Below are 257,598 nucleotides of genomic sequence, written 5' to 3' on the forward strand. Positions count from 1 at the left end.
AGCGCCCTTCCCCTTAACTCCAGAATGATAGAATTACAACTTTCATTTCCCTTAAGAATGACTCATTCCAGTTTAGGAGAGCAAGGACCACCACTGTTGCCCAGGATAAGACAGCTGTTCAGAGGTGGCAACGGAAACTCTGCGCTGTGTGATCAGATAGACATACACAGTGTCTCTCTCATCTTCCCCGTACCCCCAGGTTTAAGCACTATTGAGATGCCTAGAGGGACCCAAAGAGTGTTTGGTTTGTTGGGGTGTATGGGGATGAGGGTAGAGGATAGTTTCTAGTTTTTGCCTCTTAAGAAAAGTTGTTGACTGTGTCCCTAACTAGCTGTGTTGCTTTGGGTGTTTCATTTCCTTTCTCTCAGTCAATTGAATGCCTCAATTTCTTGTACTATAAAAGGAGTTGGCCCCTGCAAGGGGACTTTGAGAAGCCATTCCAGTTCTGACACCCCGTGATGCTGGACAAGGCACTGAGATCGTACCAGAGTCCTGGGAGTGGGGTACAAGAGATGAGAGAATTTGCCTCTCAAATACTCAGGGGACAATTCCACCAGGTGTGAACAGAGGGACTGTCACTCTCAACTGAGGGGCTTTCCCTGAATGCAAAGCTCGGATAATATCACCTCCCTCCATCCCAAAGGCAAGAGAGAAGGCTGGTGTAGCATTGGGAGTGCTAATGAGCTAATGTGGGTAAATTACTTGGAAATGCACAGAGGCAAGGTAAAAGATAAGCACCTCTATTACTGTTATTGCCGGTGGGACTCTCCAAGGCTTTTTCGTTCTTTGAGCAAAGCCCCATTTTAAAACACAAGTTTCTTACTAAGCACTGTTTATGTCCTTGAATGAGATCAAGAAAAGGCCATCTCTCTCTGGGGACTAAGGCAGGTTTTAGCCCACTTCCTTCAGAAGAACTTTCAGATGCTACTGTCATTTGCAACAACTTCATCTACCTGAACTGACACCTTGCCTCCTATTTCTTCAAACCAAGGACTGAATTTTAGGAATTCCTGTAAGGCACGGAATTGCTCTTTAGCACAAATGGTAAAAGACATGAAACATGCTCTGAAGAAAGAGAGAGCTGCATCAAGAATTCTACTAATGATCATGGCAGCTGACATTTGCGTTGTGTGTTAAGGCTTTCTGAGCACTTTCACCTACACTTTCACCCCCTCTTTATGAAGTGGACAAGCAGACATCACTCTCCCTGCTTTAAAGATGAGGAAAATGAGGCTTAAGCAGGTCACTGGAAATTGTGGGACTTTTATGCTAAAAGGACATTTGGGCATCCCTAATCCAACCCCTTCATTTTACAAATGGAGGGACAGAGACCCAGAGAAGTTAAGCAAATTGCCCAAAACCACACAGCTTGTTAGTAGCAGAGCCAGAGTGCAAATGAGGTCTCAGTGTACCAGCCTTGCACAGGGTGGGGAACATGTTGACGGGGTATCCAGACCTTCCGGCACGCAGGCCTGGACTGGATTCTCTCTGCCACTCAACTTTGAGTATCTTGAATAAAAGTTAAATATCTGAGCCCATTTCTGGCCCCCAGAGCCTCCTGCTATCAAATGAGTCCATCTTAAGGTCCTGGAAGTGAAAAGGAAGGGGAGTCAGAGGTGGGAAGGTTTTGTATGATGTTCAGAAGCTGTTGGTGGGGGCCTTTGCAGGAACCTCTTTCCTAGAGTAAAGAGCATAGAGTAAGGTGAAGCACAGTACGAAGCAATAGGTACAATATTTTAAAATAGTATATACCAAAAAATGCTAATAAGGTTTTACTTCCCCAATTTCAGTTTTGAGGGGTTTTCTTGATGCATTTGTCTTTGTGAGTTTTTCTCCTCCTACCAAATCACTCCTGCTACCTTAGGATTTAAAAACAAGTTCAATTAGGGTTTATAAACTCCAGCAGATCATCTTTTCCCCAAATGCCCATGAATTTTAACACATTTCCTACACCTGGCCTGAGTTCTAAGCCTGTGAAAACTCCAGCTCTTCAGAATTTTGCAATCACGGGACCATTCAGCACGATGCTTTCCAGTGCTTACCACACTGTCACATCCTGCATCTGATTAATTGTGTTGAGTCAGGATAGAAAAGAACTCTAATTGTATCTCTGGGGGCTTTATTTGCATTCTTCTGGAACACTAGGTCCTCAGGTAGCCTTCACATCTCACAAAATTCATCCTCTTTTATCCAGTGAGCCCCCGCTGCACTTAAGCTGCCATTATGCTTTCCTCTCCTGTATGACCACAGAGTTTCTGCTTGCCTCCCAAATGAGGCAATAGAGCCCAAAGAGCCTTGTATGGAAATGAGGGATTCTTCATGCTGGAAAATAAGAGGAATGAGTGGTCGTGGGTTGTGATTAAGAGAGCCTGATCTTCAAGGAGACGCAACCAGGGAGGGCTGGAGAGGGGTGGGCTCAAGAGGTTGGTGCTGGGTAGAGGGAGACACACAAAGAAAAGGAAGTTAATGAAGGGAACTAATCAAACCTCTATTTGTACAAAAAGAAATAAAAGTAGTGGAAAATAAGAACAGGGGCAAGCCCAGAGAGATACTGCTTTTTATTATTAAATGTTTATAATAAAAATGAAGTTAGCCCTATGGCAAGTCAGAGACAGAGGAAGGTCCTGGGAGATGGCCTAGTGAGGCCAACTTGCTCTGAATACAGATGAAAAAACTGAGGTCCAGAGTGGGGCAGAGGTCTGGCTCCAGGCAAGTTACTGACAGCCTAGTACCTCTTCCCACTCCATGCAACTGCCTTCCTTTATCCATATGTTTCTCTGCATGTGTCTTGCCCTTCAGCACTCCCTTCCGTCCTTCTTTCCTTCCTCCCTTTCTTTCTTTCTTTCCAAAAAGGGTAGCTTCCGGAAAGAAAAACAAGGACTGACATTTTTAAGCAGCTCCAGGAAATCCCCAAACTCTGCGCTTAAAGCAACATGATTGGCAGCGCTGCAGCACAATTGGCAAAGCCAGCATCGAAACAGGAACTAGCAGGCAGCCAGGCGCCCTCCAAGAACCAAGTTTTCTAAAGAAAGAAAAAATAACTCCTGAGGGGGCAGCTTAAAGTCTTACCACCTTTTCTTGTGTTGTGTATGTGTGTGTGCGTTTGGTTTTTAGAAAGTTCTCTCTGAGGGCAATGAATCTAGGTCAGTGATTTATTAGTGAGCTTCAAAGGGTGTGAGAACATCTGCAAATTTTATTATGAATATGCATTTTCCAGCACAAGGAGTCTATAGCCTTTTTGAGTGAGATTACAAAAGGGGTCATGTCCCAGAAAAGATGAAGAACTTCTGGAATACAGCATGTTATTAGGTGTGGGCCCATTGTCAGAGTGGGTGTTCCACCAAGAAATGCCACCGAACTTTCTTCTGTATGTCAAACCAGGTACAGAATCACAGTGCCTTCAAACTAACCACAACCAGGAGACAAAACAAAACAAAAGTGGTTTTTAAGACAGCAGTGGTCCTGAAAAGAGATGGGATGCCATCTTGGCATCCAGTCAGGTATGGCAGCTACCTTCCATTATGTTGACCTCAGTGGGCCAGAAATATAAGCTGAACCTCCCAACATTTCCTAAACAAAGGTCAACGCTCCATCACCCGTGAATTTATCTTTAGAAAACTCTTGAATTTATTTGAGAGGAAGCAGTATATGGTGTTTCTCAGAATATGCTCTGCAGATGTCCCACCACAGAAGGGTTCCAGGATGAAGTAAATTGGGGGAAACTCCTTATCATCTCCCCTCTTGTAAAACCACAATAAACGATGGTGTTTTAAAGGCTCTGAGAAATCCTACCATGAATAAACCCATTTAATTTTCTTTAACCCAATGTTTGCTGAACTCCCTTGACCATAACACTCTTTTTTACATGCTTCTATTCACATCTTACAGAATACACACTGGAAAGCAGTGCTGTAGTAGAATGGGAGCCGGGCTAGAAGGCGAGAGGCCTGGATTCCAATCCTAGTTCTGCCGCTAATCAGATGTGTGAGCTTAAACCATTCGACTGCTCTGAAGGTGTAGACCTTAGAAGATTTCCCAGATTCTTTCTGGGGCTGTGATCTATCCAGTTTGATTTCTGGGTTGGCTGATGGCCTAAGATTCCACTTACAGCCCTGTTCTGTGATTATGCATATTTCCATCCAGGAGACCGTACAGTACCTGCTACCCTTACAAGCCACAGTCTCTTAAGAATACTTGGGAGAGATAAAGTAAATGTCTAGGCACTAGAAGAGAATGGAACCAAAACTGCAAAGCTGGGGGGCTTTATTCACTGTGATGAGTGCATGTGGTGGGCCTGAAGCTGGAGACCTTAGTCAACACAAATGCAGCTGACTGGTAGCCATATGCGTTTGATGGGGCTGGTCTTTTGAAAATTACACAACCTCTTTGAAGCCAGCAAGGTTTTTTTACCAAGCATGATCACATGACCTTAAGAGCAAATACCTCTTTTCAAAGGACCAAAGTTGTTCCCACAGGCATTATCATCCTCTGGGAGAATCCCCTATCTCAGAGAAGAGGAGTAGTGACTTTAGCTCACTTTCAAAGGTGTTTGAGTCAGTAACAGCCTTGACAGCAAACTTTCCCAGGGAATACTAGAAGCCTCAGAACACTTTAAGCACCGCCTGTGAAGGTCTTGAGTGCTTGCACAATCCGTGGGGAAGTAGCCCAGGGTGACGCATTAAGACTACATGTGCTTTCTGCAGCCTAGGCACAGGAAGCTCTATAAAAATTTTGCAGGCGTGACATAGGGGAGATGTCATAAAAAGCAGGGGCCCAGGGCTGCAGGCAACAGGGCCAGAGATAAGTTGGAACTTGTTCCACAGAAGGGCTTTCCCCAGCCACCACTGTGGCAGTGTATATTTCCTTGAATCCAGGTGGGGCCACATGTCCAGGCAGGCTGTGCTGTGTGTAGCATCTTACCTTATATAAGGAATCTTTCAAAAATAAATCTATCTCATCACCTCTTTTGTTCCTTGGTGCCCCATGAAATTTAAACAGTTTAGCAAAGCATACCCACATCTTCCCTGCTGGGAACACACTGCCTTGTTTGAAAGGCTGGGATCAACAAATGAAGAACTATGCAGCTGTATAAAAGAACAAGGGAGATGTCTATATACTCCAATGGAAAATTCTCCAAGACTGCAAAGTACAAATCAGTGTTAATGTATACCATCTTGTGTGGTATCCAAGAAAGAGGGAGAAATAAGAATATTTATTCAGACTTGTTTATATTTGCATAAACAAATACTGAAAGGGTATATAAGAAACTAATATAACTGTTCACATCTATAAGGGCAGTGGGGAGATGGAGTATGCAGGGACCAGGAAGGGAGCAAGACATCTTAGCATATACCTGTTTATATTACTGTAATTTTTGAACTTATAAAACGTATAACAGCCTGCGCTCTGGAATCAGCAGCACTGGGTTCAAATACTGGCTCTTTGGTTTCCTAGTTTTGAGCAAGTGACTTCCTCTTCTCTGACCCTCTGTTCCCTCACTGAACAACCACCTGGATCATTACAGTACCTGTTGCATTAGGGCTGTTGTTCAGATAATGTCTGTAAAGTACTCTGCAGGATGCCTGACATGTTATAAGTACCTAATTAATAATAATACTTTAGTTGTCATTGATATTATTTTTACTTATTGAATTTTGGCTGATCCTTCAGACTGGGATAAAATAGTACCTCCTGTGAGAAGTTTTCCCCCGGGCCAGGGCAGAGTGCAACATTTCTTTCTCCATCACTCCCAGGACATGCCTGTTTGGCCTCAGGCCAGTCTTCCAGGCTCAGCTCTTTGTTTTCCCGTTGGCTCCCCATGGGGCTGTGGGCTCCTGAAGGGCAAAAACCCTGCCCCTGCATCACGCGCATAGTAGGTGTTTGTCAATAAATGTTTAGTGAAAGGAAAAAGGAGCTTATACAATTTTGATTTTTCTGTACAAGAGCCCATTTGAGGCTGTCAGTGGGAGTTTCACTTCCTGGTTTAGCCCAGCAGATGCCTGCCTGTCATTCACTGGGTCTGCAGGGAGTTGCTCAGGAGAATAAACTGCAACAAGGGCCTTTAGTGCTTGCAGCTGAAGCCTGACTTGCGAACGTGCCAAAGAGAGGAACTGTGGCAATTTGTAGGGGCCTCCAGGAATGGCAGGAAGCTGGAGCTCTCCAGGGCCCCCAGCCATGCCAGATCCTAGGCAGAATGTGCAGGATACACTCCAGCTATCTTGGGAACACTCTGGTCCAACGGGCTGAGGCAAGATTGATGTTTCTGCATCAGCCCAGGGGCCAGGCCCAACAGTCCCTAAACTATTTCTGCTCTCACTGAGCCTGCTTCACTGGGTTGAGGACTGGTTCAGAGGAAGAGCTGATAAAAATAAAACCAGAGTGGTAAAGTACGGTGCAGGAAGTTGCAGGTCTGGGACCCAGAGCAGAGCACAGGTATTTGGGTGACACACCACAAGAAAAGCTACCTGAAGATCAAACCATAGAACAAAAGCCTGACTCTATTTGCATTTGGGGGTTTCTTCTTTCAGGAGTCAAGTTGACAATACCCACTGTTATCAGGCAGATCTGGGTCTAGGGCTGGCCTCTGCCACTAACCAGATGGTTGAGCTTAGACAAATGGCATCTCTGAGCCTCATTTCCCTTGTCTAGGAGCCTTTAGGAGACAAGCAAAAAAGTATAGTAAAGGATTAAGCATTTACATCATAAACATTTTTTCCCTTCCTTCACTATTGAGAACTATTGAAAGATAAGCCCTCCAGTAAGCAGGTGAAATCTTACTGTAGAGATAACACATACACCACACACAATACACACATACTACACATATACCACACACTTACACACCACACAACACATGCACACACCACACAACACTTACACCACACGTGCATATACACCACACACATACACACTACACACATATACAAACCACACAACACATACATCACACGATACATATACACACCACACACATGCATATGCTAAGTTTAAAACATTTTTGGATCAACAACTCTAAAGTTCACAGTTCTATCGGCTGCTGCCTAATTAGAAACAGACTGTCTTCCCCCCCAACTGTTTCTGGGGCAGAGTTCCTCTAAATGTGGGTCTACTTGTGGTGATTTCGTTTCCTTTTCTCAGTCAACAGTCATTTGACACCATTGCCTGGGTGTTCTCTGCAGCCCTGTCCTTTTATTAGTTCATAAATCTGGGAACTGAGGGAATGCTTACAAAAATTCATAGAGACTCCACCATTTACTGAGTGACCACTCTGTGCCCAGCACACTCCATGGTGTCTGATCCTCACCACCCCCAGCAAGACACTCCTGTTATCCCTTCACACAACAGGTGAGGAAATTGAGGCTCAGAAGGGTCAACAAATTGCCCAAGCCCTCACAAGCAGGAAGGGGCAGGAATTGAACCCAAGTGACCTGTTAGCCTGAGCTGTTTCCACTGCCCACTGCAGCCTGGCAACACAAAACCTGATTTGAGCTCTTGCGGAGTTTCTAATCCACTGTCCTAATTACCACGCAGGCCATTTCTCTCCCAAGTTTCTACTAGGGTTCCTCTTGGCCCAAGCTCCCTCTCCCCACCTCTGCCCTCTTCTCTCTTGGGAGCCAAAGGCTTTGTCCTCTTGGAGCAGTGCCCTGAGAGCAGAAGGCTGGCAGCCTCTACTTCCCTTGCCCCTACCAGCATGGCCAACGTAAACTTTTCACTGCAAAACACCGCACCCTCTGGACAAAGGCTCTGTGTGATGTTCTAGTACCTGCCTGACGCGTCTTCTGTGAAAAGACCCAGCTAGGGTAGCTGGGCTGCCAGGCCTGGGACAGGCAGAGTTCATAAACAGCTTCTCCAGCCACAGAGCTCAGAATGGACTGGAGCCAGGTGCTGCCTGCCTCTGCCTAAGCCCTCCCTGGCCTTGGTCACAGCTAAAGCCCTTTTCTGGGAAACCAGCAGGACAGTTGGATTTTTGGGGGCTGAAGCTGGGGAACCCTTCACAACAGAAAGTGGGTTTTGGAGTCAGGCAAACCCAGGCTTAAACTCCAGCTCTACCACTTTCTGCCTGTCGGACTTTAGGAAAGGGGCTTCTGCTGGCCGAAACTCAGCTCTCTCAGCTGTAAATGAAATAAATAACATCCATGGTCCTTAACCCAGTCCTTGGGTCTCAGTCTCCCTATCTCTGAAATACGAGGGTTGGGCCACATGACCTTAAGTTTTCTATCTGACATGTTCTCTATGCAGGCTGGGGTGAAGGTGTCCTTCCTGCTCTTGGACTGTGGGCAATTGGATGTCTTGTTGTCTCTCTCAAGGTGAACTCAGCCCTGTGAGAGAGTTCTTGGTTTAATTCAACAAATTGTTTTTGAGCACTCCACAACATCCTGCACCATTGTAAGGACTCAGGGAACAAAGATAAGAATAGGTCCTGCCCTTAAGGAGCTCATAGACTAGACCAGTGGGAATGATAAGACCCATAAAAATAAGTATACTATTCAGTGGAGAGTGATAAGTGTACCATGAGGGCTATAGATAAAAGACTATGAAGGTTGAAAACAGAAAGAGGGTTATTCCGGGCTGGGAGAGAGGTAGAGCTGTGGCCAGTCCATGAAGGGTCTTGAATGATAGTCTGGACTTTTTTGGGTCCAGACTGTTGGAAGCCATTAAAGGCTTCTGACCAAGGCAGTGGGGCAGATCAGAGCCATGGGGGCTGCGGCCTTTTGTTAGTCCTCTACCGCTGGAGCCACCAGACTATGGAATTTCTAAAAGGGAAAGACAGGTTCCACCATTTTACAAGGTCTTTGTTCCCTGAATGAAACAGTTCAAAATGTGCAGTGGTCAAAAGCTGCCCTTTGTTCCTGGACTTGAGTATTCTGCAGCCCAGTGCCCACTCTCTCTCTCTCCCTCCTGTGTGCCCTCTCACTCAGCCATCTCCCTGCATGAAAGATGTGAGAATGAGGCACATGGGGCAGGAGGCAGGCACCCAGCTCAGGGAAACAGTCCCAGCTCAGCAGGCAGAGTGCCCTCGGACTTTTGCTCCCCTGCCAGCTTGCCTTGGCTCAGCTCACAGCCTTCTGGGAAGGAGTCAGCCTGTTGAGGAAAGGATGTGTCAGTGAGTTGTAGTTGGCTTAAGTTGCCTGAAAAGTGTGTGTGTGTGTGTGTGTGTGTGTGTGTGTGTGTGTGTGTGTGTGTTCAGGACTAGGTGTTTTGCAGCTGATTTCAATCTGGGTCAGAACTGTGCAGCTCTCAGCACATCACTATCTAGAGAAGATAAGCTTGAACAATCCCCTCCGGGACCACAGCAACAAACTAGCCCTGTGAATGTAAACACGGCTGTTTGCCAAGCTCTAATTTCCGACAATGAAGCGGCCTGTGTTAGTCGAAGGAATCCAGACAGATTTGGTTAAACCTCTCAGAGAGGCAAGGGTCTGCAGCTGGCCCACTCTTCTGGCAAGAAACACAAAAGAGGCCCCAGCCAAGCTCCTGCCACTTGGCTCATCTAAAAAAGCAGGTACAAGGCCAAACCTAACAGGGCCATGGAGTGGAGGAAGATACCCAGATTTTAGTGTTTGCTTTGCCACTCAGTTACCATGTGACTTTGACCAAGTCACCTTGCTTCTCTCATTGGCATCATTTCCTCATCTCTAAAATGGGACCAACACTTTCATCAGTATGAAAACCAGGAAGAAAATCTCAAAAGACCTCTAAGTAATCAAAAGAAATTAATCTACCTCTCAGTCTCATATTCTTTACTCAGAGAAAAGCCCCTTAGATCTTCGCTTGGAGCCTGCATTTTCTTAGTTTACGTATAATGAGAATATGCTTGGTTTTCTGGCTTCCTGCCCTATCACAGATGACAAACAATTGATAGCAGGGAGTCGGTCTGCTAGAGATAGACATGCTGATGACTGACAGAAACATAAAAGGCAAACAAGAGAGCAAGGAGGGAGAAAGAAAAACATTAGGGCACAAACAAGATCTTTAAAAGCAACATGAGCCATTTAGTACGAGGGCAAACACGTTTCCACATGTCAATAGCTCCAAAGGCCCTCATGCTAGGAGCCTAGTGTGCTAACTGATACTAACAAGGACCTTCCACAGAAATTTCAAATGCCTGCGCTCTATGTCTACAGTTTAGCAAGGCAGGATTTTACAGAATATTGTTTTAGAAAAATCTCCCTCCAAATGTTTCAAATAAATAAAGTTTTGGTGCTTAAAGAGGAAACTCTCCAATATCCTGAACATTCAAACATCAGAAAAAAGATGAATATACTCCACCAGTGCGCTGGAGAACACAGTCATACCTGTTCTCTGCATATCAGTGTTTGGCCCAAGGATCAAAGCAAATAGGAATGGAGCAGCTCCTGAAAAGGTGTAAAGCAGTATCCGAATTAACCATTGCGATAGTGAGGGGAAATCCCTTGGTCGTAAACTGTTCTTGAAGACTAACTGTTTAGAAATGATTCTAATATTCTTGCTGATGAGCTGGCCTGGCACATAAATTTGTCTTGCTTTTACTCATGTTTAGAGTGTGAACTTTTCCCAAGACAAGTGGTATACCCACTGTGTGAGGAGGGAGGAGGGAACCAGGAAATAAAATTTCTGACTAGGAGAAATGTCCTTTTCAACAAGCTGAGCTGTTATCTTTAAGCCTATGGGAACACCGAGGGCTTGCAGAGAAATGTAGCCAATTGAGCCACACACTCCTGCTGGTGAGGCCCCGGTGTTAGGTGTGTGGGAGGGAGGAGCTGCCCTCAAGAAGCTCACAGTGTAGTTGCTTTTCAAGGATATGGCCTAGGTCAATATGAGGTATTGGGTAAACAGCTCTCTTCCTAATAATTTTTTCTTTAAATACATTTCAGTACACAGATAATAGTCATTTATGTAGAAAAACAAGAAAATACAGATGAGAAGAGAGAAAAATCAAAAGCATCAATAATCCCATCACATAGAAATAACCAATATTAAATTTGTATTAACAACCAGTATTAACATGCTGTAGAATTGTTCTTATAAACAAATACATTAATAGGATCACACTGCACCCTGGACTTTTTTACTCAAGACATTGTGAGTCCCTTAATGCATTCAGAGTGATGAGAGAAGAAAACCTCAGAAGCATATCATCTATGCTGAGAACATAAATTCCTCATCTACTCCAAGTAGAAATTCCTGAAATATTAAAGATATGAATGTAAGTAAATGAAGGCATAGAAGTATAAGAAAACAGAATAATTACATAACATAAGGATGAGGAAGACTTCTTAAGCAAGACAGGAAACCCAGAAGCCAGAAAGAAAAAATAGATTTGAATACTGAAACATTTGCAACTCCCACATGATGAAAGATAGGATAAAGTTTAAGAGCAAATTGAGTAAAATATTTGCAGCATTTAACAGAGGACTAATAGCCCTAATGTCAAACACAGACCCCTGGCCCCCAATACCTGCTCCAGTTACCCTACCCCTTCCCCTAGGTGCTTCAAAACACGGTGTCCTTTCTTTCTGCCAACAGAGGTCCATGCTTAATGTACAAACAGTGCCTACAAGTAAGAACAACTCAAACATCCAAACAGAAAAATAGGCAAGGATTATAGACAAAGAATTCACAGAAGAAAGGCAGATGGCTAATAAACATAAAAAGATGTTCAACTTCACTACTGTCAGGGAAATGCAAAAATTAAAAAAGTAATAGAACCCAGTGCTTGCAAGGATATGTAGAAATGAGCACTCTCACACACTGTGAGTGCAAGTGTTATTTGGCACAAATCTGGGAGGAAGGTGATTTGGTAGAATCTAACGTGTGTAATTTAGATGTGTGTACTTTTTATCCGTCAATTCTACTTTCAGGTCTCCCTCCTAGGAAATAATAACATAGATTCATAAACATGCATGTCCTTTGCAGCAAGGTTTATAATCAAAAAACATTTGAACCAAGCTAAATATCCATTAGTAGGTTACATTAATTACCACATATCCATATTAAGGAATACTATGCAATTGGTAAAAAGAGTAATACGTGGACTTGGTGTATATGATAGATTGTTGAATAGAAGTAAATCAAATTGTAGACCGATATGTACAGTAATATTTGGTTTGTAAAAATATGCATGTGTTTACATACATATATGTATCAGTATAAAGCTAGGGAAAAATCTGGAAGTATTTGAGCCAAAGTATTAATAACATATGTCTAGAGAGGGGATTTGATTGGTCAAGAAGAAGACTTTTACTTTTCTTTTTACATATCTTTTAAACAGATGCAATTATTATCTTCTCTGCACCTGTAAGTTTACTGGGACTTATAGAAATTGTCACTTGCCCAGGTCAAATGACAGAGCTGCTACTGAGTGGCAGAACTAAGACTTCAGATGAGGTTCACACGGCCCAAAAGACGATGTTCTTTCAATGTTGCCAGGCTGTTCCCAGAGTATAGAGGTTCACAAGAATAGCTTACAGAATTCTACCTGCTCTTATCAGGCAGATAGGATTAAGTCTATGGCTAGTGTTGGAGTTATTTCTTGGTGGTTTTAGGTAGCAGAGGGGCAAGGGGTAACCTTTGGGGATGTCATGGGGAGGCACTCTGTTTCCTACCTTTGCCCCTGTTCCTGGAACCTCAGAATTGCATTGGAGGTTCTGGAGGATGGTCACTGAGGCACCCAGATGGTCTCTCCAGGATGCTTTTCTCTTAGATAAAAGGTTACACAGTCTAGACTAGGTTTTACAAGTGCCAACCTGGACACAGAGGGTGGACCAGACCATCAACTGATGCTGCCTCAGACCAAAGATGTCATGGCTTCAGCAGCCTGGAACACTTCACTTGTGCCTGTGAATCCCCTAAAGGCCGCAGCCATAAGAAAAGAGAAAATCCGAATGTAAAGGAAAGAACAAGTGTGTGAATTGCTCACCCTCTCGAGGGACCAATCCCTGTGCCCTCGCTGTTCTCAGGAGCCCTGAGCCCATAGAAGCTAAGGCAACTCCTTAGCCATCCTCTGTGGAGAATGTAAAAGAGCCTTCAGCACATGCAGCTTTGCTCTAACACTGTTCACCTCCTGTTTTTCATCTGCTGGTGCTGGTTTTGGCTGACTCTCTGGCCTCTCGCCTAAAACAATATGACAGAGCAAGCCTATCCTGGTTCATTTTCCTGGGCTTGGCTTCTCCGCTGCTGGTCTCGTGGTGCTCACCTGATCCTGCCTTTTTTTCATATTCCCTTCTGGAACTTCTCAGAGCGTTTCTGGGTCCTGGCCATGGTGACCCACTGACAAGGTGACACATTTCAAACTCTGAAGTTGTCAGGTGTCACTTTGACTCATCATCCTACAGATATGCACACACAGGCTGGTGAATGTACAACGACCTGACTTCAGATTGTAAGCTCCCTGAGGGCAGGACCACGGCAGCTTTGTCCACCAGTTGTACACTCAGGGCCTGGTACATAGGAGGCTCCCATAACATCTTGTTGACTGAATGAATACCGGACAAATTTACTTAAACTCTCTTCTCTCCTGCCACATACGACAGCTTACGTCATTCCAACACAGCAGATAATCCATTTGAGCAGGGGTTGGCAAACTTTTTCCATAAAGGGTCCAAGTTTTAGGCTTTGCAGGCAAGAGGCAAAATCGAGGCTATTATATAGGCACTTAAAAAGCAAAAAAGAAAACAAATTTTTATGAGGTTTTTCCTGATGAAATTCAAAATATAGTAATAATAATAGAGTACAGTTTTTTTTTTATAAGACAGGTCTCCTAATGAGAAGAATTCTTTTCTGAGGGGTAATATTTGCCTAATTGGGGTTCAAAGTCAATGTCTTCTATCATCAAAATCATTGCAAATATTCGTCTGTTAATGCTGATGTGTAATGAGATGTAATGTATTTCATCCTTGAAAATGAAAGTTGAATTTCGTATAATTTTCATGTGTCATAAAATATTGTTCTTTTAATTTTTTTTTCAGTGAAGCTTAGCTCACGGGCAGTACAAAAACAGACAGTGGGCTGGATTTGGCTTCAGGATGTAGTTTATTAACTCCTGCACTCAAGAATAAGACATGGGAGGATATTCTCGTTCTCTCTGTTACCTCAGCCTCCCAAATCCTACACTTTCTAAACCTTGGGGTTTCCCTTCCTGGGTGCCCTTTCCTTCTCAAAGGACACATAGGCTGAGCCTGGCTCCTCCTGAGAAGGGGGTCCTGCAGCTTCGTTATTGCCCAACTGCCCCAGAGTGGAGTCAGAGCGGCTGTAGGCCCTTCCTTTTCCAAGGCTGATGTTAGCCCTTTGCCAACCACACGAAAACAGCTGGGAAGGGCTTGCTTGTGCTTCTTCTCCAGCCCAAACCACAGAGAGAAGGGAGGCCTCAGAGTGGCTGGGTTAATGGGAAACACTTGTGTTTGCCCAGCCCTACGCACAGAGGGAACAAATTTAAATGCCTAAAATCTTGTTGCGTCCTGAAAAACATACCATTTGGAAAAGATGACTGACCACAGCACAGAATTCAATTCTGGCAAAATGACATAAATAATTCATTAAAAGGGAGCCGGCCCCGCGGCCAAGTGGTTCAGTTCACGCACTCCACTTCGGCGGCCCGGAATTTCGCCAATTGAGATCCTGGGCGGGGACATGGCACCGTTCATCAGGCCATGCTGAGGCAGCGTCCTGCATAGCACAACCAGAGGGGACCTGCAACTAGAATACACAACTATGTACTGGGGGGCTTTGGGGAGGAGAAGAAGAAGAAGAAGAAAAGATTGGCAACAGTTGTTAGCTCAGGTGCCAATCTTTAAAAAAATAATAATAATACACTAAAAGGACCTCACTTTTTTTGTAAATATAAAGAGTACTAAGGAGATGAGGGACTCGTGAAAGCATCAATCATTCGTTGACTCATTAATCTATTCAACAAATATTTTTCAAGGGTCTATTATGTGCCGGACACTGTATTAGGCCCTGGTCATACGGCAAAAAATAGACTGACAGTTTCTGCTCTCATGGAGTTCACAGTACTGTTCAATGGCATTTGCTAAAGCATAGTAATTCATGGCATATTACTAAGTATTCCTTGAATTAAAATGATTGCATGGCAAAATAGTTGGAGAAAGAAGAGATTAAGTCAACCGGGTTACTTTATTGTAAGACCTCAGAACCTTTAGTATACGGATTTCCATTGAGAATCTCCAAGAAAGGGATATATAGAATGCAGCCTTCCCAAGTTTTTTTAACTATGGCATCCTTTTTGTGAGTTGTGTCTTGTGGCAGCAGAGTCACATGGAATATTGGGGAGCTCAGCTCGCAGTACAACGGGGTATGGCCATATGGTTGTACACTGGACAGCTTTAGTCGGACCCCTCAAATAGACTATCATATCCATGGTGCCCTGGAGTTTTATGACTGGTGGACCTGATCTCTGTAACTAGAAGGCAAAGCATGGGCAGAACAGACTTCATATGGCTGTCACTCAGCTATGTGCTGCTCAGCTCCTTCCCACAGAATAGGCCAGAGAAACTGACCGAGCTGCAGGTGTAGCCTTAGGGAAGGTAGCCAGGAGGTCAAAGCACAACATTTATGTAAGTCTCCAGGCAGAAAGAAACCAGGAGAATGGCTTCCTTCACATAATGATAAAAACACATAATGATTAAAAAAAACGACCTCACCAAGGTACAATACAACAACATTCGAAACTCTGAGGATATAAAGAAGACCCTAGGCTTTTAAGCTTCTGGAGGGAAAAACCAGGTCACAAAGGAGCAGTTATAAGAATGGCAAGGGAGTTCTCAAAAGCAACATTGGGAACTAGAAGACAATGCAGCAATGCTTTCAATATTCCAAATGAAAATGATTTTCAACCCAAAAATCTCTACCTGGGGAGACACCCAATCAATTTTGAGAGTAGAATAAACACATTTCAAAGTCTTAAGAATATTACCTCCCATGCTTTTCAGGAGTTATTTGAATACATGCTCTACTGAAAACAGAAGTAAATAAAGAAAGAGAAAGGTATGGGCTCCTGGAAACAGGAGATGCAACACAAGAGAAGTCAAGGGAATTGGGGATTATGGTGGCGACACTCTAAGGACAACAGCTGTGTGGGAAGTTCAGACAGCAACTGGTTCCAGCTGGAAGTGGATGAAGGGGCAGAAGTGGGGAGAGCAGCCTAGAGGGAAGCTCCAGGCAAAAAAACCAAAAAGGAACCAAGAGATTATCTGACCCTGTGGAAAATTCTATTTACAGAACTGGAAAGATCTATCCATGAGTTCAAAGGAAACTAACAACAACAAAAAGAGGTTTATAAATTTTTAAAAAGTATAAGAAAGACAATGCGATCACAGTGTGATACTTGGCTCAGGAGTGATTCCTATCTATTTAGCTATAATAACAAAAACACAAATATCCATTTAGAATGGTAGGAAGGGAGGTTGGGAGGGGGGGTGTAAGCAAGCTAAAATTCTCATCTACCATACCAGGAAGTGAATTGATAGCATCTAAAACTCATTCATCAAGAATGAATGCGCAGTACACATATTGTTTAGAAACGTGGAGGTAAATATCAGAAGCAGTAGCTGAGACAGTGGGGAGTGGTTAGGAGCTAGTGGGAGGGTGTGAGGAGTAAGCAGGGGAGCATAGGGAACTGCCATTTTTGTTATGACCCTTTTAGCACTATTTGACTTTTTAGGTTAGGTACATGCACTACTTTGATTTTTAAAATGGGGATGGTGGGCTGTTAACCAGGTCGTCTCAGGCTAAGTGGTTTATACCATTCGTCAGTTTCAAAGCTTGCCCAATTAAAGTTCATGGAATAATAAAATGACAAATCACTGCATGTTTTGGAACTTTGGGACTCCAAGGGAAGAGTACAGACTGTGAATATCAAACCTGAGAATGACGAGGGTTTACTGTGTCTCTACTCCAGGTCCTATCCATGAACCACAAGTACGGGCATCACCAGGGAACTTGTTCAAAATGAACAATTGCAGGTGCCACCCAGACTTATTGCATTTTCACAGACCCCTAGGTGATTCATATGCACATTAAAGTTCATACTGGGATGACAGGAAGATCCTGTTACAGATGACATCATATACGGGCGCATGATGAACTCAATGGTGATAGAGCAAGAGGATAATTTGAGGGACATCTTAAGGGTCCCCAGGCTTTAGAGTTTTTAATCCACATTATAATAATCCTACATTGAAATAAAAGGTATATATCTATATATGTGATGAGCTGAATTATAGGAGACAAGTTGACATATGTCACATTTTGTAGGCATTCAAAATTGAACATTTATCAATTAAAATCAACAGCCTGGGTCAGCCATCAGGCAGATGAGGCTATTGGTCAGTACTCTTGGTTGCAAGTGACATAACCCCAACTCAATCCGGCTAAAGCAAAGAAAATAACTTCTTACTTTTTATAACTAGAAATTTTTCTTCAGGGGTGCAGACATGCTGCATCTAGGAATTTTGTCCATATATTTGTATATATCTGGACTCTAACTCTCTCTGTTTCTCAGTTCTGTTTGGCTTCCTCTTCAGACAGTTCCTTGGCTTCCTTCACATAATGATAAAAGGACAGCTGGCCGCCTAAGCTTATGAGCAGTAGTTCTCTAATAGCTCTTAAAATAAATGAGGACTCCAAAGAACTTTTGTTTGTGTGCCCTATAGTTAGCAATATTTAGCTATGATAGAAAATAAAACTGAGAAATTTTTTAAAACATATATAATTAATTCATTTAAAATAATAATAAACCTATTACATGTTAACATAAATATTTCTATAAGCAAGTTATATTTTCCAGAACAAAGAATATTTACTAAGAAGAGTGCCATTTGTTTGACATTTTTGCAAATCTCTTTAATCTTAGGCTTAATAGAAGATAACTGGATTTGCATATCTATTCCTGAGTTCAATTTGTTGCAATCTGTTGTTTTGGTTGAAGTATAAGAAGAAAATCTGGCCTCACAAAGATATGTAGGTAGAAAATGGAGGAATATTTTAATAAGTTTTTCAGGTAATTGTGGTTATGTTTCTTTGATACTGCACCAAAATTCAAAAATGGTAGTTTCTTAAAGGGTTGTTGCAGTGTGGAATCTGAAACCATATCAATGAACTTTTCATACTCTGTTACATTAAAATCCATTGATCTGTGCTGCACTTTGAGTGGATCTTTTACCCCTCCATAATTTTAAAGCATCATGGATTGGTCATTTGAAAAGTCTTGGTTCACTGAGCTTTGCAGATCTTCCAATGTTGACCCATTTCATTATACAACATGCCAAAATCACATTTTTTAATGGCACCACCCATCTCATCAAAAAAAGCCTCTAAGCATTGGGAAACTGTTAAGCTCATGGTAGAGAATACAAGACTTTTCAAAATTCCATTTTTTGCTTCAAAGCACAAATTTTATCATTGACAACAGAACCGTCATTTGTTTTCCTTGAAATGGCAAGCTCACTTCATTAATTTTTGAGGAAATGTCTGCCAAATACCAAGTCTGAATCACCACAGTTTGCCAGTCAGTCATTCTCTTCAGTCAAAATGATATTGCATGAAAAAAGTAGCTAGCTCAGCTCGTGGCTCAAACAATCACATGAGTGTTTTTCTCGAGACAATCGTGGTATTTTGTTATGCAGTAAAAGTGCTTTATGTGCATATAGGACCTCCCAGAAACAGATATCAAGAGGAGATTAGAAGTGCATGATGGGGGAAACACCTGTGAAGGAAAAAGGGGAGGGAGCTAGAGAAGAAAGGAGATCTTTTAGAGCACTCTATTGGTCTAACCCAGGGGAAAGGAGAGAGGAGAGGAAAGAGAATCAGGTAGGAAAAGTCTCAGACTGCAGCATAGTTCAATAAAGTTTCAGCCAGGCCAATGAGGGTTCCTCAAGCCAGTCACCCAGTGTTAAGAGTCCCACATTTCCCAAGAATGAAGCTGCATTAGGACTCCCACTGTGCTCAATGATTGGCTGGGAGCAGACAGAGAGAAGCATGGCCTTGGCACAAATGTGGTGGTGGATCCAGAGGACAGTAAATGCTACCTCAGCAGGACATCTGAGTGGCACATTTTCATGGCGACCTCATGCTTTATGGGTGCTGTACATTTCATTGCATCACAATCTTACAAAGATGTGAAGGCAAGGGTCAAGGTGTAATATAGTTAATAATTTTTACTGCTTCATCAAGAGATTTCTTAAGTGAAACTGACTTTAAGTGTATGGCAATGAAGAATATAATGACTACAAGCTCACTTTGGTACCACTGTCTTGATTCATGCCAAGGTGCTGGTAATTTTACCCACCATTGCTTTTGCACCATCATTTGGCAAATGTCAACGCAGTAAATAAGGGACTTAAAAATCTCAATATTATTATAAAGATAGTTTTGACCTTATGGATCCCCTGAAAGCATCTCAGGGACCCCCAGAGATCTGCAGATGGAACTTGGAAAACCAGTGACGTAAAGCTAGCAAGCCCAGAATTAGATTATTTTTGTGTGTGTAATAGTTCTGGCAAAAGTCATGGGGAAGATTTTGATGGGCCCACTTGGGTCATATTCCTTTCCCTGAATCAATTATTGTGAAGAGGGGGATGAGGCACTCTGATTGGTCAGGCCTGGATCATGTGAACACCTTTCTGAGAAGGGTGGGACAGACTAGCCAGTCCAAATCACGGAGAATGGGATCCCATAAGAAGGAGTGGTTCTCTCACAGGAAAAAGAGAGAAGGGATACTGCACAGGTAAAAACAACCTATTGCCAGTTCAGTAGGGTGACAGAAATTGGCAATAAGTGTCCAGGATATGGGACCAGGCCTGTTCCTGAGGGAGCCAGAGGGCAGCATCAGGGAGAATGGATCAAAGCCAAGAAGTTCCCCAGGCAGGAGCCCAGCCCTTGAGGGCACCATATCCTGCTGCCAGTTTGGCAGCACATTAATTCAGCCCAGCAGGCAGGCAACCAGATCCCAGGTTTAGTCAAACTGTATGTATTTGCAGGGGCAGGATCTCCATTCTGTGGCTCCCATCAACAAGGGTGGGGCTGTGACTATTTATGCTTCCTGTCTTCCTATCTTGACTCAGGAATTGTGGAACCTAATGGGTCCTCGGGGCGCGGGATGAGTCAAAGCAGAGGGTTAAAGTATTCAGATAAAGAATGACTGTCTACACCATCCATAAGAAATTATGAAAATCCATCCAATGGAAATTAACTATGTCACGCAAGGCATCACATTTTAAAATGGCATTCCCTCACATGCAATTCTACCTGTCTAGGCTTTTCCACATTTACCGTTTAACACGCTGCGTCTTATACTTGTTTACCCTCAGAATCACTGAAGCACTCAATTAATATAACCTATGGGGACCATTCAACTCTGGTGACCAACTCTTCCCTCTTGAAATACTCTCTTCTTGGGTCTCCTCAATGTCATACTCTCCCAGGTTTCCTCCTAATTCTCTGGCTGCTTTTTCTCAGACTCCTTTGCACATCCCTTAAATGATGGTAGTCTTTGGGGGCCCTACCATAAAACCTCCCTTCTTCTCTGTAGGCGATCTGATCTGTCCCTGTGCTCTTACTGCCCTGTGCAATTACTATCACATTTCTTTCTTAAAACCTCTGCAAAACCTGCCCCTCCTCTCTTCGACATGCACAAACACATTCTTTGTGTGCCAAGCTCCCATCTATACTTCCCTCAAGAGCCTGGGATAATCAGAGCAATTGGTACGCTAACCACACCGAGTCCATCACAAACCCACACATATCAGGTCTGAAATCAGGTCATCTGGTCATCCAGATGTCCAGACTGTGTGCGTGTGTGTGTGTGTGTGTGTGTGTGTGTGTTTCTGTCTATCCATCTTTCAGATTGTCTTGTAAGTGAAACAATTTAGAAGGACATTTGGAGAGGAGCTGACTGCAGCCCCTTGAGAGTATGTGATTGTTCCATAAATTTAATTGAGTCAATGAGTTCCTATGATGTGCCAGGCACATGTAATAGACCTTGCAAAGGGTACAAGGGTGAAAAAGGCAATGTCTCTCCCTGGTTGGGGAGTGGGAGGACCGAAACATACACAACTATAGTCAGAATAAATTTAAGAACCTCACACTATCCAGTCCTAGCATGTTGTTGCATTTTAAAGAATCTAAAGTAAAAGTACTGCATTCATACATTTTAATACATGCAATTTTTCACATTTTAACATTCCTGAAGTCGGGCTGCATCTAACAAATGATTTGATAAGAAAGTATTTTGTTAGGATTTAGTTGGCGGTGTTTTTTCTTTCCTAGTTGTACAAAAAATAAAGATGAAATTTACAATCGCTGTTGTCTTTGATTAGATGAAAAATATTATTTGGGTCTCTCAAAGAACATTGAGATTATATTTGTAATCCACCGCAACCTGTCCTTAGATCCCTGTTTCCATTTCTTTTGGTTTCCAAATCTCTAACATCCTATAGCTGCCCAGAAGCCTCTCTAACTCTCTACTCTCCACCAAAACACGACAAAACCTCCCTGACACCTACCCCAGAGAGACTGCATTCTCTTTCTTCCTCTCCCTCCTTCTCTCTCTCCCTCCCTTCCCTCTTCTCTCCGGAGTCAGTCTTCAAAGGACATCTCCCCAGCCGGCACTGTTCTGGTTCTTCCCCAACCCTGTGGATTGAACTGCTCTACCTAATAAGAAAGAGAAAGAGGGGGAAATGCTTGGCATTTCTTTAGCAAGGAAGAGGGAAGAGAAAGAGGCTTTGAATAATTTCTCAGGAATAATTCCTGGGCTGGGAGCGAGAGAACAGGCAGATCGCAGTGTGGGTTAAAACAGGTGGGTGCACCATGCTGCACCAAGGGGTAAGACTGGAGTGTTACCTATGATGGCGCATCCTGGGAAGGCTCAGATTCTAAACCTTCCAAGTATGACGGCTGCTCTTCAGAAGCTTCACATGCACATACACATGCACACACAGACACAAACACATGCGCACACAAGCATGCATGCCCAAATAAAAGCCAAGGCCTTTCTGTCCTACCTCACATAGCACCAGGAGGGAGGAAGGTGGGACCAGGATGATGGCCTGTTTTCCTGGGATGAAGTGACCCACGGAGGGAGGTTAGGCTGGCAGCCTTGAGGCCATGGCACCACAGGGGCTGGAGGTCCCACTTCTCCCCATCCTGTGAAAATAAAATTAACCAAAAAAGGCTGGACAACATGCTAACAGAGTGGCCTCCACTTGGTGGGAAAGATCTCAGGTCTGGGGAGACGTGGAGCTGGAAGGAGGAAGGGTGGGCAGTAAGGTGGCCTCTCGGGAGGTCATGCTTCTCTAGGACCTTAGAAAAAGTAAGGGAAAGGCTGGAGGAGTCTGCAGAGGGTGGGAGGGAATGAGAGAGTACCACTTTGGCCCCCTAGCTGAGCCCTGCTGTTTGGGTCCTCAGCATCCAAGCTGTCCAGCAGAATCTCAAGATTCTTATGGCTGGAGAAGGACCCACAGGAGAACTTAGGAGGCCCTAATGATGGAGGAGGAATGCAACCTGGCTGACTAGCTCCCACCTCTTTGAGCTGAATACTGCTCCTGTGCCAGGATCAGACAAGAAGCCGGTACTGGGCCTGCTGAGAATGCCCTGCCCTTTGCAGAGCCCAGGGAGGCGGAAGTATAAATAAGAAAGGGGAGAGGGCACACTCAGGAGGAACTCATGATGGAGTTGAGGAAATTGAGTGTCAACACAGGTGGAGCGAAGTCCAATCTGATCTGCAAATCCCAGCCCAGGGCAGAGCCACCAAGGCTGGCTGCACCCTAGGAATTGCCCAAGGCCTGCTCAGAGCCTGTGGGAAAATTCTGGAAAGTCTTTATTTAGGAGATGGACTTGTAGGACCTTGGTTAGGTGGGAAGGAGGAGCCCTGAGATTCTGAAGAGGCCTATTTCCACAGGGGCTTTGGGAGCTGGCCCCATGCTGAGCTTCCAGGCCCCCTCTTCAGGCCCTGCTCTCTCGTGATTCCTGGGTATGTGTCTGACTGGGAACAGGTCAGGTTTAATTATTAATCATCTGGCCAGCCCAATCAATCTAGACAGGGTCTCTCTTCCAGGGCTGTGAAATCCCCACTCACTGGTCCAAGCCCCCAGCACTTTCTAGATGCTCAGAGAGAAGGGTGTCAGGAGGCTCCACGAAGCTCTGGATCTTCAGGAGGCATTGATTCTGAGTGGGCACCTTTAGGCAGGCGTGGTTTCCAAGATGCACGGTGAACTGAGGCCATCCACCCAGTGTTGACACAACTGTCATAAACCGTGCTTTGTTCCCCGCTCCACCTGGGAATATCCCTGAGAACTGAGTGGGCCTGGCTAGATGGGGATGCAGAGTGAGGGCAGATGGGTTTGGAGAGGGGATGCCCCTGGGGACACAGAGAGATGAGGCTGGCAGAGGAAGCCCAGCTCTGTGGCTGTAGATGAATCTGACTATTTAAAGGCCAAGTTGTGGGCAACACAAGCAGGGCTTGTGTCACTGTCAGAGCCACCTCCCAGTCCTGCGTAGGTGGGAGCCAAGGAGGGAAGGATGGACAGGGTCAAAATGGAGGATGGGGGGTGCTCCCTGGCACAGCTCCAACAACACACCCTTCTACAGCCAGCAGATGGCTGGGCAGAGACCTGGGGCTCAGGCCTCTGTTGCTCCAGCCAGTTCTAGGGATGGGCAATGGGGCTGCTTAGTCCTTGAACCAATAGTCCCGAATACCTGTTATGTAGCGGGCACAGGGGCAGCAGAGCACACTACCTGTCCTTGTAGACTCAGTGGCTAATACAGAGACAAACCTGTAAACAGATCACAAGACAGCCTGATAACGGCTATAAAAGAGAGGTTTCTGTGTGTGTAAGGGGTGGGGGACTGTGTCACATCTAGGGAACATTAACACCTGCAGGGAGGTCACGGAGGGTCAAGGAAGACTTCACAAAGAAGGTGACACTACCTAGAATGAATGTTAAAGAAAGTCATGGTTTTCCAAGTAGGGAGAAGCGGAAGGGCATTCCAGGCAGTGAGAAGACCATGTACAAAACCAGGGAGCTGGGAAGGGGCCTGTTTGGGGGCCGATGAGGCAGTGAGGATGGGCGAGACACAAATGGAGGCTGTGGGGGTGAGAAGATGGGTGGACATGAGGCAGCGTTAAGTAGGCTCAGCTAATGCCAACCTCAAGCATTCGAGGAGCCAGACCACAGAGACCAAGATGGGACCTGAGCAAGCCTGCCCCACAGATGCACCTCTGTCTGCTCCTGAGAGGGACTTGTCCTCCACAGATGGTGGACTGCCCCGGCTGGGGGTGGAAGGATGGTAACAGGACCATGTCTCCTGGCAGGCCTGTAACATGTAGCACTGGGGCCATGGGAAGTTCAGGGACGGAAGCGACCACCACCCCCTTGTGACTGACAGTGAGTCCCCACTCTTGTCTCACTTTTGTTCAAACAACCTCAGGCAAGCACAAGACATACATCAAAAGTGCAGATGGGAAGACTGAGGTGGCGGGAGGTGGCATTCACTCAAGCCTGAGTGAGTTCATTGTGGATTTGACACATGGACTCAAGGGTCCTGATTCCCAGCACAGGGACCTGCCCCCAAACCAGAAAGTTCTCTACCTCCTGTCCTTGCAGTCAGGCACACACTCTGAGCCCCTTCTCCCCAGGGCGAGTCCTTATCAGACAAGTTTGAGGTGGTTCCCGGGCTCAACCTGAGGGAGTCAGTGCTTCCCAGTCACGCTGGGTTCCCTCCTGGCTGCATCTGGCCTGTGGGGGAACCCCAAACAGTAAATGCCTGCGAGGTTTTCTCCAGAACCCAGATCAGCAGGGTCCCTACTCAGAGTACTCTGTTGTCAAATGGGTGTGCTGGGCAGTCAGATGGCAGCGATGACAGCAGCCTCCTCCTTGTTTTATGGACATAGTTCCCAGAAGCTCAGTCAAGTAATAGGAAAAATTTGAAAAACAGTTTAAAAAAATAACCCCAAACTCCACTAACTCAAGCCAGCATACTGGCTCAGCAGAGCTAAGCAAGTATGAGCAAAGGGCAGGCCTTTGGACAATGGGAGGTGTCACCCCAACATCAGGAACCACTTCATACAGACAAGGAACCATCCTAATGTCCTCTCCAGCGGGGCCTCTACTGTGCTCTTCTCCAACATGGGGCTGCCAGCTACCTAAGGATTTTCTCCAAGCCTCCTAGTCCTCTGCCCACACCATGTACAGTCCCACAGGAGAATTCTTCTACTATAAGAAGATATATATTGAGGAGAACATATATATATAAATATATATATATATTTTGAATATATATATATTCAAACAATTTTGAATTTAGGAGAACAATTTCCCCAGATAAACTAGAATGATCTCTCTTTTCGAACAAGGAGAGCCAAGTAATGGGGCATGCTTCCTCTTTTTGCCTTGGCTCCTAGTCACATCTTAGGCTTATTCACCACCATTCCATCAGCCTTTACCGGTCGCAGACTTGCCACCATCAACTTTCTTCAATCCTTGCTTGTAAGTGTTCTGTTGGGTTAATCTGTTCACTCATAGCCTGGGTTATGTGTCATCTCAGCTCCTCGTTGGAAAGATGTGGCAGGTAAACATAATGAAGTTTCACTCCGGAAGGAGGGGTTGAAAGTGCAAAATCTGGCCACCATTCTGGGGCCATGGGAAATCCCCTTTGATTACACTGTTATACTCCAAATTCCCCGAAAACAGAACGCTTTCCTCCCCTCCTCAAAGCAGGAGGAACTGGAGCAGCTCCCCACCCCTCAGGCCCTCTTCCCTCTCTCCCCATCTAGATCCAGCTCCCCTGGCAAACTCTCCTGAATCAGGAGGAGGAAGAAACACTGTATCCTCAGCACCTTTGCCTTCTTGCCTGTTTCCTGAGGTGTGGTGGGCAGGTCCCTTCAGCTACTTTCTAGGGAGGGGAGGTGTCTAGAAGATCGCTTTCAGGGATTTAACAATCTGGGCATCAGTCATAAGCACCAGAGTTTAGCTAAATTAGGCTCTCCCACCCTCCCGAGGCCACTGTTCCTGGTGGACCCAGGGTCTAGCGGCTTTAGGGAACTGCAAGAACCGGAGAGGCCCCCAGCCCTGACACAGGCATGGAGAATACTGGTGACAAGCATGGTTTAAGAGCCACATGGACCTGGGTTTGAATCCCAACTCCGCCACTTACTGGCTGTCAGACCCTGGACAATCCACTTTGAGTCTCTGAGACTCATTTCCCCACCTATGAAATGGGAGAATAACAGAACCTATCTCTCAGTGTTGTGACGAGGTCAAGAGCAAGTCCCTACAGAGCACACACTGAGTGTGGCATGTTGACAGGCTCAATAATCCGCAGGGCTAATATTGGGATCAGTGATGGCTCATGGAGGGCGGGAGAGAAAGTGTGAGAACTCCAGGATTCCTTGCTAGCAGTGACATGGCCCTGGGGGATGCCCCTGTTCCCTGTGACTCCAGTCTCCCCAGAAGGCCTGCTGACTGTGCACAGCTCTCTGCCCTGGGGGACGGGGCTATCACCAGATCCTCTTAATAACCACAATGCTTTCTGTTATTAAGGAGGATAAAGAGACCATTGGAAAACTGACTTTTGCCTCAGCATAGTAAGTATGAATCCAACTAAAAAAACCCCTGACACGTGCCCCAAACCCAGTCTGATGACCGCCCCCTACCACTACTAGCTCCCACTATGTTCCACCATCTCTGCCTGCCATCAGCCAGACTAGTCTCCTCCAATCTTCAAGGCTTTTTCATTCTGGAATCTCTCCTACCTTGAATGGTCTCCATTCACAGCCATCCTGCCCTTCCCCCCGGTAAAATAAATGCCCCTTCTCTTCCAGGAGATGCTGGGGAAGTCCCTGGTTGACTTCTAGGGCAGTGTTTTTCCAAAGACTCCACCTGCATTGAATCACATGAGGTTTGCTAAAATGTAAATGCCTGGGCCCTCCCCAAGAGCTAGTGAGACAGAATCTCTGTGGAGGGGGCTGGGAGTCTGTATCTCTATGAAGTTCCCCAGGTGATTCTGATACACACAAAGCACAAAAATCAATGATTTGTCTTGAGTCCTTGCTGAGTGCCAAAATCCTGCTAGGGCTAGACCTGGAAAATTCATGAAATAATCTAACTGAAAGGATCTAAACTCCCTGTGTGTTCCCGGCAGGACTACCCAGGAGAGCTGGATTCTAGTCTTGACCTTATACTAATAAGCTGTGTTGCCTTAGACAAGTCATTTCCCCTCTCTGGGCCTCCGTTTTCTTAGTTGCAAAAGGAAGGACCAGGACTTGGGGAGGGGCTTGTCTCTGGGGCCATCCTGCTCTAATATGCTTGGAAACCTACTTGGGACAGGCTCCTTTGTAGGGCTGGCATGGTGGGAAAGGAGAATGGGGAGTTTTTGGGGGTGAGCCCAGATGTCCCATCACTGCCTAGGTGGACAGCACAGTTGCTACTGATGTTCAGAGGGACTCAGAGGTCTTGGGCCAGATGGGGGCCAAGGTCAGTATCCAAGTGGCCTGGCCGAGGAGGCACCGTAAGGAGCAACACCAGCATCTAGGCCACGGCAGAGTCAGGCCAAGGGCGGTTTGGCACTGACCCCTGGAGAGAGGAGACAGCACAGAGAGTGGGTCTGAATGTCAGAGCTCTAGCCCAGTAGACTGGCTCTGAACCACATTCTAGGGCCCTTAGGAACATCAGAGAGCAAATGGCAACACCCAGGGATGGGGGGAACTGCAACTCAGGGGGCTCCCAGGCGGGATATCTCCATCGCACAGCTCCAGAGGTGCCAACTTACAGAATACAATATGCATGGCGCCTCCTAGAGTTGTGCCACGTAGAGCAACACGCTGGGACTCGGCACCAAGGGCACCCCTAGGCATCCTGGATCTTGAGCTTAGGACAGCAGGATGAACTCTGGCCCATTCACGACTTCGGCCAGCCAGGGCACAGCCAGCAGCTGCAGGGAAGGATGTTTCTCCCCCGCTCCTGGTGGGGAAGCACCGGCAGATGGCCACAATAGGCTGAGGGGGGCGGGGGAGCAGTAACAGGCTCAACAGGAACTTTCCTCAGATCTATAATCTGTTCCCACTAATTATAGGCAGCCCCACTCACTTTGCCCTCTGGGGCCAGACTGCCCAGCCCCTCCCCGTTGACTCAGAAGCACTGCCAACAGGAGGGAAGGGCCTAGAGAAAGTTCCAGGCATTCAAAGGACTGGCCAACTGGGCCCAGGAGACTGGCATTGTTTTGCTAGAAGAAATGGTTAAGAAAGAACTTACGAACCACTGAAATCTGGAGAGTTGTTGTCCAAAACAAGATTCAGCGTCGTGTGGCACAGCAAGTGCTTTCACCGGCAATTAGCTTCAGCCTCAAACAACCTGGGAGGTGATTAACACCATTATCCCCCTTGACGCCCAAGGAAGCAGGACTCAGCAAGTCATAGTGCCAGGTTAGGCACCGACTGCCTCACAGGGGGTGGTAACCGCTGGAAATGGCCTGACCCTGGTGCAGGACAATGGGGTTCAGCCACTAGTAGACCGGGGAGCACTGGGTAGCAGGGCTCGGGGTTTATAAGAGGCCAAGAGATTTTTCTATCTGATCCTCCAAAAGTGACAGCAGCTCCCCACTTTCCCGGATTCTGTCCATCCAGAGGTTCACCCCTAAGAATCTCGGATTCCCCTAGAGCCCTAAGCGGAAGCTGTCGTTTCCTCTCCTTTCAACCCTTCAGAAACATTCTTGATTCAGAGAGGGACCAAATGCCCCAACCTGGGTGCTTGGTGAGCTTCCGGCCACCAAATGTTGAGGGATTCCTGCATGACAGACAGCTACTCACTCACAAGCTTTCAAATTCTCTTTATTAAAAATCTTTTTCTTTTTCCTTTTGTAAAAACAAACACTTGTGGTCAGTTATACATATCAAGAAAAGTGGTGACGATTTATAGGACACTCAACAAAATCCAATACTTTACAAGTTCAAACTTAAATTAACTAGTTTTTTTTTTTTTTTCTCTCTTATAAGCTCAAGAAGCAAACTCTGGTCCAGTTCAAGTATCATCTAACAGATCACAGCCTTGGAGTGTCCAAGAAAGGGAAACCCTGATACTAGTGACTGCTGCTCACACCGACATCAAATTTATCAAATTCTTTGGGAATACAGTCTGGATTTACTTTATTTCAGGTGTTTACAATGAAAAGAAAATTACGTAGGCCTTTGGTTACATTAACCCAGGGCACAAACAGATCTGTTGCTCAAGGCGACACCTGCTGTTGAACAACCTTCTCAACCTTTTCCGGGAGACACTTTGAAATGGTGGACAGACACTGAGGAAAAGCTTTAAAAAATAAATCAATATTTTCCTGGTTGCCTTTCATACTGCATTGTGTATGACACATAGGAATAAAAAACGCAAATTAGAGTGGGTGAAGGACCATGCCGATGGAATTGTATAAAAATAAATAAAAATAAATATATATACACACAATTATGGAATCTTAGATGATTTTTAAACTGAAGGTTCTGATTGAACGCTGAGCGAGCCTCTCCTCTCTTCTTCCCTGAGGCTCTCTCCAGCTTTCCAAGATGGAGAAGGTCAATCTGTCAGCAAGGGAGCCATTACACTACTCGGGACTGCGGCTGTTTGAACAGCCATTGGGATTTCCATGGAAACGCTGCTGGGGGGTGAGCTAGCGCGTCGGCTTCCACTTTGCTGGAGAAAAGACTGCCAGCATCTCTGACAAGGCACAGTTCCAGCATCTGATGGAGGCAGCAGGCTTTTCCCATCAAGCTTTGGCTGGGAAGCTGGCCCTAGTCTTCCCTCCGGTGGGAAGAAAGACACAGGGTCAAAGGTTTTCTGAGAAATGGAGGTGGCTGGTTTCCAGAATGCCAGGTAACAACCTGGGTAGGCAGCCAGTGGAGCAGGTCTGGGCTGAGCCACCATCTTCAAACCCTGCTGTGTTTGAGACACCAACCTTTCTGAGGCCCCCAGGTGGCCTGATGCCGAGTCCGGCTTTCCTGCTTCCTCCAGCCTCAACTCGATACAGCTGTCCAAGCCGGTCTGCTTGTCCCTGGTGCTGCCTTAACCCTTCTCCCTCACAGCTGCCCAACAGCGCTCTCCTTGCAGGGGACCACTCGCCTCAAGGTTTACACATGATCATTTTGCGTTCTACATCTTTCCTTTTTGTGCCTTGTTTCCTCACTGATAAAATGTCAGTGTGGAACTCAGATAATCTCTGTACCCTTCTGCCATTAGAGCAGAGGACAGAATGTGCAGTCTACTCTTTTCTACCATTAAACAAATGCAAAAGTAAATAAATAAAACCATCCCTTCCTCGTCCACCTGCCTGCAGTCGGGAATGGAAACCACAGGAGCTGTCTTCCAGGGGCTAAGTCAGGGAGGCTGCCTCCAGGCACGGGGCTCAGCTTGTGGAAACAGCACCGGGCTCCCCTCTGACCTTCTTGAGGGCTTCTCTAGGGCTGCAGCTGAGCCTCATTCCCCCGGTACCCTGTCCCACACGCTTCCAATGGCACATCAGATGAGAGGCCCTGCAGCCCGACTGGGGCCTGAAGGTACTAACCTCCAGTAACAGACAGCCGGATGGGAATAAGGGTTCTGTTCTTCATAACATTTAGCTGCCAGGTCTGCACATGGAGTCAACTCTGAGACGCTCTTGACCCTCTGCCAAATTGGAAAGGGCCCACCTGCCAACACCCAGCCACCCTCCAACGCCACCCTTCAGTCCTACAGCCTTCTCTTTCCTTAGCTTCTCCCCTCACTGAGAGACCACTTAAAAACCATCCCACTGGGAGGCTGCTGGAGCCCAGAGTACAGGCAGCAAGGGTGAGTCAAGGACAGATGCCATTTCCTTGTTTTGGTTCTCTCAGGCCAGTGCCATGCAACCCGGAGGCCAACACTCGACCCAAGCCCTCAGCAAGGGCTGTTTCAACTGGAAGGGGAAGGCGCTTCTGTTTTCATTTTTATTTAAAGTGACTCTACACCTAATTCACTGTCCAGAATAGAACAAACTCTGGCATCTCCTGAAATCAAGAGGAGGAAAATAAGTTTAGGGGGAACTTATCAGAGCTTCCAAAATGAAGGGTTCTTTTCCTCCTCTGTAAAATTGAATTTTAAGGCATGAATCTGGTGAACTTCTAGAATAACTGAGAGGGTGAAAGAGTTATTAAAAACAGGGCTTTTCAAAAAGGTAGTCCAGCTGGAGGAACTCCCAGCTTCTGCCAAGTGACTGTCTAGGGTGCCCCCTCTCCAGGACTGCAGGACCCGGCACAGCGACCCCACCCCCGCGCAGGAGGCCAGGCAGAGAAACCATGCCAGGGTCACTGAAGTGGTTCTTGACCCAGGAGTTTCCATGAAACCTTTCCCTTGGATGACTCAGCCTGGCCTGACCTGTCCTATCCCGTCAAGAATTTGAACACTGTGAAAATCCCTGAGAAGTTGGACTTTATGAAATGGAAATGACCCTTGGCACAGAAAGAGGAGAGAGGGAGGGAGGGGGAGCAAGAGAGAGAAGCAAATTGAAAGCTTGTTTGAAGGAAACAAAAGAGCCAACAGGGAGAAAGTGGGCAACCCTCAGGGGGCTGGACACAGCGGGGTGACAGCTCTGGGAGACACTTCAGGGCGTTTTCATGAGTCTCTGAGAACAAACCAGGCAATGTGGCCTGCCTGGTTTTCCTTCCTCTCCAGCTTTAGATCCTGCACCGAGGTCAGGAAGGCCCCACCTCGGCAGGCCCTCCTCTCCCCGCTTCCAGCAGTGGCAGGGTGTCAGGGCTTTTTCTTTTCAAAGTTTGGCACGATTCCGCTGTCCTCAGGCCTCGGACTGCCTGCCCCCTCGGTCTCCTTCAGGCCCTCCTCGGCCAGCTGGGACAAGTACTTCTGTGGTGGGAAAAGAGGGACAAAAGAGGCAGAGAGAGGGTCAGTGGTGACCTGGAGGGAGAGGAAGGAGGTGTGTGCCTTGTACCCCTCTCCTATCATCTTGCCCAGTGAGTGGGGACCCCGCCTCCCTCCCCAGATCCTTCTGGGGCTACAGGACCCATGCTAAGTAATGCACTTCCTTCCCGCTTTATGCTAGTTTACAAGTAGTGCATGTCTCTTAGAAAACATAGAAAGTACAGATCCTAACAACAGCAAACACTTCCACAGCCCGCATCCTGTGCAAATGCTGCTCTGCTTTTCTTATATAAACTCAGTTAATCCTCACAGCCACTCTACTTGTTTCCCAGAAAGAGCTCCGTATCCAGGCAGCACATCCACGTGTAAAAGGCTGAGGGAAAAGAGGGAAGCTGGAATGCCAGAGAGAGAGAAGCACTGTCCTATAGCAATTATGAAAGACAAAACCACAGCCTGACATTTGAGCCTCGTAACAACCTGTCTCCCGTCAGGCAGGCTGGCAGCTTGAGTGTCTTGGAGGTCCTTCTGTGGAATTTCTGTTCCATAGTTGGAGGCTGCCTTGCCCACCCTGGAACACTCATTGATCTGGCTGGCCCCCAGCCCGACTTGGCAAGCCTGTCAGGCCGTTCCTGGGATTCTGGATTCAATGCAATGAGACAGACTAGAAAATGCCTGGGGCCCCAGCTGCAGGCCCTCTGACTGCTGGGGCAGCAAGGGACAGTGCAAAGAGCACTGGATTCGGAGTCAGCAGGTTAGGTCCAGCACAGTGGTCAAGTGTGTGGGCTCTGTCATCAGATGACCTGGGTTCAAATAGTAGCTCTCAGCAGACAAGTTACCCAACATCTCTGACGTCTGTAAAGTGTGGGTCATAATGGTAACTACCGTGTAAGGTTGCTGTGAAGTCCAAGAGGGACCATAAAGCACCTGGCTCAGCGCCCAGCATGAATAAACACTCGCCAATATTGCCCATTATCATTAGGGGCACCAGCCAACTGATTTTGGGAAAGTCATTCAGCATCTCCCAGCCGCAGACCCTAATCTCTTAAATGGGAGAAATGGTGTCCTCCTCCCCTGACCCCAGGTGATTCTGAGGGTCAGACGAGATGATGTGAATGAGACGACTGCATCTACCCGCTCTTTCTAGAAGAGACTGAGGTTGGCTTTGAGAGGTGGGTGAGCCTGACCGGGAGAGGGGCAGACTGGATCCCTGCAGCCCAGGCTGCTGATGGAGGGCCAGGTTTCTCCTCTGCCTCAGCTCAGAGAAGAGAAATGTGTGCTGAGGGAGGCAGGCAGGTGAGTGTGCTGTTTGGGCACATTCCTCCCCAGACCCGGAGCCAAGCAGGCATCTAGTTTTCCTATCTAGCACTGACTCCACCTGTTGTTCCAGATTACTCTGGGTGGGTTCTCTCAGGGCCATGACCAGCAGTGGGGAACAGCAGGGTTGTGCACAGGGTTGCACAGAGAGAATAGAGGCTGCTTCCGCCTGTTCCCTGCCTCCAAGAGCAATCCCCAACCCCCACCTCAAGGCCTCCTGGTGGTGCTAAGTTTACAAGTTGCCTAACTTAGGTGTTAGCCAGCACCTGCTGCTCGGGACTGAATTCTGCACTTTCCACACATGTAACTTGGGGTGTGGTGGGGTGGGGTGGGCGAGGCTGTGTGGACAGAGATATTTTGTCAAGGCCGCTGCAGAAACTCTATCTGGGAAGCCTGTGGTGGCAGCTCCCAGCTCCCTGGCAGGTGTGTCAGGGAAACCTGAACTGCGGTTGGCGGGTGTAAGGGGCTTAGCCAATGTTTAGACCTGACATGCCTGGGAACCACAGGAATGGCTCTGGCCTGCTATGGGGAGGTGAGCCTGTCCCAGGGGCCCAGAACACAGTCCACTGCCCTGGAAAAAAAAACACAGGATTTAGAATTAGAGGCCCTGAGAAGTCTGCACTCTTCCTAACTTCCTGGGTGACCTTGAGCTGTGTGGTTTCCTTGGGGGCTTCACAATCCAGCTGAGAATGCCAGATGAGATCAAACGTTCTCAGACTGAGATATCAGAATCTGCTGGAAATATTTTTCTTAATGCAGATTCTCAGGCCCAGCCCTAGAGAAAATGAATAAGCAGGTATAGGGTAGGTCCAGGAAGCTGCATTTTTTAAAGATGCCAGATGATATGAAAACCAAGGTCTGGGAAAATCAGGACCAGATGATCTCCAAGGCCCCTGCCTTCCATAGGTTTCATCTTGTTGAGGTGGAGGAGGATGTTGTCTTCAGGCCAGATGGCTGCCCTCAGCTGGCTCTCTGGAGCTCAGTCTGAACCCTTGGTCTGGCCAAATCAGGCCTTCACTACACTCCCCCAGGAGATGCTGGGACCCGGGCCCGGGGCCCCATGGCTTCTTTGGTCACAGAGCAGCTGCTCTCTGGAGGGAAATCAAAAAGCTTAAGTGACCTGAGTTTGGGCATAGCCAATGACAGTCCCTTGCATATGGTGACCCAGGCCGAGACATTATGGGTCTCTGTTTGCAAGACCAGCTTAGTACAGCAAAAAGAGGAAAATGTTTAAGACTCAGGCAATCTGGTCTCAGGCCTGGTAACTCACCAACAGCATGGCCTTGGACAAATCATGTTGCTTCTCTGGGCCTTTGTTTCCTCAATTATAAAACAAGAGAGTTAGCCTACATCTGAGTTTTCTTAACACATTCAAGTCATTTGGAGAACTTTCTCAAATTATGTATTCCCAGGCTCCACCAAATTCTACTGACTATCTGACCTAGTATATATACTGAAACATTGTCCAGGTGATTCTGGTTCACATCCTAGGTTAAGAACCATGAGATTAGCCACTTTTTAACAATTCAGCTGACAGTAATGCCTGCTCTGGAATTAGGGCACGATGCCACCATGAGGGTCTTCCAGATTGAGGCCTTGTCCGTCAAAAAACTAGTCTGATTCCTTGTAATAAAAACAGGAAGTGCCTCGAAATACTTACCCCCTGTTGTCTGATATTTCATGCTTTCTATTAAGTTACTAATTCCTAGCCTATACCAGAAGTTAATTACGAAAACCACATTCTAATATGCTATATGTATATTAGGTGTATATTATAGAAATATTACTATATTTCATTGATTTTAAGATGTATTTTTTACACATTAACATCTCTGAAATTGAGATGCATTTGACAGTTGATGGAGTCTCATCATTTAACTTTTGCAGCTTTATTTTCTTATTAGTATCAAAAAATAGTGGTTTGTCTTACAATTGATGGCTCCTTAGAGTGGACAAAATAAGGTATTTACAGTATCTTTTATGTCACTTTTTAATATACTAAAAACGCATTTTAATTATTGCTTCTCTCCTACATTAGAATGGAAGCTCCACGAGGGCAGCAATCTTTGTCTGCTTTTTTGTTTTTTTGTTGTTGCATGCCCAGTGTCTAGAACAGTGCCTGGTACATATATGCCTATGTTGTGGTAGGGATGAACATTTAAATAGAACGTAGTAGTGGTTTTTATTCTAGCAAACAGGGGAACAGATACAGAGAAGTATCTGGATCTGGAACATCCAGGTCTTGTAGGAAGGGGTCAGCCCCAACCACTGGCCAGGTGAACACTAACCCGAGTTACTCAGTCTAGAGAGAGAGGAAGATACAATAAAACCAACCCAAATAGAATGTTCTAAGTACTAAAGCGGAGACGTGCTCTGAGAGCACACGGGAGGCAGCCACCATGTGGAGCAGCCCGGTGGAGTCAGGTCTGAGGGGAGAGTAGGAGTTCTCCATGTGGTGGAAAGAGACAGAAACTCACAGAGACTGGGGAGCCCCCAGGTGCTGGGCAAGGAAGGCTGATGGTTACCTGTAAGTTCCTGTAGTGGACAGCACTGCGACAGTGGCTAATTTTTGCCATCTCCTCGCTCGTGTAGAACAGCCCACACAGCTTGCAGTAAAACCCAGTCCTGGGCACCACGAACTCCACCCCTGCAGAAGGATGGGGGTGGACAGGCAGGCAATTAGGAAGGTGGAGGGAGGCCCCTGTGGTCCTGCCAGCCATCAAGTAGAAGGAGGAGCAATGAGCTCCATCCCTCACTTGCTGTTGACTTTGGCTGGTGACCTAGCTTCTCCAAGCCTGTTTCCTTATTTGCAAAACAGGCTAGAAGAAAACAGCACCTACCTCTTTCACAGGTGGTTGTGAATGTCAGGGGTGTGCTCCCTGAAGTGTGATGGAGTGCTTAGCAGTTCTATGCTCTGCTACTGCCTTTGGGAACTAGGTCCAGGCTCTCCTAGTATCAGCCTGCTCCCAGCCTTTCCAGGGAAAAGAGGAGGAACGAGGTCTCTTACATTTCACTTATTGGATTTCATTTCTCCACACTGTACTTCTCTCTGCAGCTGTTGTGGCCAGGATTCTAGAGAATGCTCTCATTTTTTTGTTGTTTATTTTAGAATTATGTTCATTAAAGAAAAATTTAAAAATAAAGTGAGAAAAAAATCACCCAGAGTCATTCCAATCAAAATATTCTCTTCCACACTATCTATATGTAGAGGCTGGGGGTGGGGGCAGTTTTAACCATATGCTAAGCACAATTCTGTCTCCTCCCTTTTTTCATGTAATAGTATATCATAAACATTCTCCATCTTTCTCCAGTCTGTACATCTTAACCATCAATTAACAGCATTTTATTTATGATTTGTTAAATATAAATCCCAGGATTCTGGGAAGATTTTTGATGCTGAGGAAAGGAAAGAGTGGCCCGACAGCCAGAGAAGTGACAGTGTCACAGCCCAGAGGATTCATCTTTGGAGGGACGGTGGCTGCTCCAGCCTCCACCAAGGTGTTTTGGGGATCACGGTTCTCCTTTTAAAGACACAGTCAACAGAGTGGAAAGAGCCCAGGTCTGAGCGGGCACAGACCAGACACTAAGAACCCACGTAACCTGAGGAGAAACAGCTGAACCCTTCCGGGGCCTCAGTTTCCTCAGGCACCCGATTGCGAAGGGCCAGCGAAAGAGCAGGGTGTGGGGCTGTGCAAAGCAGGACCCATTGTGGAAGGACCGAAGAGGGGCTGAGTGCTCAGGCCGCTTCCTGCCTGTGCACTGACACTTCAGCTGGGCTTTGCTGCTGCCCATCTGGCTAGCTTCCACTGCTCTTCTCGGGGTGGGGCTGGTGGCAGCGCTGGCCACACTGGGTGGAAGGGAGAGGGAGGCTGGGAGCGACACACCAGGGCAACAGCAGCTTCTTGCAGAGAGGGAGACAGGCCCAATCTCCACAAAGGACAGGCCTGAGCTGGCCTCCAAAGCTGTGTGTGACCACAAGTCCCGGGCTTCTTTCTCTTTCCTCCTGCCATCTCTCATGAGACAGAGATAAGTGCACAGGAGACCAAGTCATAGAGAAGAAGCCTAGACTTGTAATTACAACTTTTTTTTTTCATTTCAAATAAGCCACTCATCAGTGTAGAGGGGCAGGCCTGAGGGAGGAGGGCGCCTGGAGGCCTGCCCACCGCCTGCCTTGACTGATTGCTTGGCTGTGGTTTGGGGCCTGGGAGGCCTCCTCGGCTGGTTTTCTCAAACTGCCACGTAGCACACTGCTGTGCCCTCAGCAATCCACAGAAGCTCCCAGAAGTGAGGGGGCCACATTCAGGCCCAGCTGCCCAGAGAGAAGCTGAGTGTGCTTCCCCTCCTCTCTCTCCTTCTACCCTCACCCCAAAGGATGGAAAAGGATGGCCCTGGCTTTGCCTGTGGGTGGCCAATTCACCCCTCCACTTCACAAACAGGCTGTGGCCGGCAAAGGAGTTTTAAGCAAGGCCCGCCTACATCCTCTGTTCCTACAAAATAGTTCTCCCCCTTGCTGCTGCTCTGTGGGGAGCAGAGGCCCACACAAGACAGGAACAGCCACTAGAAAAAGAGAAGCACCACCCGGAGGCCACACGGAGCAGACGCAGGCCTGTGATCAGAGCCACTCCCTCTCTCTTGCCCCAGACCCTGCAGGATCGGCCACTTGGGTGGTACCAGGAAAGAAGCCTGGGCTTGTCGCTGCAGACCCCAGCTGAGGTCTCCAGGATCCTCCAGGTTCCCCAAGAGCCTTCCAGCCCCTGTCCTAGGACCCCCAGAAGGGATGCAGCTGCCTCAGAAGCCACCACAGAGCATGAAGCAGGGCCTGAGCTGGCAGCAGTGGCCGCTTTCAACCCAAGGAGCATGGCTACCATCCTTGGGGTTCTGGGTGAGATTTCACTTTGAACAAAGGCTTGCACTGCGCTCCCCCCCCCCACCCCCCCACCAAAAGCTTAGAAGCCCATGGTCTAGTGGAGAGAAAATGGAATTGAGAATCAGTCCTAGCTCTTTTACTTAGGTTGTATGACCTCAAGTACAGTTTATTTAACCTCTCTGAGTTTCTTCATCTGTAAAATAGGAATAAAAATACCACAAATGATGTTAAGGGGAAGTACCTATCATTTTGCCTGGTGCTCAAAAAATCTTCGTTTCCAGACACGTGTTAAACATTTCTTCACAGAGGCCACCTACCTGTGGGTTGGCTTTCTCGCCCTCCAGCCTTTCACCAAGGCCGCCTGGAGAACCCAGACCCCACAATGTGGCCATAACACTCTTCCCGGCACCCACCCGACACGGGTGGCTGGTCGGGCAGTACCAGGTGGTCAAAAGACAGTGCTGGGCAAGGAGAAGCCGGGCAGGGAGGATCCCCAAACACCAGGTAACTCTGCCCTGCGTAACTGGGAGTAAATGCCAACACTACCCCAGGACGCTTCTGGAATGTGAGGACCCAGCGAAGCGACAGCAGCAAGAAAAACGGCCACAGCCCAGTTGAGTTCTGGAGCCACTTGGTCCTCCCATTTTTCAGCCTCTATTAAGTATGATAATTAAAGCTGAATTTGCCTTCTAATAATAGCTCCTGGCTCGGGTAATTATAACTCCATCATCCCAGCAAAGCTTGGGATGGGTGGAGGGGGAGCTTGTGTTTTGCAGGCAAGGCCCTTTTGTTCTGGTAAGAACAGGCCTTGGCAGGCTCACGCTGGCTGGGGTCACCCAAAGGTGGCCTGAAACACATGGGCAGTGCCCTCCCCACTGTGCCCACCCCGGTCCCTGAGCAATCGGTCTTCCCCTCTCTTTCCTCCGGATGGCATGCCCGGTCCCTGGCACTCCTCATTCCGCCTCCCTGCTCTCCACAGGGACAAAGCCTGAAAGCTGCTCCCCACCTGCCTAGAGGTCTCTCTGCGGTAGTGGCTGACCCGGGAGGGTGAAGGGTTACGCAGCCCCAGTGAGAGGAAACCTAGTAGGTCTCAGTAACTATTTCACAAATGAATAATAACAATAACCAACCCTTATTAAATATCTCCTGCTGTATTACAAGTCTTCATTCATTTAATCCTCAAAATAACCCTACCTGGTAGGCTTCTATTACTCTCGCCGATTTACAAGTGAAGAAAGCCAAGCGGAGAGGTTAAATAAGCTGCTCTGTCCCCCAGCCAGCTGGGACTTGAACCCCGGGAGTCAGATTCCACAGTCTGTGCTCTTAACCACTGCACAAAAATCGCTTTTCCTACACTGTGCTGCCTGAGCAGAGCAGTCTCAGATTTGAAATCCCGAGTTCTGAGCTGAACTTGCTGTGTGATCTCTGGTAAGTCTCTGGGCTGCAGTTTCCTCACCTGTCAAATTCGGGAAATAGTTCCACACACCCCTACCCTGAGATCCATGAGATAATGGATCTCAGAGCTAATCGAAGACTATAATCAAGCACAAAAGTACAATCTAGAATAGCCCCAAACTGGAAACAACCCAAATGCCCATCAACAGACGAATGAATAAACAAAAGGTGGTCCATATATATCCACAATGCAATACTCCTCAACACTAAAAAGAAACCAACTATCAATGTACCCAACAATTTGGATGAATCTCAAAATAACTATGCTGAATGAAAGAAGCCAGGCAGAAACAGTGCATACTGTATGATTCCCTTTATACAAAATTCTAGAATGCAAACCACTATTTAGTGACAGAAGAGAAAGCCGTGGTTACCTGGGGATTGAGGTGTGGGGAGGGAAGGATTACAAAGGAGTATCAGGAAATTTGGGGGGTGATGAATATGTTCACTATCTTGATCGTGGTGGTGGTCCCACAGGTCATATGTCAAACTGATCAAATTGTACATTTTAAATATGTGCACTTCATTAACATTAGTTTTACCTCAATAGAGCTATTTTTTTTAAAAAACCAGAATGAGATATCATTTTCCTCCTAACAGATTGGTAAAGATTAAAAACTGATAATATCCAAGGCTGGTCCCGTGGGCAAGTGGTTAAGTTTGCACACTCCACTTCAGCTGCCCAGGGTTTTGCGGGTTCCGATCCTGGGCACGGACATGGCAACACTCATCAGGCCATGCTGAGGCAGCATCCCACATAGCACAACCAGAAGGACCAACAACTAGAATATACAATTATGTACTGGGGAGCTTTTGGGAGAAGAATAAGAAAAAAAGAAGATTGGCAACAGATGTTAGCTCAGGTGCCAATATTTGAAAAATAAGTTATCTAAAAAACTGATAACATCCAATGACATGGAGAATGAGAACTCTCCCTCAAGGGAGCAGTGAAAACTGGTATAATCTTTCTGGAGTGCAATTTAGTCACAATTATGAAAATGTGCAATGCAAATATCTATGACTCCCCCTCACCCCAACAGCCCCCCCGCTAGGACACTGTCCTACAGAAATGCTGGCATGCACACAAAGGTGACAGCATGTTTGGAAGGGAACAGAGCATAGAGCCAGCATGGCTCCATGAATCACACTCCTGGGGTTGGAATCCTGACTCCAGTCTTTGCTGATCACTAGCTTTGTAACCCTGCATCTCAGATTTCTTATCTGTAAAATAGGGATAAAATTATTACCTAGCTCATTGGTGTTTTGAGAGAGTTAAAAGAGATAAGCACTAGGAATGGTGCCTGCATGGTAAATAATAAAAATAAAAGCTTAACTATTAGAGCATTTTCATAATGCAAAAAAAATTGAAAATATCCTAAAAGCTCACCACTAGAGGAATGATCAGTAATTTATGGTACATCTTTTAAGATAGAATATTTGCAGTGGTTAAGAATACATTCTCTTTGAACTGACTTGAAGAGATCTCTAGGACCCACTATTAAGTTAAAAGAGCAAATTACAGAACATTATGTGTATAGTGATCCCGTTTTTGAGGGAGAAAAATTATCTGTGGGTATGAAAGTGGCTACTGCTAGAGTCGGGGAGAGACTGGAGGGCAGCGATACATATAACATTTACTTTATATGGTTCTTATTTTTTAAATGTGTTATAATAACCTTTCACATTTTTTGCAATAAAAAACAATAATAAAAAGACGTGAATTATAAGGTAGCATAATTTATTCTTAATTAGTGCTGTGTATATCATACAGATTCTAAGTTCTTGGATGACGAGAGACTTGTGCTACATTTCTTGATTCCCCCAGAGCGCCTTGCACAGTGCCATACTATCCAGTAAGTATTGCTGACTGAATGAATGCATAAAGAATGCATGAAGGAACTGTCTGGCACCTTTTTCCTGAAAGACAACCTTTGCAACTGTTTCCCAGGGTTAAAACACCCGGGGCCTTCACGCAGTCTTCTTAGTTCATTCTAAGGTCAGTAGTTCCTTTTTTTAGTTGTTGTCCTGTGGCATGTTGGACGCTATGCAGCAAATTTAGCCCTTAAAAAAAAAAGGCGTTTGCTCTTCAAATCTGACTCTATGAAAATGGTACACTTGGAGGACACAAACAGTAAGAAATTTTTTAAAGGAGATGAAAAAGAGAAACTTGATGGAAAGGATGAGCCTCCATAATGACTGAGCAGACACGCGGTCACTAGTCATTACATAACGCACGCTTATCTTGCTTCCTTGTGACATCTTCCCAAGAGACACCATCCAAGCTCTCTCTCTGAGCAGCTGCTACTACTCCTTTGTCTTATTGCTTTCCAACCTTTCGGAGTCAATGTAAAGACTCAGAGATGACATGGGCTGGAGTGGGAGTCACTGGGGTAGCAATGGTGTCAGAAGCTCCCAGGGAACTTTCTTTTTTCTTTCTTTTTTTTTTTTTAAAGATTTTATTATTTCCTTTTTCTTCCCAAAGCCCCCCGGTACATAGTTGTGTATTCTTCGTTGTGGGTTCTTCTAGTTGTGGCATGTGGGACGCTGCCCCAGCGTGGTCCGATGAGCAGTGCCATGTCCGTGCCCAGGATTCGAACCAACGAAACACTGGGCTGCCTGCAGCGGAGTGCGAACTTAACCACTCAGCCACGGGGCCAGCCCCCCAGGGAACTTTCTTAAACTATCTTCACTCCCTTCCCTGAGACTGTAGTTACCACTCCTCTTTGAAAACATGTCCTGGGTGATTCCACTTTTAACCCTCCTCCTCGCTATCCCCCCCACCCCCAACACTTCCACCACTGAAAAGCCACTGATTTGGAACAATTCCGTATTACAGGTGAAGAAACTCAGCCTCAGGAAACCCCAACCCATCATCCCCTATGAGGACTCTGCGTTTGCACATTGCCTGCCAGAGGCCCGAGCCATCCCCCTCTCAGTGTCCCCAGCCGGCTGGCCCCCTCAGCAGTGCCCTGATCTCCATTCTGCCTGTGGCTGGGTTGCCTTCCCCGGCCAGGTGAGTTCTGACAGTACCGCTCACTCCCAAGGCCTCCAGGAAAAATATTTTTACATCTTTCTCTCTCTCTTTTTACTCCTTGTCTTACTAATAACGGACTTGAGGGGCCAGAAAAAGCAAAAAACATTCTGAGTATGACTTGTCTGAGGACACGCAGTCACCCAGTAAGTGGAATAGGAAGGACAGGGGCCTGGGTCTCTCTCTGTTCAGTGCTCCCTCTATCAGCTGTGTAGGGTCTGCCCCAGATGCAGCCTATTCAGCATCATTGCCTCAGAGTCTGGTCCTTCAAAGAGAAAAAAATGTAGCGTTGTTTTAGGAAGAACTGGGGCAAGGAGGGCAGGGAAGAGAGTAGAAGAAGGGAGTCAATTCTGTTGATTTTGTGGTGGCCACTGGGCCTCTGCTTCTTCCCTGCCTGAATAAGGGCTGCATGGTCCGGAATAACGCATTCCCTGATGCAAAAACAAGTCTCTCAGCTCTGGCTCCCGTGGCAGTGCCCTGAGAGGCCTGGCCCCATGAGGTCTCTGGTCTACTACGGGAGACTGAAACTGCAAGAGACTGTAAAACAGCAGCTCGCAAAACCTAGGTTACCGCCTCAGACATTAGAAACAACAACAAAATGACAAAAAGCTCTCTCAAGCTCTTAGATGTTACTACAGAACTGTCATTTCCTAGAGCTGCATGCTCAGTAAGGACCGTGTATTTCACCTACCTAGAGGAATGCTAAGTTCACTGAACACATCCTCTGGTTCCCAAGATGGCAAAGAAAGGGGCTGTTTCAGCTCCACTTCGGTGTATTCTGGTGACCTCACGTCCAGAGTTTTCATTTCCATATACCTGGAGCTTTCTGCAGAACAGGAGCCAAGGCAAAGACCAATGAACCACAACACGCCTCCAAGAACCCCTGCAATTCTGTTCCTTGTGCTGCGTGATGGGGATCGCTCCCTTGGACTGCTTAATAATATGAGAGTAGGGCGAGGACTTCTAATTAGAACCAAAGTGCTATAGTTAAGAGCTTTTTCCACTGCCAAAGAATGTGACACACAAGAAAACTTGGCAGATCTTTGCAATGGTCCCGGGTGGGGGTGCTGGCTGCTGAGGCCTTCGCTTGGGATGATCCACCCGCATGCTCCCCAACTCAGTATCACTCCATCTCTGCAGGCAGAGGAATTACGGAAGGGCAAAAATTGTGGTGACGTTCACAGGAGCACTGAGGCTGGCAGGAACGGCAATGCCATTCTCACCCCAAGCTTGTCGAGCAGTGTTATTAAATAGGAACTCCAAACACTGGGTAAGCAAATAAGCCACTGACACCAGTGCATGTTGGGACCTATCCCACAAAATAAAAGGGGTTCAACCAGAGCAAGGTGAACATCTTGCTCCTCCTTTATTCTTGCCTTCTTTAGACACAACCCAGGCCTCAGTGTTACTCTAGCAACAAAGGCAGCTCATGGCAGTTTCCGTGGAGACGTAGATCCACACAGGTGAAAAACAGCTCAGGTCAGCTTGACATGGAAGCCAGGCCAAGCCTCCAGCTCACCTGCCAGCTTGTGCCAGCCACAGAGCACTGGACTGAAATGTTTATTTTTAAGTCTTTCCTCTATAGTTTCTGTCCCCGACTCTTGTACCCCTTACTTCAACCTCTGGAATGCTCCAAGGTCTGTGTGAAATGAATCTCTCTAGTTATTTTCACTGGGAGAACAGTGACGGCTACTCACGCTCCCTGCCCCCAAAGCCCTTGATGGATCTTAGTTTCCACTTGGCAGAGAAGCTAGGGCTTAGCCTATTTTAAACTCTGTCTTTCATGATGTCATAGTGCTAGGCACAGCACTACATCACCTCCCATGGAGGCGGAGGCGAGCCCACCTCCAAGTCTTGTTTCACCGTCAAACCCTGGAGAAAAGTGCGTCTGAGGGAGTAAGGGGAAGCCCTTTAGTGAGTCCCTCATTCTTCCCTCTGCCCGCTCCTTTCTCTGCCTCCCACACTCCTGCCCCCCTGGCTAAGGCCTCACAGAATAACGACCTGGGTGGTCCCCTGTTATGCAGGCACAAGGGGCTGCTTGCTGATCCCGAGGAACCGAAGCTCCTTCAGCTGATAACTGAAAACTTTTGCTAATTTTAGTTGTCAGAGTCCACTGGGTTCCCGCAAATTCAGAGAAGACCATCTTATCTGAGTTTAAAATGTGTGGTCTCCTATCTGATTTTCTTTAGGCCATTTGCCTAAAAGCCCTAACAGTATAGCTAGGCTTTTAGCAGCTTGCTTTCTGCACCAGTTTTAACTCTGGTTGAAACCTTACTTATGCTCCTTCCAGCCTAAACATGCCCACACACTTCTCTAGGGTAGCAGTGGGCCCATCAACCTGACCGCACAGGGAGAAGAGGGAGGTAGTTACCCGGGGTCGACACTCCTCGGCAAGCCTGGCTTTGGAGGTCGGTGTCGGTGGGGGGGCTGGCTTTCTCCTCCAAGGGGCTGCCTTCACAAGCCCCATCTTCAGGGGTCCCCCTGGCCTTGCAGTCATCGAGAAATGGGCTAGGCTGCCGGGCCCTCTCCTCTGCTGGCTTGGGGGAAGACATTTGCTGGAGCGTAGGGGCCAGATGAGCATCTGAGCCCTCTGCTCCCTTTGCCTGCTCCTCGTAGCAACCTGAACCCTCCAGTGAGAGGCCTGTCTCGCATTCAGCTGGCTTCCGCTCAGCATCCAGATTTAGGCCAGGCGTTTCCACGTCCATGTCACTGGGACCGCTCGTGGAAGCAGAAGGCAGTTCTTTGGGCGACTTGAGGCTGATTTCTGCAGCCCCATTACCTATGGTCTTGCCTCCCTCCTTGGTGAAATCTTTGGGTAAGTCCAGGTGTAAGGCGGTCGTCACACAGGGACACATTTCGGGGCAGATTTTGTCCTTCTGGTCAATGGGTTCGATTTCTTCCAGCTCTGGGATGTCCGGTTCCATGATAAAATCTTCTTCCTCCCCCACCTCGTCCACTGTAACCAGCTCCTCCATGTTCGTGGGGTACCAGCTCTCCACCTCGGCCTCACTTCCACTCTCCCAATCTTGCTCCTGAACAAAAATGCAGAATGGAGGTCAGAGGGTGGCTGAGGAGTGGGTCTTTGTATTAAACCAGAGGGCATAAACCTTGACCACGGGACCCCTCAAACCAGAAAGATCCTGAGCATTCTTACTTCTACCTGGGAACATTTACTGGGTAATTAGAGGCTGTAAACCACTCAAGTCCCACATCACTGATTCATCCCTAGGATGAGGCTCAAAACAGCCCAGGATTTGGAATAAACCCTTAATGCTTAATCCACCATGTTTAAAGTGGCAGAAAGAATTTCAACACCTGGTACATTAGAGGTGCTTAATACATAGTTTTTGAATGAATGAATGATTAAGTTAGAAACTCTAAATAAATCAACTTGCTGGAGCTATTTCTTTGCACGTGGGGCATCGCTAAACGTAACTGTGGCCAAGCCCCTACAAAATTTCCCCAAGCACCCTCTCCCAGCAAGGGGGCAACTTCCCTAGCCAAGGCTCATACTTGGGCCCTGCTGAAACTTTCCCCTGGTGCCCCCAGCAGCCCACGGACCCAGCAGCCAGATTTAGGAGAGCGGCTTCCCTGCCAACGATACTCATTTCTCCACCTCCCCTGACCAGAAAGGCACAAAGCTGGCTGCGTTCCAAGGACCTTTCTTTTTGCTGTGGAAGCCCCAGCACTGTAACTGGGTTTTTCATTTTAATTAAGTAAAATAATCTTTACAAGCATAATAGATGTCTTGTTAATCCCAGAGTCTGGGCCTGCTGAGGTCAGGGCCCTGGTTTGAGTACCCAAAACCCCCCCTCATGGGAGCCCCTCCCAGGGGACCTGCCTATTTTGGGAGTCTGGCTCTGGAGCCCGAGTCTTTTTCGGGCACATGTTTTCTCTTATGAGCACAGCCAAGTTGCTGGAGAGTGCAGCAGAGCTCAGGCACGTAGTAAAGAGCTCCTCAATCAAGACTATGCAACAACCCCAGGCAAAGCCATTCCTCCAAGAAGCGCTGGGAGGACGGCTTCATTCACTGAACCGCTGGTGGGGTCTCTGGCACATCCCACACAGCAGGGCTTCACTGGGCAGGACGGGGACTCTGTAACTCAGTCCCCGATGCCTGTCGTGCAGATGTGGCTATACTGCCGGCATTTAGGACAAACTTTACCTTCTTTGTCCTTGTGTTTTCAGGATCAAAGGACTCTGCTTCTTTCTCCTGCCTGCCCACTGATGGGGGCCTTTCTTCCATGCCCTCCTGTTCCTCTTTTCCAGTCTTGCAATTGCAAAAGGAAGAACAGAACAAACCAAATCAACCGTGAGCGGGCAGCAGAGAAATGAGGGAGTGCTATGAGAAAAAGAATGGCAATGGGCACAGCTAACAGTTGTCAGTTGTGCTGCACACACAACATTTCCTTTATCCTCACAAAACCCCTCAGAAGCAGGTGCTATTATCACTTTCATTATACAGATGAGGAAACTAAGGCTCAGAGAGGTTAAGTAACTTTGCTCAAGGTCACACAGACAAATGGAGGCATAGAAATGTCTTAATGACTGGCCTGATATCTTTAGGGGGGCTGAAATCCCTAGCAAACTGGGGAGTTTTTGCATCTGTGAAACCCGCAGACAGTGAAGGTAAGTGAAAATCCCAAGAGTGAACTCACATTGGGATTAACAACCATCATGGTGACATGTCCCCAACAGATCCGTCACAGCCATAAAAAATCACATCCAGGTCCCTTATGGGTAGGAAGAGAGTTGTCACCCAACAGGGGCCTCTCTCACCTCCCTTTTGCCCTATCTCTGCCCTGGAGCTATGGCCCAAACTAGCAATCCCTTCCCTTCTTCCTGCTCCTACTCCCTCCCTCCGATCAAGTCCCTTAACATACTGCACATGTCTGGGAAATCGAACGGAAAGCAGGTGTTTGGTTTGAGAATTCGGGCCACTGAACAGCCTTAAAACAGGGGTCAGCAAACTTTACTCTTCCAGCCAAAGCGGACCCAGGGCCTCTCTATGTATCGTCTGTGAACTAACAATGCTTTCCCCATTTGTAAATAGTTGCCATTTAAATGATTACATAAGTACCTTCATAATATCCTCAATTTTGCCTCTTGGCCCACGTAGCCTAAAATATTTACTTTCTGGCGTTTTGTAGAAACAGTTTGCCAACCCCCTATTTTAGAAGTTTTTGGAGGATATTCTCCCATGACTTAAACTTTGGCCCCCAAACCAATGACTATTCCTGGGCTTCCTCAGGGGCAAGTGGCATTTTTCTCAACATTTTTGGCTGAGGTTGGTGCAACATAAGCAACTCTAGTTCTGATTTCTTACAACCAGACACACCCCTCTGGAGCTGACAAAGAGCCAGCTGGGGCAGGAGCGCAGGGCTGACTGGTCGAGCCAGTTATTACCGGACAGGGAAAGACAGTTCCAGTCCTCAAGTCCTTGCTCTCTCCAGGGTTTGGAGCGGAAGATTCCACGGAAAGGGGTGCGCTAGTCTTCTGAGCTAACCTAAGAACAAAGCAGCTCTCAATGCTTTTTCAGCCATCAGAACCCATAGCTTCTACTAACAGGGGACCGCTTTTCTTTATTTTTATCTCCCTGAATAAATTATACATGGCCCTCCCTTCCCAAAATAAATCATCTTTCCCCTTCTCAGGCAGTTCCTCCAGCCACACTCCTAGGTCAACACAGTAAAAGGACCCCATCCAGTTCAAGCTGGGAGAGGCAGGGACAGCGTGGCCTGGCTGGAGCCCCCGCCAGACAGACCCCGGCCCTTCCTCCCTGCAGGCACAGGAACCAGAGCAGCACCTGGCCATGCATCCCTTGCCCTGGGAACACTTCCAGGTCAGAGTGGCAGCTTAAGGGGAACAGACAATGCAACCAACGCACCTGGCTGCCCACACCAGCTCACGGACCAAGATATTAGAGGTCCCAACTGTTGCAAGCAGAGCTCTACTACCACAGGGCCAGGGCTACTGCTAAGCCACACCCCAGTTGGTCTCCCACTTCCACCCTGTCGCCTCATCCCAAGTCTATTCTCCCCAAGGCAATCAAGAATGATCACTCCAAAATGCAAAACTATGATGGCCTCATTGCACCTTCCTGCTTAAACGTTCTCTTCCCGTTGCACTTAGGATAAAGATAAAACTCCTTAATCTGCTTACAAGGCCCTGCGTGATGTGGCCCCTGTTGAAAAATCAGCCTCACCTCCCACCATTCTAACCCTGGCCTTCTCTGCTCCAGCAACACTGGCCTCTAGCCACAGGGCCCTTGCACATGCTGGTCCCTCTGTCTGCTCTCCTTCCTTTTCATTCAGTAAATACCCACCATTCCTTTAAATCTCAACAGTCACATCCTAACCCAGGGAAGTCTCTGATTTGTTACAGGCACTAACAGCAGTGTATACCTCCATCTCCTTCTTAGCACCTTAACACTCACACTTTTCTACTCATTTGAGGAATTATTTGATTAGTGTATCTTCCCACTAGACCATGAGCTCCATGAGATCGGAAGTCATTTCAGCTTTCACTCACAACTGCAGCCCCAGTGCTAGGTGCTCCATGGACGCTGGGCAATAAAAGAATGGAGACCGGTAGGAGGGGGTGGAGGGAAGAACAAGTTCGCACCTGCCTCCCGGCATGCTCGAGTCTGTCTCTGGGCTCTGAATCTAGCACAAGTGTTTTTGTCATTTCTCCCTCCTATGGATTGTTTATACTGGGGGCTGCATTCTGGGGACCCCTGGGCTGCATCTGGCCCACAGACATGTTTTAGTCTATACAGCTTCTAAAACATGGGAAATTTCACACAGATATCCAGACTTTGGTCTTGCTCTTAGAAATGGGAGCTCTATCGGCACAGGGCACACATGTGGCATGGCAGCCATAGAATGGAGCTGAGCAGTGGCTGGCTGCCCCCCACGTATAGGCACCTGCTCCTTGGTCTGCCATGGTCCCATCTCTCCACCTTGGCGTCACTCATGCTCTCTGGTCTGTGTCACCTGCCTGGCTTCCCTCCTCTAGGCATTGATCCCCCTTCCAGTTAGGCGAAGGAGTGCTGCTTCCCGTGTCCTCCCTATTCGATGACGATTTCTTGCCTTCTTCCTATGGCCTTGTGATCAGGGATGGGTCTCCTGTATGGACCTGGCTGCCCACAGCACTCAGCAGCATGCATGCTGGCTTCTCCTGCACGGCACTTTCTCCAGAGATCCACAGGGTTTCTAACCAGCACAAGCTCATTTAATTCCTACAATGGCCTGTGACCACACCCATTTTACAAACAAGAACATTGAGGCAGAGAAGAACACAGTGTGACCTCGTTCTCAGAAGCCAGACCTTTGCCTCCAGAGTCTGGGTTCAGTCATTCATTCCTTCAGCAGATACTCACTGAACGCCCTCTGTGCCAAGCCCTAACGTAGGGACTGGGGACACAGCAGTGGGCACCGCTGACAAAAATTCCTGCCTTTGGAGAGGTTACATTTGGGGGGTGAGGGGAGGGGAATAGACACTAAATAAAATAAATAAAGATGTCAGGGGAGAGGCTAGAAGGAGATGGGTGTGACAGAGAAAAGGAAGCAGGAAGCAAGAGAAGCAGGTCCAGATGTTGTGACTTTATGTAGTGACCAGAAATAAACTTGTAGAGAATGTGACAAGTTAAGACAAAGGAGGTGAGGAGGGAGCCATGTGGACTTCTGGGGTCGGGTGGGGGGTCCTAGGCAGGAGAGCACATGTAAAGGCCCTGTGGTGGGAGGGGCCTGGTATATTAGAAGAAAGCCTACTGCCTGCATCCCTGAGTTCAGTCACTGCCTGTTATCTGACTCTTAGGGCAGCCATGTGTGGACCTGTGTTGTTCTCAAGATTGTGACACAGAATTTGCGATCAATGAGGAAAACTTTTTTTTCTGCTGATATTCCACCAAATGTGGGCTGCCTGCCTCCAAACCCACAGATACAATCTGTTGGGGCCTCTAGCAAGTCCCTTCTGACCCCACTCTAGAGCTATTAGAGGAAGAACCAACTAGAGGGACAGAATTGTGGGAAACCATGGGGCTTTCTGGAAATCCTTTTTGCATCGCAGCTCTTGGGATGGTCCATCATGTACATGATCTTAAATGAGTGATGTTGTGCGAACCAATGAAGGCAGGGTGCATGAAACAGTGGGAGAAGTGAGGTTACCAGAGAAGAGTCTCAGAGCGTGGGTTGGAGGGCAAAGGGGCAGCTCCACCCCTTTGCCAAGGAGACAAAGGGTCCTAGACCGGCAGTAAGTGTGTGAGGTCCAGGCCTGAGCCCCTGCCAACTCTTGTTCTTGGCCCCTCTGAGCCACTGGCCCATCACCAGCCCCTAGGACACCTCCAAGCATATACTTCTCCTTAAAAACATCCACTGGTTCACAGGTCCTCGGGATCCAGTTCAAATCCTAAGCAAGGCACACCAGGTCCTTCATGAGCCCACCCCACCCTCTTCCTTAATCTCTTCTCCCAAGCTTGCCCATTCTATGCCAGTCAGGAAAAACCGTCCCAGACTTTGAGATGGGTAAAAAAGATTACTGGGTGTCCTTTCGATGGAATGTTGGACAGTTGCCCAGCACCCTCCCAGGCTATCTGATTCTGTAGGAGTCTGCACTTTATCTTGAATTGAGCTATTTTGCAACTCTGTAAATTGCAGAAAACTAATAGTAGTGCAAACAATTCTTGTACACAGAGATGCAAAGGAACTTTATCTGGTGGAGATGCAACTGATTCCCAGTTCCCTGTGGAACAGGCCAGTTTCACATCTATTAGTAAATTCATTTCAGCATTCCTGATTGCCTCTCTATGTTACCCACTCTTTAGAGTCCCCTTTGAACTGTCTTTTACATCTTACTGGTTATCTCATTAATTAATGAGTTAAATAACATCTTTGACATGTGTGCATTTTATGTTTGCACAAGAGCATAATTTTACTTTTCAAAAACATCATCCTTTAATATGCCCTAAAGATGTGGCCACATGGAGACTCCCCAAGGTTCTTCAAAACAGTCTGTCTTTCTCACTTTTGCCCTCGCCGCTTCCCAAACTGCCTTCTTCCCCGCTCTCAATGCCCAGATCAAATGTCACCTCCTTGAGGAAGCTTTCCTCCTCTCCCAGGGCAGAGTTCACTCCCTCCAGAGCAGCTCATCCACTGCTTGACTCCAGCACGGTCCCCACTGTGTGTGAATCGTGTTTGTAGGTCTGCTTCCACCATTAGACCTTGGTCTCGGCCATCACATGGACTAGGTCCTATGCCTTGGGACCCCCTGTGCCCCTGAGCTTCGGCCCTCCACCAATGCAAGTAGGAGTGAATGCAGAAATACTGCCCAAAAGTGTGACATGTCAGTCTTCATGGAGTTGAGAAGTGAGCTCCTCATTTGCACTTAGCCATTGTCACCAACTTCTGGGTTCAGACTAGAAGATATGCATGTAGGATTTTTAAAATTGGGTTCTTTATGCAGACCCTCCTCCCCCCGCCACCTCCACTATCTCACTCCTACTTAAATGTAGGCGGTTCTGGCAACAAGGAAGTGTAAGCCAAGATAGAATATAGACCTGGTGCCCAGAGTCCTCCTGGTGACCCACTGTGTGAACTGAAGTCATGCAGCAGGTTATAGGCCCTTTCAGATGCTTGGATGAAAGGTACTAGCCAGTTGCCGAGCATTTTTATTACAGTGGAAGTGAAACACTATGGACAGTGTCTAGAGAAACACACCAAGCCCTGGGTACCCAGTATAGTCTAGTGGGTGTTGGCTGCTTCTCCTTTACCACCTCTCATGGAAGCCCCAGGATTGGTAGATGCTTTTGGCAGGAGAGAGGATAGAGTGGACCAAAGATCTAATCTCCGTTGGTAGAGGGTGTGGGTGAAACACCTCAGGGCCACTCCACCCTGGACAAACAGGACCACAGAGGGCTTTGCATCACACCCCTCCCTAACTGCTAGTAAAAGCAGCAGGGTGCTGTAGGATTTGGAGCCAGATGACCAGGTATAATTCCGGGTCTGCTATTTCCTGACTGTGTGTCCTGGGGCAACTAACTTAGGTTCTCTGTGCCTCAGTTTCCTCCTCTACAGTAATAATGCTATTATTACTATGATTACCTCTTAGGGTTGCTGTGAGGATTAAATGATTAGATGACTTGATTGAGATAAAGTGTTTAGCACAGGGCCTGGCACAGAGTACACATTCAGTAAGTGTTTCACTCATTCAATAAATGTTCATCAGCATTATATTAGCATTATTCTCCCTTGAGACCTGCCTCGCCTCACGTGGGGAACAAATGGCATCATTACCTCATTCTCTGCCATTCGGCTTTCTTTCCTATCACCGGCTCCTTCTTGGTCTCTATCAGGTCTCCTGGTTCTGTTTTTCTCACTCTGCTTAGACTTGGTGCTGTCAGGGGCCCGAATCTTTGGCTCCAGCGCGTCCTCCTTGCCAGGGTCGTCTGGGTGGGGATGTCTGCTCTCCCGCAGCCTGGCCTCGTCTTTCCTCCTGGACCTCGCGGAGGCGTCCTGCTGCTGCTTTAGATACTTGTCCGATTTGCCTTTGGGCTCTTTCCGGTAGTAGCCGTCTTCTCGGCTTTTGTACCCGGATGCCGAGTGGAGCGGGTTGGGGGACCCAGTCCTCGGGTGCTTTTCTCGGTGGCCCCTCCCTCCTTCGAGTCGCTCGTCTAACTCGGCTTTGTCTAGTGGCCGGGGGTAGTGTTTGCGGTCAGGTGCCCACGTGTCCGTCCTGTCCCTCTTGTCCTCCCCGTTCTCCCTCCAGGGGGCCGGGTCTCGCTCTTCCTCCCTCCTGGCGTAGGGAGAGTGCTCCCACGAGTCCCGGCCGCTGCCCCAGTCGGCCCGGGAGGGGCCGGGAGGGCTGTGGGAAGAGCTGCAGGAGGTGAAGCTGGGAGTATGGGACCTCGGCGACAGTGACCTGCTCACGGGACTGCGAGACCGTGGCCTTTCTGGGCCATATCTGTGAGGAAGCAAAGAAGCAGTTTTTAGAATCTGCCCGCCCCACCCCTGCCCCCCACTCCCCGACCCTGGCCCAATACCCAGCTATACCCAGTCTCTCGCACAGACCTACTGTGCACATAACCCCATCCAGCCCTATACTCTTCACCACAACTGTACGGATGGCACAGAGCGCTGTAGAGAAAGATTTTCCTCCCTCCCGGCTTGCAGGAGGAGGGATCTTCCCTAAGCACAGTCCTGGCTGCTCTCTGCCTCTTTACTCATTCTGCTCCTGGGAATTGGGATGAATAATTGGACTGGTTTGGCTCAGCCCCATCTTTCTTCCTCTTGGAAGTCAGCTAGGCTCAGGGAACAGGCAGCTTGCCTTTTGGGGGCATACTGGGTGTGGGGTGTGAAAGAGGTTGCCCTGCCCTGGCAAGGCTGCCTAACCCTAGGGTTCAATTAGCCCGCCTCTTGGCCACAAGACTGAAGCCGCTTCTCCACTTGGCCTCCATGGAATAAAGGTGACCTCTTGGCCTCCATTTTTCTTGTTTATTTCTCATCTCAATTTGTTGGAATCCTGGGCATGGTAGAGGGGTGCTAATTACTGGGGGATGGCCAGGGGCAGGCTCAGAGATTCCAAAAACAAAGAACTAGGAAAGCATTTTAGAGCTGGAGGGATCTTAGAGCTCTGACCTGCCCATGTTTCAGATGAAGAAACTGAAAACAGAAAAGGACCCTGATTTGTCCAAGGTTCAGAGCAAGACCTCCTAGTGCCCCCAACCCCACACCCCCTCATGTACACGCTCTGCCACTGAACTGCGGCCGCCACGGTGTGGCTTTATACGTGTCTTTAAAAAAATGCTAATAACCACATTTCTTAAAAAACAAACAAACACAAAAATCCCAAACCTGAGCAGCTACATACAAAGATACACACACACACTCACACACACACACACACACACACACACACATACATATACACCTACACTCTGAAGGCTATTTGGTTATTAAGCAGATCAACTGAATCATACTCAATATTCTAAAAAGATGGGCAATTTTCATTTGCTTCCCAAATACAGGAAAACCATACAGCCCTCACCGACGAGGGGACACCCAGATATGGCTCCCTAAGACCAGGCTGCCTTGACCATTGCTGGGCAAACAGCTTGGGCTCAGCCGTGGACAGTGAGGTTAGAGCACCAACTGTGGCAGCTCTGGGTAAGAACCACAGAATGTGCTGGCCAAGTGCCCACTCCTGCTCTTTTCTACCTTGGCTTTCTCCACAGGGACTGTCTTTGAAGGGTAGTGACAGTGGTAAACTTGAAGTCCCAGCTTGGCATGGTCACAATTTCAGTTGGAAGTAATGAGTTGGAAAACAATGCATTCAATGTTCAGAGTAAGTGGTCAAGTGATCAGGGTACTAGCCAAGTGACTGCTTTTTGGGGGGCCATCTACATTCCTGTTCCTACAACTACATTCAGCTCATGAAAAATCAAGAGCTGGCTCTAAACAGAACACACACACACACACACACACACACACACACACTTTCAGGCTGTTTCAGCAGAGTGTAGACTTGCCTTAAAGGGCCACATATCAACAGACCCCCACCTATTCCCCCTTCCAACAAAGGAGGAACAGCTGAGAGGTAGCCTAGCATCTTGCACTTTCCTGAGGTTTCACCTGAGCAGCACTTCTGGACTGGACTGATGTGTTCTGTTGGGCACATGGCAAGGTAGAGCCCAGAAAGGCTGAAGGACACGGCAGGGGCAAGGGCAGGGCACGGTGTGACTCAAATACCGCTAAGAATGAAGAAAAGGAGAGAGTTCCAACTGCTCAGAATCTGTCCTGAGACCTAAGGCCAAGGCCTCACCTGTCTGCTTCCCGGAACATGTCCCTCTCCCTCTGGGAATGGATGTCCTGGATGATGGCAGCCACGGTTTTCCCAGGTTTCTAGGCAAAGTCAGAGAGGTCACCATCAGACCAAAGAGAGCCTTGCAAACACCAAAGGAAAGCAGCTAAGCTAGGACTTGAGTTCATTGCCCAGTCCACCAAAGGGGGAAGAGTGCCTTTTTAGGGGAAGAAAAAGTTTGACCGAGGGGGTGAGGAGTGTGTGCATAATGCTGAATGGTGGTGGGCTGAGTGGTCCAGGGGACATGGTGTCCATTGAGCTGGGGAAGGAAGGAGCCTGGTGCTCACCATCCACATGTGGGGAAAAAGCAGCCTTTGTTAATACCTGCCTCCCACCCCCTCTTGAATAAGGGAAAATATCTGAAATGTGAACAGAAGGAAGGGAAAGAGGGAGGGAGGAAGGAAGGCATTATAACTTGGAAAGAGAGTTGAAGATCACTGAATGCAGCCTCCACATTTTACACATGTAGAAACTGAGACCCAGAGAGGTCGAGGCACAGTTCTGCCCTGCACAACTCCCATCACCAGCCACACTGTATTCTGTGTAGATGGTGACTCCTGGAGTTGTGCTGAGGTAAGGAACACATTCTAGGTCATAGAGACCACTAGAGAATCAGGACTTGACAACAGGCATTTTAACTCCAGGATCCTTTCCATGCCCCATGCTCCCTTCAACACCTTAACTCCAGCATGTTCCTCCTCAGGAATCATTTGTGCTCAGTGTAAATCTATGAGGTGGGTGGCATAGACTGTGAGCCACATTTCACAGCTGAGAATGCCAGGGACCCTTTCCAGAAGTCACTATATAGTGGCTGTACCAGGACAAGACCATCTCCAGCCCCAAAATCCCAACCAAAGCCCTTTCCTAAACCCAGAATGGACAAACAATAATGAAACAATATATAATCAATGATTAAAAAAAGAAATTCATGAGCACAAAAGAAATAGGGGAAGCATCTTCAAAAAGACTACACAGAATTCATCCATGCAGTTAAAATGTATGGAACAGTGTGGATTTTATGGTATGTGAATTAAATTTCAATAAAGCCAACATTAAAAAAAAATAAAAATAAAAGGGGGAGCCACTTCAGCAGCCTGGGTTCAGTTCCCAGGCACGGACCTACACCACTCATCAGTAGCCATGCTGTGGCAGTGACTCATATACAAAGCAGAGGAAGAGTGGCACAGATGTTAGCTCAGGGTGAATCTTCCTCAGCAAAAAGAAAAAAGAACTCGAAATCCTCAGTCTGTAATGTCAGATTTGGACAAAGAATTTTATTAAGAAATCTAATCAACTGCTCGTTTTATCCTCAATTTTTTTCTGTGTAGTTTACAAAGAATAAGGAAATCTTAGAGCTATAGGAATGTTAGGTGTCAACACATATCTCATTTTACAGATGGGAAAACCAGGGCCAGAACTAGGAAGTGAGCCACGTGATCTGCTGGGCCTAGAATTCTATGGTTCCTCTCAGTACATGGCTGCTTATCAGTGTTACGGTTGAGATTGAGAGTTGGGCTGGGAGAGAATGAAGGAGGAGCTGCCTGTGGTTTCAGGGCAAGAAATCAGGGCTAGGATTTAGGAAAGGGACATAAAATGTTCACACCAGGGTGGGGTCCCTTGTCAGCTCTAAATGCAAAAGGAAAGAACATCAACAAGAAGGCAGTGATCCCTTCCCCTGTGTTGATGAAGTAGGAGGTTAACAAGTCAGTTGTTCAAATTGAACAACTGTTCAATTTGTTCAACACGTCAGTTGAACAAATCCCTGTTCAAGAAAAGGCCCAACCTTAGCACTGGTCAGGATATCCACCCAAAAAGGGCCCCGCAGTTCTTCTGATCATAGCTGTGAAGGTTGACCTTCTATAGGAGTATGAAAGCGCCGCCTACAAGTACCCACATCACCCAGGCCCTTCACTGTCACCTAGCACCTCAACTGCTTAAACTGGACCATAAGCAGAGACCCAACGCCAAGCCAGGAAAGAAGCTGGGGCTGCCCAGGACGCCTCCTTCCACCCCACCCGAGGCCGCCTGTCCTTCTGCCAGGGTTATTTGTCACTACCTGGGGGTAGAATGAGAAGGTTCATCTGAAGGTGACCCCACTGAGTGGGTCTTCGTCCTGCCTGCCCACGTTGGGCCACAAAGAGGAAGTTGCCTACTGTACCATCATGGGAAAGGCCAGGCTGGGACAGCTGCTCCCAGAAGACCTGCTGTGGGACTGCCTCCACCCAGGCCAACACAGGGGCAAACCAAGCCCTGGAGAGCTGGCGGAGCCCTCAGGACCACGTGCAGGGACATGTGACAAGATCTGCCGTCACCGGGGAGGCCACATCCTGGTCCCAAATCCATGGCTCACACTGCCAAGCTGGAATAGGCAAAAGTTAAAGAATATGCCCCAAACTGGGTTAAATGTACCCCACGGCAACTTTTCAGAGCATACAAATTCCCTGAGGGGGTTGGATGGGGATTTTCTGTAGCAAAAAGAGTCCCCATGGTCCCAAATACTTTTCTTCCGCTCTTCTGGAACCTCAGATCCTCTTGATTGTTCTTTCCAGCCCAGACCCAGAAAAGCCTGGGGTGGGGAGAGGAGGATGGCCAGGTCAGGGGCAGCTGAGGTTTTGCAGATTTCCCGGAGGCAGCACGAGGCATGGGGGGTGGGAGGATGGTAAGACCTGCGGGGAGGGGCTGGTCAGGCCGATGTCAGAGGCAGAAGCATTCCAGCAGCTCATGGCCCCCTCCACACCTCCCTCATCACAGACAGCACCCCTTTATGCCCTTCCCCTCTGGGGTGCCCCCTGATGAGTAGAGCCAGACAATCAGGACCACAGGTGAAAACATCTCCTTGTGGCCCCTGAAATGCCCCAGGGGTCAAAGAGATGCGCCTAGAGTTCTCTGGGGGCTGGAAGAGCCTCTTCTTGACTTAAACATTTCCCTGCCCTTTATTTTCCCAACCACAGAATATCCTCCTGGGGCCACCTGCAGCCCAGTTGATGAGGATTTTAGGCTGGTTACTTTTAAAACTGCAGGTGAGAAGCAGGCTCAGAGGACTGGAATTTGCTTGCTCTTTGAGAAATATTTGCATTTGTGAAGGAAGGGGGACTGACCTTGTAGGGACCTGAAATTGGCCACCCCAGGATATGTCTCTTTGGCATCGGGATTGCTTGGGGCTGATTGCTTTTGATAAACTGGGACAGGGAGGGAGGCTCTGGGGAATGGAACTTGCCCTTGTTGGGACACATTTACATTTGTAAGGTAAATCTCTATCTGTAAAAGGTGCCTCCCTCTCTGTACCAGGAAGAAGAGAGATGACCTTGTCCCTAGAAACTCTTAATGGGGAAGGCAAGAATTTAAGTTGGCTGCTGTCTGGCAATCTCATGTAACTGATTTAGGGTGGTGGCTTCTGACCTTTACTTAATCCGATTTGATTCTTGTCTAAAAGGCATGGGATCACCCAATGACCAGACCCCACCTGCACTGATACCATTTTAACTCTTTTTCATGTTCTTTCCTTTGTCTTGTAAAGAGATGACTCACATACCTATGCCTTATAAAAGTAGCCCTAACCCTCAACTCGGGGCAGCAGCAGCTCCTCCTGCCCGTGGGCCCTGTCCCCACGCAGCAGCTCTGACTGCCCATGGGTCCTGTCCCCATGCTATTCCACACTATTCTCTAAATAAAAGAGCACTACAGCCAGACCTTGAGAGTCCAAGAAATCTTTCTTTCGACTCCTCGGCTCACTGACCCCGCACCACAGTGTCCTCTGAAGTTACTTCTATTCAGGTGCCACATCCCCAGGAAGGCAGGGCATTAGGTTGTTAATCTTCACATAGGCAGCACCAGCACAGAGTCCCTCACAGAACAGGTGCTCCATAATACCTATTCCAAGATGAATGGCTGTGGCTGCAGAGAAGGATGACAATCTGCAAATACTACATGCTGGGGCCAGCGGTCACGGGCATTGTGATCCTCCTCTGAGGACCAGAGATCAGTTCCTCTATTTTAAGTGATAATTCCAAATTGTTGGCACTCTCTGGCCCAAACACCCTGCCAGCTGCCATCTGAGAAGGGGACAGAAGTGGCAAAGACTTTAAAATAACAGAATCAACTTCTCACAGCACTAAGAAAATCCTCTCAACCTTCCTCTTTGGGCCTGGCCTCAGCATCTCGTGGTTACAGGTGTACAGGAGGCAGGTGACATAAAGCTGTGATCACTGCAGAAAAGTGAGACAGCGGAGAACAAAGTAGGCCTAGCATGACACTGGGACACCTTTTCATTGTAGAACACTTCAAACATACCCAAGAGGAGAGAGAAGGGTAAAATGAAGCCCCATGAATCCACTCCCATTGTCAACAATTCTGACCAAACTTGTTTCATCTATACCCCCATCTCTTTCCCCACCCCACAGAATATTTTGAAGCAAATCCCAGACATAGTATCTTTTCAACCATTCTGTGATGACACCCATGCGGCTCAACAACTCCACAGGGGACAATCCACAGTGCTCATGGCTAACACATCTCCAATATAGCTCGCTGCTTCTGAGACAAGGGTGTGATTCCTAGCCCCATGCAGTCCTAGGGAAGTGCGGGCATACTCAGAGGGAGGCGAGAATGTCAACCAGGAAGAGCAGCCCCACCTCAGCCTCCAGCTGGTTGGGTTGCCTGGAGTCAAGGCTTCCTGTCTGTGGGAGTCTGCTGTCTCCACTTATAAAAGTGAGATAATGAGGCCCATCTAGCAACAGCCTCGGGGCATGGCTGGCTACACTGATAAAAGCCATGGACTGCTGGGCCAACATAAAGGGAGCCACTAGAGGGTATCATGCCCTCTGACCTTTCCACACTTGTTCTGCATGCCTCGAGGGTCCTGGGAAGATGCTGAAACCTTCCATGTGAGCCCTGAACTCCTCAGAGCCAGATCCTGTCACAGCAGCCCCAATGGTTTTTGACTTCACTGTGCTTTTCAGACTCCACATCTCTTCTCATCCAACTCCTTCCACTGGGAAGCCCCCTCTCTATTTAGCTAATTCGCCTCATCCTTCAAAGCACTGTGCCATAATCTCTCCCTTCTTTACACAACCAAGTCACACTGCCTTTTGCCACTGAACTTCTAGAAGCTCCCATTTAGATCTTGTATAATTTTTAAATGTTGTATAAATCTTGTATAATTTAAATCTTATTCAATTTAAATCTTGCATAATAAGAAGAGCTTGTCTCCCCAGTTAGATAGCAAACTCTCCCCAAGTGAGGACCATGTCTCATATTCATTGTAGCTCTCAGTACCTACATGGAGAAGACCCTTAATCATCATTTGCTGATTTAATCTTCCTGAGAGCATTGTGGACCACTCACAAGACTGCTTCTCAGGGCCAGGGAATATCTCTTGGCCAGGAGGCTGGCAAGACCAGTGGCTCTGAAACCAGGCCCTCTGCCCCATGTAGGGAGGAAGACTTTTCCTCTACTGAAATGGGGGTTCGTCTGGCTGGAGAACGAATTAAATTCACATGAGACAGAATAGCAAGAGAAAATTAAACAAAGCTTTATGAGGAACCATGGCCCGGGGCCTTTCTTCCCGAAGGAAGAAAGGGCACCGAAGAAGTGGGGTGCACAGAGTGGTTATATACCCCCAAACAGGATGTTTCACATATGATTGAAATGTCCCTCCCACAATAGTCACAAGATTGCCCTGTTGGCATAGCGCTTGATGGCCACAGCAGGTAGTGGTCTGCTATCTCAGTGGGCGTAGCAGGAAGCAAGTCTATTGTCTCGAGCTGGGTGGTCACAGGTGAGCACAGCAATCAGTTCCTAGCCCAAGGAAAGATGCTTAATCCTTAAAGAAATGCCAATGTTGGGAGGGGGAGGGGAGTCAGTTACAGGAGGTTACCAGAGAAGCACAATAAACAAATGCAGATTTAAGTCCTTGCCTTTGGCATTGATTAGGAGTTTCTAGAGAGAAGGTCATGTTCTTTCTTCTGATACAGAGAGGGAGATATCTTTACAGATGGAGAGTTCCTTTACAATGTAAATGTCTCTTACCATGGGTAAGCAAGTTCTACTTTTCAGTTGCTTTCCTGTCTGCAAAGTAATGAGCCACAAATAATCATGCCAAAGAGACATATGTTGGGGTGGCCAGTTCCAGACCCCTGCACCCCAAATCACCTGGGAGCCTCAGTCCTGCCCCAAATCTACTGAACGAGAATCCATGGGCAAGAGCACCTGAAACTCCCCTGACAATTCTCTGATGCAGTGACTGGGAGACAGTGGTTTAAATTTTCCAAGTTCCCTTCTGCATATAAGATGCTATGATTCTGAAGAAGTCTCTGTTGAACAACTGAGAAAGTAATTCAATCTTCTCATCCAGGTCTGCAGGAGGAAAACACTCACTTTTTATCGTTCCTTCAGATTTTCTCTTTTCATTCATTCCATGCATTTATTGGATACCTATTATGTGAAAGGTTCTGCCTCAAATGCTCTGAGGAATAGAATGCCTTGCCACAGAAAGTGTATGGGGAGACCAGATTACGGGCATGAGGAAATACTCAAGAGAGGAGATGAGAAATGCCTTAAAATCCCTCCTTTCTCTCCCTCCACTTTGCCTCGTGGGCAAAAGGTAAAGTTAGAGAAAGACCAAACAAAATTCCCCCCACCTCTACAAGCCCTGGTGGGACCCCGAGTGGTGGCCTCGTGGGCCCAGAGACACAAATGGCTACAGTGGTTTGCTGTCTACCTCTCCAGTAGCCATTCCCCCTTCTCCACCCCTGCTCCAAGGATGTGACACAGGCCTGGCCAATCACAGCACGGCTTCCCCCTCGCTGCAGAGACTGGTTCAGGAAAGGGCATGTGTCCTAAGCTAGCCCAATCAGACTAAGTGACTCTCAGGACTTTTGTGGGAGCTACTGGGAGAAATTCTGGCTCTCTCTTGTTGGAGGAAATGGGAGGATGAGAAGCTGGAGCTGCTGAAGCCACTGAAGTCATTGCGCCACCTAGAGGAGAGGGCCTGGGGCTGCCAGGGACCATCCCAGGGAGACCCCTAAAACAAAGCCAACGGGGCAGAGTGGAGAGAAACCATGTTCTAATATATCATCACTTGGGCCCTCAATCCAGCCATGCCTGCAGCCAGAACCATTCCTGTACTTTTCGGTTACATGAGCCAATAAATTCCTTTTTTCACTTTAGCCAATATGCTTAATTGAGACAGATTTCTGTTACTTGCAGAGAAAGTCATAGCTGATTCATGTCAACACCAGGACCATAATGCATTACTATGTAGTTGAAACACGCTTTGAGAGGCTTTCACATGTTATCCCATGTGACCCTCACAATGACCCTAAGAGGCAATGTGACAGCATGGGAAGCAGAAAATCCTTACTAAAGGTCAGGAAACAATATGTTCTAGGCTCTTGCTACTCAAAGTATGCTCCGAGGACCAGAAGCATCAGCATCTCCTGGGAGCTTGTTAGAAATGCAGAATCACAGCCCTGCCCCAGGCGTACTGAAGCAGAAAGTTTCACGAGATCCACAGGTGACTTGTATGCACGTTAAAGTCTGAGAAGCTCTGTTAGAATACTATCTCTGTTGCTTACTGATTGGGTGACCATAAGCTAATTACCTGATTTCTCTCTGCTTTTTCATGTGGACAATAGAGATCATAATAAAACAATATACAGATGCAGATATAGTGCAAAACCAAAACAGTCCTAAGTTTTAATCACAGCTCTTCCAGTAACTACGATCTTGGGCAAGTTACTAAACTTCTATTAGCCTCAGTTTCCTCATCTGTAAAACTGAGATAATAGTATCTGTCTGATAGAACTGATCTGAGGATTACCGTAGACAGTGTATGTCAAGTGCTTGGCACATTACTTGACCCAGAGTATCAGGATTCAATTAAAGGTACACATTCCTGTTATTATTGTCATACTGTTATAATTACTGTTACTAACCATGATAAAAAATGCTTAAATTAAAACTAAACATCTTCAGGTATAGTCCTTTACCCATCTGGAAACTGAGGGTCACAGAGATTAAGCAACTTGTACAAGCTCATCAAAGCAGGAAGGAGTAGAGTCTAGCTTGGCACCATCACCTTCCAATCTGGTATAGGTCACATGGTCGTTGATGGTTCTATGTTGACCTGTTCTTCCTCCCACCAGACTGTGGGCTCCTCCACAAGTTTGCTACCTCCATATCCGTGGGGCCTGGCCCAGTTCCTGCCCACAGTGGGCACTCCATGAGCATTTGCTGAATGTAAACCTTGACCACCTGACCTCTTTAACCTGTAGTTTTCGCACCACTCCAGACTATCTCCCTTGGTAAGGTACTACAGCGCCTTGGTACTTTAATTGAAGAAGCTAAGTACTGCTGCTAATCCTAATTAGAAACTTATGACAACATCTCATTTGGAGACCAAAGCTCCACTGGGAATCAAGTGCAGCAATTCGATTCTAGCCCCCAGGGGAGAATCTAAGAGAACAAGAACTTGGGCTGGGTACAGGATGGGGTGGGATCTTTTACTTGTCGGAGAAAAGCAACATGCTGTCATTAGTCAGAAAAAAGTGCCAGGTTCTGCCTGAAGCAGAACTGTTGGCGCAGGAACTTTGGAAGCAACAATGCGAGCAAAGCAGAATCAGGACTTTGGCAACCGGTTGACATGTGCCGATCTACATATGGAGACTTGTCAGAAGGCTAGTCCTAGCTAGAAACAACCTCTGAGCCTTTGTCTTCTGACTTCAACCTTGAAGGCAGATCAAGGGCTGTGGATCTCGAACAAAACGGACCCTAAGTAAATGTGGAATGAGCTGAAGTGAACTGGAAAATCTCTACTAAATAGGATAGTAGAAAGCACAAAAGAAGCTAGATTTAAACACAAATATAGCATTAATTACAATAAATCCAAATGGACTAAGTGCTCCAGTTAAGAGAACACGTGCAAATCAGTAGGAAGACACAATCCAAAAGAGCAGCATGGGCAAACCGCTTGAAAGGAAATTTCCCGCCAGAGAAGATCTAGACGGAAGAACCAATAAACAATCCAAAAAGTGCTCAACCTCAGTTAGTAATTAGCACAATAAAAAATAAAACCAGGATAAACTATTATACTCTCCCCAGACAGGCAAAAATTAAAAAGTTGGACAAGACAAAGTGTGAGCGAGAAGGTGGACCATTGAAAACTCTCAAACACTACTAGTAGGAGTGTAAATGTGGGACAACTAATTCTGAAAAGAGCTTGCCAGTATGTAATAAAGTTGAGGATAAGCATGCATTCTGGTCCAGCAATTGCCCCCCTAGTTATGTACGTACTCCCACCTATATGCTGATGTACGTGTGTAGCAAGATAACGTTTGAGAATATTCATAGTAGCATTGTCCCTAATACCTTAAAACCGGAAACAACCCCAATGTCCATTAACAGTGGAATGGACAAATAAATTTATAGTCATACAATGGAAATTTATATAACAATTAAAAAAATAGACACACCCAACAACATGGATGGCACAATGTTGCATGAAAGAAGCAAGACATGAAAGAACACAGACAGTATGATTCCATTCATGTGAAGTTCACAAATGGGCAAAGCTAAAGTGTGACGTTAAGGGAGGCATCGAGGGGCGGTAGAACTGTAAGGGAATGACCGTCCTCAAAGTCAAGAGAGTGGAGAGGGAGGGGTTAAGCACGACGAGGGCCTCTCAGGCGCTGCTGGGTGCTGTCTGTGTCCTATTCCTTGACTTTGGTAGTGGTTTTATGAGATTTATGGGATTTCACCATTATTACTTTTTAAACTGTACGGTACATAATTAGCCACTTTTCTGTCTATATGTTATACTTCACAATAAAACAAAAAAGAGAAAAAGAAAAGAGAAATGTAGAACAAGCTAAAACAAAAACAAAAGCCCCGTTTGGAATTATCTGAATTCTGCCAGTGGCCAATTCAGTCAGGTGAAACTTAGAAGGACTTCTACGGGGCTGAAGACAGAAATACAGAGGCTGGAGGAGGGCGCGTGACAGACAAAGAAAAGATTACTGAAGACCTGTATGAGTAGAGAAGGAGGTTATATTCAGGGGTTTCTGCCTGGAACTCCCACCTCTGAAATGCAGCCACCTTTTCCTTCTTACTTCATCCTTCAAGACTTCCCCTGTATCCAGTCATCCTGTCTCTAGCACCCCTTTGGATTTTGTCCTTACCTCAATGAGCACTTTTCTTCCCATGTGATAATGGTTTGCCTTCCCATGTGATATCCTCAAAGCGAATCAGCAATTTTTTTATCTTTTCCTATCTGCTCCTTCCCACCAGCACTTAGGCCAATGCCTGACAAGCTGGTGCTTGTTGAATGACTGAATGAACGAGAGAATACTTTACCTTCAGCTGCAATTCCTTGTATCTCTTGGACATCCGAATGAGCAACTTCTCACCATTGATCATAGCAGATTTTTCCTGATAATACTGGACCATGGCCTGGGCAGCTTCTGTGTAAGCCATCTCTAAAAAGGCCTAGGAAAGAAAGGAAGGACGTACATTGGGCTTGACTCCATGCGCTTGACTTCAATAGTCTTTAACAAAATTCAGTACAAGGTATGACTCCATGTATATAAAGTTCAAGAAAAGGCAAAAGGAATCAACGGTGATAAAGTTAGAGGTGAACTGCTCCCTGGGGAGGGGGTGGGATATTGACTGACAAGGGCATGAAGAAACCTTCCGAGGTTCTGGAAATGTTCTATATCTTGACCTGCATCGTAATTACATAGGTGTACACATGTAGAAAATTAATGGAGTTGTACATTTAAGACTAGTGCACTTTAGACTGTATTTTATACCTCAATAAAAAGAAAAAATAATCAGTATAAGAAAGAGCTTTCTTTGATCCCATCCATTCAAAGAGGCCTATTTATTAACTTTACCAAAAGACCAAAAGAGCTCGTTATAAGATGGCCCCTCTCCTGATCCCCATGGTTACCAAGTATTCTTCTTAGTTATGTCTGTCCATCCTGGGCTACCTCATGCCATAGGAGTCCCTCTGGGATGGGAGGATCCACTAACCCACAGTTCCCCGAGAGGAAGAGGTTGGTAGGGGGGTGGAGAGTGAGTCTGCTGCATGAGTGAACTTGCTATTTGGTGGTGGCAATGGCAGGAGATAGAGACACAAGCCCTGGATATTTGAGCTCTCACTTTCTTTGCAAAGAAAGAAATACATTAAAAAACTCAGGGCTCCCTAGGCTTGAAGGAAGGCCATGTCTTTCTGAGTTAAAGAGAGAAGAAAACCCTCGGTTACATTTCCACAGCATTTTCCCTCTTTATTTAATGCTGTCATAAAACACTTACAAAGGAATCGGCTCTTCCATTCAACCGGTATCTGTAGACAGCTTCTAAGTAGACTGTTTTGACTGACCTGTCAGTTTACCCCAGTAGCTGCTGTGGCGGATTTATCGCTGTTGTTGTTTCTTAGATTTGTGTGGTTTGTACAATACTGAGGATGTACTCATCTGGTCCATCGATGTTGAAAAGGAAAAGTGGTCTGAGACAAGTGAGCCCTCCTTGTGAGCCCCTGTTCCCCCATTTCCTTGAACCAAATGGGCTAAACAATCTCCTTCTGCCTCCTTCCCTGACCTTTCTTTTTGAATTTCAGCTATGCTTTTCTCCATGCTGTCGCACTCTATTGGCAGAAGTGTGGGAGACTAAGAAGTCAAGATTCTTTAGAGTTTCATTTCAAATTCTGCCACTCAGCTATCTAAGTGCCTCTGTCTTGATGCAAACATTTTAGCACCTCTAGCTCTCACCAGTCAAACGGGAATAATATTAGTTCAGTTAATCTTACTGCATTAATGTTGCAAGCTGAATTTTGGACATTTACCCGAAACAGAATTCTGGGAAGTAGGAACAAAGAGCCTAAGTGAGTAGTGCAAGCCCAGGTTGATGGAGGAAGACCACTGAGGATCTGATGTGACTTTGAGTCTCCAAAGTTCATGCAGTAATTAAGAAAAGAATTTCTCCTATCCCTGTTCCTCTGATTCAGAAAGTAAAAATATTTGTTAAAAATAAAAGATAAAATTTGCTGATTTCTGACCACTCTCTGTATAAACTCCCACTTTGACTTTAGAAATGAAGGCAGACATATTAACCCCCAAGGACTCGGTCAATCCCCACGAGCTGAGGGTCTTAGTTCCTTAGACTAACCAGGCATCCATCCATTCCCACCTACTCTCCTGTTATGAGACCCGAGGGCCTCAGATGCTAACACCAAGGATCAGTGAAAATGGCTGTCCCCAGTCAGTACTTAGCTGGCTCCAAATCCACTCCCTCAGGTAGGAGAAGCTTAGAGGGTGAGATGGCAGCATTAGCTCAAGAGGTTAGCAACACAATGAAAAGACTCAAGTTCATAGATTTCTATTTGGGGGCCAGTTGGCTTTTCTATGTTAATGAGTTCCTTCATTCCATAGCACCTCCTAACCTCTAGGCAACCCGCAAAGACCTGTACCCATCACAAGAAGGGTAAGATGAAACAAGGGGAAACAACACCACCAACAACAAAAACCTCTGTGCAGTACCAACAAGAGGCCAACTCTCTATCACCTCTCCATGTTAAGAATAGCTTCTTTAAAAAAAAAAAAAATTATGTAGTTCCCCTCCACCAATGTGTGGTCTATCTGGTACATAAGACTGTGAAAGGGCCCAGACCTACCTGATTAGTAGACTTCATGAGGATGTAATTAGTGACCTTTCCAAAGGGCAGCCCCAGGTTAATGACGTCATTCTCAGTGCAGCTTCCTTCAGGGAGATTACAGATGTGTACCACGCGGCCAGCACCCATTTTCCGCTGTGCAAACTAATGGGAACAAAGAGCAGTGGCTGGTCTTCAAAAGACATTTCCGTCTTGCCCTCTATTTCAGATGTTCCTAATGGCTATTTTCCCCTAAACAATGGTTGCAAAACTGTAATTTACAAAATTAATGCAGAAAAAGAATCCATTCACAGACACATAAAAAATAGCAATTTTATGCCATTTCTTCACAAAAAAGATTCGCAACACTTTTAATGAGCAATCACATCCCCAGGGTACCAGTTGCTGGTGGGAGGTTGTGTATCTATAATGTTTTTAGAATATTCTTTAGTAATATTTCACAAAACTTAAGATATATATAGCCCATGATCCTGCAATCCTACTTTTGGAAATCTATCCTACAGAAATAAATGCACCAATATGTAAAGACATATGTACAAGGACATTTATTGCAGTAATTTGTGAGGTGGCAAAAAACTTTGGGAACAGCCTGTGTCCAAGAGTAGGAGAATGTTTGAGTAACTGATGGTTCAAACACACAATGGAAAACTACAAAGCCATTAAAAGGAGGAGGTAAATGAGCTGATAGAGACTAATTTTTAAGATAGATTAAGTAAAAAACAGGTTGTCAAGTAGCAAACACCATTTTTATAAAACGAAACAAAAACCAAAAACATACGAGAAAGAGGTAGATGAAACAAGTGTTGTAAAATTTTGATAATTTTTGGAAATGGGAGATGGGTATACAGGGATTAATTACACTAGTCTCTACTGTTCTGTATGTTCAAAATGTTCACAATGAAAATATTTTAAAGGATGTTAGCATAGAGAAAGGTGTGGGAGGATATATATGACCCCGTCAACACTGGTAATCTTCAAAGAGCAGAACTAGAAGGGAGCAAGGGGAGAGATGTTTAGCCTTTTCCTTATATATCATATTGTTTGACTTACAATGTTTAAAATCCCAATAAAGCAAAAAGAGCATGGAAAGAATCTGTGGGAACTTAATATATACTATACATAGATATTCAAGCAACAGTGTGTGGTTTAGCGCAGTGGCCTTCAGCACTTTGTTCGCCTTGGAATCCTTTCTTTCAAGCAAAACCTTCCTTACCAGCCCAAATAGGCGACAGATAAGAGGAGCTGCTCTGGACAAACCTCGGGTCCAGCACCCTGCCGCCACACGCCGCCCTGCAGTCCCAAAGGCACATCTAAGGATCACAGTTTGGAAGGCAAGACCCAGGCCTAATCAAAGCTCCTGGAGGGAGGAAGTGTGTCTGTTTGGTCTGTGCAAACCTTAATTAGCCTGGAGTCTCTAGGAGGCTCAAGAATTAGTAACCATAAGCGAACCCCATGTGGAAAAGAAGGATGCAATTTTCCAAACCCAAAACACGTTCTAATAGCATAGTCTACATTTGCATAATCATCATTTTCTAGGATAATATGAATGTCAACATCTAATTACATTTGATGCGGGTCCGACTCTGCTAAGGTAATACAGTGCGAAAGTCTGAGGTCTCATCCCTAACAAGGGCTAATACTTGGGTAATTTTACCATGAAAAGCCCTCATTTGTTGCATCTGGGCTGAGGACAATTAGAGTCTATTGGAATTTCTTTTTATGGTTCAGCTCTGAGCTGGAGAAAGCCAAGCGCCCCTTTTAGACCTCCCTGTCTGCAATGTCCAGAGGTCGAGCACTATCCTAAAGGGGAACAGGATTCCGTGTGTGGCCCAGCAGCTCCCAGAGCATCCCCATGCCTCCCTGGACTGCAAATGGATATCCCCGTAAGCTGGGAGACTTTGAGTCCAAGCCTGGCTAAAAAGGACTGAGCCCTTCCCCAGGACGGCAGAAGGAGGGCTGTTAGGACGCAGGATCTTTGCCTCTCACTGGGGTGAGCGGTCCATATAAAGATGCAGACCTGGCTGAGTTCTCAAGCAGGGCTAAGTGGCTGGTCCTCTGAGTTTATCGACAGGAGTCCTGAGGCTGGGCCTCCTCTAAGTGGGGCATGTTTCTGCCCCATGTGACTTTGCTGGGGTTGGCCTGGGCTGATGTGAGCTTGGACCACACAGCACACGCGCAAGGCAGTTCTGGGCCGCTCCTGCTCCTTGACTGTCCAGTTGCCTAGTGACCAGGCATGAGGGCCGGCGCCTCTCTCCTTGTCTCCTCCAGCCTGAAAGAACAACTCAAGGGGCTTTTATCTGAGTATGAGCACACCAGCTGCTGCTGGGCAGTGGAACAAGCCTGCCGAAGAATGAACACCCACCCTCACGGCGGCCCATCACCAAGGAACAGGACGAACTCATACTTCAGACGTCGTCAGCAAGGCACCAGAATGAACTGGTCTCAACTAAGGTTTTCACTCAAATTTAAAAAATACATCCCATGAGGGCTTTTTTCTCCCAAGATTTTAAATCAGAAATAGAAGTTGAATTTTACTGATTGAGTCCCTTGTTGTCACTTAATATCATATAATCACATAATCATGAGATTTTAAGATTGGCACCTGAGCTAACGTCTGTTGCCAAGATTTTCTTCTTCTTCTCCTCCTCCTCCTCCCCGTCCCCTCTCCCTTCCTCTCCCCCTCCCCCTCCTTCCTCTTCTTCCTCTTCTTCCTCTTCTTCTTCTTCTTCTCCCCAAAGCTCCCCAGTACATAGTTGTATACTCTAGTTGCAGGTCCTTCTAGTTGTGCTATATGGGATGCCGCCTCAGCGTGGCTTGATGAGCAATGTCAGGTCTGTACCCAGGATCCAAACCCTGGGCCAGCGAAGTGGAGCGTGCAAACTTAACCACTCAGCCTCAGGGCCGGCCCCCAGCGTGTCATTTTCTAAGTGAGCTATGAAATGAAAATCTTGCAAATCTAAAATCTTGAGAATCGCCGTGTTAATGCTTTGCTCTGTGTTGTGTCTGGCTTCAAACATTTTTATGTGTTATATTCTCTTGCAAATATTTGATTTAGGATGGTTCCATCTATGTTCTTTTCGGTCATTGATCTAAAATCTCTTTTTGTTAAACTCAGGTTCAAAATCATATTTGAGTCATAGAAGGTGTAGAGTTATATGTATGATCACTCTATTCTATCTATTCTTGAAACAGTTATACAAACATGGCTGTTATTTGCCTTAATGCTCTATGGGAGATCTGAATGACGGGGGAGAAAGGGAAGTAGGGAGGAAAGTGGGAACGTGAGAGGAAGGGAGGATGCGGTCTTTTGATGGCACCTCTAGAGTAATGTTTGTTTGCTGGGGCAGGGACAACCCTGCGTGCCTTTGAGCAGGCAGCATGATACTCTATGCTAATTCCCAACGGGGCTCTCTAAGTCCTTAATAGTCTTTGAAAGTGATAATATCTCAAGAGACACTATTATTATTATTATCATTATTATTATTATTATCGACACGTAAAATACCTGAGTTGAGATCATACTTTGAGTTTCTTTACTCTATCAATATAGTAACCCTGGTTGGATCTTAGGCTGATGAGAAAGTCTGGTTGGTGTGTGTCTGTGTTCTTGATTAATAACAATGGGTAACTAGTTAATTACTCACTAATGTAAGTACTTTGGCAGATACAGTACTTTTTCAAACATGGAATGCAGGACAGTGGCTGGTAGGAGTAAATAATTAAAAAGAGTTTTGGCTGTAAAAAGCTTGGGACTTCCTGATGTAATGGGAAGAAGGTAAGCCTGGAAGACAGAGGACCTGGATTCAGGTCCCAGCTCAGTCACTGATTAGGTGCATGACAGGGACAGACTAGTTTTCCTTTCTGGCCCTTAGTTTCCCCGTGTCTGGAATGAGGAGGGTAGACTATGCATCTACAGTCCTTTCTGGATGTGAAATATCCATGCATATGTGGCTCTAAGCTCTAAAATTCCACTCCTCACTCCCCCAGAAACCTTGCCAAGCTAAACCCTAAGTTCCAGGATAATGATAACTTTGCCCAACTGCGTTTGGCATAAACAGGAAACCCGTCTTTCCCACTCCCCGTCGCAGTGACTGTATTTGTCTCCCTCTCTCTGTGATCAGCTACCTCAGCGTGCACACGGTCACAGGCGTGTTCATCTTTCAGACATGCCTGTCTGTGTTGGTGGTGGTCTCATCTTTACAGGGCTGAAGATAAGCTCTAAGCAGTGAGCACGTTGTGACGAGCTCTGCAGCTCCCTGAATGGACTCTGCGTCCACAGTGCCTGGAAGAGCTGAGATGATGTAGTGAGATGAACTAAAGACACGGGGGCCTACTGCCTCTCTGAGGACAGACCCACATCAAGTGTGTGCCTTATAATCTCCAGGCGCCAGGGCCCCGGCAGTGTCAGCGTCAGACGCACCTGGATTTGTCTCTGCTCCCCAGAGACTAACAGTGGGCAAGTTAGTGAATTTCTCCAAGCCTGAGTTTGCTTGTCTATAAAACGGGGAAAATAAAAATTGATTCCACAGGACGGTTTAGGAGACAAAAATGTCACAAGGTATGTAAAGTGCCTTGGCACCACATGTGGCATCCAGCAGCCTCCTATAAATAAATATTTGTTTCTTCTTTCCTCCAACAGTTAAAGGATGTGCTATGATAATCCTAGACTGGTAAAAATAGGGGACTGCACTGCGAATATGTAAGAGAAAGTCTGCATTCTTAGGAAATTCATACTGATGTAGTTAGGGGTGAAGAGGTACGATGTCTCCAACAGTGTGGGAAAAAACATACATAGATGATTAGAAGACGGATGATATGATAGACGGAGATGGGTGGATAGAAGAGCAAAAAAGAGAGAGACAGAAACAGAGAGACACAGAGAGAGAATGATAAAGTAAATGGGCCCAAATAGAAAAAAGTAGTGAATCTGAACAAAAGGTCTACAGGAGTTCCTTATGCCTTTTTTGCAACTTTTCCATAAGTCTGAATTACATTAAAACTAAAAATTACCAAAACTAAATTTTTCTGATGTGCTCTGGGACAGAAGAGCAGATGGGTTTAGAGAGAACCGTAAGACCTTGGCAGCTCAGACTTGTGGTGTGAGGCGTTGATGGGCTTGGTTAACACCCCACCCTGCTCTGCCTGCTGAGCCCCTGGGAGGCCCACATGTGACAGGTACTTTTGAGACTTTCCAGCCCAGGGTTAAACCCCTAAGAGAGCTAAGGTGTCGGGGGTGTAACTGAAGTCCTAATTGCAGTCATGTGTCACTTACAAGGGGGACACGCTCTGAGAAACGCGTCATTAGGCAATTTTGTTGTTGTGCGAACATCACAGAGTGTACTTACATAAACCCAGATGGTGCAGCCTATACACACCTGGGCCATGTGGTACTAATCTCAAGGGACCACCATCATATATTCAGTCCATTTTTGACTGAAACATTGCTATGCAGTGCACGACTGTACTAACCTAAAGGGGCAGTCATCCTTTCCCAGCCTGGGGGACGCTTCAGTCCATCTGCAGGCCAGCACTGACCTAGAATGCCCCCACATGCCATCAGGGGCTTGGGCTGTACGTTTTCACACGTTGGCATCACTCATTTACAACCAGAGGCTGCTTCTAATGGTTCATGTGGCTGGGTCCCAGACCTCTCAGCTCACCCACAAATCTTTTATAGATGGGTAGAAATGTGAAAGGAGCAAATAGACTCGTGTAGGAAGAGTCTGATGCAGGTGGGAACAGTGTTCACAGGTGAGTTCAAAGAACAAGCCCATTTCAAATAACTCACAAGGTTGCAATAAAAATGTGGCTTAGGGCAACAGGCCTATGAGGTGAGAGTAGTCTCTCAAAGTGCTTTCTAGAGCTACAAGATAGAGACTCCATCTTCAATAAGACATTTCCGTGCTCCAGCCTGACCTCCTTTAGGTGTGACCCAATTTCATCTAGCACACAGTCTGCGGGCCTCTGCTGGGTTTGCACAGGGCAAATATTTATTCCTCACAGTGTTGATTTTGAACATATTAAGCAGATCGCAAATGGGTGTGGGTTCCATAGCTATGGATCTTGGCTTAACTTGGAGGATAGACACAGATGTCTTTATTGACACTTTCAAACATTTTATAAAGCATATTAGCTTTGACTTAGAGTAAATCTACTTTTATTGGTGCCCGACTTGCCTACGGGTCTGGGGTGGTTCACTTGCCGAGTAACTTCACTATCCCTGTAGACTTTAGAGTCAGGGAATCTTAAAACAGGGAGGTCATCTGGTTCATACCCATCACTGTGCATGCGGACGCTGACGCATGGGAGAAGGTAAGGAACTTAGTCTGTGGGCAATGAAGTAGTGGTAGATTTGTGATGACAACTCAGGCCTCACTGAAAAGTCCATCAATCTCAGACTTGATAAACTATGGTGGATGCAAACAATAGAGGGTGTTACAACATAAGACAGGGTTTTATGCCTGGATGGGGAAGATATCTAGAAACCAATTTTATCTTAAGTGAAAAGAACCAAGCTGCATAACAGATTATATGGCATTATCTCATTTTTGCAAAAAAACCCATAGTTTTTCTAATTAAATGTGCACACGTGCACTAGCTAGAGACAAATAGTTACAGCAAAAGACATTTACCTTCGGTTTCCTCTGCAGCGTTGGATTTTCTATTTTTTATATTTCTGTTACTGTTTGAATTTTTTACACCATGCTTGTACTACTTTTGCATGGAGAAAAAATACTTCAGATTCATAAAAAGAAAAGAAAAAAAACAGAAAACAAAACCCACCTAGATCTCCTGCTGCCCTGCTCTTTGCTCTTTGAAAATGCACAAGGTGGGCCCTGCAGCGGGGACAAGAGCAGGGCCAGAGCTGGAATGGTGGGGGAGGGGGTTTGCCACATCAGTTGCTACTCTTCAAGCTCTCTGGAAATCAGGAGACCAGAGTGCTCTGAGCAGGACTGAGGCCAGGGAGGACAGTTGCTCTAGAAACAGCCCACAATCTGAGGGGTGACGTATGACTTGACTTTAGGGACAACCTAAACCTCTGGCCTTCCACAACCATATACGTTTCCCTGTGCCTCCGTTTTCTTATTTATGCAAGTTTTCTGGTGTGCAGGGTCCTGGTGAAACAGAAACCATAGAAACGACATGCATCACCCCAGGCCAGGGAGGGCGGCACCAGCACTAAACAAACTCCAAGGTGGCTGTGAAAACTGCAAGGCTGTTTTACGGGGCCAGTCAGCAGGCAGGGTGCATCCTGGGCAGGCACAAGAAAACTATTTACAGCCTGAGAAGCCCCGATGGCCCCTTCCAGAAACTTGATTACTCTGTTTATGACGACTCAGGCAGCCAAGGACCAAGTGCCTCTGTTCTGTCAGATGGCAGAAGCTTCAATGAAAGTGAACACCTCTCTCCTGGGACCCTGTGGTGGGAGGAGAGGGGCTGGGGACAGACACAAATTACTCACCCACCAGCAAACACAGCATGCAACTGTCAGTTCAGTGTCCCATATCTGTCAACAATAACCATGGAAACGAAAGGCTCGCACTCCCACGGAATTGAGACAAGTGTAAGTTCAGCTAAGCCTGGGGCTGGTGGAGGTGGTAGATGGTTTCGCGGTGGTTTTAGGTTTTGTAGCAGTTCAGAGACCTTCTGAAGGCTCATTCCTGGAGCCAAGTGTCACTTTGTTCTCCGGCTTAAAAACAGAGCTTTAGAAGCAGCAAGTGCTCTCTGCTCCACAAACAATGGTGTTATTATAATGGTGGAGTTCTGGCTGGTTCTGGCTTTACTCAACAAGATGTGTTTCTGAAAAGATGGATGTAAGTGGAATCAGACAGAAAAAGCCCTGGCACAGGACCAGAAAACACTTCTGGAGGATGCATCAAAGCCTTCATGGGTTCTCTGGGGAGACTGGGAGGGGGTTAATGGAGAATTTTACCATCCTTATTAAAGATTTCTTTTCCATTTGAATTTTTGCAAAAAGCATAAATTATGCATGAAAAAACAATAAAAATGTGTATGTAAAAGTTGCTCACTTGGCCCTCATCTGAGCCTCGCAAAGTATCTTTTGATAACAGAGTAATCACTCCTTGATTTATTGGTTTATTTTTGAAGGTCATTATTTGTAGGCAGAAAAAAAATCAATAATTTCTCTGAGGGACTCCCCTGCTACTTAAAGGAGACTTGCAAAGTATCTTTCAGTCGCAGATTAATCAGCTCTTCAATTCTCAGCTTGTCTTCAAATGTCAATATTTTTGTATTTCAGGTTTTCCTAAAGAGAGACACACCTGCATTCAGGCAGCTGTGACTACAGGGTTTACTAGACAGATTCGTGGGTGAGGAACACTGATACTGAGACTTGCCCACAGTCACATGGCCAGCAGACAGAGCCAGCCTTGACAGGATAGGTTACCCCAAAACAGGGCTTAAAAGGTCTTCTTACACAGGGCTGGCCCTGTGGCATAGTGGTTGAGTCCTGCGCACTCCTCTTCGGCAGGGCGGGTTCACAGGTTCCGATCTTGGGCAGAGACCTACACCACTCATCAGCAGCCATGCTGTGGCAGTGACCCACATACAAAAAATAGAGGAAGGAGACCAGCCCCATGGCTGAGTGGTTAAGTTTGCGTGCTCCGCTGCAGGCGGCCCAGTGTTTCGTCGGTTCGAATCCTGGGCGTGGACATGGCATTGCTCATCGAACCATGCTGAGGTGGCATCCCACATGCCACAACTAGAAGGACCCACAACTAAGAATATACAACTATGTACCGGGGGACTTTGGGGAGAAAAAAGGAAAAAAATAAAATCTTTAAAAAAAAAAAATAGAGGAAGACTAGCGCAGATGTTAGCTCAGGGCTAATCTTCCTCACCAAAAAAAAAGAAAAAAGGGGGGGGGGGGTCTCGTTACTCAATAATAGCCATTGTTACTTCCTATGCACTGCACAGTTCACAAATCATGGTCACATATGTAGTCTTATTTGATCCTCGCAAGTACAGGACAACTCTGGTCCACACTGAGCCTTGCTCCCACCTTCTGGCTTTGATCATACATGGTCAACATATGATGTTCCAAGATCTGAGGCATAATCAAAACTACCAATTACACAAGCCAGGTGAAAACCTATCATTTATTTTACCCTCAAAAGTCATTACTAGGGGTGTTATGGACCCCATTTAAGAAAACAGAGCCTCAGAGAAGTAAGGTGACTTGCCTGAGACCACACAGCTGGTGGGTTCCAGAACTAAGACCTGAAATTAGGTCTCTTGACTCCGCATGCACAGGAAAGGGCCTCTGGTTCACTGGTCATTGGCCAAGGGTGGGGTTGAGCATGAGAGCTGTCTTGCCCTGGCCTCTCCTCACCCCACTCAGCGCCCTCCCCTTTATATAGGGGCTCAGTTGACATCAGCTCTCTTTACTATGCCCAGACCCCTGGCCCACCTGCCACCCAATCCAGCCTCCTGCATCTCAGTCACAGTCTGCTTCCCCGCAGTGCTGGGGTCTCAGAGCAGGGTTGTGGGCACAGAGATGCCTCCATGGTCCACAGTGGGGGCAAACAGGCCCCAGAGCTGCCAGCACCCACATTGAGACATAAGGCCATGTAATTAGGAGTCTGACCTCAAAGACAAACAACAGGCTTCACTGAACCCAGCCATTCTGCTCTCCTGGGACTGACCCCAAGTGGCCACTGAGCAGACGTGGTCCTGAACATGGAGAGTACAAAGTGGGAAATGACAAAATTCTCTTTCACCAAAACATGGGTTTGCAGACGGGGGCTCTCTCTGGAAGCACTTCTCCCATTAAACATCACAAACAAACAGACACAAACGAGTAGAGATCTTGGCCCAGGCAGGCCTCAACTTCTGTCATGAACCTCCTCACCTCTCCACTCACTCACCCCCAGGGCCTGACACCTACTCTTCTCGGCTTACCCTTTCCGAGTTTTGCGCAAAGGCCCAGACACATGGAGGGCATGGCACGGGGACATGTGGAGGGGACAGCACATGGCGGCCTGCTCTCGTGAGCGTGTGCTCTCTCATTGCATGAGGAGAGAGAAAGAGGCTGCAGCTGCTCACATCAGGAACGGAAAAAAACACAGGCACAGGCAAAAACACGCAGATGCGCCCTTTAGCAGGGTTCAGCCACATGCATTTTGTTTTACAGTTGGTTCCACATCTCCCATCTCCTTCCTTGTGTTCCCAGGGGAGGAGCAGAGAAGCCAACAGCTCCTGGGGGAAGGGGCTACACTCAGTAGGAAAACAGGAAACCGAAGAGAGAAAGGGAGTTGTCACAACCGGTGGAAAAAGGAGGGATGGAAGCCTTAGAGCTTTGGGGGCCTAAAGTGCATGTTGTAGAGAGAGAGGAGCGCAAACACAACTGAAAGCGAAGTGTTACACAGGTGCAGCCATTTCCCCAAGGGGCCAGATAGACCATTAGGGCCTGGTCCCTACTTTCAAAAACATTTTCTCTTTCAGGTTCAAGTTTCAGAACTACCTTCTCATAGGAAACAGTCCACTTCAATAAAACATCAAGAAGTCTTTAAAAACACACACACAGAAAAGCTCAAACTTCTTTTTCTAAACCAGTGCCCAATGCCAGAGAGCCTCTGAGTGCTTTTGACTTAAAGAATTTATGTCAGCTTTTTTATCTGCGTGTTTCAGCACTGGCTGGACTGAATGGAACAGCTCTCGACCTCTGTCTGGGGACATGTTCTCCTGCACAGCACAAAGCCACGTCTGTACCTGCTTCATCCCGGCCTCCTCTGTACCACTACACCAGGCATAGCAGGCAATGCAAATGCTCTGATGGTGACAAGGACAATAGAGAAAATGCTTCTGTACTCACATTTGTCCCCGGGGAAGCTGAAGGAAATGCAGGATTTGACTGAGCAAATGGCCTTGCTGGAACGGCCGCATAGGATGTTGCAAGATTTGAGGCATAATCTAAATGATAAATTACACAAAGCCAGGTGAAAACCTAGGCATTTTCTGTACCTTCAAAAGTCATTATTAGGACATAAGTGGGAAGAGAACAATGAAAATGTCCTTTAACATATTAATTAGTGATCAATGTGAATATATCTCTGGGCATGTTGATAACCAGCCAAGCTTTACAACTAAAGCGTGTCAGAAAATGTTGAAGAACCCAGCCAGCAGGCCCGTGCATTTTAGTGTCTTGGGATCTGTTTGCTGTGTAGATATATATCAGGCGGGAACATCAGGGCAGTTTGGTTATTCAAGACACGACATAATGAGCCTTCGGGAGCTGGTTCCTGCTTCAAGTGGCTGACCTGGAGCGTCTTACTCACCTTCATTCCCAACAGGGTTATAAACGGCTGTGCTGTTGGGAGAAGGACACAGGGTTCCCTCTGCTGAACCGAGTACACAACGGACACCGGCGCTGGAGAAGGGGGAAAAGGGGGAACCAGGGCCTCAATAAGTTAAAGAACAACACGTGAGCCAGACAGCCCGCTCCCCTAGGCGAGGACTCGAAATAGTTGAAAATAGACGTTCAAACAAAACCTCATATGTGAATGTTCATAGCAGCATTATTCACCACAGCCAAAAGGTAGAAACAACCCAGACATACATCCAAAGATGAGTGGATAAACAAAATGTGGTATATACATACAACAGAATATTATTCAGCCATAAAAAGGTTGTACCTGCTACAACATGGATGAACCCTGAAAATATTTTGCTAAGTGAAAAAATCCAGTCACAAAAGGCCAAGTATTAAATGATTCCATTTATATGAAATGTCCAGAAGGGGCAAATCCATGGAGATAGAAAGCAGATGAGGGAGAGGAGGGAGGAATGGGGGGTGACTACTTAATGGGGATGGGGTTTCCCTTGCTGGTGATGAAAATGTGTGGGAACTAGATTGTGGTAACATTTGCACAACCCTGTGAATGTGCAAAATACCACTGAATCGTTCACTTTAAAATGGTCAAAATGGTGAGTCTTATGTGAATTTTACCACAATATAAAACAAGGGAGCCATAAATAGGAGACCTTTTTCAAATTATTTTTTAAATCATGGCAAAATACACATAACATAAAATTCACCATCTTAGCTATTTTTAAGTGTCCAGTTCAGTGGCATTAAGCATATTCACATTGTTTTGCAACCATCACCACCACCCATTTCCAGAACTCTTTTCGTCTTGCTGAAACTCTGTACCTATTAAACACTAGCTCCCCGTTTCCCCCTCCCCACAGCCCCTAGCAACCACCATCCTACTTTCTTTCTATGAACCTGACTACTCTTGGTACCTCCTATAAGTGGAATCATACGATATTTGTCTTTTTGTGACTGGCTTATTTCACTTAGCATAATGTCCTCAAGGTTCATCCATGTTGTTGCGTGTGTCAGGATTCCCTTCCTTTTTAAAGCCATTCCCCTGTATGGATATACCACATTTTGTTTACTTATTCATCTGTCGGTGGACATTTGGCTTGCTTCCACCACTTGGCTATTGTGAATGCTAAGAAAGAGAGGCCTTTTGAACGCGCTCATCTTGAAACACTTAACCCCAGTCCTGTGTTCTCCATCCTGGGCCATGTGCCCTCTTTCTCGCCTGGATTACCGCAGCCCCCTCCTTTCTGGTTTCTGGGGGTCTGCCCTTGACCCGCCGCTTTTGTTCTCGGCACAGCAGCTAGGGTCCCGTTCAGTGGAGCCAGAGCACATCACTCCTTTGCTCGGCCCTCCAATGCTCCAGTCACACTCACAGCAAAACGAAAGTCCTCACAACCAGCCCCAACACTCAGGATCTGTGCCCTTGCACCTCCCCGGCTCCTCACCCTGGAACCCTGCTCTGGTCACACTGATGTTGCCTGAGCATCCCAGGGCCTTCAAACTTGCTATTCCCTCTGCCAGGAGTGCATGTCCCCAAGACAGCCACAGGTGCATTCCATCCCCTCCTGAGTGTCCTCAGTGAGGCCCTTCCCTGACCACCCTATTTAAAGTGCACACACACACACACACGCATGCACACACACACATGCATGCACGCACGCACGCACATGCACACACACGCACATGCATGCATGCACACACACACACACACACACATACTTCCTGCCCTGCCCTGCTGTTGTCTGCTTAGCATTTACCACCAGGGATGCTATATAATGCACTTGTTTATTTTCTTTATCACCTGTTCCCCCCACCCCCCGCCCACCCCCACTAAGTGTAAGCTCCTTGAGGACAGGGATTTGGCCTGTTTTGTCCTCTACTGTTTCCCCAGCACCTAGAACAGAACATGACACACAGTAGATGCGCAGTGAACACTTGCTGAGTGCATGCATGGACCTGTTCTCACGGACAGCACTCACTTTTCAGAGAAGACCAGGCATTTCTGAGTGTGCAGTTTCCCTTTCACGTGCAGCTCCCAGTCCTAGGCCAGAAGGAAAGAAAAATGACCCAAGGAGAACTGAGTCCATGAGAAGGCAGGGGATAAGAGCCGGCTTCCGCAGCCAGGCAGGAGCTCAGAGGGCCGAGAGGCTGGACCAACCTTGCAAATACATCTCCCTGTCCTCCTCCTCTCCCTCCCAGGTTCCTCCCGGACTCCTGCTTCCCCATTCAGCCCTGACTCCATAGGCCAGACCTGCACATCCACTGCCATCTTGGACAGGGGCTCAGATGCACAAATCCCATCCTCTTCCTCTCTCAGTGCACCCTTGGTTCCACCACACGTCCCACTTTCCTCCCCGAGAGAGACCCCACTCATTTCTATAACCAGTTGGGATAATCTGGCAGATGGATTCATAGTGAGTTGAAACCTTAGAAAAGGCTTATGATAGACAAAATCCCGCATTACCTCCCAATGTTGGTCAGGCCCCTCCCGAGACTGGAGGTGAGAGGGTGTGTCCCACCTGAGTGACAGGGATGCACTTGCACCACATGACCCAAGAAGAGGTGAATGACACCCTGTGGTGTGACTCCCACTAAGCAGAGATTCTTATGCTCTGCGGATGGGGTGAGAGAAGGGAGGCAGTGCAGCCCCGTGCTTGACAGGCCCAGGCTCTGGGAGGGTCAGACCACGCTGGGATCTCCACTCTGCCACTTTCTAGCTAAAGGGCCCTGGGTAAGTCATTTCATGTCTCTGGTCCTCAGTTTTCTCATCTGCAAAATGAGAATAATAATAGTATCCGCCTCTTAGAGTTAGTGATGACACACAGAAAGGGTGTAATATATGTGAACTATTAGAATTATTATTGCTTTGCAATATTTCACTGCATCATCAATACATTTGAGGGGGCAATTTACACTATAATGGACCTTTGTTTGCAGGGACCCAAAGCATTTTACAACCACTGGGAAGGTGTCATGAGGCTCTATCTCCATTTTGCAGATGGGGAGGCTGAGGCCCTCTATTGTAATGTGTCTAGGTCTCACCTAGAATTACTCTCTTGCCCCTGATCAAAATTCTGCTAACTTTTTTCTCCCCTTTCATACTCAGAACAATGTATGTACTCCAGGAAGAGTAGCTTCTAGGCATAGCACAGAGGGAAAGTCCTCTTCAAGGAGGCAGGAGACCCCAGTTCCTGAGTCCCTTCTCTGTACCCAGGTAGGATCACTTGATCCCCAACTCAGCTCTAGCCTTCTCACCTATAAACATGGCTAAGAATCTATTACTGGCTTTAAAGCAAGGGACTGGCCCTGAAACATTTCTGAAATGAATTTTGGTTCTAATACCTGTGATTTTAATCAAGGGTACTGATGGCAAAATTCTGTTATCCATCCCCCAGATGTAACAGTGCCTTGCTCATGAGTAGTGAGAAGTGGGCTGTGGTGGAAAGCCCACCCAGGCTTCAGCTGTGGCTCCCAGACTGCCTTAGGACGACTCACCTTCAAATCAAACACCTTCTTGTCGCAGATGCTACAGATGTGTGGCAGGTGGAGGGGGGCCACACCGTGAAAGTCATTCAGCTCCTGAGCCTGCAGGGGCCGCACGGACAGCATCGCCTGCTCCTCCTTGGCCCGCCGCCGCCGGGCACCGCTGAAACCCTGTTTGCTGTTGTTTAGCCGACCCCCGAAGGAAGGAGGGGTCCTGTCTGGGGTGGGCTCCTCGGGGTCATACAGCTCATAGGGCTGGCTGGGGGGTGGAGGCCACAGGGTGGGGCCTGCTGTAAGAGCAGGCTTGCTTTGGCCAGAGAAGCCGTGGGGGCTCTCCCACTGGCTGCTTGGACCCTGCAGCAGAGGACCTACCTCGCCTTTCACGCCCCCGGCCTGCTCAGCTGTAAATCCGCCTGCCACATGCGACCCTTGGGAGTTGGGTCCGTAGAAGTCCTTGGGAAAGGCAGCTTGGCCATCTTGCCCTGAGTGGCTGTAGTGCCCTTCATAGGTCACGCTGCCCGAGGTGGAGGCCGAGGCTGGCAGGAAGCTGGGCTGACCGTCCGTTTCAGAGCCATAGGCCTGGCCGGAGCTGGCTTTGCCATACTCGTAGAATCCCGCTGCAGCAGGAGTGGGCCCAGGCTTGCCAAGGCCCAAGAGGACCGCTGGCTGGGTGGGGGTCTGAGGCATGACCCCGCTGAAAGGATGCATCACCATGGCATTAGGGGGCTGGCTGGGAAGGCTCACAGAGGGTCCTGGGCCTCGTGTCTGGCCGGGGGGAGAGAAGGCAAGTGCATTCGAGGGGAACCGGGCACTGGGCATGGCTGCAGCGTGTTGGGGCACCCCGGCGTGGCTTGGGGGGGCACTGATCACAGACGGATGCCTCAGCTGATTGAAGAGAGGCTGAGACATGGCCACTTTGGAGAGGACCTGGTTTAGGACCGTGGCGGCCGCAGTGTTGTTGGTGACGGCTGTCTGTGCCAGCTTCAGCCGGTGGAGGGTGAGCTGGGCTTGCAGTTGAGCCAGTTGGAGATTGGCAGGTGAAGGCAGCAGAGGATTCGCGTTACTGACCGAGAAGGGGTTCTTGTCCAGGAGCTTGGCGGCACTGCAGGAAGACAAAGGGCTAGATGCACACTTGGTTTTCACCAAGGGGGTTAAGGGGCCCTTTCTTCGCTTATCTGTGGTCCCCCTATATAAACAACAGCTGCCCACACTGGCCCTACGTGTGAGTCTGCAAAAATCTGCACTCACACACACACATCAATTTTAAAAAACTCCAATAGAAAAATTATTTGATGACAGAATTTTCAATCTCACTAGTTATCAAAGAGATACAAGCTAAAACCATTAGAAACAAATATTTGCCTAGCAGAATAGCAAATATTTTCTTTTTAGTAACAGCACTCAGTCCTGGTGAGAGAAAGTGGAATGGGCACAATGTCAATGATAATCTAAACTCATGCAACTTTGTTAAAAAGTAGTCTGGCAATATGCACTCACAGCCACATTCTTTGACCCAGTAATTTAATTCTGTAAACCTATCCTAAGAAAATAAGCTAAAACGCAGACAAAAGTTGATGCCCAAAGACGTTTAATAATACTATGTTATTTAAGAGTCCAAAGTTGAAAATTACAAATATATGATGGGGGGAGAGCAGGCTTTAAACTGAGTAAATTATGAGATATATCTACTAAATGAAATGCTAAGTAACCATTACTATTGGTGTAAATTTCTATTTTATTATGTAATATTTAAGACATTCAAAAAACTGTACCCAGCACCAAGCTTAAGATAGAAAACATTCCAACCCACTAAATCCCCCTTGGGTGTCTGCTCTTCCTACCCAAGCCCACCGCCATCATTGCCAATGGTAGACACTATCTTGGATTTGGTAAAGTCAAAAAACATTTAGGCACATGAGGAAATCCATATACTCTAATGTTAAGTGTAAAAAGCAGCCTTTGAAATTGCATACATAGTGAATTGTGTATACGTTTGTGCCAAACACATTTTCACCCTTATCCTCATTTCACGTCCAAAAGCAGCAAGAATCAGGCTTCCTTCAAGGCACTCTCAAACCCAACTAGCAAAAGGAATAACCAAAAAAACTGCAAGTGAGGAGTCTGAACTTGAGTCGTAAGCAGTAGTGGGCTCTCACAGAACCTTATTGTGGGGGTGTTCTGTCTGACATGTGCCTTTCATGTGACCTCTGTTGGTTGGTTATGGTGTTTTCTGGACCAAAACCCAGGATGCATGGTCTGGAAAGGGGACAGTTTCCCAGAAAGTCTGGGATATGTGGTTACTATGGTCTGGGCTCTTCTGTAAGACCACTTTTCCCGGGCTTTAAACTCCCCTTCCGGGGGGCAGGGGTGGATGTAATCAGGAAATGTGTTTGGGATGTTGATGAACTGGAATTCCCACGACATGTTAATGGGTAGAACGGGACTGTGCATTTGATGTTGGGATTACCGTGGGCAGCCCAGGCTGTACATTCAGCATGCCTATGGAAGTGTGGGGCAGAAATTGCAAAGCGGGGACACTTTAGACAAGGTCTCCACTGTCACAGGCTCTGTACAGTAAAAGTCTGATGATGAGGAAACAAAGGAGAGAGGCTGGGGGCTAGGCACGGGTGAGGAAAAAAAGGGAGGCGTGGAAATCATTGGACAAGTCACACCTTTCCCATTTTAGAGACACTTTGAGGAAAGAGAGCTTCTGGTTAGGCTGACACTTTTCATGGGCCTGAGAGAATGGTGGGAGGCAGGTGGCGAGGAAGGCAAGTGGGAGAGATTCTCGCACTTACTGCAACACTACTGTGTGACCAGTGCTCAGTCTACGTTATCTCATAGTCCTCTCGATGAGTCCTATGGGGTAGGTAATTTTCACCCCAACTTTGCAGGGCAAGAACCTAAAGCCCAGAGGGATTAGGTGACCCACTTAATGACCACTCACTGTTGGTGAGCACAGACTCACCAGACAGAGTAGGATTCAAACCCCAGCCAGGCTTTGAAAGACGAAGGGGCACAGCTGGTTAAGTGTGCAGCTTCTCAGCCCAACCTGGGTACATCTTCTTGGGCTGCTTCACTGTTTTGATTGAAGTTAGTTCTCAGAACATCAGGCACATCCACATTCAAGTACAAGTACAAAACACATTTCAGAGCCAGATTAAAATGACTTTGGGTTACTCTCTCCCATTCTGTGAGAAATCAAGAATTTTCTATAAGTCATTAAAGAGACACTACCTTCACCCAGACAGCAGCTGAGCTGTGCTCCAAGGGCAGAACAAGCTGGCTGCATTTTAAGATATTGGAGCGTTGCGGGGATCAAGGTTAAATGTGGTTACAGACTTTTCTCCTCTGGGTGGTTGTGCTGGTTGCAGCCAAGCCTTGGTGTGGCTCAGACACAAATCATGGCAGCAGCAGAGTTGGGGAAGCGCTAATAGTCTACGTAGGCGAGAATATGAAAGGAAGAGGAGGATGGTCAAGAGTCTGATGATAGATTTCTACTTGTGTAGCATTAAGTAGCTGAGCTTTAGAAGAGCAATTAAGCTTAACTCAAAACCCTGCTCACACAGGGCCAACCCTTCCCAGGTTTGTCCACAACGTAGCCTGTCCTTGCTAACAAGGCGATAATGAGGTGCCAACTTGGTTTCCATGGCCAGAATAAGACAAGGTTGCTTTTGTTTTTCCCAGAGAAGTCAGCTGTATTTTCTAAAACTGTGTTCTAGGCTGGAGGGAGCTCTTGCTAGAGATTTCCCTTCACCTCTGAAAGCACACTGGAGGAAGAGCTGTCTTTCCAACTAGGAAAGCCAACCACGCTGGGTATTTGTGGGTCAGCTATGGAAACCAGTGCTTTTCTGGGTACGGCTGAGGTTATAGAAGTGTACCCATTCAGATCCAGCATGAAATAAGAAGACTAGCCAGATTTTCTTCCCAACTTCCACTTTGCCTAGCAAATTCTTATTGTCCCCAACCTTAATCAACCTTGAGTAGAAGTGATTTCACATGAATCATCAGAGAACTAGATACCTCTTTTGAACCAAACACCCTTAGATAAACAAAAAAAGACACATCATCCTATTTTTTTTAAGAGCCTTAAAAGCTTTCAAATTCTTAGCCTACAAGAGTTAATAACCTAAAATTCAGGTCCGTATAGCCACCATATTTCTGAGCCAAAAATTGGGGCATATGATCTGACACCCCTAGGGTCTAGGACTATGTCACCCTCCTGTCTTCCCACTACCTTGACTTGTCACTGTTACATCACTTAGCACACTCTGCCTTGTTTTAAAACTAATTGCTTATGAGTCTTTCTCCTCCATTAGACTTAAGTTCCACAAGGGAAGGGAGCATGTCTTTAAGATTCTCGTGTTTCCCTGACACACTGCCTCACACTTGGAGGGTGAACAGAACAAAGAAGGAAGATGATAAGCATGGCTCATGGTGGCTTAAGGAGATATGGACACCTCTTTTGAGAGGATTTCTGTGGATAAAGGCCCTCAAATAATTCAAAGAGAAGAACCTAAATACACCCAGAAAGCAAATGGATTTTGCTGTTGTTTACAGCTAAAACTGCAAGCAGGTACAGAGTCACCCACGTAGGGGACTGTCTTCAATTCCCCACTTCAAAGCAGGAGTTCAAAGATACTCTTCTCCCTGTCTGAATCTAGGTTTTGAATTTGAATGGATAATCCCTGTGGTAGGCTGAATAATGGCTCCCCCCAAAGATATCCACGTTCTAATTCTCAGAACCCGTGAATTACACGGTAAAGGGAACTCTGCAGGTGTGATTAAATTAAGGATCTTGAGACAGTGAAATTATCCTGGATTGTCTGGGTAGGCCCAATGTAATAACAAGCATCATAAAATGGAGGCAGGAGGATCAGAGTCAGAGAGAGAAGATGTAAGGATGGAAGCAGAGGTTAGAGAGGAGAGAGGATGCTGTGTTGCTGGCTTTGAAGATGGAAGAAGGGGCCATGAGCCAAGGAAATGCAGGCACTCTCTAGATACTGAAAAAGGCAAGGGAATAAATGTTCCCCTAGAGCCTCCAGAAGGAACCAGCCCTGCTGACACCTTTACTTTCGTCCGGTGAGACTGATTTTGGACTTTCGACCTCTAGAACCATTAGATAAGAAATTTATGTTGATGTAAGCCACTAAATTTATAGTAATTTGTTACAGCAGCAATAGGAGGCTAATACAATCCACCAAGACAATTAGATGCAAAGAGGCTTCCACTCAGAGAGGCAGTGGTGGGTGTGGGGACATTGGCTGGATCTTGTCGGTGTGAATTCATGCCCCCTGAGGTCCTGGGGAGCTCAGACCAACTGACTGGGCATCCGAAGACCCTCTGAGAACTTAGCCAGGAGCCAATTCTGTACAAGCCAGAAAAACCCAGAGGTCTCTTCCTTTTCAAAGTCAGCTTTCTTTATCCAGCTGGAGCAATGGCAACCTGGGAAAGCTTAGAATTGCAGATCTTTAGAGATCAATTCATCCACTCCCTTTATTAACAAAGAGAGAAAGTGACTTGCCCTAGCCATATAACTGGGTAGCAGTAAAACCTTAATGAGAACCCAAATCATTCAAACCAGCTTCTAGTGCCCCACAAAACAGCCTTGTCCCAAAAACCCTAACTAAGCCCCAGGACCATCTATTTCATCACCACATTATCACCTCTACCCGTATTTATCTGTGGTCCGTCCTTCTGTTCAGAGAGATATTGGGCACTGGAGAAATGCAAAGATACAGACCACTTCTGTGACCGCCATAAGCGCCAGAGGCGATAGCAGGCATGCCCCCTTGTCTGGGGAGTGGGTAGGGGGCTAGGTTCTATGCACCTGCCTCATCCTCTCTGCTAAACTGTGTGCAGCAGCCCTGTTTGCAGTAACACGGTTAAGCATCAGATCTGAGGATGCGGAAGAGCAGCACAGTGAGTTACATTACCCGAGCATCCGGCACAGACCTAGACTATCTATCACACAGCCACAGAGAAGGCTGGTCCACACCCACAGAAGAAACCTCAGCCAGCCACTCTGATTCATCCAGGCCTCTACAAGGCTCACTGCCCCCAGGGCTGAGGTCCCCTTTCTGAGCCATTAATTGTTACAAAGAATTCACAGTGCATAAGAACATTAAAAGCTTTGGTTCCTGCTTGCTTAGAAAGTTGTTGTTGTTGTTGTTGTTTTAAATTAAAGCAGCATTTCTCTCAAGAGTTTTAAAAACAAAATATAATATGAAGGAGAACTAGTTACCCTTTAATGCCAAGAGATTTAGGAGATCCAGATGAAAACTGTTTCTAATGGTTTAATTCCATAGTGTCAAAAGGATGTGCAAAATATTGTATCCACCGGGAGAGTGCAACAGCTGTCCCAGCTTGACAATGCTCATTATTTGTCCCAAAGCTCTTTCACATTTTATTGTGAGTCCCAAGCAGGATGAAATGATGGATTAGTATTTGGGTACAAGGAGTGAGGCAAAGTGTCCTTCCTCCATTTGAGCCAGGGTGCTGGAAATTCAGCGAGACTTTTGTGATATAATCTATCCTGTTCTGAAAGGAAAGGAGAGCGTCCAAGACACAGGCAGTGGCCGTGGGGCCTCTGCTCTGACTCCATCAAAGGGCCAACAAGGCATTCATGAGTCTGTCCACTCAGCCCACATGGATTATGCATCTATTACGAGCCAGGGAAAGCTGCTAGGTGGTGGGAATACAGAGATTGGAAAAGAGAAATCTTCCTGAGGTCTCAGGGGAGACAGACCAACGCAGAGAGTGATGAATATTCCGACAGAGGTAAGCACAAGGCAGCAAAGCACAGGAGGAAGTGGTTCAAGCCTCAGCCGTTTTAGAGAAGTGTAACAAACGAAAGAAAAGGCCAACTCAAGGGCTGTCCCTGAACTCTGAACAAAAACTTACAAACATCCTGGGCTTATTAATCCATCTACAGATGCAAAGATGCATCAGCTGTCGGCGACAGGCAGCTGTAGGGTGAACTGTGGTCAGAGACACAGGCTTCCATCTGCGGCTTACTGGTTGTGTGATTGGGGGAAAATCACTTAATGTTTTTGACTCTCAGCACTTCCTCATCTGTAAAATGGGAATAGTAATCTCCCTCGAATATGACACAGAACTGGCCAATCAGAGCCCCTAGCCACAGTGACTGGCCCAGGGATGGACACTCCCTGACATTTCGTTAGAACTATCTGGAGAGACATTCCTTTGTCACGCCATGCCTGGGTTGCTAAATTGGTTGCATTTAAGCCACTATTTAAGGAGAGGTTCAGAGAGGCAGCTCTGGCACACAAGGGACAGAATGCCTCAGCCCTCATCAAGGGGCAGTTTCTAATCGACTGAGACCCTTCCATTTCTCAGCCCCTAACAGGCCATTTTGTAGTCCTAAGAAATGGCTTTATTCAAGGCGTTAGTTATCCCTTTAGGAGAAAAGGATCATTGTTAAAGATACAATGGTTCTTTAGTCTTCTTTCCCTTGGAGGAGAAGGGAGGATACAGTGAGTACCCACTGGGCTGTGGGCTGCCCTGGATGAGCTAGGGGTAGGAGTCAGGCATCCTGGGCCCTAGTCCTAACCCATGACATGCTTCTCAGCTGTGTCGCAGTGGGAAACAGACTTTACCTCTCTGAGCATCAGTGTCCTCATTTATAAAAAGAGAAGTCACAAGCTTTTCTCATTTACATTACGAGGGTTATGCGGGGTTAAGAGTTGTCAGAATGCTCTGCAAACTGTTAGGTGCTGCACAGATGTAAGCGTGTGGCATTGTCCGGAAGATGATTGGAAAGAGGACGTTTGCTGTGTGATCACAACATACCCTTCCTTTCAGAAAACATTCCCCCACAGAGGAAGCCGTGTTTGTCACTCGCATCCTTGGAGATAATCTTATTGCCTCTAGGATTCAGGGTAGAATGGGGGGGTGGGGGGGAGCGGAGCATTGCCCAGAGGCTAAGAGCTCAGGTTTCAGAGTTAGGATCAACCTGGGTAGGAATTCCAGTTTGCCACTTAGAAGCTGGGGACTCTGGGCAAATACTTATCCTCTCTAAGCCTCAGGGTCCTCATCAGTGAAACAAGGACGGCTCTATCTAAGCCATAGGCTTGTTCTAGAGTTAAATGTACATAAACTGTTAGGCACAGTTCCTAGCACGAAGTAAGCACTCACTAAACAAATGCAGCGGTGACCATTACTACTAGTCTCTTCACCATTACCATTAGCATTACTATTACTCTCACTATCATCTTCATCTTCCCCATCAATGCAGACAGCAGGTGAGCTCTGCCGAGGCAGAGAGACAAATGTTCCTTAGAGACACAGAGATGGATGACAGAAAACACAAAGAGACGCAAAGATGGAGAGAAGGGAAGTAAAGAATAAGGGTGGACATCTGCTGAGAGGGGAGTGAGCAGGAGTGGGGACTGGGATTGAGGGGAAGAGAAAGTTCTAACAGCTGCTGGGTGAACCGGATAAGCAGCCCACAATAGACCGAAAGAGCTAGGGAATAACAACAAGGGCGCAGCTGAAGCTCCGTGGGGTGAAGGCATGCGGATTCACAACGAGCTCTGCCCTGGTAACATGCAGCCATCCAGGAGCAAAAGCCAAGAACCTCAGCCCAGAGTGCAGCAGAGTCTACACCAACCCGACTGGTCACATTTTCAGTAAGCACAATATCTTCCAAGAGAACCAATCAGGAATTTAAGTTCACTTCCAGTTCAACTCGGTTCCCTTTGCAGGCCAAGTAGTGAATATGCCATTTCTTCTTATGTGCTAAGACATAAAAGATAATCCAGGCGAGAGAGTTCCTGACCAGGCAAGAGAAGGATTTCCAGAGCTGGTCACACCTTTACAGCTTGGCAAAATCAACTAACGTGCAATGCTCAGGGCCAGGTCTGTGCTGGGCCCTGCCCTTCCGCTGCCTCCTGGGTGCTGAACTTCAGATCGTAAATTCTCAATTCTATTGTGAGGCTCTTAGAAGCTGGGTCAGGATGTGAACCAGAGGGAACAGTGACCCTAATACCAGGTTACAAAGATGACAAGGAAGGTACTACAGTAACATTGGGGCTGAAGTTCAAACTCTAGCTAAGCCCAGTGAAGTTGGCATAATATGTGAATCAGCCCAAGTCACACGGCTAGGCAGTGGAGAGCTGGGACTGGAACCCAGGTCCCCTCGTTCCTTAGGGCTAATGCAGCCAATACCGTGGGACCCATTCCATCAACGTTCACCAGATGAGTCTTCTTTTCAGGGAGAAGAGTGAGATGACACACTTCTTTGACAGTGCTGTCTTCTTGGTAACAATAGGGCCACTGGATTATCACTAGCCAGGCCTCCGTGACTAATTCTGAGATTACTGGTCAATGCCGGCCTTATCCCACGTTTGGGCTTTCGCCACGGCATTACCATGTGGTGACTCACATCACCATGACACCTCCTGGAGTGATTCATAACAGCAATGATAATCCTCTCATCTCTGCGTTGTTTTTCAGTTGGAGTGATAATAAGTGTTTCATCTCATTAGCTGTCTGATCTCCAGGACAACCATATGCGTAGGTAAGTCTAATAGGACCATTTCCAGTTTCTACTAAGAAGACTGAGACCAAGAAAGGTCGGATGGCCCACCCAAGGGCATCCAGTGGATAACGGACTTGGCTGGGACTTGAACCAGAGTCTTTTTAGTGTAAGGCCAGTATTCTATCCTCTGTTTGGATGTCCATAAAGGGGGGACTTCTAAAGCCACATTCCTGGCCCTACTTCCTCAGATGTGATTTTTTTGGTTTGTTTAAAAGTACTAAATACAAATCTTTTTCCTTTATTCTGTGTTTTTTCTCCCAACTCGTCATAGCGGTTTTTAATTTTTTTCCAGCTTTATTGAGATATAATTGACACATAGCACTGTATAAGTTTAAGGTGTACAAAATAATGATTCGATATATGTATATATTGTGAAATGATTACCACAAGAAGTTTAGTTAACACATCCAGGAGGTGGTTTTAAATAATACATCTGGTATCAAATCACCAGGCTTTTGGTCCATTAAACTCTGTACCACTGTTATCAGGCAGAACAAGATTCTCGGAACCAGGGGAACATCAGGTCACGAAGGGGCAGCTGGTGGTTTTATAACTGACAAGAGAGGGCCTGCCTTTCCTGCTGGAGTTATTAGAAAGGCTCAAAATGTGCAAAAGAGAACTGATAATGCAGCAAATGCAGACAAAATAATACACATTCTGCTGGTGTCATAACAGGAAAGACTCGAAGCAAAGAGAGAAGTAATGTCAACTTCACCACCAAGAACCGTATATTAGTTTTTTTTCTTTTCTTTCCTTTTGTACCATTTTACTCCTTTAAAATATCCTTTATTTTATAAAATGATGATATTGTAGGTGGGAATTATTTTTAATATTCATATATTTGTTTTGTTTTGAATTTTAAAACTACAAAAATAAGAACATGACAAATACTTATGAATTCATTGCCCATCTCCCCAAATTAACAAATGCTACTGTTACGGCCATTTTTGCCTTAGATATTTTTGATCAAAAAAATAAAATTATACATATGAAATTGAAATCCCCTTTGAGTCTCTGCCCCGTCTAATTCTACCACTGCCTCCCTGGTGATGTCACATGTGATGTGTGTGTCTATTTATCATCTATCTGCCTGTTTATCTATCTGTGTCAATCTACATATAGAAAAAGTATAAAAATAAGAGACTTTTTCCATACATGTGTGTATTCATAAAGCAGCATGTAGGACTGGTTTCAACAATATTTCTCCTAAAGAAACAAATGCATATTCTCCCAAGCTTCTTTGCACGCACTGCAGACTGAAGGCAGCATGGTGGAGTGAAAAACTTGGTAAGCTAGAAATCAGAAGACCCAGCCCTGGTCCCACAGCCACTGTTTTACTCCCTATGGGATTGTAGGTCAGTCAACTTCCCTTTTTTTTTTGTAAGATGAGAAAGCTGGATGAAAGGATCTCCAAGGTCTCTCCCACCTTTGAAATCTGATGACTCTGAGGTTTAATTTCCTCACCTGTCAAAAGGAGATAATAATGTCTGCTATGCTAGCTGTTGCAAAGATCAGACATGATGTGCGGTTGCTTTGCAAAGCATGATGATGATGATAATATTATTATTATTACTGAATAATATTTAATAATAACAATTATTATTATTACTGCTCACAGATTAAGCTATTTTTAAGCTCCTGGGAAGGATTTTAAAGAAACCATTGTTACATATACGGCTTGGTTCAGAGGTATGTGTTGCAGGCCAGCCAGCAGGAACTAATTTAATTTCTTCCATCCTTGTTCTCTTGGGCAGGCAGTTCTGCACAAACAGAGGCTCTCTTTACTCTAACCATGAAGATCTGATGCATGAAATACCAAAAGTCCCTCATTATAAGATGCTCTCCTTGGAGAGCAGTCCACAGACAGAACCGGGCTTTGACAGCAAAATACAGTTTGAATCCATTCGGGGCTGAAGTTGTTCTGTCTGCCACACAATTCTTCAGGAAATCCATGTTGGGCAGAATTTCATCGGTTTTGTGCAGGCTAAAATCGATGGAGTTGGTTTGATTTCAGGGGTTAGGAGAGATCTTTCTGTTTTCTCACTAACATAAGATATGGTGACCTCTCAACAGACAAACTTTTGCGGGGAGCATCAGAGTCTTTTGAGATGGAAAAACAAGCTGTTTGAAATGTATATTTAAAATCTGCTGCACAACGTTCCTTAAGAAGCCAAATGTTAGTGTTTATACATGGAAATGAAACATTTAGGGGTTTATAGGCCAATTCTGCCCCTGTGAAGGACACTGTGCATAAAAATATGATGCCTTTGCATGTACTTTTCCCTCTCCCGGACAACCTCCTTACTCCCCCTCACCTAGGTAACTACCATCCTTCAACATGCAGTTCAGATGTCACCTCCTCCAGGAAGCCTGCTGTGACTCCTGCCCCCATCCAGTGCATGCTGATGCTCCTTCTACGATCCCCAAAAATGCCCTGCTGCTCTGTTAGCCTCAATTACATTCTCTTCTAACTCTTAGCACCCTCTCTCATAATTGTCTGCTCAATCATTCGCCTGACTTCCTCACTGCCCCACGACAATTTTGAAGGCAGGAATTCTATGTCCTGTTTCACGTCACAGAGCCTGGCACATGGTAGGTTGTGGAACCAATAAACATTTCTATACAGGTGGGCACCTGCTCCAAATGTCTATGTGTCAAGATAATAGTAGTGTATCACACTCTCAATTTGTTGTCCTCGCTAAATGTTCCATGTGTGCATTGCTACAAGGCTTTGAAGATGAAGCTCTGTAAAGAATGTAGATTAGATTCAGTCTTTGAACACTGTCAAAATTATGTAAATACCACGAACCACGTCAAGTAGACAATTCTAAAATATTCAGCAAACAGACTTGTTGCCACATTTTTCCTTTCAACTAAATCTGAAGAAAACGTGGTTTCAGTGTGTGATCTGAAGCGATGTAAGTGTCTAATCTACACGATTCCGAAATGAAACACATGCTCCAGGAATGTCCCTATGTTCTCTGAACTTTATTTTCAGTAGTTTATGTCACTGAGATTTTCTGGTAAATGTACAAGGATGGTTATAAAATTCAAGCCAATTTTAAACCAAAATAAAATTTTAGATTAATTTTAAAGAATTAAAATTCTCAATCAAAATAGCTGGTCTTTTCCTAGAGTTGCCTGTCTGTTAACCTGGACATTTTAACCAATATGATTTAAGCAAAATACCAGGATTCCAGATGAAACTGAATAAGCCGTGTGGGGTAGTGGGGGGGCGCTGTTTTGTTGGAAGTAGACCCACTTCTTACACAGGCTCTGCCACCAGTAACCGTACCTCTTATTGTAGTCATTTCACCCTGTGGACCTTAGCTTCCTCATCTGTAAAGTGGGAGGGTCAGATGAGACAACATTTAAGGGTCCTTTATGCCTTGTGATTTTAGGATGGTGGGTGTTTTCTTAAAGCTGTTATTGATGACACATGGACAAGTTAGGATGATCTGGCCGTGGTGTAGAGAGAGCTTGCAGCGCGGAGAGATCTGAGTTTCTAGCAGCCTCTACCACTCCTCTGCTCCTGGGTGACTTCAGAGAGAGCCACTTAATCTCTGCTTAACAGACTAACTGTAAAATGACAAGATGAAACCGCAGCCGTGATTTCCAAACTCTGGTGGGCATCAGGAGAGCTTCTTAAAACACAGATGCTGGGCTCATCCCCAGGTTCTGTCTCAGAAGGGCTGGGTTGGGGCCTGAGAATGTGTACTTCTAACAAACCCAGGTGATACTGATGCTGCACTTTGAGAACCACTGGACTAGGATATCTTGACCCTACCTTCCAACTCTAAGAATCTATGGCGAGCTATAAGAAATTTAGTAACTACTGTATTTCCAACGAGCCATCTTTACCTACTAGTCACCAAGTACACCAAAAAGGGGCTTCCTTTTCCATGGGGGCTTCAGATACTGCAAAAATAGCTTCAGGGGGCACATACAATTACCCTTATATCTACCTTTCTTTAAAAGCCTCAATCGACATGTTCAACAACATTTGGCCTCCTGGAATCAAAGCACTCAAGGTTCATAAAACCTCAGATAATTTAGTTAGGTGAGTGATTGGCTCCGCGTCATGTTATCAGGTTTGTTGAATAGGAAGAAAGCATAGCTCCATGCACACTGAGTTCACTAACGCAGAGAACAGAAGGGTCAGACTCCAAAATGCCAAAAATTCTTTAGTCAAGCAACGTTATCATTATGAGAAAGTCCACCTTCCTAAGTCACCCTAGACTAAAAAATTTTTTTTAATAAAATCATCTATATCACTAGATTTCGAACTTGCTGACACTGCAATTACTTGGGGTGATTTAAAAAATACTCATGCTTGGGTCACATCCCCAGAGATTCTGAGTCACCCTAGTCATTGGGATTTTTAATAGCTCCCCAGGAGAACTATTGTGAAGCAAAGTCTGAGACTCATCAATCTATAAAGGAATAGAATCAATCTGTTCTTCATTACTTTAAGCCCTATAAGCCATTTTGTCACTACAAACAGCATGACTACTTGTCTTAAATTATACTTAAGAATAAATTCTGAAATTTCTATAAGCCTGCAAAAGGTCACACACACAGTGGGCAATCAATCAATATTTCTTAGCTATATTGAAGCATCTTTCACACAGTTCAATAAGTGTTTTTTTGTGGCGAGGCTTCCCCCAGAGTATGCATAGGGTTTCTGCTGCAGAGAGCCAGGTGAGGTTTGCTGGGGGAGTGACTCTTTTACCTTCTAAGTTATAAGCACCTTGAAGACATCATCCATGTCCTAAAGTCTTTCAAATTCCTGAGTGTCTGGCTCAGTGCCTGGCAAATTAGAGGTACCGAACAAATACGTATTCAACTCACTTGGATTTACGACTGTCTCTGAGCCTATGGGAACATAGATCTTAGCAAATTATGCTGTGTTTCACTGTGAAGTATGAGGTATATGTTTCTGTGTGTGTATTGAGAAAGTGCACTGTTTAATTCTTTTAAATTCCTCAGAGTAAATGAGAATATTAAGGTTGAAACTTTATAAATATACCATATAACTATTTACTTGAGAAAGCATCCATTTCCCAAAGCGGATGGGAGTTTCTAGAAGAAAGAAACATAACTTTCTGACTATAGCCAACAAAACACAGGTGCCTGTGAGTAAGGCAGAGAATATGAGATGTAGGTTGCTTCTGGCTTCTGCCTCTATTTTACAAGGCTGTGGCTGCATGAAAGTTACTGCAGAGAGGAGATAAAAAGCAACAACAGTAGAGGGACACGCCCGTCTCGGTTACATTTGCATGTGCCATTCTGGATATTTTCTCAGATCACCACAAACGACACCTGTGGCTAAGATCCAAGCAGATTGAGAACTGCCTTGGCTGAGGCAGGAAAGAATGGGTAAACTCAAAGTCTGACTTTACACTCAGAACTGCTCTCCAGCGCTTTCCCCTGCTACCCCATCCATTGCTAATTAGGAGCAGCCAAGGCTTGACATGTACACAGTTCTCTATGGTAAAATTGATTATTATATTACTATGGAAAATAAGGAAGTCATTTCATTTGAAATATCAAATTCCACAAAATCATACGTGGCAGCTGTTAGTGCATGCACATGGGGGAGGGGGCAAATGCGTGAAAATATTAACCCTCTCCCCCTCAGTTTTCTGACATCTTAGCAAAGATGTGCAAAAAATAAAAAAAGATTCCAACACATATAAGGCATAAACCAAGGGCAAAGCTACATAATAGATGTTTTTAAGGTTAAAAAATTCCCATGATGTAAGATACATCATACACGCCATTTTACCAGTGTGGATTTGCTTTACACACTTGCAAGTAGAAAACCAGTCTTCCTCTCTGGAACGTGTTGAAGCTACATTTAATTGCCTCTGATAAAGAAATGAGGTGAGTCATGTTTGGTTGTGCTGGAGCCTGCTAACAGATCATCACACCCATGTCCAAATATGTCCCCTGAACCTCACGACAAAAGTTTATACACTTCCTTGCTTGGAGACTATTAAAATAGTTTTGTTTTGAAATTTAACTTTACTTAAGGATACCTAACAGTTGCTGAAAGGCATATCACGGCTCCTTCAGAGGTGCTTAGAAGCAACTTTCAAGCGTTCTTTCTTGGCAAAACATCCCCTGTTCATGAATCGTAACTTGGCACTCCCCTCCCGGTTCATGAGGGACTCCGCACTCAACAGATACGAGACATTTCAAACGCCTTTACGTTCATTTTCCATCATTGACAAATTCCAGCAATTAACATAAAACACCTCAACCTTAAAAGACCCCCATCATTCATAAGGTTTCAGGATTCCAAAAATGTCCCCTTCCCTTCTGTCAGATCTGGCGATAACACAATCTGTTTTCCCTGGCTGCGCGACTTTTCTTTTTTAGTTTAGTAACCAGCGTAAAAAGAGCATCTAGACTTCCTGACACTGGGATCGCTGATTTCACCGGGGTCATGGGGGGCTGTGTTTAGGTCACATGTTACCCTGCCCTTGTGAATCATTTATTACAATTTTTTTAAACAGGAGGGGGTGGGGATACAGACAAATCGCATACTCATGCACAAATGCTTAGCGCCAAGAACATGGTCAGAAGTGCCGCTTGGACTAGAGAATAAAAAGAAAACCCTTGATGTCCCCCTTGTGCTGGGGAAAGGTAGAATGACGTCATGCAAGCTTACCTTTCTGAAAAAGACCAGGACGCCTGGCATTGAGGGCTCACCTGAGGCCACCGAAGCCGGGAGTCATTTTGGGTGTCGCGTATGTGCCTCCCTAGAAAATTCCAACGACATTCTACCAGCTTTCCGTGTGCCAATCATGACAAGCATCCACTTAAACTCTCCCGAGTCTGGGAAGGGGCAGACGAGGGGGAAAGCAAGCGAGGAGCGAGCAAAAGAGAAAGAGAGGTCCCAGCGCACCGCATACCCATCTGGAAGGGGGAGTCACATGCCACAGGAGCCATTCCTGCTGCATTACACATGCTGAGTGTAAATGGCAAACAATATCAGTCAATGTTTATGCCACATGTTCTCAGCCTCTTCACATATCAACACCCAGGCCAGCTCTACCCCGACAGGCCGCCTGAAAGCGCTTCTGAGGGAGGAGGTTTTGGGCTAATCATGGGGTCATTTTAATGAAATTCCACAGCCTCCTGTCCTGGTTTACTTTCTTAACTGTTGCTGTTGGTAGTGGTAGTGATGGTAGTTTGTTTTTTGTTTACCTGCTTGTTTTTTAGTCTGGGTTTTCACAGGCGACAATTTGGTCCTGGAGGTCCCTAAAGGACCTTTAGTGATGTGGCCATATCAGACAGCACAGACAAACTGACTCTCACCCTGCAAACCTCCTGAACAGCTGGCCCCTTCGTTTTTGTTCTATTGTGCAGCAGGAGATGGAGTGAGGCTACTCTTCATTTCACCTGCCCCATGGTAACTGCTCAATACTTTCAGCAGGAGAAATGGATTGTTTTCTGCTCTAAGCAGTGGCTCTTAACTGGGGGCGATCCCCACCCCACCCCAGGGAAAGTTGGAGACATTCTGTTTGTCAGAGCTGGGGGGTCCTACTGGCATCTACTGGGCAGAGGCCAGGGATGCTGCTAAAATCCTACAATGCTCAGGACAGACTCCACAAACAAGGACTGCCCAGCCCGAGATATCGATAGTGCCGCTGTTGAGAAACTGCTCTCCCACAACTCTTACAGAAAATATGATACCAAAAAAAAAAAAAAAGAAAGGAAGAAAAGAAAACAGTTAAGAAGCCTCTGTCTGTGAAGAATTGACTGAAAGCCCTGGGGTCTAGGGATGAGCTTGGCCTGATTTATGGTTTAATTACTTAGAAACTTGCTCACTTTTCTCCCCAGGAGCCACCACTCCTCCTGTGACTGTCTTCCCTCTTCTCTTTCCGAATCTCAGCCTGTAATACTTAAACAATCAAACCAAAGGAAACCTTCACACAACTTTCTAATTCAAAATCTGCTGTCCGCAGGTACCTCATTGCTGGGTTATATAAAGCAGCCGTCATCTCAGTTTGTCCTGTCTGGATAGTCTGATCTCCAATTGTGATGCCCAGTATTCAGCATAATCCTCTCCCAAAATTATTCAGGAGGGTAGGGTTTTTACAAGGTGAAATATCCCTGAAGGATCTTATAAAGGACTGGGGATGAAGGCTCTCTGGGTTCTCCCATGGAACTTACACCCTTGGAGGTGGGGAGGTGGGTGTATGGGTCACTGGCATCAGGGAAGCTTCTCTCCAGCTGGAACTCAGTGTGTGATGTCCTGACAGCCCTCGGAAAAGTCAAAGTGAAAGCCAGTCATGTCTGTCTGAACTGCCCATTTCCATCTGCCCACCAGAGGCCCATCCACCGCCCACCTGCCCAGTGAGCTCCCGGGAGAGCCCAAGGCCTCTTTCTTCCTAATTTAGTCACAGTCCACAGGCTGCCCCAGGCTGGGTTGGCTCTCAGCCGCTGACTCAGTCACAGACATCTAGAGGCGCCAGTCCCAGATCCTGACCTACGGGAACCAGCCAACCTGGCCAAAGCTGCGTTTCTGCTCAGGCCTTGGGTCCCTCCTGTGATCCACTAGGATTCCCCGAGGCGCAAGGCTCGGCTCCAATCAGCGATGGCACATTTTGTGCTTCCTCCATCTCGGTCTTCCTTCATTATGCTGGAGACTTTCTTAGGATAAGAGTTTACTGAAAAGCGCTCCACCACACACATCTCCCCAGACCCATACCTAAGGCTCTGCTCTCACTTGCCCCCTCCTGAAAGGAGCAGCAGGGGTGTGCAGTGGTTGAGACCATGGGCCCCGGAGCAGGCCAGCTGCAGGCAGCCACGGGAAACGGAGTAAGGACCATGCCTACCTCCTGGATTACTGTAGGAGGTGTGTGTCCAGCAGCTCAGTGCCTGTGGTGAACTTGATTATTAACCTAAAAGGAATTCTGATAAATGGCCTGGAATGCGATTCCCAGGAGAAGAAAAGTCAGTCCTTAGAATGAACCCTTCTCATTGTGCGATCCTAGCTCCTGCCCAGAGATTGGGACACAATCCCTGGGTGCATGTGGAAATGAAGAGGTACACACTGACCATCACAAACTGAAATTCAGTTCAACGTAGTTCAATTCCGTTCAAGGTGCATGTTGAGCACCTACCATATGCCAGCACTGCGGCAGGCAAGGAAGGAGGGAGGAACATCGGGTAATATGGAGTGCACATGCGCAAGGTATTAAGCTGTGCACTTCACACATTCTCTTGGTCTTCACAAGTCTTAAAAAGTTAAGATCACTATCCCCACTTCACTGAGGAGAACACTGAGATTCCAAATGACTGGGTAACTTTCCCAAAGTCCTTAAGTCAATACGTGGTCATTTGAAACAAGGTCTGTTTGATTCCAAAGACTTGTCTTTCCACTAAAACACTTCCCAGTGTTCAAGGTAAGTCATAAGTGTAAATAATAGAGTAAAATAAGATGAAAGCTGCAGGTAAGGTGTGTTCCAAGTGTAATGAGAACAGGACTGTCTACATAATTTGTGGGGCCCAGTGCAAAATGGAAATGCAGGGTCACTATTCAAATTTTATTAAGAATTTCAAGATGGCAACTGCAGAGCATGACACCAGGCACAAGGACCTTCTGAGCTTGGGGCCCTAAGTGAACACATGCTCATGAAGCAGTCCTGAACGGAAGGGAAGAACTCCGAGGGGGAGGGGACATGATGGAAGAAGATACCTTGGCCTCCATCCCTGGGGAGATGTCCCACAGCGGGAGGTGTAGTGATCCTCATAAAAGGTGGGGGAGGAGGTTAAACACAGTAACATAATAAGAGATGCAACTGGCAGAAGTCTACAGCCCATGTGTGAGGGATGAAGGCAGTGGAAGCTTGAGAACCAGCGAGGACAAGGAACGCTCAGCTGCGCCTGGCTTCATCACTAACTCACTGTGTGACCTCCAGCCAGTTACTGAGTCCTCATGGATCAAAATACCCAATGCCAAGTACACAGGAACTCAAGGGCATACCACGAGGCCATCAAAAGTGATGCTAACTATCCTCTTACTATTTAAAGTTAAATTAAAAACCAGTGCACAAAACGTACATTTAGTATGGCTATAGCCATGTTAAAGAAAAAATAACACTTAGGTAGAAAAAAAATATATACTATTAGAGAATACACCAAAATGTTCTTGGGGGCGGCTATGTTTAGATGGTGGGGATCTTAGGTAATTTTTTTCTCCTTTTGTAAATGGTCCAACTTTTCTTTAACAAACGTGTTTATTTTTCAGTGAAAAAAGTAATTTCTTAGGCACAAATGAATTCAGTTAGGCTAATACTGCCCCATCTAGCTTATAAGGACCTTCAAGTGAACACCGCCGGATTAAGCCGTCTAACACTGGCGCTTTCCCATAGCAGGCACTGCTTTCCTGGAGAGCCATATGCCAAAAAGGAAGGCAAGGCACACGGAGAAGTGAGGCATCTATGCAAACCATGGCCACGTGCATCTTCTTGTGAAGCCAAAGCACGTGGTTCAGATGGGTTCTCACACTTGTATTCCAGGAAGGCGCCTCACACAAAGCAGGTGGAATGTGCCAGCACGTTGTTTGGGGGTAAACAAAGGCTCATTTTATGACCTCAGACTTCTCACCAGAGAGATCAAAGTCATCAACAGCAAGTCAGCTTCCTGTACATGCCACAGTTCAAAGTCCACGGCCTCTACCCTTTCCCTTTGCCCACCCCCCAACCAACCACTGCTGGGGAGGAGGAGCTCTGAGTTAACTGCAGACAGTCAGGCAGCACCAAGAGGAAAATGTGGGGTCACTGCTCAGTCCCCAGAAGTAGGCTTGCACCCGTGGTCTCCAGTTTAACATTTTGATCCCCTTGGCTCAGTTTTATGTTCCTTTCAGGGTGGTGCTAGGTAACTGTGTTCTCTTTTGGTATGCAAGTGCAAGGAGAGTGGTAACCAATGACTAATCCAGGCTAGCCCAGGATTAGAGACTGCGTAGCTGGGCCTCCTCTAATCTTCAGCACTCTGAGCCAGGAGTGGCTACCTCGGCTCTGTTTTCAGCTTGGAATCTTGATGGAGCCGAGTCTCCACCCACACTGGATAGGCAGAGCTGGTCCCCGCCATGGCTACTCCCTCCCCTGTTCTGCTGGGATAAACCGGTGGCTGCTCGGAATAGCCCAATTCTTGGCCAAGAGGTACAGAGGTCTCCTAAGAGATCCCAATGCCTGTGTGGCATGTGAAAAAAAAAAAAATCACTGGAAACATTCCTGGAAACTTTCTTTTTCTCTCCTTTTCTCTTTTCTCTCTTAACTCTTTCAACATAAGTGGCAACTCATGGTACACTACCTATAAACACCAGTTTCTCTTTATAACCAGAGCTGACTGTGCCATCTTTAGCAGTGGGGGGAAAAAGAAAAGTTAGTCCAGAAAAAATGCGGTCTCATGCCCCTGGGATGGAGAGCAGCAGTAAGAAGAATGCAAAGCGACCACCTGAAAGAGCAATGGTAGAGGTTCCAGCCTCTCGTTACAGAAAGGTGCAAAGAAAGAACACAGCCAGGATTCGTTCCCAGAATGAAGAAGCTCAGCCTGTGTAATGGTGACATCCTGCACAGAGGCCACTACGGCCCGTCAGCCAAGGAAACCAGTCAAGAGTTGTGAGTCAGACAATGTGGGAGTGAGCCCTTCCTAGGGAAGCCAGTTCTTTGTGAGCAAGGGTTTTTAATTCCCATCTGGTTAACTGTTATTCCTCTGTAGGTCCCTAAGGGGCACACAAAACAGAGGCAGGAAGCATTTTTAAGTGTTCCAGATTTGCTCTTTAAAGACCGAACACGGCTTCCAGACACAGATCCCATGCTGGGCTCTCAGCATGGCTTTATCCTCATGACCTTTCCACAATCTGTTCCTTCTGCCTGAAAGTCCTTCTTCTATATCCACACTGTCCAGTAGGGTAGCTATTAACTACATGGAGCTATTTAAATTTAAGTTATTAATATTAAATGCAATTTAAAACTCAGTCTTCCTCAGTTGTACTAGCCACATTTCAAGTGTTCAATAACCACATGGGTCTAGAGGCTACCATACTAGGTGGCAGAGTATGTAACATCTCGAGCATTCAGAAAGTTCTACTGGACAGCACTCCTTTGGATCTTCATGTGACTGGCTCCTTCTCAACCTCAGGTCCCTATGCTACTATCATCTTCCCAAAGAGGCCACCTCAGACTCAAGAACCTAAGGCAGGGCGCGTGGTCACTCTCTATCCTCTTATCCTACCTTTATTGCTATCTGAAATTACCTTGTTTATTTCGTGCTTTTTTGCCTGTCCCTCACCTGGAATATGAGCTTTGTGAGAACAAAGAGCTTGTCTGCCTCTTCCATTGCTGCACACCCAATGCCTAGAGAAGGACCTGGCAGAGGCAGAGGCTGAGTAAATATTGCTGAATAAATTAAGTAGGGTCTACCCTATCACTGTGAGATCAGATGACACCAGTCGCCCAAGACAGCTGCAGCCTATCTTCACATGGACCAAGATAACATGCCAGCATGGGCCCCGTCAAGAGCATCTGGGAAGACTGAGCATTGTGGGAGTGCCCAGGTGCTAGCAGAGTAGCTGACCCAATTTTGTCCTGATTCTCCTCCAAGAACACCAGTTGCCTTTTATCACCTCCGTCAGTCAGCCAACAGTGCTGTGTCCAGCTCTTACATTGTCTTCCTTCTCTGCTTTTGCAAAAGATCAAAGTACCCTCTAACATAGTGTTAGACACCCTCCACAGTATCACTTTTTCTCCACATGCATATACAAAAGCAAGCAATAGGATGGGGTCTATCCTAAGTTTAAGGAGTTGGTATTTAATACTCTGAGTGCTTCCTGATGCTCCCTCTGGAACAGGAAGAGGAGGAGGAGGAAGAACTACTCTACCACAACTTTGTTTTACTATTTCCTTTAAAATTGGAACGGCAAGAGTAGTACACTCAGCAAAACGTGATCCCATGGCCAAACAGCAGATGAACATAAAGATATAAAAGTTGGAAAACATACCATGTGTCATGCGTTACTGCACTTTCATAACAAGCCGAGTACTACAGTCGCCCTTGTTTGGATGAAAAAAACTCGGGAATACAATCAGAGGAGCAAGCGTGGAAGAAGAGCATGTGCAATGGAAGGAGAATAATAAACAAACAGAAAGCAAAAATAAACACAGGCAGAGTCTCTGGTGAGAATCAAACCAGGAAGGAATCCCCACAGTCAAGGAAGTTGGGGGGCTGGAAGCTCACAGCCTGATAGCTTGCCAAGAAAGAGAGGGGCAGCTTGAAGCAGAGTACCCTCTAACTCTTGCTGAGGAAACAAATCTGATTTTAAGCTGGGTCCTCCTTAAAGGCGCACTTAGCAATTGTTAGCAGAAGCTCTAACTGCTCTCTGAGTGGCGTCAATCAATATATGCACCAACCTCACTTGTGTAGGAGCATTGCAGAACAGTGAGTTTTGAAAGGATTGGCACGGAAAACACATCTTTCACTCTAGCCATGTTTTATTAATCAAATTCAAATATCCATTCTGAAATGATTTCCAGGAAACTGAGTTTATTCTGATGCATAAATCATGAGTTAACTTTTGTTTCTTTGGCCAAGATTGCATGAAGCCTGGTGACAGGCAATAAGATTAGTTGCCATCTTCAGGTTTTTTCCACTTTGTCTTTTGCCGAATCTTAAACAGAGAGGCACAGGCATCTCCATACCTTGACTAAAGAATGGTCCTCCTCCAGGTGGGGAGGCCACACTCACTGACGTGAGCCCAGATTTGGGAGGGATGCTCACTGAGGTGTGGGGAAGGAAGAGAACACCAGCCAAATCACACCTCAGGATTAATGGGATGGCAGCCAGGTCACTCTCACAACCACTTCAGGGGTCCCTCTAAATCTGTTTCTCTCTTGAGTGACCTTGCTTGAGTTCTCTGTACAGGACAAGATTACAACCCTTCTGAGGGCAAGGACTCCACAATACCCGGCATGATGCTTTCCACACGATAGAAGTTCATTCAATGTTTTCTGAATCAACAAATGACTTACTGGCTTTTCCTCACATCGATTATAATTTCAGAGGTTTCTGTCCAAATTTGGGATAAGAGGAACAAGGGGCCAAAAATTCATTCTTGACATTTGGGATTTAAAGTTTTAATAGCATGATCTGAGACCAACCGGGCACAATGTAATGTTGAGGGTAAGCCAAAGACAGGACTCACAAACCTGACCTGAGTGTATCCACTTATCCACGGCCAGAGTCAGGAATCCGCCTTCATTGTCACAGACACACGTCGGAGTGCTAAGGCACCAGGGCTTGAGAGAAGAGGCTGCTGACTAACGCTGTCTCCACAGCAGGAGCCAAAGCCAGCTGCCCTCCCAGCTGCCTTAACTTGAGGAGGCTGGAGCCTGGCCACTCCAGGGCAGCTCAGGACCAGGCCAAGGTGGCTGAGGAAACACTTGGGGGTTATTTTCTCAAGGCAAGGATGCAGCTTATTTGCCAACCAATTGAAGTTGCCCCTTGAGGGAAGAACAAGTGGTGTCCAGCAAGATGGGCTCTCTCATTCCATAATGTTAATAAGACAATCCATCAAAAGTCTTACACCTTTGTTCCCCAAAAGTCTACACCAGATCAGTCTTCCATATGGTTATTACTAATTTCTGAAAACACATAAAATTTGGGGACCTACACTCTCTTGATCTTTTTTGTACTGTAAAGCTCCAAAGGCAAATATCATAGTTGTTAAACACAAATGCATAATTTTGTACAATAAAAACGTAATGTTTTTTTCCCATAAGGGTAGATTAGGTAGTGGGTTATTTAGATCAAACCCTTTGGATGAAAACAACTTTGGATAAATTTTCTTAAAAGCACTGAGAAGCTGAAAAGATGTACATCCCTTCCAGAACAATTGTGGGAATTAGCTTGCACCCAAAGAGACTGGAGGGTTATCTGACGGCCACAGTTGCTGTTGCCTTAAAGACACTGGAGGGTGAGGGTGACAGAAGTCAAGGCGCAGAGGACATTCAATGTAAAGACTCTTACAGGGCACCTTCTCCCACATTAATCTGGGTCCCAAAGGGCTACACTCTCATGATTAGGATGAAGCAGAGCTAATCTGTCACCTCCTGGTCCCCCCCAACCCCACAGGCCCACAGGGAAGGCTCTCTAGATGTAAGCAGAGGATGAGAAGGAAAACAAAGGGGATAAAATACTCCTGAGAAGATGTGGCCACAGACCTGCCCTCATACAGATGTGCACCCCAAGAACACATAGTATAGGCAGGCAATGAACAGTGGTTTGAAGTGGTCCCCAGCTTGTAGTGTCCCTAAAAGGTAGCCAGAAGGAGAAAAGGACACTTATTACAAGCTTCAGGGGATCTCCACAAATAATCTTAAGGATAATAACCAATAAAATAGTTGAAAATAATCAGATACATAGGGAATAAGGCAATGTGAGTGAGAAGCAGTATAAACAACTGAGAACAGAAACAGACCTAGACAGGCGTCAGGTACAGACTTAAGTTTATATCCGCTTACCACATGACAAAAGTAAACCACATGTTTGCGAATATCTGCAGGGAAGAAAAAAACTGTAAAAAGTGGCCTAGCAGATCTGGAAGAGAATCAAACAGAACTTCTAAAAAAGAAAAAATCAGTAACAAATTAAAATTTCAATAGAAGTATTTGGCAGCAGATTAAAAACAACAGAAGAGAAAATTAGGAACCAGAGGTTAGATCAGAGGAAACTGTCCTGAATATAGCATAGGAAAGCAAAGAAGGAAGGAAAAGAAAAATTCAGAGCAGTGGATTTATGACAGAGAGGATACAGTAAAAAGGTCCAACATACATTTGAGTGGAGTCCCAGAAGAGGAGGAGAATGAGGACAGGGCTGAGATAATATTGAGGAAATAATAGCTAAGGATTTTCCAGAACTATTGAAAGACACCACGGATTCAAAAGACCCAGAGAATCCCAAGCAGAAAAAATATAAAGGAATGCACACTAGACAATCATAGCGATCAGAACCAAGAGTAAAATCTTAAAGAAAAAATACAGATGACCTCAAAACAACTGACGGTTAGGCTGAGAGATGATGTCTCAACATCACAATGGAAGCAGAAGACAGTTGAATAATATCTTTAATATGCTGGAAGAAAATAATGACCAACCTATAATTCTATATGCTCCTACGCAAAGATGAATAATGGCCCCCAAAGGTCATAGTCCCCAGTCTTGTAAGTTTTACCTTATATGGCAAAAAAGACTTTGCAGATGTGATTAAGTTAAGAATCTCCAGATGGGTATATTATCTTGGATTATCTGGGTGGGCCTTAAATGTAATCATCAGTGTTATTATAAGAGCGAGGCAGAGGGAGGTTTGACACAGAGGAGAAGGTGATGTGAGAGAAGGATACAGATTTGGAGATGCTGTGATGCTGGCTTTGAGATGGAGGAAGGAGCCAGGACCCAAGGTACGCAAAGAACGCAGCTGTAGAAGCTGGAAAAGAAAAGGCAAGGAAACGGATTCTCCCCAGGGCCTCTGGAGGGTGCCAGCAACACTGACACCTGGACTTCAGCCCCGTGAAACGGATTTGGGGCTTCTGGCTTCCAGAACTGGACAAGAATAAATTTGTGTTGTTTTAAATCACCAAGTTTGTTACAACAACCAGAGGAAACTAATACAACTACCCAAACTCTCCTTCCACAATGAAGGTGACATTCAGGAGTTTTAAGGCATCCAGAACCTGAGAGAGTTCATTACCAGCAAAGGAAATTCTAAAGGTTGGATGGAAAGTGATCCCAGATGGAAGACTGGAAACACAAAAGGAATGAAGAGCAAAGACAGTGACAAATGCATGAATAAATCTAAATGAATGCTGACTGTGTAGAGCAATGCCTTTTGTCATGTTCTTAAAGATATATAGAATTAAAACACAGCAATGAGGGAAGATAAGCTAGGAGGGGGGAAATGTTTTCAGAGGGTTCCCAGGACCTGGAATTACCAAACAGGAAATGAAAGTTTTGATAAACTTCAAACTTTAAGTACATTTTAATTTTTAGAATAGAAAGTGTATAACTTTCAAACTAGTAGAGGGAAACACAGGTGGTAGATTTATAGAGAAGAGCAAGGAAGTCACCACAAAAGTGTAAGTGAGGAAGGAGGCTGCGTCGGATGAGGGACTCTGAGAGCTTCCGGGAGCCAGCAGCACCCATTTATTGACCTGGGGATAGTTACACAGGTGTTCACCTTATTTGTTAAGCTCTGCATATATGCTTTAAGCATTTTTTGGTGTATATGCACTATTTTATGATAGGAAATGATTGAAAACAACAAAAAAATCACATACTTATCCCTTTCAAGTACACTCTACGTCTAGACTCTTCTATCTCAGCTCACTGTTTAGCAAATCAAAATTCTATAGATGAGTTCTCCAGAGACCATCTCACCCAGCCTTCTGTCTAACAGACAAGTAAATCTTACTACGCCCAGTTTACAGATGATGCAACTGAAGTCTAGTGAAGTTGAATGATTTATCCAAGGCCATTACGATTTCATCCAGACAGTTAATTGAGAGTAACTTTTACTTCTGCTTTTCCAAAAAAGTAAATTCTATGTTTTACTTGCCTCCCCCCATGCAAACACTCCACGTGTCACAAACACATCTGAAAGATTTCCCAGTGTTGTACCTGTTGCACAGAGATAGCCCCAGAACTGAGTCTGTATCCACTTGCCTCCAACTATTCTGCATATTTAAGAAAAACATGCTAGTGGCCAGAAATGTGTGAGTGCCTATAAGGAACAGTGCTTTTGCAAGACTCTCCCTTAATATTGACGCAAGTACGCAATCCAAATGGTGAAAGAGCAGAGATTAAAAAAACAGGACACATAATCAAGCCTGGACTTGAGGGTGGCTTCCTAACGAGATGCTCGCCAAAACAATGCTGCTAAAACCACAAAGAGTCATGAATCATACCAAAGGGAAACAACCCATACTAGGGGGGAGCAGCCACTGTGCCAGACTAAGGACGTCACACAGCCTTGGGGTGAGGTGGGGGTGCAGGCATGGACCATGGAGAAGGAGAAGCGCAAATAGCAACAATGGCTTAAGAAATAAATCTGCACAGAGCTTTTAAGAAACCAATTTCATCTTAATACAAATAAATATTTAAAGAGCAACTTTATTACTAATTTTCTATATAATCTCCTAACAGATTAAAACAACTGCCATAAACTTCAAGATTTTCAGCGCTGGTCACTGAAAGCACAGGACGTCACGTTTGCCTCTGGGCAATGCCCACTTCTTCCAGGTCCCTCTCACTCCCAACTTTTCCATGCAAATGCTGTCACTTCAATAAACTCTCTTAAATCAGAACACTCTCTTCATGGATGTCAACAAGCTAGGGGATACGGTTTGAAAGTTGCAAAGTCAAATCATAGCCAGCACTTTGGGAACCATGGGTTTCAAAAAGCATAGCCATTTTCACTCAAATTGTTCTGGTCACAGATAGCCATAGTGGGTTCGTTTTAGGGCATCTTTAGAGCATATCCTACAAAATACTGTTGTGACAACAGAAAGAAGCCTCTGAAGGCCCCTCATTTCCCGAACCACCTTACAGGCAAAAACCCAGAAGATGCGAAGAGGAGATGGCTAAATGAAGAGTGGGAAAAACAGAGGAGAGAAAAAGATAACAGGCTGTGATAGAAAGAAAATTCATTTCTTCAGTATGTGCAGTGGAAAGATCAAGACGAATGGAGGGAGTGGGTGTGTCTACATCCCCAATCTGTTCCTGCTACAACTACCTCTCAGTTTAGATTCTCAGTTGAGTCTCTCAAAATTCATTCCCGAGGCGAAGAGGGGTATTAGAGGCTGCCCTGCCTTTCAACTCTGACTTTCTTGTCACCCAGCGCCCAGACCGGTTCTTTAGGGACATCATGTAAAGCTAGAAGAATCTGTCCACACACACAAATTATTTGAGTTGCCGAGATCTTAATTACACTCCCTGCTTGGACTGAGAGCAGGAGTAATTATAATTACAAACACCCAACCCCACTGGAAAACTGCACTAATTCTCCACTTTTCCTTTCAAAGCCCTCTCTCTGCAGGCGAAAAGGAAATGATCCCCTGTGTCGCTCTGGTCTCATCCTCAGCCCTATCGCACAGATGAGAAAACTCAGGTCAGACAAGTCAGCAGGTCCATGGGTGAGGCCGGATCCCGACTCCTGCTTCTAAATCACCAGGCCACAGACAACCACCTTGATCAAAACATGGTACCTCTCTAGAGACTCCTCACATCCTTCCTGCCCTAGCCCCCCATACCCAGGTGTATTTCTTGGCTCTTTTTCAGGCTATGACCGCAGCGCAATAGAGGAGACTAATTAAGCTGGTACATCAATGTCAGCAACACGCTGCTCCTACTCAGTCCTAGCTAATTAAGAATCTCTGCCACTTGGTAAGGAGCACACTTAATCACTACAGGGCGCCCAGATCCACCCTGTCAAGGAAAACAGCAAGGTCTAGGGCTTAAAAGAAATCAGGCGGGACCTCTGAATCCAGAGGTCAGGAAGCAAGAATTGATCACAATGATAATCACTTCCATGCACTCGTGTAGAGCTTCTGCTTACGAGAATGCTCTTCTCCATCCATTCTTCCTTCTCTGCCCCTGTAGTTGTTGTAACCTCTCCTATGGAGAGAAGAGAAAATGTGAGCTGGCAAAGGAGCAGTCTTCAGCAGGGAGTCAGTCCCATCCTCTTGTTTTCCAGAGTGGAAAGGCTCCGAGAGGGAAGGTCCTGACCCATGGACACAGCTCGTTGACGGCAGTGCCAGCGCCAGAATCAGTCTTTTGGGGCCAGGCATTTCCCCTGACACAAATGTAGCTTCCACATTGCATGCTGATCTGGGTTGGTAGATGCTCTCAGTTTCCTTTTTCAGTCAATATGCTGCCACAGCAGGCACTCTTTGTCTTTTCTTGAAAATAAATTTAAATCCAAAAATATTTATAAATATAACAAGCTCTCATGTTCCCACCATCCAGAATTAACCAATGTCAACATTTCGTTGCTTTTAACATTATGGATAAAATAATGTCTCATCCTCCCCGCTCCCTCTGTCCAGAGGCAACATCTCTGTGTATAGCGCTAGGCCATATTCTTATACATTACATCCGTAAATCGTAATATGTAAACTTAGTCAAATTTATCAATCTTTTCACTCCTGAGTTGTGTTTTTTGCATCTTTTCTAAGAAATTCTTTTTAACCCCTTAGGTCATAAAGATACTCTCCTGGAGGTATCTTTGAACAGCATTAAAATTTTGATTTTCACATTTAGGGTTGGTTAAAATGTACCGCTGTATGTGCTTCGAGATAAGGATCTCATCTTTTCTGTAGAAAGCCAGTTGCCTCAGCATGAGTCACTGAAGAGCCCAGCCCTTCCCACTGGATTGTAATGCACTGCTGCCCGATGCCAAGTTCACAGGGAGCTTAGGTCTGCTGCCCTACTCTCTAGTCTGTTTTACAGATCTCCTTGTTCTTTTTTTTTTCAGAAGGAGCAGACCCATTTATGCACCTTACTCTTCCAAATGAATTTTAGATTTGCTTTGTGTAGTTCTAAGGGAATTCTTGTTGGGATTTTGATTAGAATTGTCTTAAATGAGATGCTCTTATGCTAATAACTTATCCCATCTACAAACGCATCACTGTCCACTTATTATACACTCTGATAACATTTTATGATTTTAGCCATTAAATTCTTATACATGTTTAATTTATTCCTAGGTACCCTACAGTTTAGTCACTATTACAAACAATATCTTTTTTCCTATAGCATTTCCTATAGGTTATTATTCTTATATAGAAATGTTATTGCTTCTTGTATGTTGATACTATAATCTGCAATTCTGCCTACCTCTGTTATTTTATATAATACTTTCAAAAATTCTTGAATTTTGAAAGTATATAATCATATAATCTTCACATAACAAGAACTTTGTCTCTTGTTTTCCATCCTTATGCTTCATTTATTTTTCTTGTCTTGTTGCATTGGCTAGGTCCTCCAGCACCATGTTGGACAGCAGTGGTGATGTCTAGTATCCTTACCTCGTTTCTGACTCTAATTGGGAATGCTACTAAGATTTCCCCAGGATGCATGATGTTACTATGGACTAGTAGTTGCCTTTTTCATGTTCTCAGATGACATCTTCCCAACTAGTAAGCTGCTTTGAAGCAAGGAGTAAATCACATACATTTTCCCATCTACCATAGCACAGTGCTTGTCACACAGTAGATGCACAAGAAGTGTCTGCTGATGGCTTATATGCTTCTAAACTCTACCCTATGGTGTTTATGTTGACACTTCCTGCTTCTTCGACCCTAGCAAATGTAGTAGATGCTGGAGCAACATTTGGCCAGAAGGTTTTAAGACGAGTGTTCTTAAAGAGTGTGCGTGTGTGTGTGTGTGTGTGTACATACAACTTTATGGCAGCTCGTGTAGCGAGGTTGTGGGGGTTCGTGAAGAAAGCACAAGAATTCTGGTTTTTTAAAAGTGAATTCTTTCAGGGATTTGGGATTTGATTACCTTCTGGAGACTGCATATCCTCTCCCTCTTTTTTCATCCCATATGAACAAGGATTAATTGGAGAGATTAACAGGGCCCTAACTGACTTTTTTGGGTACACAAGGACCTATTCCTTTGTGCAGAGCAGAAACTCCAGAGGCAGGAGAGGGCTGCTCACACAGTTGAGCTGGAGTGATGCCACACACCTCCTGGCTTCTCAGCAAGAATGCAGTTCCTGGGAATGCAGCCAGCATAGTCCCCCTGAGGCTGTACACACAAAACCACCAGGAACTCCATTCAGTCCTGATGAGAAAATGCCTGTGGTGAGGGAGAGAGAAACAGAACCGCAGCCCATGCTCCCTTCTTATGCTCAAGCTTCTCCCCAGCTCTTAGCTCATTTGTCTGAGGTACGTGGAAGAAAATCAACGTCAAGAAATGAGATGACTGTTGCCCCCGCCCCAAACTCTCCTCAGCCTTGTCCAAGGAAACGGCTGGAAAGAGGGAAAACTGGAGTAATGCTGCACATCCAGGGTAAAATCAGAACGACGGAACACAGTGACCCACTCTTCAGCAGCAATGAGTGCAAAGGCCAAGTGGCAGGTGGTGGAGAGAAGACCATGCTCTTGAATTAGGGGGCCTGGGTTCAAGTCTCAGCCCCACCCCTTACTTGTCATATCATCATAGGCAACCTTGCAATCTCTAAGTACCTCATCTGTAAAATGGGGACAGACACTATGGTCCCAACACTACTGTAGCATGGGTCAGCGATAAGGGACCATCTGCTTAGTCCCTAAAAAATCCAAAGCCCCTGAAGGAAGTTTGCACTAAGGCTAGAGACTGAAAATCCCTGAATGGTTGGCTTGAGGGACCTAGGGCAAGCTAAGAAGACAGGAGAGGAGCCATTAGCTTCCTGGGTTCTGCCAGGAGGACCCATAAACCCTCCCCTTATGGTGTCATTTAAACTCCTTTATTACTTAGCAACCTGTCCAACACACAGCCAGCCCGACGCAGGACAGAGCAGAAAGGAGAAAGGCTGAACGGGACGGCTGGGCTGGCCTCCCATCTTCACCTTCTTGTCTCCCTCAGTGCCCTAGCCACCCACAGGCCGAATCCTTTTGAGTCAGACTCCACGAGGAACAGCAAGTCCCTCTACTCCTCGCTATTCCCGCTGCCGGGGCCCCGGGTAGCATTCTTGCCTGGTTATTCTAACGCCCACCCCCACCACTCCCAGCCCTGGATGAGGCTCCATATTCCCACCAAGCCGGCTTCCTAAAAAGCAGCATGGAGCACTTCACTCCTCTGCTCAAAACCTTCAATGGCTCCTACTGGTCACTGAGAGAGTCCAGACTTCTCAGAAAGACATTCAGCACTGAGCTGGGTTCTTCACATGCCTCGTCTCCCAATAGGCCTTAGTGTTAGCCAACCCCGATGACTCACATTTACCAAAACACAGCACACACCTTGTCGCCCCTGAACTTGAGGTCATGCTGGTGCTCTTTCCTGTATCACTAAGGTTACCACCTTGTATCAGAATGAACCAGATCCGCGCCTCTCTTCTCCAGCAGACAAGCACCCTTAAGAGCATGGACTATGTTTTAGTAATTTTTCAGAAAGTAAAACTGAGGCTAAACAACAGGGATGACCCTTGAAAACACTGTGCAGAGTGAAAGAAGCCAGACACAAAAGGCCACATATTGTATGATTCCATTTATAGGGAATATCTACAACAGGCAAATCCAGAGGGACAGAAACAGATCAGTGGTTACCAGGGGCTGGGGGAGGAGGGAGCGACTGTTAATGGGTGCAAAGACTCCTTTGTGGGCAGTGAAAAAGTTCTGGTACTGGACAGTGGTGATGGTTGCACGCCATTATGAACATACTTAATGACAATGAATTGTATACCTTAAAATGGTATAAGTTATGTTATCGGTATTTTACTGCAAGAAGAGGAAAAAAAACCGAGGCTGAGAAGATATAAGTAATTATTCTAGGGGCACACAGCTGTCTTATGTGACTATAACAGTTGATTACAGTCATGTGTCGCTTAACAATGGGGAGACACTCTGAGAAATGTGTTGTTCAGTGATTTCATCATTGTGTGAACATCACAGAGTGGGCTTACACAAACTTACTACACGCCTAAGCTACATGGGACCACCATCCTATATGCAGTCTGTTATTGACTGAAACATCCTTATATGGTACATAACTGTATAAGAGTTTTTCACTGCAATTTTGAGTCAACAGAGCGCTATCCCCCTACATCTCGACATACAGCCCAAGTCCAGTTCATTGTCCCTTCACCTCCTCTGAGTGGTCCAGGCCTCAGTAGCCCTCATTTCCAGGAACGCCCATGGTACACGGCCTGGCACAAAAGCATCAGTGCCCTGCGTTATTCTCTGGCGGCTTCACGCATGCTGCATGCTGGGCCTGGTCTCCACAGCTGGACTGTGTGCTCTTTGAGGGCAGTTCCTGTGTCCAAGTCTTCCCACGGGCTTAGCAACTTCACTGGTGTGCTGGAAACTGAAAAGCAGGCTGGATGCCATTTCTATTTTTCACAGTTTTAACCTGCAGTTTAGCTGAAAAGTTCCCACGTTCTTTTGGTCAGCAAAACATAACAGAGTCTCCTTTTGCCCTTGATTCAATCTCAGGAAATGCCTGTTGACCACAGAACTACTAAACTGATTGCTACCTATTGTTTTCTCATTGATGGGAAAAAAGTGAACACCACTTTCTCCACTTATTCACAAGAAACTTTCATTTCTCTACTTCAAACACTGTGTGAATATTACAGGGTGCATCTTAATAGAGCAAGCCAATAAATCAAAACATGTGAAATAATGGCTTAGAGTTTAAACATGTAAACTTGAAAACAAGTTTTATTACTTATTACTTAGGAATTAGCAAGGGAAACCTAGTTTTAAAGTCCTGGCCTGCATGCTAGCCTTGGGTCCATCACTTATTTACGGCCTCCAGCGAGTCCCTCAACCCATCAGGGTTAGCTTTGCTATCCACAAAATGGGAATAAAAGTGCTTTCCCATGAGCCTGGGAGGAGGGATGGAAGACACCAAACAGCAAAGCACTTAGCAAAGGGCAGCACCCTCGATGGAGGAGGCGCCTGGAATAGAGCACCTCTGAGTCCAGAGAGGAAGGAGGGAGGTGAAGGCACCTCCAGGTCCTCTGCTCCGGTTCCTCTGCACAGCTGATCAGCTGCTCTCGCAGATGCTCTGAGTCTGCGTGGGCTTTCAGAAGTGGTCAGTGGATCTAAACAGGGAGGAGAGGATGCTATTCTGGTAGAACAACCCAAAACACTTTTTTTCAACCCTCCTCTCAAACAATAATGCACATACCAATAATACACAGCCAGGTGGGAGTTATTTATAGAGAGGAAGGTTTTTTTTTAACTTTCTATTCTGAAATAATTATAGACTCACAAGAAGTTGCAAAAATAGTACAGAGAAGTCTATGTTCCTATTACTCAGCTTCCCCCAATGGTAACATCTTATATAACTATGTTATGTTCTCAAAACCAGGACCTGACACTGGACAATACAATAAACTAGACTACAGATCTTAATCAGATGTCATCAGTTTTTGCACACGCTGTCATTTTCACGTTTACAGACAACTATAATGGTGCAGGGGTAGAGAAAGCACTGGTAGAGAATTATTTACAGCACTGTAGTGAAGTCAATACAATGTAATTTTGATAGGCAGTTCAGGAGTTTGCAAACATTACTTTACTACAAACAGTATTTCTTTGTGATTGTGTCCATGGTGGTGGGATGATGTTTGCAGCATCTTACTGCAGTCTCCCACTCCAGGAGGTGAAGAGACTTCATTGATCCTTGTTCCCACAACAGTTCTCCAAGAATAAGGAGGAAAGTGTTGTTTCCTTTTCCAGAGGAGCAGCCTATGCCCATTACAGTCTTCATCCCAGACCCCCTCTGTAGTCAGCACTGCCCAGCGCTGATCCACCAAAGCAAAATCGCAGGATTCCCTCAGCTCTAAGAGCAGCTCCAGGTGGAACTTGGCGCTGGCCTCGACATGCTCCAGGTCCATTGAGCAATGCCGCCATCTGGTGGTCAGACAAAGAACTAAGAAAATCAGTGATAAGTAGCTCTACAAGGACCTTGAGTTACCTCTCAAGCCTACCCCAGGAGGCTCTACTTAAGGTACACCTGTACTGAATATTCTAACAAAGAATGTTTTGTAATGAGGATAACTCTTGTGCAATAGATTAAATACGGCTACAAACTCTTTGAAGCCCCTCCCACGGAGAGGTGGAGTCTATTTCCCCATCTCTTGAATCTGGGCTGGGCTGGCGACTTGCTTTGGAACAGAATGCACAGGAAGTGAGGCTGCACAACTTCCAAGGCTCTGCGTCAAGAGGCCTCAGAGCTCCCCACCTCGCCCTCTTGGAACACTGCCGCCTTTTGAATGAGCCTGGGCCAGCCTCCTTGAGGATGGGACTCTACATGAAGAGAGAGGACCAGCAGTCTCAGCCATTTCTTCTGAGGCCCCAGACAAGGGATTGAGGCCATCTAAGACTAGGCAGTCGCAGCCCAACCACGACCAGCTGCAGTGATGACTGAGGCCAGGCAGACTGGCCAACGCAAGTACTAACCCACAGAAACATGAGAAACAGTAAATTGTTGCTTTAAGCCACTGAATTCTGGGGTGGCTTGTAACATAGCAGTAAATAACTGAGACATATCCGCAAATTTATGTTTTAAAAATCTGTATTCTGGATTATAAGCTTGTTAAAAAATAAAATTCAACCGAATAAATTGGAAGATCTAATTGGGTTTATTCAGCAAGTCATCCAATCAGCAAGTAGAGAGATACTCCAAGGACATGTACAAAATGTAAGGTTTTTATAGGCAGCAGGGTGGGGCAAGGAATTTATTAGCAAAAGAAAAGAAAGGACTGTTTCAGGCCAGGACATCTTCTTTTGAGGGAAGGGAATAGCAGGGGTCTTCTGTAGATAATCTCACTAGTGTTAGTCAGGAAATTCTAGACTGGTCGATTGAGATTACTTTCCTGCTGATGGTTCAATTTGTAATTAGTCTTGGTTTGCTGTCATAGGGACAGATGACTCCATTTGGGGCCTGTTATTTCTCTTTTAACAAACTGAAAGTTTATTATTACTATTTTAAATTGGGTGTAGGGGCAGCATACATCAGTATTTCCACATGGTGAATCTTGACTGTTGCACAAATTTTGAATGTTGCATACTCTGATTTTCTTATGCATTTTCAGACCCTGCCACATGTTATCCTTCATTCATCCATCAAACATTAATTGAGCGTGTCACAGTGATAGCTACTGGGGAGGTGCTAAGGACTCGGCATTGAATTAGATATGATGCCTGCCCTTGAGAAAGTCACAGCTATGGCAGAAGACACATGTGCAAATACATCATAGCAACAGAGTGGTATGTGTTAGGGTAGAACAGAGGAGTGACTACCTGTGTATTGGGGAGGGGCACTATATTAGTCAGGACCCAATCAGGAAAAGAGAAACTGATACCGGCTCAACACAAGGTGGACAAGAGGGAAGCCATATTGTAGGAAAGAAACCATACTGTAACTTTGAATGACCTCTGACTAACTAACCCTGCTGGATATGCACCCTCCAGTTCTGTAGATTTTACGACCCCTGCTTGTGCATTTACCTCCCAGCTGTGATAAGATGATAACTTTGTTCTTCTGAGTTCCTTAGGAACGTGATGACCCCAAAACAGAGAGTCTATCTGGTGTGGCCACTCCCAGTTTGTAACACCAGAGGGTCAACATTCCTAACCCCCTCCCCATGTAACCCACTGGCCTATAAAACTGCTTCAAGATTCTGTGCCCCCCTCAAGAAGGCTCTTTCAGACATTAGTCGGCCATCTTCCCCCTTGCTAGCAAGCTGTAATAAAATGCCATTTCTCTGCCACCATCTTGCCTCTTGACAACTGGCTTTTGTCTCACGGTGAGCAGATCGTGCCCTTTGTACAATGACAAAATCACTCCAAGTATTTAGAACAAAGAGAATTTAATCCAGGAAATTTGTTATACAGGTGAGAAGGCAAACAAACGATGGTGGGGACAGGAGGGGGGTGGGTAGAGCCCTGGAAGATGGTCAGCTACTTCCAAAGACACCACCAGCCACAGAGGAGGAGAGGCAGAAATGCCCAGGCATCTCTCTTTCTCCCCTCCAATCTCCCACCAAGGCCTCGCACTGCTCAGAGCCAGAAGGAGCCCAGGAGATGCAGCCTGCAGGGATCAGCACCCTGGGATGTGAAGCGCAGCAAGGAAAGAATGACAGCAAACAGGTTAGCATTTGCCAAGGAGTGTTGTGGGCTAGAAAGGTTTTACAGCTGAGGAGACGAATGGATTATTTCACGCCACCTGTACATTTCTCCACCATAGCCCCCTTCCCCCTGCCCCCCCTGAACCCCCCGCCAGTATCAGGGTCTCTGCCAATCTTTCTTCCTGGTGCAATTCTAGCTCTGCCATGAAAGATGGTCAAAGGCCATCATGGCAGAGATGACATGATTCCTTTTGTACACATATGGGCCCTTCTTAAAGGAGAAGCTCAATGAACACTTGAATGAGGAGCATTAAATTACGCGGACAGAGGACGGGGCACTTGGATGTGAGTCAAGATCTCAGCCAGAGGCGAAACCTTAGGGATCACTGGCCTCCCCCTGAATAGTGCGGGGGCTGGGCTACGGGGGCCAAGGGCTCTTCCAGGTCTCACATTGTTAGGTAAGCCTGGAAGAGAACCCCAAGCCCCTCCTCAGCCCCCCTGAGACCTGGGAGACACTGTGGCTGGATGGTGGCTATGAGGACTTTGGACTCAAATCCTAGCTCTGCTTCCTGCAATCCATGACCTGAAGGAAGCTGTTCTCTCTCATGGCCTGTGTCTCCTTGTCAGTAAGATAGGGTAATAATTCCTAATTTACAGGGTGTGGTGAGGGCGAAGTTCATCCCGTGAGCACCTGTCGGATGATCTACGGCAGTGGCTTTCAGAACAGGGTTCCTGGACCAGGAGCAACAGCATCACCTGGGAACTTGTTAGAACTGAAATTTCTGGGGGGCTCCACCCCAGACTTGCTGAGTCAGAAACCCTGGGGGGAGCCCAGCAGTCTGTGTTTGAATGAGCCCTCCAGGGATTCTGATGTCTGCTAAAGTTTGAGAACCAACGATCTAGCTAGAACATAATGGACCCTCAATAAACAGTAGCTGTCATTGCTATTTTTACAGCTTTAAGGAAAGAGTTTGCCAAAGGAAAATGTTCACATATCACCAACTGCTAGGGCCATCTGGGATGAGCTGGAGTTTGAGGACACCCAAGACTTTGAGTTCCAACACCAACAGTAAGTGGTTTGGGGATTCTCCCGGCCACTCCACAGAGGGCTGAGACTGACCACGCTACCTCAGAGCTGACTCCCTCGCAGGCCTGTCCAGGGCCGTTTCTGATCCTACCTTACCCGCTCAAGGTAAGATGTTCCTCTGCATCCCAGAGGAGTCTGGGAATATCTCAAACGGGGTGAGGGGGAAAAGGGACAGAGAGACTTTCCGAGAGAGGGAGAAGGTACAAAAGAAAGAAAGAAAGATTCATCCCTAAAAAGTTGAAGTGAACAGCTGAGTAAAGAAAAATCTGCCCAGAAATTTGGGGGGTAAGAATGTTCAGAAAAGAGGAAGGAGAAAAGGAGAGCAGGAAGCCTGGGAGATTCCTGATACCACAAATACACCAAAGGGTGATGTGCTGGCTCCGGAGAAGCAGGAAGAAGCAGAAACAACACAGAAGGAGTTGAAGTAAATAATATTCCATTCCTTTTTTCCCCCTTTCTTGCTGATTCTATAGAAGCAGAGTCTTAATCTTCTACGGGAGCATTGTGATACTTGTTCTGTAGCGGAAAGAGCCCCTGACTCCACCGACTAGATGGGTCAGCTGCCACTAGATGGGGGTATTTTGCTGATTTGGGTGGGAGACACTTAGAAAAATCTATTTTGAGATGTTCTGCAGTCACCATTTGGGCTCCATTTGGGCTTGCCCAGGAGAAACCAGGAGGAGAAGGCAGGTTTGTACTCAAGCAACAGCTGACAACCGACCCGAACAACAACAAGGAGAGAGAGTGTATAAGAAGGATGCTGGAACAATCAGGGAGGGAGCACCGGAGCTGCTGGGAAGAGGCAAGGTCGAGGCCACAGTTCAGTGTCCTGGCCATCGGCTTCTGTGGTCCATACGCGGGCCACTGTGTTTCACCACGAGACAAGCAGAGGACCAGGATGGAATTGCTGAATTCACTAGAAATATAACTGTGCCCCCATATCCAGGGATTCCTTTCTTTACTCCTCTTGGCACAGTGAACGGATCTTTAGATTTCTTCCCCAGCGGCTACATGTACATCTCTACTTATTTGAAATGAAATAAGGCACTGGCTCTTTAATTCTGAGGCTTGGTGCACCAACCTCAGCAGGCATCAGCCTCACTGGAGGGCGGGTTAAAGCCACCACCGCTACCACCGCCCCCAGAGTTTCCGATTCAGTAAGTCTGGAGTGAGGTCTGACAATCTGCATTCCTTCAAGTTCCCAGGTGCCGCTGCCGCTAGAACACTGCGAACCAACATTCTAAGGTAATAGCTTTCCTCTAAGTTCTCTTACTTTATAGATCAAGTCATCTTTATCTTCTTGTCAGTTTGGTAGCCATCCCCGCCATCCCAGTGATAAGAATAGGCTGGGTGCTGGTGAAACTACAACTTTCCAGCCAACACCCACCCTCCCGCCCCAAGATCCTGAGGGCCTGGAATGCCACCCTCAAGGGCCCCAGGTGAGGCGCATCTGAACCACAGGAGCCACAGGCGTCCTGCAAGCCAACGGGGTGCCCGGCACGGTGCTAAGGGATTGACAGGCTCTATTTCATTTAATCCTGCTTATACATCTCCTTGCATTTGCTCTTTATGGGTGAGGTATCTGAGGCTCAGAGGGGTGAAGTAACTTGCCCCAAGTCACACAGCTATCAGGTGGAGGAGCTGGGATGCAAACTCAGGAAATGTGACACCATCCCGGTCCTGTGCTTTTATTCACTCTTCTATTTCCTCCTAACTAAAAGAGGTCTGCAGCCTCGACCAGGGATCACTGACAAATCTCTTTGGTGAAGAGAAGCTGATTTCCTCCAATAAGGAACACCTAATAAAAATAAAACAAAGGGACAAGGCAGGCACTGAGTGTGTGTGTGAGTCTGTGTGTCTGTGTGTGAACTCTGGGTCGGCAAACTATGAGAAGGTGGGAAAAGGGCCAAGCTTGGGAGTGAAGCTGACCAGAGTTTAAAACCCACTTAGTTCATTAACACTCTCCCGCCCTTTGGCGAGCCTCTTAACCTCTGTGCACCTTGGTTTAATGATCTGTAAATTGGGGAGTCTTTTTTCCCATTGGAAGTTAAGAGAATTAAGTGAGATAACATACATGAAAACTTCTATTTAGTTCAAAAGACTTTTTCAAAGTTTTTGGTAAAATACACACAGCACAAAATTTGCCATTTTCTCCTAAACCTTTCAAAAATAGCTTTTAAAGCGATTTTGTCTTAGCTCCCAAACAGGGTAGTGATCCCAGAACCCCTCGCAGGCCTCAGGTGCTCTGGGAGGGATGGCCTGTGTCCCAGCAAGGCAGCATCCAGCACCTCGTGTGACAGCCCGAGCCTGTGCCCCGCTAACATGGCTGTCCGGGATCCAAGCTCACCAGCAGGCGGGTCTTTCACGGTGGGAGTTGGAGGTGAAGAACGAGGTTGAAGAAGACAGAAATGGATCTTTTCGTGTTTCATGGGATCATCCCTGTACTCAAGAACCAGAAGAGTTTCTGCTTTCTGCAAATCCAGCTTTGGGGGTTTTTAAACATTAACAGAACCTCCCAGCTACTACCCAGGTGTTTTTAAAGCAGAAAACTCTAGAAAGAATTAGTAAAATACAGTTCCTGGACCAGCGGTGCTTGAACAGTTTGGCAGGCTACTTGGATTTGGGAGTAAAGTTGGGGTTTTTTTTCTTTTCATATGTCTTTTGTAATAGCAAGAAATACTGTTATGAGAAAATAGAACTTTTGGACAAGGAAGTTTTTGAGTGAAGAAAAAAATGCTGGGTGGCTGGGCTTCTTGCCTTAACACCTCCAGAAACAGTCCAGGTGAACACACTGCAAGGGAACTGGCCCAGGCCCCATCCTCCAGACCAAGGCCCAGGGTCCACGTTGCTGAGGTTCCGGAGACTTCATGGCTCTAGCAGCAACACTGTCAAGTCCTCTGCCTTCTTGTCTTAGGATATGCTGGAAGGTTTGTATCTGGGTGGACCCAGGAAGGGCCTCCAGGCTGGCAGCTAAGAAAGGAACAGCTCAGGAAGCTAATGAAGTAGGTCTTCCCTCTCACCTGCCCCCGACCCGGGAGTGGGTGGTGCAGAAGGCTCCTCTGATGAGGAAGAGTATTTGGGAGAGTCACCTGGAGGCAGCAGACACCCACGGGCAGAGTCACAGAACATCAGAGCAGGAAGGGGCTCTGCAGCTGCTCCCAGGTCCATCTGGTCTCCCAAAATGGATGAGCACCCGCTGGGTGGCTCCAGGGTCCAGGCAGAACCTGGTGTCCCTGCTCTCCATCCACTGCTTTGTCCTGTACATTTCCCTGCCTCCCTCAAATTAGGCAAAGACAACTTCAGCCACGTCTGGGCTCTGTCCTGGAGGAGTGGCCAGTCCAGGAGGAGGCAGGTATCTAAACTGACCATTCCCACACCGGGTGGGAAATGGGCATTCTAGAGGAGTAGGAGCCTGGAAGAGAGTACCGCTAGATGCTCATGGGGACGGAGGGGGAACATGCACCTTTAGTCCAGGTGGGCTCCCCTGAGGAGGTGAGGTCTGAGGTGAGGCTTGGTGAGAGAGTAGGACGAAGCCAGGCAAAAAGTGGGGGTTGAGGCAGGGGCTTGTAGGCACAGTGAACAGCACCTGCACAGCCACAGGGAATTGAAAACAATCTTGGCCTGCCATAGAGTTGTGAGTTGTCCAATGGCAGGAGACTGGGTTGAAGAGAGAGATTTATAAGACATTTAGGACTGAAAGTTGGCAGAACTCGGTGATGACTGGACATGGAGCGGGTAGGGGTAGAGGTGAGGGAAAGGAAGGAGTCTAGGATGACTCATTGGTCTCTGGCCTTCTGAGTCAGTGGTGGAGTCATGTAGAACAGGAGGAGAGAGAGCAAGAGGATGATGAGTTCAAATTCAGACACATGCAGTTCGTGGCATCAGGGGACATAATGAGGAAACGGCTGCAGGCCTCTGGACACCCACATCTGAAGCGCAGGAAGATGACAGAGACCTATCTTTCCTTGTTATTTGTGCTTTCTGCAGTACCTCTGTTGACAGTTTCTTCTCTTATCTGCGTCCACCCTGAGGTATACGTGTTTGTATGTTTTTCAGCTTATACACAGCTGGCCTGGGAGGGGTGGAAGAGGTCCCAGATGAAGACTGGTATGGAAGGCAAGGACAAAGAATGTGCTGACGGCGATGGGAGACACTGGAGGAGCAAGGCAAGCTGGAGGAAGTGTGGGAAGCTGCTGAGTGAAGCATAGCCTCACCAGGGATGAAGGCTGCCATCTTGAAGGGTCAGGAAAGTCCAGCTGAATACCACAGGATCAAAAGGAAAAGACAGGTGCAGATAGAAAAGTAGAGAAAGATCTGAACCTCAGATAACGAGAACCATGTTAAGCTGGACAGAAGCTCCCAATACCACTGAGGATGTTTCTCCCAAGCTGGACCCAGGTGACTTCTGCACCCTCTCTCTGAGCTCACTGGAGCTAACATGAGCGTCCTATGCATGACCAGCGTCTGCTGACCAGTGGCCCCAGAGCAAATGTGTTTACATGCTTTCACACAAGTAATGTTACATCTGCTCCCCTCCTCCTGAGTAAGGGGATGAATAAGGTAAGGAGAACCAAGTCACCTGAGCCCAGGAAGGAGTCCCCAATCAACTCTGAGTGGAGGGCAAGGTGGCCACAAAATTACCCCACTATATTGCCCCCCATACTCCCTGCCAAGCCTTGGTGGGAGAGGAAGCTGTGGAGGGGACAGGAGGAAAGGTGGGCTCCATCTCTCTGGCAGATCCTTATCCTGGCTCTGCAGAAAGGCGGACCTTGGACCTCCAGCTGGACCCCCGCCAACCTTCTCTTCCCAGACCCCACCCTTACCCATGAGACACTCACACCCAGCTGGTACTAACTCAGGGGCCCAGGTCCACCCTGCTGTTCAGGTTTGGCTGGTTCAAAAACACACAATCTCAGAAAAAATGTAGTTTTCTCTCCACCACACAAGGCTGGTGACCTACCCTACATGATTCCTTCAGAAACAAAAGCATCCTAACCTTCCAAGGTCAGCATTACTCCACCCCAACCCACAGCCAAGGCCATCAAACACACAAGCAAGCAGCATATTTTTACAAAATCCTTAACAACCTTCTTTCCAGAACTCTGGGGCAAGCAGCCCTGGGGCCGCCAACCAGACTTCCTTCCTTGGCCCAGGCCTCGATGACGAACCCGCCTCAGCTCAGCAGTTGGCCAGAAATGCCGAGCTGCCTTAGTGCCCGAGTTCCCAGACGTGTCTGCATTGCTGAGGATCAGGGGAGGCCGCAGCAGGTCTGGGCGCTGGGGCAGGAGTGAGAAGGAGACAGCACAGCTGGGGCTGAGAACACCCAGAACCGGTGGGGGGTGGGGGTGGTGCTGGGGAGGCTCTCTCACTGCTGTGTGGGGTATATTCTGGAAGCCTCAGACCTCCATGGCCAAGGCAGCCACCTGCACTCAGGCCAGGGGCTTGACCTACGTGAACTCTGTTCATCTTCACAACAATCCTGCCATGGGGGTTATTTTACATTTTACGGATCAAAGTTGCCCAAAGTCGCCACCAGGAAGCTGCCCCAGCCAGGATTCAAACTGATGCTCCACTCTGCCTCCCCACCGAGTCAGTCCTCAAATTGAGTTCTCTCTGGAAGGCTTTCTTTCTTCCTGACATCTACACACAAGCACTTTCCCTAATGTAAAACTCTCTTCATGTGAAGAGACAGGCCAGTCAACAAAACAGTCCTTGAGAGAAGGCTATGGAGCATCGTAGCATCCTGAGAACCAGATTTTGTCTGTTTTGTTCATGGTGGAATGTCCGGGGTCTACGACAGCGCCTGGCACATGCTGACACAGAGGAGGTCCCCAATACATGTTTGTTGACCCAACACCCTTCTAGATGGCAGATTCTTGCAAAGTTTTCTTGGTGTCCTAGTTAAATCCCTTCCTAAAAACAAGGAAAGATTTCAAGAGCGCCCAGCTGGACTCAAGTAGCCACGTGGACACAGCATAAGTCAGATATGTGCAGGCTCGCCCTCAGTCCTCAGAGACCAGACTACACGCAATGGACAGAACGACATCCGACTGCTTTCCTGTGTCTGGCCAGAAATGCCCCCTGCACAGTTACCTCCTGGAAGGACACTGACAACTCCCCACACCCCTTTCAGTTATGTATCAGCCCCTGAAGGATTCTCAGCCCTCGTGGGACACTTCAAACGCTTCTTGCCAACTCCGCAGCAGAGTGGGCCCTTCCCATCCAGTGCTGCCGGTCTGGCCCCTGTGTCCCACTGAGGAATGACAGATGCACTGGACCCCCTCCAGCCCCACATCCTAGAAAGCTCCTCAGCCAGATTCTCTTTAAGTAATGCTGTGTCTGAAGGTCCTGCAGCACCACTGACTTCCTTTAGGAGAAGAACAGACCGACTGCAGTGGCCCTGCTGAAACTGGGCCCCTGGCCGCCATGTTATTTCTGCTGACCCAAAGGGAAAACACAGCTAAGGAGCCAGGCCTTCCATCGGCCTGGGAATGGCCCCAGACAGCAGCAAACCAAGGGCCCTGCCTCAAGGAGCTCACAACTGGCTTGAAAACCAAGACAATTTTAAAATTGTTTTGAATTTTGATAATTTAATTAAATTTTAAAAATATCTATATTTAAAAATAATTTTAAATTTTTAAATAAAAACAAATAATTTTAATTAGTTTTTTTTAATTGTGAAATAAGAAATGTACCATAAAGCACATAAAGGGCACTGCTTGTTAACATACCTGTACACCCACCAAACCCCGCCCAGATCAAGATACATAGACTATTTTCAGTACCTCAAAAGGTTCTCTCATGTGCCTCCTCCATTTGTCTATACCTCCTCCTCAAGGTAACCACTTTTTGACCTCTAATATCAAGTATTAGTTTTGCCTGATTTTGAACTTCATATCACTGGAATTCTATCATACATGCTCTTTTATGTCTGGCTTCTTTCACTTAACCTATGTGTGAGATTCATTTATATTGTGTGCCAGTAGTCTGTTCTTCTAAATTTCTGAGTGGTATTCCTTCATATTAACATACTACAATTTCTTTATCCATCTGCCAGTTTGGGAACTATTTTGAATAAAGCTGCTATGAACCTGCTTGCACGTGTCTCTTTATGGATGTCTGTACTCACTGCTCTCGATATACACGAGCAGATTGGCATGGTCATAGGGTAGACGTGTATTTAACTTTAGTAGAAATTGCCTGAGTCCCAAGATGCCTGTACCATTTTATCTTCCCACCAGCAGTGCATGAGAGCTCCAGTCGCGTGCTGGAGTACTTCATTTGTTTTTACAGCCAAATAATATTCCATTGTATGTATAGACTACGTTGTGTTTATTCATTCATGAGTTGATGTACATTTGAGTTGTTTCCACTTTTGGACTATTAGAAACAATGCTGCTATGGACGATCATGTACAAGTCTTTGTGCAGACATGTGTTTTCATTTCTCTTGGGATAGACCTAGGCGTGGAACGGCTGGGCCATGTGGTGGCTCTATGAGTAACCTTTGGAGGAACTGACAAACTGCTTTCCAAAGTGGTCGCACCATTTTACAGTCTCACCAGCAAAGAATGACAGTTCCAATTTCTCCACATCTTCACCAACACTTGGCATTGTCAGCCTTTTTTCATTTTAGTTATTCTGGTGGGTATGTAGTAGTATCTCATATAAGGTTGTATGTTCCTAGTGAGTAATAATGTTGAGCACCTTCTCTTACCCTGTCACCTCCACTCCCTCTCCCCTTGTCCTGCACACAAAGATGCTGACACCCGTCTACCCCACGGAGAATCACTAGACAAGAACGTCTGCCTGGCTTGAATTCCTACAGGCTCTATTACAAAAGTAGCAGTTGTTTCATTAAACCAAAGTCAAGTTATGTTAAAACATTCAATAGGTTTGTTCAAACCTCCCTTAGGAAATTCAGTTGCCCACTGATCCAAAAAAATGTTCCAACACTGCTTCTGTCCTCAGAAACAATAGTAGCTGCTAGAAGGATGAAAGGGGCAAATAAGTGTGAGTGGGAGTGATCAGGGAAGCCTTCCTGTGGAGGTGAGCTCACCTGGGACTTGAAGAGCAGGTTAAATGGGTAAACCAGCATACATTCTTTGCAAAGAGACCATCCTGAAGGAAGACAGAAAGTAGACTCTGGGAACGCTGGGGCCAGGAAGGAGCCTCGCTTTGGCAGGAGGGCTGCAGGTACCGGTTGTGCGGCCAGGTAAAGTTGCAGATTAATTAACGTGACATCTGTAAAGAGCTTTCCATGTCACAGGTGCAGTGAGGGGTTCAGGATGGGAGTCAGTTGCCTTTTTTATGGAGAAGGTGCCAAAACAAAACACACAGTAAAGAAAACCCAAGGGGACAGATGAGAAACAAGAATCACAAGGGTGTCTTGATTTTGTCCACAGAGTCACAAACAAAACCCACATGGACCTAAAAGGGCCATTAGCCAACGCTCGGTCTAGATGAGGAGATTGGCCCCAGAGGGGTCGTCCAGTTGGCTGACAGTCCCTTCTGAGAGCTTTCACTCTTCTCCTCAGCACTGTCAGCCCAGCTGCATCTTGTTTCAAAGGAGAATGAACAAACAGAAGAATAAAGGGGGAGGTCCTCGTGGTTCCTGCAGGATCACGTGGCCGCATTCTAAATACCCCCAATCTCAGCCTCACTGCTCCCTCCCTCCCCCAAATCCTGCTCTACACTCTGGTCACCCTGACATTCCATCAGCTTCAGGAATGTGCCCAGATGCCCTTCCAGCTGCCTGAAAAGCTCCTCCCTCTCCATCCTCTGGCTTTTTCCTCTTCATCCTTCAAATCTCAGCTTGTGTTACTTCTTCAGGGAAGCCTTCCCTTACATACCACCCCCTCTCCGAGTCCAGATCTGTTCCCCATGTCATATGTTCTCTTGAAATCCTAACACTTATCTCTGTTGCAATTACACCACCTCATCTTGGTGTTTGCTTGATGAATGTCTGCACAAGAGCAGAAACCACATGTTTCAGCTCATTACCATATCCCAATGCCTTGCACAGTGCCTGGCACACAAATGAATGAATGAGTGAATGACCACAGGGAGTCTAGCAATAGTGAGATCTGGTCTTAGGCCATGGTAAGACAACCTAATGACCCAGCAATTCTGTCCCCAGGTATATACCCCGCAGAAATGTGTATGTATGTTCTCCATAAGACATGTACAAAAATATTCATGACAGCATTATTTCTAGGAGCCGGAAACTAGAAAAACCTAAATATCCATCAACAGTAAATGGATAAATAGATTTTGGTATAGTCATTTAATGGAATACTATATAGCAGTGAAAATTAACAAAATATCATTACTGGCTGCAACATGGATGAATTTCACAAACAAAAGAAAGTCACAAAAAGAGAACATATTGTATAATTCCAATTATGTGAAACTCAAAATCGGGCAAACTAAACTATGGTCGGAATGTTCAAAATTGTAATGATCTTTGGAGGGAGTTCGTGACTGGAAGGGAGTAGAAACAGGATTATTGTTGAATGATCTAATCCAAAAATGTATGAAATTTACAGCAAAAAGTAAAACAAATCTTGTTCTGTACAGCTGTAAATGTGCTGACAAACACACACAGTGTGTGATTGGGAAGGGAGCAAGTAAAGGAATTCAGTGAAAACTGGGTCTATTTAGTGCAAACAGCATTGTAGAGAAGTAAGCATGTGACAGAGAATGCAATTTGGGAAGGGGGACTTTGATCCCTTTACTTTTTGTAAAAATAGCATTATGATTTTCTTGCTTTAAGCAACTTCTTCCCAAGCCCTGTGGTTATGAAGAAGTTGTTACTCTGTACTCCTAAATGCATGTTATTCAGGGTTTGCTGCCAAAAGATTGAGTTTCACCCCCTCTAGGTCTGAAAGTGTGAATGTTTGTGCAAATGCATTTGCGCTCTCTGAGCCAGACCGGCTGGCACAGGGAAGGTTTGCCCACTGCCCAGTTAATCTGCTGTCAGGACGAAGGGTAGGGAATAGTGTTTCTTCACAGCTTAAGCTTGTGATTAAGTTTTGAAGCCTTTCGCAACTTGGGCCAGATGCTCAAGCCATGAAAGCAGCAATCTTGGACAAACTCCTACTGAGATGCATGTTAATTAGCAACTTTACCTACAAACCTTTTGTATGTGGCGCAGTGTCCTGAGTTCTGTGGGTGGTAGCAGGTGTTTAAGCAGAAGGCATAGAACCTAGAGATGATGGCAGACTGGTGGGGCACACAGGCACTCTCATACTCAGGATAGTTATTTTTTTTCAAAATAAAAATGCATCAATCCAGTGATCTTACGTATAGAAACGTATCCTTCCAACGGGCTCACACAGACACGCAGAGATGCGTGTGCAAGGATGCTCAGAGCAGCACTGTCAGTAATAGCAAGATATTAGAAACAACCTCCATCAACAGGGCCTGGGCTGACAAATTATGGTCATTCATGGGCTAGAATACTATTCAATCAAGACAAAAGCACGGGGTGGTTTTGTATGTGCTGACAGGCAACAGTCTCTTCAGAGATACATTCTTAAAACAAAGTTAAATAAGGCAGCTAAACAGTGTGTATATGTTCCTTTTTGCATAAAAAGGATATGTATGCAGATACAAGTTTTTATAAGTAGAGAATATCTCTGGAAAGAGACCCAAGAAACTGAGGAGGAGAAATACGAGAGGTGAAGCGGGTCTTAGGAAGAAGAAGGGAGATGTACTGATTATGACATATACCTTTGCATCATTTGCATTGTTATCATATGCATGCAATTTTTTCAAATAATAAGTTCAGTTTAGTTTTCTTCACTGGAAAAATACACATCTAGAAGACAGAAACTTAATTTTTTCCCAAATCAATACGAGCCAAATAGCATAGATACACAGCTTGTGTGGAGACATTAAAACAAGGGCTGAGCCACGTGGCATTATTGGGGTTATTTGGGGATGACTTCAAAAGCAAGTCAGTCCTGAGCAGGGGCTAGAAGGTTATGACATAATTAGACCCTCCCTCCCCCAAAAAGACTCTAATAAATCTCTGAAATGTTTTATATCTATGGCCAGCCTGTGAAAGAGCCCGACCCACTTTCCCTCCTGGCCTCAGGTATCTTGATGTTATTATTATGTTCATTAAATTTACATTTCTCCAGGGACTAGTTAAGATCACACCTTTAAAGCCAGATGGGCTCGGGTTAAAATCCTGGCTCGGCCACTTACTCGCCATGTGTCACTGGCAGATCACCCTTCTGTTTCCTTATCTGTTAGGTGTAGAGAGTAACACTTCCTCATAGGGGCTACTGTGCAGGTTAAATGAGGTCCTGTAGGTAAACTTGCTCAGCCCAGCGCCTCAACCGCTGGGATGACGTTAGGGCTCAGGGAATGGCAGGGAGTGATCATTTCCCCATTTTGCCTCTCGCGGACCCCACTGCTCCTGAGGACAGCAATGGTTAACATGGAAGTGCGCCTGGCTTCCATCGCTTTTCCATTTGGCTTTCCGGCAGGCTGGGCAAGCAGGGTCTGAGTGCTATCCCAGGGGCTGGGGACGAGGTGGGAGCACCACCTGTCTCCAAGTCTCACTGTGGCAGCTGAGCAGCCAGCTCTGACACTCAGCTTCAGAGAGGCGGGAAGGGACAATTATTCCCTGCCATGGATGTGCCTCAAGGGCCACCTGAGGCCAGCCCAAAGCCCAGAGGGCAGACAGCCAGGCCTGGACTTCCCTCATGATAATGGCTGAGCTGGGGGGAGCAGGGGCCACTGCGGTGATGATGACGATGATGAAAATGACAGAGCTGCCCGACAGGTGTGCCAGGTACATACACAACCTCACCAATCCTCTCAGCAATCCTATTTTACTGACGAGAAAATATCCACCATTAAGATTAAGACTTCTCAAGTCAGCGGGTTGGGGTCTAGGTATATTTAGGACCCTCTTGAAATCAGAATATGAGGGAATTTTTACATACAATCCATGCCAAAATTTTAACATCTTGGCTTATAGGATAAAATGAGCTCACCCACAAGATTGAATAAGGTAGGCTAAAACATAAAATTTGATGCAAATGCAAACCCAGTTTCAAAAGATTAAACAGAGGGAATCATTTCCAATGACGTATGAAGTTCAATAAATACTCAAAACCACATTTGAAAGTAAATGACTTAAAAGTTACAAATGGGTCTGAACTCCCGGAGCCCACTCTTGAGGTCATTTCTATTCTGATAAGGCAATATTTCCAGACCTACGTTTCCTTGTTCAGTCTCTCCTCTTCCCTCCTTCTTCTCCCACAACCTTACCCCCTTTTGCTCAACATCTCTACAGTAGATCAAAGTAACATCAAAGGAAACACAAGTCATTTTCTCCAAGGACACAAATGAGACCCTCTTACCACATTTTATGACATTATAAAAACTAAATCAATCAAGAAGTCATTTTTGAATTAGCATGCTTCTTTCAAGATTCTGCCCCAAGATCAATAATTCAAGACAGAATGTAGACCTTCAGTGAACGAGGAGAATTACCTCCTCATCCAATGGAAGGGAGGGGTTGATTTTATTTTCATGAAAAAAGGGAAGGAATGAATCTAGTGAGTGTGGTTTAACAGACATCCCCAGGTATACTGAAAAGACAAGAAAGGACAGGCCTGGTTAAACATCACACCACACAAGCTGATTAGCTGAAGGCACGTGCAAGAACTTTCCTTTAAGCAAGCACTCCATATAGCAAAACAAATTGCTGGGGATAAAATACGTCCGTTACCTTGCTTTAGAGGCGATAATCTTTACAGTGGGAGTGAAAGCAACTGAGAGAGCAGTTCTTGGGCATTCTGCAAAGTCACAGACATCAGGAAGTCAAAGGCAGCCAGAAAGTGCTGAGTCACGAGAGTGTGGGAAACGCATGGCCAGAGGGAAGCCAGTATTTCTCAGGCTAAACAGAAACCACGGACAAGATCCCCAGAGATCACGAAAGGGGCTGCACCCCTGATTTGCCGTGACCTTAATCAAGGTGCACACACCAAGCAGCTAGCCCCGCATAGGCAACCCTATTCATAGTAAGCGCAAATCATGGTGTCTGCCTCTTCTGTGTATCCGGAGATCATTTACCCAGAGGCAGCCTCCTTCAAAAGACACTCACCTGGGTAGGCATTTGGAGGCCACATCGACAATCCTCTCAGCCCTACACCTGGCTTCGTGGTTTTACTTAATAGTTCTGCTCATCCCTACCCAAGAAGCACCCCCAGCAAGGGCGAAGGGTGGGAGGACGTCACTGATTCTGCCGTAAAGAAATGTCAGGGTGCGACAGGGATGGACAGAATTGAGACAACATGAACCGAGCTCTGGAGCTAGAAGGGAGGAAAGAGGTCCTAAGAAAGACTTTAAAAACAACTCCATTTCCCCAAAGGGTATTGTTTGTCAATGGTGCATCATTTTGGAGCCTTTCCAGCTTCTCTCTTGTCATATTTTTAAATGGTGATAAGGCTAAGACAGAGACAAGAAGGGAAGCGAGCAAAGAATCCTGACAGAGGTAGGATGTCCAGCAGGGATCCTGGTACCCATAAGAATGAGTCCATAAGGAAAGTACCAAGAAGAAAGAAAGGAGGTTTTCTGAGCCTGGTAAGTAGCCCCGATAATGCAGGTAACTGAGATTGGTCATCACTGATTTCAGGCCAGATCCTGCTGCCCGGGAAGGTTTCCTATGGTTTCCTGGGGTCTGTTATGGGGAACTAGGTGTGGGGGCGGGGGTCGAGAGGTCAGCACAGTCAGAGGTTTCCAGTGAAGTCCTCAAGTCTCCTAGACTCAGAAAACCAGGTTTGCACCCTTGACACCATCTCAGTCTTCTCAGGGCAAGAAAAAGAGCAAGTCTCCCTGGAGAATTTCTGCTCAGGAGCCCAGCAATGGGGTGTCAGTGACCAGCAAGGACAGACTCAGTGTCGGTGCTTCTCACTCAGCCCAGAAGGTCCCTGGACCACAGGACGGAAAAATTGGAGTTTGGGAAAGAAGAAAATTTAGGGGATGATTTCAGAACCGACCAGGGGGCTGGCCCCATGGCTGAGTGGTTAAGTTCGCATGCTCCACCTTCGGCAGCCCAGGGTTTCACCAGTTTGGATGCTGGGCGCGGACACGGCACGGCTCATCAGGCCACGTTGAGGCAGCGTCCCACATGCCACAACTAGGAGGAGCCACAACTAAAGGTGTACAACTATGTACTGGGGGGATTGGGGGAGAAAAAGAAGGAGGGGCAAAAAAAAAAGAAGATTGGTAACAGTTGTTAGCTCAGGTGCCAATCTTTAAAAAAAAAAGAACCTACCAAAGAATGAACCCCAACTGCTGTGGTCAGAGCAGTGAACTGAACTTGCCCTTCAGAACCTGGTTTTACCTTTGTCAGAAGTCAGGATCGGCAGCAAGTGACATTGCTTATATCTGAGGGAGAAATGAAAGCTTCCCACAAATTCTTAGAAGAATTCTGAGAGGGCAGACTAGGGACAGAGACACCTAAGAAACAGGCATAAGAAACCAGCATAAGAAATACTCCTTGCAGAAGAGAGCACAGAGGAATCTGGAGAGAAATATGACCAACAGTGAAAGAAAGGCCAGAAATAGAAAGTCAGCACTAACTTCTCAAACACAAAGGGCAGGGAAGAGTGAAGGGAAGAGCAGGAAAAGGTATATAATCATTAAAAAGATAAACACAATTGCTATATAGAAATATTCAAAATACTGAATATTTCAATATTCGAATATTGCTATATTGAAATATTCTTTCTGCTGCATAAAAGAGACACCTGGAGAAAAGGGAAAAAAGACTGTCATGGGGCCAGCCCAGTGGTGTAGTGGTTTGCATGCTCCACTTTGGTGGCCAAGGGTATGCAGGTTCGGATCCCAGGTGCAGACATACATACCACTCATCAAGCCATGCTGTGGCTGCATCCCACATAAAATAAAGGAAAATTGGCACAGATGTTAGCCCAGCAACAATCTTCCTCAAGCAAAAAGAGGAAGATTGGCAACAGATGTTAGCTCAAAGCCAATCTTCCTCACACAAAAAAGACTGTCGAAATCAGAAATAAAGCATGATTATTAACTCAGATAAAAAGTGGCAGTTATTTGAGATAATAATATCTTTATTAAAAAGTAGGTGGGAAGATTAAGGAGACAAGAAATTGCTCTTGATGTGACAAAGGTGCACGTGCGGGGTTAGATCGACCTTTACGTGAGATTGCGACACCTAACGCCAAGTGCAATGGGTGAGAATTCTCAAAGACCAGATTTATGCCTCAAATAAATGGTAAACTCAGCACAAAAAAACTTACATTTTGCAAATTCCGCTGAAGAGAACACTCTACTCAGCGTAAAACTAAGGAAAATTCCTACAGAAGTCCAAACCCTAAGGAAAGCAATTTGAGGTGGACACAGAAAGGTGGCTTTTGCCTTTGGAAGCCACCCTACCATAAGAACTTCTATTTTCATTAGCACATTCTCAGGAAAGTCTAAGGTGAACCAGCCTAGATACAAGACAAGGATTTATAAGATAAAGGGCTGCTGGAAAATTGTTTTAAGGATCAGGATAAAGGTGGCAGCACACAGAAAATGACAGAATTGTAAGTAAAGAGCTGATTCATGAATTCAGCTAAAAAGGGTGGATTCCTGGATTTTTCAGGAAGATAGGAGAGATGGCAGAGGAAACCTGTAAACTGGCATACAAGTGTAAGACAACGTGGAGAGAACATCACTGCTCTAATGGAAATTCCAAACACAATTTAAACTTCCCTCTCACCCATCCCATCCTTTTATTGTTAACTAAGGGACCAAAAGAGTGACCCCCTCTTCTTTCTTTCATTCTCTCAAGGAAAGGAATAAAGCAGGGGAATTAGCAGCATCTTGGCTTGCGTGCTTGTTTTGTGTTTGAGTTTGAAGACAGGCATGGGGGAGGTGAGAGCTAAGGTGACGAGAAGAAGGAGCTGGTTGTTTTCCAACACAGATAATAATCAGCTCTTGAATACTGAGAACTGGCCTCACTCAGACTGACTAGGGCAATGATGACCTTCCATACCAAGAAAGGATAAAACAATTTCACACTTAAAACTTACCTCAGTCATTGAATGGAACATTGGGATGCTTATCAGAAACAGCTCAACACAAAGCATGTAAGGCACACAACACTAAAGAAGAGCTCTAGCACACTGGGTTCGAATTGGGACTGTACGAGCTGACTGATCTCCATGTCCACTCTAAGCAGGACACTAAGTAGGATGCGGCCGGGGGGAGCTTGGCACTCTGAGTAGGAGTGTGGGGAGGGAGGAGAAAACCAAAAAGGATGCCTCCCTCTCCTTCCTCCTGTTTCCCTGCCTGCCAGCCTCTCACCCATGACTTTGCGCTGGCATTGTTGTTTAATTGGGAAAAGGAGAGAAGAAAGAGGAAGCAGGAACTGAGCACAGGGTCCCAGAGCTCTTTGTCCTGGCTCCGGAACCGGAGCAAGACTGGAGAGGGAGCAGCGCATCTCAGCGTCATGAGGTTTAGAGAGGGGGGTGCGCTGACGTGGCCCGAGGGCAGACCATGGGCTGAGCACTCTGCCGGTTTTACAGATGAAGTTCCTAGCAGCTTAAAGCTTATTCAAGGCCACAGATGTGATAGCACAGGCAGAAGGAGAACCCCACGCTGTCTGAATCCAGAGTCTACACAATGCTGGCTGCCTCTCTTGGTTAGAGAAGGAGTGCTCAGGACTGGGGCTGTGTTCATTTCTGCTAGAGGACCTGGGAAGGGGTGGGGTGTTCTGGAGTCAGACACCCAGTGAAGAGGGTGGAGGTGGGAAGGACTCCGAGCCAGGATTAATGAGGGTAAAATTGGGAGCCTTCATCTTGGATGTTCTTAAATCTTTGCTGTAGAGGCTTTGCCTGGGTGCTGCTATGCTAATACACAATCAGGAGAAGGCAAGTCCTAGGAAACCATGTCAAAAGTGTCACAAGCAAACACCTGGCTGCTATCTTCATCCAGGGAGCTGCTCCTCCTGGGCAGCAAGCAGAGCTAAGAGCCGGCGCAGATGAGCATCTGGCTCTTGGGACGAGTCTTGAAAAGGAAAGGCAATGACGTTAACGCTCCCCAGAGAGAGGAGGTCAGCAGAGTGCCTCTTGAGCATTTCAACATCCTACGCGGGGCAGAGGCGGGTGCAGTCCCCCTCGGGCTGTGGGCGCTGTAGCCGGGGCTCAAATGTCAGAATCAACCCCTGGAGCCTCGAAGAAATTCCACCTGGCTGTTGGGGTTGCACAGCATGTGGCAGCATCGTGCTGGATCCGGGAGACAAAGTCCCAGCCTCTGCCCTCACGGGGCTCAGGGCCTAGCAGAAGAGACAGACATCAATCAAATTGTCAAAGAAATGTGAAACTGTGGGTGGATAAATGCTTCAAAGGAAAGAGTAAATTAGTGGGTGTGAACCCCCTAATCAGGTCAGCTGGGCTGAGGAGGAGGCGTGGGGTCTCCTGGGAGAGAAGAAAAGGCCCAGGTGCCAGGACTGAAGGCAGAGACACCCTGCGCAGGAGGGAGGTTTAGGAGCACCAAATATTGTTTTGTAGTTTGTTCAGATGATTATCTGGCAGTTATCTAAAAAGGATTAGGGACTGTGCCATGGATTGTCTTCTCTGTATTCAAGACAGCCTCTCAGGCTGAATTCCTTACACACCTGACAAAATGCTTAACCAGCTACGCTGCTGCCACTGCAGAAGTAGTCCTAACAGTGAATGAGTATTACTATTAGTGCTAATATTCCACATCAGCTTCCAGGATTATGAGCCAACCCTTTCCATACTTGATCTCATGTAATTCTGACAACAATCCTATCGAACAGGGGAGTAGTAAAGGAAACTGCCCAAGATCAGGAAGCCTGAGTGCGGCAGGGACCAGATCTGAACCCAGGCCCGTCTGATTCAAGGCCGTGCACATAAACCAGAGCCGATGGCTCAGGTATCAGCAGAAGGAGGTGGAAAGATACCCAAGGACTGCCACCTTTATCCTTGCAGTCAGTCTTGAGTCCTGGCAACTCAGTGAGCCTCCTATGACATCACTACCTCACCTGTAAAATTGGGATAGTGACACCTGTCTACCCACCTCATCAGCTGTTGTGAGCCTGACAGGTTTAGAGCACCACATGAATGAGAGACATTATTATGTGGCAAAAGCATACTCCAAGATTAACCTCAAATTTGCAAGGTGAGTGACACTCTCCCAAGACCACAGATATAATTAAAGAGAAGGAAGAAAGAAAGAAAATCCAAGCTACTCCCCGTCACCTTGACCCTGGGGCATAAAAATGAGAACTAACAGCAATTCCCTGAAGTCTACCATATCCTAGGCACGGTCTCTGTGTAGTAAGGACTGACCTTACCCAAAGAGAGGTCTGGGTATGCCTTCCCCTTGGCTCTAGGAGGTGACCATGAAGCCCTTGGATTGTCCTGCCTGATAACTGTCTGCTTACCTGGGGGCCTTGGGACACACAGAAGAGTCTAACATTGTGATTTATGGTGGGGGCTCTGGGCCATGCAGTATCAGCTTGACCTCCAAAGGGCTGGAGACAGAGGTCAGCCATGTGGGCAGTTAACCACATCTACGTGACTGAGCCCCAGTAAAAATTCTGGACACTGAGGCTCAGGTGAGTGTCCCTGGTTGGTGATACTCCATGTGGATTATTGTCACACATTGTTGCCAGGGATAGTCAGCCCTTTGCCCAATTCCACTGGGAAAGGACAACTGGAAGCTCCCTGCCTGGAACTGACCCGTGTACCTCTTCCCTTGGCTTATTTTAATCCCTATCCTTTCACTGTAACTGTGATTATAACAGTTTCCAGTAAGTTCTGCAAGTCTTTCTAACAAATTGTCACATCTGAGTGTGGACTTAGGGACCTCCAAACTTGCAATTGGTGTCAGAAGTGAGGGTGGCCTTGGAGACCCCCAAACCTTGTTTCCCTCTGCTGTGTCACTTAATCCTCATATAAACCCAAGGAAATAGGTGTGAGTATTCCCATCTCACTGACAAGGAGACCGAGTAGCTTAGAGAGGCCATCATGTGCCCATGATCCAGTATGCAGCAGGTGGGGGTCCTGGGTTGATCACCAAGCTGCAGCTGAAACTCTTACTTGAGTACACAGTGGTCCTGCTGCTGTCTGCCAGACCCCATCGCAGGCTCCCCTGACAGCCGCAGATGAGTGAATGGAGGGCTTTGCTCGATGCTGGCACTTTGAACAGCAGCCCATGCTGTGGGAGGCTGCGAGGAGATCTTAGAAAATGCTTTAGGAGGAAAAAAACAAATACTATTCTTTATAGATGCTGGGAGGTATTGTGACCTTACCATTCCAACTCTGAGACAGGCCACTTAGGACAGAGACACCCACAGCAGCCCTGAAACCCAAACCTCAGCCCTTTCATGGTCAGAGTCACACCAGCCCTCAGGAGCAGGAGCCTGGACAGCGGTGATGCAACACCTCCCAGGACAGGACATTCCACCAAGAGGCCGGTCGAGGGGCTGCATCAGGGGAGCCACGAGGGGGGGTGAGCAGAGAGGACTCAGGCAGGAGGTGGGGGGAGCCCCCTCACCAAAAGCACATCTGCCTCCAGGCGGGGATGGTGTCTGTCCGCCGGGCCCCGCCGCCTGCCAGCGCCGGGAGGGGCAGGAAGCAGGCTGCATACACAGCAGATTCCCCCCCAGCGCAGAGCCCAAGCTGTGCCTGTCAATCCTGCCTCCGCGTCTCCAGAATGGTGTGGCCCGGGCCCTCGGCCTCCTACACACACGCCACCCCAGCTATGTGCCATAAAATTCATTTTACAGAAGCGGTGGGTTTAACACTGCACCCCCCAAACAGTTCTGTGGGCTCTCCAGCCCCAAAATACACAGCCAGGCAAGATGTCATACCTAAAATCCAGATGTGTCTGCTTTGTATGCTTTTTCAAAAGGTCTGCTTCTATGCCATTGTTTTCTATTTTATTTTACACATGTTGACAAGCACATAGGAAAAATCTAGTCCATCCGATCACCTGGCTTTTGCTTTATCCTTGGGGTTCTAGAATCTAAATATTATCTAGTCATAAGAGACATTTAACAAATAATTTTTTTAAGGAGAAATATTTTTAGCATAGAAATAACTGAGAAACAATATCCTTCATAATAGAGATGTGAATTGCCATCTGGGATTTGGAAAACACGCTTACAGACATAAGCTCTGAAACAGGTGTTATTAACCTACAGCCCCGTAGGGGTCCCCGGATGGTTTTCGGGATGTCCATGAAAACCATGAAATTGCAACTGTTTGTCAAATCACGCGGGTGTGCGTGCCAGAGTAATTTTTCTGAGGTGAAAGTCCAGAGCTTTCATCAGCTCCTTAAAGGGATATCTGACCCCAAAATGTTACAGCTACTAGCACACTCAGGGCCGGCACACTCTCGGTCTCATCGACTCTCACGACAGCCCTGTGAATTAAACAGGGAAGAATGACTGTGCCGCTGGGCAGAAGGGAAGGGCAGTGATCGCCTAAGTCCACAGGGCCTGCCTGCCGCATTATTAGCAGGTCAGTAACTGTATCCCCCTGGTAGTGAAGCGTGCTCCACAGGTGTTTCTTCAACCCAAAGACTTGAAACTTCTTGAGGACAGAGACTGGGCCCCATTCCCCGAGTCACCAGCGCATGCTGGGTGTATGATCAGGGTCCGAGAGGTCAAGTTCCTGGAGGGGGATTCAGGGCAAGGCCGCAATAAACTGAGAGCATGCAGGTGCTTGAGAAATGCTTTTCGGAGATAATGGTGATCCTGTCTTCCTTGCATGCTATTCTCACCCCTCATGAGTCACACGCAGCAAAAATATCTGCTTTGGCTACAAAGAAAGAATGCACCCTTTCCAGGTCTCAAAGTCCCAGAATGCCAGTGGGGTGACCATATGACCCAGCACGCCCATGGCTGCAGGGACGTTACTGGGCATTTCACAGCAGCTACCTTGAAGGAAAAGCCCAAGATTCAGTGGACGAACGCTGGGCAGTCTGAATAACTCACCCCTCTCTCTATTCACAACTATAAAATGAGTCAATGATCCAACGATCCAGCAATCCTTCCTCTGCCCCAGAGACAGAACTGAGCATCCTGATTAAACGCTCTTGCGGGGCAGCAGGTTAAAAAGACGAGGGCTCGGGAAACACCTAGAGACTCCTTCCCGCAGCAAAGAAGTAGAAATTGGCTGTAAAGCCACTTCAGCTCTGCAGCGTTCAGCTCTGAGCAATTTCAATTTGAGTGGCTGGCAACCTGTGGGGGCAGAGGTCGTTATACAAAGGACTGGGGAGCGGCTGCTTATGGACATGCGCTTTCTTTTGGGATATGAAACTATTCTAGCATGAAACAGTGGGGATGGACATACAACTCTGTGAATATACAAAAAGCCACTGAACAGGTGCCGGCCTGGTGGCACAGTGGTTAAGTTCACACGTTCGGCTTCAGCAGCCCAGGGTTCACTGCTTCAGATCCCAGGTGAGAACTTATATATTGGTTGTCCAGCCATGCTGTGGCAGGCGTCCCACACATAAAGTAGAGGAAGATGGGCACAGATGTTAGCTAAGGGCCAATCTTCCTCAGCAAAAAGAGGAGGATTGGCAGCACATGTTAGCTCAGGGATAATCTTCCTTGAGAAAAAAAAAAAAAAAGGAAAAAAACCCACTGAACGGCAAATTTGAAAAGGGTAAATTTTATGGTACATGACTTATATATCTCAACTGAGCTGTTATCAACCTTGGGTGCCCATCTCCTACTCCAGGAGGGGTGGCTAGGAGGGTTACACGAACCCATTGCTGCACAGCGCCTGGGACGTTCCCGGCCCTGGAACTCCTTTGTCAACAGAACTTGAGGCAGGATGAGTTTCACCCTGTGCCCCTGGGTCCCCGGGGTGCAAAGGGAAGGATACAAATTGATAACAGTGATTGATTCTGGAGCAGGATCTGAGATTGGGGGTGGTGGAAAAAAGAGATTTTAGCTTTATTGGTAATGTTTTAATATTTTAAAGCAGAACGTATTCATATATTACTTCTGTAATTAAAATTTAATTTTTCAAATGCCGGCTACTCTGCTTGAAATACATTTTTCTATTAACCATTTCAAATCATCTGGCCTAACAACCATAACGAAACACTGATAATAGCTAAGAGCCAGGAAGTCTCAACAGAAGAAACACTGACATCAAAAGAAACAGTCATTTCTAACATAAAATTAACTTCATTGCCCCAAACGACAACCCTCCCTCCCCCAAAAATTAACCAAAGGTGGTGAAAAGGCAGGTCAGAATGGGGGCGGGAGGCAGGTGCCAATAGGGGAGCCCTCCCTCCTCGACTGGGAGAGGAGACAAAGCTCTGTAGTGTCTGTCCGTGCGTCTGTCTGTCCCCCCACCCCCCTCACCGCCCCTGGTCATTCCAACATCCAAGGTGTCAGGGATGCATCTTCCCGAGACTGCTCTGTGCTCGCGTGTCCTACTCTTGGACCGCAGGTGAAGTGGAGAGAGATGCTCTGCAATAAATTGCCTTAATCTGCTTATCGCACCTATTTTTAGACCTCCGTTTTACAGCTTGGTGACACGAGAAGGTACAGCGAGATCCAGATACCTGGCCACATTAAGATGTTTTATGAGAAGCAGGAAGACGCTTTCACAAGCAAAACCAGAGAGGAAGCCACAGGTTGTTTTTGAAGATGACACCAATTAGGGAGGCTGCCGAGGAGCTTGCTGATTTGCCCTCGCGTCACGTGAAAAGGCACGGCCTGTGCAGCAATGATTTACAGCTGGGAGGACTCTGCCCGGATGGCCACAAACGTGGCAGACACAGGCAAACACTGACCTCTCCTGCCCTGGCGGAGCTTCCTGGAGCCCACAGGAATCAGCATTAACAAGAGCAAGCCCCCATCCTCGGCTGACCGACGAGAAGGACGCCAAGGTTCCCATAGCAGGCTCCGGCCTCATCAGAAAGAGTCCAGGTTGGACATTCCTACATTCATTCAACAAACAGGGGAGGGACTTCTATAGGCCAGGCATTGCTCTGAGTGCCAGAGAGTCACTCAGAGGAAATGAAACAATGTCTCTTCTCACAGAAATTACATTCTAGTATAGGAAGGCAGGAAAACAGATGAATGTATCATGCGCCATGCAATGATCAGCACTAAGAGAAAAACTGAGACAGGAGAAAGGGGCAGACAGTGATGGGGGTTGGGGATTGCTGCTGGAGACAACGGCTGGGGAAGGGCTCTGGACAAGGTGACAATTGAGCAGGTGTCACATGAAGCAAGGCAGTGAATGCTCCAGGCATCTGGAAGGAGAGGGCTCTAGACAGCTAGAGCAAAGGTCCTGGGGCACCAGAGAAAGAGCAAGATACCCAGGGACGAAGTGTCAGTGAGAGGACAGGAATGAAGGAAGAGAACCCAAAGGCAAAGGCCACGGAGGGCTGCACGGGCAAGATCTCTGGATTCTATTCCGAGTAACGCAGGAAGGGTCTGGAGTGTTTGAGCAGAGGAGGGAAATGACTGGACTTGCAGCTTAAAAGGTCACTCCAGCTGCTGTGGGTGAGGGTGGGAAGGACACCGCAGTGTCCGGGTGAGAGGCCATGGGGCCTGGCCCAGGTGTAGCAGAGGAGGTGGTAGGAAGTAGTACATCCTGAATGTGTTTGAAGGTAAAGCCGATAGGATCTGTGCCTCGATTGGATGAGAGAGAGAAAGATGGGGGTTCAGAGCGACCCTAAGGTTTTGGGTCTGAGAATACGTTAGTTTCAAGCCTGTACTGCACGGTGTGGACTAAGATAGCTGATATGAGGACAGTTCTGTCTTTCCAGGAGAGCAATGGTGGTGTGAGGTCCTAGGCACTCCCTGGAAGCAGCCAGTCAGCTGCTGGCAGCAGGGCGGACACAGGGTTCCCAAACATCGTGCCCAAACTCGTTGGCATCTAAGAAACAGCCCTGACGACCTCACTTTGCCAAGGCTGTGACTGGAAAGGTGGGAGGGAGGAGAGGGAGGCGGGATCCTCACCCATATTATCTCATCAAATCCCCAGGAGGCGCATATTATCTTCACTCACAGATGAAGAAACTAAGATGAAGATGACAATGCTGGAGGAAATATCTTTTTTAAAAAAATACGCATAAGAGAAACTCTTTATAATGTGGGATGGGAAAGGCCTTCGAAGGCAAGGTGCAAAACTCAGAAGGCATAAAGAAAAAGACTGACAAATTTGAGTTCATAAAAATGTGAAACATCTGCCTGACCAAAGAGGAAGAGAGACAAAATTTAAAACTACACACACATAAGCCCAAGACACAAAACCAAAACCAAACCCGTTCACAAACAAAACTAACAGCCATACCTAGGAGAAAAGACTTACATCAATTACACGGGGTTGAGATCTGTAATGTGCAAAGAATTTATTCAAGCCAATAAGAAAGAGACAAACAACCACATACTTAACGAGCAAACACTGTGAGTATCAACTAACACACGGAGGAATTCGAGACGCTTGTGAAAGGAGGCTCACCTCAACAAGATTCAGAGGAATGTGTGCCAACAGGGCCCACAGTTTTTACTTTGGGGATTAGGGACGCTGAAGAGCACTCACCTTCGGTGTTGGCGAGGGGGTGGGAAACACACATTCTACTCCACGGGTCAGTCCAGGCTTTTTGGGACACGATTTGGCAGCATCTGTCAAAATGTTTCATGTGCATGTCCTAAGACTCAGTCATTCTACTAGAAGCCTCCACCTACAGAAGCATCTCCATGTGTATTTCAGAAAACACACCAAACCTATTCACTGCAGCACTGTTCTAACAGAAAGAAAAAGGTGTGACAATAACAACTAAGTGTGCAACAACAATTATCCATGCGATCAAATAGCATGAAGTCTTTAATAAGAATGGAGTGGAACTATATGTACTAGCATCAAAGATCTCAAAAAAATCCTGTGTCATAGAATGGCACATGTAATACGTTACTCTATGTGCTAAAAAAATAAAACACAAATCATACATGTGTGTACACATCCATATGGATGGAAAAGGGCTGGCAGGATATACCCCAGACTCTCTCAGCAATGAGACTTTTGGTGAGAGGATTCATACTGGGCAGGGGTGGGGAAGGACAGAACCCTCCACTTACCACTCGATACTTCTAAGGAAATGCTAAGGTGTTTCAACATTTAAAATTACAAATTCATATATTGCTTATAAAATTGAAAGTGTTTTAAAAACTAGAGGATGATAATGCACTTGCATTCAAACTCTTTTAATTGCATGTGACAGAAACCCGACCCAAAGTAGCGGAAACAAAAAGAGGAAGTGGTGGCTCCTATACTTGGGGAGCCAGGGCCCCCTGCAGGCAGGGAATGAGACAACGTGGCCAAGCCTCTGTCCCCAGCCCCACCTAGCACTCTGCTTGTCTCAGCTTCTCTTCATTCGCCAAGGATATCACTACACAGCAGACAAGCGGGTTGCCTGAAGCTCCAGGCACACACCCTCTCTGCCCAGCAGCCCTCGTGCAAAAGGAACTGATTCTCTCCATTTATTAGTCCCAGGGGAAACTTGACAAGCGTGCTTCTCCCTCACTCAGTGAGCGGGGCCAGTGCAACGGAGTACTTTGGGTCACCTGCCCACTCCAGAGACTGAGGAAGACCCCCTGCCTGATTCCATGATTGACAGCCCCACTAGGACCATGTGGATTGGGTGAAGAGTGTCCCCAAAGGAACTGGAATCAGAGGAAGAGGGATGGGAAAGTGTGACAGGCGGACCAAGCAACAGACAACACAATCCACGACAGACCAGAAATGAACAAGATCTGAAATTACTGCCCAATGTCACACAGCTGGTCAATGGCCAGGACACCAATCTCAGTAACCCTTGTGTATGGGAAGGGGGTGTCGGGGGGGGGTCTGTCATCCAAGAACTCAAGTAAACCCGTTACATTCCTTAAAGGCCCCTCAAAATTATCATCCTTAGAGCAAAATGAAATTTTCACAGATAGAATTTTGCTGGAGGGAGGGAGGTGACAGGTGAGAGGAGGCAGAATATTTATAAGATATGAAGGAAAAAGACAAGATGGTCCCAATAGTTACTTCGAAAGAACAGCAAAGGATGAGGGTGCAGTGAATTGAATATGAAGGCTGTTCCTGTAGACTAGCTTCATTATTTACGAAACACGTTGTTTCACATTGTGGAAGGAGCTATGTAAGGAGAATGGAGCAGGCGTCCCACGGCTCTGTCCTCAGAAGATTCTAACTACAGATGGACACACTGGTGCAGGTGATGGTCACAGGATATACAGACAAGATAAACTTGACATCAGTACAGCCAACCAATTTCTCTTTATGCAGAATCCAAATACAGACAGAAAAAAGCTCAGTCAACAGATGTTTAAAAATACAATTACAGGATGGATAACAGGTAGAGTCAGAAATTCAAATTTTCCGTATTGTTTAATCCTTTTACTCCAGCCATTTATTCAACAAATATTTGCTTATTCAAAAACCCACTGCCTTCTGAAATCCTGCCCACTCTTGTGCTGTTATTCTAAGTTAGGGCATAATCTATATCTTGCAATATTAAATCAACCAGGGCAGCCCGGTGGCGCAGCGGTTAAGTTCGCACGTTCTGCTTCTCGGTGGCTTGGGGTTCGCCGGTTCGGATCCCAGTTGCGGACATGGCACTGTTAGGTTCGGATCCCAGTTGCGGACATGGCACTGTTAGGCAAAAGCCATGCTGTGGTAGGCGTCCCACGTATAACATAGAGGAAGATGGGCATGGATGTTAGCTCACGGCCAGTCTTCCTCAGCAAAAAGAGGAGGATTGGCAGCAATTAGCTCAGGGCTAATCTTCTTCTTCAAAAAAAATTTAAATCAACCAGATTACCCCAATCCCAAGCCATATTCTTTCAATGGTGGTTGAACACATAGAGGTAAACAATGCATTTTTTAATTATGTTGGCTGAAGCATAATTAAGATTATTTTTATCCAGGCCCATAGAGCAAGAGAAGCCAGGACCTCTGGTGCTCAGGCATGGAGTGGTAACAGCAGTCCTAGCTCTTGTTCCATGTAGGAAATGAGGTCAAACCTTGCCTTGGATTGAAAGACCTGGGCCCTGCTCAGAGAGCTGTCTCCATCTCTAACCACCCACCTCTCCATTACTAAGAAAGGGAAAAGACAGACACCTTCACACAGAGATGCCTAAAACTACTTATTGCTAATCTTTTCTATGCTGGGAAATCAGCAATACATACTTCATTCTTCATCATTTACATCCCACCCCTTTTAAAAATGAACAATGTGAGACTTCCCAAGACCACTTTGCTTCAAGCCAATAAGAGAACGAAGGACATAATAAAAAGCTTGCGTAGAGACTTCCAGTGCTCATTCTTATCTGGTTCTTTTCTTCTGGCACAGGGGGATTGCACATCCTGGCCCTCTTGTAGTTTGGGTGGACCCAGGTGATCAGTTCTGGCCAATGGGCTGTGAGGAGCAGTGATGTCACCTCCAGGCTGAAGCTCTTAATCACTGGTGTGAGCTCTTCAGTACTCTCTTTTCCTGTCTCAGTGACAAGAATGCCATGTGTTCCAGTTGGTTCAGCTATGAGATGGTGGAACCTCTGGCATCCTGGGACCCTGAGAGACTGTATGGTGCAGCCTCTCCAAGGTTCACCCCATCAATCCATGTAGGACACATGAATGAATGAGAAATAAATTTTCATTGTATTAAGCCTCTGGGATTTGGTGGCTGTAGCATAAGTCTATTATGACTTAATAAAAAAGATTTTAGTCTAGTGGAAGGCTTAGATATGTACACAAATAATTAAATACAACAAAGGAAGGCTTACATTGGCTGGCCCGTCAAAGGTACTTGACCAATGTCTGGTGAAGGAGCGAATGAATGACTGACACAAAAGTGGTGTAGAAAGTGTGATGCTGGGAGTCTAAGAGAAGGAAACATTCACTTCCACTTGGAAGTTATCAGTAAAGGGTGAGGGAGCAGAAGAAATAGAAATATTAACAACACAAATATTGAAAAAACCTGCTGGATTACTTATATGTTTCTCTAGTTCATTTGGGAAGGTGCCAATAATAAGGGTAACTGTTTTTCTATGAGCCATTCCTCTCCCAGGAACCTGAGGACCAGGTGACAATTCAAACCAGCCGAGCTGCTGGGTCTCCAATGAGGTCACCTAGTAAAAAATGATTCTCCCTCCTCACTGAGAAGTATATTGGAAGATGGACCATGTTACCCTCCTCAAGAATTCTGTGCGGCTAGGAACAACTGGGAAGAACTTACCAGCCTGGCCCTCTATCTGATGCTCCCACTAAAGGCTTCTACTGGTCATGGGCCACCCACAGCTCCCAGGGCTGTCCCTGCTTTCTAGGGGCAGTAGCTCCTTCTGACAGTGGGCAACAGCTGCTCTCATCCAGATCGCTCAACAATCCTGGTGGCAAAAGTTCCTGTTCTCAAGTAATGTAATCTTCCAGGGGTGCCTCAGGTTGGCAGCTTTTGGGGTCCCTAGGTCTTGCCCCTCCAGCAGCTCCTAGGAGCCTGGATGGCCAGATGGCTAGCCCAGCATGCCCACAAGCACTGCAAAGCACCACTTCAAAGGGACAGTGCCAGGTCAGCCTTCTTTGTTGCAGTAATGGTACCAGAGACATCTGCCAATGAACTCCTTTACAAAACCTTTTCATTGCCCTCCAAGGACTGCAGATAATGGTTACATTTCTAGCTGCCCAGCATGGGAAAGACCCAGGGTCATGAGGCTCTTGAATCAGGGAACACTCCATCTCCCTTAAGAGGGTCTCCTGCTAGTCCTCAATGCTAAGTGTGCCAAGGCTCAAGTGTCTGCTCAGTGGGTTTGGCAGAAGTCCCAACTCCTCTTCCCACATCCCAACTGCAGGGTCAGGAGCACCTCTGTGACCAACCCCAGGCATAGATCTGCTTAACCCAAGTCCTTACCATAGATGGGTAAGCTTCATCCCAATAATATTCCTGAGTTAGGATCCTGTGGGACATGCATCTTCTTGGGATTAATACATCTAAATATCATCGGTCTTCACAAGGAAGTATTTCTTACTGATCCTAAACAGCCTAATGAGACAGCCCTTACTGAGTACATTGGCCCCGGAATAAGGAGAGCTGGATTCTGGTTCCAGACTTGCCACTTAGCAACTGGGAAACCTGAAAAAATAACCATCTCCCTAAGCCCTCATTTCTTCCTCTGTAAACTGGAGTTAGATCTGCTCTACTACCTTAGAGAATGGTTGTGAGACTGACATTAAATTAATGAATGTGAAAGCTCTTTCAAAACACTGTACAAATGCTAAGTAGTATTAGTTCATTTATTCTTTAATGTGCAAGAAAGGCATATATTTAATTAATTAAAAATTCCTTATCAATGCCATAATTGCTCAGATTGCAGTACTAAACTACTAGATAACTACTCCATCCCTTTAGTGTGCAAAGTATCATGAGGGACATAGAGAGGTTTAAGGCCTGCTCCTTGTTCCTTGGTGATTTACCCTAGTCAGGGTTATAATCTAATTTAAATTTGTTGTACCTAAAATGAGAGCATAGAGGACCCAGGATATCATCTAAGTCATATCTCTTGCTTAACAGGCAATGAAACTGAGGCCCGGAAAGATTAACTAATATCCAACAACAGCTATAATGCTAGCTAACACTTATTGCATGTTACTCTGTGTCAGAGACTTGGTTAGGACCACACAGCAAGACTGTGGCCCAGGCATGCCTGGAACCTGAGTGTCCAGACTCCTTGGCCAGGACTATTTCCATGGGTATATATAAATCCTCTTCTCTGCATTTTCCCTGTTAATCCAGCCTTTATTCGATTGTCACATTGAGAGTCCTGAAGAGCAGAGAGGAAAGAAGAGCAAGAATTGAGACAGTGGGCAGAACAAAAGAACATTACAGGAGGTAGCCTAGGGGAACTGAGGCACTCAAAGAGGAAGGAAGAGACATTTAAAATATGGAAGCCAAAGTGAGGATGACCTAGAATGACTAAGAACCATTTTAAGATACTCTATAGAGAGTACAATAGATGTACTAATAGACGTGCTGGGGAACTACAGAAAAGAAAAAATACTATTTCTGCCAAGGAGAAACATTTATTTGAGTCCAGGTGATAAAGCATACACCTATGAGACCTCTGGGACAACATCAAGTGTATTAACATTGACATTATAGGTGTCCAAGAAGGAGAAGAGAGAGACAAAGGGGCAGAGAACTTATTTGAGGAAATAATAGCTGAAAACTTCCTAACCTGGGGAAGGAAGCAGTCATCCAGGTACAGGAAGCACAGAGAGCACCAAACAAGCTGACCCCAAAGAGGCCCACACCAAGACACATTTTAATTAAAATGTCAAGAATTAAAGATAAAGAGAATCTTAAAAACTGTAAGAGAAAAGCAACAAGTTATATACAAGGGAAACCCCATAAGGCTGTCAGCTGACTTTTTAGCAGGAACCTTACAGACTAGGAGGGAGCGGCACAATATACTCAAAGTGCTGAAAGGAAAAAACCTACAGCCAAGAATACTCTACCAGGAAGGTTATCATTCAGAATGGAAGGAGGGATAAAGAGTTTTCCAGACAAGCAAAAACTAAAGGAGTTCATCACCACTAAACAAGCCTTACAAGAAATGTTAAAGAGACTTTAAATGGAAAAGACAAGGCCAGAAATAGAAATAAGAAAATTATCAAAGAAAGAATATCACTAGTAAAGGCAAATGTATAGTAAAGGTCACGGATCAACTAAAGTGGATCAATATAAAGGTAGTATGAAGGTCAAAAGACAAAAGCACTAAAATCATCTATATATAATAAGAGGTTAAAGGATACACAAAATTAAAAGAGGTAAAATATGACATCAAAAATATAAAATGGGGGGGGAATACAAATGTAGGGCTTTTAGCATGAGGTTGAACTTAAGAGACCATCAACTTAATATAGATTGTTATATATAGGTTGTTATATATGAAACTCAAGGTAACCACAAACCAGAAACCTATAATACACAAAAAATAAAGAGAAAGGAACCCAAACATAACACTAAAGAAAAACAACAGATCACAAGGAAAGAGAGCAAAAGAAGAAGAAAAGAACAGAGAAGAACTACAAAAACATCCAGAAAAAAAGGTAGCAAAAGACAATAAGTACATGCCTATCAATAATTACTTTAAGTGTAAATGGACTAAATGCTCCAAAAGATATAGGGTGGCTGAACAGATGAAAAAACAAGACCCATATATATGCTGCACACAAGAGACACTTCAGATCTAAAGACACTCACAGACTGAAAGTGAAGGGATAGAAAAAGATATTCCATGCAAATGGAAACAAAAAGAAAGCTGGGATAGCAACACTTATATCAGACAAAATAGAGTTTAAAACAAAAACTGTAACAAGAGACAAAGAAAGGCATTACATAGTGATAAAAGGAACAATCCAACAAGAGGATATAACACTTGTAAATATCTACGTGCCCAACAGAGGACAACCTAAACATGTAAAGCAAACATTAACAGATATAAAAGGAGAAATTGACAGTAACACAATAATAGTAGAGGACTTTAACACTCCACTCACATCAGTGGACAGATGATCAAGACAGAAGATCAATAAAGAAACACTGGCCTTAAATGACACATTAGATCAGATGGACTTAGCAGAAATATACAGAACATTCCATCCAAAAATATTAGAACACACATTCTTTTCAAATGCACATGGAACATCACCCAGGATAGGTCACACGTTAGGTCACAAAATAAGTCTCAATAAATTTAAGAAGATCAAAACACTATCAAGCATCTTTTCCAACCACAACAGTATGAAACTAGATATCAACTGCAAGAAGAAAACTGGAAAAGTCACAAATAGGTGGAGGTTAAACAAAATGCTACTGAACAACTATTGGGTAAACAAAGAAATCAAAAAATACTTGGAGACAAATGAAAATGAAAATATGACATACCAAAATCTACAAGATACAGCAAAAGTGGTACTAAGAGGGAAGTTTATAGCAATACAGGCCTACCTCAGAAAACAAGAAAAATCTCAAATAAAGAATCTAACATTACACCAAAAGAACAAAAAACAAAGAACAAATGAAGCCCCAAACCAGTAGAAGAAAGGAAATAACAAAAATCAGAGTGGAAATAAGTGAAACAGAGACTAAAAAGACAATAGAAAAGATCAATGAAGCTAAGAGCTGGCTCTTTGAAAAGATAAACAAAATTGACAAATCTTTAGCTGGACTCATGAAGAAAAAAAGAGAGAAGGCTCAAATAAATGCAATCAGAAATGAAAGAGAATGGGGCCAGCCTCATGGTTGAGTGGTTAAATTCATGCACTCCGCATTGGCAGCCCAGGATTTCACCAGTTCAGATCTTGGGCATGGACCTAGCACCGCTCATCAAGCCATGCTGAGGCAGCGTCCCACATAGCAGAGCCAGAAGGACCTACAACTAGAATATATAGCTATGTATTGGGGAGGTTTCGGGAGAAGAAGAGAAGAAGAAGAATATTGGCAACAGATGTTAGTTCAGGTGAAAATATTAAAAAAAGGAGGGGGGGAATGAGAGAAGAAATTACAATGGATACTGCAGATTATAAGAGAATACCAAGAAAAGCAATATAACAACAAATTGGACACCCTAGAAGAAATGGATAAATTCTTAGAATCATACAACCTTCTAAAACTGAATCAAGAAGAAATAGAGAATCGGAATGGACCAATCACTAGTAAGGAGATGGAAACAGTAATCAAAAACCTCCCAAAAAACAAATGTCCAGGACCAGACAGTTTCCCTGGTGAATTCCACCAAACATTCAAAGCAGATTTAATACCTATCCTCCTCAAACTCTTCCAAAAAATTGTAGAGGAGGGGACACCTCCTAGCTCATTTTACAAGGCCAACATTACCCCAATACCAAAACCAGAGAAGGATAATACAAAAGAAGAAAATTATAGGAAAATATCATTGATGAACATGGATGCGAAAATCCTCAACAAAAGATTAACAAATCAAATACAACAATACATTAAAGGATCATACACCACGAACAAGAGGGATTTATTCCAGGGATGTAAAGATAGTTCAACATCTGCAAATCAATCAACTGGATACACCACATTAACAAAATGAAGAATAAAAATCAGATGATCATCTCAATACATGCAGAGAAATTATTTGACAAGATTTAGCATCCATTTATGATGAAAAACTCTGAATAAAATGGGTATGGAAGGGAAGTAACACAACATAATAAAGGCCACATATGACAAACACACAGTTAACATCACACTCAACAGTGAAAAACTGAAAGCTATCCGTCTAAGAACAGAAACCAGAAAAAGATGCCATTTTTACCACTCTTATTCAACACAGTATTGGAAGTCCTAGCCAAAGCAATTAGGCAAGAAAAAGAAATAAAAGGTATCCAAATCGGAAAGCAAGAAGTAAAGCTGTCACTATTTGCAGATGAGATGATTTATATATATAGAAAACCCTTAAGAATCCAACAGAAAAAAACCTATTAGAAATAATAAACAGTAAAGTTGCAGGGTACAAAATCAACATACAGAAATCAATTGCATTTTGATACGCTAACATTGAACTAGTAAAAAGAGAAATAAAGAATCCAACCCCTCTTACAATTTCAACAAAAAGGAATAAAATATGTAGGAATAAATTTAACTATGGAGGTAAAAGACCTATACACTGAAAACTATGAAACATTGTTGAAAGAAATTGAAGAAGACACAAAGAAATAGAAAGATATTCCTGCTCTTGGATTGGAAGAATTAACATAGTTAAAATGTCCATGCCACCTAAAGCAATCTACAGATTCAATGCAATCCCTATCAAAATCCCAGTGACATTTTTCATGGAAATAGAACAGAGAATCCTAAAATTTATATGGAACAACAAAAAACCCTGAATAGCCAACAAAATCCTGAGAAAAAAGAACAAAGCTGGAGGCATCACACTCTCTGATTTCAAAATATACTACAGAACTTGAGTAATAAAAACCGCATGGTACTAGCACAAAAACAGACACACAGATCAATGGAACAGAATTGAGAGCCCAGAAATAGCCCCACACATTTATGGACAGCTAAATTTTACAAAGGAGCCAAGAACATATAATGGAGAAAGGAAAGTGTCTTCAATAAATGGTTTTGGGAAAGTTGGACAGCCACACGCAAAAGAATGAAAGTAGACTACAGTCTTACAGTATACACAACAATTAACTCAAAATGGATTAAAGACTTGAATGTAAGACCAGAAACCATAAAAATCCTAGAAGAAAACATGGGCAGTATGCACTTTGACATTAGTCTTAGCAGTATCCTTTTGAATATGTCTTCTCAGGCAAAGGGAAACAAAAGAAAAAATAAACAAACAGGACTACATCAAACAAAAAAGCTTCTGCATGGGAAAGGAAGCCATCAGCAAAACAAAAAGACAAACTACCAATTGGGAGAAGTTATTTGCAAATCATATATCCAACAAGGGGTTAATATCCAAAGTATATAAAGAACTCATACAACTCAATAACAAAAAAGCAAACAGCCTGATTAAAAAATCAGCAGAAGATCTGAACAGACATTTTTCCAAAGAAGATATACAGATGGCAACAGGCACATGAAAAGATGTTCAACATCACTAGTTATCAGGGAAATGCAAATCAAAACCACGATGACATATCAACTCATGCCCATCAGAATGGCTATTATTAAAAACTGAAGAAATAACAAGTGCTGGAGAAGATGTGGAGAAAAAGGAACCTTCATACACCGCTGGTGGGAGTGTAAATTGGTGCAGCCACTATGGAAAACAGTATGAAGATTCTTCAAAAAATTAAAAACAGAAATACCATATGATCCAGCTATTCCACTTCCGGGTATTTATCCAAAGAACATGAAAACATTAATTCTAAAAGATACATGCACCCCTATGTTCATTGCAGCACAATAGCCAAGACTTAGAAACAACGTAAGTGCCCATTGAGGGATGAATGGATAAAGAAGATATGGTATATATTTATAACGTAATACTAGTCAGCCATAAAAAAATATGAAATCTTGCCATTTGTGACAAGATGGATGGACCTTGAGGGCATTATGCTAAGTGAAATAAGTCACATGGAGAAAGCCAAATGCCATAAGATTTCACTCATATGTGGAAGATAAAACAACAACAAACACATAGAGGCAGAGAATAGATTGGTAGTTACCAGAGGGGAAGGCAGGTGGGGGAAGACAAAAGAGGTAAAAGGGCACATTATGGATGGTGATGGATGGCAACTATAATTCTGGTGGTGAACACAATGCAGTCTCTACAGAAGTCAAAATACGATGTACACCTAAAATTTATATATTGTTATAAACCAGTGTCACCTCAATTTAAAAAATTAATTAAAAATTTTAAAATCAGAAGTACATACCTATAACATAGCAGAAGAGTAATTATCAGGGTCTCTAGAAGAGTGTTTATTAGTTTTAATCAATAAAGACTAAAAAATTCTAGAAAGTCTTCTCATGTCATGCCTTCACTATAGCAAGCACTATTGCAGTAGCTATTAAATTGCAGCAGCCTTAGTTTAAAAGGCTCATCTCTGTTCAAAGTTGCTACTACAGTAGCCCACCTTACCTATGGAGGATATGTTCCAAGACCCCCAGTGGATGCCTGAAACTGTGAATGGTACCAAACTCTATAGATACTATGTTTTTTCCTATACATATGTATCTATGATACAGTTTAAGTTATAAATTACGCAGAGTAAGAGGTTAACAACAATAGCTAATAATAAAATAGAACAATTATAACAATATACTGTAGGGGCCGGCCTCATGGCCAAGTGGTTAAGTTTGCATGCTCCACTTCGGGCGCCCAGGGTTTTGCCAGTTCTGATCCTGGGCATGGACATGGCACCACTCTCCAAGTCATGCTGAGGCAGCATCCCACATAGCACAACCAGAGGCACGCACAACTAGAATATACAATGTGTACTAGGGGGCTTTGGGAAGAAGAAGAAGAAAAAGAAGATTGGCAACAGTTGTTAGCTCAGGTGCCAATCTTTAAAAAAAGAAAACAACAAAAACAATATATTAAAATAAAAGTTATATGAATGTATCCTCTCTCTCTTTCAGTTCAAACCTATTACTGAACCTGTGTAAGCATCCCTGACTTTTAGTAAATGGTTTGGTGTCACTCATTTCAGGGTGTCTGTTGCTGAAGCTTTCATATAGGCTCAACGCTTTCTGACGCGACATGTCGCCATCAATTGGAACACGTTTTCTGTTCATGCCTTCCACTCACGTGTAACACCCTTTCCAACTTAACTAAGTACTTATCACACACTGTGGCTGTAATTTTGCAGTTTGAGGTGTGACAGCAAAACTAGCATGAATATCTTTTTCCTTCTTCACAATTTCACAGATAGAAGATTCGTTCTTACTGTAGATCTTAGCAACCTCGGCATAGAATTGTTTTCCTTCTTTAAGTAGAGAACTTTCCCCTTCTCACCTAAAGAAAGCACTTTACAGCTTCTCTTTGGCATATCCAAACCGCCAGCATCACTAGTCTTGTGCTTTGGGGTCATTATTAAGCAAAGTAAGGGTTACTTGGGGGCCAGCCCCATGGCCCAGTTAGGTGTCTGGGCACGGACCTACACCACTCATCTGCAACCATGCTGTGTCGGTGACCCACATACAAAATAGAGGAAGATGTTAGCTTAGGATGAATTTTCCTCAAGCCAAAAAAAGAAAAAAAAATTAAGGGTTACTTGAACACAAGCACTCTGATACCACAATAGTCGATCAGATAACTGAGATGGTTCCTAGGTGACTAACAGGTCGGGTAGCAGATACGGTGTGGATACACTGGACAAAGGGACGATTTACATCGAGGGCAGGCCGGAACGGGATGGCGCGAGATTTCATCATGTGACTCAGAACAGCACGCAATTTAAAACTTATGAATTGTTTATTTCTGGAATTTTCCATTTGATATTTTCAGGCCAAGTTGACCAAGGGTAACTTTAACCATGGAAAGCAAAATCACAGATAAGGGGGGACTACTGTACTGTACCTACTCCTACTACACTACTACTACTGCTACTACACACACACACACATCCTCACCTGTGGTCTTTGGGCTCAGGACACTGACAAGAGCCTCCCTCCCAAGCCACTCTTCTTGGGAAATCTGCATGCCCCCTCCAGAGGTAGCATCTCAAGACAAGCTTCCCGTGTGGGAGCCTCCTTGTTTCTGAGCAACAGCAGTCCCAGCAGACTGTAGCCCCAGTGCCACCTGCTCTCCTCCACATTCTAGGGTCTGGGGCTCATGGGGGACCTGTCCTCCAGGTGCGGGTCCTACCCCCACTTCTTCTGTGCCAGGAGCCCAGAGCAGGTAGCAGTTCCTGATAAAATGGACGTCCAACTGGGAAACTAGCTGCTGGGGTGCCCAGTTTTCACAAAAGACTTTGAGAAAAGGAAGTCCCACCCCTTTCTCCCCTTTGGGGAGAAAAGTGCACTCTCTTCAAGAAAACCACACTCCCCAAAATGTGTATTATTGTTATCATGATCTGGAGATTGGCTACATTTCCAGATTTTGGGGGAATATCCTGCTCAGCACGACCACCAACCTGTTGTGCTAAAAATGACCTCAAATACAAAGCAAGATGTTCAACATGGTCATAGCCCAAGTACTGGTATCTGTTTTCAGCACAAATGTTAGAGCGAAAGAGATCGTAGATGCTAAGGGTCAAACAGCTTGATAAGAGAGTGACCAAATTCTGTGGTTTTCACACTTCTTGCTTTTTAGCAATGAACTCTTTCTTCATACAAAATATTAGGTGGAAAACTAAAACATGATGCTGATGTAATGGAAGCTGGTCTGGAGATGTGGGGTGGGGACCCAGAGGGGACCCTGACCCTATCCTGCCCCCCTTTGCAGCAGCTCCTGGGGCTCCCAGGGACACAAGTTAAAAAAAAATAAACTGTCCAAATGGATCAAAAGGATCAAACATTACATTTTCTTCAGCTCAAATGGGTTTTGACTTTGCTCTATTTTGAGGCATAGAATTTTTGAAATTATAATTTATCTTTAAAATTATGTTTCAGATTTGCCAGGCTCTTTGGCCAAAGCCTTTCTGCCCATAGACAACACAGACAGAAAAATAAAGGATGACCTTTCGGCGTCAGGGCAGACAGTCCCTTTAGCAGAGGCACCGGGCCGACTGGAGTGGCGCTTGTCCCAGCTCGGCCTGCTGTCTGCTCCAGGGCTCCCAGCACGCCCTCAGGGTTGCCCTCTCGGAGGCAGGCGGCCAGCAGAACGCCTGGGTCACTCCTGGTTCTTACTCTCGACCCCAGCATTTAAATCCTGGCTACTTCACAAGCAGCAGGTGGGCTTCGGGGTGCCACGGGGTCCAAGGGGTGGGATGCCAACAAGGGTTTAGAAGCCAAAGCTGTTTATCTCACACCGAACCTGACCCCGCATCAGAAGGACAGCCCTGCTCTGGTTCAAAGGCGGGCAGCAGCTTTGGCCGAAAGTACCGCCTTTCTGACCCACTGTTGAAGGGTGAGAGAAGCATTTAAAACAAGAAAAACAGAAAAACACAACAATTGATAGCCAAGGATTAAAATGAAATAAGATTCCATCAGTCCGTCATGTAAAATTGAATGCCAGGCCCAGATTATCCCCAAGTTTACAAACACCCACTGAATGTTTTTGCCACAAATATACCACCCACTCTCGGCCACGCTCGCTCCCAGCCATTTCTTGAGCTGTACTAACATTTCCATGACCCCCTGCAGCACAGAAACCCCAGAGCCCCAACTCTACAAGGCTGCCCACCAGAATCAACAGGAGCTGCTCCTCTTTTTGAAGCTACAACAAACGAAAGGTTTTATTTTTTTATCTTTATTGGTTTTTTCCCCCTAATTACAAAAATAATTCCTGCTTGCTGTAGAAACTCGAATTCAGAGCTATAAAACCACAAATGAAAATCTTCTGAAATCTCAGCCTCCAGCAATGGCCTCTACTAATAATTTGAGAAACAAGAGTTTCATGTCATTTATTATCCAGCAAAAATCTATGGAACCTATATATTTGAATAGATACTAGTAAAGAAATGGGATTTTAGTTTTATATGTATGCAACAAAATTATTCAAATTCAAATCCTTGTTCAAAAATTATTACAAATTTCAAAACGGTGACAACAAAGCATTAAATCAGGCCTGGGACCCTTCTATGCATGGGGCCCCGTGTGACTGCAGAGGTCACGTGCCAGGGAAGCTAGCCCTCCTACACACGTTAATTTAACCACTTGACTACCAAGTGTTTACTTGGTGTGTTTAAGGCTTCAGATCGATCATGTCTGCTTTTAAGAACTTTCATTATGTTTTCTAAAAGTGTTCAGCTTTCCCTAAGGAATAAATCGGCAGGATGGGACTAAGACCAGGAAAAACATTAAAAAACAGTATATTTTTAGCTTCATTTTGATTGTTATGTGTTTTCTGATGCATTTTCCAGTTGAAATGAATTCGCTATGCAGCTAAATATTGTAGTAATACAAAACTTTCTGGAATATCAGGTTAGCAAAAATGAAATCTTAAACTCCATTTCACATGCAAAAATCTGTATCTGAGATTATTTACAACATAAAATAGTTTTCTAGGATAAATTTTGTAATACACATTTTCCATTTTTTTAAATAACAAAACATGTGTTTCCTTCCTTATGCTCCGATAAGCTGTCAGTAAATAGACTTCCCTTAAAAGTAAAGGAAAAGAAAACATTATTACTGGCAGATTAAACTGTGTAAAATTAAGAATTCTCTTTAGCCCCTTTAAAGTGCAACAGATTCATTTTATGACCAAAAAACTTGCTACCTAAAGCAGCCATCCTAGAGCCTCCTTGGTCATTTAAACGTATTGCCATGTTTAACATGAGCTGGGTCAGGCATAAGAATAGCTTGATCTTTAATACATGATAAGAATACCAAGAATTCCTTCTAAACTGCTATAAAAGGCTCCCAAAAGCCAACAAAAGGCCTGGACCACATTCCTTGGCAATTATCAGTATGAGGAGGAGGCAGGGAAAGAGGTTTGTAAAAGGCCTTGACTACAACCAAGCCTGCTCCATTAGGAGAAACAGCTGCAAAAACTCTTCTCTCTCAAGCAAAGGAGAATCACTTTTGTTCCTGAGGTTTCCCTTCTGATAGGCAAACTGAACACACCGTCCGGAGATTCCCCTCCCTTTCAGCCCAGGAGAGACCAGAATAGCTCTGTCCAGCCAAGCCCACATTCTGATGGAGGCATCTCAGAACCACTGGGAGCATGTTCTGGCTTCCCTTGGGATTCAGCAAAGTCACTCAATGAAGGCTGCTTCAGGGGTTCCTGGGGAATGTCAGAAAGAGGATGAAGAGGGAGGCAGTTGTGTGACTGGCAGCCTGAGCTCCCTTCTCAGGGTCCAGGGCTAGTCCCCAAGACACACAGATACGGACCATTCCAGATGGAGAAGGGAAGACGCCTCCCATTTCCTAAGAACCTACTGTGCACCGGAGCCTACTCCAGGCACCTTGCGCAGATTATATTATTAACTCACGCAAAACCTTACCATTTTGCAAGTAAGGAAGCTGACTACAGCTAGTAAAGTACCTGGCTACAAACCCACAAAGCTGGGCTTCAAATTCGGGTCAGCCAAACTCCCAAAGCCCCTGCTTTCTGTCAGTGGTGAAACCCAAGGTGGGGCTTCCCCGGTGCAGGCAATAAGGCAATTCTCTAGAGAATTTGAAACAAGAATAAAACCACTAAAAGCCATCTGCTTTTTCTTATCACAAAGCATGGGCAATTCTAAAGAATGTAAGTGAGAAGCTACTCCTCCTGGAAAACAAATATTTTACTGGTTTAAGTTCTAAACCATTCCCGCAGTTACTGTTGTTTAACTAATATATGCATATATGAGTTTCAAATTAGCATATCTGTATTACTTATCCTTTAATAAACATTGCATTCACATAAAAGCTAATTTGCAGAACTCCTAGCTTTGCAATTGGCCCTGAAACGTGCAAACCAGACTCCTACTGATTTCAAAAATAAATTCATGATAGTTCAGAATTTGTTGATTCCACTTTGGACACAATTCCCATCTCCAGTCCCTGCAGTACTATATATCCCTCTGTTTAAACAGATTTAAAATAAACAGTGATAGCACAGTGATTATAAACACAAAGACACAGAATTAGAGTTATTTCAATTCAGTCCCTCTGTGACCACTTCAGTACCTTTAAAACTTAAATGTATTCTTTCAGTCATTCATTGCTTACAAACTAAAGAAAAAAAATCAAGAAAATGACTGCTGATTGCACAGTTCTTGCTGAAAATGATGTAGTCATATAGAAAATAGGAATATGATAAATTACCTGCTCCAGGTGTTGAACGTGCTAACTCCATCAAGCTGACCCCACTCCACAGGAAGAACCAGCCTCCAGCTGGGGCCTGGGAAACCAGTGCGTGACCCGGCCGAGAGTCCAACTCCGTTCACAGTGGCGAAACCTTAAATCCAGCTGGTTTTCCAGGAAGGCCACACTTCTGATCTCTTCTTGTAAGTAACCAGTGCCCTTTCAAAGGAATTTATGACTCTACAACGATCTTTACCTTTGACCCAAAATACATACCCTGTGCAAAATTGATGCTTTACTTCAAATTCAAATATTTCTAATTTTTTTCTTGAATAAGAAAGACCCTCAAATTCTTAACCTCAAGCACTGGTGGTGCCCACACTGACAGTCTTTCCCAGACCTCCACCCTCTCTCCATCCCGCGCCTCCCACCCAGTAGTCCACCTGGCTTTTTCAAGCCTTCTGTGATCTGACTGCACACAGTCACAATCTATACTGGCCCCTATTTGCAACTTCTCAATTCCAAGAGGAAACGTTTCTTGAAGACAAGGACCATTACCATACCATTCGAATCTCCTTCCCTCCCCCGTCTTCTACACAGTCCTGGACACATTGTAAATTCCAGTGGCCCATTTTAATTTATTTTACAAATACTAATACAGTGCTTACTACAAGTCAAAGAGTCGAACATAAATTTATTGTTGGGAGAGGCCAATTTAAATAACAAAGTGTTATTTTATACCTATTAAAATAGTAAATCCAAACATGCAAATTACCATACAACCCAACAATTGCACTGTTGGGCATTTATCCTAGAGAAATGAAAACTTATGCTCATACTAAACCCTGTAAACAAATGTTCATAGCAGCTTTATTTGTAAAAGCCTTGATATCCTTCAATAGGTGGATGGTTAAACAAACTGTGGTACATATATACCATAGAACACTATTCAGCAAAAAAAGAGATGAACTATTGATATACTCAACAACCTGGGTAAGTCTCCAGGAAACTATGCTAAGTGAATAAAGCTAATCCCCCAAAGCTGCAAACTACATGATTCCATTTATTTAACATTTTTGAAATGACAAAATTTTAGAAATGGAGAACAGATTACTCCTTGCCAGGGGTTGCAGAGACAGGGAGGGAGGAGGGGGTGGTTATCACAGGACAACATGAGGAATCCTAGTGTGACAGAATTGTTCCGTGTCTTCACTGTGGTGATGCAATCATGAACCTACACATGTGGTACCATTGTACAGAACTAAATGCACACACACACACAAACGAGCACAAACACACAGCACCAGGGAAATCTGAATAAGACAGCTGGATTGTATCAAATGGCCAGGATGTGATATTGTGCTAGAGTTTGACAAAATGTTACCACGGGGGGAAACTGGATAAATGGAACATGTGCACCAGAATCCTCTGTATCATTTCTTACAACTGCATCTGAATCTACAATTATTTCAACAAAAATTTCAGTGAGAAAACTAATAAGCCAACAAAAAAATCTCAACCTAGTAAGATTTGTATATTTAACGAATACTTATATGGTGCTTACTAACTGCCAGGTAATATTTTAAGCACTTATTTGTTAACTCATTGACTCCTAACAACCGTGTATGGCATGTACTATTATATTCCCATTTTATGGATGGAGAAATGAAGTACAGAGAGGTTAACTGAATATGTTGTCCAAAGGACACATAACTAGAAAGTTAACAGATGAACCTGATTCCCAGGCAGGCAGCCTAGATCCAGAACTCTCCCCTCAGAGATCTCTGCACTTCACCCTCGAAGACTGGGGGCCAAGAAGCACACTAGACTCCGAACTCTGCCCATGCGTCTTCTGGAAGATTCCCACAATCCAGACCAAAAGAATGACAAAGCCTTCCGATCAGAAAGCCAACCATAAACATGCTGTCCACTTTAAAGGAAGTAAACAGAATTACTGGATTCTAACATAAAACCATCCAAGGGCGGGAGGATGAATACTTCTAACACTTGAGAGCAACTTGCCACAGAGTAAAGCCCACTCTTCCTTCTGTCACTTTTGCCAACAGAGGTTCGAAAACGGCGAGAGCAGTTGTACGCATTTGGGAGCACATTTTAGAGGGAAAGCATGAGGAGCCCTCAAAAGCACCATGCGGCTGGGAGCAGACGAAAGGGGAGGGCTGACAGAAGAGCGTGCAACCGCATCATGCTCACACCCCCTCAGCCCAGCTCTCACAGTGCTGCTGCGCTGTCACCAGGAGCACCATATCTTCCCCACACTCTCGGAATGGGCTCCATTAGCCCTCTGCCTTATCAGCTTCGAGCCCACAGGCTCTTACAAACGCCAGCCGATGTGGGCCCTGGGGATTGAAACCCAGAACCCACGTGGCATTCCAAGAGTTACGGGCCTATAGCAAGGCAATCTGGCTCGGAAGACTTTCAGATTATCAAGTGGGGAAGGCAGGAATGTCACGGCCTCTGTGGGTGGACACGGGGACATTTATCAAAAAGACAGCTACCATGAAACCACAGGCTCCTTTTCCCAGTGCAGTGGCCTAGAGCTGGGGTATATGCGTGTGCATGTGTGTGTGGACACGCATGCATACAAACCAAAATTATTTTAGCAGAGAAATCATTTCCTGAGATTCAGTGCTAGAAAGGGCAAAAGGAGAGCTAGACCTGAACCTTTCAAAAGACAAACTCCCAACAGGGGGCACTTAATGCTCATCGTGAGCGCTCTGGCTCAATTTCCGCCGGGTAAATGATGTGAACAGTCTGTCATCTATGGTCCAGGCTGATACGATGCACCACTCAGAAAAAAGGGAATGGGTACCAGAGAGTAGGGCCAGACACTTTACTAGTTTCTAAGGCAGGAGCTCATAGAGATTCTCAGTTAAGCCTTGGCTCATCAGTCGATGAAAATTAAGCCCAACTGTGAATTCCTGGCTGGAAGAAACTAGGTGGAAATAAAGTTCTTCAAATCTGATCTTGAGAAAGAACAATTGGAAATGGAATTGGGAATGGTCACCAGGAAAATGGAGTCTCAGCTCCCTCTGTCACAGATATCTTCAAAAGACTCAGGTCCATGTGTCAGTTTTCACATTTAAGCGGTACTTTTATAACAAGGATCCATAAATTTCCGCTGCCACGTCAGAGAGAGGCAAACGAAGAGATTGCTCTGTAGCCCACCCTCCATCCCTCACTTCCTGCTTTGGTTGCTGGCAAGAAAACACATGATACCTAGAATCCGTGTCAGTCACTCTGTGAAGAGGAGGCCACAGATCTGAGGACAAGAGCATCAGTGGGCATGGAGAGGTGGAGGGATGGGAACACCCTGGGCCACTGAAGACCCTGTTGAACCACTAACGGGATTACCTGGTCCCGTTTCAGCCAGCCCCAGCTTTCCCCTCCAGACTAATTGTTAAGCAGATGATGACTGTCCCTCTAGTTTAAACCACTGTTTGTTAGGTTTTTGTTGGTAGTCAGACACTTCTTAATTGGTACAATTCCCCCACAGTGGATTTGCTCAAAAATTGTATTATAGCTGCCAGTGTCACATTCCCTAACTGGCCCGAGGCTGAAACTTGAATAAAACCTGTAGGTCCCTTTGTCCTAGTATCTAAATCTGAAACCCCCAAGTAACAGAACGTAGCGCCAAAAACCTAGCCAAGCTTGTCACCTGGACATCTGGGGTTAGTGCCAAAGGCACAGCAGATAAACACAAAGACATGGAAAGGGAGGGGAGAGGAGGGTGGGAGAGGGAAAAAAACAGGAAGAGGGAAGTGTAAGGGAAAAAAGAGAGATGGGGAAGAAGCCCTCTTTAAGAATGTGCACTTTTTTTAAGGGATGCCCTCATGCTTTTCAAAATCAGCCTGCTCTGAGTAAGAAGCCCTGTGTGCTGGATCTCCATCATCACATCACTCTGGAAAGGCTAACTGCCATCAGCGGAGCCCCTTGGCTGCACGGTGCAGACGTGTGAATGACCGATGGGCTTCTTGTGCTGCCTGGGCATGACTTGGCGGGGCGAGACATATTTTACATTAGCTTAGGTCCTGACATTCTATCATGTTCCCTGTCAAGAGACCAAATAGTTCTTGGAACCCTGCACATCAAGTGACACATAACAGAACCCTAGCAAATGAGCCGGCTCTCTGCCAAGTGCCCTTAAATTAAAGGCTCTTGTTACCTCTCTCACCTCCGCTGCCGTGGGCTGGCCGGCAGGGCTGGGAGCAGAAGTCTACTGAAGAAAGGTCACCATCCTTTGCCAACATCTAGGGTACTTCTCAAGGAGGCAGTGTAACAAGGTATGGGGCTATTTGCAATTGGGTAGCCTTTGGTGATCTGTATCACTGAGTCAGGAACTAAAAGTGCGACAGAGCAGGCACCTCAGGCTCTCGATGGAGCACTATCAAAATGACACCTTCCCTTTCCAGCCACAAGCTGTCTTCAGTGAACCTTCTCCTGCCACCCCAGGGGACACTCAATCAGGCTGTAAGGGGAGAATCTCAAAGGCCACCTCACATGACTCTGCCTGGAATGCCTGCAGCCCAGTGGCAGGAGTGTCTGTCCCCTCCTTGCAGGGTGTCAGTGCTCTCGCAAGGACGCTAAGTCCTCACAGGAGGACAGGATTCCTCTCAGACTACTGCCAGCAAGGGCATCTCCTGGTGGGGAGTCGGGAGCTTTCTCAGTACTTTCCTCTCTGCGCCCTCAGACACTGCCGTCCACAGTCTCTTCTTCTGGCTCACTTTGCTCCCCAGCCCATCTTCTGTATTTACTGGGCGCCTGCTGTATGCTCAGAAGCATGCAGGGCATTACAGGTTGATGTCAGGAGATATAAGGCACAGTCTCTGCCCAGAGGACATGCGATCTAGATAGGACATCTAGTTTAAGAAACAAGGGCTTTCTTTTTTTTTAAATGTGAGGAAATCAATAACGACAGAATCGATGGCATGCTGGTATGGGAACTACTTGGATAGGAGTTCAGAGGAGGGAGGTGTCACCAGAGAAAGGGACGGTTGGTGAAGACTTCTTGGAAGAGGTGGAACTTGAGCAAATGCTTCAGGGAGGGGTGAGGGCCAGACAGGGAGGAAAGAGAGAGGGGATGGTGATGGCAGAAGCGTGACAGCTGTAAGGGACAAGGTGGGCTCAGAGACCAGGAAACAGCCAACATGGTGGCATCCAAGGGGTAGTGAGACGTGAACTCACAAAGACAGGACGTGCAATAGGCCCGGTTAGCTGCAATGGCAAGCTAACAAACAATGCGTCATGTTTCTGCCTCTGGACACCTCTGTATCCCCAATTCCCAGCACAGGTCTCCCTCATACTCAGCGCTCCACAAACGCTGATGATCGAACAAATAAAACTTATTAAGCAACCTCAGCCATGCTGGAGGCCCCAAACCAAGACACAAGACAATACCTAAAGGCGAGGATTGCAAACGCAAATGCCCACAGGGCCAGGCAGGTAACAGAAGTGTAGCTGGCTCGCAGCAAGAAATGGGGAGCAGTGGAGACTACTGAAAAGTGGACATCCCATCTTCAGGGGGACTGTCTCTACCCAACTTCAGTCCAGTGCTGCTGCCAAGGAACGTGAGTCCAGTGTTTCCAGATCTTTCGATTGTTATGTGAAAACCTCCAATTTGTAAATGTTAGCAATGAATTTTAAAAAAACTGTGCAGGCCAAACAAAACACATAATTTAGAGCCATATTCAGCCTGTTAAGCAATCTTTGGCTGTCCAGAAGAAATTTCTTTGTTCAAGAATTTTATAGTCTAGGGACCGGCCCAGTGGTGTAGTGGTTAAATTTGTGGGCTCTGCTCTGGCAGCCCTGGGTTCAGGGGTTTGGATCCAGGTTGCAGACATACACACCACTCATCCAACCATGCTGTGTGTGGCATCCCACATACAAAATAGAGGAGGATTGGCACAGATTTTAGCTTAGCGACAATCTTCCTCACCCCCCCAAAAAAATAATTTTATAGTCTAATAAAGTCCCCAAGGAAAACTAATCTATGGTGGTGACAGGGGTGAGAATGAGGTTTCCTTTGGGGGCAGGAGCCTATGGACCAGAAGAAGTATAGGGAGACTTGCAGGGGGCTGGCAATGTCTCATGTTTTGATCTGGATGGTGGTTAGAAGAGTGAGGACACATTTGAAAATTCATCAAGCTACAAACCTAAGAGTTGCACACTTTCCTATACATAGGATAAAAGTCAATTTAAAAAGTACAATAACAAGTAAATATAGAGTCCCCTAGATTGTGCTTTCAGTAGTGCTGCTCCTTCACCTGGAATTCCCTTCTGCCCCTCCCTCTCTGCACCCTCTGCCACCCTACTTATCCTGTAAGGGTGCCCAGGCAGCACCACCTCCAGGAAGCCTCTCCTACCCCACTCGAAAACAGTGGGCCCATCTGGGTGCTCCCAGATGCAGCCCAGTGAGCACTGCCTTCACCTGGCCCAGCACTCCTCACCTCCTTGTCTACCTCCCTCGGAGCCCCCGAGGTCCTGGGGACAAGGACTGGAGCCTGGGCCTCGCACACAGTGGGCATCCAGTAAGTGTCTGACATGATTGCCTCCTTTTGGCAATCAGCAGATAGAAGGACATCTCCACCTCACCTCATCTCTATTTTCCTAGAAGAGACCGAGCATAGAGTCTGGAAACATGAGATCTGAAGAAAAAAGCCAGGGGCCTAGCTTTGTCCTGAGTGAGAAGCTGTGGGGCGTGAAGAGACACGTGCATGAAAGGATTTAAAGTGTGATTCTCTTGCAACCAGCTGTGGTGACTTCCACTGAGAGAGGAAGTGAGTGTGTGTCAGATTCTTAAATCACATCCCTGGTTGGAGCCACTCTAGGCTGGTGGTGCTCAGACTTTAGCGGGCAGCAGAATCACTGGAGGGTTTGCTAAAAACAGATTTCTGGGCCCACCCAGAGATATGGATCAGTAGGTCTGGAACAGAGCCTGAGAACTGTCATTCCTAACTAGCTCCCAGGTGACACTGATGCTGCTGGTCCGGGGACCTTCCTGTGAGTGGCACCAGACCAGACAAGGCAGGAACTACAAAACATCATGACGCATCAGTCTTCTTTGATTTGCTCATTTAACAAACTTTTATTAATCTCTACCATGAGCAAAGCTGTATAAAAGATGCAGACATAAGTAGAGCCGGTAGTTGTGTCCTCATCTTTGGTCACCAGAAAATGGAGTGCCACTCTGTAGCGCCCTTCAAGAGATTTGCTGTTGAAGCAGAAAGGGACACCAGCTTTCAGCCACTCCACAATGCTCAAATGGCCTCAGGTTCAAACTCCCGACTCTGAGAAGAAAGTTTTCAAGGTCCACTCCCATCAGTGAACTCATCCACTTCCCCAAATGCCTCCAATTAAAGAAGTGATTTTCCTGGGTTGCCCTTCACTATATCATCTCCTTCACTGAACCAGAAGAGGAGCTGGTTGTAGTTTTTTGTCCTCAAGGCTGGGCAGGGGGCAGATGAATTTCCCTGGAGACAAAGCCAGCCAAAGCTCTCCAGCAGAGTCAGAGGGTGGAGGCAGCCTTCCAGCAGACAGGCAAGCACACTGCTCTGAAATAGCACCCTCTCCCTGTCCCGGGCAGGAGCCGCGTTCTGACAGATTCAGTTACGAGTGAGTGCCTGGGCATTAAATCTAAACGGCCCATGATATGGAATGCCTGGGCAGCATGCTGTCAGATTATTTATGCCCTCTGCACCTGTGGAAGCCCAGATTTAATTATTTATTTCGCGTTCAATTTCCAATCCTGGGCTTCCGGGCTGCAGAGGAATAAAGCACCTCAGCTAAACTGCAGGGAACTTTGGGTCACAACTCAGCAGGGGCCGGAAAACTGCAATTTCATCGCCCCGGGATATCATCTCACTGTCTCTCTAAGGATGTCCTAAGAAATTCAATCATGTGTGGAAGAGTTGAAGAACCCTTTGAAGTGACAATACCTGAAAAATTCAATTCTGCGCTCTCAACGAAAATGTAACCCAAGAGGTAAAGGCAACCTTTGAACCACAAACATGATACTCCGCTAGTATATCTTTCCTGACACACATCTGACTTGCTGTAGAAGGCTACTGGCCAGATTTCTTCCCATTCTTTGGGTAGAGCGTATTTCAAAATTGTAGGCACTCCCAAGTTAAACACCAGTCAGCTTCTCATGGTATCTGCATAAAATGAGATACTAAGGTACATTCTAACAGAATTAGTTCCCCTCTTATGGTAAGATCCAGTTTGCTGTTGTTGAAAAGCCTATGGCTTGGAAATTCCTATTTTAATGCAAACCATCATCAGCTCTTCGCTTCAAGCAGAGCTACTCAGAATTCAAACTTCAATTCTTCTCCATTTGTCTCTCCCTACATTAGTAGCTTGAGTCCAATCTCCTGTTGCAATGAAACGGTTCGATTCCCATTTTGCCATATTTCCCTCTGTAGCGAGAATATCACCTTCCATATACAATTCTGGAAGGCTTGCAAGGCCCTGCACGAATTCCCCTACTGCTTCATTACAGTTCCCTTCCCCTTAAAGGCGGCTACTCACGCTTCCAACCTAAGGGCCAACCCAGCCCCAACCAAGCCAACAGTGCCTGGCAAGGAGCCACTCCATTAATAGGAACAGACAAAAAGGTGCTAAACTTCACAGTGTGGATGGCAGAATCCTCTTCTGTTTGAGAACCAAGGCTGCCTTTTGGTTTTGGTTTCATCCCTTGTTCCTCCCAACACAGAGGAAGTTGCCTGTTTTGTGTGATTCTGCATTTTGCATCATTGGGTATCTATGGTTAGGATGGTGTTTGGCACATGGCAGGTGCTCAATAAATAACTGTTGAATGAATGGCTCTCTACCAGAAAACACCCACCCTGAGGACCAGGTAGAAGCACAGGAGAAAGTCACAGAGCTCCCACACCCCACAGACGGTCACAGAGCTCCCACACCCCACAGACGGTCACAGAGCTCCCACACCCCACAGACGGTCACAGAGCTCCCACACCGCACAGACGGTCACAGAGCTCCCACACCGCACAGACGGTCACAGAGCTCCCACACCGCACAGACGGTCACAGAGCTCCCACACCGCACAGACGGTCACAGAGCTCCCACACCGCACTGACGGTCACAGAGCTCCCACACCGCACAGACGGTCACAGAGCTCCCACACCGCACTGACGGTCACAGAGCTCCCACACCGCACTGACGGTCACAGAGCTCCCACACCGCACTGACGGTCACAGAGCTCCCACACCACACAGATGGTTGATTCTGCTGGCTCTGCCTGACCCAACTGCTGAAAAAACCTTGAGAAATTTAAGCTTGAGCCAAATATATCATTGGTTCATTCTGTTGTGCCAATTAAATGGGCTAAAGACCATATAAAAACACAGTCAGTTTACAAGAGTAAGGATAATTGTCAGCTGATAATGACATTTTATCAAAAACTCCATAGAAGCTTTACAATCTAAACTATAAGTAACTAGTATGCTGGAAACATTTTTATATAGCCTGATAATCTTATATACAGTTGCCTACTTTCAATGGGTCACAAGACATAAAACATTTTATTAAATATTTGACAAAAATAGAATACATATCAACAATAATATATACAAGCAAAATCTTCATCTTCCTTGGTACTCTACTTGGTAAAGAAATAACATGCCATTTAAAATGAGAGTTTCACTCTTTGGTAAGAAAGTAATAAAATCAAACAGACGGAAGTAACTATTTTGCCAACAGTTCAGTTTAAAAATTGTCAAAATTGAGATGGACAAATGCCTAGAAACACACAATTTGCAAAAACTGACCCATGAAGAAACAGAAAACCTGAGAAGACCTGTAACATGTAAGGAGATTGAATCATTAATCAAAAGCCTCCCAACAACAACAAAAAATCCAGATGGCTTCACTGTGAATTCTACCAAACATTTAAAGAATTAACACCAATCCTTCTCAAACTCTCCCAAAAATGTGATGAGGAGGGAATGCTTCCTAACTCATTCTATGAGGCCAGCCTAACCCTGACACCAAAAAAAAAGACAATTACAGGAAAAGACAATTACAGACCAATATCCTTATGAGTACTGATGCAAATTCCTGAGCAAAATACTAGCAAATTGAATTCAGCAGCATATTAAAAGAATTATACAGAATGGTCAAGTGGGATTTATTCCCAGTATGCAAGAATGGCTCACCATACAAAAATCAATCAATGTAATATACTACATTAACAGAAGAAAGGGGAAAAAGCGCACATGATCATCTCAATTGATGTAGAAAAAGGATCTGACAAAATTCAGCACTCCTTTATGATAAAACTGCTCAGTAAACTAGGAATAGAAGGGAGCTCCCTCAACATGATAAAGTCATTTATGAAAAACCCACAGCTAACATCATACTCAATGGTGAAAGACTGAAAGCTTTTCCTCTAAGATGAGGAACAAGACAAGGATGCCTGTTTTCATCATTTTATTTAACATAGTACTGGAAGTTATTGCCACAGCAATTTGACAAGAAAAATAAATAAAAGGGACTCAAACTGGAAAGGAAGAAGTAAAATTATTTCTGTTTGTAGATGGCACAATCTTATATGTGGAAAACCCTAAAGATTCCATTAAAAAACTGTTGGCGCTAATCACAAATCAGCAAAGTTGCATGATACAAAATCAACGGTTGCATTTCTATACACTAGCAATGAACAAACATTAAAGGAAATTGTAAAAACAATTCCATTTATAATACCATCAAAAAGAAGGAAATACTTAGGAATAAACTTAACCAAAGAGGTGAAAGACTTGTACACTGAAAACTGCAAGGCAATGCTGAAAGAAATTAAAGAAGATGCAAATAAATGGAAAGACATTCCATGTTCATGGATTGGAAAACTTAATAACATTGTTATGATGCCAATACTATCCAAAGTGATCTATAGATTCAATGCAATCTCTATCAAAATCCTAATCCTAAATCCAAAATCCTAATGAAATTTGGCAGAAATAGAAAAACCTGACCTAAAATTAATATGGAATTTCAAGGGACCCTGAGTTGCAAAAAAAAAAAAAAAAATCTTTAAGAAGAAGAACAAACTTGGAAGACTCACACTTCTTGATTTCAAAACTTACTACAAAGTTATAGTAATCAAAACAGTGCAGTACTGGCATAAGGACAGACACATAGAACAACGGAATAAAATAGAGAGCTCTGGAAAAACCTCTCACACACACAGGAGGAAAGAGCCATCTTCTCCACAAATGGTGCTGGGAAAACTGGATATCCACATGCAAAAAGAACCAAATTGGACACTTACTTTATACACTATACAAAAATTTACTTAAAAGGGATCAAAGACCTAAACCTAAAAGCCCAAACTATAAAATTCTTAGAAGAAATCTTAGGGCAAAGCTTCATGGCAATGGATTTGGCACTGATTTCTTGGATTTGACACCAGAAGCACAAGCAACAAAAGAAAAAATAGATAAAATGGACTTCATTAAAATTAACTTTTGTTCACTGAAGGACACTATCAAAAGAGTAAAGAGATGTGAAATGGTGCACACACGGTAGAAAACAGTTTGGCAGATCCTCAAAAAGCTAAACAGAGAATTATACTATGTCCCAACAATTTCACTCCTAGGTATATAGCCCAAAGAACTGAATAGCAGGGGCTCGAACAGATACTTTTATGCCAATGATCATGGCGGCATTATTCACAATAACCAAAACATGGAAACAACCCATGTGTCCCCCATAAATGGATAAACAAAATACATGCAATGGAATATTATTCAGCCATAAAATAGAATGAAATTCTGATACACGCTGTAACATGGATAAACCTTGAAAACAATATGCCAAGTGAAATAAGCCAGACACAAAAGGACAAATATTTTATAATTCCATTTATATGAGAAACCTAAATGAGGCAAATTCATAGAGACACAAAGTAGACTAGAGGTTACCAGGGGCGGGGGAAGGGAGGAATGAGGAGTTATTGTTTAATGGGTACAGAGTTTCTATTTGAGAAGATGAAAAAGTTCAAGAAAGAGATAGTGTGGATGGTTACACAACATTGTAAATGTATTTAATGCCACTGAATTGTACACTTAAAAATTAGTTATGTCATGTGTATTTTATCACAATAAAAAATGGCCTTAACTGTTCATTTGAAATCACTCATTTCCAGGATTAAAAATAACTGATATCATTCAACATATTGATCTGAAGCCCCCATTTAAGTCTTTTTTAATACCCATCATCTGCAGAAAGCACTTAAAATGGTGAAATCTCTTTTATGAGTGACACAATTTGACGATCAAATGAAAAATTCATTCTAAATATTTGCAGTCCAAAACCTTTCCCCTCCTTTGATTGTATCACAGCTTCTTGATAATACCAAGAATACCAACAAATGAAAACGCTTCAATAGGTTTTATATACCATGTCTGTTGTCACTAAATGCACAAAACGCCATCACCGTGAGGCCAGACTATGGGACTAGAAGCAACAGAAGCCTCTCTCTCCATGGAATTTCACTTAAAATAAACGCCTCAGATTTTTAAAGAGCCACTACCAGCCCAGAACAACACCATGAAGTTCCAACAAACAGGATGTAAAATAGTTACACATGATTTCAACGTGAAACACAGATTAAACAGTTGCCCCATCAAAAGCAAGCAGCTGCTCTGAAGCTCCCGCCCACTGTGCTGAGAAGGGAGGCTGGCCCAATATGACCAGGGCTCTCGATTTTCAGGAGACGTTAGAATTCTGGATTTCCTCCTCTCTCTGAGTCCTTAGTCTCCTGATTTTTCTTCACAGCACTTGTTAGCTGACATTCCGTCATCTGTGCATGTGCTTCCTTGTTCACATCTGTCTCTTGGAAGCTAAGCTCCACAAAGGCAGGTTTGTCTTTCTTGTTCACCCCCGTCTCTCCAGGACTTGAGCAGAGCCTGGCTCATGGGAGACCTTAATCAACATGTGCTGAACCAAAAGAGTACAAGAGTTGGGCTGGATGACGGATTCTTGTGCTGATGGGAATGCTCTGTATCTTGACTGTATCATTGTCAATATCCTGGTTGTGATATTGGACTACAGTTTTCAAGATGTTATCATTGGGGAAGACTGGGTAAAGGATACACAGAATCTTTCTGTATTATTTTATACAACTGCATGTGAATATAACGATTTCAGAATAAAAGTTTAATTTTAAAAAGCTTACAAACAAAAACTTAAGCAAACAAACAAACAAATGCCTAAAAGGAATTCTACAAAATACCTGACCAGTATTCTTTATTTCCCCAATTTTATTGAGAAAGAATTGACATACATCTCTGTGTAAGTTTAAGGTGTACAGCATGATGGTTTGATTTACATATATTGAGAAAGGATTACCATAATAGGTTTAGTTAACACCCATCATCTCATATAGACACAATAAAAAGAAAGGAAAAATTTTTTCTCCTTGTGACGAGAACTCTTAGGATCTATTCTCTCAACAATTTTCCTATATATCATTCAGTAGTGTTAATTATAGTCATCATGTTGTGCATTACACCCCTAGTGCTTATTAATCTTAAAACTGGAAGTTTGGGGGCCAGCCCTGTGGCCTAGTAGTTAGGCTCAGCAAGCTCTGCTTCAGTGGCCTGGGTTCGATTCCTGGGCATGGACCTACACCACTCGCCAGTGGCCATGTTGTGGTGGTGACCCACATACAAAATAGAGGAAGACTGGCACAGACGTTAGCTCGGGGTGAATCTTCCTCAAGTGAAAGGAGGAGGATTGGCAACAGATATTAGCTCAGGGCCAATCTTCCTGAAGGAAAAAAACAAAAACAGAAAACTGGAAGTCTCTAACTTTTAACCACCTTCCTCCAATTCCCCCTCTCCCAACCCCAGGGACCACAGATCTGATCTCTTTTTCCTATGAGTTTAGTGGGAATCTTTTTGGTTTTTGTTTTTATTAGATTCCACATATAAGAGAGATCATACACTGTTTATCTTTCTCTGTCTGACTTATCTCACATAGCAAAATGCCTTCAAGTTCCACCAATGTCGTTGCATGCAACCTGACCAGTATTCTTTGAAACTGTCAGGATAATAAAAAATAAGGAATGTCTAAGAAACTGTCACAGACTGGAGGAGACCAAGGAGACATGATAACTAAATGCCATGTGGGATCCCAGAACAGAAAAAGGACATTAGTGGAAAAACTGAGGAAATTTGAATAACGTCTATAATTTAGTCAAAAGTATTGTGCTCAAAGTTAATTTCTTAGTTTTGACAAATGTACTGTGGTTATGGAAGCTGGTAACATTAGGGGAAGCAAGGTGAAGGATATATAGTAACTCCCTGTAGAATCTTTGCAACTTTTTATTAAATCTAAAACTATTCCAAAACAAGTTTATCTTTTAAAGAAAACATAGCATTAAAAGAGAAACATCCGATAATACAGCATCTGGTTAACTAGAACAGCACCTGCTTTACTTTTCAGATAAAAATCATGTAAATATAAGCAATAAAAAAGTTGGAGTGTCCACTCTTACAAACAATTATGCTGTGATTTGAATACAAAATCCCTCACCCAAAGTCCTTGGGGCCAGATTTGTCTTGGAATTTATAATCTATTTGATTTCAAAGAAGAAACATGACCGTGTGCTGTACATTGAAGCAAGTGAGGTCCAGGGGCAGCATTTCGTCATCAATCACATGAACGTTTCCTGAGTAAGACACATGAACGGTCACACCACATAGCATAAATGAAGACTTCAAACAGCCACCCATTCTTTCAGGTAAGATTTTGTTGCCAAATAACTTTGCTAAAAACTTTCAGTTTTCAGAATTATTTGGATTTCAAAATAGTGAATAGGGGATTGTGGACTGGATTAATAGCCTTTCAAATGAATAAAGCTTTTGGTTTTTAATGTTAAACTTCCAAATTTCTAAAAATTACCGTCACCTCATTTTTTTTTCTGTCTCTCTCTCTATTTTGTTTTTTGGGTTTTTTTTTTTTTTTTTTTTTTAACATTTTGGAGTAGCAGTCAAGACCCAGAGACAACAAAGGGGGCTTCTAGAATGTTGATAACATTTTATTTCTTAATCTAGGGCTGATTAGAAGGGTGTAAATTCAACGAGCTGTGCACATACGATTTGTCCACTCTTCTGTATGTACGTTAAATGTTGACAGAACGTTTTCTTCAAAAGCAGCAATCACAGAATGAAATTTAAAGTCACAAAATGTTAACATTGCAAGAAATCCTCTCTCATTTAAGATGTAGTCCGTTCCCTGTGTTTCACAGCTCCAGAGTGGTGAAGTGATCTTCCCAAGGTCACACAGCAATGCAGTGGGAGAACTAAGTGTCCCAGTTCGACTCCTAGTGCAGAGTTCTTTCTGTTATGCAAAAACACGTGATTTCTGTTTCAAACATTTGTTCTACAATATGTGTTACTAATTAACTGGGAAAACTTGTAATACCATCACATTGGAGTTAAGACCACAATATTTTTTGCTCATTTAGATTTATTTTTTCCCATGAAATTACTGAACTGACGTCTGGATCAGATATCCCCGTTTAATTCGGTGTAACTATGCTTCTCTCTAATAACGCGTAAAACCATCAATGACCATAAATACGATTTAAGTGTTTCGTCACATCATCCAACTTAATCATTCAGCTATAAATATATCATGCATGATTTAAATCACATTGATTGGGCTCATCACTAAAACAATGTTAATTAACCCTCAGGTTAGCTATGACATCTTAAGGATGGAAAGAGAAATATGACTTGGGTGCTTTCGACTTACGTACTTTTAATATGTTAGTACTTTCCCAGTCAATGTGATATGACTCAGCTTTTCCTTTTGTTGAATTTGCAGTCTTGCCCTCGTGAGTTTACAGTCCTGCTGCACGCAGCTGAACTGGGGCTGTGTTAGCACTGAGCTTTACCAAGACCACAATTTAATGATTTCTTCCACTGGAAAAATAATCAAGAAAGACGCATACAAGCAGAAAATTCCAAATGCCAGGCATCTGTAAGAACCTGGTTCTCTCCGATCAAACTGTAATTTCCATAAAAGAAAACCACGGTCAAATCAGAGGTTCTCAGCTGGGCTTCAGACCGTGAACTCCTAACATTGTATGCTAAACTGTGTGTGTGTGTGTGTGTGTGTGTTTTTCAGGAAAGGAGGCCCATATATCAGAATCTCGAAGGGAGCCATGGCCTTGAATAAAGGAGGGGGCAAGGGGCAGAATCACTAGCTACTATAAATAAATAGAGCAAAGTGGGGTCTGGGCAGGAGACCCCTAGTTTCCATTTCAGGTTTCATAAAATATCTGAAGAGCCCAGACAACATCATACAGCACTGGACCTTGGACCCTCATAACAGCCCTGGGAGGCGGGCAAGAGGCTCCATTTTGCAGACGAGGAAAGTAAAGAGCCTGTGAAAGCTTTGAGGCTAATAAACGTGGATGCAACATGCTGGGAATTCAGATGCCATTTAACCAATCCCCATCAGAGCCACATGCTTGTTTATAGTAAGTACAGCTGAGGACTTGAAAGTTCTCTCCCATCATGTCTGCCTGCACCATTGTGCTTTTAAAAAAAAAGGATCTCACATTATGTAAAAGGATTATAGAAATGCAATTTTCAGTGCATGAGTTTTAATTTACGTTTTATACAGCATGCAAAAAAAGAAAAGAGCCCCACTTTTCTTATTACCTCCATCCCACCTCCATACCCTCCCACCACCCAAGGCTACCTCAAATCCATCCTTCATTTTCCATTTTCCTTCCAGTCATTCCCTTTCCAGACACTAAAGCCACCAGTGGTAGAAATGTCTCTCGCTCTGTGTCTCCCAAACCAGGAGCTGGGCGTCTTTTCCTGCCCATCCTCCCAGAGGTCTCTCCTCACTTCTTCACCACTCATTATGGACTCCTAGGGACTTGCTGACCAAAATAGCAAAGAAAAATACATTCCATCGCCCCTTCCTATCTAGGTGTTTAAATGCCAGAGCTATCTTTCCACTACCCTATGACCATACTGAGCATGGACACAGCTGTCAACAGAAGAACAGAAAACAAGAAAGTCCCTGTGAGTTTGACCTGACAGAAGACAGGTTTGTCACCAGTCTCCAAGTCAAAAATAGATCACCCACTGCTCGGAAGGGCACAGGGCACTTTTCTACTCTTATCTCAGAGGCCTCCAGCAGTTACATGAGCACTTGATGGAATGAAATGTACAATCAGCGATATGCTTTCGAAATTACTTCTTTTTGACAGGCCCGCCAAGGACAAGATGACAATGAATCCGTAAGGTCGAGGGTGAAAGTGCTGCGCTTCCACTGTGATCACAAACCCCAGAAAGGACAGGAAGGGCCCACACAACATCTTTCCCAAACCAACAGCTGGTCCAATCGCCTCATTTTATAAAGGAGCAAACACACTCTCCACTTCACTTCAGGCACGTGGTGCTGTCTGAGAGGCAGATCAAGGCACATTTGCCAGAGTTTTTGTGAATAAATTTACTTCTCAAGATGTTAGGATCTATCATAATCATCCAGATATGTCACCGCGGTCCTCTTGACCTGTCTCCTTCACATTATTTTTTGGCAGTGATGGTTTTGGTGGCCCTAAGTGTCAGGAGATCAACTTCTGACTCAAATATGTGACTTTAATAGGTTGTCTCACACATAGTGAAATAAATACATGATAACACAGTCTATGATTCACTTTTGTAAACTCTAAAATAGTATTACTATCTCGACTTTTCATCCAATTCCTCAACCAGACAAGATGAACAGATTATATAGAAATAATAGCATGCTAGAGTTTTGGATGCAATTTCTCAGACACCAGTGGGAACCAGCCTGAACTTCCACAGGACTCTGTAGCACAAACATTCCTACCCTAAAGAAGGTGGAAATGAAGCTGCAGTTAATGAGGTTCTGGCTTTTAGTGAATTCTGTCCAGGACAAGATCAGAAGCTCCCAGATTTTTCCTTTTTTGACTATAGCAATGCCTTGGGAAAATGACAATTCTTTGCTTTCTTTTTTTTCCTTAACTAATACTGTGGGAAAATTTTCTATGAATTTCTTTAAAAGCTGAGTGAATTTGCTCATCCCTTCCCCAAAAATTAATTAGTTAAAAAAACTCTTTCAAAGCGAGGAATACAACCCTGCTCCTCGGCACAGGATGCACTGGGATTGGTCTCTCTTCCTTTTCTATCATCATGACCACAGAGCCAGAAGTGAAAAACATTTTCTGAAATCATCTAAAGGGCTAACAGAAACATAAGAGCCACACGCACTGGCTCTTCACCGATCTCCCATGTGGTTACTAAAGGAATAATTTTAATTACAGTCAGAAATAGAAGCTTCTCCTTTTTTAGAAAGCTGACAAAATATTCATTTTGTGTTTAAAAACAGAGCACACAACTAGAAGGACCCGCAACTAAAATATGCAACTATGTACTGGGGGAATTTGGGGAGAAAAAGCAGGAAAAAAAAAAAGAAGAAAGATTGGCAACAGTTGTTAGCTCAGGTGCCAATCTTTGAAAAAACAAAACAGAACAAAAATGATATAAATAAATAAAAGCAGATCAGAGGCTTACATTTTGGAAGACTGTTTGGCTTTCTAATTGAGGCAAAATCATTTAAACTGACATTTTACTCTACCTAGAAATGTGCCTACAAAAGCAACGCAACTCAATTTCCTTTAAACTCTGCTCCTAAGCCAGGCTTTTCACCCTTCAAGTTTCCCAACAAATAGAATAAAAAGAAAGCTCCTAAAGAGCAAGAGAAGAGGAAGAAGTAGTAACTTGGACCATACTCAATTCAAACTGGACCTAGCATGTACCAGAAAATACTACCGACTCCTCCTCCATCCAAGAAGATTAATGAAAACCAATTACCAGTTCCTGACCGGCTCTAGTCACTCTAAGGCTGCCACTCCCACTGCAACCCAACCGGCTGTGTGGTAGACTGAGCACATAAAGTTGGCTAGTGCTTTGGGCTGAAAAATAAAACTGCCCTCTGCCATTAACAAGTTAATGAAATACAGACCTATTAGGTCTGAGGCCACTGGATGCCCACAAAGTTGTCATTGGAATAAAGCCAACTATGAAATCAAGAGGGTAGTCAAGAATTCAATGAGACCAAAGAAGTCCAAGAAAGGTGACATTTGGCAGCAACTTCAAAAACTGTAATCGTCATAATCCAAAAAGTAAAAGGAGCGTCTATGAGTCTGTACTGATATAAATAATTGATGAATAAATTAACGGAGGAGAAGGAACAGCTCTTTCTTACAGAAGAATTCCAATTAACAAATACAGAAGAAATGCGTGAAATAGAAATTCACGTTGAAACACCACAGAAGTAAGTGTTGGAGAAAAGCTCCATTTACGGATGCTAAAATTAGCAGCTGAAAGTTTGAGGTGAAACAGGATATTTGCATAATCTTTCAGTGTTTTCCTTGAGATATTCTTAATTACATGGCGGGGGGGGAAGCAGCTGTTAACTCTACATTTCACCCCACCTTAACCAAGTGACGCACTGTAAGTGAAGTAACCTAACTGATGCACCGAGACAGGCACATCCCTTCTGTGGGACTCTTATTTAAAAATGCATAACCTCAATCTGATCATGAGAACATATCAGACAAACCAAATCTAGGGTCCTTTTACAACACGGGTTGGCAAACTACAGGCGGGGGCCAAATCTGGCCCTCTGCCTGTTTTCATAAACGATGTTATATGGGAGCACGGCCGTGTTCATTCATTTACATACTGTCTGAGGCTGCTTTTGTGTTGCAACAGTAAAGGTGAAGAGTTGCAACAGAGACTGCATGGCTGCAAAGCTGAAAATATTTACCATCTGGTCCGAAACTGAAAAAGTTGGCTGATCCTTGTTTTAAAAAATAACTGGCCAGGGGCAGGCCCCATGCCTGAGTGGTTAAGTTCACGCGCTCCGCTGCAGGTGGCCCAGTGTTTCGTCAGTTCGAATCCTGGGCGCGGACATGGTACTGCTCATCAAACCACACTGAGGCAGCGTCCCACCTGCCACAACTAGAAGGACCCACAACTAAAATATACAACTATGTACCAGGAGACTTCAGGGAGAAAAAGGAAAAAAAAAATTCTTTTAAATCTTTAAAAAAATAAAAAATAACTGGCCAGTACTCCTCAAAAGTGTCGAGGTCACCAAGGACAAGGAAAGACTGAGGAACTGAAACAGACTGGAGGGGACTATGGAGACATGACGACTAATTGCCGTGTGGGATCCTGGACTGCATCTTGGAAGAGAAAAAGACATGAGTGGAAAACTGCTAAAAACAACAAAAAAACCTGTCATTTGATTATATACGTTGCATCAACATTCCCTTCTTGGTTTTGATTAGTATATCGTGGTTATGTAAGATGCTAACACCAAAGGAGGCTGGGTGAAAAGTACACAGGAACTCTGTGTGTTATATATGCAAATTTTTTGTAAGTCTAAAACTATTTCAAAATAAAAAGTTAAACAATTGAAATGAGCTCCTCTGCCTGGTCTGAGGCTGAGGGAGCAGCAGCAGCCATTTCTAGGCCAGCATCACCTTTCAAAGTTTGTCTTTATAGGGCTTAAAGGCAACTGTGAAAATAATTCCAATGTCACTGACACTTCGTGCCAGTGACCTGAAGGCAGACGGGATTAGCAGAGTATTCCTTGCTTCAACCAACACTGCCTTTAAAAATATAATATAGCTTGGGTATCCCTGTACTTAAATGTAAAGTACTAAATGAACGGATGAACTTAGACATCTAAATCTCCCCCATGCTGTCTCTAAGTCTAAATGAACCCGAAGAGGGAGGGGCATGGGGAGATGGTCCTGGAAGAGCGGGCCAGGGGTGGTTCGCAGACCCCAGGCAGAAGAGACCCATCTGACAGCAGAGGGAGATAGTGTGTTCCCCGGACGCAGGGCCAGTTCTGTCACCAGCTCCTCGCAAGCCTTGACAAGGGAATGAAATGCCTTCCACAGAGGTGTCCCTTCTTCATTTACTACTCAAGGGCTATCCCCGCATAGCCAGTGAGGAACGGGACACAAGACACCCCTGCTTCTCTCCCACCAAACAACTACCAGGGAAGCATGCCACACAGAGCCGAGATTTGTCATAAGTTTTAACAGATCACATCTATAATTATGCTAGAAAAGAGAGAGAGTCAGAGAAAGAGAGAGATTACAAGAAAGAAGTGGAAAGAAGAAGGAAGCAAAGGGGAAGAGAGGAATGAGGGTGGGCTGGGGAGGGGAGGTGGTGGTAGGGGAGCATGCAAGGGGAGCACGAAGGAAAAGCGGGTGCAGCTCTCCCCTGCAAGGGGCAGCTGGGCAAACTGACCCTCAGGAACCACCTGCCTCCCCCAGCCTTGCTGATCGGCCTCAGTCTAAATAGACTAAGCAGGGGCAGAGGGGAAGGTCCGACCGAGCAGAGCCGTGGAAGGTGAGTCAGCCTCCCTCCAGGTGAGCTGTCGCTGTGACAGGGACCGTGTGACAGAGTACTGGAGCCTAGGCTGGTTAACCGTGTGTGTCAGTCCCGGAGCTGGCCAAACACCCTTGGCAGATCCTGGCTCACGGCTGCCCACGCGAGGCCATCCATCATCCTTAGCCGGGGGAGCAGGGAAACTGAGGGAGCTCGGAGAACCGAGGCATCTTCCACCTTTTTAGCTGATAGCACGCCTCCTCCCTCCTTTGAGAGAAAGGAACCCCTGAGGTGGGGAAAAGCCACGCAGTGGCTGGTGCCACCTGGAGAAGGAAGAGGAGGCGTTTTATGAATGGGCCTTTGGACAGGAAACAGCTCTTTGGGCCTTCCCCAGCTGGGGCCGTCCCTCCTCCCTCTGGAAATTCTTTCAGCCCCATCTGCTCGGAAGGAGGCAACACACCCAAGGAGCAAACCCACCACCCACTCCCGGGCTTCCGCCCCACCAAGAACATTCCAGTGGTTTTGCCAAACAAACAAATTGCTCTCGCCCAGAGCAGCCTGCGTGACAACAGGTGCCCGGCACCAACGCCACCTCTCACTCACAGTTTCTGGATTTTACTGTTTTTCACTACCCCATATCACTGTTTTTAAAGTCGTTTAAAAACAGTGCTGTCCTACTATGCCGTTCTCTAGAAATTTCAGACGAGGAGGTTGAAAGCGGGCAGGGTCAGTCTAGAGATGAAATTGAGATCGAGATGCCCTCTGACTGCCTCTGGCATGAGATGGCAGGAGCTGTGAATGACAATCACCAAGTGAACAAGTCTGTGGCCATCTGCGGGCTGGGCCTGTCTGCCTGGATGGGAAGTGCGTCTGCATGTGCCTCAGTCTGTCAGGGCTGCAGGAGGACAGACCTGCCTTCCTGCCCCAGCCAAACCCTCCCTCGAAAACAGCCGAGCGGCAGACAGACAGACCTCCAGGCTTCTGCTTTCACCTGCCCAGCCCTGCCCCCTTGGCTCTGGAGAGGATCTGAGGGTTCATAAAGCACTTTCACATAATGACACCTGACCTTCTGAACAACCCTGTGAGGCAGGCACCACAGGCAAGACACCCAGCCTTAGGAGGCGACATGATGTGGCCACCTGAAGACCCACAATAACAGAAGCCACGATAATTACTAATAGCACAAAAATGACAGTAACAGTGAACATTTATTGGGCACTTACTATGCACCAGGTACTGTGCTAACTACCTTACATGGCCTTCATCCTTGTCCCAACCTTGGGAGGCAGAGAAGAGTATTTATAAATGAGAAACCGAGGATCTATTTCACAGATGTGAAAACTGAGGCTCAAGAAGGCCAAGTTTCCTGCCCAAGTCCACATGGGCACTTGGTGGACTGTTCCGGATTTGAACCCAGAACCTGCAGGCTTACCCCCAATGGAGCCTCCCTGTCTCTGAATGTGGCTGCAGCTGAGCACGAACTCATCTGCGCTTGGGACTGGAGGAGCATAAACCAAGTCATTCCATCAGTCAGAGGTACTGCAGAGCCTGGAACTTTCCGACTCCTGGTCCAGTGCTCCAAAACTGCATCACACCACGGAAATGTCACATCTTGATTAAGTACGAAGTGATGCTGCCCCAGACATTCTCCTGCTACCCACTGCTTCTAAAATAAAATTTGACCTGGAAAACTCTTTAAGGTCTTCAAGCACAACCCCTTCATACTCCAAGTCTCCAAGTCTCAGAGAAGCCGAGCTCTGACCAGAGGAGCTGGCAGCAGAATGGAGAGTAGGACCCAGAGCCCTCTGGCCTTGCACACTCAAGGGTGCTTTCCACAACCAAAATGCATCTTACCAGAAACAAACGACGAGGGAGAAGTCACCCAACCAGAGCTTTTCCTAGGTGACTGACTCAGGACGTCCACCTCCAGTGACATCGCAGTGCGTATGGAGCTGCTTCAGTAAAGTGAACCAAAATACGAGAAGACTCTTTCATGGTCTCAGCATGGCCCCGGGCTCAAACGTGTCTTGCAACAGAATTCCATTTAGTGATACTTTCATGGCCAATTAATGGAAACAATGTATTTAAATGCCTTGACACCTACATATATTTTGCATAATCATTTTTAATCTTTTTTCTTTGTTTAGGTTTTTGTAGGAATCTGTTTTGAATGTATAAACTTTTCAGTATTCCCATACTCCATTTCCCCGCCTTAGGTTGAAAGAAATCCTTTCTTTTCCATCATATTATTTACCTCAATTTACTCTCTCATAATTATCTGCATGTTTTTTGGTTTATGTTTGTTTTCTGCACTAGACCGTGGGCTCCACCCACGAGGACCACACCTGTTCTGTTCGTCAGTGAGCCCCTATGACAGCACCTAGCATGTAGTAGGAGTTCAATAAATACTTCTCTTAGTTGAATGAAATAGGAATGAATGAAGTGTCCTATGGGTTAGACAGGGAAGTAGTAAGCTCTGGAGGATGCAAACCCCCTTTACTTCAAGCAAAACAATTCAGAAAGCCATTATTTTACCAGCCAGGTTGACACCATTACTTTTATACAGACAGTCATTACATGAAGATGAGCACCATAGGCCCATCAAAACCAAAAACTATCTAAGATGCCCTATTTTAAAATTCACCTATTAGAAAATTAGGAAAATTAAACCATGGGCAACACTCCAGTTTTTCCAAAATACCACTTAGCCCCAAATAGGTCTGCAAGTAGCCATCTGATTCTAGCCTTATTTGGAAACTTAAAAATTCTACAGTGACTCTGGAATTTTAATAAAATCGTCACATTTTCAGACACATTACATATTTTTTAACTTTTATTTTCCCTTATAGCTTCTTACATCCCCAAATTTCAAAACCAATATTGGATTAGGAGCAACAAGGAGCATTTAGTGGTTCCAAGGAAACCAAGTCGGATCATACCAAGGAAGCAGAGACAGAACAAATAGGTTTGTTACCACCAAGGAGACTGAAAATCAGAAGAGGATTAGAAATTGTTCTTCCTGGTGGACACATGCACTGTGGCTTTCAAAATTCTTGGAGGAAGTAATGTTAAGAAAAACTCTACAACCACAGGATGTTACACAGAGAAAAACTACTATGTGAACTGTTGAAAATGTGCAAGACTTGAGTGTGAGAAGCACCAAGTGCTATTTCTCCATAAAGTCTGAGAGTGATTTTTTTTGTTGTTGTTGTTCAGGAAGATTTGCCTTGAACTAACATCTACTGCCAATCTTCCTCTTTTCACTTGAGGAAGATTCACCTTGAGCTAACATTTGTGCCAATCTTCCTCTTTTAGTATGTGGGTTGCCACCACAGCATGGCCCCTGATGAGTGGTGTAGGTCCATGCCTGGGAACTGAACCTAGGCTGCTGAAGTGGAGCACATCGAACTTAACCACTAGGCCATGGGGCCTGCCCCCCTGGGAGTGATTTTTTTATTTAGCACTTCGCCTTAGAGCACAGTTTTTCTTGCACTGTTTTTTTTTCTTTTAAATTGTTTTGTTTAAACATTTCTGTCTTGGTTATAAATATTCCGTGCATTGTTTAACTTTATAGACAATTAAATATGCTACTTTCAAATATCTATTTTTCTCTCTGAGATGCAGAGCAATTATCTGGGGTGGGTACCATCAGGAAGTGGGAAGCAGCAGAACTAGGACACTGATAATTTCAGCAGATCCTGATTTCAGCCCTTGGAATGCACAGTTGGCACCAGATCCTGTGCCGAATTTCAGTGCAATGTCCTGGTTTTACCCTCCAAGTTTTGGAGGACAAGGAGAAATGCAGTCAGTTCTTGGAGCAATGAAGAGCCACATTTGGAATTTATAGTCCATTCCTGGAATGCTCCAGAAGAAGGAATACAACATCTGGTATCTGTGTTGGCTAATTATTATTACAAGTGACACCAAAAAAATTCTACCTGAGTCATGTCTTATTCTCATTCTTTCTTCTTCTCAGAGATCTCTTTATAGCCCTAAGGATATTTGAAAAATGTAAGCCCATAGCAGCTATCATTGCCTGCCTGCTTACTCCCTGGTGGGCATTCTGCTAGGTGGTTTGTGTAAACTATTTCATTTAACCCTCCCAACAACCCTGAAGTTAGTATTATTATTATTACCCCTCTTTCATAAATGACAAAATTGAGGTTCAGAGAAATAACTTCCAAGGTCATAGCTAAAAAGTGGTAGAGCCAGAATGTAAGCCCAGGTCTGATTTGAAAGGTTAGGCTCCTCCAGAACCCAAAGGGGACCATGCTAATGGCATCAGGAGGTCTCAGCTGTTACTCAGAGGTAGTAGTACACTGCGGTGAAGAACACAGACTCTGCGAACAGGCTGCCTGATTCAGTCCATCTGAACCCCAACTCTGCCACATACCAACTGGAAGTTACTTAACTTCTTTATGTCTCAGTTCCTCTGCTGGAAAGTGCACACAATAATTGTAATCTGCTTCATAAGGTTGTTTGAGGATTAAATAAGATAACATATGTAAAGCGCTGAGAACCAGGCTGTATGCACACAATAAAGGGTAGCTGCTAGGAACATGCTGTTGAGGAGGATGGCGATGGCGGTCATGGTTTCAAGGATCAGCCTCCCTTCTTGACTTTGGGCTCCCCCTAGACCCAGACCCATCACCCTATCCAACCTTTCACCCATCACAATTCAACAAAAACCTTATTCTAACCAGGCTCTCCTCCTTTATTGCACCAGAGTCCCTCGGGGTATAACTTCGATAACTTCCCTTCCATCTACCCAAAACCTGCTCATTCCTTCAAGGCCTCTCCAAATTCTACCCACTCTGTGTCTTCCCCAAACGCTGAGGGCCCACTGGTCTTCTCCTTCCAGACCATTTGCACCCCACAACGTTGGCACTTAGAACACCGTCCTCAATCAGCCACACATTGTGAAAACAGGATTACGTCCTGTCCTGAAACATTTGTTAAATACTTCACCTTTCTTTGCCTTATCCCCACGACTTGGTTGCAAGCTCCTTGAGGACGGTATGTGAGATGCTTCCATATCCTCTAAGGGCACTGACACAGAGCTAGAATGCACACACACACAGAGTCATACAAAATAGGCACATTCCCTGGTGGGGGAATCCTAAAATTATTGGCTGAAATTATTTTAAGATACTTAAAATAATTTTGAAATAATTAAATTATCTCCAAGAGTAGAGAGTGGACTTAAGAAACTTGAGTCTAAAGAATACAGTTCATCTACAGCCTCAACGATACCAGACTCTAAATTTGATCTCAAAGACTTAAGCAGTATCAGTCTTAATGCCTGCACTTACTACCTGCTTGTTAATACGCAGGTTTCCTAACGCAATTAAAATTATTTGGATTAAAAGGCTTCAACCCTATTAATCCAGTGAGCTCCTAAGTGATCCACAAAGACTTGGGAGGCATTATTGAGCTTGGGTAGTCATGACACAAATGTGCAGCTACAGGTTCTGTAATTCAAGTGTGCCCAGCATCTGGAACGGGCTGGGAACTGGGAGTAATTCTAAGGAGATACTCAGAACTTGTTTAAACTGCAGAACACTGGACTCCTGCTCTAACACTAAAGTAGTAGGGCATATACAGCAGCTCTGGATTTAAGAGCTCGCAATTGTAAGCAAAGCCTCACGAACATGACAGCCAGGCACAGAATGCATGAACTGATGATACGGTCACAGGTTTTCTAATGGATTTTACAGAACCTAAGAACTGACCATGAACAACTCAAACCATCCTACACAGTTCACTTGTTATTAAAACGCAGCCCTTCCAACACATTTGCAGACTAACGGCTGTAAGTGGCTTCCTCAGTTCTTCCCATCCACCTGACACACAAAGGGACTGAAGTGCACCCTTGGAGAGAGACCCCCCCAGGGAACAACCTTGACAAGCAATTGAAATATGAGGGGAGGGTTGCTCAAAATGATGTCAGGTCTAGTCTCTGCCCCAGGAAGATGGGTCCTCAAACTGCCAAGGGAAAGCCTCTCCCTTGAGAACCATGCTGCTTAAAATGGAAGCCAACCCCACAAAGGTGTGTCACAGGCAGAAAATGGTATTTCCTTTATATGTGACTCGAGCCCGTGGGTTAGCAAGCCATGACAATGGCACTCTACTTTAATCGCACTGATCCAAGACAACCTCCAGAACCACCTCGACTCCTGAAACACAACTAAACCTCATTCCTCCAGGTTCCATAGAGGCCAACATCCTCAACATGCAGGGCATTGGAAATAAGACGGTTACAGAATGCAGACTCCCAAGTCAGCACCTCCTAACTCTCCTCTCCTATGGTCTTAGCCTCACTATCTGACAAGGATTCTCAGAATATCCAGTGCTGGTGAGGCTGGTGTAGACTACACACTCAAGCATAGCTAGCGGGAGCGAAAATCACTACAAACTTTTTGGAAAGTTATTAAAAAAAAAATATATATATATATATATATATACACACATATGTGTATATATCTCTCACATAGAGAGAGAGAGAAGAGGGAAAGACAGAGAGAGAGACAAAAATGTCCCCACATTTTGCTCCAAATAATTACAATAATGAGACTACAACCTAATAGGGAGAAAACTTTAGGCAAAAAGATGTTTACCACAGACCTATTTTTTTAAAAAGAAGACCCCAACCAACTAAATAACCAACAGGGAAACGATTGTATATACTTAAAAAAAAATATTATGCAGCCAGTATGCCTGTTTGTAAAATAATGTTAAGTGAAAAAAAGCAGACTTCAGAATTGAACATTATAGCACAATTAAAACTAGAAAAAAGAAAAAGGCAAAGGGACTATCCTAAACCGCAGCTGATTTTGGAGAGTGGACCCATAAGGGTTTTTCCCCGCTTTTCCACTGTCCTGTAAGAAGCTCGTGTTCACCTTATTTGAACGACTGCTAAGGTGCAGGTCCAGGGTGCGTCCCAGAATGATGGGGGCCTTGGCGCTCCAAAAGAAAGAAGCCGCTTCCCCACTCCTGGAGAAACGACCATCTCTCCGAGGGCTGCTGTGACCCCCCAGGCCTGGAAAGGTCCCAGGCAGGGGACGGCAGCTCCCTGCGACCGAGCCTGGGGCGCTGGAACAGGGCGGGCTCGGCAGATCGCCGGGCGCCGCGGGCCCCGGGGCTGTCGGCCGAAGGCACCCGAAAGCTCGGCGGGTCCGAGAGAGGGCGGCAGCCAGCAGGGAGAGGGGGTCTCCCCGGAGGGGGATGCAGGGTCTCGGTGCGGGTGACACACGACTCGCAGGGAGCCTACCCTTCGCCCGGCTCGCTGAGATTTCCCAGGCTTCTAGAGTTTTTAAACACACACAAGGATTGAATTATTCGGAGAGCTCAGAAGAAACAACCGGGATTAAGGAGAGGAAAGCTGATCGAGCCATAAAGCGACAAGTGCTGCCACCTCTCCCGCCCTCAGCCGGCCTGCCAGGGGTCCGGCTGAAGCCTCACCACTGCCCCCACCCGCAGGGTCCCGGGCATCGCCGCCCAGCGCCGAAGAACTTGCTCCACGTGCGCCGAGACGCATGGGGGCCGCGAGGAGGAGGGCCCTGCAGTCTCGCAGGTAAAAGCCCTCTCGGACATCAAAACCGGGATTCCACATTAACAAGAATGGAAGAAAAGCCCCTAATACAGGCCCTAAAATACCCACGTTTGTCCCCCCAGCGTGAGGGGGCAGGCCCGATTGATTTAAGCATTGGAATTCCTCAGAGATGAGGGGCTGTCAGCCTCAGCACGTCAGGGGCCAGCAGACATTGACCCTCAGACGTACCCTAAAGGGATGGGGGCTCTCGTTGTAAAAGCATAAGGAAGAATTCCAAAATAATATGAATAATCCCACGCGAATAGATCTGTTCTGTAAATTCACATTTTTTTTTTTAAGATTTTTAAATTTTTTCCTTTTTCTCCCCAAAGCCCCCCGGTGCATAGTTGTATATTCTTTGTTGTGGGTCCTTCTAGTTGTGGCATGTGGGACACTGCCGCAGCGTGGTTTGATGAGCAGTGCCATGTCCACGCCCAGGATTCGAACCAACGAAACACTGGGCCGCCTGCAGCAGAGCAAAGGAACTCAACAACTCGGCCACGGGGCCAGCCCCCTGTAAATTCACATTTTTAAATTTACTTTTTCCAAAAAGGTTTAAAAGGAGTGTTTCTTTGAAATACTGTTAATAAACATGTAAAAATATTAAGAAGAAAACAAAGTCTATTTCTATTAAATTGATTTTTAAAAAAATCTTGAAATAGTAAGATGTGTTTGCTTAACAGACACACAGTGCCTAACACTTGCATCGGCACTGTGCTAGGCACTGTACAAATATTAACTAACTCATTCCTAATAACAGCCCCGTGGAGTAGGTACTGTGGTTATCCCCACTTTACAGAGGAGGAAACTGAGGCACAGGGAGGTTAACTTGCCCAGGTCACATAGCTGGTAAGTGGCAAAGCTGGGATTCAAACCCAGGCAGAGTGGTTCTCATATCCTCTCACAAAACTCTCATAAGTTTCATATCCAAACTCATAACCTCATAAGTTACTGATGACTCTGCAATGTGGCAAATATATCAAGAACAATAAAAATATTCATACCTTTTGTAACCCCATTCCTGGGAAATATTCCAAAGCTACATGCATGACGATATCCATTACTGTAGTATTGATAGGACTGAAAAACTGAAACCATAATTGTCCATCAGTTGGTGATTAATTAGAGAAATTTTGGTAGATCAGCTCAGTGGAATTTCAAGCAGTCATGGAAAATTAAATTATGAAGATATGGCTCCAGAGAAATATTTTTACAATATATTGTTAAGTAGAAAAAACAGAACATAAAGTTGTGTGTCATATTTCAAAATATATGCACATGACCGAACAGAAAAGGAATGAAGACAAAATAGGCAGATAATTGAGTCTGACAAAGAGATTGTTGGTAATTATTTTTTCTTTCAAAGCTGTCCCTTTAGGTTGTTACAGTAGGGCTGTTACAAATAAAACCTGGAGAAAGGGAAGTATGCCTTAAAGTATTTATGAGAATAAGCCATATTTTTACCAGCCATGGACATTCAGAAGGAAACTTGCAAGAGGGATGGTTTTACTGCATTTCAATGTTCTCTGAGCCCGGCTCCCCCTTGTTGGGGAAGGAGAAGGACCGTGCTGGCAGCTGGAATGAGCGCTGCCCTCAACCGCCATGCTGGAGAACTCCAGCAGGGAGGAACCATGGCTGCGCGGATTGCAGGCCCAGCCACAACCCCACAGATCATAGCAGCGGAAGAAGCAAAGGCTGATTTTCACAGGCTCTTCACACACAAGCACGTGATCTAAAGAAACGCAGCCCAGTCCGGGGAAATTTAGGCTCAGATCTCACCTCAGAGGACAATTTAGGGATGTGCCACATTCTTTGCTTCCTTATCTATCTGTGCCACATACCACCACCCAACAGTCCCTGGGAAGGAGACGAGAGTGATCGTGACCATTTCTTGGATCCATCCTGAAACTCCAAGATGTGAAATCCTTAGACTCCCTAAGGGGTCAAGTCAAAGAAAAACAAGACAAAAATGTTCTCCTGAACAGGAACAACCAAGCAAGGTGGAAGTAAAAGGTACCATAGAGATGAGTCATTAGCCTCACCAAGGAATAAAGTTGAGTCGAGGTAAAAACCAAGACAAAAAGAGGCTGGCCCCATGGCCTGGTGGTTAAGTTCACACACTCTGCTTCAGTGACCTGGGGTTCACCAGTTTGGATCCTGGGCAAGGACCTACACTTGGCTCATCAAGCCATGCTGTGGCAGCATCCCACATAGCAGAACTGGAATGACTTACAACTAGGATGTACAACTATGTACTGGGGCTTTGGGGAGGAAAAAAAATAAAGAGGAAGATTGGCAACAGATGTTAGCTCTGGGCCAATCTTCCTCACCAAAAAAAAAAAAAAAAGGCATACGAAAAAATAAAGTTGAGAATTATAAAAAAGGCGGGGGAGGGAAAATTGGCACAGATGTTAGCTCAGGGAGAATCTTCCTCAGCAAAAAAAAAAAAAGGAAGAAGAAGAAGACAAAAATATCAGGAACAACTGAATGGATGAAACTGAATAGTTTCAAAGAAATGATATATTATTCTGAATTCAGCAACTCTGTTTATGAGGGGTTTATCCATTCACAAGTCCCAACCAACTGCCTTATCCAGAGGCCAGGAGAGCATCTTTCAGCCACTATGCTTAAGGACTGTGGCAGCCTTCTAAAGCACACTTAATGTATACCCTTCCCCACTCCTACCCTTACCTTCTTTTACCAGCTGGACACACCGAAAAATATCAGTCTGGCCAGGGCAGCCAGTCCTTGACTGCAACCAAATGAAGGTGCAAAGTCTTCAGAACTGAGCCTAAAAGTGTTGTCATTTAATCCACAGTTTTATTGAAAAGATCATTAATGCCTGTAAGCAGTTTGTTGGACTGCAGGCGAAACCTGTAAGGGATTTTTCAGACAGATGGTAGTGGCCTAGAAACACATCATACTTCATTTTGATTGCTTTTAACAGAAAATGCAAATAATATACAGAAGGAGCTTATTGTTTAAATATCACTCCTAGTCCCCAAAAGTAAAATGACCACCTGCTACACAGACACACAGACATACAGACACACAGACACACACACACAGACACACACAAACACACACACACACACAGACACACACCCTTCCCTGTTCTTCCCTCTCAGACTCTGTCTGGAAACATCTGCATAGTTCTCCAGCCATAAACACCCTCCCTGTCAGCGGATTAGTGAAAGGAACTGGCATTTTAAATTAATCTTCACTTATCCTCAACGATGGCTTTGCCGCCATACCGAAAAAATCAAAGGAAGTTTTTCCTCTGCTTAAAAATGACAATGCCTTTAAGGGACTCAGGGCAAGATGAGCTGAGTACACATTCACATAAAAGTGCGAAGGAAAATAACACAACTTGAACACTTTTTTCACTTAAAATCACCGTTTTCAAAATCACTTTTCAAAAAAACAAAGCAAAGGCCAGGACTTATCATGCTCAAGAGGCTTTTTAAAACAGTGTTTTCCCCGAAAAATGTCCACAGGGAACTGCCTTAGGAAGAAGTTCAAACGAGAGCCTTTGTCAGTCCCTGCCTTCAAGTGAAACTTTAGGCCAAAGAATCTTAAGAGTCAGGATCATCTCTGCCCTCTGCTCTCCCCTCCCTTCACAGTCCTCAAAGAGCAGACTTTAAAAAGATTTCAAAGAGGGAATTTAAGAGGGTTTCTGAAAGTTTTCCGCAGCGCTCTCATCACTCATCATGAGCCCTCTGGACAGGAATGACACTTGTTAAGTTTTTTTCCCTCTCCCTCCCTCCACCTGTTGTCTCAAGTCTCCCTGGTATGCCGGGCCATTCGCACTTTCTGCTGAATGACGTCTCCCCGGGCACCTAGTGTCTCCCTTCCACCCAAGTGGCTGCTTCTAAATTGGAGCCCCTGGAAAAATAGGTACCAATTATGGGCACTTGATATCTGAGCATCACAGAATGGTCATAGGTGGGTGGGTTGATTTTTTCCCCTGTTTTATTTTTTTCTAGTATAATGGCTACCTCCACCTTAACGTTCTAGGATAAGTGAAGCTGGGATGGGTGAAGACACATAAACTCAGATAGCAGGGGATCAGCAAGTTGTCCCTAACTTCCCTTTGGGACTTTCACCCTAGGTAGACCCAGCCACAGCTCTGGAACTCTCGACGGGATGCTTGGCATAAGTAAGTAATTGAGTTAAGGGAGATCTAAAGAAAGACTTCACGTTCACATTCATATGCTAAACTCGGTTAAAAATAGACTCAAGAGGGGCCTGACTTCACTTTTAATTTTAGCCTGGTGATGAGCATGCCCTAAAGACAGAAAGTCACCAGGCATTTTCCTGAGCGCAGTGATCTTCATATTTTTATAAAAAGGAAATGCAGCATGTTCTATTAATAAAAGTGCTGTAGCCTCAGTTAAATCTGGACAGTTCGTAAATCAGGGCTCCATGTGGCTGCGCTTCCCCAAGCCAGTGGCTCACTCACACCTCAGCCCCGGCGAGTGGATGGGTCACATGCAGTGGGGGAAAGTGAGCCGGACACCAGGGATCAAAGGCCACATTGGATCAAAGGCACAAGGTATGGCTCCTGGACACTTCCCAGGTGACCAAGTGACAACCAAACACATGTGCCAGGAACTCTTAAAGGGCTGGAGAAAAGATGCCCACTGCCAGGATGGAGCCCTGTGTGTCAGGAGATTTAGCGAGGAAAGGCGGGGGGGTTACCGTCGTCAGAGGTAAACAGAGTAGAAGGGAAAGAAAATGTGGTGCTTCTTTCAGAAAAGACAAGCAATTTCACCTTTTCTTTCCACTTTCAAAGATGGCGAAGTTAAAGCTGGCCTCCAGTGAGCCAGCTGGAGTTTTCTACAGACTCACCTAAGAAGGATCCTCTCCAGCTGCCCTAGGCTATCAATCCACCTAAAATAAAACACGGCCAGGTGGAGAAACTACTGCCCTTAGAGCACTGTACCTCCTCACTCAGGCTAAATGGTCATTCCAAACTTAGGCAAGGCTGCCCCAGGTCCTGGAGAAAGTGCTGGAGAATGTGCTAGGGCTGGGGGGCGGAGGGGGAGGTGCAGGTCATAAGGCATTTCCAAACACGCAATGTCCAGCCCAGCTCAGGGATTCCTAGGATCTCAGTGAACTGTGCTTCCGCTTTCTCTTCGAAATAAACATGTGAGGCCTTACCAGTTCATGTAGTCCTCCCACAACCAGACAAGGTCGGTTGAAGAAACCGAAGCCCAGAACAGTAAGGTCACGCAGCTAGTAAGTGACAGGGCACGCTACGGAAACCCAGGTCTCTCTCAATCCACAGCCCAGGGTGGTGCCACAGGGAAGGCCCAATAAGGTCAAGGTGGAGGCATGCATTCTTTCCATCTTCTTGCCTAAATTTCCTTCCCTCAAAGGAAGACCAACTCTGATGTTTCATCCTTGTTCTGCTTTTGCCCCCATTTTCCCAAGTTTATATTACAGCTGCTTGTAAAACCCTGTAAACTCTCAATCTAAACAATTCCAGAACAGTCTGAGCCACAGAGGGACATAAATTCTTCAAGGCAAGATGGAAAGACCTGGAGCCTTGGGGCCAGAGAGAAATGAGTTAGAATCCCAGCCCTTCTAATCGCTAGCCAGGTGATTTCACTTGTACACTTCACAGCCCAAAATTGAACTCAGGGAAGGCTGAAATCAGGACTGGCCAACCAACTGAGCTGGTGGGCTTCATCTTTCTTACTTTCATTATGGAAATTGTCTAACTATACCAAGGTAGAGAGAACAGTACAAAAAAGTCCCATGCACCCATCACCCAGCTTCAGCAATTATTAACTTGCGACCAATCTTATTCACTCTGTACCCCTCCCCATTCTCACCTCCACACTATTCTTTTGAAGCCAATCATTTCATCTATAAATACTCTAGTATATAGCTGAAAAATAGAATAACTTTAATTTTAACATAATCACAATATCATTATCACAACTATAAATAAATAAATAAAACAATACATGAATAGATCATTCTTCAGCCTCCATGTCCAGTCTGTTCAAATGTCATAACTAGTCTCATAATTTTTTTTTAATAGTTGGTTTGTTTGAGCTAGGATCCAAGCAAAGATTGTAGACTGCATTTTGCTGGAAAATATTTTTAGTATCTTTTACTATAGATTAAGAACCCCATGGGGCCAGCCCGTGACCAAGTGGTTGAGTTCATGAGCTCTGCTTTGGCAGCCCATAGTTCACCAGTTTGGATCCTGGGCACGGACCTACGCACTGCTCATCAAGTCATGCTGTGGCAGCGTTCCACATAGAAGAACTAGAATGACCTACAACCAAGGATATACAACTATATACTGGGGCTTTGGGGAGGAAAAAAAAAAGGAGGAAGATTGGCAACAGATGTTAGCTCAGGGCCAATCTTCCTCACCAAAAAAAAAAAGAAGAACCCCCTTTGCTTTGCTTTTCTTTTTTTTTCTTTTGTGAGGAAGATTAGCCCTGAACTAACATCTGTTGCCAATCTTGCTCTTTTTGCTTGAGGAAGATTGCCATTGAGCTAACATCTACGCCAATCTTCCTCTATTTTATGCAGGATACTGCCACAGCATGGCTTGATGAGCAGTGCTAGGTCTGCACCTGGGATGCCAAAGCAGGAGCGCACAAACTTCACCACCACACTACCACACCAGCCCTCCCTCCTGCTTTTCTTATTTGTTGAGGAGACCAGGTGTCCCACCTTCCAACTGGATGATTTTTATCTCCATGGTGTTGTTTTGACATGTTCCTCTGTCCCCCGTATTTTCTATAAACTGGTGGTTAGATCTCGGGCCTGACATAGATCCAGGTTCTATTTTTGATAGTGCTGTGTACTTCCTATTGCATCACCTCAGTAGGCACATGATGCCTGGAAGTCTTTCTCTTTTGTGACACTAAGGTTGATCAGCGGGTTTGAATGTCACCAGCTGATCCATCCATTACAAAGGTTCCCATCAGCTTCACCTGATGTTCTTAGCGGCCGTTTCATAACCATGTTGTCTAAACTCATTCACTAGGGGTTGCAAAACGGGGACATTCCAACTCTATAATTCCTTCCGTATTTATTAGATAGACTTGCTCTGTAAAAAAGAACTCCTCATCAAAAATTCTGATACCCTAAGGTAACCAATAAGAAAGGACAGAATAAATGTCTGATTCTTTCCCTTTCTTGACTAATTTTCAGGATAAGTTGGTTCCCCCGCCTCTTCCACCGGGAACTACTGAATTTTTAACTCATGGATTTTGCACACTGTAATATATTTGATATCAATCCACTACAGTTGTTCTTTTTAATGCTCAAATTATTCCATGTTTGGGCACTGGGAAATGCTCGATTTGGCTCCTGAGTTCTTTTGACAAGACATGAGTGGTCTTTGATAGCTTCTTTGCTTTGTAATACAAGATATTCCAAAGCATTTTGTACATTTCCTGTCCCAGACCTGTAATCAGCCATTTTTCTGAGGATTCATAGCTCCTTTTTTTTGTGAGGAAGATTAGCCCTGAACTAACATCTGTGCCAATCTTCCTCTACTTTATATGTGGGATGCCTCCACAGCACGGCTGATGAGCGGAGCAGGTCCACGCCCGGGACCCAAACCTGCGAATCTGGGCCACCAAAGCAGAGCGCATGGAATTTTAACCACTCGGCCACAGGGCCAGCCCCCATAATCCCTTTTAGTGGGAAATTGTATTTAGAGGCCACAATCTGGACATTACAGGTGCTTATTGCTACTAAGTTGGTCGTTATTTCTAGGCATTTCAGTGGAAAAATTTAGGAAATATTTTTTCAATTGTTAAAGAGAAAATATATCACGAGTTCATACTATTTTCCAATTCAAATTTAGGATTACAGGATTTTTACTTAACATCTTTGAGTATAAAATTGCTGTCTCTTTTTTATTATACTAAAAATACTGGTTTCTGGTGGTTTTAACATAATTACTATACATATATAATCAATTCAGAATAGTAATATCAGTATTATTACTAACAGTATTACTAAAATAGCTTAAGATACATTTCAAATTTGTTTTGACCTTAAGATATATTCTACTAGAGATGTATAATCAAATTATTGTGTTTTAAAGTTACGTGAAACAATTCTGTGTGTGGTAAGCTACCAACTTAATACATACATTTGTTTCATTTAATCTTAATTTGGGGGAATTATTTTTTTAATTAAATTTTGTCTGTAGTTAAGAAAAATACTTACAGAGTTCCAAAGTCAAATGTACAAAACACAATACCTTCGGAAAAGTCTAGCTTCTATCCTTGACCCATCCATCCATTTCCTCCCCCTGTACAAGTTATCATTTTTATTGGTTTACTCTTTCATTTCTTTAAATTATAAGCAAATACATATGTATTTCTCAGATAAAAGCTATCTATTTTTTCTGCACCCTGCTTTTTTCACTTAAATATATACCATAGAGATCATCCCATAGCTGTATATAAAGACCATTCTCCTTCCTTCTTATAGCCATATAGCGTCTCATATTATGGATGTCCCATAGTTTATTCAACCCACTCCCTATTGATGGACATTTGGGTTGTCTCCAGTCTTTTGCTATTACAAATAATGCCACCATGGAAAGCCTTCTGCATATGTCTTTTCTTATTTTTGCCCATGGTATCTTTGGGATTGATCTTATAAGTAGGATTGTTTGGTTAAAAAATAATGCACTTGTAATTTTTCTAGATATTGCCAAATTCCCTTCCTTAGAAGGTACCATTTTTACATTCCCACCATAAGGTGGGGCCTTTAATTAAAAAAAAAAAAATCTCTGTAATCTCAGGGGGCTTAATTAAAAATCTCTGAAAGGGATTTTAATTAAAGCCATCTGATTCAATTATCTATGTTTTGGACAAAGGAAATGTCTTTTGGGAAAGGGCAGTGACGTGCTCAAGGAACTGCCCTCATCCTCAGCCTTTCCGGACTTACATGTGCACTTTGCACATGATTCTCTCTCCCTTGATTATGTCAGAGAAGTTAGGCACAGTACTAAATATTCAGATTGAAAATATCATACGTTAGTTTAGGTCTTTGTGAACTACAAGTGGTCCCCTGAATCGGAAAATCAAAGTTCACGGGGAGGGGGGCTTTTAGGTACTTTCTCCTTTCCTAATTGCCGTTCATCCTTTTAACAAATCACATGTGGGTTGTAACGTTCCCGCAGCCAAGTGCTGGCCCCTCGCTACACCCACACCACTGAGAGCATCTTTCCTGAGCTTCCCTTTCCCCATAGCATCCTCCCAGCGTCTGAGATTAGGCAGCACATAGATGCCATTGGTTCTCCCTGCTCATTTCTATTTGTAACATCTCTCAAGTCTGGTCCCCCTCCCCCATCACCACTGCAACTGCCTTAATACAAACAGCTAACACGTATGATACCTTTACGTGTATGATCTCATTTACTCCTGACAATAACACGATGAGGTAGATGCCCTATGTGCCCCATTTTATACCTGAAGAAATAGAAGTGCAGAGAGGTTAAGTAACTTGTCCACAGTCACACACCTAGCAAGTAAGTAGGAAGCCAGGATGCAAACTCAGGCATTCCAACTCCAATACCTACCTTTAACTTGTGCTATGGTGCTTCCTCATTTCAGACCGTCAGCACCTCTCATCTAACTAGTGCAGGGGCCTCCTAGCTGACATGCCTACCTCTAGCTACGCATCTACACAAACACACACACGCATGCACATGTGCATGCACACACGCACACAACTCTGCCAATTATCCTCTCTTCTCCAATACCCATGTAATCTTTCCAGAACACCGATCTCATTACATCAGACCTCTGCTTACAAATGGATACTCAAAACATAGCATCCAAACTCCTTACCTTGAGAAACACGTTTCTGTATCACCAGCATCCTGCCTTATTTCACATCCTCAGCTCTCACCACTCCCCAGCTACCCCATCTCCTATCAGTGCCCCTTAATTAGAAACACACTCTGACCTCCAGTCAAGTGGAATTACTCTGAGGCTCTCAGTTCACCATGTCTTTGTCATCTCTGAAAGTACATTCCTACCTAAAATGCTCTTCTCCCACCTTCATCTGGACCCCACCTTTCCCCAGCAACCTGACAAGCCCATAGGCATAGATTCAGGATCAGCTCAGACTGATCTCCTCAGACAGCTGACCCGTCCTTCCTGGAGCTTCTTCCCTCACCTGCTGTAACATGGGTCTCACTCTCACACCCTCAACCCACTCACCCTGTTCTCCACCTACATTCAGGCAATCATTTTATTAGGTTTTCTTTTTGTTTATTCTTTCAGTATTTTTATGCGACTAATGTGAATATCATATATATATATATATATCTGACATCATATATATAATATATATATAGCTCACATATGATCACATATCTCGCATATGAGATATATATATATATAAATAATCCTATTCTCCCCTTTTCCTACACAAAAGGTAGCAACAATACATACTTTCTGCACCCTGCTTTTCCCCCCATATCCCTGAGACTTCTCTGTAACAGCACACAAAGAGGGTCCTCATAGTATGGGAGGATGTAGCCAAATGTATTCACTAATCTCCTGTTGCTGGACATGTAGTTGTCCCAGTCTTTTGGGCCCCTATTTCAAGGGACTGAGGCGACCTAGGCCCCCGGCTCTTCATCCAACATCAAGACCCCACCAGAGGCACAGTTCATATCTCTGCCAAAGAGAGTCCAACTAGACTGGCCACTGCAGGAGCCAGGCCACAAGAAGAGCACTGAGCCATCGGTGCCCGGGGCCAGGGGGCAGCCCAGGTACTTCAGCTTCTTTAACTTCCAAGAATCACACAGGAGCAAAGGCTATGATCTTCTAACATCCTGCATATTCATTTCAGTTTCTCAGATCACAAAACTCAGATCCTAGAGCCTATGGAGTTCACAGCCTAGGTGGGCTCAGAGAAGAAACAAATGCCTCCATGTAACGATGCCTAAGCTTGGCATTTTTATTAACGGTTCACCTAGCCATTCTGCAAATATTTAGTGAGCTGCTTCTAGGGGCCAGGTATTGTTCTTAGGCACGAGGGGAGGGCGGGAATCGCTGAATAAAACTCCCCTTATCTTGTACAGCTTATGTGGCACAGGCAAGGTGGGAGGAGAGGTAATAGACAATAGAAACATAACAAGTCAAACAAGTAAGTTATATTATCTGTTAGAGGATGACTAGCGCTATGGAAGAAATAGAGCGAGGTAATGGAGACTGGATGGGAAGGGGCAGGATGCAATTTGAATAGAGTGGTCAGAGTAGGTCTCACTGAGAAGTCAGGGGCAGTAACTCATGTTCTGGGTGACTCCTTTTTGCAGCTGCCACAGGTCAACTCTCATTATCATTGCCACAATCAAACTGTCATTATCACAAACATCAAGGTAATAATAAAGTATCTCAGTGTCGCAATTGTGTTGTTTTAGAAATTGCCTGAAATAAGCAGAGTGCTTGCTTAGGGCTGAGAAACCTTTTATGTGATCCAGAAATTTCTGTCGTCAAAAGCTTTGACACAACGGGGGTTTAAGGGGTGTTCTACGTGGTCATTTCCACCATTTTTCCTATTCTAATCAAATCTCACAAAAGAAATTCCACCTGGAAATTGCCTGAACCTCTAAAGGCACAATCAAGTGCCTGGCTGGAGATGACTGAGTGAGGCAGAAAGTCAGGTTACATTATCACACGTGTATTCAGCACTTTATTCCTATCAATGCATGTTCACGAGTCATCCATTGATTCTTGTAACAAAGCCCACACCCTTTAACAAGCCCACACTCCATAAGAAGCCCCATATCCTATAATAACCCCCATACCCTACAATAATCCCCATACCCTATAATAATCCCACCCCCTGGCCCCCCTTTAGCAAATGTGGGACCTGGGAGACAAAGTGCCTGCCTCTGCTCACACAGTGGCTTCAAGGTGGAGCCCAGACCAGAGCTGGGGTTTCTTACTTCCTAGGTCTGTGCCTCCCACCCCTCCACTTATCCCACCTCTCCAAACATAAAGACAGAGGAGCTGGGTCTCTCTAGCCCTTTCAGACAGACAGCCTGAATAAAACCTTTGGAGAAAACCAAGCATTGGTCTCACATCAATTCTCACCCGTGAGATCATCCTTTCTCATCACAAAGTCAGTTAGATCAAAAGTTAGGTTGCAGTTAAGTTGCTCATTCTCTCACGTATTCAATGAACTGTGACTCAGGGCCCCTGCCAGATGCTGAGGACAACACTGGCCCTGCCCACAAAGACTTTGCAGGATCTTCAGGCGAGACCAACAAGAGCTGAGCATAGGGTAACTGCTACAGTGGGGGCCACAGGGCATTATAGGAAAAGGACACCCAACTCTGCCTTCCTGCATGGAGTCAGGGAAAGCTCCCAAGAAGGGGTGAGATCTAAGCAGAATCCACATAGATGAAAGGGAATGTTCGAGTTGAGGAGACAGAACGTGGTATAGGTAGAGAGAACAGGAGGACAGCCAAGACAGAACAGCAAGCCTGGGGCTAGACAACTAAATTGGGGCAGGTTCACAAGGGGCTTCGAAGCAGCCTGAATCTCAACCTACAGGCAACAAGCTCCACAGGGCTTTAAGCAAGCAGATGATAAGATGAAGGCTGCACTGGTGTGGAGAAAAGAAAGATCTGAGGACAAGCCCAGCTGGAGGCAGGAGGAGAAGCCGGGAGGCCTGAACTAAGGCTGTGGCAGTGGGCATGGAAGGGGAGGAGGGGTTCCAGAGGAAGGAAGGAGGGAGCGCAAGGTAGAACGGGTCAGAAGGCCTGGCTCTGAGCCTGGGCTCTCTAATCATTGGCTAGGGGACTCCGACCTACTAGTAGTTACTTAATACCTACCTACTCCACAGGGATGTTGGAGGATTGACTGGGATAAGCTAGGAGGTGAGAGAGGACCCTGAGAACTACACAGCCCAGCAGGAACACAGGCTGTCCACTCACCCCCAGCCAGCACTGCTGCATCTGTGGGCGCCTTACCACCAGCGGACTTCAAGTTACTCTCACAGGCACCTAAGTTTCCTCTGCTCGCTTAACTTCTCTAATAGATGAGGGGCCTTTGGTGAATCTGGTCATCCTTCTCGACCTGGCTTTCTTTTCCATAAAATAAGAGAATTTAATTAGATGAAGTCTAGGGTCCCTTCCAGCTGGAAGTTCTAAAGTTTTGTTGTCTTATTCACCTTGTGACCCAACTTCCCTGGTAATAATTTGTCAAATGAAAAATTATTGAAGGAACATTCATCAGTAGAAGAAAAACAAAAAAACTAAGATAATGAATGACTGGCTCTGAAAACTAAGATGAAAAATGCCTTGAAGGGTCATGCTCCATTCAAAGATACAGTAATAAAAGTTGAAAGGTGTTTTCACACCAAAAATTATTCTTATATACAACATCTGCGCTCCCAAAAGTTTAAATTGTCAATAGCCTAGATATTTACCCAAGAAAACTAGATGATATGTCCACATAAAAACTAGCAAAGGAATGTTCATACCAGCTTTATCTGTAATAGCCAAAAACTGGAAACAACCTATATGTCCATCAAGAGGTAAATGGAACAGCAATTTGTGATATATCCATCAGAGAGAATACCACTCAGCAATAAAGAGGACCTAACTTTAGATACATGCAAAAAAAACGGATGAACCTTAAAATCATTATGCCAATGGAAGCATCAAAGAATGGGAGAAAATATTAGCAAATCATCTATCTGATAAGGGACTGGTATCCAGAATTTATAAACAACTCTTACAATTTCACACAAAAGATAAACAACTCAATTAAAAGAGGGACAAAGGAGTTAAATAGACATTTCTCTAAAGAAGATATACAAATGGCCAACAAGCATATGAAAAGATGCTCAAGATCATCAGTCGTTAGAGAAATACAAGTCAAAACCACAATGAGATACCACTTTATACCCAGTAGGATGGCCATAATTTCAAAAAAAAGGGAAATAACAAGTGTTGACAAAGTTGTGGAGAAATTGGAGCCCTCATTTATTGCTGGTGAGAATGTAAAATGGTGCGGCCACTTTGGAAATTCCTCCATAACTTACACATAGACTTAACATATGACTCAGCAATTCCACTCCAAGATACAGACTCAAAAGAACTGAAAACAGATGTTCAAGCAAAAACTTGTACACAAATCTTCATCGCAGCACTATTCACAATAGTCAAAAGGTGGAAACAACCCAATCTATCAACTGATGAATGGATAAACAAAATGTGGTCTATCCATGTGATGGAATATTCTTCAACAATAAAAAGGAATGAAGTACTGATTCATGCTACCACATGGACGAACCTTGAAAACATTATGCTAAGTGAGAGAAAGCCTGATACAAAAGGCCACATAGAATATGATTCCACTTATATGAAATGTCCAGAATAGGCAAATCCATAGATACAGATTCTGCCATAGAGACAGAAAGCAGAGTACTGGCTGCCAGGGGCCTGGGGGGAGGAGGGAACCTGGAATAACTGTTTAATGGAGACAGGGTTTCTTTCTGAGGTAATGCGAATGTTCTGGACCTAGATAGTGGTAATGGTTACACAGCACAGTGAAAGTTCTTAATACTACTGAATTTCAAATAGTTAAAATAGTTAAAAAATGTGGATTTTATCACAATTTTTTAAAATATTATTTCCAAAAACATCATTATGCTGAGTGAAAGAAGCCAGGCAAGAAAAAGAGTACATACTGTGATACACTTTGTATAAAATTCTAGAAAATGCAAACTCATTTATAGTGATAGAGAGCAGATGAGTAGTTGCCTGAGAGGAAGAGAGCTAAGGGAAAGAGAGAAGGATAAATTATACAAGTCAGGAAGAAATTTTGGGAGGTGATAAAAATGTTTATTATCTTGATTTTTGATGGATGCTTTAATGTGCGCAGCTTAGTATACTTCAATTATACCTCTGTAAAATTGAAAAAAGAAAAAGAAAAGTTTGAAAAATTATCATTGGACCTTTAAATTCTTAGACAGTAAATTTCTATTTGAAATACACTGAGGAACTCACTGTTTAAAGGATCTTTACTGTAAACCCTTTTGAAGGTCAAATGCAAATAATCCTTTCCTGATTCACTGATTCTATTCAGTCTGGTTTTGACAGACAACGGTTTCTTTGAGCAAAAGATCATCTGTAACGATGTCTGCTAAGACTGTTCAAGAAGTGTGTCTGGTGGAGACGAAGCGAGTTTGATGTGGCCGTGGTTCAAATCGGGATTTCTTTTTGCTATTAATAGGAGCCTAAGACACTTTTCACCGTTGCTGAATCCTTGTTTTCTGAATTAGTTCAAAAATGGTCTGGTAGAACTTGGCAGATACTACTTTGCAAATCAAACTATCATATCTGTTATTATTTTAGCACATGCTGAGAGGATTACAAGTGTTTATATACTCTGTGAGCATCAAATTCAGGTCTTGCCTAACATGCATAACATGCAGAATAAGACAGTGAATCAAATGCCAGAGTCAGATTTGCTGGTGGAATGTAAATTGGGATATGGATTTCACAGCAAACCAAAAGGCAGATTCAAAGCTACAAGAAACTGAAAAAAAGAAACAGAAAAAAAAATGTTCTTAGTTGGATTGCTTACTTTCTCTCAAATTAAATTGGACTTACGTTCAAATTTATTTCAGCAATTTTTTCCATAGTATTTTCTTTTTAAGTGGTGGGTTTTCTGTAAATTATTTTGAGGGTGGATATTTACATAGACATGATATGATCAAATGAATTTACATAACATTCTCCCATCCCCACCCCAGCCCACCAGTTCTTTCATAAATAATATTTCTTTTAGCTTTGCTGAGTCCTTGTAAATTTGTGACTTGATTTCCTCATCTGTAAAATGGAGGGGGGGGGGGAAATAACAGCATTACCTCACAGGACTATTGTTGGATTAAATGATTAAATGCATTAAACACACATAAAGTGCTTAGAATAGTAGCTGGCACTCAAGAAGCACTCAATAAGTGTTAGTTGTTATCCTTGTTGCCTTTATTATTTAATTACACTTAATAACAATTACTTCATTACTGTTGTTCCCTTTTACAGATGAGGACACTGAGGCTCAGGGTTCGTGGTGGCGAAGCGGAACCTAGACCAGAGACATGCCTGCTGCTGATTCTCCTCAGTACTCCCCACCACCTTCCCCACCCTACATATTTTGTGCATGAAAATAAGAGGACCAATCTGGAAGAGGCAAAAATAGCTGTGTAACTTAAATCTGAAAAGCATGAACAAACGGGCAGTCAGAGACCAGCTCCAGGGCTCACCCAGTTTAGGCTTCAGGCAAGTCATCAGTCATTTTTAAAGTCAGCTTCATATAGTGATTTTGAAAAGGAAGATAAAAGGTTTTTGCAAAGAGTCAACATAGCTTCAAGAAGGAGCCTGAAAAATTGTGTGAGCTAGCAAAAATCACATTAGCATCCATTCACTGCCATTAGCGTTAAAAGGGATTTACATTCACTTTGTACGGACATTAAAAAGCACTGCAGGCCGTGACAGAATGCCGGCTGTAGGGGTTAACAGGGAAGCGGTGGGTCCATCAATTAAGTTCCCATCAAGTCAGGACTAGAAAAATCCAGAGGCCACAGATAATTTCTACAGACTGGTACAGTGCAAACATATACTCAATCCAATCCATTCTAAAGTGATATTTAGTTATTGTTCCAGTTCCACATACTTCATCAAAGGGACTTTTTAAGAATATGGTCAAATTAAAAGATAAAACCACTAGATGAAAGTTTGTTGGGAAACGGGATGTTCAGAGGGTCCCACGGTGTCACTCCCATAGACAACGCACTCACCACGAAGAGAAAAATGTCCCGTTATGAGGGAGACATCTGGCAGTGACCACCTTGACCAAGGGCTCAGACTTAGGGGAACACATCACCCACTGCATATCCTGGCCAAAATGCTCAACCTGAATCTGGCCATGAGGAAACCATAGACACATCCAAATCATTCTTCATTCTACAAGACAGCTAGCCTGGACTTTTCCACCATGAAGAACAGAAAAAGGCAGGTACACTCGCTAAATTAAAAGAGACATCAGGAACAAATGCGCCTGTGAACCTGAACCAGCAAGGGTTTTAAAAACAGCTAAATGAGACATTCTTCTGGAAATTAGAAAAAGTTAGAAATCTAGTATTTATTAGAAAAAATATTTAAAGTAAGACTAACTTCCTTAGATATGATAACAGAATTATGGTTATGCAACTTACTTTTGAATTGCTCAAATATATATATATATATATATATTTATTTATTTATTTATTTATTTATAGAGAAAGAGAGAGAGAGAGAAGAGCGCACACCTGAGAGAGCAAGGAAGAGCACAAATGCAGTTCCCCCCAAATCAAAGATTAATACGGTCAAAATTGTATCCTTGGTTGAAACAAATCTGAAGCAGAATGAGTGAGGGATGAGGCGGCAGAAGTGATCCCAGGCATTCCTGTTACTGGCTTGGGAATAAGAAGTGAAATGTGTTTGGTTTCCTATAAATAGAAATATTAGTTATCCTTTTACCTTAAAAGGTCCATCTTTATACCACAGCTTGAAGGGTGTCAAGAGGACGTTTCTGGGTATAAAAGGAGAATGAGTCTTGGGTTTTTCCTATTAAGGATCTGAAAAAAAGTCACCTTGAGCCACGATGAGCAGAGGAGAAAATGCGATGCTCACTTCTGTTTCGCAGGGAGGAGCAGACCTTGAGAAGCTCTGAAGGGACCCAGTCTACTCTAAGGGCCGAAAAACCAAGACGGGAGGGAGGATAACATACCCAAGGATGGTTTTAAAAATCCCCTTGAGGGATCTGAGAAGACTAGAGCCAGTGGATAAATGGTTAGTTTATGAATGGCCTCCATTTCCAGGCAGACAAAAGGGTAGCCTAAGCAGAAAATACAGTAGAGGGAAAAATGAGGATTCCTATCCCGGCCTGACCACTACCTCACTACGTGACCTTGAACAATTCACTTGACTTCTCTGATGCTCACTGGCCTTACCTAGTGAAACAGGAGGACTGGGCTACAGCAGCTCTCAGATGCCTTCCAGGTCTAAAATCTAAGGCTCTGAGGGGCAGTCCGGTCTTCAAGACAGGGCAGTACCAATGTGTAAGGTCTATTCCTATCTTTGTTTTAAAATAGTTTTTTTAATCTTATTATAAAATGAATACAGGCTCACTGAAAATAAAAATAGAAAGTATAGAAAAAAAAGAAAAGACAAACGTCTATAATTGCACCACCCAGAGTTAGAACTGCTGTTAACATCTTTATGTTTGTTCTTTAGATGTTTTTCCAGGCTTACAAGCCCCCCACACACCCAAACACATTTTTTTAAAAACATGAGATCCCTGTACACGTTATTTGTAACTTTTTTTTATTTAACAATATCATGTGGTTTGTATTCCATATTAATAAATTTAAGATAATGGCATCATTCTAATGGCTGAGTGGTACACGCCATTATACATGCACATGATTTAAACTGAGAAACATCTAGATGGTTTCTAATGTTTTGCTCTTTTAGAAAATGCTGCAACAAACATCCTTCTGTTCATCCTTACTATGTATATAACAAAGTCTATAAGTCAATATTTAATCACACAACTCATCTCCCTTTTTATGCAGAAAGTTACAAAAATATCTTTTCAAGTATGAAATAAAGGCTTTCCAGCACTCCAGGCTTTCAGTGACTCTGCTAGCCCAGGAGGACGCAGGGCCCCCAGGAGACCCGGTCCTGAGGAGGCTCTGGAAACACGTGGTCTCTTCGATTCAAGGAAGCCACACGGAAACCTGAGGCCCAGCTTTTGGACAACCAAGATCTCTTCGCAAAGTGTTTTCAGGTCTCGAGCTCTCGACAGTCTCTGCAGCCCACGCAGAATGACAGTGCGTCACTGTTTACGGAGCCGGAGCCTGAGTCTCGGCAGCAGCCAGGCTCCCAGAAGATGTCTGTAGGTTCTGCGTTTACATATCTGCCTCTAAAACCAACATCACCAAATATACTGCCATCTGCCTGTGTTTAAAACAATCCAGTTTAGACATGTGAAAATGATTGGATCTGTCTCCTGAATTGAAAACAGTGCTGTTTTTTGCAAACTCAAGTATTCACTGTAACGTTCCAAAATGAGTGCTTTTATTTTAAAAAACTTCTATTAGAAAGCAATATAAAATGTCCTCCTTTTTACTGACATTAGCGTCTACTTTTCTGACTTAAAATTATGGTGCTGATCCAAATATTCTTTGCAAATATTGGAAAAGAGAAAAAAATCCTCTTTTTGTGGTTACTGTTGTTTTCATGAGTGAATGATCTCCCAAACATGTACTCACGTCCATGGCTAAAATGTCACTCATGTGGGATATATTCTCCATCACATATGTACAGGAGGAGAGGGGAGGCATTCTACACTGATGATCACTCACCAATATTCCTGGAGATTCACGTAAATTTAATTCTTGGAAGGAACTGCCATCGATCATTTCCAATCCCTGGAGAGGCTGGATTAGGAAGGTTAATTGGCTTGTCCAGGTCACCAGCTCCCAATCCAGGTTTTCTTTTCCTTTCTGACTCTCCTTGTCAGAAACCCAATAATTAATTTAGAGCAAAAATGCTCATTTTACACTTGACAACGCCAGGCAGGTCCTAAATCGTTCTATTCAATAATGAATTCAAAATAAACCAAAAGAAGTGACTTGGTGAAATCAATACATCTTTAAAATATATATTACCTTGTCTAGTCCTTCAGTGTCATGACACTGGAGGTCAGGCTTACGGGTGGGTCTAATAAGAGCCAAAAACATATTTGGGAGGGAGTCTATAGACAACTTGCAGAAGTGAAGAGTATTTAAGATGTCCAGACAGTGTGAGTGGAGGTTTCCACGTTTGGGCCAGAGCGGGAAGTAGTAACTGAAAAGTGAAGGGTCATTACTGTGATCGAGAGAAAGCAGGTGCAGAGAAAGGACAGGAGCAAATGGCCCTGGTGCATCCTTAAAGCAAATACCCACATGAAAGAAGGGAAAAGTGGCGTGAAAACCATCTTCATGGGGTGACGACCACCCCCCAAACACACGCCTGACCCTCGGCCTTTTGTTTCTGAACACGTGGAAAGATTTATTCGGCAAACCTAGCTACAAGTTATTAACACGTCCTCATGCAAGTTGCTTAAACGGCTCCCTTTGTGCTCATAAAGCACATTCGCAGCAATGTGTACCATCTCCCTGACTGATCTGCTGTCAGCGAGTTGGAAAAGTTGCCTTGTAAACCATCAGGGACTTATTTATCTTATAAAATCCAGCAGGAATCTAGGAAAGAGGAGGATCAATTAACTTGGCTGTAACTTCTGCCGCTGTAAAGACTTTATCATATTAGATGGAAACCAAATATTGGGGGGAGGGGGAGTCCTTCCCTTCCACCTCCTCCTCAAACAGCTGGCAGTGATGACTTGTCCCCAAACTTGCTGTCTGTAAATGTCAAAGACTGAAACCCTAGTTGGGTGGAATTTAAACAGTGACCACCCATTGAGCCAGACAAAATATCAGCCCACTGCCGACACCTCCTTGGTGGTGCTGGAAACCAAATTCCCATTTCTGATTCAAAGTGCACCTTCTTAATTAAAGTCGGGATATCCCAGTCTTCTCACTGGTAGGAACAAGCAAAGTCAGGCTTCCAGGATAACACATATATCACAATGATCCTACCAGGCTCATTAACCAGAAGGGAATTGCCCTGGGCTCCTTTCTACAAACCACTAATTCCTGCCTTTGCCCTGATTCTGGAATATGGATCACTTTACTTTCTGCAAAACTGTTCAGTGTGCTACCCTAAACCCAGCTACCAGCCACTCACACCAGCTGTGGAGACACAGCAACTTTCCCTGTTAAACTAGATAAAATAATATCAGTTAGACCCTCGCAAACAAGGTAATTACTGTGGCAGGAAGTAAAAATCAGATTAAGTGGGATTTTGTGGCACAGGAGACCCCTTCAGGCATTTGTCTGGAAGGGGGACCAGGGTGGATGAAGGGAGGATGGAGCCCTGCCTCTGAATTTCTCTTTGGAGCTTTAACTCCACCATCTCAAGCTTCTTCCATTCTTGCTTTCCATGTTTAGTTCAGTCCATTTTAATTCTATCCCTTGATTAGACCCTTATTCCCAACATTTTGTGGATTCTTGTTTATCAAAGCTGTGAACTGAGCTGTATTGGTTTGTTTACTTGAGGACTAGCTGTTGTGTGCAGAGAAGAAATACTAGTTTAACTGGAGTCAAGAACCTACAGCCACAAGAAAAATAAATCAGATTGAGAGAGAGAAACTGGATAATGTGAGATCATTTCACTCTGAGTCAGTCCTGGGGGGTTTTCTCCCCACCGGTAACTATTAAGGACAGACAAGGAGATCTTAACAGATCAGAGTCCACATTCCAATGGACAGACTTGGGCTTATAAAATTATTAATTTGATAAGCTGCTAAGGACGTAGCAGAAGAATAAGTGGATAGAAGAATAAAATGGGTGATAAAATTTTTCTTCTCTTCTTTCCCCTACAGCACTGGCATTAGAACAGCTCTGTGCGCACCATATGTATAGTCATTTTCCATGACTAATGGGAATAATGCACTGCATTTCATAATACTGATCTCTTTGGCAATTTGAGAAAAACTCATAACTGGATGGCTACACTTACTATCTAAAAATACTTATCACAACAAACCCTCAAGCAAAATTTCTTTAAAAAAAAAAAAAAGTACCCTTAAGAGGCTTTCTAGAGAAGCACAGAAACTTTTCAGAATGCTAAGGCAAGAACCACCCTCTCTCCTCCCCTGTTTTGGGTAAATGCTTAATCCTCTCAGATGTTTTCTCCTGTCGAATGCTTGTCTTACGTGCAGTTTAAGATGGTGTTTAAAATTTTCAACATTCCTTCTACAAGTGGATCCCTGTTTCCCCTAAAAATGGACTCAAACTGATGTTAGAAACTGGCACAGATGTTAGAAATTCCATCCTCTTTCCAGAAAAGGACCAAGTGTGAATGTGAGGTAATGTCCCTTTTTGGCAAGTTCTTATTTCCTCCCCGATTCTGGATGTAATTGTCTGCATGCCCATCAAAGTGAGTGGACATCACACATAACTTGCCTGCAAATCACTCCCTGAGAGTTACGTGGAGGTGCTTCCAAATGCAGAACGTCTGTAAAATTATCTGCAATCAGAGTGACTTCTTCTAACACTGTCTGAACTGTGTCAGGGGAGCACTTTGTGCTGAAAACAGTCAGCCAGTGTCCTAATGCTATGCAGAAGACTATAAACTATAGAAATCAAAACTAGATTTTAATTTTCATAAGCCACAAGTACATGCAGGTGACACTAGCTATCAAATGCTAACCCAAAACTTTTTCTATTTTTATAATTGATTTTTATTCATTGCTTGTCAAAATAATCTGGAAAGGAAAAAATAAGTCATCTATACTCAACTTAAATATGCCCCTTCATGTCACGCACTAGCCAGGAATATTTTGCTGGAAATCAAATAATTTTAGGAAAATCGCCTATGTGTTCACTTCATAGAAATTGTGTGTGTGCTTGTTTGGTTAATTTTCACCATGATTAGTGGCACACTTGGTAACTGACTCCAACATTTCACACAGAGTTGAGTGGTACTGTTTTCATTCCGAAGAGAACTTTAAAACTTACAACCTAAAATTTAAATTTCTGATGTTCAACAAGGTTCATAAATAACTTCTTATAAATCAAGAACTAGGTTTGATTTTAAAGCACAAAATTAAAACATAAAATACTTTTGGAAATAAAATATTGTGAATGTTTGAGGAGATAACTCTTTATAAAACATTCGCCAACACACACTGTTTCTTTACTTCTGATACTATGGAAAATGTAGGTACTTTAAATCCTCAAATTATCCCAATTCCCTAAACTCATCCCAAATCTCTTCCTAAGGTGTTATTTATATTTCTCATTGCCCGTATGTCTTATATAATGATTTACATTTATTCAATAATACCTCCATATTGGCCAACTTAGAGAATGCATGTTTAAAACAAAGATCTTACAAGATATTAGTTATACGTGTCTAAACATGACTGATAACCCTTATAGGTAAAGCCAATAATGGCCAGGGGTCAGGGGTTAACAAGAGCAGAAAAGTCATGGACAGTTCTTGACTGAAGCTAAGAATGCAATAATAAGAAAACTAAATATACCTGAGTAGAACAAAGGCACTTGACAGAAATTAACTTTCGATGCAATCTTCATAAGGACCGAGGCTGTCTTCCACAAAACAAACACCAAAATCAGTCTCATTATTCATCATCACACTTGATGTGTTTAGTTACTTAAATGCAGTAGATAGCAGTTCTCTTAAGACCCAATATAGCGTACATGAATAGGAATCGGTTTGCATTGTGATCATGACTATTATTTTAACAAAGTCCTTGACTTAACCCAAAATGAAAGCTGTTATTAAGAAATGAAAAAATTTTGTAATTCTTAAACGCTATGCAACACGAAGAAGATTGCTATCTTCATCATTTGAAAGAAATCAAAACGTCTCCTCTTATGAATTACTTAATAACATCACTAAAATAACTAAAGAAAATGCAGGTTCCCCAATAAAATACATTTAATATTCGATCCACTAGAGGAGAATTTCATCCACAGTTCTAGCTCACAAAATTCCCCAAATCAAGAGGCAGACAACTTATTTTGCGGCTGAGGGCAATCTCTTCGCTACATTTTCTCAAAGATGGCTGATGCAAACAGCACCTCAGAACTACACAAAAATGGTTGCTCAGATTAAATTATGCAAACGTAGTTTCAAAATAAGCTGCTCAAGTTTCAGCGCATTAACGTTGGACCTGCAAAGCATTTGCCATGTTACTCCCGGTTCCAGCGGAATTTCAGTGGGTACTGAAAGGAGCGAAAACCCCAAATCATCCTTATAAAGAAAAACTTTGAAACGTAAGCGCACAAACATCAAATCCCACAGGGACATTCACCAGCCCTAGACCTGACCCCTGAACACAGATCTGTCACTAACGCAAAACAAGGCAAAGCCATCAGGCATTTCTTGAGATCTCATCCTGGACTGCAAGCAGAAAGGCCATCTTCGAAAAGCCTCAGTATTATCTATTAAAGTAAGATAGTCCAGAGACGGGATTTTCAAAATGGGGATGAATTTATAGGGTAAATTATTAAATAAGGTAACTGAAATACACTTTAACTGATCCATTTTCCACAAAATGGCATTTATTTTCAACCAGGCAACATTTCATAATCAGACACCCATCTAGAAAAATTTTTCTGTGGACATAAAATTCCTAGTTTTTTCCTAATTAAAAGTAAATGATAGGAAAATGCAGGGTGATTACAATACTAAAGCAATTCAGTAAACTTCATGTGCAGCCTAATCTGAAGCCACATGACACTGGTAAGGTAAGAAACACATTAGATGTCTCCCAATTAATAATTGGTCATTTAGGGTTTTTTAGTAAATAAACTTAGGTTTTAAACACTTTTTTCTCTGTTGACATATTTATATTAAGGACTAAAGAGAAATTGTCAAGTAATGATGTACTTAAACTGTCAATCATATTTAGTAAGTCAGCTGAAATAATTTGCAAAACAATAGGAACAGAATAACAATATAAAATATTTTCATTTTCAAATGTTGGAAACTTGTTAGTAGTTGAAAGTTATACAAAATGAAACTAAAGTGAAGAGTTGTCATAAATGGAGTTTTCCTTTTCTACCAGTCAAAAAATAAGGAACCATTTTGTTCTGAAATATGATACCAGCGTCCTTTGATATCAAACTTGAATTTTCACAACTCTGTTATTGTCAGTCTTAAAAGCAATATTTAAATGCCATTTACTTCCATTTACACCCCATCACTGGTGATTTCTCTTACTATACTTTCATAAGTTTATATAACTCAGAGCATCAATACAGCAGCGCTGGAAAACCTCCGCTCTGTTCCATACGATTGATTTTGCTGTGCTCGTGTGTATTTCTCTAGTTTCGTCAGTTTCGTCCCAAGTATTCATCATTCAGACTTTCTCCTACACTTCTTAAACTAGTTTTGAGGACTTTATGACAGGCTGAGGAAATCCTTAAGAAAATAAAGATCCTTCAAACAAGTCAACATTCTAGGCCTTCAACTGTCAAACAAAATCTCGAAAAGAATGAACAAAACATCACCATCTTACTTTTATGGCCCCCAAATGAGCCAGAAGAACTTCTCAGAGCCTTGTTGACCACCCCCAACCTACTCACGCGTTGGGAAGGCCGACTCTGAAAATTTGCGACCCAAGTCGCACAGTTCACCTGAATCACAAGATGGTAACATTAACGGTAAACGGTTGCGCAGCTAAGAACTCTTCGGAAGGGCCTTCTTGAAAAGTGTAAACGCTTCTTTCAAGACAAAGCAAAATGTGTTGTTTACAAACTTCAGGGGCCCCATGAAGGATGGTTTCTTCCTGGCGGCATTTGACTTACACCCCCTCACGCGCACACACACACTCGCGCGCTGTTCTCCATACATTCCATCGGCCTCTTGGGACCAGAAAGATGAAATAGACCCTCTGGTCCATTTCCCCCCAATTTGAGCTACTTTAGTTCAAAATATCCAGTAATATCCCTGAAGAGAAGAGAAAGGAGATAAGGAAAAAAGAAAATTATTTTCCCCACATAACTTGGCTTCCCTCACCCCAACCTCACAAACAGCCAGAAGGAGACCGACTTTGCCGAGAGAGAGGGCAAGAGAACTTCAAACGCCAAGAGGCCGAGCGAAGTTTAGCAGGGACAGGAGAGATGAAGCCACAGAAGGGGGCGCCCGGGGCGTGTCCCCCAAGCGCACCCCCGGTCCCCGCTCCCCTCTCCTTCCTCTTACTTTTGGATGATCTGGGGTAGGCCGGCTTGGGGCGGCGGCGGCGGCGGCGGCGGCGGCGGCTGCATCCCTCGCGGGCCGGGGGGCGCTGGAGGCGCCGGGGCACCGGGCACGCTGCGGGCATCTCTGTCCGGTTGCTCGAGGCCGCTGGTGTCCGCGTCCTGGCTCATGGCTGCGGCCAGCACCATATGAGGCGAGACCGGCCCCGGCTCGCGGCAGGAGAGCGCAAGCGAAGGGCGGCCCCGGGGCACCGGCGCTCACTGGCCGGGGTCCCCGTGCCCAGTCCCCTTGTCCTTCCCGGTGGCGCGGGGAGGAGACGCGAGGGGCGGGGAGGAGGCAGTCCCGGCGGCGCCGCCTCCTCCTCCTCCTCCCGCCGGTCCCACTCTCCCGGCCGGGCCCCGCGGGGGTGGGGGACAGGGGGCGTTTCCCGGCCGGCGGGAGCGGCTCTGCTGCCCGGGGCTGCTAGGCGCCGGTGAGGTCCGGAGAGCTCTGCCCGCTGACCGCGGGCGCGGCGAGCGGGGAGGGAGCGTGGCGTGTGGCACCGGCCACCGTGCGCCCTCAGGGTCCCAGGCCGGGCGCTCCGCTGGGCAGCTGAACCGCGTGAGACGGCGAGACGCACGCTAGCCCGCCGCCGGCTGCCCAGCTCTCGCCTCTCGGCTGTCCCCAGGGACGGCGCGCGCAGCCTCTCGCCCTCCTGCCAAGAGCGGCGGACGGAGCGCGCCCGGGGCGTCGGCGCGCATCGCCAGTGCGAAGCGCGCCGGGCTTGGCACCTTCCCGTGGCCGGAGCCCGGCCCCGCGAGAGAAAAGCCCCGACCCTCCCCCTGGTCGGTGGGCCTTGTAACCCCGGTCTTAGATGACCAGGCCCTAGGGCTCTCCAAATTGGCAGTTCCAGCTGTTGATTTCAGGGGTCCCCAGAGGCAGCCGGTGGGGCCGCCGTGGTTTCTCTTCCTTTTTTCCCGTCTTCTCTAAAAGACCCGCCACGATTTCACGAACGCAAAGACAAAACCAAGCATACGCTTTATTCTTGTTATTTATTGGCGAAATCTCAGTGGAAAGGTAAAGAATGACAAGGAGAGAGATCACCGACATCGCGTAGCCACCACCACCGCCTCTAAAGCTCTGTTCGTTGCCTGGGAGCCCGTGTGCGCCAGTTCACCTGCACACGTCGGTTCACGCCTGTGGATACGCGCATCCTGCGCTGGGAGCCACCTTGCAAGGTGCAGCTTAACGTCCTGGCTCGCGGCTGAAGGTGTCGGGACGCACCTGGTGCCGCAGAAACATTTATGCGCCGGGCAAAGTGGTTACCCTAGAGATCCTTACCGTCCTTCCGGCGTACGGACATCCTGCATCCTGTCACGGGCAGCCCCGGGAAGCCAGGAAAAGCGTCCCTTGGGTGCTTTGGAAACCAGAGAGCACGCCAGGGTGCCCCACGGCCTGGAAAGAAGTTTGCTGAGGGTCTCAAGCCCATCCGTGTCCTCCTCTCGCGGCCACGCGGAGGAATACTCTGGAGATGGGTTCTCTGAAACCTGGCAACTAATTGAAATTCCTGAAAGATGCTTTCTTCTCTCCCTAGACTGTGAGTTTCTGTCAACTTCCCCACCAGCGTCAGGAAGCTTAGGCGCCCTTGATTTCTGTCGTCCTACCTAGATCTTTCCCCTTCTTCCCTCTCTCCTACAGATAAAATGTCCTGTCCACTTTCTGTCTTCCTTCCTCTCTCTCTCTCTCTGCTCCTACAGATAAGATGATACATCAATTACTTGTATTCATAAAGATTATTAAAATTCACAAAATTGCATCTCACCAAAAAGAACAGGTAAAGAGGTAGTGATTGTTGTCCCCATTTCACAAATGAGTCATCATCAGCGTGATTTGTCCGACTGTACATGGTTAGTAAGAGGCCGTGCCAAAAAGAGGCTTCTCAGGCTCTCTGAGAGGTTGCTTCATCATCCTTAGTTTCTATCACTAAAGTCCTGAATACAGTTTCCATAAAACTCCTCGTCCCACCGGCCCCCACCTTCTTGGTTGAGAGAAATTACCTGAAGTTAACATTGCACCTCTCCCAGAAACTAATTTTTAAAATTTTCCATATGCTTGCATTAAAATGTCCCTCTGAGAATCGTCCGAAACCTTTGTGAAAAGGGCTTTGCAGTCAAAAAGAGATCTGTTCTTACCAGCGGAGGCTTATAAACTGACTCAACCTCTCCGAGTGTCAGTTATCAAATATGCAAGTTGGCAGTGATGAGACCCCAGCTTGCACAGTTGCTGTTAGGACTACACATAGTGTATCTTGCATATTTGGTGTGGGAGATATTCAATTCGGCAGTTATTATAAATGTGATTCCTAATATTCCAACGGTGTAGCCAAATAGAACAACGGATCTCAAACTACAGGAAGCTGAGTGCCTGGCAGTCACAATATTGATATAACTAAATCCATCCCCATAACCTTTCTACTGGCAGAAAAGAAAGACTATATTCTATGAATGCAGCTATCTACATCTCAAAAATATCGTGTTAGCATATGGGACAAAATAATAACAGTGGGTAAACCTAGGTATTCATTAAGCTTTCCTTGCATCCTTTCTGTAAGTTTGAAAATTTCAAAATAAAAAAAATTGAAGAAATTAATAATTCACAAGGTGTTTTCCAGAAATCCCATTCCCATGATTATAGCTTAATATTTGCAATTTATGTGTTATGTACCACCTGAAATTCGAATGGAAGCAGATGCGAAGGGAGAGGGGAACGCTGCAGCGTAACCCTAAAGCTGGTTCCTGCCCTACCTCAAATCCCCACAGAATGGTGTCCAGGATTGTCTCCAACAAGCATTTCCATTTTGCCACTCAAACATTAAATGTATTAAGCAGGCCCAATGAAAACTATTTTTTAACTTATGTTTTCTCACTTCTTTCTGGGAAGAATGAGAAAGATCCGTCGCTGGGGTTGCAGCCATGTGAGAAACTAGCAGTCTTGCTTCTGCCTGCCCTGTGCGCTCACCACCCCCACCACAGCACGGTGTGCTTCACAGTTACTGCTGGGGGGTCTCCTGACTTGACAAGTGGGGAGTGTGACTTGTTCGTCGTGGAGGACTGATAACATCTGTCTTTGTTCCACTCTGCAGAAGCATCCTGTCCCTCCTGACCTACCAGCAGACTACGATCAGGCAGTGGGGCTTTTGCTGTCTGTGAACACACTGAACATTTAACAGGAGTCCGCTGCTAAGTGCTTTCATAGATTATTACTTCCTTCATACTCACAGGAACCTCAGAAGGTAGCTACTGTTATCCATGTTTTAGGACTGAGAAAACTGAGGCTCAGATGGCTATACCCATTTGCCCGCATCACCTGGCTTTTAAGGGGCAGAAGCAGTGAGGTAGACCTCTCTGCAGTGAGGTCCACCTGACCCCAAACCTCTCTCCACTGCCTCGGTGACAGACACACAGCTGAGGTTCCCACCTGTCTTCTTTTGCTGTGATCCTGCCTGCATTGTCCAGAGAATGTAAAATGTCACCTGCATTGTGACTCAACTCCGCCATTCATATCTATCCAGATCAGTAAATTAATAGGAGCGATCCAAATTGACACCTTACAAACAAGAAAATTCAAAGAAATTAAGCAGCCTGGTGGGAGGTAGTAGGAAGGAGTGGGAAATAGACCTCAGGTCTTATTACTACTGAGGTCATTCTCCAACTTGCCAGGGGCTCTGGCACTCTGGCTTGTTTTGTAATATTAATCAATGTTTGCTGGGGTCCAGGCACTAGTTCTAGGAGCTTTCTCATGCCTTATTTCATTTAATATCACCAGTTTGCAGGCAGAGAAGCTTCGTGAACCCGCTCAAGGTCACAGGATAATAAAAGTGGAGCCGAGGTCCAGACCTTGGTGTGACTCCCTGCCCTCTGTCCAAAAGGGAACTAGCCGGCTTCTCAGGGTGATTGTGAGCATGCGTCTCTGGAGATGAGATTGTTTCATATGTAGTGCTCTTCCACATTTGTTTACTATTACTGTTGTTTTTTAAATAACAGTCTACTTCAGTATATTGTAAAGTTTGATAATACCCAGAGCTGGTGAAACAGCAGGACACAGACATTCTCTTACACTGTGGGTGAAGGTGTCAGTTGCTGCAACCTCTTTGGAAGTGAGTTGGTGCTATTAAAATTGCAACAAAGGAAACTGACTCAGCCTTTACCCATATCCTATTGGTTTATTTGTAGCAACAACCAAAGCTCCATGTACAAGGGAGTTCGTTGTGGTGGTGTTCATAATAGCAAAAACTAGAAACAACCAAAGTGCCAAGCAGTGGGGGACTGGTTACATAAAGGATGGCCCCTAACTACGAGAGAATACGCTGTAGCCCTTAAAAAGGAGGAGGTAGATTTCTACGTCCTGGTAGGGAGAGATTCCAAGATGGAGAAAGGAGAAACATACACATTTTCTTCCAAGGAGAAAGTTTCAGTTCCTCAACAGCATTGCAGTATGATTAAATTTGTGTAAAATCAAAGAGCATAAAACATTTCTGGAAAGTCATAAAAACAATTGATTACTAACAGTAGTTACCTTGGGAAATTGGGATGGAGCAGAAAACTTTTTCTTTTATGACCTTTTACATTTTTTGAATATTTGGAATAAAATTGTATCAATTATATGTATTGTTTGAAAATTTTTTACTATGAATATGTGTTTTTTATTAACTGACAACAAAACAATTGTTTGTTTCTTCTACTAGTAATTCTTAACAACTCTCAGCACATTAATAGGATGTTTGTTTTGAAAGCAAAACTTCATCTGCAGGAATGAAGGAGAAACACACTGGACAATGTATTGTCCAAGTAGCTTCTTGATATCCTAACAACTCCAACAGAGACAGTTGAGTAATTAACTCATTAAGTTGCCAACAGTCAAGTTGATACAGTTACAATCTACTAGTTTGACAGTTAAGGATAAATATTAAACAACTTATCAAAGTTAGTCATAACATATTAACTGTTATCTGAGTGTTGTTAATAACAGTTATCATTTCTTGAGTATTTCTATGCCAGCTTGTCTTGAGTACGTAATGTTTCTCATTTAATCCTCACAACCACTTTATTAGATGGTTGTTTTTATGCCCATTTTACAGATAAGAAAACTAAGGCTCAAAGAAGTTCAGCCACTTGGCCAGCTGCTAAGTGGAGGAGCTGCAGAGCTAACCCCAGTCTCTATTTTTCCTAGGGTTGAACTTCTAACTACTCTGTGTGGTGACATGGTGTTTCTTAGTGTAATGGGGCTTTTGAGACGACACGCCCCTCTACTAAATCTTAGCGGGTTTGACCCTCTCTGCTGTCTCCATTATCTCACCGTTTGGTTTCCCATCCCTCCACATGACCTGGCTTCTCTTTTCCATCCCCCTGAGGTAAACTTTATCTATATGCTGGCTCTAAGATATATAGCATAATCTTTTACTTAAACTCCATGAAATCCCTGCAGACATTTTTAAACAATCATAAAATAAAATCTTATGCTCGCTTCACAAAGGATTGCCTCTCTGAAAACCCAGGAGAGGCAACGGCTGAAGGATGCTGTTTAAAAATAATATGGTTACTCATGGAACTGGATGCACATTTGAATTTGAAGGAGACAGGGAACTTTAGCTGAGGAAAAGTGAGGACATGACCCGTGAGGCTCTGTTCTGCCTAACGACACACAGAAAATGCCCTCATTGGCTGCGGGGAAGGCTTATCCTCCACCTCACTGGTCGTGGATTTATCAGCGAGGCCCCTTTTCCTCTAATGAGCCACACAGGTATTGGATTATAATCAAAGTGGCAGTTGGCTGGGAGTCAGAAAATCTGGGTTCTGGACCACTAAGTGTATCCAATGTGCCTGAACAGAAAAGCAGTCATCCCAAATCAAGACTGACATCAGCATCTTTGCCTCCTCTAAAAGTATCGCTGCCCCAAGTCCAGGTGGCTTGAGCTCTGTCCTTCCACCATTTGTTCAGTACCTGACAACAAACCACCAACTGTGGATTGAGTTCAGAACCCCAGGGAGTTCAGAGGTACTCAGGGCTGCCTGGGCATGGCTTCCTGGAAAAGAAGAATTTTGAGCTGTGCTTTGAAAGATCCAGAGAATGGCTTTATCTCCTTTTCTATTCCCAAGAGAAAGCAAAGCCGTGGGGTACAATGAGGGGTGTTATAAAACAAGTTGCAGCTGAATTTTGGGGGAATGGGAATGGGAAGCGATGAAGGTATGAAATGAATGTGGGAGAAATGTTAGCTGGTGGCTAATTGCATGATTGAAGTTCCACAGGACTCTGCACCCGCTGTGGAGACCCACTTTTACCCTGAGGTGCTTAATCCCTGGGGAATGTCACTGTCATTCAGAGGCCCGTAGTGTGACTCTGGGCCCCAGCCAAGCAAAACAGCACTTCTCTGAGGCAGGGGATTCCTTTATACAGCCTGTCCCCCAGCCGCCTCCCCTGTCTTCTCTTATCACCCCGGCTGTCTTCTGTTAGGTCAGTTGGTCGTCAGGAAATAAACATCTCAGGCTCTTTGCCCACCAGCTCAGGGATCAGGTGACCATTATGGAAGGCAACACCGGAGGCCTCTGCATGCCAGCATGACGCCAGGAACAGTGAGAGCCTGTGATGTACTGACCTCACCGAGTGACATGCAGCTGGCCTGGAGCGGGCAGACTGGTGCCACTCCCTGATGTAGCACCTTTGGTCATCCCAGCACCACGCCCTGCAGGAGACCCTGCCTCACCCCCTCTCAGCATAGACTCTGGAGTCAGAATAGCTGGATTAGAAACCGAGACTCATGAACTGTTAGCTGCAGGACTTTAGGCAAGTTACTTTACCTCTCGGAGCCTCAGTGTTCCCATCTGAAAAATGGGAACAGTAGTGCCCACATCATAAGGCTATTGTGAAGATCAGAGGTAAAGCACTTCACAGGTTGGTAAAAGGTACAAACTTTGAGCTGTAAGGAGAACAGCTCTGGGGAGCTAAAGTAAAATGTGATGACTCTAGTGGGTAACACTGTATTGTATAATTGAAATTTGCTAAGAGACTAGAACTTAAATGTTCTCACCAAAAAAAAAAGATAAATATGTGAGGTGATGGATGTGTTAATTAACCAGATGGAGGGAATCTTTTCACAATGTATACGTATATCAAATCACCAAGATGTAGGGGCTGGCCCCATGGCTGAGTGGTTAAGTTCGCGCCCTCCGCTGCAGGCAGCCCAATGTTTTGTTGGTTCGAATCCTGGGCGCGCATATGGCACTGCTCATCAAACCACGCTGAGGCGGCGTCCCACATGCCACAACTAGAAGGACCCACAACAAAGAATATACAACTATGTACTGGGGGGCTTTGGGGGAGAAAAAGGAAAAAAAAAATCACCAAGATGTATACTTTAAATATCTTACGATTTTATATGTCAATTACACCTCAATAAAGCTGAATTTTTTTTTAAATGCACACCACTTAGGCCAGTGTCATCTGGCACGTGACTGGGGCTCAGCAAGCCTCTGTTAGCTATTTTTAACATTAGGATTACTGGACTTCCCATTGGACACTCAATAATCATGATACACAGTCTTCTCTTGAAAGGGAGAGGGGAGCTCTGAGTCAGGATGTCCGTCACCTTCTGCATGTAAAAGCCCCAGGGTGAAAGGATATAGCTGTAAAAACCATCTGGAAGGGAAACAGGGTAAAGAGGGTATTGTCAGAAGAACGCACTGTGGATAAGAGACTCACAGACCTGGGTTCGGGTCCTGGTTTTGCCACTTGCCAGCCTGGTGACCTTGGGCCTGCCTCGTAAGCTCTCTGCTTTCAGTTGCCTCATCCATGAGATGGGATAACAAGTCTTTCCTTCCTGTGGTTGCGAGGCTGAGCACAAGCCTGGCCCAGAGTCACCTCTCGGGACAAGGGACTGTAATGATGACCCGCTCCATCACACTGCACCAGGCATCTCAGAAAACTCAAATCTGCTGAGAGCAGGACACCCAGGAGATGCAGGAGGTGGAAGGTAAAAGGTGCGGTTTGGTTTGGCGGAGCTGGGAGACCGCTGGGGGATTGCCCCTGCCTTGGAATGTTTCCCAGCAGAACTTGACTTCTGATGATTTAAAGAATGCTGGGGAAGGCCTCTGAGGATTGGGGAGGGGTAAGGTTTTTAACATATGTCTGCTTCACTCTCCTCCCCTCCCCAGGGAAGAGTAAATAAGCATGTCTAAAACATCTAAGGGAGGGTTAGAGGTTAATTGCCTCCCGGCAAAAGATCTGTTGAACTCCTAACCCCTCGCACCTGTGAAGGTGACCTTATTTGGAAATAGGGGTTTTGCAGATGTAATCAAGTTAAGATGTGGTCGTTAGGGTGGACCCTAATCCGATATGACTCGTGCCTTACAACAAGAGGGAAATGTAGACCTAGATTACACAGCCAGGACGCCATGTGACGATGGAGGCAGAGATTGGCACGATGCAGCTGCAAATCTAGGAACGCCAAAGATTGGCCTGCCACCACCAGAAGCTGGGAAGAGTCAAGGAAGGATTCTATCCAGTCTCAGATGGCCCTGCTGACACCTGGATTTCTGACTTCCGGCCTCCAGAACTGTAAGAAAATAACTTGGTTGTTTTAAACCACCCAGTTTGTGGTACTTTGTTCCGGCAGCCTGAGGAGAGTAAGTAATCCAGGGAGGAATGGGCCTGCAGGAGGGGGAGGAGCTGGGGGGATTTTGTTCCTGGACCTCAGAGCCCAGAAAGACAAATGAAGGAACGCACAGCCAGTGGGGCTCTTCACCCTGCTTGAGCTCAATTCCAATCCCAGGGCCACGCAGGAAGGCAAGAGGTTTGGACCAAGTGAGAATAGGAGGCAGAGGAGGAGCCAGGAGGCAAAGATGAATGGTCCAAAAGGGAAGGACTTTCCCATCCAAAAACCTTCACAGCCTCCCCCTGGTCCAGCCTCCAGGCTCAGGCTCCTGTCACACTGAAGTCTCTGGCCCAGCTGATCTAATCCTTTCCCTGGGAAAACACCTTCTGCACTCACTCCCCCCTCACCCCCCACCCAGCTCCCGGTGCCTCCTCTTGTCTGCTGTCTGTGGAGTGCCCCTCCACACCTTCCACACCTGCCTGACTCTTCCAGCCGAGGAGTGCCTCCCTTCTTGGAGAGCATGTTGCGCTGTTGGTCTGCACATCCCACTTGGCAGCTAATCATATACTCCCTGGTAACTCATGTGTATTTTTTATTTGATAATGTGATCCCTTTTTACTCTTTTGTAATTTAATTTTTCATGCGTCACTCCTTGTTCTCCTGACTATAGCAAGAACAGCTGGGCTGCAGAGACTGGGTGTGCCTCTCCTAGTAGCCCTGTCTTCATCAAACGCCAAGATCTGCCCACAGTAGAATGTACATTTGTTCTTTTGATTCAGCACAAGATCGTTGGCTATGAAGATCTGGAAATCTGGAGCGGTTTTTAGTGCTGCCATTGGTTTGTTTGTAACGTTATTATTAAGGGCATGGGCTTTAGAATCAGACAGACCTGAGTTCGAATCCTGATTCTATCACTTATTAGCTGTGTGACCTTGGGAGGGTTACCTAACTACTGTGTGACTCAGTTCCCTCACCCGTAAAATTAGTTTCATAGGTTGTGGTGAGTCACAACACCATGTGTTTGGCACATAGTATGTCTTCAGAATTTATCTGTGGGATGAAGAATTAACATAAGTGCTTACCATCACGCCAGCTAAAGTTAGGTTCCCTGGGAAGCAGATTCTGAGATAGAGACGGGGTATAGCAGTTTGCTAGGAGCTGCTCCCAGGATCAACATGTGTGGAAGGGTTAGGACTGGGCAGAAAGAGAAGTTGGGAGGTGATCAAGCATCGGTGGAGACCTCAGCCAACCTGACAGAAATTCCGAAGCTCGGGTGACCCATTAGAACTGGCAAAACGGCTCTCAGCATTTCCACGTCTACATCCCCCCAGGTTCAAGTCTAAAGTGAGTGTGCCTCTCTCAATGGTCCTAACAAAATCCTTATTACATTTACTGGGCTCTGACTGGGTCACGTGCCTATTCATGAGCCAATCTATGGCCAGAAAACGTGATAATCTCCGTGGCTGAACCAGAGTCACATTCTCACCCCTGGTGCCAGATGTGACATCAACTCCACATGAAGCATGCATATTGAAAGCTGGAGAGTCTGTGATTTCCCTCGTGGAAAATCTGAGGGTGCCAGGAATGAATGGATGCTGGACCACGATAGCCTGAAAAATGTCTCTTCTATAACTGAAAAAGATGTTAACACACAAACAGCCTCTGGTATGGCAGGTGCATACTGAGGATGAAGGGCACGATGAGGCATTGCAGGGTGTCTGACACAGAAGAAAGTATCCAGGAAATGTTTGCTGAAAAAATTAAATAAATATGCCAGGTAAATACGGGGGAAAGAGCATCCACTGGGTGATCCTCAAGCTGAGTTTTAAATCTTAGCCCTAGAAAGACTTCTGAGCTGTTGGATTATTCTATTTCTTGATCTGGATGATGGTTTCATGGATGCATTCACTTTGTAGAAATGCAAAAAGTTACACATTTATGATTTGTGTCTCTTTCTGCCTATATGTTATATATTAATGAAAATTTTCCTTAAAAAGTAAAAGAAAGAAAAGAATAAGTAAATCTCATGTAGTCTAAGGCATAGATAATAAAACTGTGTTCTGAGGCTGGCCCAGTGGCATAGTGGTTAAGTTCGCCGGCTCTGCTTAGGTGGCCCAGGGTTTGCAGATTCGGATCCGGGGCATGGACATAGCATTGCTCATCAGCCATGCTGTGGTGGTCTCTCACATAAAACAGAGGAAGACTGGCACAAATGTTAGCTCAGGGCCAATCTTCCTTACAAAAAAAAAAAAAGACTGAATTCTTTCCTCATGTTCTAGTCTTTTCTTTCTGTCCATAATCTTGGACAAGTTATAACCTTTCCACTGCTGGGTGTTTGTTGCCTGAAGAACTATTTCATCAATGGTGATTTTTATGATGATTGAGTGTCGCTAACAACCTCCCTCCTGCCAACAATAAGATTTAGGTTTTTAAGGTGTGTCACAAAGATCACTACTAAAGCAATGGTGTTTTTTGTTTGTTTGTTTGCTGAGGAAGATTACACCTGAACTAACATCTGTACCAATCTTCCTCCACTTTACATGTGGGTCACCACCACAGCATGGCTGACGAGTGGTGTAGATCTGCACCCAGGCCTGTGAACCCAGGCCACGGAAGCAGAGAGCACCAAACTTAACCACTACACCATGGGGCTGACCTGAAGTTTTTTGTGTGTTTCATATTAACCCTCAAGGATTCAGATAACTATCTAATTTTGTTGTTGTTGCTGAATTAGCTGAAAATGAGTAGTAAACACCATGTCAGTTCACCCCTAAATACCAAGTATTCCCAAGGTACAAGGATATACTCCTCCATAACCACAATATCATTGACATCCAAGAAATTTAACACTGATACAGTAATATATAATTTTCTGTTCATATGCAAATGTTCCCAATTGTCTAAATAATGTCCTTTATATTCACTTTTTTGTTTAAATCTAAGATACATATGAATTTTATGCATTGTATTCATTGGTTATTGTCTTTAGTCTGCTTTATCCTAGAATAGTTTCCACACTTTTTTTTTTTTTTTTTTTGTCATTCAGGACATTGACATTTTTGAAGAGTTCAGGTGAATTGATTTGTAGAATTCATATTCTATATTGTGGATTTGTCTTATCATTTTCTCATTATTAGGTTCAGGTTAAAATTTTTTAGCAAGAAGACTACATAGGCGATGTGTATTTTCTGTTCCTCACGTAAGGAGACCCATCATGCTGGTTTGTTCCATTATCATTGGCGATGCTGAGTTGTCTCGCTTGGTTAAAGCAGATCTTGTCTTTTTCCCTTTGTAATTAGCAATCACCTTTGGACTGATACTCTGAGACTATGTGAGTGTCCTCTTCACCAGTAGTCATTCACCCAAGGGTTTTAGCATCCACTGATGATCCTTGCCTGTTTTCTCCTCTCTCTTTTCTTTCTCTCTTCTCTTTTCTCCTCCTCCTCCTCCTCTTCTTCTTCTCTCTCCCCTTCCCTGTCCCCCTCCTTTTTCTTTTGTATGTTTGTGTGTATGTGTGTAATATACACATAATCTTATTTCCCCTTACTTTCACAAGAAGTATTTAAGAATCACTGTATATCTTTTTTAATGAACTGTCTCTGTTGCCCATTTTTGTATGGGGTTTTTGGTCTTTTTCCCCTCCTCAATTTTAAGCCCTCTTCATATATTGGGGAAATTATATCATTATCTCTGATGTAGGTAGTAAATATTTCCACCTGGTTCATTATTTGTCTTTTGATTTTGCTTAGTATATTTTTGCCATGCTAATGTTGCATCATATTTTATGTAGAGAAATTCATCAATCTTTTCTTGCATCTGGATTTTGAGTGAGCGTTAGAAAAGTTCCCCCACACTGAGGTTATTTTTTAAATCTCCTGTTTTCTCCTAGCACCTGTATGATTTTAGTTTTTACACTTAGACCTCTGATCCATTTGGCATTTATTCTGGTGTATGGTGTGAGGCACGGACCCAATGTTATCTTTCTCCAAATGGCCATCCAGCTGCCCTAACATCACTTACGAAATGAACCAGCTTTTCCTCAGTGATTTGGGATGTTATCTTTATCATATGCTAAATTTCCATATGCACTTAGGTCTATTCTAGACTTTCTATTTTATTCTAATAGTCTGTCTATTCATTTACCAGTTTTAATCATAGGTCTTTATAATATTATTTATTATTTGACAAGCCTAGTCTCTTCTTACAACTCTTCTTTTTTTGGGTTTTTATTGCTATTCTTGCATGTTTCTTTTTCCTTTTTTTAAATGCTTCTCTTTTTTTGGTGGGAAAGATTGGCCCTGAGCTAACATCTCTTCCCACTCTTCCTCTTCTTCTTTTTTTTCCCCCACAAAGCCCCAGTACATAGTTGTATATCCTAGTTGTAGGTCATTCTAGTTCTTCTGTGTGGGATGCCGCCACAGCAGAGCCTGATGAGTGGTGCGTAGATCCGTGCCCAGGATCCAAACCAGTGAACCCCGGGCCACTGAAGCCAAGCACTTGAACTTAACCACTCAGCCACAAGGCCCGCCCCTATTTTGCTATGCGAGTTCCAGAATCAGCACCTCTAGGAAACAACGTGGTATTTTTATTAAGATCATGTTAAAATTATATATTAATTTGAAGGTAATTAGATCTTTATAATGCTGAGTTGTCCTGTCAAAGAACAAGAAATGTCTTTTGCTTTGTTCAAGTCTCCTTTTGTGCCTTTTGGGAGCGTTTTAAAGTTTTCCTCAGAGAGGTTTTGATGATTTTAGTGGTAGCAAATAAGCACTTGACACTTCAGAAGATCAAAGCAAAGTTTTATTACAGAAAAAGTGACACTAGGAGAGGGGACAGAGCCAAGCAAGTCACCACACAGACACCAGCTGTCAGCCTCACAGCCCAGAGGGACAGGAGATCGGGAGCCAGATGGACAGCCAGCCAAGCCAGAAGGTGTACCCAGAGCACCTCTCCTGGGACCAGACACCGCCCCCCTGGAACCTGGTAACACCCTAGAGAGTCCAAATTACCTACACGGTGGCTGCTTCCAGAGCCACCCTTGCCTCTTATATGCTGTGTTTTCTTATTTATGACTATATAACTAATTCTCTAGATGCCTAGTGCCACAATATTAGGTAAACAAGTCTCTATCAGACTATATTAGAATTTCCACATAGTTCACATATTTCTTATTAGTTTATTACTAAATATTTTATGCTTTTGCATTTCTATAATAAAGAGGGGTTTCTCTTTCGTTATCTCCTCCAATTGGTTATTGTTTTTATAAATATAAACATATTTTCATATTTGTATTTCTATATTATTTATCTATATAAAGTTGTGTGTGTATGTATAGCCTACAGAATTACTTTGCTTGTGTTAGTTTTATCATTAAAACTTTTGAGTTTTCTGACTGTATTATCAAATCATCTACAAATAGAAATAGTTTTACTTTTCATTTTCAATTCTTATGCCTCTAATAGTTTTCTCTTGTCCAGTTGCATTGGTTAATATCTCTCATATTATGTTCAATAATGGTGGACGGGCATCCTTCCCTTTTTCCTGAGTTCATGTGTTTATCCACTAAGTAAGATGCTGGCTTTAGGAATGAAGTATATATTCCTAATATATACATTTAATTTAATTTAATTTAAATGTGTGTGTGTGTATATATATATATACACATTTATTCTATTAAACTGAATTCATTAATTCCTGTTTTTATTTAATGTTTTGATCAGGAATGGGTAGTTTTGTCAAAAGGTTTGCAGTATCTATAGATATACTCATATCATCTTTTTCATAAACTTATTATTACAGTGAAGTATATTAACGAATAATATCAAACCATCCTTGTGTTCCTGAAATAAATCCCACTTGATCATAGTGTATTGTTTTTAATGTCCTCTTAGAAAACTATTAGCTAAAACTTTCAGTTTTTACATAGATATTTATAAGTAAAAATTATCTATATATTTTCCTTTTTTGTGCTTTTGCATTTAGGTATCAATATTATACTTATTTCATAAAAAAATGTTTGGTGGCGGGGCTGGCCCCCGTGGCCGAGTGGTTAAGTTCGCGCGCTCCGCTGCAGGCAGCCCAGTGTTTCGTCAGTTCGAATCCTGGGCGCGGACATGGCACTGCTCATCAGACCATGCTGAGACAGCGTCCCACATGCCACAACTAGAAGAACCCACAACGAAGAATGCACAACTATGTACCGGGGGGCTTTGGGGAGAAAAAGGAAAAAAATAAAATCTTTAAAAAAAAAAAAAAAATGTTTGGTGGCCTGGCCTGGCGGCATAGTGGTTAAGTTTGCTCACTTCACTTCAGCAGCCCAGGGTTTGTGGGTTCAGATCCCAGGCACAGACCTACACACCACTCACCAAGCCATGCTGTGGTGGTGTCCCACAAACAAAATAGAGGAAGATTGGCACAGGTGTAAGCTCAGGGACAATCTTCCTCAAGCAAAAAGATGAGGATTGGTAACATATTAGCTCAGGGACAATCTTCCTCACCAAAAGAAAAAGAGTTTGGAAATTTTCTTTCTTTTTCTATGCTCTAACACTAGGATTATCTGGTCTCTAAAAGATTGGAAGAATTCCCCTGTGAAATCATGTGATCCTAATGTTTTGTGTATGTATGTGTGAGATAGGTCTTTGATAGCTTTTTCTGTTTCTTCTATGGAATTGGTTCTCAAATAAGTAGACTGAGGACCCCCAGGGGTCTCTATAATTCCTTTAGGGTGACTGCAAAGTCCTCCTTTACAACTAAGTATCTGCATGACATCAAATTTTCTTTATCTTCTCCAAACCAAACAACATATAGCAAGACACTGAATGCAGAAGCAGACATGAGAATCCAACGGTCTTCCATTAAGCTAAACATTAAAAAGATGTGCAAAATGTAAAACAATACCATTCTTCCCACCAAATTGTTTTTTGGAAAATTTAGTTATTTTTCTTAAAATGGTGTTATTTGTGTTAACACATAATGGACTTATTTGTTTTTTTAATAAACAAATATTATTTTAGTGGTCTCGCTTTTAATGTCTAATATGGTAAATATCAATTGATATAACTCACATAAAGTTTCAAGAGCTCTTTGGGTGTCTTCAAAAAACGTTTAAAGCATGAAATTGTCCTGAGACACAAAATATTGAGAACTGCTGGGGTTTTTTCCCCCTGTTTAACAGGTTACTTATTAATATGTCATTCTAAACATTACGCAAACATAGCCTATATGCTAGAGCATCAAACGTAGTCCCAGGAAGAAGTTCAAGAGTACGTTTAGGGCTATTTTAAGAAATCTGAATACTTTGGCTTTCATTATATCAGACGGAAAAAGCTATTCAGAGACTAGTTTTCCTCTCCTTCTATGATTAACAACAAAACCAAGTAGAAAAATAAGAGAATGTGTTTAAAAGAAGACTTTTTTATGGAAATTGTTTTGTTTAGCTCGTCTGTCTTTACAGTGGATAATTTTGGTAAGCTGTATTTTCTAGAAAATTATGGATTTCATCTACATCTTCCAGTCTATTCACAAAGAGCTGTGCAAAATAGTCCTGCTTTTAAAATCTTCTCTTTTCCAATGGTTATTTTGCTCCTGTTATTTATTTTGTGTATTTTTGCCTTCCTCCTTTTTCTTCATAGTGTTAATTAGTGGTTTATACATTTTGTCGATTTTTCAAAGAACCAGCTTTTGGATATGTTTACTATTTCTGCTGCTTTTCTACTTTTTTAACTCATTAATTTCTGCTTTAATAGTTTCACTTTCAGCATGATGGGCTAAGCCCACTAGGGCCTATTTGGATGATTAAAAGTAGTTTTCATTCACATGGGGCAGTGAGAAGTGCACATCTATGGTCTGGGCTCAGAGCCGTGTTAACTCTCCCATCATCTGTTATAAAATAGTCCAAAGGGACCTGGACAAGCTGGGCATCCTTCAGGATATCACAATAGTCCTCTAGTTTGATAAGATCCTGTTAAAATACTGGACAAGCAAGAAATATGTTGAAGGTCTTGTACTCTAGATAGCGAGAAATTAAACCTTATAAAGATTCAGGGGGCTGCCACTTTAGTGAACTGATAAGGATCCAGTTGTCTGGGGCCTACCAGGACATCCCCTCCAAAGTAAAAGACAAATTATTGCATCTTGCATCATCTACCACCAAAAAGGAAACAAAACACTTGCTCTCTTTCGGTTCTGGAGGCAGAATCTTTATCTCACATTTCGGATACTGCTCTGACCCATCTATCAAGGGATACATAGGGCTGGCAGCTTTGAACAAGGCACTGCCGATGAATGGATTCTGCTATGGGTCCAGGTTGTGGTGCAAGTTGCTCTGTTGCTTGGGCCACATGATACAGAGGACCCTATGGTGCTAGAGGGGTTTATGGAAGGAAAGGATGCTATATGGAACTTATTACAAGCCCCAACAGGAGAGTTACAACGTACACACCTAAGTTCTGAAGCAAACCATGACATCTACAGCAAAGAATTTTACACCATATGAAAAATAGCTAGGCCCTGGTAGAGACAGAACCTCTGATGTTGCTGACCGTGGAATATCAAGAGACTATGCAGCCAGAGATGCTGTTTTATATTTCTATTGATGTATAACAAATTACCACAAATGTAACAGCTTAAAGGAATACAAATGTATTAGTTCACAGTTACGCAGGTCAGAAGTCCATAGGTTCCAATGGGTTCTCTGCTTAGGGTATCACAAGGCCAAAATCAAGGTGTTGGCCAGGCTGAGCTCTTATCTGAATGCTCTAGGTAGAAATCTGTTTCCAGCCTCATTCAGATTGTTGGCCAAATTCAGTTCCTTGTGGTTGGAGGACTGAAGTTTCCATCTTCCTGTTGGCTGCCAACTGGGGGCCTCTCTCAGCTCCTTAAAGCAACTGCATTCCTTCTCAGATGGCCCCTATCATCCTCAAGGAAGCCACAGTGCATCAAATTACCCTCATACTTCAAATCTCTCCAACTTCCTCTTTTGCTACCAGGCAGAGAACGCTCTCCACTTTGAAAGGCTCGTGTGATTAGATCAGGCCCACCTGGATAATCTCCTTATCTTAAGGTCAAATATGCCACATAACATAACAGAATCCCAGGAGGGATAGCTTATCATGTTCACAAGTTCTGGGGATTAGGATAGGACATTTTGGGGGCCATTTTAGAAATGGTCCCTACCACAGCTGCATATCGTGAGCTGGGTTATCCTATATCCATAAGTCATAAGCTCAGGTAGATCCAGCAGCAATCCATTGCAAGATGGAAATAATAGATCAAATTTTGGTGCAAATAAGACCAGAAGACACAAGTAAGCTGCATTAGCAGGTGGCTGAGACCCCTTGTCATCCATCACTGTTGCACTTTCCTCTGAGGGGGAGTGCCTCTGCCCCAGCTCTCATATCTATGGTCACATGGGAAGATCCTTTATGATCAGGTGACAGTGGAAGAAAAGCCCTCATAGATGGGTCATTTGGTACATGGAGCCAAAAATGAACTGCTGCTTCATGCAGCCTCTACTAAGGGGTAGCACAGAAATGAGTAGTGAGAGGAAATCCTCCCAATGGGGACAGCTTCGAGTGGTATACTTGGTCATCCACTTTGTGTGGAAACAGAAGTAGCCCACGATAAGAATATGCATAGATTCATGGGCAGCGGTGAATGACTTGGCTGATTTGTCAGGGTCCTGGGAAGAGTAAGAGTGCAATATCAGGCACAAGGAAATCTAGGATAGAGGCATGTGGGTGGCCCTATGGAAGTGGGTATAAAGCATGAAGATCACTGTATCATATGTAAGCACCCACCAGAAAGCATGAACCATGGCAGAGGCACCAAACAACCAGGTACCCAGAATAACTTGGCCAGTTGATATCAGTCAGTCTCTGACATCAGCCACCTCCAGTACTGTCACAATAAGTGTATCAATGAAACATCCAGAGTACCAGGGACAGAAGTCATTTATGAACCCAGTAGCACAGGTTCCCAATCATCTAGCTACTGCATTGCTGAACATCCAATGTGCCAACAAGAGAGACCACGGCTGAGCCTTTGATCGAGCACCATCTCTCAAGGAGAACAATCACTTGTGGGCAAATTATCTTTGTGTGGCCCTTATTCTGCCTACCGCAGATGATGAGTGTCGGTTGCAGCTTTAAGACCGGTTCTAGGATTGGGGTCCCTAGTTTGTCTCACTAACCTTTCTCTTGTAGATTTTTCCAAAAAGAAACTACCAGAATCCTAAAGGAGCTGTTCTAAAATGGGATAAGTTTATTATACAAAGCAAGCAGAACTGAGAGATGCAAGGGGTAGACTGTAATGGTGGCTGTGGTACACCAGCCAGGTCTCCCTTTCAGGACCAAAGCATGCATTCCGTCTGGTGCCAGAGGTGTTGGCTTCTGATGGCTCACAACTGAGTCCCTTTCTGGAAACTGCCCTAAACTGAAGGGAGTGTTCCCCCAGGGGAAGTCCACATCCAATAAATGATTGATGCAGGAGTATAAAGTCCTGGCTGTCTTGACTTAGGGTGAGACATCTCAGAAGGGCTATCCAAGCTCCAGGGCTTCCTATAGCATCAGAAGTATGAGGCCTCTGTGGCAACCTGACTGCAATTCAACTTCCCCCCTGCACAACACTGCTTCCCACCCTCCTTAGAGATGTTGCTCCTGGTAATACTCCCCAGTAAACCTTCTGCACATAAATCTCAGACTTAGAGTCTGCTTTTGGAGAAACCTAACCTAACACCTGCCTTTGGTTTTTATAGAAGGTATATAGAATTTCTAAACTGGTGCCAGGAAGAACACACACTGTATCTCCATAATAATAGCTTTATGACTTACAATACCTCTATTTTTACCATGGCTGCCGGGAAGCTCAGAGCCCTATCTGAGCAATCACAGCAACTACTTTACATTGGTTTTAACTCTCACTCAATAGTACCTATTTTTAAGCCAAATTGGAATGTTTTTATTGTCAGCATATTGGCTTTAATTTCCACTCAGTAGTACCTATTGGTAAGTCATATTAGAGTGTTTTTATTATGGGACTGGGTGTATATAAATTAAACATGATAACCCATCAAAAGTACCTTTAGGGTAAAACCAGCTCACTCTCGCTGCTCTTAACAGTCTAAATGGTATAACTCCTCTGGTTAGAGAATTGGCTCCTTTTGTTTATTATCAGGCTGAGTTTGAGCAAGCTGCCTAACCTTGGTGATTTCGTTTCCGGCCTAAAAACAACAAAGGTGATGATACTACCTTATAAGGCTGTTGTGAAGATCATTGAAATAACATTTATAAAATGAGCATGGAGGCGCTCAGTTAATGAATCCTGTCAAAACCAGCAGCAGCACGACCATAATTGTCATCATCGACATTACTACCACAAGGATGATAGAGGCACGGACATCGAATAGAGCATGAACATTGCTGTTTTAGGCGCCTTTGGCCAAGGGTATGGCAAACAAGACTTTGATAAAGTTACCATGGAATGAAAACAGTTTGGGGATCCAAACCCTAACGTATCCAGACCCTGAATTCCCATATTCCATCAAAGGGCCATGGGTGGCTCATGTTTGGTGGCCATCATTGGTTTTGCAGATGGTAACTTGGTGGCCATTCAACTTATTCTAGTCTCTCTGGAGTGACTGTCCTTGGCCTTAATTAGCAGCTGTTTTTCTGACATTGGGTGGGTTAGGCTCCCTGCTCTGTGCTCTCACAGCATCCAGAACTTCTCCCACCACTACCCTGCCTGGTGTAGGTCTTCCTCACTCAGGATGAGGTTACATCCCAATAAATCCATCCTTAGTTGAAAATATCGTAAGTCGAAAATATATTTAATACATCTAACCTACCGAACATCATAACTTAGCTTAGGCTTCCTTTAAGGTGCTCAAAACACAATTAGCCTACAGTTGGGCAAAATCATCTAACATAAAGCCTGTTTTATAATAAAGTGTGGAATATCTCATGTAATTTATTGAATACTGTACTGAACTGAAAAACAGAATGGTTGTATGGGAACGGAATGGTTGTATAGGTACAGAATGGTTGTAAGTGTGTCGGTTGTCTACCCTCATGGTCACGTGGCTGACTCAGAGCTGTGGCTCGCTGCCACTGCCCAACATCACAAGAGAGTATCCTACTGTATATCGCTAGCCCGGGAAAAGATCAAAATTCAAAATTCAAAGCACAGTTTCTACTGAATGCACATCCCTTCGCACCATCATAAAGTTGACAGATCGTCTGTAATCACTCTTGTTGGCTACATCTCCTATGAGACTGCTCTTGAAGCAAATGTCTTACTCACCACTGTGTCCCCTGGATCCCACACAGCATCCGACAACACAGGAGGTGCTCATTAAATAAGTTCAATAAGTGAATGAGTAATGCTCCCCGCCCCCAACTATTTTAATCATCATATCTAACAAGGGAAAAGGTATTGAGGGAATAAGGAAACATTATTAGCATGTATCAATTAAAAACAACAATCCTGAACATTGCATGGGAACTTGGGAAAATAATTACGTGAGAATGCTAAGTGATGGACAAGTTAAATTCCTTTTAGTCTCACCTGGAAAACGAGGCTATTAACGTCTACTGTACTGGTTTGTTGTGATGCTTACATGAGACAAAATAGGTAAAATGCTTAGCATAGGGCCTACTATGAACATGTGCTTCATAAATGGTTTGTTGTTGTCGTTATCATTTACAGTAACAGTAAGCGAAAGAAAAAAACAGAACGCAAATAATTCTTTTAAGCTGATTATAACTAATAAAGCAATAGATTTTAACCATTTCTTTTAATATAGCTAAATAATATTTTTTCTATAATTTCAAATTATTTGTGATTAAAGTAAAAGTGACCTGGGTTTATTACCACCTCTCTGAGCCTCATTAATAAAGTAAAAATAAGCATTATGCCCTACTTGCTTTATACGGTTTCAGTGAACTAAATGAATTCCCAAACATGAAAGTGCCTTGACTGTAGTCACCTACCTTTTTCAGTTCTTTCTCTTTTGCCTTAATTTCTGCCTCTGATGTCCTTGTAAATGGTGTACTGGCCACAAGGGAGACCGGAACAAGAAGGGAGAGTCAGTAATTCAAATGAAAATCCGTGCAGGGCCAGCCATGACTTCAGAAAGGCAGGGCGCCAGGGCTGGAGGGGAGCTGGTGAGCAACTCCAGGGGAGAGGGTACCCACGAAAAGAACCCTAGAATGAGAGGGGAATGGAGACAAATCCATGGTGCTGGGGCCTGGGTTTGGAAAGACTCAAGAAGATGACATCAAGAGCCAGGAGTGTAAACAAAATGTGCCAGAGTAGGGCAGCCTCAGATCCTCACCAGGACTCCTCTGCGGCATTTCTTCACTCAAAACGAGCTCTGGTTTCCCGCCTCCCACACCTAAGCTCCAGTGGCCCCACCTATTACTATTACAGGCTCTTTGGATCTGAACAATAGGAGACTTTGACTCTATCTTCCCAGGCTGAGGAAGACAGAGGTTTTGCTGAGTTAATTTCTGCAAGTTACCAGAGCCCCAGCAGCTGATCAGCACCAGGAAGGTTATTCCTGCTACTGTAGTTGTCACTTTCTGGCTCCAGAAATAGCACTTATTTCAGCCTCTGTGTGTTCAGCTTATTCCCTCTGGGAACATGCAGACAGGAATTGGAGTAAGGGACCACTCGTACTTCATGTAAACAGGCACAGGTACTCAGAGTCCTCTCGTTTTAAAAGTCCAGCAGCCTCCTTCGCACCTGTTGGCAGAATGTCAACTTTCTGTTCGTTCATGCTGCAGGGGAGAGTCAATAGTAGCTTCAATTACAAAGTGAACAGCATTTGGGGAGCCCTGCCAGGCACCTCCGCTTAATTCTCAGCTGTGCAAGGTAGGTGTTACGATGCCCGTTTTTTGGACAAGAGAACTGGGTCTCAAAGAAGTTCAGAAACCTGCACAAGATCACACAACATAACCAGGATTCAAAATGAGAGCTCTGGCCTGCTGAGAGCCTGGCTCTTTCGCTACAGCTGAGCAAAGACATAGAACATTGGACTTTAGAGATTGTAAGTCCATATTTTAAGGCACTACTACTGCTCCAAGCCTGTTAGAATAATGGATAAAATATGAAAAAAATTAAGCTTTGCTCCAAAGCACAGTGAACATCTCCATGGATCATTCAAAATGAGCCTAAAAACCAAAAGTTTTAAGCACATGAAGAAATCTAACCCTAAGAAAGAAAGCTAATGAAATCAAACAATAGGAAGGGCAATTTGATACAGATTACATTAAAATAATAGGATTGTTTGACCAAAATTTTTAAATAATATGTTTAGATTGCATTTTTCTCATTGTGTCTTATCAAGTAGTGAATGGTTTCAATTGACCTCATTAACAATGACGTTCATTTTGATGACTTGATTAAGATGGCATCTGCCAGGCCTTTCTAGTGTACAGTCACTTTTTTTCCTTTATAACTAATAAGAATTTTGTGTGGATATAACTACTGAATTTGTGCAAACTAGAGTCGAGGGTGGCTTCAACTGAAATAATGGCAAAATGGCAAAGGAGGGGGGCATATTTCATAAAACTCAGGAAATAAAAGCTGCAAGCCATGGCAGTTGTTTGATATGAGGAATGAGAGAGAGGGAGAAGCTAATGACGATGTTAAGTGTTCTCTTCTGGGCAGCCGGGTGGATGGAGGTGAGCAATGGCATATGAGAGGGAGCAGTCAGGGGAAGATGGGAAGTTCTGTCTGTGGGTACATTCTCACTCCCAACTTGAAAGTCATTATTTTCATTTCAAATTTATTTCTAATTTAATTTTTGGATAGGTAATATATTCACATGGTATGAAAATATTAAAAATATATGGAACATTTTATTTGGAAATTAAACAACACACTTCTAAATAATCCATGGGTCAAAGTGGAAATCAAGGAAAATTGGAGTATATTTGGAACTGAACAAAAAAGCACCACATATCAAAATGTGTGGGATGCAGTTAAAGTGGTGCTTAGAGGGGTATTTCTAGCTTTAAATGCTCATATTAGAACATAGAAAGATCTCAAGTCAATTATCTAAGCTTTCATCTTAAGAACCTACTGAAAGAAGAGCAAGTTAAATTCAAGGTAAATAAATAGATGGAAGGAAATAATAAAGATAAGAGCAGAAATCAAAGACATAGTCAAATGCATAAAAATCAATTAAACCAAAAGCTACTACTTTGAAAGGATCAATAAAATTGATAAAAATCTAGCTGGAATAATAAAAAAAGAGAGAGAAAACAAATTATCAGTGTTAATAATGCCATCACTACAGACGCTACAGATACTAGAAGGATAATAAACATCATAAACAATACGACAGTTTATGACAATAAATTGACAACATAGATGAAATAAATTCCATTAAAGACACAAATTGACTCAAGAATAAATAAAATATCTAAATAACCCTATATCTATTAAAGAATTTGAATTCATAATTAGACATCTTCCCACAAAAGAAACTCCAAGTTTAGATGGTTTCACTGGTTAATTCTAACAAACGTTTGAGAAAGAAATAATACCAACCCTACACAAACTCTTTCAGAAAATAGAGAATGAAGAAACACTTCACAGTTCATCTTATGAAGCTGACATTACCCTGATGCCAAAACCACACAAAAACATTACAAGAAAAGAAAACTACAGACAAACATCCCTCATGAACATAGATGCAAAAATCCTTAACGATGTCCTTGAGGTTCTAGTAAATTCAATAACCAAAAAAAAAAAAAAAAAAAGCATACAAATTGAAAATAAGAAAGTAAAATTATTCAAGGAGAACATGATTATGTGTTTAGAAAATTGTAAAGAATCCACACAAAAACTTCTAGAACTAATGGCCACAGGATACAGGTCAACATATAAAAGTCAATTGTCTTTTTATATACCAGCAAAAAAAAGGAAAAATGAAATTCTAAAAATAACATTTCAATAGCATTGAAAATATAAAATACTTAGTGATAAATTAAACAAAATACGTGTGAGACTAGTACACGGAAAACTTATAAACATTGCCAAGAGAAATTAAAGAAGACTCAAATAAATGGAGAGATATATAACATTCTTTGGATCAAAAGAGTCGATATTCTTAAGATGTCAGTTAACCCCAAATTGATCTATAGATTCAAAGCAATTCCAATCAAAGAAGACTTTTTTCATAGAAATTGACATTCTGATTGTATAACATATATGCAAATTAAAAGAACTTAGAATAGACAAAAACAACTTCGACAAAGGAACAAATTTGGAGGACTGACACTACTGGATTTCAGGGATTACTGTTAAGTTACAATAATCATGACAGTGTGGTATTGTAAGGATAGACATACAGGTCAATGGATGAGAATAGAGTCAGAAATAGGCCCATTCATATATGGTCAATTGATCTTTTGAGGGGGCTGGGTGAAGAAGATTGTCCCTGAGCTAACACCTGTGCCAATCTTCCTCCACTTCATATGTGGGATGCTGCCACAGCATGGCTTGACAAGTGGTGTGTAGGTCCACACCTGGGATCTGAACCCATGAAGCCCAGGCTGCCAAAGCAGAGCATGTGAACTCAACCATCATGCCGCTGGGCTGGCCCCTAGCAGTTTCTTATAAAATTAAAACATACTAACTTTACAACTCCTACAACCCAGCACTTGCCCACCTAGAGAATTAAATTTCTCCAGAAGAATTCAAAATATGTCCACACAGAGATCAAAGTACACAAATGCTCATAGCAGCTTTATTCATGATAGTCAAAAAGTGGAAACAATCCAAGTAAAGATTAATAGTAAGTGAATAAATAAAATTGTGGTATGTCTATACAATGGAATATTACTTGGCGATAAAAAGGATTTTATTACAATGGCTTAAATGAATCTCAGAAACATTATGTTGAGCTAAAGAAGCCAGACACAGAAGAATACATAAAGTATGAGTCTGTTTATTTGAAATCCTAGAAAAGGCAAATCTAATTTATAGTGATGGAAAGCAGATCAGTGGTTTCCTGGGACCAGGGTTTGGAGGACTGACTACAAGGGGCATGAGAGAACTCTTTGAGAATGATAAAAATGTATTAACTTCTCTGAGGTAAATAACTACGAGTAGAATTGCTGATCAGAGGATGGTTTATGTTTTAGTTTTATAAAACCATCAGGCCTTTTTCCAGAGGGTTTATCCCAACTACACTGCCACCAGCAACATCTGAGAATCTCAGCTGCTTTCTGTGCTCACCAACACTTGGTACTGAGAGTCTTTTTCATTTTGGCCACACCAGTGGGTCTGTAGTGGTAATTCAAATGACTTTAACATACGTTCTCTGAGGACTTTTCAATGTGTATCAGCTTTTGGGAAGTGCCTGTTGAAGTCTTTGCTCATTTTAAAAATTAAAATTGGGTTGCCTTTTTCTGATTATATTGTTAGATTTCTTTGCATACGGGAATTGAGTCATTTGTTGGACATAAATGCCAGTATACCTTAAATTTTTATTATTCCTTTTATAAGTGAGGTTGAGCTTCTTTCCATGTGTTTAAGACCCACTTGTACTTCCTTTTTCTAAGAATAGTCTTTATCTTTTGCCCATTTTTAAGTTGGGTTTTGGCCTTTTTCTTATATAGGACTAGGAACTCTTTATATATTATGGAGATTTGTCTTTTGCTTCAATATTAGTAGTAATCTTTCCGCTAGCTTCTCATTTGACTTTGGCCTTTCTTATGGCATATTTTTTGGCCATGCAGGGTTTTTTTCTTTAATGCAATTGAATTTATCAATATTTTCTTTTATGCTGTATGGTTATTTAAAAAAATTTTATGAGGTAGTATCGATTTATAACATTATATACATTTCAGATGTACATTGTTATCTTTCAACTTCTGTAAAGACTACATCATCACCACCAAAAGTCTAGTTTCCATCCGTCACTGGACACATGCCCTTTACCCTTCACCCTCCCCCTGCTTCCCCTCTGGTAACCACCAATCCGTTCTCTGTATCTATATGTTTGTTTATCTTTGGATGGCCATTTTTAAGTCCAATTTCCCCATTACACACCAGAGATGATTTCAGGCCAGGTTTATCAGCGTTGGACTGAGCCTGGGAAGGGCCTGAGCTTACGGGGAGGCGATAGGGCTCAAGTCCTTTGTCTGCTCCTTACTGGCTATGGATCTTTGGACAAGTGAGCTCACCCTGCCTTGGCTCAGTCAGTTCCCTCGTCTGCAAAATGGGGCTAAATGAGGCCTGGTTAAAGAGTCGTCAGAATTAAGTGAGGTAGCGTGTGAAAAGCACCCGGCACCTGCCTGGCACAGAGTACAAATCCTCCATACAAACTACTTCTCCTGTCGCTCCAAATGATGTCTGTGCAGGGATATGTGTGTGTGTGTGTGTGTGTGTGTGTGTGTGTGTGTAACAGGTGTAAATAATACGTGTGTATTTGTGAGTGGGAGGAGGCAGGATCAGCTATAGGATAGAGCACACAGTTGGCTCAATTACTCATGGCCTCAAAATAAAAAAGCTGCTCCAAGCATTTACAGGTCCCAAGATGATTGTAAATCCCACAACACTGGCCCCATGCCAGAACACTCCTAGCCCCTCCCCCACCTCGTCTGCTTGTGTCCAGAGCCCTGCTGCCTGGCGTTCTCCCCAGATGGCCTGGCCCATGGAGGCCCAGGCCCGAGGAGGCCACAGACTATCAGGGGCTCCAGGGTGGTCCTGAAGCATTCGGGATAGAGAATCATGGTGGTCTGCTGGGCTTTTTGGAAATCCATCTCTGACTGCTTGCCTGCTCTGGGGACCTCACCAGGTAAGGATATCCTTCTAGAACCAGTGAGCACAAGGATGCACTGCCTGGGTCTCTCCCCCTTACACCTGGGCTCAGCCAGGGGTGCAGATCCCAAGAGCCTCCCACCCTGGAGCTCACAGAGCAGGTGGGTGACTTCAGGCCTAAGCTTTTCTGAGAAGGAGCAAGGGATTCCTGGTTTTGTACACCCGTTGCTGTTCTCGAGCTTGGGAGAGCTGGCAATTTAAAGGACTCCTGCTGTGACTGTTTCTAAACAGACCAGCCACCTCCTTCCTGTTGAGCTCTGAAAGCTGTCTTCTGTGACTTTGCTAAAGATGAAGGGCACACAGACACCTCTGGAAAGTCAACATGAAGCCGGGCAGCTGTCTCAGTTTCCCCGGGAGCCCCATGGGTGGTGGATCCTGGGAAAAGATTCATTGAGCAGCAACTCCTACCTTCTCATCCTACTGACCAGGAAAGTCTTTCTACTCCCTCAAGATGCCACTGGAAAAGTTCTGCACCAAGAAATACTTTGTAAGATCCTATTTGAGGGTAACTGGTGGATTGAAGATGGTGCATATTCTTGGCTTTTCATCCCATGGAGACATGGGACCCAATTCCCCTTGCTTTGGAACTGAGCTGGGCTTCGTGACTTGCTTGACAAATTGAATGATGTGGAGTTGATGTTCTGGGATTTCCACAGCTGGTTTCTTCTACCATCATACCAGATACAGCAGTGAAGCCACCTAGAACCCTCCAGGTCAGCGCATCTGCAAGCTGAATCTCACTCAGGTGACCACCATTGATGCCGCGTGGAGCAATGAATGACTGAGCTGAGCCCTGCCCAAATTCTTGACCCACAAAATCATGAGATATGATAAAATGGTGTGTGTTTTAATCTATTGAGTTTTGGTATTGTTTGTTACACAGTAACAGATAACTATAGATAATTTTCCATCTTGAACATATCAGAGAATAGAGCAGCTGACAGTTGAGTCTTTTCTAAAGTGAGGACACACACCTTTGAATTTTATACACCTTGTAAGCATGGATATCTTTCAAGATCTTCTTAAATCTCCTCTTGGCCCCAAATATTACAAATGTAACTTGGATGCCAACTGTCACAAAAAATTACTCTTAATTCTTATGGAGCAACCAGTGAATGCAAGGAACTCTGTTCTCATTTAATTCTAGAACCACCTTTTAAGATAGTTTCATGTGGTGTCTCCAATTTGCTGGAGAGGAAATGGAGGCAGAGGTCCACAAACTTGCCCAAGACCATACACCTTGCAAATGGCAGGGCAGGATTCGAACCCCTGCTTTTTTCCAGAGCCTACATGTACTGCCTTCCGGATGGCTGGAGCTTTCCTGGGGCGCTCCCCACATATGAGACAACACACTCAGGCTGAGTTGGTGGCACTAGGGACTCTGGAGTAGACCCTGGAGTTAGGGTCCCAGTGCCCCAGGAGAGCTGCCTCCAGGGTGATAAATGAGTACAAGCTCTAGGCCCGGCCTTTCTCCACCTGCCCAAGCCCCCTCCTCAGGCCCCTGCCACAGCTGTCACCATCACAGCCCCGATCCGATTACAGACCCCAGAGCGCTGGGCTGCCTCCTCCGCCCTCCAGTGTGCAGGAGGGCAGAGACCCATCCTGCCTGGGAACAACGCTGAAGCTGGAGGACGAATCTGTCAAAGGCACTGCCAGCTGCCGTCTTCGCTGTGGCCCCCGCCCTCTGAGCTCATTCCCTGGGGTCTTAGGCGGCTGGTGCTGCAGAGGGACAGGAATGAGGGCCCTGCCGTGCGGACATGTGGAATCCTGCAGTTGGCTTTGTTTAGATGTGTAACACCGCGCCAGGCCGGGCTCTGCACCTGCCGCTGGAGGAAGTCACCTCCTACCTCCCACCCAGTGGCCTCTGTGGCCACATGCACATGCACACACAGAGGAAGTCATCTCTTCCTCCCACCCAGTGGCCTCCACACACTATTGGCTCAGGAGACCCAGGCCTGAATTTATTTGTTCATTTGGTGACTCTGGGCCTGATCCTAATCTAAGCTTCCGTTTCCTCATCTGTAAAACAGGTTCATCATAGCACCTAATTTGTAGGTTTTATATCCCAGGTTCTTACCAAATGATTATTGAATAAAACCAGTCATCCCAAACCTACCCGTTCGTTCCCTGTGGTGCAGGTCCCTGACCACTCTTCTCCACACTTCCCTTCCTCCCCACACCTACTCAGCTGGGCTTAACCTGAGCTGCTCATTATCAGGCCCGCCCCCTTCCAAACCCGTGAGTCCTCATGGTCACGCTTCTGAGGGTTGAAGTAGGTGGTCAGAGAAGCCTCAGATGTTTAGAAAAGGTATCCAATACTTGGAAATAAGGTGACAAGCCTACTGGATGCTCTTCCAAAGCCACACTAGAACACTGTCCAATGGGCCCCCTACAGGTCATCTGACTTTCTAAGGGAAGGTCATTTTGTTTGACCCACTATTTTCTACTGATTAGGGCCCAGACTTTGTAAAATTAGATGTTAACTTACAAAGAAATAGAGGTTTGGGAAGTTGGAAATGACTCCTGTAGGCTAGAAATATAACCCCAAAGGTTACAGTTTTATTTACCTATAGAACTTCTGTCATCCTGCTGGTACCCTCATTAATGAGATAAATAAATCTCCAATACATGTTCACAATATTGTGTATGAGAATCGTTGTTTTCAACTTTTCACAAAATATGCTTCAACGCAGATCTTGTATTTTGGGATGAGGCCATAGTTGGGGTCGGAGGACCCTTGAGGGTGGAAATTGGGAAGAAGAAGGTTGAAACCACTGTGAATGATGACAGGCTGTAGGATGGAGAGGAAAGCTGAGCTCAAGGCAGGGAAGTATCCCTGTGTCCTGAGTAGATGGTGATGCTTAGGATGCTGGTGGTAAAGCACAGGTGTGGGGGTGGGGGTGGGGGGAAGGATGGGGTCAGACAGAATTAGAGGAGTGACTGCTGAAGAGTCGAGAAGCAAAGCAGCACTGGAGAGCCCAGAGCTCACTGGTCCCTCTCCTAAACCTGAGGGGGGAGGTAGACGAGAAAACGCGGTCTCCATCAGAAGGGTTTGGAGGATGAGAGACCTCAGGAAATCTGAGGGTTTTGGTAAAAGGAAGGTTTCAGGTGTTGAGACTGAGGCTGAAGACTCCAGAAGGCTTAGTGATGTAAGAGGTTTGGAGGAGGTGGGGCAAATCTGGAAGACGGCAGACTGCAAGGACTTGCTCAGGTCCAGGAATGAGAGCAGCCAGAGGCGGGAAGCCATCTGGAAGGGAAGCAGAGGCATAATGAGGCCTGTGACAGACTAGGCAGGCCTGGGGCTCCCTCCCAGGGTGGGGCCTGGTGTGGCTCCAGAGGTCAGGGATACTGCAGGTCTGGATTCTTCCTGCTGGGCAAGAGCCATTGGGGGTTTTCTTGGCGACTGGACTCACAATGGCTGGGCTAGAGGAGATGACCACTGAGTTGGTCATGCTCATCTTGGGTCCTGGCTGTTGGCTTTCAACAAAAAGTTCCCTAGAGACCACAGGTGTACAAGGAAGGTATCAGGGCGGCAGGGAGCAGCTGTACGCTCCTCCAACTGCATATGCTGTAACACCAGGGCTGCGACTCTCCTCCGATTCCACCCTCAGAACTGCCATGGGGACCCGACCCTCAGCTGGGAGCCTCCAGGTCCTTGTCATGGAGAAGGCCTGTGGGTCGAGCCTGTAAGTTTCAAACTACTCTCTCCTCAAGATAGGAATTCGCCTAAAGCCTTCATGTAAAAGGAGTGAGGTGGCACACTTCCCTGGCCGGCCAGGAGGGAGGCGACTCTGGTTTACTCATCTCTGTAACCCCAGCCCTCTAGCTGGGAGGCCTTTCTGTCTAAAGTTCTGCCAGTTGCGGGGACCCGACCCCAACCACGTCCAGCTGCTGCCCCACTGTTTACCTTAGTTCAGATGAAAGTTCTACTTTCCACTTCAGATAAAAACAAAACCAAAAGTCTGGTGCTTTCCTTTGCACAGATGCCTCAGTAAGGATTTCTCCCAGGTTGGCAGACCATCCTTTGTTCCAAAGGTCCAAGGTTTCATCAGGCTTGACCACACTCTTTGAGGCCAATAGATTTCCCTGGTGAATAGGCCTTACCTGCGGTTCAGACCTGCTGATTTAGAGTCTCCAGAGGGAAAGGCTACAGAAACTGCACCTTCAACAGCCACTCCCAGGGAATTTGACGACCAGGGAGGCCTGGGTAACAGGTTTAGATTAGAACCCCTCCGGTTTGCTAACGACATAGTATACGGGGTACCGCATACATTTCTCATCAAAGTTCTGGCTAAATCATTCCAGATTCTTACCTACCACCAGCTTCATCCCCAGGGTGGGGTAACGGGGGCCCCACAGAGCGCAGCTTCCCTCTAGCATTCGCTCCCCCTCTCTATGGGGAGAACATTGTCAAAGACAGAGAGTCTGTGGGAGAAGTCACTGAGGGGATGAGCAGCCTGGGGTGTCACAGGAGACGGCCCACTGGCAGGTGGAAGGCTCATCGATGAGGAGGCACGTCGTCACTCCGGAGGAAGACAGGCCTGCGCTGGGGTCTGGCTGCCACCATTTAGAGCTGTACAGTCAGGGGTGGGTAAAGAGCCTCTTTGAGGTTCAGCCCATTTCTTTGGAAAAGAAGGAGAACAGTTCCTCTCTCAGGGTTGTTGTGAGGTCTGTCTGCCACAAAGAATATAAATCACTCAGCACAGAGCCTTGCAGCCAGTAAGTGCTCAGTAAGTGCCAGCTGCTATTATCAATCATTCATTCAACAAACACTCATTGGCTAAAAATGACAAAAACAAACAACAACGAAAATAGACAAACAGACATGGTCCCAGCGCTCACAGTGCTTACAGGGTAGAGGGTCTTAAAGGGATTTTTCTCTAAGATAAATAAAAGAAACAAAGGTTTCTGTTTTTAAGGTGACAGAGGAAACAAACCATGGGAAAAAGCAGAGATTTGATTTAGAAGATGGAAGTTCTGCCCTTGCCCCTGCTTTAGATTCAGTCTGTTGGGGCAAGAATAGATTGCAGACGTCCCAGAAAGGGGTGTGACTCACAGAGACCACGGAGCCTTCAGCCTTGTAGACAAATAAAATTACACCCCTCCCCCTGCACTAACGCGTCTAACAGCCTAGTGACCTGGAACTACTCTCAGTTCTATCAACTTCCACATCTTTCTCTACCTCAAGTGACTCTCCTATACCTGCAAACTACAAAGTGAAGAATAATTAAATGGATTTGAGGACCAAGAGAAAGCGATGGTGGGGGTGCGGGTGGGGCGTACAGAATCACAGCCCTGCTCTTCAGTGCTGGAAATGTGTGAGGACTGAGCCCAGGCCCTCCTCAGGAAAGCTGAGCTCTGAGAAGCACCGCCAGGGAAGAGGGGTGGGGTAGCGGCCGTGCTCAGTGAGCAACCTGTGCCTTTTTAAAATTGGGAGCAGAGAATAGGGTTGGGGGAGGTGAGTAGAGTTGAAGGTTAACTGTTAGAGAATTCCAGAATCAAAAGCACACAGCCAGCATCCTACTCTGCAAAGATGCATGTGGGTCATACAGAGTAAGGGGAAAGGGGCTGCTGGTTTTGGATTTGCAGCTCCTTCCTGGGTACCATCTGAAAGAGGCTGCACAACCTAGGATCTTGTCACAACAGAGCTTTTCGCTCCTGTGGCCTGGCCTCCCTGGGGGTGGGTGGGTGGGGGAAACAAGCCTGCAGGAAAGAACAAAGCTCCACAAATACACCTCAGGTTTGCAGAGAGCTCTGAAAGCAACTGGCTCAGGGGTGACTTTCACCCTCATCATGGTTGGTTGATCGGCAGTGTTGGCACCATCTTCGTTTTGAGTTTAAAGAAGGAAGCTGGAGAGGCCTGGCGAAGCAGGGTAGACCAGGGTTTTACTCCTAGCCCCACCGCTTCCTAACAGGCATTTTCAGGTAAGTTACCTCACCCTCAACGGAAGCTCAATTTCCTCTTCTGCAGACTGGGGTTAACACCACCCACCTCAAAGTTGTTGCCCTCGAGGGAGAGTAAAGGGCCTGTCTGGTATGGGGGAGGTAATTGATAACTATTAAGTCACTTACACAGCTTAACCTGCATAAATCAATACACAGCAAAGACAAAGAGGGTAATCCTCATGCTTCTGCCCCAGGAGATCAAGACAACCACCTGAAATCCTATGTCTCTTCCTTCTACCCGGCCATGGGCAGAGGTTAGACAGGCAGCCAGCTAGCCAACCTAGGAGCATGTCCACAAGAAAAAGAAAACCCAGTGTCCCTGGAAAGACCTCTTGAGCAGCCAGCTTCAGGAGTTTCCCTTTCTTGGAGGTTCCTCAGAGCTTTAACCTCACAAGTGAGATGAAAGACACGCTCGCCTCAGAACTGAAACACCTTGTTGCCTGTGTATCTACTTGTACCTTAAACTCCAGTTCACCATTAAGGCCACACTCAATGTCAGTATGCACATCAGTGTCATAGATATAGCACTATGGAAGACAAGATTTAGGCCACTCTGTCACCCCAGCTGAGGAACAGAATGTCGGGCTATGTGTGCACAGGCCTGCACACATGCTCCTAGCACCTGCTCACTAAGAGGATGAACTCTTTATTCTTAAGCAGTATAGAAACTGGATTTCTGGAACAACCTAAAGAGGACAATAATGCTTTCTCCAAGCTACAGGGGTTCTAATAAGGTTTCTAACAAAAAAACAAATCAGCAAGTATTCTTATCCCTCTGAGAGAATGTAAGAGACCCTAATTTAGACTCAGAGTCCTAGGGAGATTACTTAGAAATGGTAAACTGAAAAGCAACGTGATAGGTGAAGCTGTTTTGATTAAGGGATGCCAGGTGAGAGTCAAACAGTCAATAAGGAAAACTAAGACAATCTCTCTGGGTCTCTAAGAGGATTCAGAAGGCACAGGCAGAAAAGACTAGTGCTCTGAGGAGAAACAAATAGCGCTGGGGCATGAAACGGTTGTCATTTTGTTAAGAAGATCCCACTAAACAGCTGCTGCAGAACTTTCTAAATAGCAATACGTGTTGCAAGCACTAGCTACCTTGCCTGAAAGCATCCAATTTGTGACTGAGCTGCAAGCAGTTAACACTTAGTTCATAAACTCCTCTAACAGAAAAGTCTCAAGTTATCACATCTTGACCTTCTCATTGCTCCGGGAACTTTACTAGTAAGGAATCAGAGAGAAAACTAGTTTGAAAACTAGACAGAAAAAATGAAAGGTTGGCATGTGTCAAGGACCCCCTCTAGTGGTTCTGGAAATAAATGAAGTAGTTTGGGATTTAGGATATTGGGAGAAAAAATAGCAGGCAAAGCTGAAGGAAGTCTCAATCTTACCAACCTTTTTGCAGTCATCATTTCTAATTCTAAGGTGGTATGATAGATTCCTCTTTGTAAAACACTCCTAGCAAAGACTTCTGCCTTAGAAGTGGCACGCTCCTTTTCTATGTTACAGATTAACTGTCCCTGAGACCTTAGTCCTAAATGATTTGGCCTTAAACCCACGTCCCTCAAGTTCAATTTCCTATTTTTCTCTCTCTCCCCTATATGTACTTCCACGTTACCAGTCTTTATAACCATCATTTTTAATGGCTGAATAACTTCAGACTTAGTTTATGAGACTATAAAGCTGGACTTCATACCACTGCACACTTGATTTCGTATATTATGTAATTAACATGCCAGGAACTGGTCTGAACTACACAGAACCCATAAAAGATAACATTCAAATACTAATGTTCTCTTTGCAACAGACTTATACCAACCAACGCGATGACTCGGGAGAGTAAATATATCCATGTTCTCCTTGCAAACCTAATCTCTACGCTGCCTCATATCCCTGTGTAGTTACTGGCTGCCACAAGGGCTCTTACACCCAGGAGACTCTCTGTCTCTAGGAAGGGGAGACTGAGTGCCACATGGTGGCAGATTTATGGAGCAACACCGGCATCTTCCATGAAGAAGACAGGCAGCCAAGAGTAATCCAGTCCCCCAGGACATTAAGTAAGACAAGCGATCAGAGTGTACCTAAATAGGTGAGCTCTAAAGAAAAAGGGAGGAGGGTCGAGAGGGAAAAAAGATAAAGAAAACTAAAGATGGTGGTGACTCGCTTTAAAATGTTACTCTGCGTAACACACAGGATCAATCAACTCTGTACAAATATGATACATCTCCCCCATTTTCACAGTTAACCAGGGACAACAAAGGGCCAAAGTATTGGAAAGTCTGCTCTACTTGGGCAGGAAAGTCAGGCTTTCTGCTCTGTTCTGGCTCTGTCAGCTACTAAGCTGTGTGTGCTCACTTAGTCATCTGGGTTGTCTGCCTGGGCTTCAGATTTCCTCATCTATAAAATTAAAGTATTAAACTAAAAAATCTTGTACTCTGGATCTAAATATATCCTATGCGCAAGGTCCTATTTTTAGCTTAGAGAAAGCGTTGACAAAAAAAAGCTGTATTTAAGAGGAACTGCTTTACAAAATCTGAGCTCCTGCCAAACGTTCCTTCTAGACATGTAACTGAAAAAACCCACTTCATCAAGAATTACTTAACGTGACCAAAATAAAAGCAATAACACGCTTCTAGGCAACGGACAATTTAAATAGATTCTGTCATTATTCTTCTCAGAGGAAAAGGAACAGCTACTTGTTTCTCCCAGAAGAATGACACCTAGGAAACAAGGTTATCACTACTGCTTAATCTTCACACAGAAGTAGAGGACAATTTCTACCTAACTATATAAAATTTAAAGATAAAAAAGGAAAATCCTCAAGTAGGGAAGGAAAGACCCTCTTAGTTTCTAGGCAGCGGGCTAACACTTTGCTGTCACCAATTTTAACTGCATTAATGTACACATCTGTTTTCCATTTACTCTTTTCCTGCTTAACACATCAGACTCAGAATAAATATGCAAACTTGGATTACTTATTACTGTTCTAGGATAAAGAGATACGCCTGAGTAAAAGGTGAAGAAAGATAAAGAATGAAATACTATTTCTACTATAAGAAATTCTTAAGACAGAATATATCTTTCTACACCTCTGTGGCAAGCATTCCAGCAATGCGATGTAAGGAGACTATTGCTGGGTGACAGTGAAATCTTAATACTGTTCTTTTCCTCAACACTGGTGTTCTCCCTCACTCACTCAGTTTCTATAAATTGCATAATTTTCTTTAAAAGTTAGTACTTTTTCCACTTATTTTGAGTAGACAAATGTTTAACTCACACTAATAATTCCATATTTTTAAAAGTACAAAAATCATAAAAAAAGCTTTATGAATATTCATACTCTGATTTTGGGGAATCTATCTTGGGAAAGTAATCCTAATTTTCTAGAGTTTTATGTGTAAAAATGTTCATCAGTTTCTGGGTTTGTTTTTGGTACTACAGCCAAAAGCAAACAGTCTAAGCATCCAACAGGAAATATTTAATTAGGCTACTTCTATGTGACAGAATTTTGTGGCTATTAAAATTTTGTTTCTGAAGAGATTAAACAGAAGAATATTTTATATTTTATTACTAAGTGAAAAGTTCAGGACATAAAAATAACCATAAAACTTTGTATGAAGATTTGAAGTAAATGCCCCAAAATGTTAATATTGGTAGTCTGGCTGGTAAGGGGATTTAAAAATATACATTCTTCAAATCTACTAAAGCATATTCTTCAAATCTATTAATACTTTATAGCAGTATTAACAAAAACCTCAAAGTAGGATAATCAGGACAGGACTACACAGCCAGAGAAGCACTTACTTAGATTTTCTTATTAACCACTGGCTAATTCCTTGAGTAAATTTCTGTCCTTCCTCTAAGTTTCTGGGTTGACCAAGTATGCCCAAGATTTTCACATTTTTCTATTCAGTTTCATTAGAATTAATAACTTGTGACTAAGATACAGCAAAAAATATGGATTTTAAAAAATATTCATGTTCTGTATTTCATTATTTAGCTCACTGGAGTTTCATTATACTAATATTCTTGGGGAGATGTTTAAGAATATTAAGTTCCAGAATGCTATTTATATAACATCCCTTGCAAAATTCTGTATTATGGTTGGTCATATCAAAGATATAGATCATAAACCATACACCAACCATTTCAACCTCCATAAGTAGTGACTCATAATGAATATTCTTGGGGAGATCTTAAGAAACGTTTTAGGAATATTAGAAAGATACTTTGAATATCAGCAAGATACTTTGCTTACATAACACTTTGAATGGGGTCCTAGATAGGATTTTTCTTACACCAAATTCTCTGTTAGGGAAGGTCAGTTATACTACAGGAAAACTATAGAGTATAAACAATATACTGGAGGCCAGTCCTGTGGCCTAGTGGTTAAATGCCCTGCACTCTACTTCGCCATCCCAGGTTTGGTTCCCAGGCATGGATCTATACCACTCGTCAGCAGCCATCCTATGGTGGTGACCCACATACAAAATAGAGGAAGACTAGCACAGATGTTAGCTCAGGGCGAATCTTCCTCAGAAAAAGAAAAAAAAAAAAAAAAAATATATATATATATATATATATATATATATATGCTGAACATCTACTCTATAGAGATTCAGCTAGTCAAAATGAAAACTCAAAGTGAATGTACATTTTTAATTCAAAGTCATATTTACTATGTTCTCATTTTAAAAATGTCCCTTTAGGGGTTTCTGGCTTCCACGATTGGAGGAGTGGCTCCTAACAAACCAATCTTCCTGTAGATAACAACTATAAACCCGGGGGAAAAAAATCAGCAAGGAAAAAATGGTACAAATATTGGAAAGGAAGAAATAAAACTGTCTCTATTTGCAGACGACATAATTTATCTATACAGAAAATCCCAAAGAATCTAACAAAAAACCCCTCCTAGAATAAGGGAGTTTTCCAAAGTCACAGGAGTATCCCAATGTGGGCTGCACTTAGTGACTTCCTTCCAAACAACAGAGTCAAAGGGGGAAAAAATGTAACTTTACAGTGAAGAAACTGGCAAACAATCTGGGGAAGGTAGTCAAGTAAATATCACCTGCAATAATGCATATTAATAACAGGTACTGCTGATGTTAGACAGACAGTTCACCCCTGTGGTATTTAACTTCAGTCTAACTATGAGAAAAATATTGGACAAATCCAAATTGAGGGACATTCTACAAAACATCTGAAAAGAACTCCTCAGAACTTTCAAGGTACGAAAAACATAAACTGAGAAATTGTCACAGACCAGAGGAGACATGACAACTAAATGTAATGTAGCATCCTCTGTGGGACTGAATAAAAAAGGGCATTAGTGAAAAAACTGATGAAATGAGTAAAATCTAGAGCTTAGTTGATAAACTAAATGTCCTCATGTTGGGTGACAAATGTACTACGGTAATTGTTATGGGCTGAATTTTACCTCACTCCCCAAATTCACATGTTTAAGCCTGAACCCCCAGTACCTCCAAATGTGACTGCATTTGGAGACAGGGCCTTTAAAGAGGTGATTAAGTTAAAATGAGGCCTTACAGTGGGCCCTAATCCAATCTGACTGATGTTCTTATTAGAAGAGGAAATCTGAACATACAAGTTTATTTTTTAAAAACGTTATCCTTCAAAAGACATCATTAAGAAAGCAAAAGGACAATTCACAGGCTGGGATGAAGTATCTGCAAGTCATATACCTGATAAGGAACTTATACCCAGAATATATAAAGAATGCTTATAACTTCTGTCATTTATATTCTATAATGAGAATACAAATAACAGAATTTAAAAGTGGGCAAAAGATATGAATAGACATCTCACCAAAGAAGATATACAAATGACCAATAAGAACACAAAAAGATGCTTAAACACTGTTAGTCATCAGGAAAATGCAAATTAAAACCATGATACACCATTCCACACTCACAAGAATGGCTATAACTTTAAAAACAACAGATAACAAGTGTTAGGGAGGATGCGGAAAAATCATAAACCTCATAAATTACTGGTGGAAATGTAAAATGATGCTGCTCCTTTAAAGTCGGCAGTTCCTTAAAATGTTAAACAAAGAACTACCACATGACCCAACAATTCCAATCCTAGGTGTATCCTCAAGAAAAATGAAAACATACATATCCATATAAAAACTTGTTCATGAATGTTCATAGCAGCATTATTTGTAATAGCCAAAAGGTGGGAACAAGCCAAGTGTCCAAATAATGAATGGATAAACAAACCATGGTGTATATTCATAGAATGGGATATTATTCAGCAGTAAAAACGAAGTACCAATTCGTGCCACAACATGAATTAACTTTGAAAACATGCTAAGTGAAAGAAGCCAGTCACAAAAGGCTCCTTATCGCATGAGTGCATTTATATGAAATATCCAGAACCTGTAAATCCATGGTATGAGACGGAAAGTAGATTTGTGGTTGTCAAGGGATA

The 257,598-nt window shown here is 44.7% G+C and overlaps 1 protein-coding gene and 3 long non-coding RNA genes across 10 annotated transcripts; 2 read left to right on the forward strand and 2 right to left on the reverse strand.

The window, feature by feature from the left end:
• Positions 1–28,795: 28,795 nt before the first annotated feature.
• On the reverse strand, positions 28,796–218,123 carry RBM20 (RNA binding motif protein 20). Of its 7 annotated transcripts, none has more exons than XM_023639475.2 (14): positions 217,746–218,123; positions 83,257–83,986; positions 81,381–81,442; positions 79,352–79,443; positions 78,889–78,986; positions 68,055–68,198; positions 65,738–65,869; positions 55,349–55,428; positions 52,825–53,491; positions 46,698–46,802; positions 44,904–45,564; positions 43,224–43,358; positions 35,705–35,826; positions 28,796–31,850 (listed from the first exon to the last, which is right to left on the reverse strand). In XM_023639475.2, exons 1-14 carry the CDS (start codon positions 217,928–217,930, stop codon positions 31,740–31,742), a joined length of 3,324 nt encoding a protein of 1,107 aa, XP_023495243.2. In that variant the 5' UTR covers positions 217,931–218,123; the 3' UTR covers positions 28,796–31,739. The 7 variants fall into 7 exon arrangements, with proteins under 7 accessions (XP_023495243.2, XP_003363456.2, XP_023495249.1 ...); XM_003363408.5 differs by having other exon boundaries at positions 82,897–83,986; positions 217,746–218,054; XM_023639481.2 differs by lacking the exon at positions 217,746–218,123 and adding an exon at positions 217,181–217,361 and having other exon boundaries at positions 82,897–83,986.
• Positions 122,497–128,476, forward strand: LOC111773236 (uncharacterized). The gene is made up of 2 exons (XR_002807570.2): positions 122,497–122,627; positions 125,439–128,476. It is a non-coding gene; the product is annotated as an uncharacterized lncRNA (long non-coding RNA).
• Positions 177,870–179,741, reverse strand: LOC106782056 (uncharacterized). The gene is made up of 2 exons (XR_001378906.3): positions 179,564–179,741; positions 177,870–178,192 (listed from the first exon to the last, which is right to left on the reverse strand). It is a non-coding gene; the product is annotated as an uncharacterized lncRNA (long non-coding RNA).
• A 27-nt stretch (positions 218,124–218,150) lies between the features above and the next one.
• LOC138915292 (uncharacterized) lies at positions 218,151–222,384 on the forward strand. Its single transcript, XR_011421020.1, has 2 exons — positions 218,151–219,318; positions 220,864–222,384. It is a non-coding gene; the product is annotated as an uncharacterized lncRNA (long non-coding RNA).
• Positions 222,385–257,598: the final 35,214 nt, after the last annotated feature.

This window comes from Equus caballus, chromosome 1 (genome assembly GCF_041296265.1).
Source record: "Equus caballus isolate H_3958 breed thoroughbred chromosome 1, TB-T2T, whole genome shotgun sequence".
Lineage (NCBI taxonomy): Eukaryota > Metazoa > Chordata > Mammalia > Perissodactyla > Equidae > Equus > Equus caballus.

Coding starts and splice junctions, on each gene's coding strand:
- RBM20 (XM_003363408.5), bottom strand. CDS start 217,930: ATGGTGCTGGCCGCAGCCATGAGCCAGGACGCGGACACCAGCGGCCTC. Junction 79,444..81,380: donor TGCCTGGTCTTCTCTGAAAA/GTGAGTGCTGTC, acceptor CCCCTTCTCCAG/CGCCGGTGTCCGTTGTGTAC. Junction 35,827..43,223: donor TGAACTTAGCATTCCTCTAG/GTAGGTGAAATA, acceptor ATCCTTCTGCAG/GGGTGGAGTTCGTGGTGCCC.